The following is a 217,485-nucleotide window of genomic DNA, read 5'->3' as shown; positions in this document are numbered from 1 at the left end:
CCTCCCCTTCTTGGCATAAGACATGTATTCACCTCATTTATCTCCTGCTGGATTTTATCATTCACAACACGTTTGTATGAAAGGCCTAGTTTGTATGCCAGAAGCTGTGCTTTCATTGTATATGGACTTTTACAGCTTGTGTTTTATATTAAGTGCAAACCTCTACAGATTATTACTGTTTTGACCAAGATCTGGCAATTGCTAGTTCTACATATTCTTCTTTTGTTAATAATATACTCCGTCTTGGTGGTGATGGTTGGTGCTCTTAAATGCATTTCCTTCCTACAACAAATTTCTTACATCTTTGATTCAAATCTTAGTTTTGTACCTCACATTAGAAACATAACTAAGAATGCATTCCACCATCTTCAGAACATTACCAGAGTGCGACCATTTCTCTCTCGAGCCAACACAGAGACATTAATGCACACCTTTATTACCTGCAGAATTGACTACTGTAGTGCTCTACTTTCTGGTCTCCCTAAAAAGAATATAGCTCAATTACAAGTACTGCAAAACTCAGCTGCACGTGTATTGACTAGGACCAGAAAGAGGGGGAGGGGGTTTGTTGTATTGTGTTAAGCACTTTGTGTTACATTTAACTTGTATGAAAAGTGCTATACAAATAAAGTCTGATTGATTGATTGATTAGCACGTCTGTTGACTTGGATGGTTCCCAATCTCTCACTCCCGGTCGCTATTCTACCATTGTACCAACTGTATTGTGATAATGATAAGATCAAGGGAATGTGTGACCAGCAGACATATTGGCATCAGCGACAGATTTATTACATCTTTGATTCAGATCTTAGTTTGAATCACTCTGTGAGGTGATGCAGCATTCACTAGATAAAACCTAGCAAAGGTATCTGAAGATGCCCAACTGACAGCAGCACATACAAACCAAATGTATCTGGACACCCCTAGGTCTGGGGCTGTTTTTCTTGGTTTGGGCTAGGCCCCTTAGTTCCAGTGAAGGCAAATGTTACTGTAATCTTCTAGACTGTTCTGTACTTCCCCAACAGCCCATAATATTGGATGAGATGTTGGAAGTCAGGTGTCCACACACTTTAGGTTTAGTAAATTAGACAGAATACTTAATTTGCCTGATTTGCATAATCTCCACCCTGTTTTAGCATGTTCACTCCAGGTATACATATGCACGAACACATTTAACTATGCATCAAAATGAAAGTCCCGGTATGACATAGTCCCCACAAAATACATCCTAGTTTATACCCATTGCGACTGTTTAGCAAATTCAACATAGATATTGCTACCTTGTAGCAACTCCCTTTGTTACAATCGCAATCCTTTAGTAAATCTGGACCAGAGTCTCAGCCTAGCAAGGGTATCGGGAGAAGAGGCTGGCATCACAGCTGAGGCAAATAGGCAAGCAAATGGCAGGGGCTAACAGCAGACAGAAAAGATGCAAACAGTTAACCCTGTGCCATGAAAACAGGCTTGTCAAACCTGTTTCAGAAATGTCATATTTGAACTCATCCTGCCGCCAAGTGGAAGCATATCCCATTAGTATGACTAGCGTAGGCCCTATGTGAAATAGAACAGATGTATACAGTATTGAGCATGTTACACAACCAAATCAAAACAAGAAAATTACACTGAGAAAATACCTAGTGCTTCAACAATGCTTACAGAATGGAAGTGCTGGACAAGCTTGAGTGATGGATCTGCCTATTATTGCCTCACAATACTGATTTTCATGAGTCTGCCTTACCACAGTTTAACATAGCTATTCACATCAAAGACTGATGAATCATCAATTATTAAAATGAATTCTGCATGAATACTAATACAACCGCTGTTCTTCTTTCCAAGGGATTGGTGTTGATGACATGTTCATCATGATTTCCGCCTGGCAGCAGAGCAATGTTTGCGACAGTGTTGAGAAGCGTCTGGCAGACACATACAAAAAGGCAGCCATCTCTATCACCATCACCACGCTGACGGACATCTTGGCTTTCTACATTGGTCTCATGACACAGTTCCGCTCAGTGCAGTCTTTCTGCCTTTACACTGCCACAGCTATCCTGTTCTGTTGTATATACAACATCACTTTCTTTGGTGCCTTCATGGCACTGAATGGAAGGAGAGAAGAAAGTGCACTGGCTGACCTGCAGGAAGGCTGAATTCCAATACCCCAAAGGAAGATATAAATGTGAAAGTAAATTATGTAAGAAAAAGAATGATGATGTAGAACCAGTAAATGGACATCCGATAAGTGGACTTTTTAAGGATTACTGTGGACCCTTCTTGACCAAATCATGGAGCAAAGTTTTACTGACCCTGCTTTATGCTACTTACTTGGCTGGCAGTATTTACAGATGTATCCAGACAAAAGAGGGAATAGACCTCCGAAATCTGGACCCTGACAATTCTTATGTTATTAAGTGTTACAGTGATGAAAAGTTGTACTGTAGTACATATGGTCCAAGTGTTACCGTGATTTTAAATGGTGAATGTCAATATTGGAGCAAAACAGAACGAGCAGCTCTCAACTCAAGTTTGGAAATATTTCAAAGTCTACCATTTGTTGACTGAAGCTTATTTGTGTCTTCGCTAAATGTTTATGAAGAGTATGTAAAATCCATATGTAATATAAATAATGAAACTGAATTTAAATCCCACTTACTTGGATTTTTAGAAAAAACTTACTTTAAGCAAGATGTTAACTTCACCAATGACAAGATTTATGCCTCCCGGTTTTTTATCCAGACAATAAATACAGATGATGGTGATAAAGAAAAGAACATGTTGAATAAGCGAAGAGCGGTTGCAGCAAATTGTTCTGATAATAATAAGAATTATTCTTTTATGGTTCATCACCCTGCATTCATCTATTGTGACCAGTATGTTGTCATAGTAGTAATACTATTCAGAATATTTTAGTGGCCACAGCAGCCATGCTGGTCATATCCCTCTTGCTGATTCCAAACCCTCTCTGCTCGCTTTGGGTAACCTTTGCCATTGCTTTTGTCATTGTGGGTGTTGTTGGCTTCATGACCTTGTGGGATGTTAATCTTGATTCCATATCCATGATCAATCTGGTTATCTGCATTGGCTTTTCTGTGGACTGCTCTGCACACATTTCTTATGCCTTGTCTCAAGCGGTAAAGATAAACCCAATGAAAGGTAATTGATGCACTCTACACCCTGGGGTATCCCATAGTTCAGGGAGCTGTTTCTACCATACTGGGGGTGTTGGTGCTATCAGCATCACAGAGTTACATATTCAGAACCATCTTCAAAATCCTGTTCCTGGTCATCTTGTTTGGGGCAGTGCATGGAATTGCTTTCATTCCTGTTTTTCTGACTTTCTTTGAAATCTGCACCTGTTCAGAAAAAGTCAACAATGAAAATAAAGAAACTGATGCTGGGTCAGTGAGCACTTATGATAATCCTGAATTTGATTATGGACCTAATATGGTTGAAGATGGACAATCACAGTTCACATTTTCATCAAATAACCAAATTCGGGTTTCACAATGTGTTAGTGTGAATGGGAATTGTAGCTTGGAAATGAAATTTGAACCTGATGTCGCTGACTTTCAGAATGGATTATTCTGACATCAGTCTTCCTAATTATGATGTTACAGGTAGGAAAAACAGTTGTGTAGGGAAAAAAACAGTTAAGGATTCTGGTGGCTCTGCAATAAGTGTGAGATAACCATGGAATAGTGGCATCAGTCCTGCAGAATTCTAGATGCTAATAGCCTCCATGCCTTGGAATATATTATTGGCTGTGCAGGCCACACATGGTAGCACCACTGCTCCATTTAATGATTTAACATTTGTATTTTTTTTTTCTATTTGTATTTTCATGTCTTTGTTCAATATCTTTATTACAGGACATTATGAAAATGTGCAATTGTTTCTAAATCATTGTAGAACAATAAAATGTGATTTTTTCAATGCCATTCAGTTTGAATAAGCTATAATGTCCAGTTAAAACCCACAATGTAATGAGCTGTGCAGCAATAACTATTTAATATGACTATTTCAAGGTATAATATGTAGGATTTTGCAGACCTTGTAGATTCTGTGTTTGTAAACCTCATTCACACCTCCTTTTTCCTCAAGCCCACCCAAACCTCCGTTGAGAACACACCCTCGAGTGCTACAAGCAAAATGTAAAGCAAAAAGGTAAGGTGCTCGGAGATATAGAAATTTTCACGTTGCCTCACAGCAAGAAGGTCGTGGGTTTGAATCTCGGTTTGGGGCCTTTCTCTGTGGAGTTTGCATGTTCTCCCTGTGTCCGCGTGGGTTTCCTCCGGGTGCTCCGGTTTCCTCCCACAGTCCAAAGACATGCAGGTAGGCGAATTGGAGACTCTAAATTGCCCATAGGTATAACTGTATGAGTGAATGGTGTGTGTGCCCTGTGATAGGTTGGTGGCCTGTCCACAGTGTATTCCTGCCTCTCGCCCAGTGCATGCTGGGATAGGCTCCAGCACCCCCCACGACCCTGCTCAGAATAAGCGGGTATAGATAATGGATGGATGGATGGATGGATGGTTGGTAACAGTAAGTAGGCAGTGTTATAACGGTCTTTACACTGAGTGCACCCCATAGCGGGTGGGAACATCCTATGGTAGAGCCCCTGCCATTTTGTGTTTTTCCTAGTTTAATATTTAGCTATTCTAGGCTCTGTTTCATGGAGCAGAATTACTGAGTTTGCTGGATAACTGCACTGAGTAAAACTAAAAACCCTCCCAAATCTGCAACATGGACTGAAAAAGAGCTATTATGGGTTTTACTCCAGTTATCCAGCTACCTCAGTAATCCTGCTTCCTTTAATACTCCCCTGGAAATTTAGTTAGAATTTGGATGTAAACACAGAATTGCGCATGGAATACGTAACATTAGCAGGCCATAAGTCCATCATAGCTAGCTAATATACTTGTAAAGTGAATGACTTTTTTATAAAGTTCATAACCTTGTCAAAGTAGATAGCAACTTTGTTAGCTCTGTTACAAAGGTGGTTACACTTAATGTCAGCTAGACAGCATGCATGCTGTAGTGAATTCATTTTTCCAGATTGAAATAAATGCAGGTGAATTACTGAGCTGGCTGAGTTGCAGCTATAAACAGTGATAGCAGTTCCTATAGGGTGGGGGAAGACTTCTTGATAGAAGAACAGATTTTTATACAAAAGCTTTCCAACCTTGGGGCCAAGGTTGGGTAGCTTTTAAAATAATTTAGGGATAATTGGGTAGCAGTATTGCTTTGGAATACGCCATGCTAAATTTGTGAGCTAAGATAACCAATATTATTTCTTGTAACTTGGCCTAATTTTGATATCAGTACTTTTAGTCGCAGGCCTAGATTTGCAAGTCTGAATGACTTATAGATGGTGCTTTGTATGTGTGATTAACTTGGCATTTTTGTACATTGAAAACGTTTTTTTTTGTTTTTCTTCAGATACTAATTTCCTGTCCCCTTCACATCTAACAATCATCATATTGCTCTTTTTGGCATTATACATGATGTCAAAATCTTCATCATACTGGGAACATATCTTCAATAACTGTTGGAGACCAGCACTATGGAGACCAAGTGCAAAAAAAACAAAAAAACAACCAATTCATCCTCATGCATGAGGTGGTTGATTACAGAATTTCCAATAACGCAACCATTTTACCTGCATGGTCTAATGAGCATATCAGAAAATTATGATTCTTAATATATATTTAGGTACACGTCTATGACACATTTTGTGTGATAATTTCCCATGATATATTCTATCAAATGCTTTAGAAGCATCAATAAAACACTTAAACACTAGAATTTTGTCTTCGATATTTAGCTACTATTTTCTTCAGGGCAAATATACACATTTCTTATATTCTTTTAAAAGCAAAGTGATTGTCAGTGGTAAGAATGTACAATTCAAGCCTGTCCAGCAAGACCCGCTCCAATATTTTAGAAAAAATGCTGGCTAAGACAATAGGTAGATCATCTTCGGAGCTATTTAAGTTAGCAGTCGTGTCTTTAAGTACAGGCAGAAGTAGCACGAATATAATCTGGTAGGATACCATGAACTGGAAAAACCAGTAAAACAAAAGCAAGACGTGGAATAAGTTTTTGGCTAGCATGTTTTCGGGGTTCTGTAGTAATAAGGTCCATTCCACATACCTTGTTGTCATCAAGCCTCACCAGAGCATGAAGGACCTCCTCTGGCCTAACTACCATGTTCTCAGCCTAGTCAACATTTTCACCCATATATGTATTACTTTTAACACAGTTGAACAAATCATAATAATGCTGTCACCACAACTCTGACTACTTTCACATCATAGGAACTATTATTTCACAACTTCCTGGCAAGTGAGTTAGTCCTCATCGTATCCTTATTTTTTTAATTCAGTGAAGAGCAGATTTAAATCTTGCACTAGTTTTCTAAGCTCGAACAAGGGCCCTTGTCTAATTCTTCCTAACTGTGCCTAACTTTTAAATGTGTCTCTAGCTGCAGCATGTAACTCAGCCACATAGTCATTCCAGTGAGGTTTAATATTATGCACCTTATTCTTTGGTTTACAAAATAACTTTCTAGAAGCATTGACAGATTCCACAAATATTACTGTACATAAAACATAGATTTTTACTATGTTGATAATTATTACAGTTTATGTCACATCACCCAAATGCATATCTTGGTAAGTCAATGCTATCTAGCAGCTTTTCTGTTTGAGTGGTATATCTGTTATTATCATCCATCACTGTGTTAGCATTATTACCAGCAACAGATAACACAGATATATTCTCAACATTTAAGTACAGAGAAAGCATGTATAAATATTTTTTTTAATTTAGAAAGAATACTAAATACTCTTCTCTTTTTCAAACCTAAGACAGATGGTACAGAAAATGAGAACCCAAAAGATATTTCAAAATATGCATTGGAATTCTATGGTCATTTTTATACCAGTGATAAATGTCCCGTCAGTGACACGCCTGCTCTTAAAGACTGTACATTGTATATTGATGGAGAATTCCAATTTACATTACACAGATATTTCTGTTACTGCAATTAACTGCAAACTAAATGGGAATAAATATCCAGGGAATGATGTGTTGACCAGTGACTTCTATAAAACTTTTCTGGATGACATTGAGGTATTTGTTTAGAACATTCTTATTGGAGTTTTTTTACTTGTTTACTCAGAAGATTATTCTTCCATAAGACGTGTCTTATTATTAAGCATAAATGCTAAAAGATTAATTTAATTCATGTAATTTTTCTTTTAATGAGTAATACCCCAGATAGTGTGAAGTTAAATTTTAAGCACTCTTGCCTGCTTAATTGTTTCAGTTGTGTGTTGTTGTTTTTTTCTTGGTTCAGTTTTTTGAAGTCGCTAGCTGCCTGCAAGCTCAACAGTACCACAACTAGGTAACATGGCTTTTAACTGTATACAGTGGTTTGCAAAAGCTTGTGCACTCCTGGTCAAATGTACATGTTTTGTTAATTTTCATAAAACTTCTACACATGCACATTTTTTTAGTTAGTTTGTTCTATGTGTTAAATTCAATATGTTAAAAGAAAATAAAAACTAATTGTGCATTAAAATTTAAAGAAATATGTCTTGTTTCAGTTCCCAGCAGAGGTTGTATTAACTTCACGTAGAATATTGAAGTAATTGTTCAATTAACCTTAATTACATATAGTACACATATTGTTTTTGTACTCAAGCCTGCTGTAAATGTTTCTCAGCCTCATAATGGATTCCTTGACTTTCATTTTCATGACTTCTCATGTTGCAAACACCAATAACAGAGTCCAAAGGCAATCAAAAGCCTAGAATCAAGGCTAGATACTTAAAGCTGTCTTATACCTGCATGAAGGAAGCAATTGGACACACTTGACTATTCAGAAATCCCTCTTATGCCATTTGTCCCATAAGTTATGATGCCCTGAAATAGGGGGACTATTTATAAAAGGTGCTGTAATTTCTACGTGGTGGAACCAAAATGTGGCCACATTCTACCCTTTTTCAAAAGGATACTTCCAGCAGGATAGTGCGCCATGTCACAAAGCACAACGTTTACTCCTTATGGCCAGTATAAAAACTGCTGTGATTATTTGTAGCATAGTTTCAACAAGGTGCTGTAAATATTTCTTAGGGATTTTGGCCCATGCTGACTTCATAACATCACTCAGTTCCTCCCCACTATAGCCTCATCTTCCAGTTCTCAGCTGAGAGAAGTGGAACTCGGCGTGGTCTTCTGCTGCTGTAGCCCATCTGCTTCAAGGTACGACATGTAGTGCATTCCAATATGCCTTTATGCACACCACTATTGTAAAATAAGCTGTTATTTGAATATTTATTGCATTTCTGTTTGCTTGAACAAGTCTGCCCATTGTCCCCTGACCTCTCTCATTAACAAGGTGTTCTAAGCCATAGAAAAGCCGCTCTTTGGATTTTTTTGTTTATTGCACCATTCTCTGCAAATGCTAGAGACTGTAGTGCGTAAAAAGTCTGGGAGGGCTGCTGTTTCTGAGATGCTGAAGCAACCATTTCTGGTACCAATAATCATACCATGTTTAAAGTCCCTTTGGTCACAGATCTCAGCCATTCTAATGTTTGGTCAAACAAAAAACTAAACATCTTCACGATGTCCGCATGCTTTATACACTGAGATGTGGCCACACAATTTGTTGTTTGGAGGAGCACGCTCTTTGCGTTAAAACAAGCAGGTGTAACAAATAAAGTGGCCAGTGAGTATGTGTGAGTGTGTGTGTGTGTGTATACATATATATATATATATATATATATATATATATATATATATATATATATATATATATATATATATAGGGAGAGAGAGAGAGAAAGAGAGCTACAGGAATAAAACAGTCATTATAATTATTTGTATTTTTATTTATATTACCATGGGTTTTTTTATTACTTTGTTTTCATTTACAATTGTTTTGATGAGTCAGTATTCCTTCCTTTATTTTAAAGTTTTATTTATTATTCTACAATATCTTTTCAGATTCTTGAATATGTCCGTTCTGTTTTTAAACAAAGATTATTTTTCTTAAAAAAGAAACAATCCCAATAACAGCTGTAGTTTGAAGACGAAATGTCTAAAATTGTGTGAACTCATCTTTCTTGTTTTCAGTCAAACTCATTGGTAATTTTATACATCCTTTTGAAATCGGCACTGTTCTCTTTCCTCCACAATTGATACTAAAGTAAACAGAGTGCTGTTTGGGTCAAGAAATTTAACAAGGGGAACATTGACTCCTGTCTCTTGAAAGATGAGATTCTGCAAAGTCATGGCCATCATTGAGTCGACACCCAGAGCAGCCAGTGCTGTATCATCACACAGCTCTTCAAGGTCTACATTGCAAGTCTCACTGATCGTGGTCCTGACACAGTCCCCTGCCGAAGAGGGTGTAGGTGACAGTTGGGCTCTGGGTTCTGTGCATATGTTTCTCAGTTCTTCATCTACCAAAGCTGATAGACGTGTTTTGAGGGAGGTGTTTTGAGACAGCACATGATTTCTAAGGTTTTTGAAGCTGAACTTGCACACAACCTGTTGAGCATTGTTTTGCAACAAACATTGCTCCAGACCATCATGAAATTCTGCCACATTCATCACTATCATTCCCTTTGTCTCCAAAAATCTCTGCAAAGAATCCTTGTTCAATAGGAGGCCCAGGTTCAAAGCCCCCCAGTTAATAGACTGTGCAGCCAGTCCAAGCCTCCTCCGATAATGGCAAAACATGTCGAGGAAGGAATTGGCAGCGGCATAGTTTGTCTGAGTGGCATTGCCAATGAAAGAGGAAATGGAAGAGTAGCACACAAAGTAGTCCAGTTTGCAGTGTTTTGTTGCATGATGGAGATTTAAAGCACCATTAATCTTTGGCCTGAACACTTTTTCATAGTGTGACTTGTTGAGAGTTTCAAGTAGACCATCATGCAGGACAACTGCACTGTGAAATATCCCTCTAATTGGACAGGAAGGAAACTTCTGTTCAATCGCAACAACTGCCTTCACAACCTGTTCTGAAAGGGAGACATCACACTGTATGCTGATGACGGACACTCCGTACCAATTCTGCAGGGTGAATATCTCATTTTGCAAATGAGATGAAGACCTTCTGCTTAGAATGGCAATGCATCCACCTCCTCTTTGAGCAATGAACTTCACTGTTTCAAACCCCAGCCCAGAAAGACCCCCTGTCACTATGTACACAGAATTATGCAGGAAAAGTTGTTTTGGCTTCTCTTGTATTGGAAGGTGAGATACTTCATCCTTGGTTTTTCCATCAAGCACAACTATGGATGTGGTGTCTGAGCAAAAGTAGGATTTTGGTACCTGAACAGGCAGGCAATCAATGCTTCCGGAAGTCATTCTTTGAAAGACAATGTTTTTCAGTACCGGAGCTGCAGTCAATCGTATTGATTTCAGCCAGCTGTAAATCAATCTTTTTTGCTTCTTTAGGTATGCTTTCTGGAACAGATGAGCCACCTGAACGATCTGAACACAAACATTTTCACAATTTGTTCTAAACATGTTTCGCAAAAGAATAGGCGGCATCTGGTTATCATACACTAAAACAATGTTTCTGGCAGTAGAAACACTGCAAGCTTTATCAACCAAAGATGCATCAAATGGAGGCAAAAAAAACAAATGCATCGCACTTGTTCACATTTTGCAGCAGTCCGCTAAGTTGGGTCCCTACAATGACATTCCACCCTGACTGATTTGCGGTAAACATCAGCACCTGCATCAGATTTGAATCGGGTTCAAGAGAAATAATGCCCAACTTTTTCTTTTCTCTTACTTTTGGAAGGAGACGATGCAAGATTTCCCATGCAAAGACAAAGAAGGAAATGCATGGTGCTTCCTTGAGAAATGGAAGCTTCTTTGTTCTATAGCATGCAGCTTCTGGAATCACAACCTTTGAGGATGCAGTAATGGGGTAACATGAAACAATGTTGTCTCCCAATTTCAGTTTCCCCACATCCTTCCCGACAGCTGTAACAGTTCCACTGAAGTCCAGAGCCAGGAGTTTGTGGTTCTGTGATACGTGTTTGTTCCAGTACATGGTCGGACCAAAGACCAGATCAGAGACACTGACCGGGAAGTAATCTGATGAATGAACACAGATTTTACTCAGTTGAACCTCAACAGTTTGGTCCTGTATTTGGTCTCCAGGTTCACTACAAGGAATTGCAGACAGCTTTGTCATTCTGTAAGGGTCAGCAGTCTGCAGGATGAGATGCTCACACCCTGAAAAGTAAACTCCCCTCTCAGGGCTCTCAATGGTTTTAATGGGAGTGCGAGCAATTGCACTTGAATAAATCTCACCTTTGCTTATGGTCAGCTCTGGGTATTTAGTAGCTGGGTAGGAGCATAAAGTGTGAGCTAACAAACTGAGGTCTTCACTTGTCATAGAGGCAAGATCAATTATCTGGAACGAGAAACCTGAAATTTCAGCTGCACAGGCTCGAGTCATGCCAGAAATGACGAAACCTGGACTGATACGGTCTACCGTCCCCTCTGCTGATCTGTAGGTTATAATTCTGATAGTGTCAGTGTATTTGGCAGCTTTCAGAGCAAGAACAATTTCACGGAAAAGCTCACAGCAGTCGACCAGGTGATCAAGGACCACTTCTGTTTTCATGTGACTGAGATTTTCAAGACCACAGATGAACAAAACCTCTTCAAAATTCCTGTCATCATCTGGAACACTGAATTCAGTAAGTTCAAGTTCCTTGAACTGGACAAAAGTAGAACCTGAGTGTAAATACTGCCGTAAAAAATCAGCCACCCCCAACTGATCAGCAAAAACTAAGGCTTTTGGTTTGTGACAGAGGCTGACATCCTCAGTGGTGGAATGCTGCTCATTGTGAAAGAAGAACTCTTTAGCAACAGAAGAACCCCCTCCCAATAATGTGATGCTCACATGTCTCAGTTCAACTAAAACATGACCCTCTTTGTCTGTAAAACAGCCACATACCTCAAACCCATCAGATGTCTCTCTAGCTGTTCTCAGATATATGACCATTTCATTCTGCAGGGGACCAGACACAGTGACACAGCCCATGGCGGATGGGAATCCAGGCCTTGATGAAAATCTATTCCCGGCTGCAACAGCCATCATCTGCAGAAAGTGATCCAGCACTACAGGGTGGACATAGTAGTCCTGCAGCTGCCTCATCATTTCATTTGGAACCCTGAAGGTTGAAATAGCCTCCTTGAACTCCTCCCCATAGTACACATCTCCCAGCTGTCGGAAGACTGAACCATACTGAAATCCTGCCTGAGAGAGGGCTGTGTAGACCTGCTCTGCCCTTATGACTGATTGGCATCTTTTGAACACAAAATCCAGAGCGATGTTCTTTTCCTCAGGAGCCATCGATCCATTTTTCCATTCAATGGCACCTGAGGCATAGGTAGCTGACTGAGAATGTATTTTAAATTCTGCTGTTTTCTCTGATGGTTCAACCTGTACTTTCATTTTGGGGGAGGTCTCACTGAGTACAAATGGACTTTGGAAACTGATACTGAGCTGCAGTGAGCTAAGAGACACATTTGACTTCATACTGGCTATGAAGGAAGCTAGAGCCAGTTCAACATACAGAGCACCGGGGACAAGGGCAATACCATTGTTTTTGTGTTCACTAATGTACTTTGTTACACCTGAGGAAAGATTACAGGTGAACTCTGTGCTGCTGTGATTTGTGGGTCTTATAATAGGGTGAAGGTTACGAGACATTGTTTCATTGCCCTGCCTCACTGTTTCAAAGTACACCTCCTTCTTTACACAATCAAATTGATACCTTGGGAAGGATGTTGGTGGTGCCTCATGTCCTTTATAGAGATGTTCCCAATTTACATTCACCCCCAGCTCAAAGAGTTTTGACACAGAGGTTAGCAGTGTATCATGGTCTTTATCTGGTTGCACAGAGGAGAACACAGTGATGTCATTCCCTAATGTCTCCATGATGTTCCTCTGCAGGGCCCTTCTTGGACCTATCTCTACAAAGACTACGTTCTTCTTGTCTTTGGCTACTGATCTCAAAGCTTGTTCAAATGCAACAGGCTCACGAACATTCCTGGCCCAATATTTCCCTGAGCTAAAATCCCTGTGAGAACACACCTCTCCAGTCACAGTTGAAAACAACTCTGCCTCCATTTCATTCTCTTGCAAAGATCCTACACTGCCCTGTATTTGGTCCAGGATGGGATCCATCATATGACTGTGGTAAGCAGCAGGGACATCTAAAATGTGGAGGAACATATTGTTGTTGTTGAAAGAGGTCTTCAGCTTATGGTGAAGACTTTCGACTGCATCTGCTTCACCTGATAGTGTGCAGGACTGAGGGCTGTTGAAGGCAGCTAAGCAGACTTTCCCTGAGTAAGCAGGCAGGAGCCTCAGGATTTCTGATACGGCTATCTTACTGACAACAAGCATCTTCCCTCCTGTGACTTTGCTCTGCAACATACTGCGGAAATAGATCACCTTTACTGCATCCTCAAGAGACAGAAGACCAGAGCAATGGGCAGCAGCAACCTCTCCTACAGAGTGCCCAAGAACAGCATCAGGTCTGATACCCCAGTGCTTTAGAAGGCTGAAAATGCCAACCTGGATAGCAAAGAGAATGGGTTGGACAACATCTGGTTTTGAATAATCATCATTGTCATAGTCATTTTCCAGCTTCTGCAAAATGTTAGTGCTTTTGTAATTATGGAACAGGTTCTCAACCTCTTTCATTTTGTCTCTGAATATGGGATTCTCTTTCAACAGTCCCTTGCACATGCCTCTGTAGGTCACTCCATTTCCACAAAACACAAAAACTAACTTTAAACCTGATTTGAATGGTAAAATGCTTTCGTTCAGCGCTGATCTGAGTTGCTCCTGTAGGTTACTGCGAGAGGATGTCAGAAACACTCTTCTATACCTGTGCTTCATGTGGCTTCTCCGACATGCCGATGTATATGCCAGAGATTTTAGATCTACTGCATTGTTTGTGGCCAGCTCTTGACTTGTGTCTGCAATTATCATTTCAAATGACTTTTCAGAAGCTGCAGACAACACAAAGAGTTTTGTTGAATCCTGATTGGTGGGTATAGAATAGTCCACCTGCCTGTACTCTCTGACTATGGCATGTGCATTGGTCCCTCCAAACCCAAAGTTATTGATACCTGCAGCCCTTCCTGCTGCGCCAGTCTTTTCCCACTTCTCTACTCTAGTGGGAATTTTCAGGTTCAAGGCTTTGGCATCGATGCTGGCACTGTCCTCAGAGTAGAACAGAGAGGGAACAATGGTTTCATGGTGCATCATCAGAAGCACCTTGATGAGTCCTGCCACTCCAGCTGCTGATTCAGTGTGCCCGATGTTACCTTTCACTGAGCCAATGCAGAGTGCTTCTCCTGGAGGTCTGGTTTTGGCAATGGCTCTGGAGATGCTGCCTGCTTCTGTTGGATCTCCTACTGGGGTTCCAGTCCCATGAGCCTCTATGTACTGGACATGTGATGGATCAAACCCTGCAGAGTAAATTCTGTGGAGCAGCTCCTCCTGCTGGGCCATGGACGGCCTGGTGATTGGACTGACAGTGCCACCATCTTGATTGACAGCAGTTTTGCTTATGTTGCCCCACACGTGATCAAAGTCCTGTTGAGCCTGTAAATAAGACAACATAGGAAAGACTGTTATGATGTCACACAGAAAGGACAAATACCTCACAAATACAAAGCTGACAGAAAATTGAGAATAATTTAATTTAATAACTCCACAATCGTTTTTTTACAACTATTCATTTTGAGCTTAATCTGTAGAAAGTAGTTATATATGCATATTTGGTGATGTATTGTTCCACTTCTATAAGTCATTGGGATAATTTGCTGGTCTACTTGCTTGAGCACTTGAACTCACATGCATATGGGGAGCTTATGATTATGCTCTTTTTAACACACTACCAGGTAGGCGAGCCAAATTTTCAAAGCAAAGGAACTTGATAGTGGCCCGTTAAAAATTTGATACAAGCTTTTTCAAAATTAAAATGACAATTTTAAAACTGAATCTAAGTGAATAACAGATCAGAAAAGTGGCAGGAAAGTTATTTTGTTGATTTTTACAAGAGAGAGAGAGAAAAAAAAACAGATCACAAGAAAAGTTTATGATCCTGCATATAAAGATAGCATGGGCTCTTGAAGTGTCCAGGTTTAAATGTGTGTGTATTTTAGCTTTCAGCTGATATGATTTTACAGTGCACATGGCCTGAGAAAAAAATATGCAGATCATATAATATGAAACATAACATAAGTGATATTATCATGTTATCATTTGCACATTATTGTGCAGCATTATGAACAATTTCTTAAAAGCTAACTGTCCCTAAGTGACAATGGAAGCCAAACTGATATATTGCTGTTAGCAGTGAACAGTGTTGCATTGGCAAGTTGGCTATCTGTGAAACTATGTTGTTATATGCATATAGTATTAGGTAAAGTTGGTCTGTTATGTAACCGCCAATGAGTTAACATTATGGGGTACAGTACTGTGCAAAAGTCTTAGGCACCCCAGATTTTCAAATATAATATATAGTATATTTGGTCATAGATGTTTATTTTTTTGTTTTCTGCATTAGTGTGTCAGTAGAAAAGAGCAAATTTGAGATTTCCAAACATGAAAAGATACATTTTTGTATTTTGTAAAATAAAGTAATATTTTAAATAATAGACTACTTTTCGGATAAAAACTTGATCAAGGGTCTCTGGGATTACCTGGAGAGCCAGAAGCAAGCGAAACAGCCAAAATCTGCAGAAGAACTGTGGCAAGTTCTCCAAAATGCTTGGAACAACCTACCAGCCGCTTTTCTTATAAAACTGCACGACAGTGTGCATAAGGGAATTGATGTAGTTTTAAAGGCGAAGGGTGGTCACACCAAACATTGATCTTATTTAGTTTTTAACTATGTACTGCTCTTTATATTATTTCGATATTTATAACCTTTAATTTCATTATTTTTGAAAGCATCTTAGCTGTACAGCATTTTTTTTACAGGTGCCTAAGACTTTTGCACAGTACTGTAGCTGGCTACATGAAAGGGAGGTAGTGGTAGTAGGGTCAATACCAATACAAATGAACTATATCTGTATAGGAAATTCTTGAATACTTCCATTTGTCTTTAGAATACTGTATATTACAATAGAGGACTATGTGATACAGCAGTTTAACAACGAGTCACCATTTAAACCAGCATCAGTAATCTGGATAAGGAAAAAACTCTGCGTAAATTTTATTGTAATTTTTATTCCCACATCGTGATTGGATAGTAGCCACCAGACAAGGAAGTAGTTCTCCTTTTAAAAGGATAGTGGCCAGACTACCCTCTCTCTGTATATTTCACTTTATTCCTAAGTGGAATCAGCGAGGGTAACAGATCAGGGTTCATACACTTTTTCACCAATTTTGATTTTCAATGACTTTTCCATGACTTCTCCACAACCTTTAACTGAATTTCCATGACCAAAACAAATGACTTTATCTCAGCGGGACGATTTAAAATTATTTATTGTAACACTAAGTAAACTTAGGTCTGCATCTGAAACATATGGTGCCTCTCTAAAACAAATAAACACCAGACAGACACACTTAGATGCATCCTCTCATATTTTAATTCGAATGGTTTAACATTTTTGTCAATGTCTCAAACAGGGCTCGAAATTGCGACCATTTTGGTCGCATATGCTCCCGAAATTTAATCTGTGCGACCTCGAAATATAATTGGGAGCATTCGTGCGAGTGCAAATAATTGTTCTGGTGCGACCTTTTTTTCTTTTTTTTTCTTTTTCCAGTCGAACGTCTGGTGGGTGCTCCTAACTTTTAGAAGTTGGGAGCACCAGTGCTACGAAGTAAAAAAGTTAATTTCGAGCCCTGATATATTATTGAAGCTGCACTTCCCTGGCATATTGTCGGCACAGTAGGGCCTACGTTTACTAACTGCTACATTAGCAGAAGGGTGACTGTTGGGCGTGCCTGTAAACAGACTGAGCCAGACCGAATTAACTTCTCTCACCACCAAAATACCGCGAAGGTTACGTGCCAATTTACGTTTTATTACTATACATACTATGTTTATGATTTGATTAATTAGTAATTATATTTGATGCAACTTTAGCTATATTTCCATTACTTTTCCAAAACTTTTCAAAAAATATTATTTTCCATAACTTTTCCAGGGCCTGGAAATTGCATTTTAAATTTCAATGACTTTTCCAGGTTTTTCATGACCGTACGAACCCTGACAGATAGAAATGTACTCACAGTACAGAAAGTGGCTGCACTGGGAGACTCATATATGAGCTGAAAGTCAGCTGCCCTACAGAAACTTAGTCTCCCCCAAAAACAAAAAGTGGTGAGAATATGTGGAACAGCTTGTCTAGTCATGTAATTGAGGCAGAGTTCCTGGAGGCGTTCAAGGCTTGATGTAGTGCTGGATGCGCTCTAGTTTGTAGGTAAGTGGTGAATGTAGAAGGGCAGTATTATGTGTTCTTATGTTCTTATAAACACAGTATTACTGCCTCACTTTTTTCAGTGGCTTGAGCAGGATGACCCCACAGCCTTCGCCTCTCCCATAGCCATCTGCTCTGCTGGAGAAAGGTTTGCTGGAGCCGTCGGGTGAGAGCATCTTGGCTTTGCTGAGAGTGACAAAGATCCGTGGCTCAAGGATGCAGCTGACCCCACCACAGACAGCCATCTCACAGTCTCCTGGAAAAACAAGAAGGGTAGCTCAACCATCAACATGACATCACAAACAGACAGAATACAGATTTTCCTTCTGGGACAGTCACAACATCTCAAACATGGCCAGAGAGGATATAGTTCAGAGTTGTTTTTGCTTGCTCCAGAAACTACTTTGAAAAATTGGATTTTATCTTATTTTAATTCAATAAATAGACGGCTAATTTAATGAGAATGAAACCAAGATCCTGACTCACTGTAGTCATGAAAGGTCCCTTGTGTCCATATGTCCTGATCAAATTCACACAAAAAACTGGCCCTCTACGTTTGGCCACCTAATTACTCTCCTACGTCTGACTGGCTACTGAACCTCTTCATTTTCCCACACATTTTGATGCACCATGTCGTACTAGCAGAAGAAATTAGTGCTTATTTGGTCTTCCAGGGTAAATAAAGGTCAAGTCATTTTGACCTTTGTTATCCCACAGGGAAATGTGTTGTGCAAACAGGGTTGATAAAACAAACAGCTATGGCATAAAGGAGCATAAGTCTGGACAGTTACAGTTCTCGCACATTGCACCAATGCATGCATAGATGATCAGGTTAAATGGACATTGCTCTACTGCTTATATCAATACATATACCTGAAGTTCCAGAGAGATCAATTAAAAATAATACTGTAAAATAACTAATAAAAGCTTCAGTAAAAAGGAATAAAAACTGCTATAGCTGTGTGTAAATAACAGGCAGCCTTACCTTGTCTAACGGCTTGGGCAGCGTAGTGGAGAGCCACTAGAGAGGAGGAGCAGGCGCTGTCAATAGACAGCGAGGGTCCAGTGAAGTTGAAGGTGTAGGAGATCCTGTTGGCAGCTATGCTCATGGCTGTTCCTGTGCCATTGTAGTGGGTTATGGTGGTTGGGCTGCTGTTCAGAAGTGTCTCGTAGTCCCTGTTCATGAGTCCTAAAAGAAATAGTGTTTGAAATAAATTTATACAGTTCAAAAGGATTCTGTGAATAGTGAGATGCACTGAGCCATTAAAAACACGAAATGTATTTTAAAGTTGGCCATAGGGCTGGCATTCTTGAACTTCCACATTCAGACAATGATAGCCAAAATCATCATTCAATCAATGAATGCCCCTGAAAGAAGACTTTTATCTCACTAAAAAAACGAATAGTTTGTACCAATGAAAACCCCAGTTCTGGTTCCACTGGCCTTCTCCATGGGTATCCCAGCATTCTCCAGTGCTCTGTAGGTGCACTCCAGCAGGAGCTTCTGCTGGGGATCCATGAGGTCTGCCTCTGTCTCAGTGATTCCAAAGAACTTGTGGTCAAACTCATTGAACCTGGTAAAAGAGCCATAGTTGTGTAGTCAATACTAGGCAAGCTTCAATAATAATTTATTTTAAAAAATTTAAAAAAACATTTTCTCATTTCCTTCCCAGTTGAAGAGCTCCTCTTATGATTAATATACTGCAGTGGCATTTAAACCTCTGATGTACATATTATTTCATACATTTTAATGAAGGTTTTATACAGAATGTTTGCACAGTTTCTCTCAATGAGAAAGATTGACTATTTGGACCATAATCAATAACCAAGCAAGCAATTACTGGTAAGATCACAGCAATTATGATCACATAAAAAATCACATAAAAAATTACATTACCCATCAATGAGTGAAGCCTTGACTGTCTGAGTTTTTCCAGCCTTTCTATTGTCTGGATCATACCAGAAGATACTGTCAAACCGCTCATCTGGAATCTGCACAGCACAGTTCTTTCCCTCCAGCAAAACCTTCCAGAAATTTTCAAGTCCTTCACCTTCAAACAAAATTAAAAAAAAAATGTAATAAAACATCCCAAGATCATTTAAAAGTACTAGTTGAATCCAGAAATAAATTTACTAATCACAACAACTGTTACTACTTTACCTCCAGGAAAATTGCATCCGATCCCAACTACAGCAATATCTTCACCTAAGCCTTCCATTTTACAGTTTCTTCACAATAAGCTTGTATTACAAGACACATTTAACATCTAAATGATTTGTCTTTTAGGAATGATTTGCCCCTTAATTGAGAAAACCCTGCTTTTCATTGACCCATAGAATATTGCCATGATAAATGACACTTCTCATCTCATCTATTACAGACATTTTCTGAATATATCACTCAGAAGTTCCCACAGCTCAGTAGTCATCTCCTTACTTCATGCTGTTGGTATTAGCCTTTCATAGGTTCTTTGGACCCCTTTATATTGTATTTTTCACCTGAAATCTTATCCCTTGAGCAAAGTTCCTTGGCAACAAGAGCAGGAAACACTGAGACAACATTGAGGCTTCTATATCATTTCCTGTCTGTAGGACACAGACTTTACTTATATAAGGATAACCTGCTCACAATGAGGTCTTGTTTATAACCACAAAGATACTTTAATTTGATGATCTGTAACAAAAGCCTCTAATTGTAGGTCTGAATGTAGAGTTGAGGTGAACTCTCAAGTGATGCAGCACTTCCAAGATACAATGGGCTCTAGGTTCTCTCTCTGTTAAAGGACATTCATTCATGCCATCTAATGGATTTATACAGGGTTTACTGTGTGTGTACATGGCAGCTGTGCAAGGCTAGATGTAACCCCTCGTTTTAGACCCCTGGTCCATCAGCCCCAATCATCAATGTCTCAGAGGCACTGCTTAAGAATTCACATTGAATTATATATTCATTATTCCCTCAGAAGATAGTCCATTTATGTACCATGCAGTTAGATATTTTAAGGTAAATGTCAATATGTGTAATGTGTATTGATGCTTGTTCCATCAACTACCACACTTCGTTAGTTAACTCACCTCATATGGTTTCATGAATGCGAATCATTTGCTGATTTTAATATGAAAACAAAAACTAGGAGACCCCTTGGCTCTCCACAACCAGGAATCAGAACAACTTATCTAAGTTAATGGACACATCTTTTGAATGAGAAAATACTTGGGAGATTGGAATCCAGTTAGTTATATTTGAGCTGTGCCTCCAAACACATCATTTCAATCAATTCTGTGCAAAAAGGGTATGGGAACATTATTGTTCATGGTGAGATTATATGTTTACAAAGACAATATACAAAGCATTTCTGCCCTAAAAATAGTCCTGACTCACTCAGCACTGTGTTTAAGATGTAACAGTAATTCCATGCCAAATTCTGAAAAAAACTTTAAATGGAGAATCCAGACTTGATAATTACACACTTTCAAGGAAAGATTTGTCTCACTGAATGGCCAACTAATCCTTGAACAAGTGGGCATTGTTCTTAGTAGGTCATTGCAACACCACCTATTAAGGTTCTTACTTTAAGTTAAATGTAGGCCCATCTTCCAATTATCTTAATTATTTGTGAACTGCTTTGCTGTTCTAGAAAATCAGCCATGATGTTAATGTTAACTTAATATTCTTAAATCGAAACCACCAGGACAAATACCGTGCTTTATAGAACCTCATACAATTGTGCAGAGCCTGACAACTCTACCAAAATCCTAACATTAACCATTATGAAGGAAAATGCAAAACGGACTTCATACCAGTACTCACAAGCAACTTCCACCTAAACCACTGTTTCTGAATTCTATGACAGTGTCCATTGAACACTGGGTAAGTAAGCATGCCGACATGAGGATTCTATCGATAATCATCCGGTGATTAGCTTTAAAGGAAAATGAAGTTTACACTTTCCTTCCAGACCTGCAAATAACCCAATGTGATTGGCAATTACACAGGGCACAAAAATAAAAATCACTTCAATACATCCAACGCACCATTAATGTGTTAACCATCAGTCCGAAGAAATATCAAAAGCAGCCAGCACACCACACAGGCAGCCCAATTTGCTAGAATATGATTTATTCAAACTTTAAATCGCAATATTTTTGAATCAAACAAACATGAAGCACAGGGGGTTCATTTAAAAATCAAACGATGCAGTGCATAACACAGACAATCCTGACACACACTTATATACAGGCCCCCCTTTCGGATCCTACACACAGGCAGGCCTGGGCACAGTGAAAGCACAGACATGAAAATTTTAAAACCTGTAATTGAGGCAAAGTGAAGTCTGAAGTACTTCATAAAGTACATAAATAAGTTACACACTGGATAAAAGAATAGCTCCACCAAAAACTATGTTTGTCTGTTCAGTTGTCCCCAAAAAGTTACGACTGAGCGACTTAATCTTGACAGAGAAAGGCGAGAGCAGTCCATTCGCTTTGTTCAGGAATTAAGCATTTTGTGTTTTCCTACAAATCTTCTTCTCTTCAAAAAATGGATACCTTTCAAAATAACGGCCTTCAAATCAAATCCAAAGGCTGTATTCCATATACATAAACTCGGTGAAAATGCAACATTTGAGACAAATTGTTGTTGGGAATCTGTAATACAATTCCTCCTTCCCCACCACCAGGAAAACCTGCTGAAAATCAACAGATCACAGACTCCTTGACAGCAAAGTCCTCTTCACTATGAATGCATTTCCAAAACCTTGAGATCTATGGGACAGACTGACCAAGTAGTGGGCCTGCCAGTGCGAATGTAAAGTACACTGAACAGAAATGTTTATTGTATGACATATGTACAGATAATATTCTGATACATTTAAGAAAAAATACCAGGAAGGCTGCAATTTAAAGCCATAGTTTTCACTTGTCTACCCCCCTGAAAAAAATTGTTTCACATCATAGACATCATAAACCATCCATAAGTGATATGCTTCCCTTAAGTGCTAAATTCTGACCATGGCCAACTTTATTATCTCATTGTACTATACCCACAGTCCCTCCTAAACTGGCCATTCTGATACACAATCTCCTCCCCTTGCCTGCCTGGACAAACCTCCCCATATCACGCCCACTCTGCAATGGACTCAGAGACAAACTAGAGAGATGAGGAAAGACTGATGATACTCCAACACTGCAAGTCCAGCTGGGTCAATTATTGTACTTTTTCTCTGGATCAAATTCATGGAAACAGCGGCACAAATCTCCGCTGCTATTAAGGACCGAGAACTAACCACTAGAAAAGAGGTGAGGTGGACAAGCTGTTGCACATTGTGGAGGTTCAGTCACTTGGCTGCTGTGCTCGAGATACTGTGGACCTAGAAGGGAAGCCCTGGCAACCTGCTCGTACAGAATGGGGGAGCAAAAAAAAAAAAGGCCATTTGATTGATCAAATTTTTTTTTTTTTTTAAATGAAAAAAAAAAGGGTTGTATTCAGAGTTCCTGCTTTTCTTCTCAAGGCTCCATTGCTGCGGTGGTACGTAGTTATTTACAGAAAGGAAAATCCCCTGCTCGAACCCTGCCCTGCTGCAGGAGATGCCATCATCTGGACTCCAGCTCCTTCCCCTCCAGCACCATCTGAATCTCTTTGGCGTCCAGCGTCTCGTAGGTCAGCAGCGCGTTGGCCAGTTTCCTGTGCTCCCTGCTGTAGGTCTTCAGGATGCTCTTGGCACGCTCGTACGAGTCCTGTTATGTGAAGAGATTGTTAATGTGCATGAGAGCGTGGTGGAAAAATGCTGTGGCACATTCAGGCCAAGGGGTTCCGCCGCTCGCCCGTCACCATGGGAACCATGACAGCTGCCAGCTGGATGTCCCACAACTATCTCCCTCTCTTTACCTCGCCTCCCTCGTTACCCCAGTCAGGCAGTTTCTTCCTGTGAGTTGCCAGCCATTAATACATTTCTGTCATTAAAAGTCATTGAACAGGAAAGGCAGACCTCACCGCTGTTGGGTACAGCTGTGATGTCATGCTTCGATGTTAAAGTCACCGTTTCCACATCGCTGTTTACCTTCAAGTGCAGTTGCTGAAAGCAGACTGCAGGTGGCCAGTTGACAAGCTCATGAATTAGCTTAACTAGTTCGCCAGTCAACTTCAAGCAATACCCCAGCAATAACTTGCTTGCTTTAAGTGTCTTAGACCGAGCCATTAGGGAACCCTTACTTACGGTTTGTGTTAATTTATCCTAAATATGCATATGAATGACCCATGTAATAGTTATATGGCTTTTATGAAACATGCTTTGCTTACACTGCAAATTCATCTACTTTAACCCCTTAGCGCACAAGCCAAATCTTGCCAATCCTTGCCCATTTAGGGGGTACCCTATTTAAAGCTTCATAACTCCAGATGTGAACACCACAGAGACTTGAAAAATGGCTTAAATGAAGCACAACATTTGTACAATTTACAATACTAACGCAGATTAGTTTATATTCATAATTTTGGAACAAATAAAGCGCCACAAATGCAATTGTCTAGACAAAAAATAAAAAATGAATTTGCACTTTATTAGTTTGCAATGAAATACTGAGAGATTGCATATATACAGCAGGTTAAACTATACATGTGCTGGATCAAAAACTTCTTGACCACAAGTTCATAAAATCTAAGGGTGGATACGTAGAACTAATATAGATTTATGGAGCAAAAACTAAGCAGTGTACCCAGCGTCTACAAATCTATCCAGAATGTCTAAATTATGCATTGCTGTAAATCAGAACATATTCACGTATTTCACTACTGATCAACTGTTTTGTCTCAGTAAACTCACTGCATCATTTTCAAGTGGGAATTACAAGCTTTCCATCAGTACAGTGGTCTAAAATATCTAGGGGTCCAGAAACATATCCAAAATCTCTCCAAAAACGAATAAAATTCTTTTTGTCCATTATAAAGCATATGAATGAGCCCCGTATGAAGTTTTAAGATGGAACATTGCTATTAGGTTAAAAATAATGCAAAAATATTGTCACACAATGCGGTACAGTACCTAAATGTGTAATAATTAACTCTTGTATGTATTTCTATACTCCGTACTCTCGTATGTTTTCTTGTATGGGAATGGGACGACATGAAAACAATTTTCATTTTGGCAATGCTCCAACTCTCAAGTCATCACTGTTGCATGCTTCACAAAAACTATTACACTACTAACGCTTACATTACAGTGTGAAATATCCACATTATATAATACCACTAACCTATTTAAAGACACTCAAAAATAACATATATAACCGAAGTATTTTGAGCAGTAATACTTACATAGCACTGACAAAATCTTATCAGTTTTCAGTAGATAGACACAGAGACAGGAAATCAATGATATAGTTCTATCCGCTCCTGTCTTACACCAGTAAACGATGTCAGCTAGGTCTATCAGCAAACATATGGCTTAGCAATGCTCAGAAGTCCTCAATAATACTATTTTCCAAGAAATTCCAAAAATAGTTGACGTTTCATTAGCAGCGTTTTTGTTTTACTGCTACCATAGAGTGAATGCGTAATTGAATGCGATAAGAAAATTTCCGATTACGCTGACCTATAAAATGCTATTTCAAAAGCAAAATTAGACATGTTATACATCGTTAGAAAGCTTATACTCTCACCTACTAAATAAATGAATTGTCAATCAAGCCAGACTGTACTAAAAAGGGCGACAACGCTGTAAACAACAGGTGTAGTATTACGCACAGCTATTTTGGAAGATACCCAGTCATCACAAATGCGCGTATATTTCACAAAGGGATTGTCCAAGACAATGTATGACCGCTCAGTCTCAAAAGGGACACCTCTACGCGGTAAGGTTGTATATTTATTCAATATTTAGTCCCAGACATTGACTGTAGAATGACATGGTATCATGTTTTAAAACTTTTTCGTTATTGAGTGAGCAGCGTTTTCACTGCTGTATTGGCACATCTTAGGGATATTGTAGGGTTTATCTTGTTGATATGACGGAATGCGATTTTTTAGTGGTGAAAGAATATTTTTATGAATGCCAAGATAGACAATATTGTCCATTATGTCATGGGTGGGGGGTGTAGTTGTAAATGAGACCGCAGGGAGGGGGCGTGTTAAATGAATGACCAGAGCGACAATGGTGGCGCGGCGAAACTCCGTTTTCGGCATAGTTGTCGTGTATCCTCTACTAATGAAACTAAAACAATGCATTTCTGTTTTTAACTCATACTTTGGTTGCAGTAGCACCGAATGTCTGAGTTCAGTAATCTCGGCATGCTGACCACTAGGGGCTTTGCGCTAAGAGGTTAAGGACTCTGGCCCCTGGAGGAGGCTTTCGGAAAGGGCAGGCAGCCGTTCCTCCCTGACCTGCTTTCACGGCCGTCCCCCAGCCCTCCCAAAGCACGGCCCTGGGGGCAGATGGGCTTACCTTCAGCAGCACTCGTACTTCCTGCTCAATAGCAGCTTGAGTTTCAGGGCTTTGTTTGGACAGGTCATTGTAGGTCATCACCCCCAGCTGGAACAAGAAAAACAGAGCGGGTTTGTTGCTTGGACCATTCACAGGTATGAGGTGCAAGAAACCAGTAACTTGTGGAAGAGCAAGTTTTCTGAAAGAATTTTGAAAAACAAAGTCGGGTTCTAGAACTCCACTGCTTTCAATTACCAGTGGTGATTGTCACATCAGTACTAGAGTGTTCAGTTAAGAATCAGTTTGTGGTTTTCTTAATCCTTTGAAGAGTATGATTTTTGGAATGTATTTTCAAAATTCTAAGTCAGTATTCCAGAACTACACTGCTTGCAATTACCAGTAGACTGTTGCATCAGCATTAGAATGTTCAGTTAAGTAAAATATTAAATTTTTGTCAGTGACATTTCCTTCTGACGTCTACGATGGCGATCGCGACCACAACATTTATTTAGCCTTTTTGTATAGCCATTTCCGTGGATAAAATCGCATTTAATATTATTTTCTGTTAAAACATTTAATTAATATCCAGGGAGATAGCTAACTACTTGCAAGTTAGATGACATGTGCAGCCATTTACTATACAATCGCATTTCAGGCTGGAAAATAACCCATTAAACCAGAGAAATTGCAGAGTTGTCTTAGAATCTTTATCGCCAAAGTATGTAGCAAGGCTGGCTGCGTCGGCATAGCAACGGACGCTGCGGTCTATGGCTGCAATGAAACTTTAAGTACGGCACAATAGGTATAACAACTGTTTTAGAATGTAATTGCGTCACCCGGATCATTTTAGGAGCCCGAATCAAAATAGGCATGACAGAACATAATGAGAGCCCATGAATGAGAGTGTAGTGGCACCTCTTTTGTCGGCTTCGAATCCAAAATGTTGCCATATTGGCGCAGTTTTCGATTTCTTTGACACAAAACACTGCCATGTCTCGTCACCCCAAAAAACACATGAACTTTCTAGTTAACAACGCACCGTGCGCCGTGTGCATCGTCTCACCTTGTCACTCATCCCAAACTTTGTCACCATCATCTTTGCTATTTTAGTGGCACCATCAAAATCACTGGAAGCACCTGCAAATAAAAGGAACAAACTGAGCTGAATGGCAAGACTCAGGCAAAAATATCTGCGTACTTCCCATTTTACCATGGTGATGTACTCAAATCCAAACATGTGCTGGACATAATCCAGACAAGCAAAAATGGCAGGGCTAGCTGAAGTGTACAAGTGCTTTTTCTTATGTTCCAATCCTCAAATGCGATCCATTCATTCCCGAATATCAGTTTGGCACACTCGAAAGGTCTGTTTTGGCTGGTATATGCTTTCCTCTTCTAATGCTAGCAGCCTCACCTGTGGTGATGTACTCATTCCCAAATATGAGCTAGGCACACTAAAAAGGTCGGTTTAGGCTGGTATAGGTCTTCCTGTTCTAATGCTAGCAGCCTCACCTGTGGTGATGTACTCATTGCCGAATATGAGCTAGGCACACTAAAAAGGTCGGTTTAGGCTGGTATAGGCCTTCCTGTTCTAATGCTAGCAGCCTCACCTGTGGTGATGTACTCATTGCCGAATATGAGCTCCTCAGCGACCCTGCCGCCCATGCTGACGTCCATCTGCGCCAACAGCTGAGAGCGCGTCTCGCTCCAGCGGTCATTCTCCGGGAGCATGGAGACCTGCAGGGGACGAGCGGCCTGGTGATGCTCCCGCCTTAAAACAGCCAGGGCTTCATGCCCACTTTCTGTCGACGCACTCATATCCATTTTCTTTTAAGCTTTGCGCGATTACTCCAAATATTTATGCCGAATCGTTGCTTTAACTGACTACCGCATATATGTACAATATGCTGCGTATAAGAGTAACTTCCATGCTGTATGTGTAAGACGGCACTGAGCTGTAACACAAAGATGACACCAGTCGCCATGTTAAACACAGGAGACTGAAAGTAGACTCACATGGCCCAGGGTGGGGCCCCGTGGCATGATTGTAGCTTTATTGATGGGCATCGCGTCTTTGGTGTAGTACGCGACGATGGCGTGTCCAGATTCGTGGTACGCCGTGATGGTCTTGTTTTTTTTGTCGATCACCACGCTCTTGCGTTCTGGGCCTACGAATGGGGATGGGGAATAAAGAGCCGTATGAGAGGGAGAGAGCGGAGGAGCAAGAGACTGCTTCTGAATTTGGCCCTTCCTGGCCGTGATTAATGAACACTGCAACTACATTTAGCATTTTTCACACAGGAAAAATCACTCCTTTTGCCACCAATGTGTTGAATCACCCAATCATGCCCTTCAGGGTATAAGAGCTTACTTACTATACTTTTTTTTTCTTTCTTTTTACACATTTTGGGAAGTAGATCTTTGCTGAAATATTCAGAAGGACCTTCAATCAGTCAGAGCGCAAGAGAGTGAACCTGCTTTCAGCTGTACTCACACAGAGAAACCTAAAGTACAAAACTGTTTATCGCATCGACCATTTCAAACGTCCATCTACCCTCCACTGTGGTACCCTCCCAGGAAAGGAAAGTGCTACTTAAAGCCAATTTGTCTTGGCCTAATCACACTGCCATCCTCATCACACTGCTGTAGAGGACTGTGAAATGCCCACTCTCTGACATGCCGAAACGAGCGGTCACCCATGAGAATCTTGTCCTTGGCAAACTCCAGCTCCTTCATGGTGACCATGTCTTTGCCGTCCACTGCCGCTTTGAGGGCGGCCTGATTGACCAGGTTCTCCAGCTCCGCCCCGGAGAAGCCTACCGTTCCCCTGGCGATGATCTCCGCCTCGACGGCTGGGGGATGACAGAATGACAGCCGTCAGGGTACGCAGTGCAGCGGCCGACACTACGGTAGTGTGGTGCACGCATGTATCTATATTTGACATTGTGGGCATCTGCTTTGTCCCCGATGCCAGAACACTCCACATCCCGAATGCAGAGGTGGAAAGTCCAGGGGTCAGAAAGTAAATGTGTTTCTTCCAGCCAGCTGATTTCAATAATTAGTTCCACCTCCTAGCAGAAGAATTGCGCTAAGTAACAAATCCAGGTGAAAGGAACACAATACTGGGGAGGGCTTTTTCTTTCTGAACCTAGATTTTCCACCTTTACCTCAGTGAAGTCGCATGTGCATCTACAGATTCCCACTAGGCACTATGGCTGTGCAGGTTAACCATAGGGTTACGGGGCTCATTAACCTGATGTAGTATCATAGATCTCTATTAAGATATACGCACAAGATGCAATATTAGGTTACACTGCTCGTTAAGTTCTGATGTACTGTAGTGCTATAGATGACTGCAGCGCTATGGATAATTGGTTGCTTTTGGCTTATAGGTCCCCGCTTGAAACTTTGTTATGTCATGCAGGCGTGTCCTTGCGCATCAACGGCAAACACTTCATCTATGCTGAGGCGAGGGAATTTTTTGTATGCTTCTTAACCCACTGAAAAGTAGGTTTTTTTGGAATGTTTTTTTTTTTTCAAAATTTAAAGACAGCGTTCCAGAACTCCACTGCTTTCATTTTCCAGTAGCAATCGTAACATCAGCATTAGAATGTGATCACATATTTGTGATCATACACCTTAAAGGATTAAACATACCAGAGTCTACTTTAATTTTCTTCAGGTACCACTGCAGGATCTCAGTGCGTCCCTTCACATCAGGCCGGGGGACTGTCACCTGCATGTCAAACCTCCCGGGCCTCACCAGTGCACTGGGCGGGAGGTAAAAAATAAAAATAAATAAATATTTAAAAAAGTTTGGGGTCATGGACTGCAGATGCTAAAGAGCACACAACTACAATGCTCAGTCTTGTGCAGAAATATCTACCTTCCATAACAAGCCTTACACAAGCAGGAGTAAAATGGCTTCAGAACTTACAGAATGATAACCGAGGGAAGGGAGCAAAAAAGGTTACATTTTCCCTCCTCATGTGACTGATGTTCGATGCGAGGTTTCAGAGAGCTTTGAGCCTCTGCAGTAGGCCACTGTGACCCACTGAACCCTTAAGAGGGCCTGGGGGGTAGGAATGCCTGTAGGAGAAGTGATGTCGTTTAACATCAACATACTTATCCAAGGCCTCAGGGAAGTTGGTGGCTCCGATGATGATGACGCCCTCGTTTGGTTTGAACCTGCGAAGGACGAGACCGTCGAGTGAGTTCCCTCCCTTTCAGACAAACAGGACCGCACACCAGCCGTTTCAATTCAGCGGGTAGTAACAGACGTGCATTCTACCACTTTCCTGGCGTTTTTTTGTGATTGTTGCCATGTTTTACTTTTTAAATAACTTATTTTCTCTCATTTTAGCTCACTTGCAATTATGAGCAGCCACTTAGATTGGTAGGTTAAGAGTATACTAGTGTAGACTAGTGTACGTGCCAGCAGGGCACCGCTCCTTTTGTCCAAGCGGCCAAAACCGGCCTGTGTTTTTGAAGCTCACTTCCTTGTTGTAAACACCTCACAGCTAGACCAATGAGGGTTTGTAGCTGGAGGGGAAGGCACAGCGTGTTTTCCCTTGGCTGGTGTGAGTCGAAACCAGAGATGTTATTTATTTTTCCTCTGTTCGTAAGAACAGGGCACAATTATACTTAAGAATGCACTGGATCTGTCGCCACGGGTCAGATATGAATGCGCTGCTTCATATCCCGCTTAAGACTGGCCTGAAACGGATCAGTAACATTCTTGTTACTCTCCGTTCGCAAACGGGGCTATGTTGTCATCAGAGATATATCTGATCTGTCGCCGGACTGTCAATATTCCAATGGGAGCATCAGAATACTCACAAATGAGCGGAACACATCAAATATATCTATGACCACAGCAAGTAAGCATAACAGTTACTATGGTTTACTCTCGTAATTATCTCACTCCAAATGAAATTAGAATTTAAAATTTGGTTTTACCTATACGTGGAGCTTGGAGTGGTTACACTCGACTCTATCTTGTGCCATCATTCCTCAATATATGCTCCCGGGATTAGCACTATTGCTAAATCTCAGTTCGGCAAAGCCTACAGAGGGTAGAAGGCTGACCACCATAATACATGCATTCATTTTTGCATAGACAGTTATGAGCCCAGAAGAGTGCACATTTATTGGGCTCCTTAAGGCGAATTTGACAAGAACCGACATATAACGCCCAACGGTCCTCTTAAGCCAGAAACTCCAGAACCAATACAACACCAATCCCGTTAGCGGGCAGATCGTGGTCGCCTATCTAACTTGAGGACCTCACTAAAGACTTTCGCTGTACTAGACCCCTGATCAGTGGGTCTTAGTCAGAATTGTCCCCCTGAGTATTTAATCAGAATTTTGGCTGAAAAGAATATAAAATGGACTACAGTCGCGAAGACCACGCAAGTTAAAAATAAGAAGAATTTATTAACAGGCAGGTAGGTCATTAGCTTAGAATTCACAATCTATTATAAAATACGAAACTTCTAGAACATATATAGAGTAAAAAGTTCTTACCCAGCCTGTTCAGCTACACACGGAACACAGAGTATGCGCAGTGTGGGAAGTCAATTACGATCTTCCCTGACAGGATTGTCTCCCTTCCATTTAAGCCAAATCACGCGTTTGATCTAGGCGGCATTGCCATAAATGAACCTGGACGAATGATGACGAAATCTGGAATTTAGGCCCCCACCGTTTGGAAGCTGTTGTGAAAACAATTAGTGGGGGGATGTGAAAAGGAGATGATTACCAGACATTCCATTGTGATAGTTTCAGAAACTCAGGGAAAAACTATGTTTTATTAAATTTTATTTGGTATGAAACATATTTCATTCAATTTGTTGAATTTCCCTGAATACGTCCATACCAAACATGTCAAGGGGATGTAATATTATGGTGTATGAAAATACCCTTTTGTTGAACCATTTTACATGCAATCCATGTTATTACTACATAAGGCATAATACAGCAATATAATGAAAACATGTGCATGGTTTGTAAGGTTTTACGGGGTTTGTCAATATTATAAACAGACAGTTTAGAGTCCAGATCCAAAAAAGAAATAAAAAGTGGAATGACAGAGAGGCCCACATATAGGCACTGTGGTACTGTCAAGAGTAGTTGCCCCACCATTTTGCCAGAGGCCTGATGATCTTTTCACCCTTAATGGCCCCAAAACACACACACCCACAACCATAGACAAAGAGACTAATTCCCCTTATCTTAGTCTTGTCCAGATGGCAACATTCCAGAGAGCCAACAGCCTGCTCACACAACCATAGGCAAATAGTCCAGTTCCCCTTATCTCAGTCTTGTCCAGATGGTACAATCTGCTACCCCTGGCTTAACCCTAAACAACAAGGAAGTTAAATTCCTACTCTATGCAGATGACCTGGTGTTGCGGTCACCCACAGAACAAGGGCTACAGCAACATTTGGATTTACTGGTGCAATACTCCCAGAACTGGGCACTGACAGTAAACTTTAAAAAATCTAAAATAATGATATTCCAAAAGAAACCCAGATCTCAGGAAACCAGACATGTGTTCACTCTAGGAAACACCGCACTAGAGCACTCCCTGTTCTATGACTACCTGGGGCTCAAAATAAGTGCCTCAGGAAACATTGGTCTGGCAGTGAATACACTAAAAGAAAAAGCCTGCAGAGCCTTTCATGCAATTAGAAAAAAATTTCACAAAATAGACATACCAATTAGAATTTGGCTTAAAATCTTTGACAGTGTAATCCAACCAATTGCCTTATATGGAAGTGAAGTATGGGGTCCACTCAGTTATCACAACTACACTAGGTGGGACAAGCATCCTATAGAGGCCTTGCATGCAGAATTTTGCAGAACAATACTAAACATCCAAAGGAAAACTCCCACCAATGCATGCAGGGCAGAATTAGGCATGTCCCTACTGTGCAGTCGCTGGCTCCGATTTGTACAACATGGCGGCACCCACGAACTGCACTTCCCAAGCTTCAAAATGCTTTTCACCAAGCACATGGTGACGTCACAATCCATGGTTTTGTTCCCGGGTACAGAACACTCTGTGAACAGCGCTTACCCATCCATCTCAGCCAGAAGTTGGTTAATGGTCTGCCTAGAGTACGGGTGCATGGGAGACTCTATCCTCTTCCCCCCGACACTGTCCAGCTCATCAATGAAGATCACACACGGCGCATTGGCTTTGGCCTCCCCTGAGACACAAGGATAGAGACCGAGACAGAGAACAAGAGTGTGAGTGAGTGAGAGAGAAAGGAATCGAGCCACACAGGCGAAGGACCAAAGCCCATCTGATGAAATGTGTGAGCGAGCGCCTGTCAGAGGGGCAGGAGAGGGCGACTCACTGAAGAGGTTTCTGATGCGGCTGGCCCCCACGCCCACGAACATTTCGTCAAACTCGGAACCGGAGGCATAGTAGAATGGAACATCCGCCTCTCCTGCCACAGCCCGTGCCAACAGGGTCTTCCCAGTGCCTGGGGGGCCCACCAGCAAGATTCCTGTGGGGGGGGGGGGGGGGGGGAAGCGTGCAAATTTGTAAACTTGTACATTTATGAGCCAGTCCAAGTGTATGACGGTAGGTTCAGCAGGATCCAGACTCATGTCTGGACTTGTCTTTTTAAATTAAGCACATGAAAATCTCAAGGAAACGGTCCTGCTGGACTAAGAACCATGCTTTCATAAATCTGGCTTGTAAAGGTCACAAAGATAGTAAACCTGTTCTTACCTTCAATTTAACTAAATTACCCTGCAGTTAACTTTCAAAGGGAGGACGATACTCTGAAAGCTCCAGTTAGATATATGTGCGGCGAAACGTGCTAAATATGCATGTGCTAGGTGCATCATATATGTTCTAAGTGACAGTGTGCTAAAGATGCCAAATATATACATGCTAGGTATTTCATATATGTAGTAAATGCCAATGTGTTAAATATGCATGTCCTAGGTACATATAATGACAGAATGTTAAATGCACTAAATATGTATGTCATAGGTACATCATTTTCATTTTTTTTCATTTCAACTTTATTCAAGACTCATCTTAAAAAGAGGTCCATAGCAAGTGTACATCATGCAGCCTACAGACTAAATTACAGTGTGCAAAATGTTCTACAAATGCATGTGCTAGGTACACTGTGTATGTGCTAAATATGCCTGTCCTAGGGACATGGTGTATGTGCTAAATGGCAGAGGTGTGGAGTCCGAGGACAGCGTTTCAGAGTGGCAGCCATTCTTGCCTTTGGGGAGCTTCCCGCCAAGAACAGTGAACTTCTGAGGGCTCCTGAGGAACTCCACCACCTCCAGCAGCTCGTTCTTGGCCTCCTCCACCCCCTTCACATGCTCGAACGTCACGTTCTTCATCTGGACGGGGTCGACCGCGGCATCCAGGCCCGATGTGGTGCGGAACCGCACTGTCCGGGAGGGCGAGAGAATAAGAGTGGATGGCCGCACGCCACAGGGCAGCCCTGAAAGGTCTCTCAAGAACATGCGAGTTCCGGGAGGCAACAGTGTCTGGAAATAGGCTGTCAACCACCAAGATGGGCGGGAGGGGTAGGACAGAGAGAAACACTCTTCTGCACACAGTTTTCAGTCAGGGTTTTGTCAAACATCACTTCGGCTTTTACGCATACAAATGTCACATATGCCATGGGGGTCATTTGCTGCAGGCTTTGAAAATGAACCACTTTTAAGATTAAAATGCACAGCACCTCCTCCACTATTAAATGATTAGTACATTTTGAGGGTGCAATAATAATTTTAAAACTCAAGACAGATCTAACTATGTAAAGGCAGCCATCTCCCTGGAAGCTAAATGCAAGACATTTCAGGCTTTCTAGAGGTTTCAGTCATTTAACCAAGGCCTTACCACATTCCTTTGGAAACAGGAACAAGTGGCCACAATTTTTTTTTTTTTAAACATCCGAAAACAGGGTTGCCAAATATTCATGCAGCACTCATTTTTAAACCAATTCAGCCATCTTTCACTTAAAAGCAAATCACTTCAGAACAGGCCCTTGTTTAATGACAAATTTCAAGACAATGGTTTTATGTTGTGAGTGATGAGAAATGGTAAAAAACTGAGACAAACCAGCATCAGAAAAGGAGCCTTTACCCGATAAGAAGGGGGTTCTCGAGAGCCCGTACAAACCCAGCAGCAGGAGGACCAGCAAGATCAGCCGTGTCCTCCTCAAAGAATCTGTCACACATTCAAAAAATAAAAGGGAACAGATAAGGGTGAATCGATACAAACTAGCAGAGGCATGTACAGTACAGCACCGCCATCTAGTGCCCACTTTGAAGAATTGTTCCTTGGACTGGTCAGGGTATCGCAATGCCATAAATAACAAAAAAGTAATATTGCATATCATTACAGAGGTCAGAGAGGCTCAGGGTTTATTTAAAACCTGGCTGAAAATGGCAGTGTTTTAAAACATGGCCAGCATTAGCGGGCAACTTTCAGAGCAGGCCCCCTCCTCTGCCAACCTAAACATGCAATGCCTGAATCACACCTTACAGTTTATGGGGGGGGAGGGGGGGGGACATGCCGGACATGCCTTGCGTTCGCTGGGTCAGGGCCTGGGCTTTCAAGAATCCCTCCGCAAATCCGGTCTTGAAGGCGTCGTGCTGGGTGTCGGGCAGGTTCTTCATTTTCACCAGCCTGTCTATGCTCTCTGCCTCAGGCACCTTGTCCCTCATCAGCAGACCCTGCGGGTTGCCACTTTTTTTATCATTTCTGTTAGGTTACGACTTTTGACACCAAAAACATAACCTTAACCATAAAAGTTAGACTGTAGGCTGACAACTTTAGGAAGTAGGTAAGGATGATTACAATGCAGAGGTAAAAGTGAGTGAGAATGGTGGGAGCGTCCACCACCATTCAGCATTTGAAGACAGTCCCTTTTTAAAACACAAGTTCAACTAAAGCATTAAAACCTGCAAGCGCTCCTGTCCAATAGTGTGACTCGAAATGTTACCAAAGATATTTGGGTAGTATTCCATGCAATCTACCAACACGGTCTGAATTTTGTGCCAACTGAGAGGGTGCCAACTGAGAGGGTGTTAAATGTGCTACATATGTGAGCAAGACAACATGAACGGAGATCAGCACAGTGAAGGCAAGCCTTCATGAGGGCTAATGAGCCAAATGTGCTAAATATGCGAGCGAGACGAGATGAACAGAGACCGGCACAGCAGAGACAAACCTTCATAAAGGCTGGAGTGTAGCCATCAGGTTCCGTAGGCCTCTCGTAGCCAGCCTGCAGACGCCTGGTTTTGGATTTCAGCGTCTTAAAACCTCGACTCTGGACCAACACTGACATGAATGGGAAAAAAGACTAAATAAAATAAACCAATTTTTTCAAATAAAAAGCCCATCAATCCCTTTAGACAGTACACCAATGATTGAAACCTCCAAAACTAATGCAAAAATGTGTTCCGTTGTCACTGTAGTATTCAAATGATAAAGGCTGTCAGATTTTTATACCATATATGCTGTAACAATGAATACAACGGTGACATCACCAGTGTTTCCCACGAGCCAAAATTAGACAACCTTAACCCCTTAGCGCACATGCCAAATCTGGCCAATCCTAGCCCATTTAGGGGGTACTCTTTAGAACTCCAGATGTGAACATCACAGAGACTTGAAAAATGGCTTAAATGAAGCAAGACATTTTTACAATTTACAACACTAATGCAGATTAATTTATATTCATAATTTTGTAAGAAATAAAGTACCAAAAATTCAAATGTCTAGACAAAAAATCAAAAATGAATTTGCACTTTAGTTTGCAATGAAATACTGAGAGATTGCATATATACAGCAGGTTAAACTATACATGTGCTGGATCAAAAACTTCTTGACAACAAGTTCATAAAATCTAAGGGTGGATATGTAGAACTAATATAGATTTATGAAGCAAAAACTAAGCAGTGTACCCAGCGTCTCCAAATCTATCCAAAATGTCTAAATTATACATTGCTGTAAATCAGAACATATTCATGTATTTCACTACAGATCAACTGTTTTGACTGAAGAAACTCACTGTTGCATCATTTTCAAGTGGGAATTACAAGCTCTCCATCAGTACAGTGGTCTAAAATATCTAGGGGTCCAGAAACATATCCAAAATCTCTCCAAAAATGAATAAAATGCTTTTTGTCCATTATAAAGCATATAAATGAGCCCCTTATGCAGGCTTAAGATGGAACATTTCTATCAGATTAAAAAATAATGCAAAAATATTGTCACACAATGCGGTACAGTACCTAAATGTGTAATAATTAACTCATGTATGTATTTCTATACTCTGTACTCTCGTATGTTTTCTTGTATGGGGACGGGACGACATGAAAACAATTTTCAACCATCCACCACATTTTGCCAATGTTCCAACACACTTGTCATCACTGTTGCATGCTTCACAAAAACTATTACACTACTAACTAATGCTTACATTACAGTGTGAAATATCCACATTATATAATACCACTAACCTATTTAAAGACACTCTCAATTTCAAAAATTACATATATAACCAAAATATTTTGAGCAGTAATACTTACATAACAATGATGAAATCGTATCTATGTTCAGTAGATGGAAACAGAGACAGTAAATAAATGATACTCAGGGTTTCCCCCAGAAAAGTTGTTAGGCCCGGTGGCAAGTATCTTTTGACAGGGCCCAGCGGCCTGGCGCGGGCCGGCAGCCAAGTGTCTTTTTTGACGGGGGCCCGGCACGGGCCAGCGACAGACTGATGGCAGCATTAAGGTAGGGCCCTATAGTTTCTGTGATAACAGAATCACGGACAGAATCGTGGAATTGAGAATTTAAAAAAGCTACACAGATTCCATAGGGCCCTACATTAAGTCAGTGCTAAAAGCTGACTGGACATTTGAAAATATGACTACGTAATGTGAATGTTGTTATAAATAAGTCATCTATGTAACACACATTTTAAAAAAACAACAACTATTTACAGCATAGCAGAGTCTTACAAAGAATCTGGCAACAATGTACAGTCTTGGAATGCTGTGGTTTCAACAACAACAAAAGAAATTAAATTAAATTTAAATAAATAATATCAAAGTTTTTGCACTCTACAAAAAACTTGAAAAAAGTCCTGATTGGCTACTGATTCTTACAGCCTTGGAATGCTGGGCACATTTCAACAACAAAAGAAATTAAATTAAAATAAATAATATCAAGGTTTTTGCACTCTACAAAAAACTTGTATTCAAGTCCTGATTGGCTACTGAATCTTACATCAAGCCTTGGAATGCTGGGCACATTTAAACATTTAAAAAACTGTCTAAGGTTTTACAGTAGGCTACCTTTCCTCCTTGATATTATCCCTAAATGGCACAAAGCAAGTATCTGTGTTACTGACTGTTTGGCTAGCTAGCTAAGTTAGCTACATGACCATGTTGTCATAAAAGTTTTCCCAACCGTGAAAACTGCCTGACTTGTTTACATTTTGGACAGATGTGGCTCCTGAGTAAATATTTTGTTGTTTCCGTCGCAGCACTTTAGACACAAGCAATATAGAAAAAAATCCAGAAATTTCTTCTTATCGAGTGCCTGACCCTTAACCGTAGCGTTTTTTCCCCAAAGATGGTATTTCTAGATATAGCCTAATTTTGCCGCTGTGTTAACACATGTATACGGTTGCGGGTCAGGCACTCTTCACCATAAGAAGAAATTTAAAGATTTTTCCGATATTACTTGTGTCAAAAGTGCTGCGATGGAAACAATGATGGATTTTCTCTTTAGCCACATCTGTCCAAAATGTAAACAAGTCAGGCAGTTTTCACGGTCGGGAAAAATTTTATGGCAACGTTGTCGTGCACATCAATGTCATCAAGCTAATGTTATTAATAAACAAGTGAAGTTGTTATTTCGATGGCGATTAATAAGTCATGTAATGTTACAATATATCGAACGTTACGTTCATGCTACTATTTTAACATTACCTACACACTGCTTAAGTTAATATAAAAAGAATGTACTTACCGACAAGATGAAGTGATAACGCAGTTTGTAACGAGGTTAGTTAGCCTACTAAATAAGAAATGGTGGCTTGCTAGGTAACGTTAGCTTGTGATAGTTGGAAGTGTCTAGTGTTGAGTGTCACTCTACGCACAATGAGGGTGAAGAACACTGATTTCAGACCTGCTTTTCTACAGAGCGTTCACGTTTTAACCAACAGATGTCGCTGGTGAGCTTTTCAACCGAGCCGCCCCACTGTAACTGTTGTTTAAAAAACATCTTAAAAATTCATTCTTTTTCTTTTTTTAATTCCCCGATGCTTAGGCCCGGCGGGGGGTCAACTTAGGCCCGGCGGGCCGCCGGGCTTGCAATACACTGGCGGAAACCCTGATACTGTTCTATTCGCTTCTGTTTTGCTCCAGAAAACGACGTCAGCTAAGTCTATCAGCAAACATATAGCTTAGCTATGCCAAGAAGTCCTCAATAATAATAGTATTTTCCAAGAAATTAAGAAAAATTGTTGACCACATTTCGTTAGGTGCAGCGTCTTTTACTTCTACCACAGAGTGAATGCCTAAGTGAATGCGATGATAAGAAAATTTCTGGTTACGCTGACCTATAAAACACTATTCCAAAAGCAAATATAGACATGTTATACATCATTAGAAAGCTTATACTCTCACCTACTGAATAAATGAATTGTCAATCAAGCCAGACTGTACTAAAAAGGGCGACAACGCCGTAAACAACACGTGTGGTATTACGCACAGCTATTTTGGAAGGTACCCAGGCATGACAAATGCGCGTATATTTCACAAACGGATTGTCCAAGACAATATATGACCACTCCCTCAAAAGGGACATCTCTATGCGTAAAACCAATGGTAAGGTTGTGTATTTATTCAATATTTAAAATGAATGAACGACCAGAGCGCCAATGGTGGTGCTGCGAAACTCCGTATTCGACATAGTTGTCGTGTATCGTCTACTAACGAAACTAAAACAACGCATTTCTGTTTTTAACTCATACTTTGGTTGCAGTAGCACTGAATGTCTGAGTTCAGTAATCTCGGCACGCCAGCGTGCCAACCACTAGGGGCTTTGCGCTAAGAGGTTAACAGACTCTCTAGTTTTGGCACGCTGCCTTCTTATGTGAACTGCTATACTGTTGGTGTTGGCTGTCATCATCAACAGCATTACCACTGTCCTTGCTTACCTGACCAGTGCTGCAGATCTGAACATACAGCCTGAAGGGGGGTGGGGCTCTGTCTGCACAGCACAGGAGAGCCAAATACACTCCCTGGTCTGTGGGAAAACCCTAAGCCATTAAAATAAAACACAAGTTAGGAAAATTACACCAAAACAAATATAAGCACGCTAAAACCAGATTGGTGCACAAGTGGCTGACAACAAAACAAGTGCATGCTCAAACAAAGGTACATGAGAAAAATGCACTTAAATATAAATAAGCTCAAAACATTTTTCACAGAGCACTCAGCACAATTTCTCAGAAGTTTCATGTCTCTTAGTCATTTTCCCTCGTTAACCCCCATTTTGTGGCCAGGTGTGAGGAGGGAGGGAGTCATACCATGTTTGTTCCTAAAAAAAGAGTTTGTGGACACGTGGGATGTTCTCCAGCTGTGACGGACAGGGGTGATGCTGGGGCTCTCCTCAAAGCAGGGCCTGGGCAGCAAGCTGCTCGCCAGCTCCTCAAGCTGTCCGGCTCTCAGGTCTACCAGACCCAGGTCCCTCAGGTTCAACGTTGGCTGCAGATACAGACAGTGGACACCGGAAATGTCTGATGTAGTCTGTCTACTGTTGAAAGCATGTGGGGACTACAGGACTACAATACCCAAATCACCCATTTACCAAAAACTTAAGAGCAAGAAAACATGAAAATGAGTTTGCATTATTGCTGGAGGGTATAAACTTTGTTCTGACAAGCTTCTATATGAGGGGATAAGCTTTGGATAAGCAAAGCCCTGCTTACTAAAATGTTAAGTTATGACATAGCTTTGTAAAAGGTGATTTACATACTGTTGGAAAGACTCCTGCCCTTGATCCAACTTTCTCTGCAAATGGTAATGGAAAAGCTGCAACTGACTAGCTTACACAGAGCAAACTGTTCTGTAGACAAAACTTCATCACATTTGAATGAAACACACTTAAATTCACTTCAAGTTCAATTTATGAATTCAAACTTTCCTCAGACATTAATGTCCCTTTTTCCCACGACGCGCAGGAACTGGCACCGTGGCTATGCATGGCAAATTGTGGTCATTCACTCACTCACTCACGGACAACCTTTGATGGACGTTTTGTGGGACGCATGCGCAGGTGGTGCTTTGTTTAGCAGGACGCATGCGCAGGTGGTGTCAGCTAAAATGTGTCTGCGGAAGTGAGTTGCGCCGCGGGTCTGGACAGTTCCGTGCTTGTCTAACAGACTCACATAGCTCATAATAAAAAAAGACAGCCTTGACTTGCAGGTGATGACATCACAACTGAACAGACTGAAAGTCACTGAAATTCAAAAAGACTGAAAAGCAGTTCCAGTTGGCTGAGACGGTTTACCTCACTGGATGGCAGGTCCAGGTCTAGATTCCTTTCCCTCTGCAGACTCTGAATAGAGGAGCTGGCCAAACTCTTCAGGGAATGGAGGGTGTTGAGGAGGTGGCTCAGGGGAACAGTTACCTAAAAGTGACAGACATATGCAGTAACCATGATGTAGGCAGGGCAGACACCCATAAGCACAACAGACCAAAGGTAGCCCAGAGTAAAAAAATAAAAAATATTATTATTATTATTATTATTAAATTAAAAAAGGGTCAAACCGGGCAATCGTCCATATATTCTAGGTCAGGGTTTCTCAACTCTTCATTCAGAGGCCCATAGAAATAAGCCTTACTTTATGCCAGGGCTGCCCAACCTAGTAGGTTGCTTATCCTGTAGGTTTTCATTTCAAACCTAATTTGGCACACCTGATTCTCAGCAGACAGTGGTTGCATTCATCATTTTTTATGCAGAAAAAAAGAGCCAAAATGCAGGAAAGAAATTCACTGTGTTCTATAAATGCAGATATTCCCAGGTCTTTTTTATGGTTACAATAGGCGATGACCCAGACATGAGCCACAACAAAATAATTACTCCTCTTTCTCTGAGCCAGTCTGACATTTGTGTTGTGTACTGATCATAATATTTACACAGTCGTTGGTAACATTGTGCGATTCAAAGAGAAAGTGCTTAATTCGAATGAAAAGTCAAAAACGAGATGTCACGCTTTATTGAAGTTGCCCAATATGAGTAAATTAAAACAAAAATCATTCCTATGGCTTTTTCAAATATTTTAATATTTGATCAGAACAAAGCATTTTTGTTAAGATTACAAGGGACTCAGACTTCAACCATAACAAAATAATTACTCCTGTTTGTTTGAGCCAGTAGCCTTTTGGTATTTGGTATCACATTTGCTATTGATTTTACCATTTACACAGCCGTTTGTAGCATTGCGAGATACAAAAAGAAAGCACTTCTTTTGAATGGGAAGTCCAAAACAAGATGTGACACTATCTAACTGTTGTACCGTAATGAAGGTGAGATGTGCAGCCACAAATGACACAACATGCTGTCAACATGCACGAGTAGAATTGATACCTAAACATTCTTAACGAAGTCAGAAGAGCGAAATTTTAAATTGTACCTGATACTAATCCGTGGATTAGACCAGGCAGCAGCAACAGATGTCCACAAATTTTATCAAATGACAGCGCGTTTGGATTATGGATAACAAACTCGTAAATTAGCCAGAGATGCAAGAAGATCACATGGGACGGATAAACAAATGAATAGCACATTAAGAAAAATCAAGTGACAACAAATCCTAGTTAAGTGACAACGTCCTCGTGCTTACGCTCTAAATGTTCACTTCACTCACTGTCCTTCGTGTCTCAGTCCTCCCTGCTGTACTTGATGCGGAGCAGGGGGTCTTGGGTAATACATAGGACTGACCTTACGTAATTTAAATTAATCAATGAACCAATTCGAGTAGTTGGAATGAACTGCTAGCGGCTAAAGGTTAGCTGAAAAATATAGAGAAAACAGCAAGCATTTTGTTCCACAATGTCCGACGGTAGCCAGCAGGGCAACAAACAGTTTTTTTTTTAACTAACGTTAGCTCCTAGCTAACTAGCCTTGTTAGACTGCCCAGCCAGTCCCGATTTATGTGCATCTGTCACGTCGATTATCAACTGCGGCATTAGCTAGCTGGCCAACTATTGTTAGCTACAGTAGCTATAACTTCCAGTAAAGCGTTAGGTAACCGACAGCGAATAAACGAACGCACCCTGGACAATTTCCAGGACATATTCACTCACTGCTACAAGCTATGTAGCTAACAATTCTAGATATCAACTTAACTTTTGCAGGTGGCAGTCTGTTTCATCTGGAAGGGTTAGCTAGCTAGCTAATAACGTTGATAGAGTTTCTGTAATCAACTAACGTCATCATAACTCCGAACAAGACAACCAGTTAGCTCAAACACTGCATACCCGGCTGCTTATTTTATGTTCTGTGGCAAGATGACGTTACCATGGCTAACTAGCTAGCTAGATAGGACAAAGCGTTTGTTCGTAATATGTGGGGCCTCTTACCTGTGGTTGTAACGTCGTCGAGAGGGAAAACATCTTTTCCAGGTCTAGGTCGAATAAAATAACTAGATACCTAGATGTTTGCCCCTGTGGCTTAATGTTAAACGCCCTCTACTGATGTTATCGCCCTTTCAGTTTTTCACACTTCTTTCTTTCGCCTCCTCTGTTCTGACAATTATGAAAATTGATTCGTCAAGAGGTCAAACAAAACACCGTCGTTATATTGAGATATAGCTTTAAGGACTTTTCCTGAATTACAGAAGAAGTTCCGGCTATGTACATTTGCTGCTCCGGAAGCTAAGCTCCGTTAAAACAAGGCAAACTAGACCTGTATATTTTCGTTTCCCGTGTATTTTATATTTGTCTTCTTTTTAAAGATGTTTTTGAGCTATTACTACCGGTTTAAATATTATTACGTCAGACACCGGCATGGTGCGAACTGGGGCGAACGAATTGTGTACGTTACTGAACTCATTCTTTTGCATTTTGCCCTGTAAATGGAGTGCATGTGGGAAATCATTTACAACAGCATTAAAAAAAAAAAAAATATATATATATATCATTCAAGTCTTTTTCAAAAGTAATGCTGTTTTTAATTATTACCTACAAGCACTAAATTTACTGGGCAAAATGCTAAAGAACATGGGCTGAGTAACATAGAAAGATAGGATATTTATTCCATTCACACTCCTTCAAAGTCTATCCAAAAGGCAAATGCTGCAATGTACAGAAAAAGTGAACAATAAATACATTTAAGGGTATGGCAGTTGACCAATGACTTTGTCTGAACAAATTCACAGTATGTTGAACAATTCTGATTTAAATAAAGACACTGAAGTTGAAAAAGACTAAATTGCAGGCACTTCATAGAATCTATTTTTAATTTTTCACATTCTAGGGGTGCAGGTGGATTAATGCTTGAAATAGTTTGCCAGGGATTGTATGAGAAGCAAAAACTTCTCTGATGATGAAATAGGATAACTGAAAAGCGAAGTTGGAATGAACCACTTATCTGTTAATTTTGCAAATACAGTGAGCTTCATAATGTTTTGGACAAAGAAGGCCTGGACTTAGTGGATGTGTATTAGCAGACTTGGCAGCTTGTCTACAAGTAGCTTATGTTCAGCGCTGTATGTTCAGCTTCCTCACATAGTGTTCAACAAGTATTGCTTCATAACCATGTTTAGAGTTACTATATTCATGTAATCACCCCTTGTCAGTGCCACTTTGGGAATATATATATATATATATATATATATACACATACACACACACACACACGCACACACACACAGCGTCTTCGGAAAGTATTCAGACCCCTTCACCTTTTCCACATTTTGTTACGTTACATCCTTATTCTTGATTAAATTCATTTTTATTCTCCTCAATCTACACACAATACCCCATAATGACAAAGCGAAAACTGAAATATCACATTTATATAAGTATTTAGACCCCTTAGACTCAGTACTTTGTTGTGGCACCTTTGGCAGCGATTACAGTCTTGAGTCCTCTTGGGTATAACGCTACACGTTTGACACACCTGTATTTGGGGTATTTCTCCTATTCTTCTCTGTTGATCCTCTCAAGCTCTGTCAGGTCGGATGAGGAGCGTTGCTGCACAATTATTTTCAGGTCTCTCCGAAGATGTTTGATCGGGATCAAGTCCAGGATCTGGCTGGGCCACTCAAGGATATTCCCAGACTTGTCCCAAAGCCACTCCTGCGTTGTCTTGGCTGTGTGCTTAGGGTTATCCTTTTGGAAGGTGAATCTTCGACCCAGTTTGAGGCCCTGAGTGTTCTGGTGGAGGTTTTCATCAAGGATCTCTCCACTTTGCTCCGTTCATCTTTCCCTTGATCCTGACTAGTCTCCCAGTTCCTGCCGCTGAAAAACATCCCCACAGCATGATGCTGCTACCAGCATGCTTCACCATAGGTACGGTATTGGCCAGGTGATGAGCGGCGCCTGCTCTCCTCCAGACGTGATGCTTGGCATTGAGGCCAAAGAGTTCAATCTTGGTTTCATCACACCAGAGAATCTTGTTCCTCATGGTCTGAGAGTCTTTAGGTACCTTTTGGCAAACTCCAAATGGGCTGTCATGTGCCTTTTACTGAGGAGTGGCTTCCGTCTAGCCACTCTACTATGAGTGGTAGAGTGCTGTAGAGATGGTTGTCCTTCTGGAAGGTTCTCCCATCTCCACAGAGGAACTTGAGTGGTCATCGAGTTCTTGGTCACCTCCCTGACTAAGGCCCTTCTCCCACGATTGCTCAGTTTGGCCAGGTGGCCAGGTATAGAAAGAGTCCTGGTGGTTACAAACTTCTTCCATTTAAGAATGATGGAGGTCACTGTACTTTTTGGGACCTTCAATGCTGAAGAACTTTTTTGTAACCTTCCCCAGATCTGTACCTCGACACAATCCTGTCTAGGAGGTCAATGGACAATTCTTTCAACTTCATGGCTGGTTTTTGCTCTGACATGCACTGTCAACTGTGAGACCTTATATAAACAGGTGTGTGCCTTTCCAAATCATGTCCAGTCAATTGCATTTACCACAAGTGGACTCCAATCAAGTTGTAGAAACATCTGAAGTACATACCTGCCAACCTCAGGAAAATATTTTGAGTACCACATTAGTCAGTGTAACGCTTAGTTCACATGCTTTCGCACCACTTCGCTTTGCACGCACACACAAGCCTTTCTTCATAATTCTAGTTTTGACTGTTGAAGTGATCAGGCAAAATTGTATAATTTGACCTGATTCTAAAATATCACTTGCACTGCACTGGGCTATATTATGATACACTTGTAAGTCAAAAGTTTGAGTACGCCTGCTTAAAACAATTTTTTCATGATTAATATGTCATTATATGATATGTGTGCTTATACAAACTGATCAGTTAAGTGAATTGCATTCAATTATTTAATAAAAATGGAAATAATTTATTTTGTATATTGTAACATGTTTTCATTTTCAAGTATTTAAAAAAACTTATGTTGCGATGTAAAACACTGTAAATTATGAATAAAACCAAGTTTCTGTTCATGATTTCCATTTTTATTTAATAATTAAATAATTGAATCAGCTTATATAGGCACACATCATATAGGTCTAATGAAAAAAAAAAGTATTCAATTGAAAAATTATCTAGGAATGTAGGCCTTTGTAACTAGAGGTTTAGCTAAATTATTACCTGAAGCTCCTTGGTGGCTAATGCCAAAATCATAATTGCACAATGTGCAAAACGGACGTTTTGAGGGGCGGAGGCACGGCCATTGCTCCTGATATTTTGCGAGGAACTTCTGGGGGGCATGGACTTTTTAGTAGGTCTGCTCTCTCTCTCTCCGTGTTAGTATCATCGTCATCCGACGTCATGATTATTTTCTAACTGCAAGGCTGGTCGGGTGACTGGCTGCAATAATAGGAATTATTTGCTACGTTAGCAGTCTATTCAAACACCTTTGCAATGGTCACTTTGCTCCAACAGAGCGTGCGCGATTCAAAGTTTGAACACGGAGTCTCCGTAGCGTTTGAGTTACTGCAGCTAAATTACTCCATCAGTTATTCGCACGTCTCCTAACGAAGCTAAATCGTATGCGAGCTACTGCTACGGCTAACTATATAGACAAATTTATCTCATTACGATATACCCCTTGAAATGCATCATCTCGTAAAGTTACCGAACATGTTTTAACGTTTTATATGTTAACATTACGGTCACGTTTTTGTTCTTGTTGATTATTACTCCCCACTTCCCATTTTACCTCAGCAATGCAGCGTTACGCCTCGGTGGATAATAAAGTACCGCTGCGTATCAGTGGATGTTGAGTGGGTCGGGGAGGGGTTACAGAACCACAAGCACAAGGTCGTAGCATCTGGTTCAATCCGAGGGATGTCGTTTAAATACCGAATAAATCTACGGTATTGTTTTGTATTATTTGATTGTTTTCCGTAATTAAATTACAATAATATATATATATATATATATATATATATATATATATATATATATTGCGTAGTTTCAGCTGGCATTTCGTACCTGCGTATTTTGACCAAGAATTGCGTGGTTGGTACACAAAATGCGTGCAGGTTGGCAGGTCTGCAAGTATGATCATTGGAAACAGGATGCACCTGAGCTCAATTTTGAGCGTCATAGCAAAGGGTCTGAATACTTATGTAAATGTGATATTTCAGTTTTTTTATTTTTAATAAATTTGCAAAAAATTCTAAAAACCTGTTTTTGTTTTGTCATTATGCGGTATTGTGTGTAGATGGATGAAAATAAAAAAATTAATTAAATTTTAGAATAAGGCTTTAACGTGACAAAATGTGGAAAAGTGAAGGGGTCTGAACACTTTCCGAAGGCACTGTATTTATTTATTTTAACAATCAAACGGTATGTGAAGCACGTCGCTTGGGAGGAGGTTTTGTAATCGTTTGCTCATGAGAAGATGCGATTTTAAAAGTTTTCCTCAATGGGAAATCTCATTATATGTCAAACCTCTTCCTAGGTCCTGTCACTTTTTTTTACGGTGGGCGGGAGGGGACCAGGCCTTGACGCCTATGAAGCTAATTTGCCTCTACTGTTCACGTTGAGGGCATAAGAGCTTGCTACACATTGAATGTTGAAAAACACGGTGATTTAACAACCAAAGCAAATCATTTTTTTGTGATCATACATTTTATTATGTGTTGCGGTTTGTGAAACAATACTTGATTATCTCCATACGTTTTGGGTAAATATTTAAATTATTATATGTTGCATATTTTCACAATCGGCTTTTCATATGAAACATAACGATCGTTAATCGAGTTTCAAAATACCATCGAGAACGTTTTATTTTGCCTTCAAAGGTCTGACATTCCCCATTCACTTTAATAGGAGCTCCAATGTTTTGCCCTCAACATGCGCAGCACAGGCTTACTTTCGGGCTTCACAAGCGTAGGTTAGCGTTTGAATTTTGGTGCGGTGACCAAACTGATGCCTGTTTTGACACAAAAACAATACAAGTTTTCGCGTATACTTTCTGAACGTTCTGATTTAATGAATATTTATTTTACATCTGTAATCGAAATCAAGTCAATATATAAATGGTGTTTTTCGATTTAAAAATCAGTCCGACTTTCGGCAAATAACGTCACGTGTAAGGACCCCTACGTTGGAGCGGATTTCAAATTTTCAAAACATCCTCGGTCAGGTGCTTGTTGTTTTGGTGCCAGAATAAGTGTTTGGAGCGCTTTTTGATTGTAGGAAACGAAGATAAGTATTGGATTGCACGAAAGTGCATATCGCAAGTTGCTTTTTTAAGTTAAGCTTATTAGTCGACTTTAAATTTTTGTGTACCGTCAGAAATAGATTTAATCGGCAGCTTTTATTTTGATGTTAGCTCGATATCGCTTGCTAACTAGCTGGCTACCGTTAGTGAGCTAGCTAGTTATGGAGGGAGGAGATAAACCTGACGGTTCTGCTCTGTGTATCAGTTCGGTACATGAAGCTCCCAGGGCTCCAACAATCGAGGACTTCGTCGTATTGAAGCCTGTCAGCAGAGGCGCCTTTGGAAAGGTTTTTCTAGCACGAAAAAAATGCAACTCAAGACTTTATGCAATAAAGGTAGGTTGTTCGCTGGCCAATTAGCCACTTGCTAGTTAACCCTGGCTACCGAAACGGATTACATCCTGTAGCTAGCTATATATAGATATTTTCTTTTTTAAATGAATTTTCCAATGCTTGGTTGCCAATATTAGCATCTAGCTAACATAATAGATGGAATAGTTTAAGAAGTCTAGCTGTCTACACATAACACTGTCGATCTTCAGGTGGTGAGAAAGGCGGATATGGTCGACAAAAATATGACAGATCAGATGAAGGCCGAGAGAGATGCACTGGCTCTCAGCAAGAGTCCCTTCATCGTTCACTTATTCTATTCTCTTCAGACGGTCACCAAAATGTATCTGGTAAGTGAGCCCCGAACTAACACGTCTAAGACAGGAAGATCACCCTTATTCATATGAATCTAAAACGGGTCTGCGACCATGGTTTTTGTGAACCACGCAGGATTAGGCTGCTGTTTTCCCGTGTTGATTAGCAGTGGATTCCTCTGGTACCTCACTTTAGTTGGTTGCTGTGTTTCGCTGGTTGCTGATTTTAAGGTGAAAACAAAAACTACCCGATGCTGCTGCCATCCACCAACAGGATTACAGAACCCCGTTCTAAATGGATTCTAAAGGGAGCTTTTCCAGTTGTAGCTAGCTAGCTACCTAGAAATCATTCTTAGATTGACAATTTGGGAATATTCTGCTGGCATTGTCAGTGTGTAATTGGTAAGCTTTAGGTTATTCAGTAATTAATTAATTCATTCATTCTTCTATCACCAGGTTATGGAATATCTTATTGGTGGAGATGTTAAATCACTTCTTCACATATATGGCTATTTTGAGGAAGACATGGCAGTGAAGTATGTGTCAGAGGTGGCACTTGCTTTGGACTATCTGCACAGGCACGGAATCATTCACAGGTATTTGGAAATGACCTCCTCCTTTGTCCATTCAAATAATATTTACATTATTTAATTATGGATGCTGGATTTATCCTTTTAAAAATCCCTCTGTCTGTTCTCCTCTCTTCGTTCAGAGATCTGAAACCAGATAACATGCTCATCTCTAACGAAGGACACATCAAGCTCACAGACTTTGGCCTCTCCAAAGTCAAGCTTGATCGAGGTGGGTTCAGAAGCAAAGGGGTTTGAGAAGCAGAATGTATTGTAGTGGATTGTCTATCTTTCAAGTGTTACATTTGTGTTGGCTGTAGCTTTTTATTTACTTGCACTGCAATACCAGAGCAGCTGTCTATCCTCACATAAAAGGCTAGTGATTCTACATGTGGAAGTCCTGAATGAGGCAGAGCTCTGTTGGAATTCTGTTCCGTCTTGCTTTTGGATTTAATCACATTTTATTATATGAGTTAAGTTGTATTTTGCTACATGTATATAAATGTATTAATTTATTATGCAGCAATAAATGCATAGCTTTCTTGTCTGTTAACACAATCTAATAATACTGTAATGCCGACAATAGTAATTTTGGCTTTCAGATTGTTAAAATGCTTTAAAAAAATTATCCCAGTGTGTCTTCGTTTGAGCTTCGTTTACATTTATTTGCTTAATTTTTCCCCAGAGTTGAACCTTGTGGATATCCTAACAACACCTTCCTTAGTGAAGCCAAAACAAGATTATTTTCGTACTCCTGGTCAAGTCTTATCATTGATAAGCTCCCTTGGTCTTGTGAGTACAATTTTCACTTTCAAAAGTTTCTAATGGATAAATTTAGCACATGCCAACAATAATGATTTCCCAGAGATGAAATTATGAAATAAACGCTTTCCTCTTACGGAAATCTTACCTTTTGGCTATGCTGTCTCATTTCCTGTTCTGAAAGAACACCCCTGCGGTGGAAGGCAAACGTCACAGCAGCACCTCGGCTGTGTCCAGCCCCATGTCCTGCAGCAAAGTGGACCAGTGCAGGAGGTCCTTCATCTCGCCTGTGATAATGAGGCAGAAGGAGCACCTGTTCTCCCCCGTGTGCTCTGAGCGAAAGCTCCATGGGAGTTGTTGTGAGTGTTCTTGTACCAAAAACATGCGCCTTTAGAGAGTAGGGAATAAACTAAGGTTACAATCACCAGTGGAAAATCAGGTTCAGAAAGTAAAAGTTCAGTATTTTGTTCCGGTCACCTCGATTTGCTAATTAGCACAATTCTTCAGCCAGGAGGTAGAACTATTCAGTAAAATCGGCTGGCTGAGTTCATGTGGCAGAAATGCATGGCAGGACTTTAACTTTCTGATCCCTGGACTTTACACTGCTGGTTATAATATATACTTCCCTCCAAAATTATTTGCATCTTTGATCAAGATGACGGATAGTTTTATAAAATGAGCATGAGGAATTTTTCTTTGACAAGTAAATTTTTGGTTTTTCTCCCAAAATATGTTGCAGTTCTACAAATAACTAATTATTTAAAATACAACAATACTTGTATTATTTATATTACTTGTCTTTTTGTTTATGTTTATGAAGGATATGAATAACTTTGGAAAACACTGCATGTAAATCAAGTCCTTGTAGTAAACAAGGTTTTCAAGCCATTTGCCTGTTCATGGATATTTGAATGATTGGAAGTACTGCAATCAGATGATTCTTGAGACGTTGCCAAAACTGCGGCTTGATGCAACTAGGGGAAATGGTCTTCAGTATGGAAAAGACCTTTAAAGCACGTTTGGTGATTTTTGGTTACAATGAACATTCTGCATTTTGGCCAGACCCCCACCACAGCGTGTTCAGTCCTGGTCTTCTGGCCAGGAGTTTGACCCCGAGGCTCCTGAAGTCCCGGAAGAGGATCGAAACCTCAAGCACCAGCAGCCAATCCTGTCTCTTCCCTTCTACGACAGAGTCTGAAGGCTGTGTGAGCCCCCTATGGGAGGACGAGCTGGTGGGTAATGCTGTCAGCACTCTTTGTATTCTAGGTTCAATGTCTTGCAAACAAAGCAATGGAATGTCTTGTATAATAGTTGGTTTCAGATCATATCAAAAATTTGATTTTGAGCATAACTATTGCTTGGTATGAATATAGAGATAATACAAACTAGTAGGCTACTATGGTAGGGGGCTTGGTAAGATTGAACTATACTGCTCTTACTGTAGAAAGGACTCATCATGAAGAAGAACAGATTGGAAGATTTGGAAAATTGTGTTGTGGAATAGTGCGAAATGTGCAGGTCAAGTAGTGCAAAAAAGGAAGGTGATTTTATTGTTAATTTGTAATTGTTTTTAGGAAATGGAAGAGTTGGAAAATGTTCCTCATCCACACGGGAGAGATACAGGTGGCAAAGTGGGCAATCCGTTTGCTGCCTCTAAGCTACCCGGGGAAACGGTGGTTCAGGATTTTAGAAAACCTGGCCGTGATTCGGCTCTGGCCCCGCTGGACAACCTGGACCTGAGGTTGCGCCCTCAGAGGGGGTCACTGGAGGAGTCCTCCAAAAACAAACAGGGCGACCCAGAACGTTCCCGCCCCTTGCCTTGGAAACCCGCCCCGCTCAGCAACCCAGCGGGGAAGTGCTCATCTGCCGAGGCTGTTCACCGCTGCTCCTCAGTCGCCCAGCCAACGGGCGATCAGCCGCCCGCCGAGGCCACTTCGTCTCTGAAAAGGGGCTTCGAGCAGGTGGAGAAAAGTCCCGAGGGCGGCGACGGCGTGGCCGAGGAGAGCGACGGCAAGCATAAGCGGTTCTGCCGGGCCCCTGCTGGCGGAGCCTCCGCCTCCGCCCGCACCGGCCTGACCGGGGTGTTCGCGGCCGTTCAGCTCGACGGCTTCGGGGACGGGGTGCCGCCGGCCAGGTCAGCCCCTGTGGCCAAGAACCTGCTGAGCGAGCTGGACGACCCGTGCAGGGACGGCGGGGGCGGCGGCGCGGGGGCCAAGGCCCACTCCAGCCCGGCCTCCTCGCCCGAGGACGACGGCAGCCCCAGGGGGAGCCTGAGCCTGGACTCGGACGGCTCGCTGCAAGACATGTCCGTGGTCTCCAACGGCGACCGAGAGGTCCCGCAGCTGGACGACTCCCGGAAGGGCGGATCGCTGTCGTCGTTGTTCGAGGAAATGGACGAGGGGATTGGCGGCCCCACGGTCGGGCCCTGGAAGCGCACCCCGAGGGCCAGGGCGGGCGGGGCCGAACGTGAACGCTCCCTCGGGTTCCGCCCTTTGCAGGCGAGCGGGACCGTGAGGTCTCCCGCTCTCCTGAGGCCGCGGAACGTGGTGGCGTTCAGGAGTTACTGCAGCTCCATCAACAGGTCCAACATGTCCGCCAGCTCACGCCTCAGCCTGGGGTCAGCCGAAGTGATGGACATATCCACCTCACCCTCCTTCTACAGTCTCTCGGCAACCATGACTCCCGTGCAGAAGCGCAATCCCAGCTCCACCAGCTCTCTCCTCCAGGTTAGAGGAGGGAAACTAAATGCTCATGCGTTTATTTAGTTTTAGAATATTACAGTATTGCAATGTATTATGTTACACTGTACTTCAAAAAAGTTTGGCTCCCCACTGCTAAATATTTTTATATTACCTGTTAAACAAAATTTCATACACGTATAAATATGAAATAGTGCAGTTGTCTGGCTGGTGAGTGAGACTGTATTCCCATATTGAATGAAACCCTCCCTTCCCTGGTAATGCTACCGTCAATTGTGACTTGCCCTTCTGCCTTCTGTGCTGCTGGCCAGAGTCGGCGCAGTAATTAAAAACACAAAAAAACGAAAGAAGCTACAGTTCACGTGTATTATGTTGTGATATGCAATAACTTTTATACCTCGGAACACCTCACCTTTTTATTGCTTTGTTAATGAGAGAACTTTTTGGGAAGTGACGGCGTCTTGGGGGAATTTGCCCGTTTCAGACGCCGCAGCAGGCGACCTCTCACACCCCTTTCAGGACGCCGAAGAGCGTCCGCAGGGGCCCCGCGCCTGTGGAAGGGGGGGCCGTCCTGGGTACACCAGACTATCTGGCTCCAGAGCTTCTCCTGGGCAAGCCCCACGGTGAGTGACCACAGCCTCCTGTCTCGCTTTTACTCACGTTTAAAAAAAAATCATTATCTGAGACTAATCTGGTCTCACATTTACACCTCACTATCTCTGCCAACTGTGCTGGATGCAGAGTTTTAAAGTGGGCCAGGGCACTATGCTGACATATTTTGCACATGTGCTCTTAAGCTCAAAAAGTTAGGAACACAATAATGTGTCACAATTAGCAGATGTACTCCTAAATAATGTTTCCATTTAGCAGCACATTTTCAGGGGCAAATGCTCCTGTGGGAGGACTATAGAGCCCTGTGGGCCCTGAGCTAGTTTTTGTGTGATATTTAAGCTCCATTTTTCCAAATTTTCCCCTTCAAACTACTGTGGCCTTCTGTTGAATCTTCCCATTAGCTGTAGGGAATCCAATCACTTTCCAAACATTACCTCGTAGATGTTCGAGAGAGATGATCTCAACCTTAACAACTGGTTCACAGTGTTCAGCCATGATGCTACAGCTTTATTGTTGGTTGGTTCATGTTCCAATGAATAGTTCTCCAGAGGAAGAAATGTATCCTTTTTAGCTTTTTTTTTTTGCCCCACGTACTCAATTTTGTAAGTTCAATCATCTCTGAAGTGCGTTAGTGAAGGACAAAGCTTAACACTTTCATTAATTAGCAAGCCAAGGATAAGGGCATATGCTGAGTCAATCCAGTCCAAATTGTCGCCTTTTGAAACAATATATTAATAAATATATTGTCATGCAAAAGTGTTGTTTAAAACGGGCGAGGTGAACTATGAAAAAACTAAAAAAAATTGGTAGTAGTACTTTTTGTGGGCAGATCACTCATTATGTAGAGTCAGTTACAGACTTGCAAGGCCTACAAGGGGAGGCTACTCATTATGGCAGTTATGACGACTGAGAATCACTCCAAACAAGTCTCAGAAAAGAGATGTATGTATTAATGATTATAGCCATGTGTCTTGTCCTATTAACATCGAGGCCAGTTTTTTCCCCACTTTATTCTACGATCCTCCAAAGCCTTGAACAATTGATCCCTCGTGCCATTCAGAACATCATGGCGGGACGCTGACTGACGAGCTCTGTTCTGTTAATATAATATGAAATGGCGTATTTTTGACTGCAGCGTACCCTGGTAATCTGTTTAACAATCCCTCTCTTTAAGTTTCAGGGTTTGTTAATTACGGTAAGTTGTGCCGTAATCCAGTCTGGGTGCCATGAGCAGTTAAACCGCCTGGCGCATGTGCTGATGGCTTCATCTGCTTTTGCTTCTCACCGAGTGTTTCGCATTCAGTCAGACCCCAAAGGAAGTGGTGGCAGGGGTTATGTTGAGCTGGATGGGTTACAGCGCACTTAATTGGCTCTTATATATTTCGCCTTCAGATGGCTTCAGCTATTCTGTCCAGCTGGGTTTTTGACTGCTTTCAGGGGTTGAAAGCTGCTGATTCCTTTTTTTCAATGAAAGCCAATTTCTGTGCACTGTTCACCATTTTGGAAATGGGGCGTTTTCAGAATTGACGTCTTAAAATGTCTCCCAGAAATTCTGGTTTTAACTTCAGTTAAAACCAAAATATTGTTCATAATTGGAAAAGTGAACCTTTTAGGTACTGACGAGAGTTCCCATTAATCAACATCAGATTTATGTTAATTTAACTTGGCTAGTTAATATTTGTCTGACTGTTTTGAATTAGCCTAAATTAATAGAAGTTAATTGTTTAATTGAAATATAATTCTATTGTTTAACACAAAATGATCAATAAAAGTGGTCACATTGGGATCTGTGAAAAATAGTTTTGTTTCGAGCAGAACTATTTTACCTGCTTTCACTATTGATTGATAATAGGGATGTGCGATAATACTGGGATTGTGTTTGTACAGAACAGCTTAAATTGAATTTATTGGTATTAGACCAATTGATAAAATTACAGCAGATGCATGTGCCAGAGAGGCAATATAGCCTAGTTGATGCTGTGAATGAAGTTAAAATATCTGTAGTGTGGGGTTTTTTTCTCTCTCCAATGCCAGGGAAAGCAACAAAAACATGCAATTTTCTACACTTGTTCAGTTGGTGTCAAACATTTTTGTTTGAGAACAGTTTTTTAATTAGTTTTTTAAAACCTTTTTTAGCCTACATGATGCTTTTATTTAATTCTATTTTATTTCTATAACATAACATTACTTTAAATGATAGTAATAAAGCAAGTTAAAAAATATATAATGCAAAAGAAATTAATACATTTATTTGATGTTTTTCCTTGCTAAGTACTTTGACATTTTTGCTCGTGTAGAAGCCTGGTTGCTGTTTGCGTTTGTGCTTTAATGTATAATAGGGCAGCATCAGTCAACATGGTCAGCTAAATATTGGCCAGTTACAGTGGGCCAAAATCTCAATATCGTGCATCCCTAATTGACATTAATTGTATTTTTACTAAAGGCCATGATAAATATATGGGCTATTTCACTCTCCCACGTCTCACTAAGCTCATGTCTGCCATATTTACCTAACTCCGTGGGGATCACCACTGTTGCTGTGACCGCCATAGATTACACACACAAGTCTAACATCTCTGCCCTATGTCATATGTATGTATAAAAGACTCAGAGCTCTCTGTTGAACCTCAGATTACATGGTGGACTGGTGGGCACTGGGTGTCTGCCTGTTTGAATTCCTGACCGGCGTGCCTCCATTCAACGATGAAACTCCACAGCTGGTGTTCCAGAACATTCTCAACAGAGGTACAGTTTCCCGCGCAATCACCAAAGGTGCCAATGTTGCCATCTCGGGAGTCTGGTGAGAACGGCCTGGCCCATTGTGGCGAGGAGGTGGCGGTTAGAAATTTGAACTGCACAAGCGTAATCCCTAGTGTAGAACATTGAAGCGGTGTCTATGTTCCACTTCGATAACAGTAGCACAACGCTATAATGTGCTTTGAAGATTCCCTGTGCCCCACACTAGCCATGCACATGCATTCTGTATGGTTTACAAAGTTACAATTTAGCCTGAGTGTACTGTTTTTTTCTCTCAGATATCCCGTGGCCAGATGGTGAAGAGGAGCTGTCTCTTAATGCGAGGAATGCGATTGAGATCCTTCTCACCATGGACAAGACCAGGAGAGCTGGCCTGAAAGGTGAGGGTGGTTCCTGCAAATAATGTGCAGTGTTTTGTGCCGTTTTAACATCTCGGCTGAGGATGCTTCCGGTAAAACTGAAATGTGAAATGGGTGTGCACGCTGTGAGCTCAAAGATGCTTTAAGTTCCAAAGAACTTGCAGTTTTAGTGTAAGTTTCCATTGGCCCAGGTTTGGTATGCGAGGAAGGTTATTTTAAATATTTGCAATAGTTTCTCATGACCTAACTGTTTCACAATGGCTGATTTAAGGGCATCAACGTGTTTCTTGTTTAAAGCAGGAAAATGCATTTCAAGCAACTATGAAGCAGGTTGTACTTTTTTAAAGATTGTATTTAATGTAATCTTCAGTTGAAACTATTTCCTAATGATGCATGCAGTTGAGAATGCTATGTAAAATGAAAAGTGGTACAGCTTCCTGTATCAACAGTACTACATGCAAGAGAAATGTCTGAAAACAGTAGGACTGAAATTGGTTCCCATCGAATTGTGTAGTTCCAATTTGTGGAGAAGAAATGACAAAAACGTCTACATATTACTTTGACCAACTACCTTGATTTGCGTCTGTCCAGATTTATTGAAAATTGTCCTCAAACGGGTTGTCAGCATGCTAGTTCATCTTCCCTCACTGTACAGAGACTCCGTAACTCTCTAGACACGTTGTGCTCCGTAATAAAATAAGCATGTTGAAATATTTTTTTATCCAAATAAAATTAGTTACATTTTTCCTTTAGAAATTTGCTTGTGTGCTCATCTACTAATTCCATAAATATGGAAACTTGGTTGCAGGTATTGTGCTATAATACAATGTGGGAAAGTATCAACATCGGTCCACGTGGGAAGATACATTGGTTATTGATAATGGCACCAGGATTTCCCTATTGTGCATATGTACTGCGTTTATTTTATTCATCCAGCAACACTAGGCAGTGGCTCACTTGATTTGAAGCTGCCACACTGTCACGAGTAGAGTTCATGATTTATTCACTGAAGATGACTGCGCCTCACAAACGTGTTTGACGTGAATGCGTTTCAGAGCTGAAGGGCCACACCCTCTTGGAAGGCCTGGACTGGGACAACCTCCAGAATCAGGCCATGCCCTTCGTCCCTCAGCCAGACGACGAAACGGACACTTCGTACTTCGAGGCCCGGAACAAGGCGCAGCACCTCGCCCTTTCAGGGTTCAGCCTGTAGAGGAGCGCCACTGGCCTTCCTCCCCATTGCCTTCCCAGCATCCTCTGGATTCAACTGTTCATAAAATCAGTGGTAAGCCAGACAAGCTTTATCAAGATTGTCAAGGGAAATGGAGGTTTTCAAGTCTCATGCCTGCACTGTTACTATTGGCAAGCAAAAATAGTGTGCAAGAGAGATTTTCATTATGATTGATACAAATTAGGATGGGTGCTGAATATAAAAATATTAAAATGTATGTATAATGAAGTGTCGTTGCTTCAAATAAGTTGAAAAAATTACCATTTAATATATACAGGCACAAAAATTATCTTGTACAAGTTCAAAATATTGTGATTTTGAATGTTGTAGGAAAAGGACACTAGCTATTTTGTTTTAGGTGTAAAATCTGCTTTTCTTGTGTAAAGTTTCTGCTTGTATTTATACATGTTCTGTATGTTACCTATGCGTTATTTTTAAATGTGTGACACGTTTGAAAGTACCTTTTGAATAGGCCTTCAGTAATGTGACTTGCAGAGTTTGTTACTGCTGGTGGCCATATTCATGAAATGACCGCCATGATTAACTATTATGTGCAATTCTTTTATCTCCTTTTCAGTTTTCAGTTGATTGATCCGTTTCTTTGAAACGTGTTGAGGAAGTAATGTAAAATGGGCTGAATACGATTGGGTAACCAGTCTAAGGCTCAGTATAAATCACATTGTGTATAGCGTTTTTATATCATTATAATCCTAATATGTGCACATCCACACTAATAAGACTGGTTGTCTGCAAAAGACTGGTACATTTCCATTTTCAAATTTTTTAAAACCTATTTTCATGATGGAAAAACTGGTGAAATTGAAAATAAAACATGCCAAACAGATGAGATTTATCAAGACTGAAACAAATTGGAACATATTTTTCAGGATACGTGTGTGTGTGGTGGGGGGGGGGGGGGTGGTAAAAAAAAATGTAAAACCATCATAGGATCTGAAAAGTATGCATGTAATTACTGTGCATGCTACAGAAAGCAAAAGCCCCAACACAAATGATGTATTTGGTATGCACTATTGGTGAAATGGGAAGTGGGTCTAAACACTGGAACTGGGAGTCTGACAGGTCACATTTGAGATCATAACCAATTTGGGGGTCAGTATTGACCTTGCAGAAGGAAATGCAAGTCTAAACCAGTGTTTCTGAAAACAAACTGCAGAGTAGACTTTGTACAGCTATTGCCTGTTTTGGCAGTTATTTTTTAATCAATACAAACCATCAAAAGAAAAAGCCTGTGAATTACGCTGACCACAGCCTGAGGTGAGCGTTGCATGTGCCGTTTGGCAAAGGATGTTGACTCCTGGGGCTCTTCCTGATAGAACATTCTGCACGGGGGGCTATTAACTACTGAAAAGCACAAGAGGTGGAGCACAGCATTGCACTTGGCACCCTCTCCCGTGATAAAGCTCCACTGTAGGGCACCCCCATTCCAGAATCACTGCGCATTTATCTGGAGAAACCAGATTACTAATCTGGGAAAAATCTTGATCCTTGAAATTGATTATGCCCCTTTATGTTTCCATATGCTTATATAAATATTTGAGCGTTTTAAGTCTTCATATTTAAGTGTTTTTTCTCCCCTCGGTTTTGGTGTTAATTTTATTTGTTCTGTGTGGGAAATTTTACATACTTTCAAAATTAATATATGATTTATACTAGTTTACTCAGTAGAATTTTCTTGAACACGCTTATTTAATGCAGAAAATTAGCTGTGTCTGGGAGAATGCTGTGGAAGCTGTCCTGTAAAGGCATTGCTCTGTCATATATACTGTTAATTGATTCTTACTATCACCTTCTTTATATCAGTATGAACAAAAAATCAAACTGGTGGAGGGGGACACTCCAATGTGATTCAGATTCATTAAAACCTTTAACAATTATTAATACGCATGTGCTCATTGTCTTTTCTTGATGATTATTGCACTTTGACCTCTGAATATTGCACAATTGAATTCACACTGCATGATTTAACTCCATATAAATTGCATATTCTACATCCTAAAGCATTGGGAATTAAAATGGATTTAATGTTTCCACAGATTACATTGCTGGGTTACATTTTCATTAAAAAAGCATAAAATTAACTATAGGGGATGAGATTTTTAAAACCAGGCATGAACAAAGCTCTGAAATTGGCATATATTGGGCATACATATACACAGGAATATATTTGAACGAAACCAAAGAAAAGGCTTTAGAAAAACTTTATTCATGCTTCACATTATTTGTAATATTCACACAGCGGCCTGTTTGAGGCCAGGAAAAAAGTGGGAAAGCTGAGCTTTATTTAGAAAGATAGTAAATGCATTAAGAAAAGTCATCTATAGCTGTACAATCAGTTCTATTGCAAAAGCAAACTTTATATTACAGTTTCATTGAAAATACAGTTCAGTTTTAAATAATTCAATAGAGTAATTAAAATATTACACATTCATTCTATCTTTATCTTGTCTGGACAACCATTAACATCTAGTAACTAAAAGACAAAAGGATTATTATAATTTACTGGTTTAAACCGGTAAAGTGCAAAAAAACAGATTGGAATCTGTACATCTTCTTTGGTCCACCACAATTGACATTTCCACAGACATTTGTTTGATCAATATCGCTTTGGAAACTGTACCAAAAATCTAGGAAGGAAACTGAGTTTTAGACATACAGATCTGGCATCTGACGTTTCAGGACTGAAATAACTGCGTACCACAGTATGGGGTGGCCATGTATATCATACATACATTTTGGCTTAGAGTCCAGTGCATTTCATTTGGAAGTCGCTTCAGTTGTGCTGCTTGGGTCTGATCTTCTTGGACTTATTAGTCACCATTTCAGTCTACCTGCTTCCATGAAACCGTTTGGAAAGGGTTCCAAGTGGATCCTGCTTTGTACTTACAAGACTTTGTCTTGTTAGCATTTCTTTGTTGTCAGCTTAAACATCAGTGGTGCAATGTCATGAGGAAATGAAAATGTGAATAGACTGTTTAAATTAAGCTACATACGCTGAGAAAAAGATTCCCAGAGGAGACTTGCCACAGCTATTGTAAAAAAAAAAGTTGAACATACACATCACTTAGAATAAATCCCTTTAGCAGCTACTGGGAATACAAACCCAAGCCTGTATTACAGTTTAATTATACGCTCTATGACAGACCACTCACCCTACATCTCTTATTTGCAAATAAAATGCATTTATATCAAAGCAGCCTGGAATTTAACTGCAGATCTATTGTACTTTGGCAGCTATTTCTTCTACCATTTCTTTCTATGGTACATGGTTTTAATAGCTACCTGTTACTAAGGGTTGCGTTGGTTGCGTTCTGTGAGTAGAATCTTAATGCGCTTTGAACCTAATGGTGTAATACATGATATCTGCATACCATTTCACAGATTCAGTTTACACCTCAAACTAAAAGACAAGTGAACAGAAGCAAAAATTGTACTACAATCAAACCGTAAACAAAAATATTCATCCATACACAACCATTTCCTATACTTCATAAGTTAATACTACTCGTGTACTGCCACTGCTGACAGCAATTATATAAAAACATTTCATGATCAAAGTTGCCATTTCGTACATTCACATTTCTTTTTTGAATGATTTAACCATTTATAGCATCAGCAAATGCTAGGAAGCATTTTTTTTTTTACTAACAGTGGCATCATTATTGTGCAAAAGCGAGTTGTAGACACACAAAAATGCAAAAACAAAACTATGGACTGCAAGTGCCCTCATCGTAGTATTTGGTCTTTCACCACAAGGGACAATCAGCCATCAGTTTATTTTCCTGGAACAAAAAGACATGTCATGATTAGGGCTTAGCAAACATTGACTTTCAGTGATGGAATAAGATTCAAAATTGTGTTGTTCCAAGTTCCTAGTTCTGCCCACATGTCAGTCCAGACAATCAGTGGCTGGCTTGTGAAATAGCATGGACGATTAGTCCATGGCAATATTAATAATAAACCCTCCCCCCACCCCAATGATTGTATTCCGTACTACATGTCTGCCCCTTGATTTGCTTCACAATTGCCTACATGGCACTATGTATGATTGAGTTTGACAGCCGTCCTCTAGAGAGTGTATCGGGTTTTGACTAACAAACAATGCTCATTATAGAAATTGAAGTAGCTTATTTTTCAGCAGGTGCACTTATTTCCCATTTCCTAAACACCACAGCCACTTTAGCCCCCCAAGAATCCACCTGTAGCCCCTAGGTACAGGTACCTTCTCCTTCTCTGTAGGCAGATGCGTATCAGCCACTGCACCACAAAGGGCCAGACCATGGCAAAGACCACAGTGCCAGGGGAGATGTCAAAAGGCCACCACGATGGCTTCTGGAAGAACATCAAAATTTACAGCTAATACAAAACTAATACATCTAACACAGCTAGACATTCACTGTAGCTTCCAATGCAATTAAGGAGCATTCATTTTTTCAGTTTTCAAGATTTTGCATGTCAGCAGGGAACAACGCAAATTAGCTTGTGGCTAAACTGTGTGCAATGCTGGGTCAGGTCAGCTGGCAGGTCACAGATATTTGCAGTTGTACACTGTTCTAGATAGAAAAAAGAGCAAATAAAAACATACAGACAGCTCATGTATCTGTATCTGTACTCCGCTTGTGTTGACAGATACAAAGGTTAGTTGCTGTCTTTTACTGACTGTACAAACCCGAAATGGAAAACATCTACCTGAGAGGAGGGAGAATTTTCAGCGATTCCAGGGTAAGGGTGACCATACCTTAATTGCCTTACTCGCAGGGGGTGATGGGTAATATGGTTGCAGAGTTAATGACCTTGCCTGGAGGTGAAGTAAAAACAAACAAAATGAACACTCACAGAGGTGATAATGCAAAAGGATAAAAAAGGTTAAAAGGATAGGCCAACTTTCTGGGAAATTTTCTTTTTGGCTTACCCATAGTTAGATGATACCAATACCAATTTCATCCCTACGCGTCCAAACATATTAGACAATATCTACAGGCTGCGTGCTAACTGTGCTAGCATCTTCCATGTTTATAATGAGTAAAAATAAAAACAGAAAAAAGTTGGACGATCCCTTGAAGGATTAATACAATATTTATAATAAAGTGCCAATTCATTATTATTTCAATGAAAGCTTTGGGGACTGAAGCTCATCTTACAACAAGCAATTTGAGAGTAACATACACAGATTTTGTTCTGTTCATCTGTGCTTTGACTCGATACAAAATGCACACAGTTGGGCTTATGTACAACAATTTTAAACAGAATTGCAAATGTCTTGCAGATTGTCTTGGTGGGTGATGTGCCAAAGTGATTATAGGGTAGATTTTCTGCAAGTGACACAAGCTGTGATGTCTTAAAGTTTTAAATTGCTTTGCGCACATGGGCATCATGGTATTTCAAGCAGATTGCCTTCAGAACACTATCAAGAACAGGCTCTGCCCCACCCGTCTCCCGCCCCATCCAGGATCTGCTCCGCCCCCATTCCCCACCATCCGGACTCTGCTCCGCCCGCCTTCCACACCATCCAGGCCCCACCCCCTGACCTGCGAGGCAGTAAGGGCCTCCAGGGTTTGCAGCCTCTGCAGCACGCTCTGCATGTCCTCCTGCAGCCGTGCCAGCGCCGTGACAATCTGCTCATTTAGGCTGCTGCTGGAGCCGCCCTCTGACCCCCGGCGCTCCCCATCTCCTGCGCTGCCCAGCAGCACCCCCTGGGCCCTCGATCCCAGCGCTGGGTACCTGGAGCCTGGCCACAGAGGGGTGAAAGGTGAGATCAACTTGCAAGGCCTTACTTTCCCACCAGGTGGACACATTGAAAACTGCCCTTTACTGTTACTTGGCTGAACAAGAAAGAATAAAAAGCTCTGGTGTACCCCGCCCTCCACTGGCCGAGGACCCATGAGGTCTGTCTGCATTTGTTCTGTCTCTCCGAGGAGCGTTCCTGCGGGACTCCCCATCCTCTCCTCCAAGCTGAACTCCTCCCGGACCACCCTGCGGATCGTCCGTCTCTCCGAGCCCCCTCCCTCTCTGAACCCGACGCTTAGCGCGGTGGTCGACGCGGACCCCCGCGTCCGTATCCAGGGAGTGGTTGCTGAGCACCTCAGAACCCTGGGAGAAAAAAGCAAGCGGTGAAAAACTGGAGGAAGGAGTATGCTGATTAGATTTAGCCCTGGAAAACCCCGTATATAACGTCCTCTTCAAGCTTAGTAACAGTACGGCACTGGCCACCCAACTCCACAGCACTCTTTCTCACACTAAGCTCTACGATGTGCTTGAGCTGCACGTGCATTTTAAATCTGTGCGGGAATCGTACCTCCTCCGTACCAAACTGGTCCACAGAGTCACAGTACACCTCGCTGTCAGAATCGCTGGCCAGGTGATGCAGGCTGGACACCTCCTCGTTGTGATCTAAGGGGAAGTGATGAAGCATGACATGCAGAGGCAGACCAATAGCATGCGGGAACAGGGGTGCGCAATCATCGTTCGAAGTAAGTCAAATACTTGAATTATTAATGTATTGTGTAGAATACTCTACCCCAATAACATTTAAAATGACTGATAATGGTTAAAATACCTTTAGTTCTGCATAACTTGTATGACTCACACATTTTTATTTTCCACCTTTTCATTATTACATAAAAATATATTTTCATAAGCCCCAAATATTATGAGAATTATAAGTAAGAAATCATAACATAATTTGATTCTTCTACTCCTAAACTGCTTCATAAATCAAGTATGATGAAATTCATCAAATTCATTCACTAAATCACCTATTTTTATTTTTTATTTTGATTGTTATATTTAATAAATTGTACAAAAACAATGAGGATTGTAAAGTAGGATACAAACAGATTCTTAGAAATAGGCAAGCTCACTTGATCACGATTAAATATTTTTTCAGTTTTATAGTCTTTTAAGGTCCGAACTTCTGATGATGTTTGACTACAAATGTACAGGAGCCACCTCTGAATTTCATGAATAATGTAATTTCAAGAGAATTCCAGTAAATATTTCATAATTAAAGACTCATCTAGGTTTAGAGACAGTAAGAGAAATACTAAATATTAAATGTTGAGGAAGTTGAATTCTAGCAGCAGTAATTTTGTTCACCTGTGGAAAATAAGATTTCTCAATTGTATGGAAGGAGAAGCCTCCCGAAACTTCAGATAAGCATCTGCAACGAGGTAAGTCTGAATACCTGGTTACAGAATATGTTACTGAATTGGGTCCTACAAAATGGACCCAATTTAATCTGTAGCCATAAATGAACACTGAATGGAAAACAGTAAATGTAAAAAATGGCAAATCCTATTTACCACTGAGATGGCCGTTGAGTTCAGTGGTCTCCAGAGTATGTGTAGTGTCCACTAGCTCCCCATGGGGCTGTTCGCCGTTGAGGGCTGACTTAGAGCCGTGATTGCCATTGGTCAGGGGTGAGCCTCTGTGCTCCATGTTGCCATTTGTCAAGGGGAGCTCAGGCTTTCCTGCCAAGCCTTCCGTCTTCAGCTTCAAGGCTGGAAGTTCTTTTCCTTGGAAGACATTCAAATAAAACACAAAACAGCAAATATTATGACAAAGAATTGTTATTTGAATTCAAAAAAAGGAAAATCTGAAATGTTTCCCCCATATTCTCTCCATGTTAGCTGGAAAAACAGTAGATGTTGTTCTTTAAGGGCACCTTTCTCTATCTGTTCCTCCTCTTCCTCTTCCTGTTCCTCATCTTCTTCATCTTCATCCTCCACTTCCTCTTCCTCGTTCATGAATGTGTTGCTTTCTAGTTCGGGTCTTTTGCAGCTGCTCTTCAAAGTGCCATTCTGAGTCATTGTCCTAATGATGCTTTTAGTCATACTTTTTGAAGAGGCTGTCAGCATACCTCCAAATCCTGGGGACATCAAAAAAAAAAAAAAAAAAATCAACAATTTTTCCTAAAAATCCCATAACCTATGCCTATAAATGGATACAGGCATGTGTTTTGTTTTATATACCTGGGGTGTTTAAATCTGGTTTATTTCTAGTAAATGGAGAGCAGGCAGGATTACATCATATTCTCTACAACTGCTACCAAGGATAAGTGTGGTGCAATCAACCCTTTTCTCCATTTACTGGAAAGAGTCTATCTGCTATTACTGTGTGTCAATCTGAACATGCAAAATTTGTGCAGAAGCTTATTTATGCCTATGGCTTCACAAAGTTTAGCAGCAACTGCTCGTGTTGCTTGAGCCAGCTGGACTACTATCCCACAACTAACCCCGCTGATCTGTACAGAACATGGATGCATTAATCTACAGTGTTGTTCCTAACCAGCAACACATTGAACACACAAGCTACAGAAAGGCTAAAGGGAACGTTTGGACCAGGAGACATACTCAGCCACCAACATCACTAGGAGCACTACACAGTCACAGACTTGCCTTCAAGTGACCTAGCAAATCTTTCCAACCGGGCTGAGCATAAAACAAAAGCAAAACCAGCATGTTAAAGAGCTGATATTATGCCAAAAGGGACACGTTTTCCCTTTGGGGATAACGTGCAGTGCACACACATCTCTCCCAATTGCCGTCTATAGCAGAAAGCAGTGAAGATCAAAATCATTACCTAAAAACATTACACTAAAAAAAGACCTTTTCTGTTTATTTTACAAGTACATTTTTCATGGCCTGGACTACTTCAAGTAGTTTGACCATATACATTCATTAGTGACAGTTCATGAACCATATTTTGTTGGCATTATTGATTTCCCTATTAAACACTGTTAGTCAATTTGAAATATCTTTAAAGTGAATCATTATTTACACAGAAAGAACAGAAGCATGTGGTTAGGAGGGTGATCAATGCACATTTCTTACGTTCACACATGCATACATACATACATGCATGCATGACTTGGAAACACTGGTTTGATGTCATTCGTTCAGAAGTGCAGAGATACGCAATGGCTATACGCTGGACTCTGTCTCCTCCCCCAGTGAACCTCAGAGCGGTGACGTTTTGAGGCGTACCTGCAGACAGGTCAGAAACCTTGCTGATTTTCTTACTCTCATCCACCATTTCGTAGAAGGGCCCCAGAACCTGCAGCAGCCTCTCCACCTCGTCCGTCACCGGCATGCTCTCCAGAATCTGCACGTTTGGAACAACAAAGCTAACTTTGGACGTACCTTGCAGCGTCAAGCACTTCTGCATCTTCATCACTGCAGTAAATCAACCGACACCTTGATGATTTCACAATAATAAAAAAAGAAAGATCATTTACCAGCTTCACTTCATCAACGTAGGCGATCATGGCTTCCTCCTTTGGCATGTCTCCTAAGTCGTTCCATGCTTCCCTACACATGAAGCACAACACAGAAATGTAAGGCCTGCCATCTCAGCCTGGACATTTTTTTTCCCCACCTTCTCGGAATCAATGCCTCAACTGAGGAAAAAACAGAATGGTCTGAGAGAGGGAGGAAGCATTAGCTACAGTTGTGCATAATATGGACTGGGGTGGAGACATGGGTAGGCAGGGTTGGGCGTTGCCCAACCTAATCTCCGTCTTGCCCATCCAATCACAGAATGAACATCTTGAACAGTGCGCATTGCAACAGTCCTGCATGGGTTCTCCACAGCAAAACGTGTCTGATGCTAGACATGTTAATTACTGAAAAATGCTATTTGTGTATGGAATCTGCTTTATAAACACTTCAACAAAGATATCAGCTTCATGGTTTCTCACCTTTTAAAACTTTATAATAGCCTTCGAGCATGTCAAACGTATGTAGAGAATGTATTGCAAACATTAGTAACCCATTAATGTCTATTGCAAATGTTTTGATACACTTGTAAAGCTAGTTGAGCGTTTCTTTACATTCTACTTTTTAGTCATTAGTCACAAAGGGTTTCGGGTTTTTTTGATTATCCATGAAATCATCTCTAGAAACATAGGTTAGGAATGTCAGATCTTTATGATTTGTTTTACACACAGAGTCCACTCTTATTGTTAAGGTGCAAAAAGCAACATGATTACTTTTGCATATAGTAAGGAAAAGTGCACAGGTATGCACATACATCTCAACCATTTATATAGAATTCCCATGGCATTTTTGACAGAAAGTGATTTATTTCTGTTTTAAATTCTTTGCACTGAAAAATATCTCTTGCCCTCTCTCTCTCTCTCACACACACACACATCATTTCTGTAACCTATAAGGACAAATTATAATATTCATAATATAATGTTGAGAACATATTTACTTTATGTATAAATAAAAAATAAAGCATTAAGCACAAAGGTTGTGCATCTGAAATGCTAATGTTCTAAACTACACTGTATTTAAATTGCAGTTGAAAAATTGACATACACACAATTAAGTAATGCTGAACAATTCATCATTTGATGAAAACCCCTTATCCATGACTGCAGTCTCTTCTCTCCCATTGCCCTTACACACTCCTGCACCTACATTCTGAGACAGTTGTTTGTCAAGAAGTGTCTGGCTCTACTCTGTAGTTTCTCCCACACATCTCCCTTTTGTGTGTGTGTGAGAGAGTGTGGGTCTGTGTGAGAGAGAGATAATCTGGATCCATTCTGTGTATGTGTGTGTGTGTAGGTGTGTATCACAAGTATGAAAATGTCAGAACTGAAGTTATCCTGAAATGATCATAAATTCAGATGGAAAGCCATGGAATCAGTCAGGAATCCAAAGAAATGCATCAAAACTAATAATGGATTATGAATGTGGAGCGACTATTATAATTTATACCAGGAGGTTAGATCCAAATGCAGTGATTTTTACTTGTGGATATATCTGGACTCTCAGTATACCAAAGGAAATTAACCTGCTATCTCCAGGACATCCATGTGTATTTTCACAAGAAACAATAAAATGAGTAGTCCCTTGTGCCTAACACCAAAAAATTGTATGATACAGAAATGGCTATATCTTAAAAACTATGTGTTATACAAGGATAGGTATCACTGGACTCAGAACAAGCTGCATTTCAATAATATTTGGTTTCTTCCATATGAATATGAATTCATATGGATTTTGCAAAAACGTGAAATTTAACTACCAATAAGGCATGATATAACTGAATGTTTTCATAACATTTACTTTGTATACTTACATGCCTTTAGGATACTCATACAAAATTTCTAATTTACAGACCAAACAGAATGGTCATTTTTGTTAACATACTATTTTTAAGGCTTTAGTCAAATATGGGTTGATTAAATTATTTGACTGTGCATGTTGTTGTCCAATGTCAAGTGTCTATTTTGCATTGTTTCTTAAAGTGAAAGCACCAGATCATTTTCATGTTATAAGTAAGTGGAAGTAAGGTGGGTTAGGGTGTCTTGAGTGATCTCAGGTCTAAAATACACCACGGCTGAATCCTTTTGATTTAGAAAATTGCTTATAGATAAGAAATAGGTAGAAATACAGTGATTTATTTTTTTTGTTATCATTCCCACATTGTAGCAGTTTTGGGGATTATGCGTTTTTTGTCATTTTGGCATTGTAGATTGGGGGGACACTGACCGTACATTGCCCTCTGTAGCTTGTGAGAGTCAATGTGGTAACCAGCAAATTTTATTTATTAGGCAACTAGTATGGTGCAGTGGTGCAGTTTTCAGCACTAGTTAGCAAACTCCTGGGAAATCTGTAAAAAAAAAAAAGTAATGATGTATATTTTACCGCTGATTTTATCCTGTTTGTTCACAACCCCGAACCTGAACTGTTGATCTCCCGTCCGCAACCCTTCCTGCCAATGTCAGGAGATGGCAGATACATTACTCAACCAATTCACCGGACGCCTGCTCTCTATGTTTCCCACAATGCAGATATACAATGTCAGAGGATAACGAGGTCAGCATATTCACGGTTTGTGCGTCCGAAGATGCGTGGTCTGACAAGGAGTGACCACTAGAGACCAACGGAACTAGTCGGCTGACCCCTATCATTCCCCAGCAGCAATGGTGTGACCGGGACTTCGAACACACAGTCACAGGGCTCACGCTTTTTGCTTCGGAATGAGCGTCTTTACAGCGTCACCCACCCAGAGGCCCTAAACTCTGCAAATTAATAGCGTAGCCTATGCATTGCATTAATTCATACTACAATGTGAGCCGCGGCCGAGTCAAACCCTGCCTGTTTTCTGCGCTTTTTGGTCCGATGCGTTGTGCGGTGTAGGCCTTAGCAAGCCATAGGCCTAGCTAGTTGGGATGTTGTTTGTTTCGGTGACTATCTGATTACACTTGTTTACCTTGACCTACGTTCCCAATAGCCTAACTTGTACAACCTAACAGTGTCTACTGTAAATAATGAATTATTTACATTATTAATTATTCCTCACCGCTCCATGATTGCTACCACCACCCAACCAGTCACAAATTTTTCTTAGCTATTCTAAGGATATTGTTGAATACATTTGCATAAATTGAAAATATTTTTGAGTTCAAGATTTAGTCTTATGTTTCTCTGTGTTAAAGTTACAACCTCTTAGAAACAAGTCATTGGTCTGTCCGTTCTTTGATTTTTGTTGTCTGCCCACAGCAATGCTGAAATCGAAATTGATGCGTGAAGTGTGCTCATTATCTATGAAAAGGAAACCCAAATGATGTTTCAGAATGCCCACCCTGTAAATGCATTTTAAAACATGCACCTGATAAAGACAGTTCTCAAACTGTCCAAATTTTTGATGGAAACCAGCGAGCAACACTGAGGCCCACATACTCAGTGGCCTCTTGCTGTATACTGTCCTGGTTGTGGAGATATCAATATGTTCCCTTGTGTAACATTTGGCCATGCCAGTAGGAATCAAAGGTGAAAGTTACACACTGCCTGTATCTTATTACTGTCCAAACATTAACAGCACATGGTGCTGCTCTTAGGTGAGGATTACTCTGCAGTGAGCTCAGAGGTGGGTGAAAAGGCATCCCATTCCCATTCCTGTGTGTGTGTGTGTGTATTAAAAACAATAATAAATTAAATGAATGTAGAGTCTGTAAATTACTCTCGGGTTTTGAAAAAATATAGATTAAAACCTGGAATAAATACAAATACATGCACTGCATACAAATACATCTCCCTGAGGTTTCAGATTCTAAGATATTCAGAACATGTCTGTAACATTATTATTATTATTATTATTATTATTATTATTAATAATAATAACTATATGTTCTATTACATGAAGGTAAACCATTTGTAAATATAAATTACAGATATTGACTCTGCAGTGATTATGTCTCAGGACAATTTCACAGTTATAAAATAACAAAATATTTAAAAGAAAACATTTCTAGACTGCATTTCAAAACCACTTGGATGATTTCATATTTTAAAGTTTATATGAGTTTTATTAGTAGTTCTGTGTAAATGTCAATCTTTCACCTGCTTTTCTATGCAGTATACAAGAGTCTATTTTCTTCCAGAAAAGTGAATTTTACTCTCTAGAGCACAGACAACCATGCATGTTCTTTCACCTGCTGATGTTCTCCAAATTGAGTTCAAAGCATTGTTTACAAGAATATTTTTCAGCCAATCCCTCCCCTCTCTCCTGTAGCTGGTTTATCTTGTTTATCTTGTATAATGACTGTATAATGATTTTCAAAACATTTGCAAAGCTAAAACAACTGAAAATGAAGACTGTTGACGCGTGCTTCTGCTACTCAAATCTTTTCTGCGTAGCCTGCATTTAGTAGTCAATATATGACAACAAAAATGGCATCAACTCTATTCTGTAGGCTGCTTGCAATGTATGCAGCAAAATTTAAGCCACATATGTAATGTCTCCACTACATACCCAGTTCAAAAACTCGCCACTTTTGCATAGTCACATTTTAAGGCTGATTTTGTCACCAGATATTTGACAAAGCTTGGGAAGCAATAGCTCTTTATAGCAGTAATCGCCCTGGATACCACTGATTTGGTAGGAACATTCATTTGGAGGTTGCAACCAGCGATGATCTCAGTTCTCAGTACCACCAGAAAAAATGACATTAATGCAACTGTATGTCCCACTTTTAAGTAATGCTAAATAGTATAGGTGATATTCATTTCATTTTAAGAAAGTTTTCGTTCACATAATTTGGTTTATTGATCTAGAACCCTCCTTGGTATTTATGAATTTAATTTCCGAATTTCATAACATTTTGTAAAGCCATGCATCCCTATTCCTTACCATTTGACTTTACCTACAGGGTCCCAGAATCCAGGCTTTGGGATGTCACAGGGTCCTTGTGTGGCTTGATTATAGTAACTGTAGAATTTGAGCATCATTTCATCGGAAGGCTGAACAGAACCTGCGAAGAACAAATAAAGAAGATGGCTAGGCCAATACATATTTTTTCTTTTTAAAGGTTTTTCGCAAAATCACTGTTTTCGAGGAAGCATAAAAATACAGTCGATTTGATTATCAATAAGAAATTGGAAATTAATCCTTCCAGCGCGTGTTTTAGCTGACAAATAAACTATGCGAACGACTCTCATCACTACTCTGCTCACACATGTAAAATAGGCACACATTTTCATTTCAGTTGGAAAAAAGTACCTATGCATTAAACTATAAACTACACCACTTCACAAGCTCTGTCCAGTGTAACTTCACAATCCCTGGATTAGGCAAATCCAATGAATAAAAGTTAACAATAATTTAATATTAATACTCACCATTTGGAGGCAAACTCTGAATGACTTCTACTGCAGCATCAAACCTTAGCTCATGGATCGGTTTGTTGTCATCCGCCATCATGACACAAAATACCCAGGGTGCCAGCAAATCCTAAAACCTATGGATTACAAATATGCATCAAACGCTTAAACTCGACAGGTAACCTATCTAGCTGTCTTCGCCTGGCCTTGCAGCGATGTGAATGCCATGCGTCGTCCATAACCGGGTTATTAGAAAAGGCAGATGGTCATCTCAAAGTTTCCAAAAGCTTTAAATGTTGCACATTAACTGACACCCGGACACAAATAAATGTGTCAATGACAACAAATATGTCGTTCACTGTCGTTACGGGAATTGCTAGCAAGTGAGCAACATTAGCGAGCTTCTTGGAGAGTACCGACACAAAATTAAAACAGATTTAGAGAAAAGCGCCTACGATTTATCGCAGTTGCCAGTTGCACTTTAGCATCAAATAATCTATACCTGGGGTTTATTCTGCGACCACTTCGGTTAATCCCAAACAGACGCCATACAGTTCTTGTGTGCACTGGATGCTTGGGAACTGTGGTTCTTTTTCAATGCACAGAGTTTTCTACTGTAGGTGTTGTCAAGCGAAAGCTTCACTACAATACCCACAATGCAAAGGTTTTATCCGGTATTGGTGGGAGCTGTAGTGCTAAATAACCAGGTTTTAATTTTGCACTATAACGACCTTGAATTATAGTTTCCAAAGTGTACAACTGGAAACCCTTTCTTCCCGTCTATGCCCATGACAGTATAAAATCCGTCGCAGGTGTCATCAATTTGTTGAGCTACATTGACTTAGTTATTTGCATAACGTTGATGCATTCGATTAGATGAGAAATCGGTCGGCCTACGTGGAAAGTCGAAGAAGTGAAAACTACGGGTCCCAGAATGCACGTTTCTAGATTGCAATGTTTTTATTCCGTCGTTCAGTTTTTTTGTATGTAGCTGGTGAAAGGTCGCTGTGGTGAAATCGAGGCCAGGAATCCCACAATACTAGGCGAAGGAGCTCCTTTTCGGGGCTGAGCTTGTGGTTTTAATCAAAGGGAAGGCGAAGAAGCGATGCAGAGACATGTAAGATGGCAGAGTTACAAATGTTGTTAGAAGAGGAAATTCCAGCCGGCAAAAGAGCCCTGGTAGAGAGCTACCAGAACCTCACGAGGGTTGCGGACTATTGTGAAAGCAATTATGTTCAGGTAAGATTGAAGAAATTATAGATCTAAATGAAAGATCAACGATTTCATGGGATTTATTTGCCGAGGTACTGTGAGGAAACACAGGAAATGTGGAGCGGTGTAGCTCTTTGGTATCAAGCGGCGATCTGGATATTGAGACGAGTTATACAATAACGTTAATGTATCGCGTCATTGTTTACTGAACATGGGCAACTTTGTATCAGCAATCGTGTATTTTCATATTTCGTGATGAATACATTTGTTTCGATGTAGCCTACCCATTCATTGGAATTATATTTCCGCGACAGGTTTAGTCTGTATCCAGAGGGTGTGTCTAATATCAAGTCGAGTCACATTTTCGACCTTTTCTGTGTTAAAAGCATCCTCTCTTCCCATTACGCTAAACAAACATTGATTGCAAGTCAATTTTCTGTTTGTATCGGTTGCTTGTATGTATGTTAATACTTTGAAGTTTGTTTGGTGGACGTTAGCCTTATCTTAATTCGGAAGCTTCCATGGTGACACCAAATGCTTGCTTGCTTTCAACGAGGCGATATCTGGTCTTGAACCGTTTGCCAGAACTATTCGCTTTCTTGCTCCGACTTTTCGCAAGCTTCTTTAAGTTAATGGTATTGTAACTTGGTGTATTTTGTACTGGCTTACGTTAGCATCTTACATGTATCCTACCACTACCCAACGGCGCATCGTCGTATCTTTGGCCACTAACTAAACCTGATCGTCACGACCTAACATGAGGTGGTGTTCTTAGCTGGGTCATATGAACTTCCGAATGTCTGCTAATTTTTTTTTTTTTCTACGAAAGGTTGGAGCAATGGGAAATGCTATATGGCACTGTAGCTATGCGATCACGTATAATAGGTTACTACCATTATTAGTTGAAGTTTCGTTTTCTCACATGCCAATTTTAATAGTTTAATGTTTCAGCATATCCCAATGATGTATATTCGTGTATTCTGCTACAATTTGATATGTATGTAGTTTGTTCTGTTAAAACTGCATAGATTGACCTAATAAGTACTAATAAAAAGGTCAGGTAGGGTCTATAAATGTATTTTATATGGTTTGTCCACTGCTGCCAGATTGGCGTACTTGCTCTTATAGTTACACTTGGAGCGATTGTCTTGCTGTTTTTGAATTAATGACATGTCAAAAACTGACTGGTTATTAACATGCTTAAAACCGTTCTTAACTTAAACTCATATTTTTATGTCCCGTGGAGCAGATATTGTCTATCTGTAATTTTATATGAGAACAACTCAATGTGTGTTGCTATAGATTCTGATTTACAAAAATATGGGCGTTGTACTGCTTTGAATTAAATTTTTCTTTTTCTTTTTTTTTTGCAAAAGTTGCGTTATGGTGTAGATAACAAAATATGTTATGTGTTTCTTTTTCAATATGTCATATTAGATTATAAACAAGAAAAAGATTAGGTGAGTGGTATCAAGCAGGTTATTGCTGTAAGCTGCTCACGGTTCTAAAGACAGTAGAACCATCCAGAAATTTCATACAGTAGGTTGAAAAGTAATGTCTGAAATATAATATGTGCTCTGCCATTAAGAAGAGTGTGCATAGTCTGACAGTTACCTTTTTTTTTTTTTTTTTACCATTATGCTGTACTCCAAATTCTAAACAGCTTCATTCTGTATTTTAGCTTATTGAACTTAAAATAAGAAAAATTAATAAATAAAAAGATAGAGAATTTTTATAGACCTCTTGCTGTGTTGTGAATATTTAACTAAAAGTTAGGCTAAAATATTTCCTGTGTAACTTGGAAGGTCTTGGAAAAAACTGATTATGAACCATAGGAGTGTTGTAATGACGTGTGGCTGAATAATTGTTTTCTCAAAAAAATGGGTACATTTTGCGCATGACGAATGTATTAAGCCGATATCAGTGCAAGCTGCAACAGGGAGTTTGCCCTTGACCTCCAGCCACAGAACTGAGGTGTGGCACTGCCCTGCCTGTTTGCAGTAGTCTCCATCCTGGCTGCTGTTCTGTCGGTGTCCGGCACTGATCATATGGGAATGTGTGGATGAGCTGTGGAGGTGTTTACGGCATGGACCCTAAATGCACGGAGGATGCATTCTCAGCTTGGCGATGTTGCTTAAACTGTAGTCTGAGAAAGAGGCTTGGTCTTATTCAGCATTGACTGCTAGGGCACTTAATAGCAATAGATGAAGAGCAGAAATCAAACGTCAAACTAAAAATTAGAATCTTAACAGGACATTGGTGTGCGGTGTAAACCGGTGTCCCTTCATTGGAGGTGGGGAGAGGAAGGCTAGGGATGGTTGTTTTTCAAATTACTTTTAGAGAATGCATACCTTTTTGAGGTTTATGTATCATTTTTTGTGCATGCTCTGTAAAAGAAGAGATTTAAAATGAGTTTTTGAGCAACAATAGGCTATGTTTTGCGAATTGCAGCATGCTTTGAGATATGCGGGCGACATAGCTCAGGAGGTAAGACCGATTGTCTGGCAGTCGGAGGGTTGCCGGTTCAAACCCCGCCCTGGGCATGTCGAAGTGTCCTTGAGCAAGACGCCTAATCCCTAACAGCTCTGGCGAATGAGAGGCATCAATTGTAAAGCGCTTTGGATAAAATCGCTATATAAATGCAGTCCATTTACCATTTACCATATGCAGAAGATGTTCCTGATGTTTGGGATTTTTCGCGTTTTTGCCACATTGCTGTCAGATGTTGTCCGTCCCTTCAAAGCTAAGGCCCCAGGGACTCATGGGAAGGCAGGCCGTGAACGGCTCAGGGCAGGTGCAGACTTGTGCGCTCACGGGGGCTGTGGGCCTTTGCCCTCTCATCTCTCTGGCTCTGGAATCTCCAGCATACGGCCCCTGCAGCCACGATGGCGGCAGAGGGACCTGGACTTGTGGTAACAGATGGTTCCCAGTGGAATGGAGCCCACGCTCTGTAGTCCGTAATGAAGACAACAACTGCTCCACTTCAATGCAGCGGGATGCTTTCTGTGTGTCCTCCCATGGCGGGATGCTGCAGCTAAACAGAGAGGGATTAATTAATTAATTAATTTATTTATTAATTCATTCATTCATTCAGTATGTTTTGCCCCCTCTGTAAGTGGGCTCTTAAGGAACATCCTGTATCTCTGACGATAGAGGGATTAAGTTTAGTTGATTACCCCCCTCCCCACAGCTTTTTGAGCCGAGCTCCACTCATTGGAATGCTATGCATTTTGGGTTTCAGTTTTGCAAAGCTGGTTGTTTTCATCAAAAATGTCTGAATATATGATGTATTGAGACAATTTTGATGCAAATACCCTCAAACTAAAGGTGACAGTCTGCACTTTAACCTTATATTCATTGTTTTATTTCAAATCCAGTGTGCTGGAATATAGAGCCAAAACCACAAAATTGTGTCCCAATACTTTTGGTTGTATATACTGTATATTATTATATAACTTACATTAATAAGTAAAATTTATTCATAAAGCACATTTAAGACAACTTGAACAAAATTGCTGGAAAACAACATATGCACATATACATACAAATACGAATACATGGGACAAAAAAAAAAGAAAAATCTTAAACATAAGACTCTAGACATTTGAAATTCTAGGGCGAAGAGGTGTGATTTAAGTCTAATGTTAACATATTGTTAACCTAGTGTTATGTGGTAAGCTGTTCCGCAGCCTTGGAGTAAATACTACAAAAGCAAGGCAGCAACTGGTTGGAGGACCTCAGTGACCTAGGAGTAGAGTAAGCGCAGAGTAGGTCTGTAATATAAGAGGGAGCCAGTTCATTAAGTGCTTTAAAAACAAAAAGTAAAACCTTAAAATGGATTCTGCCAATGAAAGGATGCTTAAGTAAGGGTGATGTGGTCCCTCGTTGTAGTGCCTGTAAGTAGTCTAACAGTGATGTTTTGTACTAGCTGTATAGCTGTAATCGTGACAAAAGTGACTGATTGACACCGGCATAGAGAGAATTGCTATAATCTCATCAAGAACAGATGAAAGCATGGATGATTTTCTCTAGGTCATGGAAGGAGAGAAATTGTTTGATCTTGGCGATTGTTCCAGAGGGAACATATATAGAAAAAAGGTCAGGCCCTAGAATGGACCCACAGGTGACGGAAGTAGTGGAGTAGAGGTGATTTTCGATGTTTACTGAAAAAGTCCTATGTCTGAGGTTGGGGATAAAGTAATTTAATGCTGTACCCTGAGAGCCAATCATATAGGCTACTCAAGATTTTGAATGAGTATGTTGCGATCAACAGCATTAAAAAAAAAGCGGCACTTGAATCTAAAAGTATTTAAAAAATAACACATTTAACTGTATATTTATCCTATAATCATGAGAGAATTGCCAGACGATTGTCTCATGGTTGCAAATACTGTACTCCAGAGACCATATATGTTGTGAACATACCTCACTTAATTGTGAGTAAATTGAACACCTGTACAATGATGTTTTGTTTTAATTCTTCAATATGAGAAGAAAGGACTGCTACGGGCTCCTGCGCTTGATTCTTGAGTTTATTGCATGCTGCACCAGAGAGAGTAATGTCGGCCCATTAAGAAATTCATCGAAGTGACCGCACATTTGCATATCACAGTATCATAGTGACGGATGAAGGAAAAAGCCCATTTGCGTTTTTGGCAGGGAACTATAACTTTTGAGGAGCACGGCTGATAAGCTGTTTCACCTGTCGGATGAGGTGGTGCCTGCCCCATAGGAACACCAGTGTGGAGGGAGGACCACCTCGCCTAGGCAACTGCCTATATGGTCGCACAGAGCAAAAGGTGGGGCCAGGGTAGAGGAGTGGCTAGTTTTGTGATTGGCTAGTGAGGATTTGCTGTTCTGCTATCTTTGCAAACCAGCTGCTGTTATCTATTGGTTCAAAGCTCTGATTCTGAATTAGTTGTTTTTGGGGAGGAATGGTTGGGGATGGGATCGTGCTTAGGTCAGCACTAGGCGCAGTCATCCTGGAGATCAGTTTGGGCTGAGGTCAGGTGTCTGCCCTTTCCTGTTTGTAGTCATGTGAATTCAGTGGTGATCATGCACATGTGACCCTGGTTTTGATCGCTGAACTGATGCAGAGGTGATTTGGTTGGGTTTGATCACTGAGTTGTTTTGGGAGATCGTAATTGGGTTGGGGTTGATCATTGAGCTGTTGTGGAAGGAAGTGATCGAGTTGTGGTTGACCATAAAGTTGCAGTAGGAATGTTGAGCTGTTGGTTGATCACTGTGCTGCAGTGGGGATAATATCATGTCAGATCCGTGAAAGGACTTCCTTATGGTAGTGCAGCTCAGTTTCTCTGTTGGAATGCAAAGCCAATGGCTCTCGTGCTTTAGCCAGATCCTTTCATGTCTCCCACCACCTGTTATCCCCCCCCCACACACACACACACACACACAGCACATCAACACAGCTGAGCACAAGTTTGGATACACCGTAGCATTCCTTTCACCACTGTAGAATGTGCACGAATGTTTCCTCTATTTGGTAATCCTAAAGATGGGGGCTGGTCACTGACTGGGTGTAGTCACCAGGGCAGCCTTTCTGACCACCCTTAGAGGGAGTTCGAGATAAGACTGTGGACTGGTGCTTTTTAGCTGCGACCGGCAGCTCTCTAACTCTGTCTGTCTGTCGGTCGGTCGGTTGGTTGGTTAGTCGGTTGGTCCACAAAAAGTCCCACCCCGTAGCGGCCACAGTTTTCGCCCCAGGAGGCTGAAATTTGGCATGGACGTTGGTTAGGTACAGCTGAGTAACTTTCAAGGCCGATTGACCAAGAGGGGGCGTGGCGACGGGCGTGGCCTATCACAAAAAGGCGCATAAGTCCTGAATGGATTCTCAGATTTGTACAGGATTTTTTGTAAAGGTTGGTCATGAGCCAAAGAAGAGGTCACGTGTTTGTGTGAGGGGGTGTGGTGATGGGCGTGGCCTATCACAAAAAGGTGCATAACTCCTGAATGGTTTCATGGATTTGCACAAGATTTTGTGGAAAGTTTGGTCATGAGCCAAAGAAGAGGTCACGTGTTTGTGTGAGGGTGTGTGCATGGATGCATGCACACATGGATGCATGTGCATGTGCGGTCACAGCTATTGCAGATTCATGCTTGTTCAGGGGCAAATGTGACATTTCCTTACAAGGCATTTTGATCACTCAGTTCCCAAATGGTTTCTAGTGTGTTTTGGCTGGAAGGTCGCTGTGGCACTGTGAATTTTACTATATTTGTCCTTTCCCCATGATGCTCTTCAACTGTGAGTTGTGAAGTTTTTCAAGTTGTCTTTAAATCTTGCTTATTGAGAAAGCTGGCTGCATAATGAGCTCAGTCGAACGTATATCAGCTAGCTGTCAGTTATGTGGATATTGTGGTATGGGTGTTGGCTTGCATTTCAGGTTTCAGGTTTTATCACCATACCCTTCAGTCAAAAAGCTCATAGTGAGGATTCCATAGATATGATTTTTTTCTCCCAGTTTGGTTGGGCACATTTTGTTGGTTTGCAAAAAAAAGTAATTTAATCAACAGAAAATGTGTTATTCCAGCCTAATGTTGTCATAGCGCTATGTGTCTTGCAGGGTATTGCATCTCCTGTTTGATTCCTGGTGTTAGGACCTTGCACAGACTTGGGACCTGTGCTAATGAACAGACCATCAGACCAAACGCAGATGGTTCAGTGCCATTTGCATTCCATATCAGATGATGATTGCCCTTTCTCTGCCCTTTCGTATCGTGCCTGTGGAATTTTTAATTGCACAGACGATTCCTCAAGGTGAGGGAGAATTTGGGTTCTGGAGTTTACTGCCTGCTTCTCCAGTCATTGAAGAGCATTTTGAATTTAAAAACTGTTTGTGAGAAAGTGGGGGAAAGCAAACACACCTGCCTGTGGGTATTAGCCTAATGTGTCAGCTGGCACGAGCTGCGCATTTCAGAATTTCTGCGGTGTCGGAAAAGGACTGCCGTCATACAGGGCGTGCCAGGACCAGACTGCAGCTTCTTACAGCGTGGCCTGTCATTATGTGCGTTATCGGGACGGGTTATTTTTTCAACCTGTAAGTGTAGCAGTCAGTGCTGTCTGTGACTGCACTGAGAGAGGTTTGTGTGAAGTGACACCAAAGCAGTGTTTTCCTCTGCCCAACCCTCTGGCTTTAGGTTGCGTCACACCACCTTACGTTTTGCTAAACTTTGGCACGACGGACCCGCTGCCGTGAATCATTGTTCCTGGAAAACGAAGGAAAGTTCCGGCGATGACCTCACTCAGATCCGTCATGAAGATGACTCTAGGGAGGGATGCAGGCTTCAGCAGGCTGCAGACAGACAAACGGACGACTTTGTCTCTAGGCTCGTAATTGACCATGATAGCCTCAGGCTTATCAAATCATTTACTGCCCAAATTACAGGCAGCACTGTGTTTTAATCACCTTTTTGTAGCTGCTGGTATGGGGTCAATCTCACACCCAGTCATTTTTCATCTGCACATTTGTTCTTGTCCCCCTGTATTAGACTGTATTTGCAGTTAGGCGTGAGTGAGTAAGCGTAGAGCACATCATCTCCCCATGATACTGTTTTAGGCCAGTACTACTTTTTTGTGTGTTATGATAGACAGAGACTATCACCTCATAAAAGAGTTTTAGGGTAGCATTACTTTTATGTGTGTTATGATAGAGACCATCACCCTATGGAACAGTTTTAGGGTAGCATTACTTTTATGTGTGTTATGATGGAGACCATCACCCTATGGAATAGTTTTAGGGCTACATTGAGTTTATGTTTGTCACAAGGGACAGCGGTTGAATTGGAAATACAAGTACAGAGGCCTGTGTCAGGTTACTGTACTGTGGACTGCATGTTCACTACACTACAGAGTGCTAGAAATCCTGTGTAAGTATAAGTCACCCTTACGATGAGCTTCTGCTAAGTCATTAGATTGTAAAAATGTGAATGTAAATGTCTGTCTGCTGGTATTTGTGAGTGTGTGTTTGTGTTTCTGCTTGTTGCTCTGTAAATGTATATCTGTGTGTTTGCCTGTACATAATGTGTAGCATGGATTCTCAAATCTGGCTCTGGTTTTTGTTTCTCCAAGGAAAATAACTGAACGTGTGTGTGTTAGTGTGTGTCTGTGCATGTATGTAGTGGCAAGTAAAGGTCTTTTCAGATGGCCAGGTCCACAGTGCCACCCATGTGTGAGGCTGGTGGAGTGTGTGTGGAGCAGAAATGGCCTTGCAGTAAGAGTGCATGTTTGGGATGCGCTGTCCGTACTGCTGAGGCCTGTAATCTTTTTTCCGCAGGATTACTCCTCCCTGTCGCACCCTGGAAGCCAAGAATCTCTGTCCACATCAGTGTTTCCCACAAGTTACAGCACTCAGTCAGTAATGAGAAATGGCTCTCATGTCTAGGTGTTGGTTCTCAGAAAAAAAAAACTCCCACAATGCTAAGATTTGGCTGTTATTTTCTTTTTGGTCCTGAATCTGGCTTGTAATTGTGCCGGAGCTGGGGGCAATCCTAGCGTGGCAAAGTGCTGAAGGTGGGGGGTAGGAGGAGGGGGTGGGGGGGTACAGGGTCTGTTGTAGCAGGAGTCTGGATCAAGGAAGGAGAGCAGGACCTTGCAGTCAGCACACACCTCTTCACACTGCTGTTGATTCATCCCTCATTTCTCAAGTATCTCTTTCTTCAAGGCTTCAAACCGCAAGCCTGCATTCATATCATTGTAAAAAAAATATAAGGCAAAAAACCCAGTTATTTCCCTGTGAGGAAATAACAGCATATGGATTGAAAAACTTGTCTGTGATTGAAAAACTTGTGCCGAGCCGTGGTGGCATGGCGGAAAGCAGGTTTTCTTCTGCCAGTTTGCGCTGTACCACTGATCACGGGTTGGCACAAGAGGACTCCTTAAATCAGTCTTAAAATCTTGGATTTGATCTTCAAACTTTGCGTTGCCCAGCAACCATCTAAGACTTGTTGAGGGTTTTCGGAAATTTGCTGGTGGCATGCAAGAGGTTCCCACCATTGGGCCGTCCTCCCAGGCTGACGGGGGGAAATTTTTCCTGCCCATTATGAAGATCTGCCTCATCTTGTGTCTCCTTATGCAGTTCCCCCTAGTCCTTTGGCCCAGTTCTTTACCACAGTGGGTAACAAATAGGAGGTCATAAGTGAAATACACAAAACTGTCTGTGTATAATACTCACATGCACCAGTCAAATGAATCACTGCACTTGTTCCATGCACTGCCCCAGTTTTTGTGTACGTGCAGTTGTTTTGTCATCCATTTAATTCCATAATTGAACCTATGTCAGGGTGTATTTTAATAACACAGGGTTATATAATAAGTGTACTCCCCCTGAGGGAGTCGCCCAGATTTGATACATCACGTACTGCCAGTTTTAATGTAACCAGTCTTTTCAGAAGTTGCAGAGTAAAAACACATCTGACTATTAAGGTACATGTAGTGATGCATTCTGGGTATCTATGAGAACACCCTGAGGACCTGATTTGCGGTTGGCAAAAAGACCCTGAGATGTGCTCCTGGCGGAGATATGGATGTGTCAGGTGACGGACACTCGCAGTATATTGTGGCTCCAGCCAGAGCTGGTGATGCTATGGTGATTATCCCAGCCATGTACTGGCCTGGGCAGATTTAGGCTTTTACAGCTTCTGCTAGGTGCTGGTAGGGGCAACCTCCCTATGACACTGCTTTCCAATGGGAGGGAATGTAGATGGCAGACATGATCAAAATATTTCCTGTAGGACCCACCCTCTTATTCTCATTTGCTTTGTCAGCAAGGTCTGCCCCCATCAACTTCCAGGGATATGAACCCTGCTGCTATTGATCATATTGAGTAGTGCTGAAGAAGTTAGGCTATATGAGTTGGGATTCAACTGGTTGTCGATTTAATTTGCAGATGGGGCGCTGCAGTTGTAGTTCCGGTGCTAATGTAGTTTAATATCTTCTGGAAATTTCCAGCTATCATACAGGGATCATACAATTCTGTATTAAAAAGCTTGCTATCAAGTCCGACCTGGATATGGACACCCACAATGTAAATAATGAAATTCAGTAGTGCGGGCCAAACTATGCTGTTTTGCTGTGACTGCTCATAGTGACCCAGGTTGGTAAGCCCATATTGGTTTTGGCCCTTCCTGTGGTGTTTAGGTTCCCCGTGCTTGAAGGGGTATTTTTCTTCAGGACATTTGCATGTGCATATTATGGTTTTCTGTCATCATGCTGGGGTGTGGGCCCCACCATGTCTCTACTCTGTGTTATTTAGGAAGGAAAGGTTCCAGCTTGTCGCCCGCTGTGTGTTCAGCTTGTCTCTTTTCTTTCACAGAATGCCCTGAACATTCCTGTCCTGCAGTTTACATTCCAAAATACTTGTTTTTGTAATGACTAAAACTACAAGGGTACAGCTAAAGGATAAAACCGAATGAGGAAATGCTGGGTTTTGCATTCTTACAGGGTTCCTTTCATGATTTAGGCAATCACTTTGGAAACAATCTGCTATTGAAATGAGACATTTACCAGACATCACAAATCAACTTTTAGCAATGCTGTGAGATGGGAGATGACTAATACCAGGGCAGAGCCAATACTGACAGTTAACTGTAAGGAGGAAAATGCCTGACACCTCAAGTGCCACCTTTTATCCATTGTGGAAATTATGCTGTATATATATATCTTTTATTTAACCAGGTAAAAGTCTCATTGAGATGAAAATCTCTTTTTCCAGAGTGACCTGGCCAAGAGAGCAGCATAAAACATTGTTACAGCAATAAACACAAACAATACAAACTGACAAATACAACTGTCACACACTACAAATGGGTGAACACAATATCCAGTTAAAATGCAATACGAGGTCAAGGACAAAGATCCAGGTATGATGCATAAACAGGTACAAATTTCTAAAATGATTTCAGTAAAAAATTAGGAGCAATCACATTGACCAAGAGTACTATTTTCACGATCCTTTAAAATTGACTTAAATTCCCCCAGTTCTGACAATTTCAGGTCCTTCTGTACCTTATTCCAGGAAGAGGGGACAGCGTATGCAGAACCGTACTTGTGTACAAAAACTCCGTTTCAGTTTATAGGAAGGCTCTGTTGCTGGTGTGTCCTTCAGCTGGGAACATAACCTGAATGGAATTTGTGTGTGTGTGTGTGTGTGTGTACGTGTGGAGGGACGGGGGTGTGTGTTCATGTGGGTGTGTAACCTATGCATGTTGACCTATAAAATAACACACTACAAAATAAATAAATAACACTGAGTATAGTTGTGTGGTTCCTTTAGCATTTTTTTTGCTGTTTCTCTACCTGGCTGCTGGGAGAGGCTACACTAAGACTTCCTCCTTACTTCAGTGCTGCGAGGATGTCCTGGTTCTCCAGCACAGGTTTAGACAGTGGATCCAGCTAGCTGGGCAAAGCCCTCCCTGACTCTGAAACCTTGTCCCCAAGGGAGGAAGTCTGGGGGGTTTCCTTCCTGGTGCATCCCTGCCCACTGATCATGCTGCCACTCCTGTCTGTCCGTCAAAGGCCCCAACAACTCCCCCTGCCAACACCCCATTTCCCTCTGGGCCACAGAGTAAAGGCAGTATGAATAGCCTTCACTGTGGAACAAGACAATCCATATTACATTTTCGCTACCTATGTGGGTTAATCATTCAAGGGTGGTTTGCTTTCCTTATCTTCTAGAACCTTTCACTGTTCAGATTTCTTTGTGTTATCAGGTTGGCATATTATTCTTGCGATTGCCATAAAGCACTTGAGGTCCCAGCTTGCACCTGAAAAGCCACCCTCAAAAGGCCAAGCGAGGGAATTGAATTCTCTCAAACACTGGTGATTGACTTTTTTTTCCCTCAGGAAAAAACTGACTGCAACTCACAAACTGTTCTGGTTGTCCCGTTCCCTAAACAAAACAGAAGTTGTGTATTTGCTGAGCGCAGAATACAGCTTCTCCTTAGGTCAGAGGCGAGAATGTTGGGTGCATTCCAGTGATGGCTGCAGTGTTCCTGAACGCAGTTCTTATCTGCTGTATATCGTAGTTTTAAACTCTGTCACTGTATAAAGCCGGCACTGTTAGGAGTTGCTTGAGCCTTATCTTTTTTGTGTTCACAACGCGTACATTCACCCGCCACTGCTCTCAGTCGTCTTGAATCGATAAAATAGACATTTTGTTCGTTTGAGAAGTCCTTCGGATAAGCACCTACAGCGTAGGGGCCTTCAGTTTGCGGAGCGGTTCAACAGTCAGTAACATTGTTTTTAGTCAAACTTGCAGGAGGCGTAGTTTTTTTTTTTTTTGTTGTTGTTGCTGGAATCGGCACGTTAACTTGGGGAGGCGATTCTAGTTCCCCGTGACGGAATAGGCTGAGAGTGAACAGCTGGGAAACGACAATGACCGAAGCGCTGCTCTGCGCTACGTCTGACACGTCGGGTCCCCAAAAGCTTAGGCTATCTCTGTGGCTGTTTGTGTTTTTTTACTCGTAAAACCTTATTTTTGTAAGCTTTATCTCTGCCAAGCCAAATCCCCATTCAGCAGTTATTGATATTTTGTTTCATAACAAAACCACACAGAAATGAAAATGGTGAACAAACAGTAGCTCACCTTTGTCATTATGGTTGTATCCTAATTTATATTTAGACCTGTAACACCATAGACATTTTATTTCGCCGTTCTCGCTAGTCTTGGTGTTTTTTGATCATATCAGTGATATATAATTGGGAGGGAAATAAACTCAGCCTTTCCCACCCTTTTCATTATTTTGTGATTACAAAAATCGTGTGATATCAAAATGGGGCTAATTCTCTAATGGACTAGTATAAATGAGTGGAAATAATGCATCCACGTTTTAAAAACTGCTTCAACACCAGCCGTGAAGCAACCTTCCATTTAAATTGTTTATTCAGACTAGCAGTTTGTGAAATGGACGTTGCGTGTGGAGGATATAGCCTTACCCTCTGTATGTAGCATTTTTATTAATGGTGTTGATAAGCCTGTGCAGCCGTTCACTTGATAGATGGAAAACAGTGCGTTCTGTTTTAATGCAAGCTGTCTGAATCACCTGGGTTATCTCTGTTGCAATTTAAACAAATTGATATGAACACTGCCTTTCATGATGAAATTCCACGGAAAAACCACACAGCACAGCAGTAAAATAATGTGTACTGTAGTACGGTGCACATATGCAGTCTGCTGGAGGTTTCTGGTGTGTTTCCACATTTAAATAAATCATTGAAGTCACTTGTTTCCAACACCTTGTTTACAAAGCCTAAATTGGCTACTGATTAAAAGGAAATTACAAAAACCCACCAGTTTGAGACCCCTGATTGCAGTCGCGTATGAGAGTGGTGCCTGAGAAAATACTCTGATTTGTTGAATCTCTCTCCATTTTCTCATTTTGAATAATGGCATGCATACAGGGATCAAAATATGCGGGTTGTGACCTTTATTTTATTGCACTATTTTTTTTAGTATGTAAATATAAACTATGAAATTTTCATGTGTTGTCTGCAATCTGGCCATATTTTCTCCAGATTTAGTTGTGGAGGGAGTACTCCCTGACCGAGGTTAAAATGGTGTCATTGACCATGTGAGGCGGATCATCTTGGATGTAGAACAGAATGAAAACCCTTTCACTGCAAGTTGTAAACTGACCGTGCAAATTAATAATGTATAAACACTGGTGCTGAATTACAGCAGTATATAAGCCAAATCCATAAATAATAAGGATATATGGGCTATTGTTTCATTGTTGGTCTGGCAGTATTAGATTGGCGGGGGCCCGGTATGTAGGCTACCTTCTTCTGTGGTCATGCTCAAATGGCAATGTGTCTGCGTTTATAAAGTGCCGTAATCAGTTTTGATGGTAATGTCCTAGGAAATATACATATTGTATTTGTTTATGCTGTGACTTTTGTATTTGTGTATGTGTGTACAGTGGGCTCCAGAATTATTGGCACCCTTGATAAATATGCACAAAAAATGCTAAAAAAAAAAAGCTAAACTAAAGAATTATTGACATAAGCTTTATTTTCCAGCATATGTAAACTAGTGTGCTTAATTAATGATTCATTGGAATCAACCAAAGTCTTAATTAAAAAAAGATTTCCCCAAAAAACAGGTTCCACAATTATTGGCACCCCTGGTTTAATACTTTGTCTTTTCCTATAGGCTAATTTGTGATAAGGTTAGAGAACACATTTGGAGAGATTTTTGACCATTGCTCCGTGTAGAACTTTTCAGAATCATTGATGTCTTTGGGTTTGCGCTTATGGACCCCCCCCCCCTTTTAAGTTCAGACCGCAGGTTTTTGATGGAATTGAAGTCTGGAGACTGAGATGGCCATTGGAAAACATGGATGTTGATTTCACTTAAGAATATCTGTTTAGATTTTGATGTATGCTTGGAGTCATTGTCCTGCTGGACAGTCTACCTATGACCAAGTCCTAGCTTCTTAGCGGAGACAACCAAATTTTCTTCCCGAATTTTCTGGTACTTTGTTGAATTCATTGTGCCATTCATCTAAAATAGTGCCCCGGGACCACTGCCAGAAAAACATCTCCAAAATATCAATGACCCACCTCCATATTTTACAGTAGGTATGAGGCGCCTCTCCTGTATGCATTCCTCTTTTGCCGCCAAACATGTCGATGGTGTGTATGGCCAAAACGTTCAATTTTGGTCTCATCTGACAATAGCACTCTCTTCCAGGGATGTCATGCAAGCCAGAATTCTGGGGGGACACAATTAGAGCGGGGGGCATGGGGGTCCTTCCCCAGAAAAAAAAGTTTTCTGCAATTTGACATATATTCAAAGACTTTGGGGGGATTACTTTAAAACTTCACTAAATCAGTTTTTGTAGCTCAGTAATCTCCCACTTTATATTAGGGTAAATACTTTATATTTATTTAGAGATTTTCATTTGTCAATTATTTGTGCTGTTTTTTTAGAAGAATGACAAGATTTTCCTCTGCATCTTGACCTGGAGATATCAAATGGAATTCAGTGTTTTGCTAACTATAACCTGTGATAGTGGTGGTAAAAACTATCAGCTCACTGCCATAAGATTCACACAGCTCTCCTTTACCAATATTAAATAGGATGCTGTGCCATCACAAGGTCACGACTAGCTAGCGAGCCAGAATGGTAAACAACCGGATTGAGGGATGGCTACTAACTTTAGCTGGTACTAGCCAACTATCTTGCAAAGCAAACTATGGCTATATTTCTCAAATGCAATTAAGTGTGTATAGCCTAACTAATTGCATTTCATTTTCACACATTTAAAAAAGGGATTAATGTTCTACTAACCACTTCAGCAACACACCGTTAGCCTACATCTCCTCCAGCATTGATGAGCAACGGAGTGCTGTGTGCGTGCGTACTGCGTACCTGCTGTTGCTAACCAGTTTCATCCTGCAACTGAAGAAACCAATACCATAGGGAATGGGGGTGTGTGACTTTTTGAGGTATGATCTATGACATAATTCGAAGAATACGTTTGACTCATAATATAAAATGATCATAACTACATATTATAAAAAATAATAGTAATAAAATAAAATAAAAATATAAAAAATCCAGATATCAAAAATCTGGTGGGGCATGTGCCCCCCCAGCTTGAATGGGCATGACGCGTCTGCTCTCTTCCAGTCATAATTCCAATGAGGTTTGGCAAGCTCCAGATTCTTGGTTTTGTTTATTGTGCTCAGTAAGGGCTGTCTTCGTGCCACCCTTCCGAAGAGTTTGTTGGTATGGAGGTGCCATTTTATGTTTTTTTTTTCAGACTTGTTGACCGCAAGAAACAAACCAATCTCTGCAATTCTTAAACAGTGACCCTTGGGTTATTAATGGCCTCCCTCACCATCTTCCTCACCGTCCGTGAGGACAACATGCACTTGCTTACTTTTACTGGCAAATTTGCTACCATTCCATATGTTTTACACCTTTTTATTATTGCCCTTACAGTGCTAAATGGTATGTTAAACCGTTTATGTCTTTTTTTGTTCCCATTACCAGACTTGTGACGGTAAATTACCATCGGTCTCTTCTGAATTGACAGTTATTTGGCTTTTCCCATGCTGATGGATGAAAGGGATTTTGTATGCTTGTTACCTCATTTTTATTCTCTAGTGAAACCGGAAGTGATGGAATGACACAGTATAGTTCCTTTAGACTGAGATGAACTAAATTAAGTAAAATTGTATTGCCAATTTCATTTTGTTTGATTTTACTTACAATAATTGTTAGGGGTGCCAATGATTATGGCACCTATGGTTTTCAGGTAAAAATAGATTACTTATTAAAAAACATTGAAGCATGATAGTAAATGTATTGAAATAAAAGTAGGCTATATAGTTTCCCCATATGTTTGAACATAACATAGATTATTATCTGTGTCATTTATTATATGCAGCCTTTTTTCTTCATTTTTATTAAGGGTGCCAATAATTCTGGAGCCCACTGTACGTGTGTGTGTGTTTCGGAATGAGAGCTTTGTGGGTGAATGAGTACAATTGTGCTTGTATGAGTGTGCCTGTGTGTTCCTGCTTGCAGGTGTCTTCCAAGATTGATGGCTTCTGCGCAGTGAAAGTTCTTTAGAGAAATGTCAACTCCTTCCCCTCGGCTGCTGTCTGTTACCCATTTAATGAGAACATCAGCAACCTGTCCTTTGTTTACCTTCAGGATCATTTCACATGCTCCTGCTGGTATTTGTAGATTTGCGGTTAATCAATCGCTTAAAGCCCACATGATGTAGGCTGTCGTGTGTAGGCCTAACATTACCAAAATTGAGATGAACAATAGGTGACTACTGCAGGATAGACTAACTAAATCTCATATTGACTTCCTGTTCCAGCTGTGTGTTTTTTCTGTTCACCAAGGTCTGAATGTTTATGCCCGTTTGGTGTGTGTATAGGCAAATGTATCATGAATTATTGCAAAAATGCGGAATTAGACTGGTGTGTCTGCGTAGGTTGTTTGCAGTGTCTTAAAAAAGATTAGTGTTCCCTGCCTAAAAGAGCATCACATCAGCTCTTTTCTGTGTTGATTGAAAAGCCAGTCCTAGCTGCTGTGATTTCGGACATAAGCTGAAAGGCTGAAACGCTCGTTTAAAGTGGCTGTCCGACAGCTATGACTCGGTGAGATGATCCGTTATGAGGGAATGCGTTTTGGCAGTTCGGTACTTGGGCAGGTTTCCCGGGGGTCCTCTCCCTCTTTCTGTCCGATTGGTGATCACAGTTCTGGAGCTTGACCGTTCTGTCTCTGAGTGTTCTAAGTGCAATAGCGGGATGTTTCCAGGAAGTAACGTTCCCCAGAGGGCGTTCTCCTCCGCAGCTCGAACCCTGAGCCCTCGTAAACAACCCTGAGCACAAAGACAGACTTGCCGAACCCTGTGGATGAATGTGCGCCTACTTGACTCCTCTTTTCCCCTTCCCTGCAGGCCCAGGACAAGCGGAAAGCTCTGGAAGAGACCAAAGCCTACACCACCCAGTCTCTGGCTAGCGTGGCCTACCAGATCAATGCCTTAGCCAACAACGTGCTACAGCTGCTGGACATCCAGGCATCCCAGCTGAGGAGAATGGAGTCCTCCATCAACCACATCTCCCAGGTTGGGTCTCTAAGCTGCCTGACTGCACACATCCTACCTGCTCCACTGCCCAATCATCCCACAACCTCCTTCAGTTCAGTAGTACTGCTGGTTTTCATTCTTTCCCTCCAATCAGGAGGTGGCATTAATTGACTAGAAAATAAACCTGCAACAGTTTTTGCCTTCAGAACCAGATTTCAGTATCCCTGCTCTACCCAAACTGCACACTTTGGACTGTCGGCCCACTGGCCCTGCCCGACTGAGCAGGGCACTATAGAATGCATCCACCCACTCCTTCCGCAAACCTCACTCTGACCATTCTTGCCTCCTCAAACTGCATTCTGCCCATTGTACACCCTCCTTCTTACCCTAATTACGGCATCCCATTTCCTGTACACTTTTAGCAGCCCAATACTACCAGGGAATTTAAATGCTGCTGATGATCAAATGCAGTAATTGATGTAGGACCCACCCCGGTAATCTCATTCTCTCTGTCAGTGAGGTCCAGGGTCCATATCCATTTCCTTGTCGAAAAGCCCTTGCAGCTGGTCATATCCTGCTATCAATCATCCTGTAATGTGCAGGTTAATTAAGGACATGCACTAAACTGAGGGCACTGCTATTCTACGCTTTTAAGTACGCTCAAGTAGAATGTATGTGTATCATGTATCGTGGTATGCTTGCTTCAGTTTTCATAACTAAATGTTTTTTTGTGATTGTGTGTTGATTTGAACAGAAGTTCAAGACACGTTTCTCTTCCCTAGACAGCTGGAGAAGTTGTTAATTAGGCTGCTGTTTAAGAGGTTTTAAATGTCTTCAGGATAAAGGCAAAATCTAGGCGAGTTCTCCGATAGGGTCCTTGGTATCGCTTTCTTATGGAAATCAACCCACTGTGACAGCATCAGTGTTGAAGAGAGGCAGCAACCTCCTTAAAACCTCCACAGACCTCAACTGTAGTCGCCCTCTGTTTAAACCTGCTCCTCTTTCATGTGGAAATGTTAGAGGACGTTATGATCTCACTGTCTGCTAAGGCTACAGCTCTCCGGTGATTTTGGGTGGTGTTGCGTGTTGATTTATTTATTTTTTTAATGTAATGATCATTTTATGTTTATTTTGTCTTGTCTTTTAAAGCTATATGACTGGAGTTGTGAATGGACAAATATCTGCACATCATTTAGTTCTAAAATGGATCTTAATACCCCACATTCCTTGAAATCACAATTGATCACATAGAAATTAAGTCTAAAACTCTGGATGTTTTTCTTACCTACATGCAAAATGCATCCATTTTGCTGACTATAGTTTGACATTTATTTTCTTTTTAGTCCATTTCACTTCGCTGAGAGCTTCGTCATACCTCAGTCAGTCCTCAAACCCTAAACCCTGGACCTCAATTTATGCTTGTAGTTGATTGATATGCCTAAATAAGAAAGCCAGATTGATTCATCATGGACACATCATAAACCTCATGGTCCAAATGTCATAAATGTGTGGAATCCAATATTATCAACTGTTGTTTATTTTAATACGAGAATGCGTTGCCCAGAGCTCAGGTCTTTTAAGCCTGCACCCGTTGGATGGTGGTTGTTTGCTGGAGTAGTGTAGAGCAGGCTTTAAGGATCTATGCTTGTAACCAGAAGATGGCCACTTCAAAGCGGGCCACAGATTTTTTCACTCTTAATCATCATCTTTGGTATAGTAATAGTTATTATCCTCACATCATATTATTACTAATTGCATAATTATATAATACTAGTTGTTATATAATTATTCCTTATTCTATAATTTTGTAATGGTAATGCTGACATGTCTTCAGTGCCCCCCCCCACTCCTACACTGCAGGATGTGACACAGAGGGCTCTGCAGTGGCTTTATGGCACTGGGCTCAGATTTCTGCATCCACACACACAGAGGGAATTCTCTTGTCTTGGGTTCCCAGACGTGCATGTGAGCGTGCTCCGTATCCATGGCAATCGCTCCTAAAGATAGTCGTAGGAATGAGAGGTCGCAGCGAGCAGGCCATTCCATTCATTTCCCCTCTCTTTGCAGTGGATGGAGGTCTCTCTTCACTCCGTTCCATCTTGCTCAAACACGCCTACTTCCTTTCCTTTCTCTCCCTGCGTCTGTGACTGGAAATCCAACGTGGTTTTCAGTCGGTTGAACGTGTGTTGGGTGAAGCAGGCTCTTGACGTGACGTACATGCTGTAGCTTTTTCTCACATCTTTTGTTATTATGCCTCCCTTCTAGTTTGACTTGCCATAACTTTCCTGACTTAGCTTATGCTTACTGTGTGAACTAGACTTTATGCTCACGGCTATGGATAACTGATACTTAATGAGAATTGTACCTTATCAGACCTGTGCTCTGTAGTAGTTCCAGTGACCTTCGGTATGTACTTACTGCACGTTGCTTTGGATAAAAGTGCTAAAATGTAATGTAAGATATCTGATGGACTGCTCAGATCCGGTGCTTCTTCTCCCACTCTGTGAGTGTATGCAGGGCAGCGGAGGTCACGGTCATGTGGAAGCAAGTGCTGGCTTTGTGGCGCTGCTAACCGGAAGAGGAACAGGGTTCTCCAGGTCCAATTTCTATGTGTCCTTGTGTGTGCGTGTGTCCGTGTGTGTGTGCGTGTGCGTGCGTGTGCGTGTGTGTGTGTTACATCCAGGCATTTTGCAGGCTCATATGCTGTCACTCTGTGGTGTATGTATGTGGGGGTGCTGTAAATATACACCTCCCCCACTATCACTGCTTCTTCGACTCCCAACACCCTGTCACCTGGTCTAAAGAACAGGTGTCTGATGTATGTGTAAATGTAGGAAGAGGAAGAAAGGTAGTGCCCATGCAGCTGAAAAATTCCACAGGAGCTGGGGTGTGCTAATTGGACGAACGAGGACATCCATACCTACTCGCTCTCCCAAACGCTTCTAAACAAATGTAGCTGTGCCAGCGGTGTTTTGACCTGCAGTGTTTTTTCGACCTGCATCTTTGTCATATGATGGTGTATAGTGTCTTATTTTTCCCTGTATGCTGGGATACGCAACACCCAGCCTGGCTACCATCACCCGTGAGTTACCAAACTGCCCATTCTTCCCCCTCTGTGATATTTTTGCCCCATTATCAGCCCAGAACAGGGAACTGATATGTGCATGAATGTACACAATACCAGCCTTCATCATGGTGAACTGGGCTGAACAGTGAGTCTGGTACTACAGAGATTGAGGTGGCTCGCCGCTAACGTAAGGGCTGGTATTCCTGTAGATCTCCGGTCGGTCCTGACGTGCCGTTTCTCTGGGACGGTGATGCTAATCCCATCATGCGTGGTGTTCGATGCCCGCCCACCCCCCCACCTGCAAGATGGTGAAGGGGGAGGGATTTGCCATCTTCCAGGGACCGTTATCTATGTGCAAATGTAGTGTTGGAGCCGTGCCATAATTTTTAATTGTGGCTTTTGCTGTAGTTGAACATCAGGGTATAAGGTTTACAGCCTGTATGTGTGAGGGTGTGTCTCTGCTTGTGCGTGCATTTGTATGTGTGTGTGTGCACGTGTGTGTGTGTGTGTGTATGCAGGTGTGTGTGTTTTTGTGTATGTGCGTTTATGCGCGTGTATGCTGGTGTGTGTGTGTTTTTGTGTACGAGTGTATGTGTTCAGAGAGCAGGCTCCTCTGTATTAATATTCCGCGGACGCGTCAGCAGTGCTGCAGTAGCTAAGGGAACAGAGAAGGAGAGCCGCTACCTGCTGCAGAGTGACTGCAGACAGTGAGCGCTTTGTTCTGACCGGCCCTGCCGTTGAGAACCGCTCCAGTTCCTCTCCACAGAGTACCGTCTTCAGCGTTCCGCTTCACCACTGTGCTGCAGTGCGTGTCTGATTACCGCCCAAAACTCAGTTAAAATGCGGGGAGGCGTTTGAATACCTGTCCGCTCTGCAACTCTGCCTACCGGGTACCCACTGAGCAAGTGGAAGATTTATAGTTGCCATTGATGGCCAACCAGGCCGTTATGCAGGGTTAATTTAGTTTGTATTTGTTCAGTTCTATTGATGGAACAGCCGTATTAGTTGAATGAACTGCTGGGGTATTTAAACAGCCATGACTATCAGCAGAGGTGTGATGGCTCTGTTGTCCCTGCTGCTCGACGATTAGCACACTGAAAGAGAATCATCTCGCTGTGCGAGATCCGTGTCCCCGCCACCACCAGTCCCTGCCAAAGCAATTTACACTAAACCACATTTTATCACGGTCTGCCGGCACGCACACACGCTAACGTGACACAGCGCAGCCTAATTAGACACTGGGCCAAGCCTGATTTTGTGCTAATGCTGAGTGTTTCATCAGGGAATGTGGTTTCGTGTGCACAGAACACAACAGCTAACATAAATATTCAGACACATCAACTACTTATTCAATTTTGTTGTTATTTGGCAAATAGTTCCTTAAGAAAGTTTACTTTTTCAAATACATTTTCAACCGACAGATAAAATCTTTGGGGTCTTAATTGCTGAAATGTGGTTACCTGGCTGTTAAAATTAAACCATTTGTGGTAACTGAGAGCCAAACACATTAATAAAATTGCATAGACAGGGGTTCTCCAGGGTCCAGTTTTAGAACCGCTGTCATATTGGAATAACAGTAGTCTGGGGGGGGCGGGAGGGGGAGTGGGGCGTGATTGCAGGGTGGCAGCAGTGGGAGAGTTAGAGCAGAGTTAATGAGCTGACACAGAGACACTTGCCGGTAATGAAGTGCTTTTCCTCTCTCTCTCACTCTCTGTATCATTCACTCTCTCTCTCTCATTCAACCTCTGCTGGTGTGCAACGCGAAAGGCCAAAGCGCAGTGTGTTTGGGGCCCGAAACCGTCTGCATTGAAAAGATTGACTGTGTTGTTATTCTTATCTAACACTTTTTTTTGTTTAAAGCTAACGCTGTTAGCGGTGGTGCATTGGAGCGCTCCAGCTGTGGTGGGTGCCCCTCCCCTGCAGTGCCTGGTGTTCCTCCGGTGTGTCACCCCTGCGTGAGAAACTCCATGAGGAAGTTTCCTCTGCGGGGAGTGCCCGGTGCTGAACACCGTCAGGGGAGCATCAGGGTCACTTCAGCTGAGACGTTCTCCTGGTGTGCTGGTACCACCGTGCCCTTTCTTTCGCTGCGTTTTCCCTTTGAAAGATTTCCCTCCATTTTTGTGTGCCTGGGCCTTGCTTGTTAAAGTATTCATCACTAGATATCAGTGCTGTGTGTTCTCCATTTCGGTGCTGCCTAGTTACCTTTGGTTAAGGTCCCTCCGCCCCCCTCCCCCTGCTACAGTGATGGCATTCTCTCTCCTTCCTCTGGGGGTGACCTGGATTGACCCCTCTGTATAGGCTCTAAATGGAATGGCATTTTAGCAGATTGCGAGGCAGGGTTAAACAAACATAAAAGAAAATTTGTTTGAACAAAAAAAAAAGGCAGTTTTCCTCTTTGGGAACTGAAAGGGTGTGTGCATATGTGCGCGTACATCTGTGCTCGCACGTTTTTGGTGAAGCCTGAAACTCTGGGCTGGGTCTGAGGGGAAACTCCGAAAGCGCTTTATGGGGATAGTCCCGCGAATCGGCCACTGCCCCAAACTGCTCCTCGTCCCTTTAAATAGAACACTGCTCTGGCCGCCCGCGCCCTGTTTGGCAGGCGGCATCGGTGAGTCACTACGACACGGTCAGATTTGGCTCCTCCTTTAGTTCCTCCTGTATTGAAGTACATCCTCAAGGGAGTGATATGGTTCATTACAAAAGTGAGGGGGGGACTGTTGTTCCGCGATGTTTGTTCAGTAAATCATGAGGCCTTTTACTGTGTCGTAGCCTGGAAACCTGGTAATAGAAAAGCTGAATCTCTCCTACTGGCTGACTTCTTGACTTTAAATGAGAGACAGATGTTTGTGTGGCAGAGATCATATCTTATGCCCTCTCCATTTCGCTTATGCTAAGAGGGATTAAACCTTTCACGCTCAATCGCATTTTCTGCATGCTGTGTTGGATGAGGAAGTGTGTTCAGGTCACAAGCTCAGAAGTTTTATTTTGGGTACTTAAATCTTTCCCAAATTCATATGCAAGTTGCTCACTAGGTATTAATTACCTGGCAACGGCTGGTCCGCATCCCCTGATTTGTCTTCATTTCTCTCGACTTCTCTTGATTGTCCTGAAAGCTCCTCTGGGCTTCTCTGAGGAGGATGAATAGGGCGTAATCTGCCATGGGGCTGCTCAGCGATTAGAAACACTCAACCGTGTTCAATAGTGCCGTCTCCCATCGACCAATCCGCAGAGGCGCCATCAAGCTGATGAATGAGTGAATGATCAATGAGATGACGATCTCTCTCTCTCTCTCTCTCTCCCTTCTTCCCCCTTCACCATCGTCTTTTGCCTTTTTATCTTTCTCTCTCCCCCTCTCTCTGCCCCCTGTTTGTCAGTTTCTGCTTGCTTTTTCGGCATCGCAAATGTGTGTCGGTTGCCTTTACAGGGAGAATGACAGATGGACTTGTAATTATGTGGTAGCACTGGGAGTGAAATCCTGTGTAATTATTTACAGTGATAAGAAATCATTAACACGGTGTTAAAATAAAAAATTCATATGCTATAAATACATGTTTTACTAAGAAATGATAAAACAGTTGCTGTTTGTCCCTCAGGTTGTGGCATGGTGAATCATTTTAGGCCGGCAGTTCTGTACACATCTAGCCTGTCCCAAAGAGAATTCTTAATGTTATTTTTGGGAATTTATTTAGCCAATTTTCCTGTTCTTCAGCCATTGTGTGATGAAATATGTCTTTACCGCTACTCCGCGTACAGTGCAGTGCGAGCAGAGCGTGGTTGCCAGATTTCTCTGCTTGGGCCAGTCTGTGTCCCTTAGCTGTGAGCTCAATATATTTAGTCAAAGTATCTGTCATTGTTGACCTGTAAACTGCCCCAGCGGTATTTCCTTACCTTGTGACTGCGTGTTTTTGTCTGCGAGGTAATATTGTTTGCCTTGTGTTATAAATTGGTTGACTGATCATCTGTGCAGGGGTGTGCCCTTCCGTTTCTCTCTTCTTCCTCAAGCTCTCCCTCCCTCCCTCTTTCTCTCTCTGCCTCCCCCTTTCTGTCTCTCCACTCTGCTATCATCTCTGCTTCTCTTTATCTCTGTCATGCAGTCGCTGTAAGCGCTAAAGAACCTCCGGCTTTTAGAACTGTTGTTGGTTTTTTTTTTTTTGGCCTCGGAGAGCTGCCGGAATCAGTCTGCTGAAAGCGATGCGGGCCCGTCCTCCTCGGCTCCCTCAGCAGACGCATTTTCACACGTTCCGTCTTACGCTGTCCTGAGAAAATCCCTGAGATGGTGGGAGGGGGAGGTAGAGCACAGCAACGCCGCAGTGAATCCGGAAAGACCCTCTTGTCATCGCAGCTTGCCTGAGGCGTTTCGCTGCAGGCTCTTTATCAGCCTTAACCAGGCCTCTCTCTCTGTCTCTGCCTCTGTCTCTCTCTCTCTCTCTCTCTCTCTCTCTCTCTGTCTCTCTCTTTCGCTCTCTCGCTCTCATATGAAGGCCTGTGAGGGGCTCTGAAGGAGACAGGAAGCGGGTGGCATTTGTGTTGTTCCGCCAGTTGCTGAAATGTTAAGGCGTGGTCGTGCTTCCCCCCCCCTTTTCTCTCTCTTTTTGGCTAAAAATAATCATGCGTAGAACATGCTATTCTTAACCGTGGACACATCTGCGCTGTAGGCAGCCCACACCGTGGCACAGCGGGAAAGTTTCCAGAGCGCTGGACCGACCCAAAACAATTTTTTCCCCTAGGCGCCGGCCGGGAGATACTGAATCCGCCCAATCAGCACAGCGAATGCGTGCCGATGATGTTGCCAGGTTTCAGAGAACTGCTGAAGCCGCTTTTTAAACCCACCAGGCTTCAATCAATCCCCCCCCCCCCCCCCCCCCCACCCCCACCATTATCATCATCGGTATCGGTGTTTGAAGTTTTAACATTCCCCCTGAGGAGTGCGTGAGGGCAAAACGCGGAACGTTGCCTGAGCCTCAGAGATTCCCCTCGTGCGGGGTGATTTACGGGCCCCGGCCTATTTGTCGGGCCCCGTGTGGTTCGGGAAGAGCTCGCGTGAATGTGTAACACTCCCCTCTTTGTCTGGAACCCGTGGAATGAGTAAATCATCGTAAAAATCAAAGCGTAAATCTGTCGGCGAAGGCCGAATGTTCGCGAAGCCGCCGAGCCTTGTGTGGGTCAGACCACATCCTGTGTGTTGACACTTTTGGTTGACATGGCACCAGATGAAAAGTGTTTGGAGCTGTAACGTTTTAGAAGGGCGAGCCTCAAAGGGGGTCTCTTTGTTTGGGACTGTAAGATAAGCGTTGAGGGTGGCATTCTTTCACCCTCGTTTTTTTTTCTCTCCCCTTCCCCCCTCCTCCCAACATCCCCTTCCTCCTTTCCTTCCACAGTGAAAGAATGGCCGCTGTGCATTGTGGGTAAATGTAGGACTCGGGCTGAGCAGTGACTGAATGAGTCACGATTCTGGGTGTAACGGCACCTCCCGAGGACGTTCTCCAGCGTGAAGAGAAGTTGCGGTTAGGTCGCGCTCAAATACGGGCCGCGGTGCGTTAGCGGGAAGCACATTTACGTCGCCTCATCGTAAAAAAAGGGTCTTGTTTCTCCTTCCTTCTGAACAGGAAGGAGATAAAATCACCCTTCTTCCTCACTTCCCTTTTCTGTGCCAGCTGTTGTGCAGTTTATTCTGCCCGAGATTACAGCTGCATTCCTCCGTAATTACTGCCTTTCCGACTTCGTCTGCGGAGCATAAACGATTGATGGCAAAGCGCGCGAATCGTAGCGCTCCTTTGGCGATTCCCCTGAGGATCTGTGGAAGGGTCCAAGCTGGCGTTTGAGGAACGGCGTGGCTCTGGGGTGCCCTGGCGGAGTAATAAACGCTGATGTGATGTGATGATGAGCGCGGCTGCGGGCTCTACAGTTCCTCTGTGATCTCGGCTCTGCTGAAGGGGCTCCAGGAGGCAGTCGCTGGCCAATGCCAGGGCTGGCGGGCTGACGCTCGCATTCGCACACATTTCTCTCACAAACAGACACACAGACACACAAGGGCTTGCACTCACACACTTTCTCACAAACACACACACAGACATGTACTTGCACTCACACATTTCTCTCACAAACAAAACCGCACAGACGTGCGCTTGCCCTCTCTTTCACAAACACACACACAGGCATGTGCTTGTACTCGAACACTTGCTGTCTCATAAACACATAAAGACAGATGTGCACTTGCACTTATAAACTTTCACTCTCGCAAACCCACACACAGACATGTGCATGTACTCGCACATTTTCTCTCTTACATACACACGCATGAATGTGCACACACTCAACACTGTCTCGCGCATACTGTACATGCTTTCTCTATTGCTCACACATGCATACACACTCACACACACTCAGACACACACACACACACACACTCTTTAAGACCATCAGTGGAATTTCTACATAGAGATACATGATCCTGACCAAGCTAACAATAAATAAACTAAAATGTTGCCTTATGTCAGCTGCCTCTAATCAGACCTGTTTTCTAATGCTGAGGTAAGCAAATCTCCTGAAGCAGCTCAATCCAAACCGGTTCAGTCAGCTGTGGTTAGGATGTCTGCCATGACTTCAGGCTCTGGCTGAGTGATGCCAGTGTTGTGCACCAGAAACGTTCCCACAGACCTGCTGGATGTAACTCGGTATTTAAAAAAACTTGGCTGTTCAACACAGCACCTGGATAAGCCCTGAGGAAAGATCCAGGTTCAGAAGTTAAAAGTCCTCTCCAGTATTTTGTTCCAATCTATGGATATGCTAATTAGCACGATTCTTCCGCCAGGAGGTACAACTGATTGATGAAAACGGCTCGCTGACTTCATGGGTGGAAGAAATGCATGGCAGGACTTTTACTTTCTGGCCCTTCGGCTTTCCGCCTCTGACTCTGAGCCTTTGGTTTTCTGTGTTTTGGAGATACTCTCCCCTGTTACTGACAGCCTCCTCTGGAGAAGCAGAGCCATTGCAGGCTTTCTCTGTTCTTTGAATGTCACTCTTCTATAGGTGATCTCACTCTGTTCTATTAGTGACATCACTGTTCTGTAAATCACATTGCTCTGTTCTGTAAGTGACATCTCTGTTCTGTGAAGGACATTGCGTTGCTCTGGGAATGGCATCACTGTGCTGTGGAGGTTTTCAGGGGAGTACCATCCCAGGGCCACACCCAAGCCAAGCCATGTGGCAAGCTGCCATTGGGCCGTGACTCTCTCTCCTGGGCTGTTTTGGAGAGCTGTGGGTAGATGGCTTTTCTGACTGAGCCACATCCAGGCGGGGTCACATGACATGCACTGGCAGCCCAATGAACATAAACACCCCAATTCTGTGATTTTTTGTGTGCAAATGCATAACTAATGCTCTGGTCTTTTTTTATGAATAAGAGCTGAGTACTTTTCATAAGGATGTAATTCTTAATCATCTCTGAAGCACATGCACATACTACACCACACACAGATGGGGACCATTCATTCATTCATTCATTCATAAATTTAAAAATTCTAAATTGAGCCTTGTTCTGCTTCAGGCTGCTGATGGAATTAAGTTGGAAGGAAGTGCTGTAATTAGCAGTTAGACGGACCACAGACATCTGCACTGGATGGTTCAGAAAACTTAGTTCCTAACCCTGCTTAAAGCTATGTCATGTGTTAGTGGATGTCCTATAGGTTTCATAGTCCGTGCAGATGTTGGTAGATGTTCTATAGGGGGTAGTGTAGATGTATCAGTTGGGCTTCTCTGGGTTTTTTAGCCAGCGTAGATGTCTGTGGATGTTCTGTAGGTTTGTTAGCCAGCTTGGATGTCAGTGGATGTTCACCAGGTTTATTAGCCAGCGTAGATGTCAGTGTATGTTTTCCAGGTTTGGATGTCAGCGTAGATGTCTGTGAATGTTCTGTAGGTTTCTTAGCCAGCATAGATGTCAGTGTATGTTTTCCAGGTTTGGTTGTCAGCATAGATGTCTGTGAATGTTCTGTAGGTTTCTTAGCCAGCGTAGATGTCAGTGTATGTTCTCCAGGTTTGGATGTCAGTGTAGATGTCTGTGAATGTTCTGTAGGTTTCTTAGCCAGCATAGATGTCAATGTATGTTCTCCAGGTTTGGTTGTCAGCATAGATGTCTGTGAATGTTCTGTAGGTTTGTTAGCCAGCGTTGATGTCAGTGTATGTTCTTCAGGTTTGGATGTCAACGTAGATGTCTGTGAATGTTCTGTAGGTTTGTTAGCCAGCGTAGATGTCAGTCTATGTTCTTCAGGTTTGTATGTCAGCATAGATGTCTGTGAATGTTCTCTAGGTTTGTTAGCCAGCGTAGATGTCAGTGTATGTTCTGTAGGTTTCTTAGCCAGCGTAGATGTCTGTGAATGTTCTCCAGGTTTGTTAGATGTTGGTGGGTATTCTTTAGGTTTTTGAACCACTGTAGATATTGAGAGGCATTATCCTCTCTGACCTTTTGGCCCATGTTTACATGGGTTCAGTCCATAATTCCATCTGATTGCAGATGTTCATTGATGAAGACTGCAACATCAGTCTGTTCATTATATGCTACTTGTGCACATGCGGCTTACAATAGCTCATTTATCAGTAGAAATTTGAGGAGCGAGCACAGACACAGCACAAATTATGTGTCCACAATGAGGCCATTATGCAATTTGCCATATATTATTACTCCCTGTAACGGACTTTGTCGAAGCGCGTTATCTATATAACTGGATTAAAAGCTTGGTTTTGTAAATTGCAGCTGTAGAATTTAATTATGCTGACGAGCATGTAATTGCATAATAGCTGTCCCCCTGCAGTTCCTTTATAATACTCATTTACTTTTTCTGTTTATCTCTCTCTCTCTCGTTCCTGTCTTTGTTCATCCCAGACTGTGGACATCCACAAGGAGAAGGTTGCCAGGCGAGAGATTGGAATTCTGACCACAAACAAGAACACCTCGAGGACCCATAAAATCATCGCCCCCGCCAACATGGAGAGGCCGGTGAGGTACATCCGGAAGCCCGTAGACTACACGGTGCTGGACGACGTGGGCCACGGAGTCAAGGTGAGGGTTTCTCCCGTACATTGTCTGGTCTAACCCGCACCGAGGCGTGCCGTGGATCGGGTGCCGTAACGAAGCCCTGAGAACACTAGATCCCTTAATGCGCGTAATGTTGTTTGAAGGATATCGCCGTGCCATTAAAAACGCAAACCCACAGTAGATGTGCGCACGAGAGTTTTAAAAGGCACTTAAAGGCCAGCAGCCTCCTCAACGGGCTGCTCAATAAGACTCTCATATTTCACCCTGGCGTCAGATCCATCCCTCAACTTCCTCCTCCTCAGGGGAAAAAAAAGGAATCATTTCCTCCTTAATAACAGTGCTCATTTGATCACAGCTGTAGAATGCCACATTGACATCAGTTTTCCTTACGATTTGACTTTTTCATGTTATCTTCCTGAACGTGTGCTCGTTAAGAAAGTGTCAGTATACCGACCATCGGTCAACGCGCGCAGTGACGTCACCGCTGTCGGCGCAAACGGTCATGCTCAGGGGAATGCGGATTTAGCCTCCCCGGGACAGCAGCTCTAATGACATCAGAGCCCAGACGGCGGGTCTTGCCGCCGCCCACCCACCACTTCCACCTCTCTCATGAATCAAAGGATCAATTCCCCCTGTCAGGCAGATTGAATTAAGTTGCAGTATATTGCTTGCTATTGCCATTTCGGTGAATGATAAGCCATGATAATGCAGGTTAAAAGCCCCCATCCTGCCACACTGCATTTGTTTAACCACAAATCACCAAAGGCAACTTGCTTCCCGTTGGACCACCGAGTATTCTCGTGGCTGACATTAAAAATTGAGGTGCCCTCCCCCCCCCCCCCACCCCCCTTCCCCGCCCCCAAATATATTCAGAATTGATCGATGAAGGCTGGTTAAATATTTGAAGATGAATCATAAAGCATAACATGGCCTAGACTCACAATGGGGCCCATGAGCAAGTAAGGGAACGGTCCCGCCCTAAAAAGTTTTTTCAAATAAATTCATTCGCAACCATCGGGCGTGGATCATTAGCTCCAGCAAAATTTCTCAACAGCCTGAATCCCACAGTGGATATGTACCACAGCCCTGAGTGGGTATTTTTGAGGAAACAAAGGCCTGGTTGAATGGCCATTGCCTTAAGCTTCGCTGAAGGAAGCTTTCCCTCTGTTTGCTTTCATGTTCTTCTAACGCGGGTTCGTCTCCTGTCTGAAACGTAAGGCTGTTAACTTCTGTCTGCTCTTTCTGAAGTGAAGCGCCATTTTGTAGTTCACGCTTCTCGCTTGAAAGAAGAGCCTGCCGTCATCCTGCTGGGAATGAGCTGGAACATTTTTAAAATTTAATTTGTACATTTTTTTCTGTCCTCCCTGTATGTGAATGTGAAGCGTTTATCTGAGGATAGCACTATATTCTGATTTAGTTTGGAAAAATCGATCGGGGTCTTGGTGTATTCATTGACTGAATCCTCTGAGACTCATTTGTCACACCCGCATGAATATATGCAAGGGGAATCAATATTACGGCCTGACGTTTATCCATATGTTGCTTACTTCTGATGGGGTGGTACGGTAGCTGTCACCGTGTCACGTGAATGGCCAACTTTTTTTTTTTTCTTGGGCGTAAGCATTTTTGGAGTGAAGGCCCTGTGCTGATCTTCCATTAAAAAAACAGCTTAGTCTTCAGTCCAGTTCATTGCGTGTTAGGCTGACGGAAGAGCGCGTCCGATTGCGTTAAGATAAACACCGTCACGTCCGCTGTGAACCTCTGTGTACTGCATGCTTCATCCAAGCATCCCGCTTGTGTGAGCCGGCAGCCCGCCGCTATCAGGCAAAAAAACGAGCGAAGCATCTTCCCGCGATGCACGTCCGTTCACATTCCCATGTGTCTGTTGACATTCCCCTGACGGTAAACTCACTATAGCCGCGTTTCCACCAAAATTACCCGGAACTTTCAGTCCCAGGAACTACTTTACCAGGAACTAAAAGGTTCCTTCAGCCAATGGTTGTCTGCGTTTCCACCGGGGTCTAAAGTACCGCGAAGATGACGTTGTCGTCGGTCCATCTGTCATATGATTTCTTCTGTAACCCCATACTACCACCGAAGTAGCCTACATTATTTTCTAATAACCGGGACAGCCCGGAGGGGTTTATTCCACTTATATACAACGGGTTACCAACAATGACTATATATGGTTACTTTTGTATTTATTGATTTTCATATATCCTCTCAAACACATTCATTAACAGCAGAAAACATGCACACGTTGTAAAGAATTTGCTGTTTTATTACTTTCTCGTCGTCAATTCCATATAGGCTAATCGCAAAATGACAAGAATAGAACGAAAACTCGGACTTGCGTGAAAATGTAAATTAGTAGTGGTACAGCCACCGTTTGCTTTCCTTCGAAGTTACTGCTAGCCGAGCAGCGAAGTGTGCCCTCCAGATGCGAACCATGCACCATAAATGAGTCCATAGTCTTCCTGGTCTTTTCGTGGAATTGAAAAATGGCAGTAAAATTGAGTAAAATTACGGCAGTCTGAAAAAGCTAAAGGGAAGATTACTAGAATTAACCAGTTATTTTACCCGGATAAAAAGTGCGGAAGGTGATTTCCAGTTTGCTTTTACTGTATCACCAATGTTAATTATGCAGAACTACCGCATACCTCACATAACTGTATCAAACGTTTTGAGTCAATTACAACGGGCTAACAAAGAAAATCCGGAAGAAAATATTCAGCAACCGAATGAATCCGTTTGAATGTTTTGGTAGCCTACGTAATATGCTGTCCCAGCACGAATGCTTAGCATTTTATAAAACGAATACTAAAGCAAGAAAAGAACAGAAGAGCACACGTTATAATTCCAAGACGTTGACAGGCTATAACCAAAAGTAGGCTACTGCGCCGCATAACATACAAGTTTGATTTGAAGTTATTATGAAAATAAATTGGTTTGCCGATGCATATTTTCAAACATGGCGGGTAATGGCGGAAAATAAATACAACACAAATGCTACGAGTACTCGACCAATCAGAAATGTTCAGCGCTGCAAGCTCCACCCAAAAGGTTCCTGTACTTTCGGAAAGTACTACCCCTCGAGCAGGAACGTTTTGGGGGGTAAAACAAAGCCCCCAGAACTAAATTTAGACCCTAGTTCCTGCGGTGGAAACGCACTGAGTTCCTCAAAAGGTTCCTAGTTCCGGGGTATAGTTCCTGCGGTGGAAACGCGGCTTATGTTCTGTAAACCGAGTCACCTGACCCCAGCGTCAGCTGGCCTGTGCCGAGATTGGGAGAAGTGCCGCTCGTGTCTGCGCGGAAGATGAGATTTTTTTGCGCGAGTCAGCTGACATTTAACCTACTCATCTGTTCCGGAATTCAGAAGAGACGTCAGATGTTGTTTTTTTGATGTTTTCTGCGAGTGGTACCTGGATTATCCTGTTTTTTTTTTTTTTTTTTGCACTCGCTCAGGGTTCAGTGAAAAGTCTCCTTGGAAAGTCTCCTGTTGTTCTGGTCGTCTTCAAACGGCCTGTAGCATAATTGCAGGTTTCGCATATCAAATTCCTAATGAGAAAATTAGCCACTGCTAGCAGTGTACATGCGCACGCAGTGGTTTCGTAATCCCATGTGCCTGCTTTTTAAGACATTCCACGGATGCAAAATGTATGTTTTACCGAACTTCAAATAGCATGCCACGCCGCGCCGCGCCAAGAGGGCGCCACAGTCTGGGGTCTTTCTGTGGGTAGGGCAAGAAGGAAATGTTTGCCCAATGTAGCTGCGATGTCATATATATATATATATATATGTGCTTCTAAAAGTTGTGTTCGTTTCCCTGTCTGTGAAAAGAAAAAGTGGGCAATAAAGAATGAGGAGTAATGGGACTGAAGAGGGCACTGGCTGGCGAAATGAAAGTGAAGGGTGCAGCTGGAGCGGGCCGTAAATTAGACGTTTGTTGGCTGTGAGCGCGGAAAGCTCCGGAAGCCCTGGGTTTCTGGGGCCGTCGCACGCTGTCTCTCAGCGGCCTGACTTATGAGGGGAGCGAGAGATCGGCTGAGGTCCCGGACTCTGCGCGGGTGACCCGGGCTCTGTGAGCCGGCCTTGTGGGGGGTCTTTGGCTTTGCTTTAAGCGGAGAGGAAAACCACTTGTGAGGAATCCTAGCATTTGGAGTTCTCTGTCTCTCTCTCTCTCTCTCTCTCTCTCTCCTTTCCCTACTTTCTCTGTCTCTCCCTACCTGACCCCTTTTTCTTCCTCCTCTTCATTGCTTGCTCCTTTCATAGTCCCCAGTGAGAGGATTTTGGGCTCCTAAGTTGCACCAGTCAGGCATCTTAAGCCCCTTCATTCCTGACTGGGGAAAAAAGCCCCACCCCCCTGTGAGCTCATTGGATTGTTTGAATAACTTGCCTGGGCCAGTTTTGGCCACTGTGAAGCACGCCAACGTGCCGATGACTCCTGGTAGCCTGGTCATATTTTTCTGCTTTTTCTTAGTTATTTAAGAATTTGTACTAGGACCTGGAGAAGTGCTTATGTACTTATCTGGCATGTATTTTAGCCCCCCCCCCCCAACCCCACCAAGGGATCCTTGAAGCCTCTATTTCAGGCCGAACGTCAAGCAATCGTTCACTTACTTGTGGCGACCATCTCAGTTAATTGTTCATTTGGTAGTTATTCAGCCACGGCAGTACGACAGTGCAATGTTTGAGTCCGCTGACATTTATGAAGTGTCAGACAGTAAAATTCCGTTTATCTTATATTGTTAGCCTTAAATACAAATTGATTATTTGTGAAAACTAAATCTATGAGTGCCAAAATGTGAAGGTAAGCCCATGTTGACTAACTGGAATAATAATAATAATAATAATAATAATAATAATACAAACATTGACAAAGATAAATGATTTGTAATTTATTATTTTCAAAGAGAAATGTTTTTTGATAAACTGAACCAGACCAGTTATCAAATGCATTTGGGTTCCCATGAATTTCAATGGCCTATTTTCTTTTGCTGCTTGATAGCCCTCATGAATAATTAATTGGGCACTTGACATTCTTTGATTAGTGGTGCACAGCAGTCCCCTTACCCGTTTCTGACAGTATTCCCCCGAGACTCCAGGAAGCATAAGAGAGCTGGATCATCATAACCATGGCGTGTATCATAACTACACTGACAACAGCTAGGAAGCTTCATCACGGTAATGGCATGGTACTGATGACCACAGGAGCCGCATTGCTGGCGTCACTGCTATAAGCGCACACAAAAAACCATGGCTGGTGCATTTAAATGAATTTAAATGGCTCAGCCTTGTTTTTTGCCTGCCTGGCAGAATTGCGAAATTGCATTGCTGCCGTCGAGAATTTATTAGGCTAGGAGTTAAGCCAGACTTAATTAGAGCCTTGGAAATGCGGGACTCCTTCAATAATGCACTTAGGGACGCTTAACCTCTCCGATGTGACATTTGTGACGTGCTCTCTCTCTCTCTCTTTTGTTTCCCCCCCTTTTCAACCCACATTAAGTGGCTGAAAGCTAAGGTAAGCTGTTTATCACATTACCCACATAGTCCATTTTTGATAGGCTGCCATAACTACTCTGCTGACCCTGCTATTTTGATACTTTCTCTGTATGTTAATTAAATGTAGCGGTTCTGAGTACTGTGACAGTAAACTGTCACAGTACTCAGAACAGCAAGACTTTATTCATATTTCAGTGCCTCATCATCATATTTGCTTCACTCTTAGTGGTTCATTTCAGAATTTTACACTTTAGTTGAGGGGTACCTGGGTTTCCCAGATTAAAGGATTCAGATAAGAGAAAACAGTTCTATTGTACTCTGCCAATGATATTGATGAGGGTGTTCTGATAAAGAACAGAAAGCCATGTACAGTTTCCCTTTTTGGTTTTTTCATTTGGAAATTAAATTTGTTTGTTCTGTGCTTGATTTACCACAGCGTCAAAACGATATGCAATATATTAAGTTTTATCCACTATAATTTTTTTTTTTTAAACCTCGTTTTGTTTGGCCCTAAAGCTACTCTGGTTCTGGGAAACCGCCGGTCATCCTTGCCCCCCCCCCCCACCCTCCCCAAACCCCCCCGCCCGCGCGCACGCTCGCACACACGCGTCACGCAGTAACGCTGTGCTTATCTGTGTCTGTGGGACCGCACGGGTCCATCACGCCTCACGCGTTTCTCTCCGACTCTTTCACTGCAGCAGGGGAACAACCAGCCGGCCAGAGGAGGGACGCTATCGAGGACCAATCCGCCGACGCAGAAGCCCCCCAGCCCGCCCATGTCCGGGCGTGGCACTCTCGGGTAAGCCGTTTCTCAGGCCGCGCTGCTCTTCAAGCAGGTCTGGTCGTCGTGGAAACGAGTACAGCTGGCAGGCTTTTTGAGACTGCGCTGGCCATTCTGTTGGAGCGCTAAACTGCACGTTACTTTGCTTGCTTCAGCAGGATTTGGGCTGAGCACAAAATGTATGTTCAGATATGCAGGCATACCAAAGTGCTTTGTACTCCCCAGTTGTATACTCTGGTGGTTATACATGTGCAATATGCAGTTTACTGGAGCTGTTGCCCGTTTTGCCCAGCTTTGAATGGTATCGTCATACGCCGGGTAATATTCCATACTCTTGTAGGAGGCTTTAAACACAGGTGGTTCATATGTGCAGAAATTGTATGAGTTTGGTTCTGGTCTCTGTTGTTTTGTACTGTAATATCATCTCTTCTACCCTTGGCAGACGCAACACACCATACAAAACCCTGGAACCCGTTAAGCCTCCTGTCCTGCCCAACGACTACATGACCAGCCCCGCCCGCCTGGGCAGCCAGCACAGCCCTGGGCGCACAGCCTCCCTCAGCCAGAGGCCCAGAACTCACAGGTAACACAGCCTGCCTGAACCACAGGCCCAGAACTCACAGGTAACACAGCCTGCCTGAACCACAGGCCCAGAACTCACAGGTAACACAGCCTGCCTGAACCACAGTCAATCAGACACAGGTGGGAGATTGAACGCATAACGCTTATAAGTGTGAGTGCTGCAGTACAGAACTGACGTGAGAGTGCAAACTCAAAAGTTGATGTCTGTGCAGGTGTGTGCAGATGCAGGGTGTGTGATGTCTGTGCAGGTGCAGGGTGTATGATGTCTGCAGATGCAGGGTGTATGATGTGTGTGCAGGTGCAGGGTGTGTGATGTGTGTGCAGGTGCAGGGTGTGTGATGTCTGTGCAGGTGCAGGGTGTATGATGTCTGTGTAGGTGCAGGGTGTGTGATGTGTGTGCAGGTGCAGTGTGTGTGATGTGTGTGCAGGTGCAGGGTGTGTGATGTGTGTGCAGATGCAGGGTGTGTGATGTGTGTGCAGATGCAGGGTGTGTGATGTCTGTGCAGGTGCAGGGTGTATGATGTCTGCAGATGCAGGGTGTGTGATGTGTGTGCAGGTGCAGGGTGTGTGATGTCTGTGCAGGTGCAGGGTGTGTGATGATAGTTTAATATATTTGTGTCCACAGTGGAAGCAGCGGGGGCAGCGGCAGTCGTGAGAACAGCGGCAGCAGCAGCGGCGTTGGCATTCCACTAGCGGTGCCTACGCCTTCTCCACCCACTATGGCACCAGGTGAGCCCTGAACCTCCATCTGTCCCCACCTCTCACCCACCTCCTGGAGCAGCCTGCTCCTCAGACGCTCTTATTAGTGCCGATCTGATGAACTCATGATGTTATGTGATGGTCCTGGTGGTATCTTGTCTTTCAGACTTGTCATATCTTACACAATGGCATATCTCACACAAAGATGTGTTTACAGTTCAGACCATTTCTGCCATCATTGCAAGTGTGAAAGGTGAATACAAGGCTGAAACGGTCACCCATGTTAAGCTTGCTAGCGAACATCTACAAACGGTGCTGGTTTAAATGTTCAGAGTGCAAGGCGGTCAGGTTAGTGACTGCCGAGTTGCACAGAATTGCACACGTCTGGAGCCCCTTCTTAGCAGGCTCCGCCCCCTCAGGCCTACCGAGCGCGTGCAGAGACTCCGTTCTACTGCCTCAGGCCCGCACGGGCAGCCTGGTGGCGGGCGGGGCTGTGACCACAGAGCGTCTCCTGGGGAGGGAGGCCTGGACTGGGCCCTGTGTAGAGCCGCGGGGAGACACCGACGATCTCGCCGAGCGCCGCTTTCATAATACGGCACCGCTAGCTCCCGTTTGCACTGGTAGTCACAGTGGAAAATCAGGAGTCAGACATAATTGGATCAGTATTGGAACAAAGTAAAAAAATTATGTGCTTGGGGTCGGACAGGGGGCCACGAAAAACAAAGCCCATATTTACTATTTACTACCCATCTTTAGATTATCAAGATCTGCTGTGTGGTCTCTCTCTCTGCTGTTAATGATTGGTACTGCAGGGAAGCTTTTGAAGCACAGAGGTGTGCGTGTGTGTGCATGTGTGTGCGTGCGTGCGTGCGTGCATGAGAAAGTGACAGGGAGAATGAGATGGAGAAAAGGATTTTTCTCATCACAGAGAGGTCTTCCCACGGATGACTGACTTGTAAAATATGCATAATTTATTCCATCATTATATATTGACATATAAAATATGTGCCCTGCATTCTTATTGGGATTTTATGGTGTGCATTTGTAGCAGTTTCCCAACAGTTCATTAAGATGGAAAGGGGTTGTTATTGAAATGATGAGTGGCTTGGAAGCCCACAGCTACGACTGAAACTGGACAGGGAGGCTAGATAAAGGTTTGAAAAAGTGGTCAAAGGTCTGTTTGTGGAGATGGAGATTTTGTCCGCTTTCACAGGAGAACCACAGAGCTGTGTCAATGTGCACAACAGACCTGTGACAGAACGTGAACACCACACAGGAACTGAACGATGTGTGTATGTGCGTGGGTGATTGTGTGTGTGTGAGAGAGAGAGAGAGACGGGCCTGTCGGTGGGTCATGGAAAGAGTGGGGGCCTGACTCTGCTCTTCTACCCCGGCTGTTTCAGTATCGTCCATGTCCGCCCCCCCTGGGGCTCCTCCACCCCCCCCTCCTCCACCCCCGCTCCCTGGACAGGGCCCCCCCATGGCCCCGGCTGCGATAGGTGAGCCCTCCACCCTCCACGTCTGCACGCGGAACCCGTGGGACCATCACCCAGCGTGCCCTGCCTGCTTGTCTGTCTGTGTGTCTGGTTCCAATCAAAACGATGCGTCAATCATGGCTCTCACAGGTGGACGGGATTTCCAGCACGATTCCTCTCTTCTTCTCTGTCTCTCACTCTCTCTTTCTCTCCCTCTCTCTCCAGCCATTCTCCCACTTCATGCCTTGAAGAAGTCTCATTTAAGGGATTTACAAAGCTGGACTCACATAGAGGATGATTTAAAACAACTGAGCCACGCCCCCTTCAAAATGAAATTGATTTTAAAGAATATATCTCGACAGATGTAGTACAAGGGACTCCAAACTCAAAGTAGCCAAGTGATATAGCAGACGCTAGTTGGACCATGAGTCATTGTAGAGGTCTAGCTGGCAACAGTTATAGAAATCCCACTGCAATTTGGACAGCAGTCCCACCTCTTCTTCAGTTCAAGAATTAGTTCCTGGAATTCTTGCATCTTCTGATTCCCAATCCATGGCAGTTTTTCTATAGCTAATTACTTTAAATGGTTTTAGCTAATCATAATTCAAGCTATATATTATGAATTATGAATTTGATTTGTATTATATATTGTTTTATTAGAATTTTTTTTTGTATAAGTAGACTTATATTTACTACTTTAGCATCTGCTGCTTAACTGAGTATTGTAATTCAATTCTCTTAAATTAATCTGCTAAATTAGCCTCAGTTTAATAAGCTGTCATTAACTACTTCTAACTACTTACTAGCTCTCACTATCATAACACGAGTGGTCTGCACAGACAGCACATTCAATACATGGTTGGTTTTGAGCTTTGGAATTCACATCTGCCACCAAGAAGATATTCTGAATTCTGGCCCAGATTGGTGGTGGTGTATGTGCAATGAGTTTTGATGGTGATCATTAGCTAACTAGCAGCCATTTAGCCTGCAAAATGTAATGCATGTTCTGAATCTGATGTGAGCTAACATTAGCTGTGCTGTGTCAGTTGTGCGGTCACTGACCTATTCAACTTTCCACAACTTCTCCATATTCACAGTATATTTGACTCTGTCAGTCTGCACTGTGGGATTCATCTTTATAGTTTTTCTGCTGTGCTGTAGCCATCTCGCTCTTGAGCTGGGCAAGACAGCAAGGTCTGATCCGTTTGAGGATTTTTTTTTTTTTGAGAATTAAATAATTAAACTTCTGCTTAATTATTTAATTAGCTCAATCACATCTTGAACTGACATTTGTATTTGCACCAGCTACAGCCACAGTCTGTAAGTCAATTCTAAATATTTTACTATGCTCAAGTACAGGAGTGAACCAGGGTAGTTTTTAAGAGCTGTCAGAAAACTAGAACTGTAAGGCAATTAGTTGGAACAAAAAAACAAAAAAAAAAAAGTTGGGCGTGGCTAATGACATTACAAAATGGAGTCCAGCTTATAAACAACAGTTTTTGAAAAAATGAATGAAATCCAGATTGTTTTCCTGCATCATTTATCTGCACATTATTCCATTGGGGTGCTAACCTAAAAGTTGCGCTTAAAGTAAGAACTGGAGATAATAAGTTGGCATTTTCAATGACAGTGACAGTATTAAGTTTTGGTTGTTTTCAGTACAGAACCAGCACACTGTGTGATCAGAGACTTCTTCTGCATACGCTCTCTTTAAAATTGTATGGCCTCTATTCAGTCGAAGCACAGTCCTCTTTGACCTTTGTGTGAAAATAATTTTAGCATATTTTCTTTTATTTTCTTGCATGGAGCTGTAATTGCAGCCACAGCTGGTCTTGCGACTCTGCACAAGGTACCCAAAACGTGTAGGAATTGTTCATTTTTCACCAAGGTCAAAGCCCTTTTGCCATTAGACTGAATAGGGGCCCCAATTTTTCAAATCTTCCAGGTAATTCTGCTACATGACATCGTGTGTGCCTTATTTATATGTGTATGATTGTGTTTCAGTTTGTGGGTCTGCCAACCTCCAATCAGTTTGTTAATGATGTCATTACATGAATCACGTTTGAACTGTCTTGTGTTGGATTTGGCAAAGCATGTGGGTGAGCGTTTGATGCCTGACTCAAATCAATGTCCACATATTTTACGTTCTTTCTTTTGCAGCAGTTTTCTTATTTATTTTATATCTCATTGCTGATACGTCTGTAATGTGAGGCTGCGCATTTTGTGAGTAACTGTTTTTTCATGATGGCTATTATCCACAGCGATTTCTCTCGAAGGGCTGTGGAACACGATAGAGGATGAAATTGTTGTTTTTTTTTCTGTTCCTCTGAGATTGAAGTTCGACGAGATCCACCCTACACAAACCTCAGTTTGTGTAAGCTTCCTCCAAAGAGCTGCTGTTATCTGTTGCAGTAAACAGGAAGTATTTATTTGGACAACATTTAGCCTACTTCTTCCTAATCCAGCCAGATCTGTGATCAGGGCTCCCGGTTCTGTTTCAGAGTCTGAAAGGCACAGGCTTTGAACAGAATCACTCTTGCCTTCATAAAAGAGAAATCTGGCTAAAGCTGCTTCTCAACATGTTGTGTATACAATCCTTATAGCGACCATGTTGGACGTTATCCTGAAATTCAGAATTCCAGAAGTTTCTGGAAAGTGATCCACTGACAGACATTTAAAGCTGCAAATGTTCCTGATGTACCATTAGCTGAAGAAAAACGTCTGACTATCTTTTGCATTGTGGCAGAACCACTCTCTGAAGGTGGATCTCATAATGTGATTGATTCTCTTGTCGTGTAGCATAACCTGAAGTGCAGTCTCTCAATTTGTAAACAACCGACCGGTCTGTGCCAGAATTGTAGAGCACTGATAAAATTCAGGACGTGGTCAAAATGGAGTCAAGCTATGAACCTAGTAAAACAGAAGTCACCATTTTGTGTATCAGAAATCTAAGCAAGCTGTGTGACGGCATGAAAACTAGCAAGGAAAAAGCCATCTAACTGGAGGCAATGTTGGAATTTGGCTGTTGTAACTAGCAAAAAGTTTTAAAACTGAAAATTTCTCTTCGGTGATCCTAGATCTTATGAAGTAGTATTCATTTTTTTAAATGATCGCATTATGAATACTCATGCAAATATATCATTTTAAGCTTGGGTGACCAGACATCCTGATAAAATCAAGATTATCCTGATTTACAAGCTTTTGTTTCTCGCCTTGACGCGTGGAACAGGACACTACTTGTCCCGAAAATTAGTTGACGGTATGCTTTGGTGGCTGAAATTGTTTTTACGAATCTGATGTAATTGGGTATGTTGAGAGAGATTTTCCTTTCATGTTAATGTCAACAATGACAGAAATACAGTCTGCACTTTATCTTAAGCTGAAACCTTTCACGGAGTTTAATGCATGAAATTAATTGTGCATTGTTGCGTGGGGTAATAGTCTACCAAGTTTAAACAATTGTTTTCTTAATCTTTGACAAATGTCATTATTTTTCATATAAAGTTTGCGTGGAAAAAAGTATTCTCCCTGGGTGGTCCTGATCTCCCCCCCTGCTGTTTGGTTACCCTGTTTCTAGCGCTTGTGAAGTGTGAACTGTATTTATAAATTCTTGTTGAGCAAGCGAGCCAGTTTTACGACTCGAGTGTATTACAAAAAGCACTCGGCCCACAGGCCTATGAGCTGCAGGTGATTCATTGTCTTCTGTGACATGTAGGTACTGTAATTCTCACCAGGCTCCGCGGGGGAGGAGGTTCGGTTAATGTTGTGCAAGTGCTGAAAGAACTGTTTGCGATGATGGCGCAAATGAAACTCTGACTTTAATGGCAGATGTAGAAATAGTGCTGCGTTACAACACGAGCCCTCGAGCTGCCTCTTCTCTGTGAGCTTTGAAGGGTGAGCTTTGCAACCTGTAAGACCAGCCTGAACATTGCAGCAGAGCAGAAGGACTGTGAAGGGTGCTGTTGCAAGCACAGAAACGCAAACCTTACAACACAGCCGGAACCGCAATGGAGGCTAAACGAGCAATGAACCGGTGCAGGCTATGGACTGTGGACAAGTTAGCGCCCCCCTGCAGGCAGGATTGATATCTCCGCTGCAAAAGCACCCTCCTTCTCTCTGTTTCCACCTGTGGTTGGGGGTTGTGGTGGTGGTTGTCCTCAGCGATCGCGGCCCACGCATCCTGCTTCCTGTGTAAGGTGGTGCGGTACTCATTCATCACCAGTGCTTCCTGTTCTAATCGGGTGTGCTTTTCCCTACATCTCCCATTCACTCCAGGGCTACAGCACCTCCTGGTTCTCTGTGGTTGACCCTGGTTCTTTGGGGATTGCTCTGTGTTTCTAGCCAGCCACTGGGTATTTCTCATTTTTCCTATGGGTTCTCTCTCTCTCTCTCTCTCTCTATCTCTCTCTCTCTCTCTGTGTCTCTCTGGCTCGCTCCCCTCCCCCTCTCTCTTTCGCTTTCTTGGTGCTTGCAGCAGTGGCCCCAGGGCCCGGTCCAGGCCCGATTCCCATGTCCCAGTTTGGCACGCTGTCTCGGCAGATCTCCAGGCACAATTCCACCACCTCCTCAGTCTCCACGGTTTCGGCCACGGGGACGTACAGGCGGGCCCCCTCCGTCACGTCCCAGTTCTCAGTCCAGCAGCCGCACATTAACGGCGGCCCCCAGGTGTACCCCCAGAACTCAAGTAAGGCTCCGTTTGGTCTCCCCCGTTTATCTGTCAGTCACCCTGCCGCACCTGATAGCCAATCACTGTGGGCCTGTAGACGGCTCCACCCACTGCTTCATATCTGAGCCACACCTCTGTGTAATTGGGGAGACGAGTCATACATGTACACGTGTGCAGCATTATGACTTGTATACTGTACATGCTTTCGGTGTGTTTAACTGTGCACTTTTCACAACGCATGCAACGGCGCCCGCTCGCACGTCTCACTTGCTACCTGTCAGAAATGGCGGCCGTTTCACCGCGTGAAACTCACACGTGAACTCGCCGCCCCATCTGAAGGGTACGATCCTTGTGTCCAACCGTTATCGAGTGCTTTTACTGAAAAGTGCAGGATAAGGCTTCATTTGATTCCTTGGAGGGCATTTTTGCTGTCTTTTCCTCTAAGCTCAGGATGTCCTTGGGCTTAGAGTAAGACGCAATGCAGCCAGTCAATATCAGTGAACTAAATACACGGTCAGCTTTTTTCAGCCAATTGGATGCGGCAGACTTTGCTGCTGTCTTTTCAGTTTTTAAGTTAAATATACACCTCCCATCTGGAGCTGGTATCAGCACTCGGCCCTGAAGGTGGATTCCGTGCAGGGGCTGCATATATTACGCCATTTATAGTCGTCTCATTTAGCGTATCAGTCTTTTGGAGATGACCAATGGCAGGCCAGTGGGTGAACATCGCTGTCCCGTAGGGGTGCAGGTCCTTGAGGTGTTGGCACCGAGAACCAAGTTTATGATTGATTAGAACAAGTCAGGGGCATGATGCAAGTTGCGATTTTTCCACCTTAGCCACAAGATGCTATGATGACATCTTGCTGGCGGAGGTTGACAGGCATTAGCATGGGCGGGCTGGACGTTGTCTGGAGAACATCGAAATCTCTCCTCTGGAACTCGCCAGAAAAGAGGCTTAGTCTGCGAATCAAGACTTCCTGCTCCTGGCGCAGCGTGTTAGAATCTCAGAGCTGTTTTTAAATAAAGTTTTTAATGAGAAAGCCCTGTAACTGTTGCTTGCCGTTAGTCGTGATTAATCCTCTGTGCTGCTCGGTCTGAAGAGCGCCCGTCGGGTCCGCTGCCGAATTAGATGCGACTAGATGCAGCATTTCCTACGTTCCTCGTTGTGTATTATCTGTAGTCATGGAAAATTAAGGACGCAACTGCATACATGCAGAGGAGAGAGAATTGTCTAAGAAAATGCCACTGACCATAAAGAAAATAAAAGTTCTACAATAGTAATACTTAATTTCTACAACCCATTGCGGAGTACTTTGTATAGATATATATGGGACAAAAGATTGTAACTTAAGAATGGTTTCTTTGAAATGAATCTGCTCGTATCAGAAAACATAATGTTGCAAGCTGCAGTAGAGTTATTTGAAGTGCATTGCATTGCTTTAGAGCGCAAGCCCCAATACCTGTAAAGCTGGGAGGTCAAAAGAAACGAATGTAAATATCCATCACACACACAATAGTAACCAATAGAAGACACACTAAAGCTGAATAACCCCAGAAAATGCACTCGTTTTATGAAAACATTGCGATAATAAACAAGTTTATTTATTTAGCAGTTTTTTTCTTATTAAAACCTTGCTCACACAAACACCTGTGACCCCCCCCCCCCCCCCCCCCCCCCCCCCCCCACACACACACACACACCACACACACACAGATGCGGTGTCGTGTTTGTGTGTCTTGGTCGGTGGGGGGGGAGAGGCTTCACAGTTTTTCACGCTGGGCCTTTTTTTTCCTCACCGTGACTGACGTCTGCTTCTGTTTGTCTCCTGTTTCCACCGCTCTTCCTCCACCTGCCCCCTTTATTTCATTTTGTTTCATTTTTATTTCGTTTTGTGGCCGCCCAGTGTCTATCGCACCCCCTCCTCCCCCCATGCCCCAGCTGACTCCACAGATACCCCTCACAGGCTTTGTGGCCAGGGTGCAGGAGAACAGTAAGTGCACAGCAGCGCCATCTAGCTGCATCTGAGAGAGTAGCATGCCTCACACACGCAGCATGTCATGCTGTGGCCCTGCCTGTGTCTGTCTGTCTGTCTTGTACTGTAGAAATCTTGTACATTTCCTTCTGTATGTATATGTATGTGTCTTCTGTTCCTGTTTTAGCAGTACTCTCTAACACCTCTGATTAGTCCCATTATGTGTTGACATTTCCATCAAAGCCGACTGCTCCTGTGAAACCACCCAGCTAACACAGAACGTTCTCACAATGCTGCTGCCATGCAATGGCAATGTTATCACATTGAAAAAACATTCCAGTAACATTGTGAGAACATTTCATGTTAGCTGGACTACAGTGCAAGCCTCAGCCGATTCAGACAAAACAAATAGGAGAACAAAAACTCAATCTCAACGAATGCTCCCTGCCGCAAATTAGTTTTCTTTACGTGTTGTTTCTGGAATCAATTAGCTAAGAGGCAGCAGGAGACTTCAGAAAGAGCACAGGCTTTTGTTTACAGGAAAGGCTTTTGCTTTAAAGTGAGGGTGAGTGCTGTCCCTGTCTCTGGCTTACTGGCTTAGGCATGGGAATTCTGCTCAAGAAAACGTCCAGGATCTTAAACAAAAGTAACGTACAATTGCAACGTATGAAAGCTCCCCAGAAACCATTCTGAAGTATGGAACATCTCTACAATTCTAGTGATTCATGTCCATATTTTTCTCTGTTCCTTTAAGTGACTACATGTTTTCATGAGTACTTCAGCTTGTCCTCATGAACACACAATGCATACAGAAGTGAGAGACAGAATTATAAACTGCCACCTACTGGCAGCATGGTGTAACTGAACCATAGACTGAAATATAATATATGGTGTCTATACTGATGAGTATACTGAAATGGTGAAACGAAACAAAATTAAAACAAAAAACTCCAGAACACTATGACAAAGGACAGAGATGTCTGAAACATAAGTTATTTTAATAAATTTGGTTGCAAGCACAGCAAGAGACACATTGTTGCAGAGTTTTTTTGTTTTAATTTTGGCTTTTGCATGTCTCCAGTACCTGTACCTGTGGTCTATATAGTCAGGAGTGCAAACCATCGTTTTCATACAGTGCACTGAAATGTTGGAAACAGTACTAGAATAGTACTTAAAGTAATATTTAAACATTACCTAAATGCCGCAGGTACATATTAAAAGCAGGTAGATAGCATAAGTCACTTTTTGACTGAGAGGAGGAGGAGTGGGTCCAGCTATTAAGGAGTGGTTTAGTCTGTTCTTCAGAGGTAAAATTTTCTGTGATGGAGATGCCCTCTGCTGCCCCCTGCTGGTGTCAGGCAATACAGGGTTTGGAGCATTTCTCGGTGTGATTCCACTCTTATCATTTTCACTCCCCGTTTGGCAAAAAACCTTGTTTCATTTTCAAAGGAAGCGACTTGAGTTCAGGTCATCTTTCAGAACCGGCGATCCGGACGAGCACTGTGCGGCCAGATGTGCCGTATGGGGCCGTATGTGGAACTAACTTAAAGGGGCCCGTGGCCGAAACGCCTGCTGCTTTGCCATGACTGCATGGTTCATGTTCTGAGGGCTGCCGTGCATGCGCACCCACTCTACCCCCTCCCAAAGTTTCCACCCGCCCTTCCTGGGGCTGGGGAGGAGCAGGGCTGATTGTGACCCGCCCCCCTTTGCTTCTCTCCGCCCCTTTCCAGTCGCCGACACCCCCAGCCTCCCGCCCCCTCCTCCCCCGGACGATGTCCCGATGTTCGACGAATCCCCGCCGCCACCCCCTCCACCGCCGGTGGACTACGAGGACGAGGATGCGGCCGTCGTGCACTACAACGACCCCTATGCGGACGGCGACCCTCAATGGGCCCCCAAGACGTACACTGAAAAAGGTGACCCCTGTTCCCCGAATCTGAGCGACGCCCAGACAAAAAGATTTTTTTCAAAGATGCACTCAGCTGCTAAATTATTTATTTGTGCTTAAAATATTGTTTTGGGTGGTAAAGCTCAGTGCTAAGAACAGCGCTCACATTTCAGGGTTGTATTATGCTTCTGTAGTCCCCATAGTTGGTAACACCTTGACATTAAGTGAGGATAAATGAAAACTGCTAAAAATGAGAAATGCTAAAATTCTTACCAAACTTTCCTGCTAATGAAAAATCCCATTTACAGCTAGACTTAATCTGGGTAGTTGCTGACTGTTGTTTATATTTGGGCCAAACATTCCATTTGGTTTGCTTATTGCTAAGGCCACCAGTTTGTCTCCACCATGTGACCTGCAAGGATTTAAACTTGTATTTCAATGGTTATCCAACAGTTAAGTTACTACTCGTACTAATGAATGGTCCTCACTTCTGGTCCTGAAGAGCTCAGAGTCTGCTGGCTTTCATTATTACACAATACTTGAGTAGCACAGTAATTGATCAGTTAAAGCAGTTGATTGCATGGTTAATTCAGGTGACCTGGCTTCTTGGGTCTACATTGGTCACTGATCTTAAGGAAAAAGAAAGGCACTATGACTATGACTCTCCAGGACCAGGATTGAGTATCACTGCAGTGAAAAGAAAGATGCATCCATATAAAGCAGGGGTTTCTTATCCGAAACGGGCCGGTGGGGGTGTACTGTAGGTTTTTTTCCTTCAGCCCAGCACTAAGACATATGATTGTACTTAAAGTAATAATCTCAAAGATTTTCATTAAAATAAATGTCTGTTAAGTCACTATCTATCGCTGAATTAGGTAACACAATGGTGATTGAGCCTATTATTATAATATTAATTTATATTATTATTATTATTATAATTTATGATTAAAGAACTCGGTGTCTGTGGCGACATTCCCGGGAAAAATTGACAAGCGGCGCATAGTGACGCGTTTTTCCATCACCCATCAGTGGTTGGTCCGCCAGAGAGGGTAGGCGGAGCTAACGCAACAGGCTTGCTCTTCAACTCACTTGTGTGCAAGCGGCGTACTGTTTTTTCTGGTGTCTGCTAGCGTTGCAATAAGTCATATTATTTGTTGATGTATATTTCGTATTACATTTGATGACAATGTAACGTTACTAAATTACATAGCTATTTGCACTGCTAACGCTAGCTACCGGACCATGTCAAGAAAGGCAACATTAGTTTAGACAACGTTGCGCGCAGTATCCATCTCATATCAGGTAATGTTGCGTTAGGTAGCTAGCTAATGTAACACAATCTAATGTCAGCTAACAATTAGAAAAATTGACCGGTACCAACCTCGCAGACCGTCTCTCGAATGCAATGCTACCTTGTTGCAACGTTGCAATGTAGCTAACTAAAGGCCAGTTCAGATCAATGATCCGCAAGGAGACTGGATGCAACTTGCAAAATTCCAAGACCTCTGATTGTAAACGTTTTAAAACTGCACTTGGCGATTTGAGGTGGGTCTTCTGAGACCCCAGGCAACGGCTTCAGACGCTCTGCAACTAACCAGTTCACACAGCTGCAATTTTCTCTGCAACATTCTAAAACCGTTTCGTCTCGTTGCGAATCAGATCTGAACTGGCCTTAACGTTACCGTTATTTACATTGCCATCAAGTTCATCAATATATTGATCGGAATAACGCCGGGGTATAGGTGGAGCAGAGCCGGGTCTGATTTCTGTGTAAAGATGTCAAGCCGGAGAAAACTAAATAAAAGAATATGCCAGTATGGATTAGCGTTGTTATTATTTTATTACGCTTCCTCATATGTTCCTTCAGCCTTGATGCCCTTTTTTGATGAAATCTCCTTTGTTTTTGTTTTATTCTTATTCTGATTGCTAATGTAACACCCAGCTCAGCTTTATTCTCGAACAGTTTAGCTAGCAAAACCAGAAACAAGGCAGTTGTTTCAAAAATATCACACAACAATCATTCAGGAAAAGCCTGTTTATTGTGCACGAGCCACAGCGAATCCCGCGAATTCTTCTCTGCAATGTAAAGATGTTCATACCGAGCAAAAGGTGGACAAAGAACGTTTGTGGAAATTGATCATCACTATTTCTACCACAGGTCTGCTAGACTGCTACAGCGTTTTAACCCGGCTCGGCAGTGTAAAGACAGCTTAAGTTAGCCTAATGTTAGACAATGAATGAGTATGTACATAACGATACTTGTATAACAACCATTTTTTATTCAGTAAATAATAAGTGTAATAGTTGGCGTGGCCCAGGTGCCAACTGGCTGACGTCACACAGGCGAAACTGGTTGGATCCGGTTGGGTCTATGGGAAGTGAGGTCCAAAAACACACCTGCAATTACCGGTTCTCGCCATTGGTACCGCCAAAGAGAACGAAACGGAAATCTTCGAGATTGTAACTTTAAGGTCTTGATTGAAGACCATTAGTTTGTTTAGCTGAATCGTGAATTTATTCTTTAGTGTTTTTGTGCAAGATAAATGTTATATAACTGCTCTCATTTTTAATGTGGACATTTCCCACTACTTCTAACAAAACCTATCATGCCCCTGTACAGCATTTAAAATACTGCAGCATGTCCACAGTAGCAAGTAATCAAACTGAATTTAGCACCGGTCGCTTGTAAACATCGCTGTCGATCATCATGTGCACTTGATTAGTTGCAATTACTGTATCAACTTAGAATATTAAGGTGGTGCAAATGGAATAACTGTTTGAGAAGGGGCTTGACAAAGGGTCTACCGCTCTAGTTGGCAGAGGACTAAAGTATCACGCTACAAAGGGGAGACAAACTGGTGGCCCTACTCATTGCGTAACCTTGTTTCGTTTGAGCTTCTTTTGACCGAGTTCCTTCCTGACAAAGGGCCGGATCCAGTGCATTTCCTGCTAAGTCTCTCAGTCTTTTCAGAGTTATGTGGAAAATGCACTTCAGCGCAGGTCTGGATTCAGTCCTAAGAGTGCCCAGCTATTAATCAAGTGCAAATCAACCACAAGCAAACATTCAAAAGGAAGAATGTGCACTCTGCTCCTTTCATTTCATTTAAAAGTATGCAGCCAATGTTTCTAGCCTTTCAGTCTGCGCCTTCTTCAGGTACACGGTTGACTAAGATTGAAATGAAAAATAACAATATCTATTCCTAAAGAACAATTTCATTCTAAGAAAGCAAGCCATAAAAACTGAGAAATTAAATTATGAATATGACTTCTCAATATCCTAACCAGCATAATATTTTGGGACACTCATAAGCTCCATGTAGTATCTTTCTGTCTCCGGGTAGTGTGTATTTTGGGCAGCTGTGGCAGTTTCAGAGTTCCTGGGGTTCCAGTGTTAATCTCTCTCTCCTCCCCCTTCAGTGGTGGCCATATACGACTACAGCAAGGACAAGGACGATGAGCTGTCTTTTATGGAGGGGGCAATCATCTACATCATCAAGAAGAACGACGACGGCTGGTTCGAGGGGGTCTGCAACGGCGTTACTGGCCTCTTCCCTGGAAACTACGTGGAGTCCATCATGCACTATGCTGACTAAAGACACCCCTTTTTTCTTCAGTCATCCCAAGACCATTATAAAAAAAGCATAACACTGGTCTACAAAAGCATATGTATAAGTGCATTAGAAAATGACCGAATGTTTGTTCCTTATTGAATTGCAAATAAAATAAATTCTATTTAGTTTTTTTGGTGGGAAGATTGTGGGATATAATGTATTACTTTGATGAGGTCCAATGGCTTGGTTGATCACATGCTCATGTCTGTCAGTTGTCCTGTCAGTTAATTGTATATAATGTTGAGGGCTGCAATTGGGTTGTTGGTAGTGTTACTGTTAATATTGATAAATGTCCTGAGCAGTGGATGCCACAAGTGAACATGTTAAAGTAGGGATTATGTTTTATAATGAGTCCGGTTATAAATTGTGCCATTTTCCCCCCTACCTTATCTTCCTCAGAAGACACAAGACCAATTTAATGCATTTTGGATCCTGAATGCAAACTTAACTGCTTGCCAGAATTGCAGACTTTTTTTTAGAACAGTGTTTCCTGGCTACTCGTAATTCCTGAAATGTACTTATCTTGCCGTGAAGCATGCACACAAAAGAACTGTAACATATACTTTATTTCCATTATGCTTCCAGTATGGTGTAATATTTACAGTGAGCACTCAAAATTAGTTTTTTTAAATGAAATGTCTGAAGCGGTTGTTTAAAGTCGTATTCTTTTTTCTGAAATGCTCTAATTTGTATTTAAAACATTTGATATGATTACATTTACATTAATAATTTCTACATTGAGTTATATATGTAAAACAAGGCTGTTTTGTTGGTAAGGTGTCTCAGAAGTCTGGAACCCTTGCCATTTGCTTGATACAGGTGTTGAAATGGTTTAAATTTCCAATCATTTATAGTTACAAAAGCAAAACCTCAAGTCATTAAAATTTCTGTGGAGAAAATACATGGTTCTAAAAACTTCAGTTAATTGGATGTTCTGTGTTTTAGTGTTAATGAGCTCTATCAAACATGGATATTTTAGATGTGGCCAAAATGTGCTCAGTTGGGTTATAACTGTTTCTCATCTGTCACCTAAAAAGCCATATGAATATTCCATTTTTAAAAATTGTAATGAAAACCAATACAACATATTCCTCTTCCTGAGAGGAAAAACAAGGGAGTTGCCATCCTGTCAAAGTATTGGTTTACTATTTTTAAAAATTTAATTACTCCATTAATTGTCTAGGTTCATAACTCAGGTCTAGTAATCTCCTTTGTTATTAAACAATCACTACAACAGAGCAAGGCAATGCCATCTTTTCATCTCTTAGTTTTGTACATTTTCTGTATTTTATAATGTATGAACATAAGTTTGAACCTTACCACTAAACCTGCTTTAAAAGGAAGTCACTCCTTCAAGTTTCACCTCTTCTTGAAAAATCCATTAGGTTGAAACTGACTGCTTACAGTATATTAATCACCAATGTGTGTTTCAGGATATTATCGCCAATTCCTTGATTCTTCAGTGTACGCTTTGGTATATTAAATGTGGAAAATTGCTAAATTCTTGCTTTCCTTTGGGAAGAACCCAAAACTTCTCTTCCAACCATAATTTGTATATATAAAAATGTTAATGAAATTTATGTACAGCTTTTTTATATAATAAATCATTCTCCTATATACACAAAAGGATACTGTGTTGATTGACACTGTGTGCACAATAGAGGTTTGATGTGCAAAATCTCAGTTTATTGCATTGTACAGTTAAGGCCTTGGTTAACACTGACTGGTACAAAAGTACTGCCCCTGACAACGTCCTTGGTCACAGGAGAGGAAGACTAAGATGAGGATAATCTGTATAAAAGTCTTTCTGGACCAGTGCAAAATGAATCTTTAATTTTTCATCACTGTGGGCCCTGCTGCAGCAACTACCAATAGCCTACTCAGCATATAGAAGGGGTGCACAAGGGCCCATAAGTTTGGGTTTTTTGTGCCAATGTCTGCCCTTTAATGACCTCTACCGTATCTTGAACTGACATTTGTATAAACTCCAACTACAGCCGCAGGCTGCAAATGTATCATAAAGATTATGAGCTTAAGTACAGGATAGAACAGCTACCAAAAAAAAAAAAACACACCAGGCCTGAACCCTCAAAGAGCAAATGCATAAGGTAAAAAAAAAAAAAAAAACTCCCACTAGGGAGAAACCCCTCAAACGGCGGCAAGAAAAAAAATCACCAATGGGAAGAAATCTCGAAAGGAACCTGGCTATAGAGGGGAGCCCATCTTCCACTTGCCAGCCTGGTGTGAATTAGCAGACAGCAAATAAAATGGGTTAAGCAGGTTACAGTTGAGGTGAAAGCCAACGATATTGAAATTCAGTCTGAATTTTGTCTGACTCACAAGTCTATTTGCAGACACTACCCAAAAATAAATCAATGAGGACAACGGACAAACTCACTTTTACACGTTGTCTTAAAGCTACCTGTCGTTGAAAAACATCTGCATATCACAAATTATATCTAGCTAGCATCTAAAAGAGTTAACTTGAGACGGCATCTGGTGTTCAGCGTTTACATTGTACTAAATATAAGCGTTAGCCAGAACATCTTGAGTTGCAGGCTAGCCATGAGAATCACAGAAAGATTAATTATTCTATCTAACCTAGCTATCTAGGTAATAGGCCAGACTTTTGCACTGTTTTTATACAATCTGTGGTTTGAACTGGTAATGGCTCGGAAACCGCACTAGTATGATACTAAAAACGGATTGACAAAGTTACCTTTTCACAGATCACTTAATAACCAGCTGCTGACAGTTCACCCATGAATGAATAGCTAATTAGCTATACACCAAACAAGCAAATGGTAACCGGTCAAACCAGCATTTTCCGTTACAACAAGTACGAGGCAATGAAGAGTTCAGCAGCGCCATGTCATTTTTAAATTAGGTAAAGCAGGAAACGGAAATGCGCAGCATGAATAACACGCGTCATATTTTTTACAGTCTCTGGTCAGATGCACCAATGTGTATATAACATAAATTGTCCTGTTTCAGAATTGACTGTATTACTATCCTGGTGAGGTAAAGATCAGTTAGTCTGCCATTGCGCTTACAACCAATTGACACATGGAGACAGGAATGTCTAGATAACATCGAGATATATAACAACATACATAACCATTATCTCAGCATTATTTTCTGATAGAACTTAACAAAACCTAGTCTAGTCTTGATCGTACCGTATGTTCTGTTGACACTGCAAAGTGTGCGTTTATGTTGCGATTTAAGTACAACGTAGAATCGCAATGAAATGGAACATTGATTGTATGTATCCAACGTTAGATTGTTTGTTGGTTGCTTTTAACTTTGATGCTTTATGTATTGCTAACAGGCTATATTGTTGACGGAAAAGCAAAAACAACGTTCATAGACTGAAACCAGTACGCTGAAGAAGTTCGCAAATAATGTTATTGTCTGGAAGCAACTTCCACAGTCATGTCATGCAGCTGCAGGTCAACCTATTTTTTCTTTCTTTCTGTTTATTTTTAATACTGTTGGAGGCAGCAGATTTGCATTATTGTGAAAACAGTGGAACTCATCTCGACGGCAACAGCCAACTGCATGTCCACTTCAAACGAAGTAACTTCAGTTTCTCTGGGAAGAAAACGGACTCATGTGCATTGGACTCCCTCGGGTTATCGTGTAGAAAATTAATTGGTAGGCTGTCTGCGCTAATTAATAGCTAATCGGATGTGTATTGTATCTATGCTAATGCTTACCTTCACATTTTATGAATTATTTAATAGCATGTATTTCATAATATTTCTATTTTTTCCCTTCTCTAAAGATATTTTTCCACTGGATGAAGTAAATGACAATTTTGTAAGGACAGTGAATCACTGCGTATTCTCGGTTACTCAACCGACCCCACTGAAAGGCCCTCTGAAAGTCGCAGCTGTATCGAAGGTAAACTTGTGCTGTAATGCAATACGGTGCAAATTTCAATACCTGTTTTTACAGGATTCAATTTTATGCCTAATAGGTTAACTGTAGACTAATCCCATTGCTTGAACAAAGACTCCCACACTTGGTATAGGCTAATGATCCAACAATAATAAAGCGTTGTGCTGCATCGCTTTATTATTTTGGAGGACTTTACCAAGTGTGCGAGTCTCACTTTGTTCAAGTTTTAACACACTTTTGACTCTGCACCTTAGCTATTGGGTTGGTGTGTGTGCATTTCTTTGGACATTACAGTATAGTGTCATTGCTGCCACATTGTCTTGTGTGTGGAGACCGCATACGTTCTCTGAAGCTAAACTGTGGTGCACAGCCTCAAAGTGCACTTCATTGCTAGCTGGACTTAATACTGCACGATGAAAGACTGCATACCCAACCTGTCTTAAATCTACCTTTCGTATGTGATTTTGAAGCCAATTTAGCATTGTCCAGTCAGCCATAGTGGCCACTGACAGGGTCAGGATTCAATTCTAGACCATGGGGTAAAGTCATTTTTAACTGCAAGTGGCACTCCATAGCCCCCTTGGTTTTATACTATGAGTCAGCCCAGTTTTTTGTCATTGTCATTATGACTCAGAAGTGAGACTTGAGAAGCTGTGTATTTACAAAACTTACACTGTGTTCAAAATTGTTCTTGCATTTGATAAACAGTGAACATGCTTCTTTTATATTTATTCCACAGGATGTTCTTGAGGAGATTTTGGATTTGAATTCCTCTGTTTCACAGATTGATGATTTTGCCCATTACTTCAGTGGTGGAAAACTATGGCCAAGGTCTGTCCCCCTTGCACACAGATATGGCGGGCACCAGGTGACTACATATTCTGTATGACCCAGTAACCTATTTCTGAAGAATGCAAAACACTCCCTGACTTGACTTTCTGTCTCTAAGTTTGGCTTCTGGGCAGGTCAGCTTGGAGACGGTAGAGCACATCTGCTTGGTGAATACACAAACAAGTGAGTACCTGTGTGCACATATCGAGTGGCTAACTCAAACTGCATGAGTTTTACCACTGGAGTTGTTTGGAAATGCAATTAATACTGAAATCACAATGAGAACAGGTTGGTTAATGATTAATTGTCACTGTGTAGGGTATGTGCAGAGCTGATGCACTGCGGAGTCAGTGCTGTAGCTTCATTGGCTTATAACCTAAATTGTACTTGATAGCCAACTCTCTTTCCACAAAGCCACTTAGGCTGCCTGACTTGCAAGCTGATATGGGAAGACAGTTCTCTGTCTTGCTGATAGTTAAATATTTGGAGTGTTCTTTATGCTAACAGTGGGCTGTCAGAGTTGTCAAGTGTCAGACTGGATTTGCTACAGGATGTAGCGGAAGAATGCTCACAGAACCTGAACTGATGATACTGTTAATGAAAATTTTGAGGTGACAACTTGATTTAACATTTTTATACTCATTAATAATATTCCATTGTTCTTTATTTTAGCATAGGCTTTTGTGCAATTGACTGTTATTATACCCTCTATATACAACCGAGTCTGAAGATTGAATTTGTGTTATGTTTTGTTGTACAGGAATGGTGAAAAATGGGAACTGCAGCTGAAAGGGTCTGGAAAAACACCCTATTCACGGTAATTTCAAGAGAATCTAATTTCTGGATGTTGTGCTTGGGTGTTTTTTTTTTTTTTTTTTTTTAGCAGTTGGACCTGTATACCCAAAATTGATCATAGATAATCCCTGGGATGGCAATTATGCCATTTGCCACTTTACAGCTTAGTGGGGCATTTCCCATACCTTTACAGCACTGAGTTTGGCACTTTTCAGGGCTTCCTACAGAAATATTGTAACCACAATGAGCACTGACTCTAAACCATAAAAAACATTCATGTTGCTTTGCAGTCCAACCAAAGAGTAGCCTAACTGATCCACTGAATACATCTTTACTGCAGTTGTTCATGTAACAACTTCTGGAGGCCTGTGTTTGAGCCCTGTCAGGTCCACTGTGACGGAGCTACGTCTCCGTTACGAACTTTTAACAGCAACATAGACAGTGCTAAGCATTTCAGAGCATTTTAAAAATGGAAGAAGCACACCGACAATAATTTGTTAATGCCGTTTTTATTATGAATTGCTACGATCCTGTGTACTGGCATGTCCAGCGAATGGTGCCGTCAATGTGTTGTCAAACATCTGAAAAACACAAGAAAAAGCATATTAGTGTTTACATCGCTATTGGGGTGGCCAACTAATAGTGCTATGTGTTTGTGCGTTTCACACTACCATTGTGCGGCTCGTTTGAATCTTGTATCGCTATGTGTTTGTGCGTTTAACACATAGAGATCACGTTTAGAACTATGTGTATTGGCATGTCGTGTTATCTTTATGAATTTAAATCATGTTTGAAATGTTGCTAACGTTAGAAACTTTAGAAAGTAATCAAAGGAGTTCTTACCGTATGGTGTAGCATGCTTCCTGGTTGCGTCATCACGCTGGGGCAAAAGGACGCGGCGCAAGTTCCTACAAGCTTTTGTAGTTTTTTGCAGTTTTTAGTTGCCGCCAGTTTGATTGGGACGGTCTGTTATTCCCGGGGTTGTGTAGTTTATGGTAAATAAGGTGGTTTATGATGTACTAAAGTATTTAAATGAAATGTATTGATTATCTAAATGGGTTAATTATTGATTGTATTTGTTATGGGTAATTTTAAGCTGTTGTAGGACTTTATTGGTATTAGAGGTAATTGGTAGGGTCCAAGGGAGGAGAAGCTAAGGTCTGTCCTCTCACATCCACCCTTGCCGTTACATTTAATCTGTGATGCTTTTGAAAATATAAGGGTATGAGTCTTGTGCATCAATGATAATCATTTATGTTAGCTGGATGGTTAACTAGCTGCAAAAATGTATGTAATAGTATGTATTATACCTTTTATTATACCTAAACATTATTTTACCTATGCAGCACCTAGAGTTTGTCACTTTTCAACATTTACATTTTACCATAGCTGCACAACCCATTAAGAACACAAATCGTAATCTGTTTAAAAACATAAAAATGTAATTTATTTTTAAATTCATGTTAAGGAAAAAATGTCTGAATCCAGGCCTATGGGATTCTTTGAGCTAGAATGTATACGTGTTTGCATGTATGTATAGATCCGGGGTGTCAAGCTAAATTCCCAGGGGACCACAGTGTGTGTGGGGTTTTGTGGTTTCCTTAGCCCCCAATTCAGGCTTTGAGAACAAGGTGTGTGCGTTCTTTAACCAATCAATGACTTAAATGAACCACTGTTGCTGAGAACTCCCCAAAAACCAGTAGACACTGCAGCCCTCCAGAACCTGTGCTCTAGATATAATTGTTTTTTTGGTTCATACATTTATGTGCATTATCATTTACTCATAAACACAATTTTAAAAAAAAATCTCACCAAAAAATATTTTCAGCATACCAAAATGCAGTTACTTGTGCATGCAAAGCTTTGTCTCTATAAGCCATTAAAACATTGGAAGAAGACATCATTTAAATGAATGTTTTAAACTGCTGATAAAAAATTACACTCAAGAAGGGATATGTTTGTACTTGGTTGTCAAGTTAATTTCACAAAATGTACAAGTTTTAAATTGCAACATAAAATAAATATCTATTGTAAAATACTTGTAAGATACTTGAACTATATGACAAGCAAATTAAATGAAAAATTATCCTTCAGCTGATGCCAAAAATAATTGTTTTTATTCTTGATATTTAACATAAGAAAGATATATATTTATATGGCAGAAGACATCAACAACAATAATAATAATCATATATATATAGTGGAGTCATTTTTATACTTTTTAAGTGTAACAGCTGAATTGGAGATCATTTCCTATATAAATGATTGCCACTTGACACTGTGGCACATTTTGGAATAAATACTTTTTATGGCCTACGTTTCATTTTAATAACTTATATACAGAGCTTTGCATGCTTGAGTAACTTGGCATTTTTGTATGTTAAAAACATTTTTTGTTAAGTTGTTATTTACAAAAAGATTAAACCCATACCGGGGTGCTATTTGACAGGATGTGGGTAGCGCAGATGTGTGGATGCTGCTTTGTTCTTGAGTAGTATTACATGAATATTAACAAGTTTTATTTAAAAAATCTTTTTAGAAAATTTTCTTGAAAGATTAAGGCAATCAGAAATGCCATATATAGAGATGTTTTACATAATAGTGTAAAGATTGATTTCAGTCAGCATTTGTCCTTAACTGTCACCTTTGTCTTCTTCACAGGAACAGTTTGGTGAGTTCAGCTACTACCAAAATGAATTCACAAAAAAGTATTTGTGAACAAAAGACTTGTCAAATCCAGGCCTGTGTCTTGTAGAGCAGAGAGATGAAAAGTGATGCTAACATTTATAAGGCTTGCTATGTGTGCTCACGCAGGTCTGGAGATGGGCGGGCTGTGATCCGTTCCTCAGTCAGAGAGTTCCTGTGCAGCGAGGCTATGCACTACCTGGGCGTGCCCACCAGCCGGGCTGCCAGGTAAATCCCCTGCCCACTGAACCTTGCCCACATTCATTAAAACTAATATGCAGTAAGTGGCTGCAGAAATATTAATGGGGGTCAGCCCCAATATTTCTTGTGTTAATGCCAACATTGGCTTGTGTAAAAATGCAAGAAAGCTATTATATGATGTGTGTATTGCACTTCTTCTAGTGCTATTAGAATTTTGACTACTAATATGCAGATGTCCTTTGTTTGTCTATAGTGTATACTGAATCAGTGTTAAACCTTGAATACATAATACATCAAATGTGTTATGCATTGTAAGTTCTACATTGTGAATCCATTGTTGAGGTATGTTGTGTATCTTTTAAAATGTCTTAAGTAACATAAGTCTCACCCACGCGTGGCGATGGGTGTGGCCTTATCACAAAAAGGCGCATAACTCCCGAATGGATTCACAGATTTGCACAAGATTTTGTGGGAAGGTTGGTCATGAGCCAAAGAAGAGGTCACGTGTTTGTGTGAGGGTGTGTGCGTGGATTCATGCACAAATGGATGCATGCGTGTGTGCGTTCGCAGCTATTGCGGATTCGCGCTTGTTATTTCTACAAGAAAAATTTTAACAATGAGACACCATCAAATTCCTTTGAGAGACCATAAAAGTTGTTGTCAGCAGATAATTGTTAGCTCTGTAATCACTTGCGCAACACATTAATTCAGAAAAGATCAGAACTGAAACCTGTGTGAATAGTCAGGTCCAGAATTATTAGCACCCTTGATAAAATGCACATACAGTAAAAAACTAAAGATTACTGAGATATATTGTAATTTTCCATATGCTGAAAATATTGTCCTTTATTAATAATTCAGTGGAATCAACCTAAATAAACAATTATTTATTTAATAAAAGGCTTTACATTTGTTGGCACCCGTGTATTACCCAATTAGTACTTGTTATAGCCTCCTCTTGAAAGGATAATGGTACTGATTCTTTTCCTATAATTTACTATAATATAATTTGATACAGTAGGAGTATTTGGAGAGCACATTTGGAGGGATCTTGGACCATTCATCCATGCAAAATGCTTTTGGACTGCCCTCTTCATTTCAGACCTGGGGTTTTCAAAATGGATTAAGACTCGACTGAGTTGGCCATAGCAAAACATTGATTTGGTTTTTGAGGTATGGTTGGGAACATTGTTTTGGGATCATTGGAAGGTCCACCTGCAGCCAAGTATCAGCCTCCTGGCAGAAGGTGAATTCTGTGCACCTGTCCTTTTGACGCCAAACACGCCAACGCTGTGCATGGCCTAAAAGTAGCATTTTGGTCTCACATTTGCATAGCACCTGGTTTCTGTGATGGTTTCCTTGCCATTTTGGCAAAGTCCAGATGCTTATATTTGTTGGTTGCGCTCAGTCACGGCTGCATGCTTCATTTGTAGGCCAACAACCATCTGTCTGTTCTGATTTGCCAGTTTTTTGTCTTTCCCTATAGTGATGGATGACAAAGGGATTTTATATCAGACCTGGGTCAAATACGTTTTTGTTTTGGATTCAAATACTTTTGTATGCTTTACTGATTTTGTCTGGTGTATTTGAACCAATGAACTACATTCAAAATGCAAACCCCGCCTTCTAGTAGCATTAGCAGGCTCAATTACACCAGGCAAGATCAACAGAGCACAGAAAAGTATTTGAATCCAAAACAAATACGTATTTGACCCAGCTCTGTTTTATATGTATGTGACCTAATTTTAATGCCCTAGTGAAACAGAAATAGTTCCTTCAGACTGAGATTACCTTGTATAAGTAGAATTTTGCTGTAGATTGAATCTATTTCAAATAATATTTAAGGGTGCCAATCTCTTTAACACCAAAAAAGTTGTATCACAATAAAAGTATACAGTATATAAAGTATATAAAGTAGATAGTTTGCTATCTATGATGTATATTTTACACAACTTTATTCCTCATTTTCATCAAGGGCACAAAAAAGTCTGGACCTGACTGCATATTGCAGCTATTAAAATTTGTTGAAGTGTTGCCCGTATTAGAGATTCAGACAGCCTCTCTGTCACAGAGAATGGGTTTCCACTATTAATTTTGAAGTACAGACAGAAAATAGTCCCTGAATCAATGTCACACAGAGGGCAATAGGCTTGGATGGCTAACATCAACAGAACTGTAATGTTGACATGAAATTATAGTCTTATGGGGTTGGAAATTGTTACAGCAGAAGGCTTTCAGCAACGTTAACATTCAGGTCACAAAGGAACTGAGGCTGTTCAGACTGTCATCTGTTCAAACAGTATTGAGATTAACTGCTGGGTTTAAATTTGACAGCTTGTGAAATTGGACATTATTGCTGAAGCTGCTGAGGGGGTCAAATGTATTTCTGCTCAAGTTTCTGTCTGGAATTCTTGTAAATCTGTCATATGGGATGATTTCCAATCTCCTCTTTTCAACAACAGTGGGTGTAAAATGTGTGCTGGCTTTGAATATTTTCTTCTGCTTCTAAGTCTCATTGTAAGTGAGGAGCCAGTTTGGAGAGACCAGTTCTATAACGGAAATTTGAGGAAGGAGAGAGGTAAGACCTCACAGAAAATGATGACATGCCTTGAAGCTATATTCTGAATTACAGTTGCATGCACAGCTTCCACTGTGTTTTATTCTTGCCTCAGAGAATGCTAACCTAAGCTCATGTAATTATACAATTATAGTCTCTTCCTTTGGAGACAGATAAAGACGCCATCAGCTTCTTGGAATTGCTATTTCAAATCATATGGTTAACGACCCTGTGCACAGTCCCATTTTAAACTTTTAAATAGTTCATTAAGCCTAAAGAAAAAGATGTATACTTAGCTTTTTGTACCAAATGTATCAGTTGGGAAAAGAAAATTTCCTTCTGATGTTAAGTAAAATATTTTCAAACAGGACAACTATTGGAGGACTTCAGAGACATGTGCCTTCTTTATTGAATATTCAAAAGTACATTTGATAGACAGTATGGATTCATACTAGCATTTTGCTAGCTAGCAGAACATTGAGAACTATTTGGAAAACAACACAGACTCAACGTCAGCGACACCAAAACCAACCAGATCAGGTGCAGGATCGGTACTCAGGATAAGATATCATAGTATTTTCTTTCTTTGGTTTTTAGTTTGAATTTATCTCAATTTGATTGCACAGGATCTTTAAATTATGTGTTTTAATGACAATGAGGCAATGTTGTTATTTTGCATGCTTTCAAACCAGTTTATGTGAGATGCTTAAGCTGGAATGTGTGGAAGAAATCCAGGAATTAAAGCAAAATTAAGAACGTGTTTTTTTTGTTTGTTTTGCTTTTCTCGTAGGAGCTGTTGTTCTCCGCTTGGCTCCGTCTTGGTTTCGCATTGGATCACTAGAGATCTTAGCCAGAGCCGGAGAATTGGATGTGTCACAGTGAGACTGCGTTAAATTTCTGCATTAAATTAAATCACTGTTGAAAACAGTTCCAGTTATATAAGAAATCAGATATGCAATGTAACTATTTTTCTAACTCATTTTCAACAACTTTTCTTCTCAAGGAAATTATTAAACTACATTATCAAAGAACACTTCCCTTCCATAAAATTAAGTGATCCTGATAAATATTTGGTAAGTAAAAAAAAAAATTGTGGCCTAGTGTGTGGTCTTTAATAAAACTGAAAGAGATGAAATAATCCTTTTCTGCTGAATTCAGTATGAACAGCTACTAAATTTCACATTTGGACTGAGAGATTATTCTTTGCACAGCAAACTGGATGCTGTGGATGTACACTGAGTTTTAAGTCAGGAAACTGCTTCTTTGTATATCTAGCATTTAAGAACTTCACGGCTGTTGTGTCCCGGCTTATGAATCTGCCTTGGGCTATTGTTGAAAAAGCAAATTAAACAGAGGGTGTGCATTAGCCCATTAATAGAATCTATTAACTATCTTAACCGTATGCAGTAGTATATTTCAGACTTCAAGATTCTGTCTAACCATAGAGTGCCTTTTCCTTAACATTGAATTACAGATTTGATTATTACTTATGTTTATTCATTTCAAATATTTTGTGTACCAATTTCAATGCAGCCCAAGTGATTCTAATTGAAATTGGTCAACAAAAGTTTAGACCCAAGTACATTGCTATTTCACAATTGTGCTTTGTGTTAACATCTCACCTGATATAGGTTACAGATACCCATGGGTCCCTTGACCCTGCCCAGGATAAGTGGGTATAGATAATGATGGATGGATGCCCATGGGTTACAGAGATGGGATGACAGTAAAGAAAGTGTCACAGTCGGGTGTCAAACCCCTAGCCCCACGAGGGATTTGCATTTGGGTTTAAAAGTCATATTCCCATCTGTGACACAGTTCCACCCCACGTGTAACTGCGTTAAAAAAGACCATGTTCTTTACGGCTTCTCTGTTTCTTCAGGTTTTTTATTCAAAGGTTGTAAACGAAACGGCTCATCTTATTGCGCAGTGGATGTCCATTGGCTTTGCACATGGTAGGTCAGTCTTAAGTGCCTGCTTCATGCCTTTGCTCTAGTTTTCCTCATTCTGTTACAGTGGACTTAAGTGCTGTCTCAGAGGCCCTAAGTATCTGTCCTCAGGGTCTAGCTATTGTCCAGCTATTCTTCTTGTTCACTGTTGCTGAACCTGCTGGAACCTTTCCTTGTTACAGTAAGAAAGGTGTTCTCTTCTTGTTTCAGGTGTATGCAACACGGACAACTTCAGTCTACTCTCAATTACCATTGATTATGGTCCATTTGGATTTATGGAATCCTATGACCCAAGTAAGCATCAGTATTATTGTAATTATATTAATACAGATATGTTATTGTAGTTATGCTGCTATTCAGTATTAAATTGTAATATTGAGCTGGGTGCCATGCAAATGCAGATTAATTACACTTCAGGGCTGTCTCAGCAGAGAGCTGTAAAGGGTAGTGATTTGCACCTGACATCATAAATGCAATCCCATGAATGGTGCCTGTTGTTCAGAGGTGATTGGTATTCTTTTTGTCCCCGATCTGCAGATTTCATCCCCAACAGCTCGGACGACGAGGGCAGGTACAGTATAGGAAATCAGGCAAACAGCGGTTTGTTCAACCTGGAGAAGCTTGGAGAGGCCCTGAAGCCGGTACTGACTCCCAAGCAACTGCCTATGTGAGTGATTCGCTGTCCTCTACACACAAGTATGTGTCCATATACAGTATGTGTGCGCTTGTGTATGCGTATGTATCTTTGCTATTGCGTGTGTGTATGCATACACATGCAAATGTGTACAGAGCCTTCTATGTAAGAGGTCAAATGAGTCATTTATAGCTGTATGCTCACAAAATGTGGATTTCATCTCAAATATTAATGTGAGACAAACGTTGAAAAACTCATATTACCTTTGGATGTTTTTAAACTTTTACCATTATAGAACAATAGCATTCTTTGTGTTCAGCCCCCCTCATTTTAGATTGAATATTGCAACAAATGGCTTTACAGATGTTTCATGTTGCATTGTTGTGGCGTATATAAATGTCCTATGAAGGTCTAGACTTGGTTGTGGTTTTTTTTAGACTACTTTTGGAGTGTTCCTCTTTATTCAGTCTGCACAAACCAAAATGAAGACCAGAGAACTGTCTACAATCCAGAAAAGGGCAATTTTGCAGATAAGAGGAAAGAAAATGCAATCAGAGACTCTTGACATTAAATCAACAAACTGAAATGTCCTTAAGAAAAAGGAAGCCATTGGAGCAATTGCCTATAGGCTTAGAACATGTGGTCCATAAAAGACCAGTGCAGTGGATGAAAGAAAAAGTCTTCCAAGTGTTCCAAGAAAAAAAAACACAAAATTACTGTCAGAGAAATCGAAAATAAAATCTCCAGAGTGTGGGTGCAAATACATACCCCAATCTGCAGAGGACATCACCAGGTTAAATACTGAGGCTGCAGTGCAAGGGGTAAGCCCCTCCTCAGCAGCAGCAACATACAGGCCAGCTTTTACGGACAGATGAGACCAAAATAAACATCCCTCAAAGTGAAGGAAAGGCTAAAGTGTGGAGAAAACAGGAACAGCCAGTGACCATATACATACCACTTCATTTGTATGGCTGCTTCTGGAACTGGCTCAATGTTTTTTTTATTGCTGAAATTAAGGTGATGGCAGCAAAATAGAATGTCAAACATACAGACAGATCATGTCTGCAAATGTTTAAAAAAAAAAAAAAAAAAATACCACCAGTCTTACTGGGCGGCAGTTCACTATGCAGGACTGGTCTGGACGGGTTTTAGACTTGGCATGGGTGGTCGCCTAGGGCAGTGGTTTTCTAAATGGGGGGCCGCCAGGGGGCGCCAGGGGGGCCCCAGCAAATTAGAGGGAAGATGAGGGAAAATGCTTTAAAAAAATAAAATAGAATTATTATTATTATTATGTGTATTATTATAAAATATAATTTATAATAATATATAACATATCGAAATCTTATTTGCAATGCCCATCTTTCTAATTGCCTGCCATTCAAAACATCATTCATCACATACTGTCAGTGTTGACCTGGTGATGGTCTGCGCCTGCCACAAAGCTGCTCTACTCCTGAAATTTAGCTAGCTAGCTAGCTTGCTAGCATCTAGCTAGCTAGTGCTCACTCACAAAATGGACAATTTTTTGAAAAGGGAAAGACCTGATGAGCAGACCAACAGCCCAGCTGACAAAAGCTCAGCTCAGCTGAATGTTGTTAAGCTAAACTGACAAACAATGCTTATAATGGAATCTAATGGCATGATTAAAGATTTGAAATGCAAATGTAATTATGATTGCATTAATAAAAGTAAGGAAATATATTCATAAGTTATTTTTTATTGTTTTATTTTTTATTTTTTGTTTGTTTTACATTTTCCATAGTATTGTCAAGGGCTTTTTTTTTTTTTAAAGACATCTTGCAAAAGGGGGGCCCCGGCCAGAAGCTAATACTATTTGGGGGGCCTTGGCATGGAAACGTTTGGGAACCCCTGGCCTAGGGCACCATCCATCTCTGTGTATGTGAGTGGGTGGGGGTGGACAAAGAAGGGGAAAAATGCACATGTTGCATTGCAGAAATCCAGTATGTGTTCTGTATAAAATAAATACAGAATAATTTTCCAATTCCTACAAAGTTCATCCAATATGGATGTACATACCCTCAAGTTAAAGCTGACAGTCTGCATTTTATTAATTGTTTCATTTGAAATACAATGTAAAGAGTATGGAGCCAAAAACATTTTTGCTGCAGAAACGCAGACTGCCCTGTATATGTGTGTGTGTGTGTGTGTGTGTATGTATGTGTGTATATATATATATATATATGTGCCTTGTTTTTCTTAATATTTTCTATTTGTGTTTTTTTGAAGGATTGATTGGATTCTGAAAGAATACCCTGGTATTTACCAGAGACGGTAAGCAAGAGTGTACGTGGGTGTGTGTGCATGTGTGTGTGTGTGTCTGAGCGAGTGCAGGATCCACTAGGAAGGAGATGAATTTGTGCTTTCATTTGACTCATGCAGAGGGAGCCTGTCTGCCCTACTTTTAAAGGGATATGAAGGGGAATAATTCAGTCTGCTGCCAGGGCTGACTTCAAAGCCACACAGTTCCTAAAAAATAATATATATAAGCATTTTGAATAAAGGCAATGATCCTGCCTTGCAGTTGTCATTGACTTTATTGTGGGTTTGAATTGCTGCAATGGCCCCACATCCCTTTTCTCCTTTGCTTTAGAAGTATTGTTGGATTTAATTTCAGATTTCACGAGCTATTTAAAGCAAAGCTGGGTCTGCTGGGAAACCAGGAAAAGGATGATTATCTGATTGCCTACTTACTGAAGGTAAGCCCTGCTGCACCGGCCCAGCGCCATGCAATCCCCCCCCCCCCCCCTCAGTTACACTCGCCCTGCTCCATTTACTGCGCAGGCAGCCCCCGGGGACTGAACCGGACGTTGTTGGGGGAGTGTGCTAATGGAGTCTGTTCACAGCTAATGGAGGACACTGGGGCGGACTTCACCATGACGTTCCGGCACCTCAGCGAGCTCCCTGCCCGTCGGCTGCTGGAACCCACCATCCCACAGGTGCTGCTGTGGCTCCACCTACGTTAGCCTGATGTTCAGTTCTGTGGGTAGTGCAGAACTGAGTTTGATTTGATTTGAATTGCTTTTAAAATCATGGCGCATGTAAAGATAAGATTTAGTTTTGAAATGCTGAAAATGGTTTAGAGTCTCAAGAAATGGTTGAAAGGATCAGAGGGAAAAACTGTTAAGAGATGACACATTCTCCTGTGGATGTGCACAGTAACAATTATCATAATAATAACAGTAATAATAATAACTTGTTTTACATTATCTCTCAGGAGATGTGGGCTCTGTGGGATCTGGCCGCCCATGAGTTCTTCTCTAATTGGATCAGCATGTACCTGCTGAGGCTTCAGAGGTAAGATACTGTACCTCAGGGATGGATGGGTTCTGCCTCCATACTGTATATAGGAGTTTGGACCAATCACCGGTTCTGCGTGCGTGCCTGCCCTCACTCGACTGTGTTTGAGTGCCAGTATCTTAAGGATACAGACCCATGTGGTGCTCTCTCAAGCTGAATGTACTGAGTAAAGAGATTGTATCAGAAGTGTTACTTGCGTTCATAAGTAAAACCACATGGACATACAATTTGGAGCTTAAAACCTTTTTATTTCTCACTTCCCCATTTCCTGTATGTAATATTTCTAGTATGTCACTACAGATAGGTTAAACTAAGCAAAAGCAAGTTCTGAAGACTGGAGTTAGAAAGGAGTCTGTGGCCTAGATTATCTCTTCTGGAAATCTCTGGTGATGGTTGACCTGGAGGAGGCTGATGAGATGAAACGATGAGAGAAAGCCATGGCTGAAGCATTGTGTTCCTTTGTGCTGTTCATTTGTATTGATGCTGGCTCTTTAATCAGGGAACTTGTAATAAACTGATTTTATTCCGTTTATGTCGTCTTCCTTTGTTGTATTTGTTTGCAGACAAGAGGAAGATTCTGATGAAGACCGACAGAGCAGGATGAAAAGTAAGTAAATGCCCCTGGGGTGAGATTTCACTGATCTGAGGTATTGACAGCAAGACACGGCCAGTTAATTTGGGCAGTGCAGCTCTTCAAAATGAAATAGTGTGCAATGATACGGCGGAATGTGACCTTTGTATGTTTCTTTTCTGCTCTAATCAGTACTCTGAAAGTGTTTGTGTTAATGAAGATACACACTGCTCTTCAGATCCATATTTGTTTATTCATTTTTTGAAAGGATAATAAAGTTTACAATTTTTACTGTTACTTGAGCGCTGTATACAGTCAGAGACCGTCCTTCAGCTGTAGGCCCCAATCTGGGAGGCCGTGTGTAGAGCGGGAAGTTGTTGTGCTCTGTCATCAACATTTCATTATTTTGCACTCCCACTGCCACTCCCACTCCACTGGAAACACCAGACCCCGACCCCATGCATCGGCAGTTCAGTTCTTTGGCAGTGGGGCACGCGGTAAAATCACGCGCAGGACACATCACCGCAAAGCGACCCGGTGCTCACCAGGATTCACCGACACGACTGAACGATGTCAGCAGCACCTCAAGTCACACTAGCTGATGGCAGAACCGCTGCAGTTGCTTTCGCCCTGTTTGTCAGCGAGTGCAGCACATCGGGCAGACGCTGCAGCTGATTACTGTGGGAAGTGCAAGCATGGCACTTCTGAGAGAACGTCCACTTGTAGTGATGGAGTGCAACCTATAGAGTGTCTGCTTGGTGTTGCGTAAGAGTTCCGTTCCCTCATGTTGCCTCAGTTCACCTGCTTCCCTTCGTATGGGCTCATTAGAATATTGTCGCAAGATGGCCGTCATACATGTCATCATTATGCCTGTGTAACAAAAGCTTCCTTACCAGATGTCTGTGGCAATTGGATTGCCATAGGTTCCCTACTAGCTAGATTTTAACCCCATGAAGCATTGTTGTGTTGAGCTTAGATGCCACTTGGCTTACAGTGCTCAGAGACTAGTGAGCAGCTACATGCTGGCACAAAAAGAATCGACTTTGTCTGCAGGAAGGCAGTTGTTGCTGGTGACTCATAAGTTGACCATGTTACGTTTGATCAATAAAATCAACTTTTGGTAATTGGTAGGTGTCCTGCTGTTGACCGCGTGAATTTGTGCAGGTTTTTATGTGCTTGATTTGCAGTGTACTCTGTTGTCTTAAATGCAGGAGTCAATCCGAGATACGTCTTGAGGAACTGGATGGCCGAGTCTGCAATCACAAAAGCTGAAAATAATGATTTCTCAGAGGTAATTTTTTTAATTAAATCCATATACTTTTTTTACTGTAGCATATTATAATATTGTAACTGAAGTCAAAAGTTTGCCTTGAGAAACTGATGAATTTATGCTTTATCAACCATTGCCACCAGGTGGCGACATTAAGGCAGTGGTGCACAACAAGGGCCAATCCATTTCACGATGTTGTGTGAACATTTGCCAACATTTATTTAATTAGCCCAGTCATATCTTGATCTGACGTGTATAAGCACCAGCTTCAGCTGCAGACTGCAAGTGTATCCTGGAGATTTTACTGAGCTCAGGTGCAGCATAGTTTATAGAGCTGTCGGAAAACTATATCTATGGTAATCGGTTGGAACAAAAACCAGCACGCAGATCGGCCGTCCAGGACCGGAGTTGTGCACCCCTGCATTAAGGTCATGCTGGAGTCCATACTGTGGCACCCACCTGGGTGATGCATTGCAGCCATTTTGGGGGGAATTTAGTTGCCAGGAGGAGAGAGGGTTTTTGGGTGGCAATTTTTGTTGTGATGTGGTCCTCCAGGTGCAGCTGCTGCAGCAGGTCCTGCAGCACCCCTTCCGGGAGCAGGAAGCTGCAGAGGAAATGGGGTATGCTGCCCGCCCCCCCAGCTGGGCCCGGAGTCTCCGAGTCAGCTGTTCCTCCTGACAAATGCTGTGCCTTCCAGCTTTCAGCAACACATCACTGTCACAAACTTTCCAGGCTGTGCAAACACTCTACAGCAGGGATCATCAACTCTGGGCCTCGAATCCAAATCCAGCCCTGGTTTTCTTTTCTCCTGGGTAATTAGTGCTACTGATTGGCCAGACTGTCTTCACACCTGACTCCCAAGCAATGGGAGGGTGGAAAACCAGCAGTTCTCGGCTTTCGAGGACCGTGAGTTGCTGATCCCTGCTCTACAGTTTACAAAAATTGGCTTCTTTAGTCAAAAGGGTTTTTTTCAGGCAGTTGTATTTGCATTTTTCTATTTTTAATGTTGGAATAAATATACTCAGTACTTTTGTGCAAGACTACCTGAGGAACTGACCTTGCTAACTATCACATGTCTGACATTATCAAAAATGCTTAGGGTTAAATCATTAGGGCCACTGCATGTACAAGCCAGATACATGACATGTGCTATAAACTCATGCTGACAAATTTAGGGTAATCTGGTTATTCCTGTTTGCGCCACCAATTATAAAAACAGACTACACGATTATAAAACAGACTCCAAGACTACAAGCATGTGACTGAAGCCACGTGATTTGAACCTGCTTCCGACACGCCCTGTAAATGCATGTGTGGGCCATGGTCTAGGTCTCTGCATTGTTACAGGGACTTCGAGCCTGTTGGGTCATTCAACTCCCCCGAAGCTGTACCGCATTAATTGCGTACGTGTGAGGGCTGCCCCGCAGCTCTTTTGAAAGCGCTGGGTCAGTGCAGTGATGCTGCCCACGGGGCAGTACGAAATGAGAATTGGCATTAGCCCCTCCCAGGGTTTTTTTTTTCCTGTGGAATTATCCTCATTTCATTGCACAGCTACAGCTCCTCTGACAAAGGTCAGCTTGCAGCAGTTGTGTGTGAGACGACATCCTCCGATGCAGTGACTGCAAAGCTCACCCTGTGGGCCGCAGTGTGGAAAAAAAACATTCAAAAATTGGGAGCGAAGAGAAAAGGGGGGATGCAAAATTGGTTTTAAGTTGCAAAATGTACCGGGACTGTGTCGGGAGGGGGGTGTACAAGATCAAAGCATTGAAAACATTTACAGACGGCTTAAGGAAGCACTTAAAATACACATTTATATTAAGCCAGTTAATTCGGGCTGCTTCCGTTATTTTTCTCAACATACACCAGAGGTTCTGTAGCTGCTATAAGTGACAATCAGATGAGAAGTCATGCCATAGTCAAACAGGAAGTTTTCAGTCTGCTTTTCCTTAACCATCTTTAAACTTGTTGGTTTATACAGTATGTACACGTACTCCCTATGTGTTAAGAGAAGGTGAGATGTGCTATTTACATTTTAAATCTTTCAGGGTCTGGCCTTCAGGAGTAATTACAGGCACAAATGTGTCAAGGTGCTGGACACATTTACATTCCTGTTTAAAAACAAGTGCCATTAAAAAGAGTTTTAAAAAAGGCTAACCATGTGGTGCAGTTAATAGAGTGGCTGACTCCAGCTATATGAAAATCCCCCATGTGGGTATTTTGAGTTTGATTCCCACCAAGGAACCTTTTGACCTGTCATTGCTTTCTGTGTCCCTTACTCTCTCTGATTTATCCCAATGAATAAAGTAAAAAATAAAAAAATACAACCGGAGCACAGACCTGCATGCTGTACTTTAAAAAAAAAAAAAAAAAAAAGGAGGCATGTACATTTTTGATGTCTTTCCCCATTTTTTGTTTATCAGCGCTCTTTGCTGCAGCCTCCGCTATCAGCTCAGGAGAACATGAACAGGCGTGTGCTCTCCTCACATGTCGCTTCTTATCAAACTGCCGTTTCAAGTCAGGGTCACACCAGCATCAGTCCGAGACATTTCATTAACAGTGCAGATAAATGTGTTAACAGGTTGCAGGTGCCCGATCGACCAGCAGGGATCGCTGATGTGCAATCCCTCCCATCCCTGGCTGATGCTACTATTGCATCGCCCTGCTATCTCACACCATGGGACACATCCATGCACTAGAACTGGATGAGCCTCCGAGCAGCCCTTTAAAATTTATGCAGATTTAAGTAAATATTTGGTTGGTATTACTTTTGCTATTCCACAGTTTTAGCATAAATATGACAGCGAGGTGAACCCTTGTCAACATGTGACATGTCAAAAACACTACTGCTCGCCCCGCTTCTTCCGCATGGCTAACATCAGTTCTGACATTAGGTCGCCTCCAGGGGGCCCTGCTGCCACGGGCTCAGTCCTCCTTGGTGGAGGCGGACCCACTTTTTTCAGGACGGGGGTAGGAGCGGCCGACATGGCAGGAGGTGGGGGCGGCGGAGGCGGAGGCGGAGGGGGAGGGGGAGGAGCTCCCCCACTTGGTCCAGGGGCGGGAGGCGGAGGTGGCAGAAAGTCCGGGGGTGGGAAATCTTCCATGGGCGGCGGGGGCAAGCTTGCTGCCTGGTGCTTAGCGGCAGCTTTGAGCGAGGCCTTTAAGCCTTTCTTTCCAGACAGGGGTGGAGGTGGGGGTGGCAGCATGAGGTCGGGAGGTGGGGGTGGGAGCATGGGGCCGGGCGGTGGGGGTAGGAGCATGGGGCCGGGAGGTGGGGGTGGGAGCATGGGGTCTGGGGGTGGGGGCGGAAGTGGCATTCCTGGGTCAGGGGGAGGAGGTGGTAGGAAGTCTTCTTCTGGTGGGGGCGGGAGAGGCAGAGAGGAGGCATTGCCATGAAGCTGTCAGAACAGAAAATATTAATATATTATTAATAAATTATTATTTATTACCTTTGAACACGTCTGACACAATATATCTTACAATTTATGTTATTTAAATACACCATGAAGTGAATAGACACTTCTCAGGTGCTTTAGCTGCTTTGCTGGTCTTTTTGCCACCCAATGGTTAAACAAAGTACTGCTGTTGTTTTGTGGGAGCAGCTTTCTCTGCCAGCAATTGAATGGGGTGTTAGCATTCCAGTCAGTATCCATAAAACAAGCCATAGCACGACCGCAAGGGGGCAAACAAGAATAGGGCAATCATTTATTCCACCATAGAATGATATACGCTGTCTTTATGCTGCAAACCTCCAAAATCACAACAGCAGCAAAGCACATTAGGACAGGCCCTTTTGGTCTGTGTTGAAGCTCTAAGTCTGCCAGCTCTCTGCACCCAGATTGCAACAGCAGGTGCCAGGGTCCCGGCAATGCCAGTTAATGAAGCGTTTTTAAAGTGCTCAGCTATTCCGGGATCACTGTCAATGCCAGACGGTGTTGGGTGCCTGATGGCTGCCTCAGTATCTCCTCAGGGCAAACGGACGTGCTGGGTGTGCGAAATAGAGAGGCGATAGCAGCTTGCCGCTTGCTAACTCAAGCTGTGAGAGGCTAGTATTTGTACCACAACACATGAGGCTGCCATTTTTGAGCCCTGGTGGTGGAATTCCTATTTTCTCTATAAATATTAATATATTTGATTGAATTGAATTTCACTTTATTATCCCCAGGGGGAAACCCATATGTCACTAAACAAAAATAAACAAAAAATATTGTTCAGAACTAATGCTGCATATACATAGGCATAATGTATATTCTTGTATTTGCGTGTGTCTGTGTGTGTGTGTGTGCAAACACAGGCCTTTAAAAAAACCTTGTCATCACTGGCACAAAATGGAACTTCATCTGCAGATTTTCACCAAATTTTCAAATAGCAGTTGGAATTGCTGTTATTCAGTTTGTAACAAAAAGTGTCTTCTGATCCTGTAATGTTGGGGCTTTTCAGGGTTACATCACAGTTCACAGATCTTTATCAGAGACTTATACAACCTCTTCCCCCTTTTTGTGTAAATTTAGACCCGAGCGTTTGAGTATCCATTTAAGATGTCAGCTGATAATGGTCGTGTCAAGAGAGTTTTCACAATATGAGAATGCTGGACTAATGGATTCATGGAAGCTGTCGGGGGGTACACTTGGGGTACCATACAGTGCGGCTGTTAATGGAAAAAGGAGATTCGGGTTTTTCTTCAGGTAACAATATTCGTAGAGAGCGAGCTTATCTCCGTCGGCTTGAATTGTTTTTGCATTGGTCTAAGCTGTGAAGGAGCTGTACGATGGCGGCTGGCACGTATTTTGCGCATGAGCTCATGTTCGATATTAACATTACATCTGGAAATCATATGTAGAGGCTACAGTGAAAGACCCCAGGACTTAAAAAAATATTTTTTACATACTGGAACAAAAATGGCTAGAACTGAGAAAGAATTTGAAGCACTGTGCATATGAATATGCCTAATGTGATGTTTTTTATGTTTTGATCAGAGCTGAAATAAGACCTGATGTTCAGTACTGTTGGGTGGCATGGCACACGTGAAGAATGTGCGTTTTTAAAGCACAGATGTGGTTGGGTTGCTTAAACACGTGCGGGTCTGTCGTACCTTGGTGTCGCCACACTTCCAGGCCTCGGAGAAGGCGGTGGCTATGGCGGGTGACTGTGCAGGGGGCTGTGGAGCGTGTCCGTTGGGCTGAGAGGAAGTCGTCGCTGGAGAGTAGAAGTACAATGAGTGATCTCACCCGATACATACGGTACAGAACAATAGCAAGCTGTGTACAAAAATCACACATCTGCTTATCGTTCCATGATACAGCTCAGAGACAAAAAATGATCAGTGGTTGGTTAATGTTTTGTGGAAGTATTGCTTTGTTTCATTGTTGCAATTGTAATATTGTATTTGAAAGTTGTAAGCTACAATATTTGATTTGGTGGCATTCCCCATACTGTATATATTGCTTGATATCCTTGGGGGAGACGGGTGGCAAAAGTCAGTGTGATGCTGATAATCAGTCATATGGGAGGCGGCCCTTTCTAACCTTTTGAAGCCGCGGGGGGCATTGAGGAGTTGCCGATGGTTCGGTTGGACCACAGGGAGGACACTGCAGCTTTCTTTACAGACTCCTTGTAGTTGTTGTACAGTGTCATCCCATACTGATGAAAAAACATTCACGAAAACATCAAACCCTCGTTACTCCTGTGCTGAAGAAAACAGCAGTGCTTTCAGACAAACTGACTGACCATTTAGGGGGACAGGCTATTTAGGGTGAACACATGTTTACTTTTCATATTCATAGTTTTCAGTATTTCTCTTTCGGGGGTTGGCGTTGGCGCTCACCTTGGCGATTCGGATCCCGGTTACCCACAGGGTCATGGTCCAGGCATCCTCACAACACAGGTATTTGATGTACTGGGACTCCTTCTGAATCTGAGGGTGCTAAAGCAGAGAAAGTGATATAACTTGGGGTCATACAGAGGATGTGTAATCCAAGACGGTGAAACATCTGGAGGAGCTCTACTTTTATGGGGACTATAAGGTTAAGGGGCTGAAGCACCAATTGGTCACTCATTACATTTTGGCCGTGGTATACATGCTTGGGCTCCTTGTTTGAAAGTGGACCACTGTTTGAGATTGTGTGGGGAGCTACATTTTTTCAGAGGAGTAGGAGGATGCTGATGTTGATTAGGCAATGTCTGTGTGTTTTCCAAATGGCAAAACAGAAGAAACCTCTGTTGGCTGGCTTATCTGACAAGAGTCAGGACTCTAGAGAGAGTTTAAAGAGCAGCAGCTGATATATTTCCACGACAGATCTTGAGCCTCTGGCATTGCTTAGATCTTTTCCTGACTGCATTGGGATTGTAAAGCTGCCTTGGCTTTGTACTGTTCTCTTCTGACAGAAACCTGGCTCTTCAGTCGCATGATGCTCTCCTCTTGCAGCAAAGTACCTGCAGTTCTCCACAGTGACACCAGATGGTGCAAACTGTTTACGATTCCTAGCTGGAATCAGAAATGAAAGTGCAACCATTTTGATTCACAATCAGTCCCATATGCATATTCAGAAGGTTAAGGACACAATTAATGTGTGTCAATTTGTAATGCCTGTAAATAATAGAAAATTAAAAGCCATTTTAAATCGTACATTTAGGTGTGTGCGTGCATGCGTGTGTGCGTGCGTGCGTGTGTGCGTGCGTGCGTGCGTGTGTACATATTGTGGATTATTTAAAAAATGAAGATTTTGGCAGAAGTGCATGCAATTAATTTGTCTTGTAACTTAGCACTGGGGTGTCTGTTTTTATGTCGGACTTATCCCCAAAATGGCACATTTCAATAGAATGGAATGGCAAGCACTAAATGTGTTCCATAGATCTCAGCAGATAAGTACTGTTAGAACCTGCTGCCAGTCTGTTCCTTTTCAGTAGTAATGTGTAATAGTATTGAGGCAAGCTGCTGGAGTGTGATTTCATGGTCTAATGGCAGCCAGAGTGCCTTAATTGAGGTCATTTTGCCTTTTCCTGGCAGACCACTACATTTTATGCATTCATCTTTCCCTGGGGGGGAATGTCTTTCACTAAAATGTAATTTAGCTTCCTTACTTCTGTAAGCTTTTGGTTTTGACTCTAACACCACAAAATAATGAATATGCTGATTCAACAGCTTTCAAAAAGAAGAGGTGGGGGGTAAAGGAAGGAATAAAATTTCACATCCCTAAAAATGGCCACCAGCACTGATTCCTTTTTCCTCAGACAAGCCCTACAGCGCTCACCAGGTATAATGACGGTATGGTAGAACAGAGAGATAAGGTTCATTACCAGCTAGATAACTAAAACGGACAACTGATATCTCCAAAAGGAATGGAATTTAAGCAGAATGATGCTCTAACATGGCTTTGCAGTTCACCTGAGAAACAAATTTTTTCATTTGAAAGTATTGTTATGCTGCCAGCTTTGGAACCAAGGTGTACAAGAATGGAGTGTGCACTACAGGAAGAAATATACAAATCTAAAAGTCAATTTCAGCTTTTCCAGAACTGCAGATTTTACATAACGATGGTAAGACCACACTCAGTTCACTTCCTAAAATCTGTATTTAACTCTGTCACAGTACAGAGTTAAATACAGAGTCAGTAAGTTTTTTTTTTTTTTTTGCAGTCATTTTGCCTGACGTTTTTTTTCTCAAAATAGTGGTCATGGAAACGCTCTTTGTCAGCGTCAGATTTGGAAATCTGGCTGAACCCTCGACAAAGGCATTCAGATGTGTTTGCTGCAGACTCAAAGTGCAAATGCTCTCATGCTCTCCCATAATAACTACCATCTGACGGCGCAGAGCGGCTGTGATTGGGCACGCGGCTCTCCGGCTCCCCCGCCTCAGCGTGCGGCTCAACACCGGAAACAGACTCGGTCCTCTGGAGGCTGCCTGAAATCCCTTTCTTACACACTGAGGGAATTCCAGTTGTATAGCTCTGTACATCCACTTGTCACCTTTGGACCATTAACAGACATACTGGAACACTAAAGATGCTTAAAACAGTTCTGGGGCATAAAAGGCCACAGTCTAATTACGCCACCACCCACAAATCACTGTCACCAGAAGGATTTAAGTCCACACATTCAACATTTTCAGTCTCAGAATTCACACAGGCAATAAATTGACTAATTAAGGGATGCCACACCATTCATAAACCTGTCATTTGACTAGATTTGATTGTAAGGGCTACGGATCACTGTATGGGCCTCGTATTGGTCTGGTCACCAATGGGCCTCCTTTAAACGACTTCAGGGTAAAGTAGTCTTCAAAGGACTCGTCTGCTTACATTCACAGTCAAATCAGAACTGTGACATAACATTTATTATCAGGCCTTATGGTTCTATTTCTTCAATGCTGCTCATTCACGAGCATTTATCTGACCTCTATCTCCAAAAATAGGTTTGGCTCACTTACATGTACAGTTCAATCGTATACTTGCTGTAATGCTGTAGCATTTTTAATCTGTCCATGTACTTGTCTCTGAATATATTACTAGTTGGCTTCCTAAATATGTTCCTAGCTGAGCACTCAGATCCTCTGACTCCCTTCTTTTAATAATGCCAGAACTAAAACCTATGGTGAAGCTGCTTTCAGCTCATATGGCCCCCGCCTCTGGAACAGTCTCCCACCTGCTCTAAGGGCAGTTGAAACGGTAGTGATCTTTAAACGTTAACTTAAGAGGCGCCTTTCAGGCTTGCTTTTACCTAGGAGATTCATTAACAAGTTTTCCTTATTTATTTATTTTCTGTCTCTGTCATTATTTTATAACATTGTTCTATTGATTTTTATTGTTTCGTTGATTTATAGATTTTTATCGACTTTTACAATATAAAGTACATTGCATTGCATTCGGTTGCACAAAATGAGCTATACAAAGAAAGATTGATCGATTGATAAACAGTATTCTTCCAATGGTTTCACTCACATACAGGGCTATGTGCACATATGGTACGGTCAAGCTGTAATGGTGGCATTTTGTTGTAAACAGAGAGAGCTAAAAAGTGAAGCAAGGCAACGATCACTGGCTAGCAGCACGGAATGGCCACGTTGTGTTGACTGAAGAAAGATCAATCTGCCGTGTTGCCACCAGGTTTGGTAGGAACTCAGCTCTCCATTGTCTCTGCTCACAGGGGTTGTCTTGGTAGCAATTATCAACCTTGCAATGGTACTGGGCTCACAGTAAGGACACAGTGCTGTTTTTTGATTTTGGTTTTAACCCCAGTCCTTAAGGGCCTCCATACATGGCCTATTAAGGCTGACCATCCACCCTGGGTCTATCAGCTCAAACTCTCATGAACTGAGTGATGTTCACCCATGTTACATGTCCAGATAAAACGTACACCAACACCACTCAGCAATACACATTGGTTAAAAATAAGTTAATAATGGAAATAAATGTATTTGTTGTCAGCTTCTGCTTCTAGAATTTTAAAGTCAGAATGGAGATCATACAATAGTGCATATTTATATAAATGTGGTGTGGGCAGGTTTTCAGGTAGCATGATTCTGGACCTCTCTTGCTGAGTGTGGAGGTGTGCTCATTACCATGAGTAAACTATTAAATTATGTGCATCAATCATTTACTTATAGGCAGCGAGTGTGGTCAACATGCTGCTGTGACCATGTAGTGAAACGAGAATGTATGCTTGCTACGGTTAGCCAAGGTGAAAGTACCAGGCTCTCGTGTGGTCTACACATATATATATATATATATATATATGTGTGTGTCAGCTCTAACATGTGTGATCAAGTCTCTAAATTTATGTCCAAACCTCACTGTTGTTGTCAGAACAGAGCTGTGCCTGTTCTCTCTGAACTCTTTGACTTGATCTTTTCTTACCTTGAGAACGAAACAGAACTCCGTGGGTGCCTTGTATTTATGTTTGTACTCCTTGCCGTAGTAGACATTCACGTTGTCGAACTGGACGAAGCAAGCCAAGTCGCGCGACGTCTGTAGAGGAAGAGGAGAGGCAGTGAAGCCCTGCAGGTGAGCCTCTTTTGTGACAGCCACTCAACACTCAACACAGCTGAAATCCCTGTGTTATTGACTATAGAGGGTAGCTCACCATCACCTTTTATTTTGGTGTTTTCACATCTAAAATCACTTTTCATTCAAATAACAGCACACGAAGTATAGCACTGTACCTAATTTATATGAATAACATGTTGAATACAGTAATCATAAATGCTGTAAAGATTTATTGCCAGTGCACTAATAATTATAGTCTGTGCACCTATCAATAACTATAAGTACATGCTGAAGAAGACAGTTAGCTGAACGCAGTTCTACTCAATGCATAGCTGCTCAAAGGTGATAGGCACATGACTGGAAAGAGGAATTAAGCAGCTCCGTGGGTGATCAGATTTGGGTTATTTTTAGATTCCGCAGGAGGATAGGGTCAAATTTAAAGACACAGCAGAAAGCAAACAGTGGAGTTGCTTGTTTTGGCACAAAAGCAGAAAGCCTCTTGACAGTTAAAGAATGGATTTGAGCTGACAGTAAGCTAATATTTGCACAAGTGTTTTACTTTAAAAAAGATACTTTTTGACCACATGGCTACTTGAAAGTGAGTAGATCAATGGGGTGGGTCTTGGTGTTCACTGGACAGAATCTCTTGACAGGGTGTTTGCTGTTTTTTGTGTTTAGGCTGCCACCCCCAACCAAGAAACATCCCACAGAATTCTGACCTTGCTCTTTCCTTTGGGAACATAATAAATCCCAGAAGCCCGCAGCAGGAAGTAACGCTGTTTCCAGGACCTCTTTCCATCCTCTTTCAGGTACAGAGGCCCCTCCAGATCAGGAACAATGATGGAGGACCCACAGAAGTTCTCCTGAACAGTTAAAGAAGGTGGATATAGAGGCCAAGTTAGTCACACACACTGAAAAACTGTCTTTGATTACAATTTTCTGAAAATGAACTTAACTAGTTTCAGTTACACACTCATAGAAATAAGGGTTCTTCATTTGTTGCTCAAGGTAAACCACTTTTCCTGCTGTGTGGAACCCTGACATAACCCACTCCAGATGGTTACGTTAGCATTTAGAAGCACTTTAGAGGTATAGCAGGGTACTGTAATGACCAAATTGCTGAAAGAATCCCAATATGCATGTTCTTATTATTGATTTAGGGGTGTTTCCTCCCAAAAATAGCATAAGGAACCGTTTCATCAACAAAAAGTTTTTCAGAAACAGTTACCTTTTGTACAAAGGTAGCTTTCTTCGACAATACCAACATGCTGGGTGTGCACATCAATAACTTCAGTGAAAATATTGGGTGATATCCCAAAAATGTCAAACATTTCTTTATAACTTTTTTCTGTGCTTTTTAATCTTTTTTTGGACCTGACACAACTGTGCGAACCTCTCTTTTAGACATAACAGCTTTTGCCCTGGTTAGCTTCTGTTTTGGAAGCTTTATCATTCCGTGGATGTAATTCTGGAGAAGTGCAAACACACTGTTCTGAGATGTAGTGGCATGTTCAGGCACAGCACACTCACCTCCAGCAGCATTTCTTTGTCCTTCTCTTTCATGTCCTTGAGAGCCTTTTTGTCTTTCTTCCAGAGATAGAAGTTCTGGGGTATCGTATGCACAGCAGAAATAAGAGACCACAAAGAAGCAGTTTCTACAGAGGTATACTGTATGATAATAGAGAATGTAGTAGCACTACGAGGTTTTTCCTTTTAATTTTTTATCTCTTCTGTACAAATCATGCAGCAGTGTACCTACCTAAGTATATGTCCAATGAGCAAATTAACAAGAATATATTGGCCTTTGACATGTGGTAGATTTTACAAAGTGAAGCCACAGTTCTCACTGCACTAGTGACAACAGTATTTCGACTCTAATCACTACTTTTGGTAAATGGACTGCATATATATAACGCTTTTATCCAAAGCACTTTACAACTGATGCCTCCCATTCACCAGAGCAGTTAGGGGTTAGGTGTCTTGCTCAGGGACACTTCGACGCACCCAGTGCGGGGATCGAGCCGGCAACCCTCCGACTGCCAGACAAACCGCTCTTATGTCCTGAGCTATGTCGCCCTGACTTTTGATAGTCTAAAAATGCACTGTGCCCTGCCCCGAGCAAATGGATGACTAATAATCATACATTCAGCTTTGACAAAATATGTTGGATGAATGTAATGCACTTTATTTACAAATGAAGTCACTGTAGAAGTACATTGTACAGTTTCCTCAGATTAACATCTGAGACAGGAGTCTAGCCAGCAGCTGCCACATGGCTGAAATACTTTGCAATTATGGAAGTCTGTGCTGTCAAAATAAGCACAGTAATAATTGTTGTGTTTACAATCTACGGCTCTATTTTACCATATGGTATTGTTCAATGTAAATGGAGGCCAATCTCTGATTCCAAGAGTATCTAACATATGTGAAAATAAAGACAATGCCCAAACAGCATGAGGGGATGAAATATGAAGATACATTTTGAATAAACAGTGGGGAGGCCAAAGGAAATGAAATTCAGAAATGCAGCATCTCTGTCGTGTTCATGAATACGCCCCTACTCCACTTGGAAAATTGCAGGCAAATTTAGACAAAAGTCATGCAAATATAAACCTGCATCTATAATTTGTTTTCTAGAAGATTCATAGTTTTCACATTCTGGATGGTTAATGTTACAGCCATCAACACAAGAAGGGCAGTTACCTGCATACCATGAATTAATGATTTGGGAATGTAGCATTGGCTCATTTAAAACTACGTGTTGGTTTCCTTAAGAAATATGTGGCCAATGATTTTAATTATGAATGTTCTCCAGCTTATATTAAAGACTGCGCAAATCCTTTATTAAACAGTATAGGTCAACCTCAAGCCTACAGGCTCAACCAATATGTGAACTACACTGTACGTAAGACACACTAGTTAAGGGAATCTGTTGAGCAAATAATGAATTACATTTTCAAAAAAAAACATTAAAAAGTCAAAATAATCTTATATCGCTCTGTAACCTGTCAAACCTTCTCAGATCCACGCCTGTACTGTTCAATGTGTGCTTGTTAATGTGATAAGACTTTTCATGATAAATATCCCTGTGAAGTTTGCTGGTAAAAAACAAAACCAAAACAAAACAAAAAAACAGCATTTCACGATAAGCTGGACACACAAATGCAGACACTCTCTCACACACACACACTGTTTTTGTTACTATATGTCACTCAAGTAATGAATCATCTTGATGTTTTTCAACCAGGAAACATATAGACCTCAAATCTAAACTGACTCTTGAGGCCAGCCGGTAATGCACTTCACTGCCTGAGTGACTAACAAGATCACTGGGAGTGTGAAGAAAAAAAAAGGTAGTAAAATGCTTACCTGAGGGTTTTTAAAGACAGCGTATTTATCAATTCTCTCCAGAAAGAGAATCTGGTTTTCACTGTCTCGTGTCCATGCAGACAAAGGTTCTACTAAATTCTCATGGTCTTCAAAGCCTCTTTCTGTTGAAACAGCACACTTACATTAAAATCACATTGAAATATATATAACTTTAAGTTCGTAAGTATATTTTCTTTGAGGATCATAAACAACATACTGAATTTTAATAGCAGTTGTAACCTGCTCACGCATACATTATATAATGACAATATATAATTGCATATTTTATTGGTATTATTCCCTTTACAGATGGAGGTCAAAGTATCCTCTTTCTTCGTCCATGTTACATATTTGTTACGTGTACAAGTGTAAAATTATATTTATTAAAAGATCTGTAACTATGAAATGTGTTCATGCAGGCATGCACAATAATGTTGGGGCTCCACAGCCCTGATGTTAGGAAAAGTGCAATAAAATGCAAATAACACATTTTCTTTAGAAAACTTTGTAGCCAGCTTGTGTGACACACTGGGAACATTTCCTCCTAATTATTTCCACCCAGACGCTGTAAAATGAACCCTGTGCTTATACACCCAACGATTCTGGGTATTTAAGCCATATTTTTCAATTAGAAGCCACTCATGTTAATTTAAAAAGTTGCCGTCTTCTTGGGCCCACACTGCATGTATTACTTAAGTTCAGTTAATGTATTTTGGTTTCTACACAGGCTAAATAAAACATCTTTGATCCCCATCTGATTGGATGTCACCAGGCAGGATACTGAGTCATACAGTAGAAAACATTTCACATGAAGTAATGCGCAATCCAAATGTGTAATGTTATGTGGCTGCATCAAAATTGGTGTGGGAGTACTGGGTAGAGGCAGAAATGACATTATCCCATTCTCTATGTGGATTAGCAGCTCACCAGCCTATGCTTGTGCCTATGAGTCAAGGGCATAAATAGCTGAGAACACTCACACGGTCACATGATCGGTCTATGTAATGCTCAACAACTCTGGCAAAAAAGGAAGATAGCTCTTTCAGTGAATACAGGGTTTTTCCCCCTGTGATTGGGTTATGTCAGCACTGCTACTTTGAACTGGTTTTGTTTCAAATCCAGTGTGCTGGAGTAGAGAGCCAAATCAACAAAAATTGTGCCACTGTCCCAATACCTTTGCTGTATATTATAACCTTGTGTTGTAGGGTATGGTACAATGCCAAAATGAATGCCAAGAAAACTTATGGAGAGGAATTCAATAAAGAAAATGTATTCCGATTTATTATATTGTAAATGGTGTAAAGCTAAAAATGATGGTATTTATAAACTGAATGGAGATTTGAAAGCATAATGACTGATTTTGTGCATGACACTGAAGATGACTGACAGAATCTGCTGTACCTTTGCACATTAAAGCCACTTGTTGGGTGATCACGTAAAAGCGCCATTGCACTATATGTTATGGGTCTGCCGGGTCTATCACCTTGCCAGTGCAAACACAGACCGTCATACAGAACCTCAAGAAACAACCCACGTCCCATGGTTCCCATGGTCTTACCGAGCTGAAGCTCAGGGTTGGTTTCATACAGACTCCAGTCCACCCCACCGTCACAGTGTGTCTTTTCGAAGAGGTTGTCCACCACATCTCGCACCGTCTGCCTCTCGTCCACCATCAGGGTCTTGGAGCTGCCGTCGTTCATGTGCACTTTTACGACAAGCTGAGGAAAAAAAAGTAGCGGGCGTGTAACAATTCACAAAAAGGCTAGGACACCGAACATTGCTGTTGTCTTTAGTTTGGTTTTGATCGGATAATGACACATAATATACATCTGTGGTAGGGTAGGAATTTAATTTTTTTGTCTAATTAAGGGCACATTGATTCAGTTACTGCCTTCATTCGTTTGGCTAGTGGACCAATCATCTGATGAAAGAACCACTAGCCAAAGAGAACTACATTCTGACAGCTGAAGAGAAGCTGTGGAGCCAATGAGCTCTCACTAACTGTGTTCTAACAGTTAGTGAGTTCTCACTAACTGTGCTAAAGTTTAACTTTAGCTAATGTAATATTGCAATTATATATTGCGTAATAAATGTCAATGTATTTCAATTGATTTATTTGTTTTAGTAAAGACGCTTAAAAGGGTATTTGATTGTGTATGCAGATACATAATAACATGGATATATTACAAATACAAATAATGGTGAGAACAACTTCAAGAAATATATTTATGAACCAGCATAGTCTATCACCCCCAAACCACAGAAATTCGAACCATCTCAGATCATTGGCCAGCTGCAGCATAAAAATAGAAGAGGTAGGACTAAGCAGACACTTCTACTTCCTGTTCCTTCCTTGAAATTAATGTCTTATATAGTTTCCGTCAGCAACGAGAAAAATAAGTCACAAAAAATAACATCGCAACCCCAATTCAGTGTAAATGGAAAGTGCTTAAGAGGACGGACTGAGGGTCCTCTGTGTGAGCTTGACCACGACTATGATACAGTGAAACAGTATCATCACCAGTCATCAAAAAGCTAGGCAAAGTATTGTCAAAAGTGAAGTAAGGGTGATCTTTACTCATTGTCTCTTGTTCCTCTTATGAAAGGCGGGGTGAGAAACATAACTGCACGTGGCCACTTCTCCCCAAGATCACTGTAAGCATTTGAAATCATCAGCACATTATGGTGGAAGGAAACCGACGTCATTCACTAGCGTCATTTTATGGTTTCACTGTGAGCTCAAATTTGGCAAATTATGTGAGATTGAATGCTTCGCTTAAAAAAAAACCTTTATTTAAATCCTCAAGTTTTAGAGGAGGCTTATTGTGATGATTACTGAGTTTCAGACATGAAACTAAGTCCTTTCTAAAAGTTTACTTGTGCTCAAACCCAACGATTTTGACTGGACCAAATGCACAGCCATGCATGTCGATGTGCCATATTTATGGTCTGGCTGTGTTGCGCTACTCTTTGTCTAATTCATGGTGACACCATTAGTATGTTCCCACAGTGCTCTGCTCCTGTATTCTGCCACACAGGTGCAGGTTTGAATCTGGGATATGGCACTACAAATGTGTCACATGAAATTCCCTGTAAAGATATCTTATTCAAATATACCCTTCAATGGTAAAGACATTCAGTGCTATTCTGAAGCAATGACAAAGTGTGTCTCTTTATGTAGCACTTTACATACAATGGTTTGCTGCCCAAAGTGTTTCACAGAAGAGCATCTGCATTTACAAAGAAAATAAGGAAATGAATACAATAAAAGATGTGGACAGAGTAATCAGCAGACTTTTGAGGACGCTAAGCAAACATTTGGGGTCCCCTCCAAAACATTGGTACCTTCTGATTCTTATACTTGGAAACCAATGATGCTGCTGGGGCCCTGGCAAGAAGCCGGTCCCTAGGTGCAGTGCCTGACCTGCCTAGTGGGAGGAAGAGCTCTGCCTGTGGAACTCCACATGTAATCTCATCCTTCTTAGAAATATGGTCCCCATGAATGACTTAAAATTGGCCCCCTGTCAAATATGATTGAAACCATTTCAGTGCAATTCCCAAAAGACCAACCCCAAAATTTGAATGCATTAATATTTCATGGTCTAATGGTATCAAAAGCAGCACTCAAGTCTAAAAGAATAAGAACTGATATATTATTGATATCAATAATCAATGTCTGTGGTAATTTATTACTTTCACCAACGCAGTCTCTGTGCTATGACTGAAGAAAAACCAAGAAGTAAAATCATGAATAATGTTTTCATTTAGGAAAATATGTAGTTGGTTAAAGACCACTATTTCTAGAATTTTACCATGGAAAGGGAGATTGATATCAGCCACAAATTACTGAGGACAGATCTGTCTTAATTATTTTTGTTAAATAATGGTCTCACTACAGAGTATCAGAGAACTTACCAGTCTCTAAAGAGTCATTTAATATTTTCAACACATTATCAGATAAACAAACAAAGTTTGTTGTCTTTAAAAAAACTTTGTTAGAATGAAGAATTCATTTGTGGGACAATTTTGTGAAGCTGAACCTCATTAATCCCAGAAACTGAGCTCATATTAGCCACACAAACTGTAGTGGGCATTCACACAGGTTTGCATTATTTTCTCTTGGAAATAAGGTGCAAACTCTTTGCATTTTGATGATGAATCTTGGCCAGACCAGTGAATAGCTGAGGCTGGATTTATCAAGTGATCAACAGTAGAGAACAACCGTCTGCGATTACTTCCATTGTCAGATTTAATCCTTGAAAAATGGGCCTGCCTTGCTTTATGTACAGATGTATTGTAGTTGCACAGTAGTTCCTTATAAATGCCATGATGTACAGTATCTGTAGTTTTGTTTTCCTCCATCTATGTTGTTTTATGGCCATTAAGCCGGCTAATGTCACCATTCCTTTGTGGCATTTTAGGATTTTAGGACCACTTTTTAAGTTTCTCTGGGGCTACAATGACAATGCTGGTTTTAAATTTATAGTTAAAATTGTCAATAAGTTGATTACCAGAGCTTTTGCGTATAGAAGAGTTAGATACAGATGGAATGCACGGACGGTCTGAGAATCTGGTCACTGAAGAGGAGTTTACTGTAGAGCTAACTGGGGAATTGACTAATTGATGAGATGAATCACTGAATAATTAACTGGGATATAATATCTACACGACACACTTCAATACATTCGGTTGGAATTCTCTTCTTCTTACCTTCTTTACTTTGGCCTCCTTCAGCTTTTCCAGAGCAAGCTTTATTTTGTCTGCTTTGGCTTGTGCTTCTACTTCTTCCTGAGAAAATACGTAAGCATGGTAGTGAAATATGTAGTACCAGATACATGTGATATAAATTTTACACGGGTACATTAAATGACAGCTGGATGCTCCTCCCCTGTAATTCACTGCTGGCCCAACCATACTGTGTGGATAACTAAGACGACTGCTCTCATCTGTTCGGAACGATGACAAGCAGATTGCTCTTCTGCTTGCACAATCTGTGATTTGCTTTTTGGTTCTGTCTATTAGATGAGGTTATAGAGGCTATACAACCCCCCTTCACATCACACAAATCTCAAAAACTGTTTCCATCCTGCCTTTTCAGTGTTTGATCTTTTCCAGACAGGACCCATTTACCCCCCTCATGAGTCATGTGGCCTGCCAAACAGACTGTTAATCCTGCATTCAACCTATAAATATGAGAGTGATATGCTTTAACTATGTGCAGCTTGTCCAGCAACCCTGAGGAAGTGTCTGAACTGCACTGTTATTTTAACAGCGTCTAGTGAATTCCCAGGAAACATATATGTCTGCTTTCGCCAATCAATTTATTATTATTATTATTATTATTATTATTCTTATAAAGTACACCAAATGTGCCTACCTACAACATACAGTCATAGCACACACTGATTCAATATTGTTTGTGCATACCAAGTCCATTAACTAAATGGATTATTGTCCTCTGATAAAGGACTGGTGATATAACCACATTTCATAAAACAAGGAAAAGTGATGATAGCAGTGCTGTACAGTTTCCATTCACACAGAAGATGTGTGTGACCCCAGTAGGTGAGTAGGACAATAGCAGAAAACATCACTTGCATGTTCAAAAACATATAATGGCACAATGCTACTGAAACGCCAACTGTGACTTATTAAAGTGTTATGAAATGAGACCCAGTGTTATATCATGAATCTTGGAGCTGTTAGGCATGATGCGAAGCAAACCCCCAGCCTTGTCAATATTCATGATACAACAGGGGTTCAAATTCCATATTACTCTTATAAAACAAATCTAACCAGATATACTTTTAAATTCTGAAAAGCATAACAAGTCTATTTCAAAAAGAGAAATCTTACTGACTATAATGTATATCCTTCTGCAAACTAAAATTATTTGATCACTAAGTAACCAGAGTTCCATTTAGTAACTTAGCTAGCATTCACGCATTCCATGGACCAAGTGGAACACTGAAAAGCCCCTTTGAAGATCTGTAGAGGGAAAGCTTAAACGTCTCATTTTGCGCTTGCTAAATTTCAATATCTAGGACAGTGGTAACCAACCCATTTCCTGGAGATCTACCATCTTGTAGGTTTTCATTCCAGCCCTCACAAAGCTCCGCAGCCAGAGATCTTGTTGAGCGGCTAATTAGTATCAGCAGCTCAGATGTGCCAAATTAGGGTTGAAATGAAAACCTACAGGATGGTAGTTCTCCAGGAACCGGAGTGGTTACTACTGATCTAGGATGTTCATGTTAATGAAAGATGCTAAAATGATGCGTGAACGTTCTATTTAGCTGGGCTATATCATAAATATCTGCACACTGCTAGGAAGGCTGGTTGACCAATGAGCATCCAGGACTGGAACTATACTGTAAGTTGGTGTCAGGTAAAGGCTCATTACCGGTAATAAAGGTTTAGAGGCCTGTGGAGGGGCTGGGGCTTGTGGGGCTTGAGGGGGAGGTGCTGGAGGGATGGCTGCGGGCGTGGGGTCAGGGACTCTGCTGCTGCTGTCATTGCTGGGCGGAGCAGGGAAGCTGTAATTCTGTGAAGGCGGGGGTGGCGGAGGCAGGCCCATGGGGTCCGGGTGGGGCTTGAGGTGGCTGCTCTCTGCTGACTTCAGCCTATCTTCTGTTGCGCTGATATCCGCCACCAGGTCCGCCATCAAGGCGTCCAAATCGTTGTCTTCCAGTTCATTCAAAGATTCTGAACATAATCAAGGGAGGGAAAAAATTATGTCAAGACTGTGTGCAGTTAATAATTTAGCCCAATAAAATACTGTAGGTCATAAAATTGAGCTGCTCAAAATATCTTACTACAAGTAATGCAAGGTGGTGTAGAAGGAGAAATCTCTGATACGTCCATTCCATATTAAAGGCTTTTACTGTACTTACTCTCCTGCCCAGTGCTAGTGTGTCTGAAGCTATCTGTGTTCAGCCTTTTCCCTAATTAATCTGACAATATGCCCATGATAGACTGGTGAGCTCATGCTTTTATTTTCTTTGTAGATTTTAGTCTGTACAGTAGCGATAATGTATTTTGAAAAGATAATTAAAATATTAATTTTGTATCTGTCTTCCATTGTTTTCCTGCTTTTTTTTTATTTATTTTTTTTACATAATCTGTAATTGAATGTAATGTTATGGCTATCTCAGATTGATACGAATTAATAATGTCAAAGACTACGCCCGGGATGCAATGTTATACAATACCATTCATATCTGTGAACCCGATGGAGAAGCTGATCTCTTTGTTTGAGCTGGATTTAGACTCTGGGGGAACCGTGTCCACCCCTAAACTCTGTAGGAAAGGAAGAAAAAAAAGATTAATCACATATCTGGGAGAACAAGGTTGTTTCTGTATGACAAACAGTGTAGAAAAACAAAGAAATTAAAAAGAAAGAGAATTAACAATATTATCATATTTTTTGCTTTTGTAAAACAATTATTATATTTTTTGCTTTCTGAGCCACTGTGTCAGTGCTGACTACAGCCAGCAGGGATACCCAGAGAGGGAGGAACTCTCCAAAATGATCAATTCAGTCTATTTCTTCAAACTACCCATGAAATGTCTTCCTCCGACTGAAGCCTGTGCAACCTCAACTTATGAACTGCAGTAAAACAACAGACAGGAGCCTGACGGTATATGTTCTGGAGAGCACATACTTAGCTCTCCTGATTTGCTGAGGTTGCAGCAATGAGCACGGCTTTAAAATATGACTAGAAATTCCAAATTGGGCACAAATTTGGAAAAAGCATTAAAAATATTGTCTTTTCTTTACCATGGTCAAATATGGACATGTATGGTATTCACAGCCAGATTGTTTTTCGCCACACTTTCTGTGCTTATAATTTCCCTTTTCCTAGAGTAACATATGAATATGTAAATGTTTTGCACAATAGAAATAATGCTTTTTCAGCATTTGATCTGTATATATATATATATCTGGTTTCCTTGCAGCCGACATAGATGTTTTTGTTCCTCAATTATTATTTTTTTTCTCAGCATGTTTTCTTAAACAGGGAAGTGAAATTACCTATATTAAGTCTAATTATACTAAAACAAAACAAAAGCCAATCCTGGACAGAAGCTTGATCATACATTCAAGTGGAATGCAGGTTCTTGTTATTTTCCATACTGTCTGGCCAGAAGTCACACTGACCTCATAACTTCATGAACAAATACACTCTCCTGCAACCCAAAAACATTCCCCCAGTTTGGAATCCCTATTGCTGAGTTACTTCTGTTCCACCCTCACCCTAAGCGAGAAGCACTGCAGCTGATGGAATTCCGTTGGATATACTGGCCCACAAGCCAGTGGCTATTTCGCATTATATAGGCTGTGTAGGGCTGAGCAGTACTGCAGGAGAGTGAGCGCAGATTTGGGGAGAGGTACATCTCCCAGTGACAGCGAGTGATAGGCTGTTGGCAAATGGAATGTTGTGCGGTGGAATGAATGTTGTGCAGTAACTCAAAAAACCCTGAGGAATTGAACCCACACTGCCCATGGAAGAATGAAGCCAAGTATGTCCTGTCATTGTGGATTCCGTCACAGTCATTATTATTAATGAGGAAGAGTGGTTTATAGTTGTACAGTCCTGGCCATTTTTCTACCACTGAGCATTGTATCTCTACAGATTTCATAGCTATGCCAAGAAGTTGCAATTCTCCTACAACTCTTTTCATTACAGTGTAGCATACAGTCATACGTTATACTAGTACTGCCCTATTAAATGTTGGCTGCATATGAAGAACAGTCAGCTGTGCCATGCTTCAGACATCGGTTGTTGAATTGAACAGAGGAGGTACGACATGCCAGATAAGGATGCTAAGCTTCACTGTTGAATGTGGGTGTGAACTCACCTGTGTGAGGAGGTCCATCTCCCCCAGCAGGTCGCTGAACATTGCGTCAATATCGTCCATCTGTCAGACACAGTATACATATCAATCACGTGGCTCTGTTCACATGGTTATTATAGCCAAATTAAGCTGCACACTTGGAAGCCTTGATGGATGTTGGGTAATATGAAAGTGGAGAAGTGTTTATGAAACAGTGAACATGCTCTGACTTGAGATTCAAAAGCAGAAATACAAAAGCAATTCTATTCAATACTCCAATTCAAACTCAGATTCAAACACTATTCAAACAGCATTGATACATACGCACACACACACACACACGCACACACAAACACACACACACACACCAATAGCCAAACAAATTACACACAGACAGTTGGGATGACAGGATAAAATGTAACCTTTGGTTCTTTTTATATTTTGAAATACTAATCAGGATGTTGGATATATACAGTGGGCTACAGAATTATTGGCACCCTTAATAAATAAGCACGAAAAATGCTTTAAAAAAATGCTAAACTAAAAAATAATACAGTTATTGACATAAGCTTTATTTTCCAACATGTGTACACTAGTGTGCTTGATTAATGATTCATTGAAATCAACCAAGTCTTAAATTTTTTAAATAAAACAATATTTCCCCAAAAAACAGGTCCCACAATTATTGGCACCTCTGGATTAATACTTTGTGAAAACACCCCTGGCAAAGATGACAGCCATGAGTCTTTTTCTATAATGTGTGATAAGGTTAGAGAACACATTTGGAGAGATTTTTGACCATTGCTCTATGTAGAACTTTTCAGAATCATTGATATCTTTAGGTTTGTGCTTATGGACTCACCCCCCCCCCCCCCCCCCCCCCGCGGTACTTTGTTGAATTCATTGTGCCATTGATCTAAAATAGTGCCATAGGACCACTGCCAGCAAAACATCTCCAAAATATCAATGACCCACCTCCATATTTGACGATAGGTATGAGGTGCTTTTCCTGTATGCATTCCACTTTTGCCGCCAAACATGTCGATGGTGTGTATGGCCAAAACGTTCTATTTTGGTCTCATCTGACAATAGCACTTTCTTCCAGTCATAATTCCAATGAGGTTTGGCAAGCTCCAGATTCTTGGTTTTGTTTATTGTGCTCAGTAAGGGCTGTCTTCGTGCCACCCTACCAAAGAGCTAGTTGGTATGGAGGTGCCATTTTATGTTTTTTTTTAGACTTGTTGACCGCAAGAAATAAACCAATCTCTGCAATTCTTAAACAGTGATCCTTGGGTTATTAATGGCCTCCCTCACCATCCGTGGGGACAACATGCACTTGATTTCTCTTCTTGGCAAATTTGCAACCATTCCATATGTTTTACACCTTTTTAGTATTGCCTTAAAGTGCTAAGTGGTATGTTTAACCGTTTATGTCTTTTTATGTACCCATTACCAGACTTGTAACAATAAATTACCATCGGTCTCTTCTGAATTGACAGTTATTTGGCTTTTCCCATGCTGATGGATGAAAATGATTTTGTATGCTTGTTACCTCATTTTTATTCTCTAGTGAAACTGGAAGTGATGGAATGACACAATATAGTTCCTTTAGACTGAGATGAACTAAATTAAGTAAAATTTGTATTGCCAATTTCATTTTGTTTGATTTTACTTACAATAATTGTTAGGGGTGCCAATAATTATGGCACCTATGGTTTTCAGGAAACAATAGATTACTTAATAAAAAGAAACATTGAAGCATGAGAGTAAATGTATTGAAATAAAAGTATATAGTTTTCCCATATGTTTGAACATAACATGTAGATTATTATTTGTGCCATTTATTATATGCAGCCTTTTTTCTTCATTTTTATTAAGGGTGCCAATAATTCTGGAGCATATATATATATATATATATATATATACACTCACCGGCCACTTTATTAGGTACACCTGTTCAACTGCTCGTTAACGCAAATATCTAATCAGCCAATGGTTGTTGGTGCCAGACAGGCTGGTTTGAGTATTTCAGAAACTGCTGTGATTTTCATGCACAACCATCCCTAGGGTTTACAGAGAATGGTCCGAAAAAGAGAAAATATCCAGTGAGTGGCAGTTCTCTGGGCAAAAATGCCTTGTTGATGGCAGAGGTCAGAGGAGAATGGCCAGACTGGTTCGAGCTGATAGAAAGGCAACAATAACTCGAATAACCACTCGTTACAACCGAGGTATGCAGAAGAGCATCTCTGAATGCACACCACGTCAAACCTTGAAGCGGATGGGCTACAGCAGCAGAAGACCACACCCAGTACTAGTAAGTACCTAATGAAATGGCCGGTGAGTGTGTGTATATATATATATATATATATATATATATATATATATAAGCCTCCTGTGAGCAAATCAGCACCCAGGTAAATACATAACCTGGGGTAATTTGTTCTGTGAAACAACTTAAGCATAGGGGTAAGTCAGAGATGCTTTGCATAGTTTCACTCTGCATTCATTCTCTGTCAGGACATGCAATATCCTGCAAGCCTCCCATCTGCAAATGTATTTGTGAGAGTGAGATTACATTCATAGATAAGTTTCTTCATGTAAAACTCATTTTCACATGGTAAGCTGTACAGTGCCTCTTGAGACAAAACTGAATTATGCACGCACGGGTACTAGAGTAGGTATTTACTTCCAATTTACGGGCTGGAGCTCAACAAGAACTGATTCAGCTCAATGACCAGTTCAAACACGTCTGTATTCCATGATTGATAAATATGCATGGTTGCGTTAGTGAATCAAGTGAAATGCTATTGATTTTTGTGAGTTCTTGCTAGCCCAATTTTTTTTTAACCATAAATGAAAGAATATACCATATCACACACATCATGATTATGAAAGGATTTCAAAGAAAGAAAAATAAAACAAATGGACCAAAACAATGATGCATACCGCTATCAACAATCAATTATATGTATATGAAATGAATCTCAAGCTCTCGTGATGTTCAATATCTTCAACAATCCATTGCATAATTCTTGTGGATATTGAAAAAGTTTGAATCATTAATATGATAGCTAAACACATAGTAATTTTCACCATAGAAACACATTTTTTAAATGCATTGTCCTTCTGTCCTTCCATCTATACAATACAAATGAGCAGCCAAATGAATGTTCTGAGATTCTAGGAAACTATTGAATATCAATGGGAGAGGAATCTTTCTCTATTAATCAGAGTTAATGAGGTTTACTATGGTCTGCTGAAGGAAAATGCTATTTAATTCTGAAGCTCTAGATTAAAGTAATAAAAAAAATCTTTATCATTGAAAGCAAAGTGAATAATCACTAGATTAACCCATAGAAAATCTGATCAAATTTCCTGTCTGCAAGAAATAATGAACATCTTCAATGGGAGTAAATATTACATGTCGGCAGCGGAGAAAGGTCTTTGAATTAAGCAGTTTTCAAAGTCTGATTCATTATAATAGGAAGATTATGTACATTCATGGACTGTATGATGTTTTAACCACTTTCTGAATATGTCTTTTGTATGGTTTTTGCCACATTATCACTTTTGTAAAATACAAAATTTATGATACAAAAATTAATTACATGTTTTCTATGGTTTCTTTTAATCTGCCATGTGCACACTGCAATCAAACACCCACTGTGATCACTATTTCAAAACCTTTGATCATGCATCATGCATATCAGGTGTTTACTAGCAGGCTAGAAATGTATAAATCTATGATTCCTGTTTGACGTTGGGTATGGAAATCTGACAAATAGCCCTTCGGTTACACTGTGTGCCTTCAAGAAGACACTGTGTTTTTGTAACCCCTTTCCAAGAGGTGGTGAGAGCTGTGGATTTCCACAAAAAAATAAAAATACAAAATGCAACAGGCAGTGAAACTGGGCAGAAATATAAAAGGAGAGAGCTGTGGCTAGAGCATGTGAGTGTGTTTTATCTATCCACAGACAGGAACTATGAGAGAAGCATGGTGCAAGGATAGCAGTATTGTCATATGACTGTGGAAATGGTAGATCATTTATGTGGTTTATAACCTTACAGTGCAGCGCCACTGACCATTGGAGAACACCATATTGTTGTAAATGACGGCTGGGTCCTGCGGCTATGGAACCTGGAGAACTGCATGGCTGCAGTCCACTTATAAAATCTATCACTCACGCTATGTCTACTTGAAAGTGCTCTGGTCGGCTGCTCCACAAGCAGTGAATGTGTGCTCAGTATGCTTTGCAAGTATCTGGAAGAGGCTTTGGCATAACAATCTACAAGTAATAGCATACTAAATGTTACACACTCTTATCTTATATCTCTTTATAAGGCTGCCATTCCTTTTCAGAATTTTCTTGGATGACTGGACCCCTGTATCTGAAAATTGCCATACTGGTGGACACCTGAGCACAAGAAGATATAAGAACCGTTCCTGCTGGGAGCACCAAATTCTAGATCAGTTGATGTTCAAAATGATCTTGCAGAGCTTTCTTAGCACCCTCATGGACTGTAAAAAGAGATTTGACAAGAGTATACGCCTTGCCACATCTACGTACACTGGGGTACAGTGAGTGGGTGGCACAAGTTGACTAGCTAGCTAGCATGGTTTTTATTGGGTTGTGAGCCAGCAAGCTCATAGAATTGGTAGACCATGTAGGACGATGTGTGGCTATGTGGTTGTCTCTGCCATACGCCATCAGCTTCTGCAGAAAATAGATGTTTCCGGTACGTTTTGACCCTGTAAAAAGTTATTGATATAGGGCCCCTTGTTTTTTGCATTGGAAATAGGGAAAGAAAAATAACTCAGTCCCTAATGAAGAAAACAAAACATTTCAGGATTTCTATAACATTCTTCCTAAAGTTGGCCATTATGCGCACACAGCTTGATTAGGCAGAACAAACGTTATGATGACTGGGGTTGGCAGTATACATGCAGACTTGTTTTTTTCTTATTGTATAATGGGACTCTTGTGCGTTCTGAGGTATAGACACCTTGATCTTTAGATGATCTGATGGAATGAATCAGTCATCTCTGGCGAGCTGGGGCACTCCCCAGGCCTCATCTCTCGAGTTACAGCTTGCGCTTGAAGTCAAGAGGGGATGGGCAGCCTACTCGGGATTTGTTACACTGCCATTTTGAACTTCCTGGAGACTGAGCCCGGTGAATATCCTATCCTGCCGTCTGCAGGAGGACTGGCAATCCCATTGGACTGAAACCCGGTAAGGTTATTCTCTGGAACATCACGACTTGGCATGACTTCTGAGCATTTGTGGGCAAGGTTTTTTTTTTTAAATGCAAACTTTTTGCATTTCTGTGCCTTCATTCAGCTGGACTGTGTGTAATGGGATGAGATTAGTCCAGTAAATCCATTACAACTCTTTTGCTCATTTTCTGCGATGAGCATTCTGTTCGGTCTTGGTATCGTAACATCTCACATCTGTGCCACAAGCATATGGGTAAAAATAGTGTTTATTGCTTTAATGCCCCCTGGCAGGGGATTTTTTTTTTCACAAATTCTGAACAGGAGCCTGACATTTTGCCTTTTAAAAGTATTGCACAGTAAATGTTATGCAAATGTTAACAAACAGACTGAAACAGCACTTTTGTGAGTGGAAGAATCTTTGACTGCTGGAGGCGCTTAAGAGACCACAATCCAAAAATGGCTCATCAGAGGTAAATTCATGTGCGCCATTAACACTCTCATTGAAAAGAAATAGCATGTGGTAAATTAGCAATAAATGTTCTTTGTCTGAATTTGACAGCAACCTACACACCCAAACCAACCCTTAACAAACAAGCCCTTGTTCATTGTCCTCTGGCACCCAACAAAGTATCAGCAAATTACACAAAATCATATGATTTCTTTCTCAGATCTTCAAAATGAAATATGGTCTGCTCATGAGCGGAATGTACCACTAACTAAAGGAAGTGTTTGTGGCAACCATTTCCTGTTCAGTGTTGAAAGCTGTAGCTTGGTGTAGCCTTCAGCAGGAAATAGTGACACGTAGTCCTTTTTAGCAACCTAGACAAGCTCTTTTAAAAAGACACGCATATATATGTCTTTGCGGATGCTTGTACTGTGTAATTATGTAAGACTAACAGCCTTACACACTGATGCAACAGTGCTTATCTGTGATCCTTTATATGAATCAATGCACTGCAATAAGTCATGGAAAAAGACATTTACTTATAGTGTCTCTCAGCCATTGGTTGCAGGACAACACCCCTGCCAGGCAGCATAAGCTTGATTTGTGTGTCTCAGGCTCTTTAGGCTGCATTGACTTTATCAGTGGTGCTGCTAATCACCATTAACATTGAAAAGGCGTGAAAGGCTTGTGTGAAACCGAAATGGCTGAATGTAAACAAAGGGGTGTGCAGGTGCAGCTGCTGTGGCGTGACCCCAATCTAAGGCAACGCCTGTTTTTCATGCTGTTGATCTGTCGCCCCGCAGCACAGGTGCCATCTAAGGTTGTGAAACTCCATCTGTTTCTGAACCCTCTCCCTGAAAGCGGTGTGGTTCACTGCACACCACCCCACATACCACTAATGTTTCATTTCATTTAGCCGTTTTGACCATTTCCTGTGATAAGACCACCCTTTAGCACCAGTCCTTTATTTTACATCGTGCTGAATAATGATTCTGATGGTAAGGTACAGTAGGTTCTCTCAAAAATGAGCAGCATGCTGATATGGCCCACAGTTGATACTGCTATCAATATGTTTATCTGAGAGATGCAAATATTGACGGTCACAACGCAAATCCAGCGCTTATTTTCAACTCAAATAAACCCCTCAAAGATGACCCACACATATCTCAGTAAATAATTAAACCCCAAGAAGAAGCACCAATATATGAGAACTTTGGCCTACAGTCTTGATGTTCACATCACTACAGTTGACAACACAGAGGAGAGTGAACAAAGTCACCACAGGGAACACCATGGTAGTTGGAACTTTTTTCTGCAAGGAGTTGATCTCCAATGGAAAGGTGACCCATGGTTCACAGCTAGAGCATGGCAACTCTGGTATCATGATAACAGCTGAGAAGTTGGGGTTTCATGAAAACAACATGGGCTTTGCAGTGACAATGTCTGGCAATGGTGAACAATATAAAATTAAACACATTTACTCCATTGGCTCATCCTGTTATAGATTTGAATAAGGACTGTACCAGTGCTGACTGTATCCAGAAGGCCCTCAAGGTGAGGCACAATTGGCAAAAGTGTTTTGCAGGGATTTAAGGGTTGCAATTGGTCAGGATGATGGCTCCTTATCATGCACCAGTGCCCCCCACTGGTTAATCGTGCACCCACAAAAGGTGAGGCTGTTGAGGTTCACACGATGCCTCTCATGTGGGACCTCGCCCACTTTGCGATAAGAAGCGTCGGATGACAACACGTGATTTGGACTACAGCACATGCTTCCCTGTTCTCTCCCGAATTGACCTCGAACAGAGGCCACAATGAGCATTGCAGCATGACCATGATTGTGCATTCCAAAAAAAGAAAAAAGCATGAAAATATATTTGGAAAAAGATTTACCACCCAGGAGGTCTGTGACTGAAGTGAGCAGCTCTGTGATTATTGATACTTGTTATGTAGCTTTACACATTTCAGCCCATGAAAAAATCTAAAGAAAAAATCTCCAAAGCAGGTTAAATCTTCTGGGCTATATGTTTGCAAGGACTCTCGCCCGCATCACTAGGGCTGGGTGATACACAGACACGAAAAGACGATATGTTCCTAGACACATCCTCCCATTCACAATCAAAACACATCCACCACAAGAACAGAAACCAACCGAATCTGTCCTGTGTTTCTAGCAACAACAAAAAAAGCAAACAAAAGAAAAGTGAACTGTAACTATGTTTACCGGTTTAGAATCTGTCTCCCACGGTGTTGCATATGTATAAGTCGGCCTCTCATACCAGAGCCATGAATATAATGCTAACTTGGATGGTGTCAAGAGGCTGGAAACAAACAGCAGACTAAGAGGAAGCATTTTTGGTGCTATTTATGGATAAAAAAAGAACCACCAGACAGGTGTACTAATAATAATGAGCATTTGAAACATGGTCTCAACACGAGTGATGTTCCACACTGTTTATAGTGTTTTGCAGCTCGCTGGTGGCATGAGTTATGTTACTGGTCCAGGGTGACACACAATTTTGGGGAACATTTAAAAATACTCAGTAAATAATATGTTCACAGCATGTTATGGTCATAAGAAAGCTGTCCAGCAGGGAATCACTTGAGAGAAGAGGTGTCTACTTCAGTGCATTTCGATTAGGAGGAGAGTAAGGCTTGGCCTTCTCATGGACTTGAATGAAGTTTTCAGCATAGCTACTTTTATATCATCGTATATTAAACATTTATGACTGCCTATGCATGCCAATTTCCCTATATTATTAGAAGAAATAATTAAAACAGACTATGTTGACTAGATGAGGTGAAATAGTATTGCCACTGACTGAATGCCGAAGAGAAGATAAGGTCTGTGTACACTTTAACGCAATGTTACAAAATCTACAGAAACTGTCATAAAGTATTTGACTACTCCTCCATTCATGCCAAAGTGTCTGTAAGGGGAAGCAAACTAATTTTTCCCTCTTGTCACATAGGAACAGGAGGGCGTGTGCTAGCGTGCACTCTCCCTCCATGACGACAACAGCATAGATAGTCAAAGATGCATAAATTTGGGCTGGAACATATGATATAAATACATTCACAAAAAAAGAGAAATTGTATGTATGGTTAAAACTCAAAGCCTTAATCAGTAAATCAGGGGTTTCTTTGTTTTGAATTCATGGAATGACTACAATAATAAATTTCCCACCGCCTTGGTTGTGTATGCCCACTCACAGTGGAGTTTTGTAGTAAATTTACAGGGGGTCGTTTATCTCTCAGAAAGGCAGTGCAGTTGACTCTCTTTTTATGATATCTTCTCTGTTACACCATCTCATCCTCTCAGCCTTCAAAGCCTGGGTTTCTCAATACTGACAGAGATACGGTGGGATTTCCACCATATTTACGTTGCCCGTCAGAGCCCCCGCCCTCTGAATTTCCTCACAGATAACCACCTTCAGCTGCTTGAGCATGTTGCAACAAAGGCCAGAGTCATTTTGTCTGTCTGCTGGAGAAAAGCTGCTGCACATGGTCACTGAGACCTAAACCTCTAGTGATCTTGGCACACCATGTCCAACTGAAAGTCGCCCTAGTGGGATTCTTTACACACTTTTTTTACATACACAGTTATTTAGCAGCACATAACAATTGCCATCGCCATTGCCGAGTGCCATCTGCCAATTTTACATTAAAGTGATAAATAAAAAGGATTTGAGTAATACGTTCGTCCAAGACCGAGCAATCTCAGGAATATATTTTAATATTTGAATTCCACTTTAGTGACATATAATCACAGGTGATGAAAGAACTGATTATATTTGTTTTGGGTTTTCTACAGAGCACCACAAATTGAATTATTGCTTTATTGTTTTCTCATGTTACTACCATTATCCTCATGTAAAACAATGTATCACTCTTAACACATCTTTACAGCATCTTGTTTTACTGAGACTGCTCTCAAAAAATATTTTTAATGTGGTTATGTGATCATTACATAAGAGCCAAATAATAATTTTTCAAGCCACAATACAATACAATTTCTGTCTTGTATGTGTGACTCTACAGTAATAAAAAATATGTTAATGCCCTCACAATTTTCTAGCAAAAATAGTGTTCACAGTAAGTAAATGATTTATATTCTGCTGTAGACTGAATGGTACTCAGCATGATAGCAGTCAAAAGAGATTGTGAGATTGTTTGAAGTATGAGAACAGAGGTGGGAATTATGCCAAAAGTGTGTGGAAAGGAATCAAATTGAATGGTGGAATATACTGTAATTAATATTTAAGACTGAGGTTAATGAAAATGCTTGGGTGCTTAGCATGTCACCCAACAACGCACAATTCACCACAATATCATTCAAATGTAAAGAAACACACCAAGCAAAAAACAGAAAACAGAAAAAAAGGAACTTACCTTTAAAGTGATGGCTTTATGTCCAGTTATATATGACCAAACCTGTGCTGAGATTTAAATTCTAAAATAATGCATGGGGCACCATGCGCACATAGCAGGGCGTGTTGTGCTGAGTACGCTGTTCGCTGACAGTTATTGAGCTTCCTGCCTTTTTTTCTTTTGCGGAAGTTCAGGTCTCAACCTGCTCACTGCATTCCACCCAGAGCTGAGTACAAACTTCAACATGCTGAGCAGAAAGAGCTCCCTCCAGGTAACCGAGGCATTCCCTAAGGGTTTGGAAAATGCACGTGCACAGACCATAATATTTTGGTCTTGCAAGAATGTACAAATTGACAAACGACAGTACTAGTTATTAAAAGTGAGCAATGGTTTAAAGGAGAAACAAAGGCGCTACTTTTAGATGGCTAAAGAAAGCTGAAATTCAGATAGTGCCCCCCTCACTGTCCAAGTGTCTGGAATTTATAACAGTTTGTGTGTGTGTGTGTGTGTGTGTGTGTGTGTGCAGGTGTGTGCGCGTGTGTGTTTGTGTGTGCGAAAGCGATGTCTTTGTAAAATGTTATTTATGTGGATGTATCTGTACGTGCAGTAACACCTCTAAGGGTGGGGTTTTAGCTATGGCAAAAGCTGATGCACGCTTATGCTTTTCAGAGGAGTTGAAGGGAGCTTGACAGCCCCACAGCTATACCGATCCAAAATATCTGTGGGCACCCTGTCTCCAGCGGGAAATGTGAAGGGAATCATGTGCATAAATCACAATGAAAAAGAACAATGATTAAATGACAATAAACATGAAACAACCTCATTATCTTCGCCATTGTAGCTGATGTGATTGACCTAAAAATAGCAGTGACAGGGTGACCCGAGGGAAAGAAACAGTGATGTGTCATTATGGAGCTGTAGCTACCTTATAATCACAAATTGTTGCCCTGAGGTGATATGAGTAGTCGCTGCTGTCGCCTTTCAACCCTGAGGTGAGAAGTCAGTTAGCGCCCACTTACAGAACCGCTCGAAATTCCTGTATTAATGAGCCTTGGTGATCAATTATGAGGAGAAGGAAACTCAAACGGAGACTTTTCTGTCCATTAGACAGCTGTACTAAGGGCTGGTGCTGTTTTTTTCCTGCCTCTCGCTCTCTGTTTCAGTGGGGCTCCTACAGGAAGGCAGGACCACCCTCTCTGTAGTCATAGGTTGTCAACATATTATTCCCGATAATCCATAGGGAAAGCCAAAGACTTGCGGTCAGACCAGGGGCTGTTATATGAACCGTTGGGTGGACGGGTGGGGGAGGGGCGCTGCCTTGCCTTCAATTCCATTCTTTAAAGTTGATAAATAGATATGTGTGTGTGTACTGTATGTCCCCCCATCACTTATTCAGCATATTTCACTGACATCTTACAGATCTGTTTCGAAACAAGCATACTAGTTAGTGCAGTCTTTATATAGCCTTTATATATATATATATATATATATATATATATATATATATATATATATATACACACAGTCTGAACCTAATACAATCATGATACTCCCATTACACTTATTGAAAAATAAATTATTTTTAAACAATAGAAGTCAAATAAACTGTCTTGTATTTTTTGAAGGTATATATATATATACTTATATACAGTGAGCTCCATAATGTTTGGGACAAATTCCTACATACATATTTTATTTTATTTGGCTCTGTACTCCACAATTTTAGACTTGTAATCAAACAATTCACATGTGCTTGAAATGCAGATTCTCAGCTTTTATTTAAGGATATTTTATAGACTGGTTTCACCATATAGAAATTAACAAAGGGCCAATATTTTTTGGAGGCAACTGCACACCAACACACACACGCACACACACACGCGCATGCATGCACGCACGCATGCACGCACACACACACATATATTTCAATCCATTTCTTTGTGACAATGCCCCATTGTGAGGGAATGTGTGCTGTCATTATGCCAAAGATATTGGTTTATCTCAGTTGTCAAATATTAATTGCAAAAAAGGGAAGTCTGAGCAATTGTTTTCCAGAACTCAAAAGACACCCTGGTTAATATGTAACATTTGCTGACCATAAAATCAAAGAATGTAAAAACTGCCATATGCTTTCCACAGCTGAAAGCAGTCTTTTTATTGTGATAGAATATATATACTGAATATTCTGTCCATAGTAACAGTCATCACTATTTAATGCACAATAGTATCATTCAAAGCAGGAAAACACATTCAATGGCCAAGTGAAATATGTTTTTTTTCTTCTTCTTTTTTTAAAGAAATTATTCTTGGAGATGTTGCACATACTACAGGAGATTAATGTGGTTATTTAGTCAGCTGTTGTCCTTATGCTTGATTCTGAAATGAATGCAATACTTTTTCAGTCCTCACTTCTGGTGTATTCAGTGCATTTTTGTGATCACTGAAATAAGTTGAACTATGTTTGTGTAGAAACAAACTAACTCTCATTTTTTGCTTAAGGCAAAAATACATGGAAAACATTTTATTGGATCCAGGCTCTCAGCTTCTATGTCATTCTGGCACTGTAGCCCATAGCATACATAATAATAATTTAAAAGAAAATAACAAAAAGTGCTTAAATAATGCTATTGAAAATCAACATCAGTCCATCATTCAGCCCAGCTATGCTGTAAACTAAGATGTGATTGAAGGCCTGCAGGAGTTAAAGGTTAAGGGAGTGCAACAGCGCCCCCTGTTGAGCAGCAACAATAGATGTGCCATGTGTTAATCAGACTGCATCCTGTGAACTTTGTGGAAGGTGCGATGACACCAACTTAGGGTGCTGAGTTTAACTCTTTCAATAATACATTATGAGCAGCCTTCAGCTGTTTGTGGTGAGCGGCACAAGATCACATGAACATATTTAATGTTCCTGCCTCTCTACTGCCAATGCTTAAACCAGGCAGCTTCCTCCTCACAGCTGCTAATAAAACAGCTAGCCATGCAGAAGATATGCTCTTTTTACAATCCCAGTTTGGAATACCCAGTTGCAAATGAAAGTTTGTCCAATCACTACAATGTCTGTAAATACACAGACTCTGGGAGACATTCAACGAGCCCTTCTCTTCTCATAATGTAATCTACCAGAGAATGACACTTTTTTGGTTCCAGTAGACGAGGTGCTCAGTCCACCAGAGGAAACTCAAATGTGTAATGATGAAGGAAACACCCTGCCGACTAATTCTAAACATTTGCCAATAAAAAGTCTCTTGCAGGACTCCTGGCTATAGCTGGTGTTGTTTTGGCCAGATTCTGTTGTCGTAGATTTCAGGGAGCATACGATCCTAATGAAAATATTACCTATGTTACAGGCTTACAAACTCATCCAAAACTCTATTTTCTCCTCATTGTCATCACATATTACCAGAGTTTTCAGGGAGCAGTTTCTTAGCTGCATGTGCCAGTCAGGAGGCTTCTTATTGGTGCTGTGTGTTGGCTAACCATTGGAATTGGATTGCTTCATTCAAAGACTGCTCAGATAATATTTTATCATACCAATTAAAAAAAAAAAAAATTATCCTTGATAATGCATGCACCAAACCCTGCAACTTCAGCACAGCCAAAAAAAAAAAGAAAAAAAGAAAAAAAGAAAAGACAAACATATTCATTTTAACCAAAGCATTTTGTTCATGAGAAAGAACTTCATACAAATTCTTCATTTTGGATAAATATTACCACACCATTCAAGACCTATCACAGGTCTACTGCATTGATGAACTGTCCTTAAGCAGACCGCTGGTCATAGGAAGGAATATAAATCAATTATCAACAGAGCCACTGACACAGATTTCTGAATTTTATCAGAGGTCTCCAGTGACAAGGCCATGCCCACCATAGGCTCTACAGGTTCAATGAACACTACCTCTGCGCTAACATCCTTAGTTTTACCTGCTGAAGGGACTAGAAGGCATCAGCTGTGTCACCAAGCTCGACCTCCTAAAAAATCTGCCTGACACTCCCTCTATGGATGGCTGGAGGTATCTTTGTACAGATGGACAGGACAACACAGTGAAATATATAATACCCAGAAAAGCAAGCAGCAGCAGCAGCAACAACAAAAAACAACAACAACAACATAATAATAATAATAATAATAATAATAATAATAATAATAATAATAAACAACTCCTTTTCCTTGTATAATTACTTAAATTGCTCTAGTTTACCTTGGGAGCAATATCTGTCCAATAGATTTGGCAAAGATCCCAGACTCTATCCCATTCCATTTCAACTGCTGGTGTAGTTTAATATAGTTTATACGTTGCCCCGTTGTTGATACAAAATATACCATAAAGTATCGAAATAACTTAACGCGGGACTTTCACCCAAAAAAAAAAAACAAAAAAAAAAAAACCGAATGATCACAGGAATCATCAGACGGCTCGGGGGAGTGGAGAACTCGAAGGGTTAATCGGGAAACCTCGGGAGAAACCTGATGCTAATTAAGTCTTAGGAATGCCATATACTGACATTTTCTTCAAAACCATTCAGAGTGGGTCAGAAACAACTACGGAAGAGAAGTAATGTACTAACCTCATTGTTCGTGGTGCTGACACCGACAGATCACGGGCACTGAATCAAAGCACGGCAGGTAATTTTCAGTAACTCTGTTCTTTATATTGGATGACATATCGTGCGTGGTGTTCTCGCTGTTTCACACACATTCTTTGTTTCATTATTTACAGCGTATTGTTACATCTTTATGATGCTACCAACTCATAAGTTACAGTGGATAAGCTAACGCTAATATGTGACGACAATGAGGAGAAATAGTGTTTTGGATGAGTTCGTTAGCCTGTAATGTTGGTAATATTTTCATTAGGATTTTGTGCTTCCATTTTTTGGACATTTTTACATGGAAAAGAATCAAGTTAGACTATGTATGACAACAATGCCTGTTTTTAGGTGTAATGATAATATTTTTCCCCCCTAGAACGACTGACAACTACAACATGACAGTGTCTAGAACACGACTGTTTCTTTTTCTGTGCGCCGCACTCTTTGGAAATGTTGGAAGTGTGGCAGATATATGCCGAGGAGTACACTGTTTCACCGCGGAGACTGCAGACTCCAGACCGTGCGCGGGGACATACTGCCCGGGGCGTCCTCCCCGACAGCCCTGGCAGTTCACTCCAACGACACAGGGCAGGTCAGCGCAGATCGCGCCCAACCACCACAACGCCCGCCACCCTAGTTCTCCATCCAGAGCTATATCGGACCCGTACACTATTATTCATCCTCAGCGTGGAGACAGCGATTTACGCAGGGAAAGCGCAAGGAGGAGACCCTCTGAAGTTAGTTATGGATGCACTGGGGCGGATTGCGTTACACCTCAAAGACAACCAAGCAACGACTCAAGAGAGTGCCGAGGCATTGAATGTAGACTGCCGCTGCGGATACGACCGAAGCCAAGACCAAGACCGTGTGTTGGGGAAAGGTGTCCAGCAGGGTCTGAGGACACCGGCAGTCAGCCCACCTTGGTCCATATGGCGGACAGAGCCGCTCAGGGTCTTGGGGAATTTCCGGACTTTGGATATCCTGCGTCAGAACTCGGGGGCGCTCCTTTGGGTGTTCAGCTCACGTGCGACATAAAGCCAGGTTAAATTTACGTGTTGAATCAAGCTCGTAGGGTGCATGCTTATCACGCACATAGGCTTTTCGCCTGTTACATATAGGCTATACTCGAATGTGATATGTAGTTGTAAACAAATGTTTAGGACATACGGTCTCAACTAAATATTACATTGTATGTTCCTGGAATCTGTTAAATACGGCATTATTATTGTCTCCTAAATTGTTACATAAATAATTTGAACCTTACACAAATGAGATTCACAAATATTATTCGTATCTTCTATCTCAAATATAATAATACATTTTAATTTCTTGACACACGCTATAATTGTCCTTATTTATGTATTTTTTTGTGGAAAAAGTTTACCAATGTATAGGCATTCGTAACTTTTCCCGTCATTTGTCATCAACTTCACTGCCCTCACCTGTCTGTGTGTGTATCTGATATGGTGACTTCAACAGTGTGGAAGTATTTATATTTAAGTAAAGTGGGGGCAAAAGTCGTTTGACTTACCTAAAAGGTGGCGTAGAGCAACATTTTATTGCAGTATTGTTATTACATTATCTGTCAGTTGTTAGGCTACATTGTTGGTTTTTACTAAACACATAAGATTCTCCAGTGTTTAGTAGGGTAGCCTATTTGTTTGAAATTGGTTAATAAGTTATGGCTGAGATTTCTTTATTGAATGAACAAATGTAATAATTGTCAGTGTTCATGGTCTTCAGTGGGTGCCTCACCTTTAGGTAATTTAATTTTATTACATGTATATCCATCATGTAGCATTTTAGCCTTTTAAATTATTTGTAGGAGGCATATCATATCCATATACCAAATCCATGCTGTGTGACTGGGAAAACTGACCATCCTCTGGGAAGCACCTATTATGCATGGATAAATTACTACCATCTTGCTTTCCCTGAAACTGAACTGAAATTTCACTTTCATTTGAGAAACCTAGTCTGTATTGGGCCAGTGGGGCTTATGGTAGCCGATATATATATATATAACATTTGTTTTACGGTGTTGGGGGCTTAATCCATTGCCTTCAAAAACAAGGGGCTGCACCCTGATTCACCATGTGATCTACAATTGCACTTGTGAGTCTAGGCAATATAGGTCCCAGTAGGCCTGTACAATGGGAGTAAGTCACTTGTTGATTTGTGCACTTGCACAAGAAGTTTTGCTCTTCATTTCTACTTAATTTTGGGCCCAATTCAGATTTAAATTAAATAGTTAATTGGGGCAAATGTATGTTCACCATTCTCAAATAGCCTACACTAGGCTAGACCAGTGACTGGCCTATTAATATGCTTCAAAAACGCAGTTTGCGATCAAATTCTATTGGAGTCAAAGAGAGGATTCCAATAACTCCAGGAATTTAGCCAGAGTCAGAGTCGATTCCAGTCGATTTAGAGGTTGTGCACCAGTCGCCAAGGAACTCTGTCTCTGCAGCACTTGTAAAGTTTAATTGAGCACATAAATGATATGGTTGGTTGGGAAAATGTGGGTGTTGGCAATAGGATGCCTTAAAATCTAACTAGCTGTAGTGGACTCAGTAAAAATACCTATTTGTGGATAAATGTACACATCTTCCTGTGAGAAATGAGTAAAAAATCCACTAATGAACACAAGCAATTCCACACATGCCAGGTGATGCATAAATGCATTCTCATTTTCAACTGAAGGCCCACACAGTGATGAATGTTTACAGACAAAAATAATGTGTCAAGAAATTAAAATGTATTATTACTTTTGCCTAGGATAGATTTGAGAGAACAAGAACACATTTGTGAACCAATTATTTTGTTTGTAAGATACAAAAAATATTTACCATTTTTTTGTGCAAGGTTCATATTATTTATTTAATTATTTGGGAGACAATTATGACCCCATAGTTAAATCAGACCAGCAGTTAAGTACATGATTTTTGAAGTGCACCCCGTGCAAAAGAAAACTGAACTCTTGTAGGGAATCAGTCAACAGCCAAAGGTTTAATACAGCACCCCATACTGTATTATTTAAACAACATTAGACTCCTAACATGTGCACACAATAGGGAGAGTTTCTTGACATTTTGCCCAAGAATGCTTTTAGACAAGCACATCTGTCAGGTTGCGCATACTGTAGACTGCTGTAGAGCAGCTGAACTAGAAAAAAAAGAAGAAAAAAAGAATTCCCTGGCAACAAATTGTCTTGAAAACATAGACAGTCTTTGATACCAATTGCTATGCATAGGAAACTCTTCAACTACACACTAAAAGTGGACTTGTGTCCCACATTCACTCTCCCCCAAGCATGAGTCAGGTTCAGATAGGGATGGCAACATAACCAAATGTATTAAGCGGGAAACTTGATCCTCTGGGTCCTCTCACAGGTGAGAATGAGGTGCCTTCCGAGGATGCCCTCATCCTGCAGCTGCAGCTGGCCAAGGGGCAGGAGAAGTTTGTGGAGGCGCTGAAGTCCCAGCAGGTTGTGATTCGGGACCTCCAGCAGAGGCTGGCGGAGCAGCAGGACACCCTGATTGGCCAGCAGCGCGAGATACTGGAGCATCAGCGGAAGATGTACGAGCAGATGGACCTGATCAAGGTGCAGTACAGCATGCTCTCCGAGACGGTCAAGCAGATGTCCTTCCAGAGCTTGCAGGACGACATTCAGAGCTACTTCGAGACCCACCTGCAAGGGCTGCAGAACCAGGTCAGGAGCCACCTGCAGAAGTCCTACGCCGTGCACAAGGTGGATGTGGACGCCAAGGTGATGGACGTGGGACACCCCCTGCTGGACTGCGGCTCCTGCGGCCCAGAGGAGTATTGCGACTTTCAGAGGGACACGCCCAGGTGTGAGAGGTGCACCATGTGCCCCTCTGGGTTCTTCCTGGTCTCCCAGTGCTCACCGACTTCAGACCGCATATGCCAGGTGAACTTTCATAATGTGCCCAGTCAAGTGAGATGCAGAGATCCCAAATTTCAGTGCCACATTCTCTATAGTAACCAGATGGTCAGCTTCTGCATTCCTTTCATTCTCTCCTCCTCCTGTTGGAAGCATAAAATATGCAGTGTTATGATAAAATTCAAAGACACAACATCCATTGCCAGTAGTATTGTCCTTGGTCTCACTACATGGATATTCATATGAGAACATTTCAGCTTCAGTGAGTGGGAGACAACTTTCAATGTTAAGAAAACAGAACTGGTTGTATATTACCCCAGCACACTCCTAGTAGCAGCATATGGATGTTGTGGCTGCTTTGCTTGGGAAGCAACTCAGTTCCTCCTTAAAGAAAACATTGTGTAGGTTGGGCTTATAAAAAGGAAAGACACTATGTCTATGTAGAGTGCCAAAAACACAAATAAGAAAATACTTATTTAGATGGATTTTTGAACAAATAGTAACTGATTACAAGAGTTCAAGTACTAGTGTCTGACTGTGGGCTTCACAGTGTTTTTGTGTGCTGTTTTAAAATATAAAATTATATCATAATATTTGTGACACGAAAGCAAGAAATAATTAATTTCACATTTTAAAAGGCTAATTTCAGTTCCCCACTGCTAATTAGAGTCATGAATTAAGTTGTTTTTCTACAGGACAGAGATGAATGTCTAGAAATACCAAACCTCTGTGGGGAGAGGGTCAAATGCCTCAACACCCCAGGTAAGGACAGAAGAACATACCCAAGAGTCCACTGCAGTGCGAGTCCATGTTTAAGCCATAATAGGCTAATTTCACATGCTGACATGTTTGAGAAATAATGGTTTTAGAGAATTTTTTTTCTCTAAGGCAATATTTTGTATACTCTTCCCTAATGTTTCACACAAATAACATTCTCATAGACTAAAGTGAAATGTGAGGAAACAGCACATAATGAGAAAAGCAATGTCACCCCGACTCTGTTGTTATTCTTTACATCTTCTTCCCATGGCTGGATGAAGACATTTGGACATTTGTGAAAATCTCCTGTGCATGTTGCTAGTGAAGTTACAGCCATTGCTAGTGGCTCTGTCATTAGGAAGAGTTTATGCTGTTCTCAACTAAATGATTACTGTATGTGTAACCTTGCTCCACGTATGTAAGGGTATATTTGTTTGTATACATGTATGTGCTACTTCTTTAATCAATTACTCTGGGCCATGTGATCCCAGAAGGTGAAATTTGGTGCACAAGCAATATTACACCCAGAAACATACAGAACAGATACAAATACAAAGTGACAATAATTTTGGGACCTCATTACCAAGCCTCACAAACAATTATCATTCATAAAATATTGTCTGTTGTTATCTGGTAAACAAATAAGGCTGTCTACAGAACATGTATAAAAAGAGAGAGGTGTACTGTGCATGACATGAAAATGGCCAGAAATGATGCAGTGCTGATTGGTTGTTGTTGGGCAGGTGGGTTCAGGTGCCTGGGTGTTTCTGAGAGGGAAGCCTCTGCCAACGTGTGTGGACATGATTACTTCTACAACCGTGAGCTGGAGGAGTGCCAGGCATGCTCTGACTGCGACGGGGAGCCCGTGGTCTTCCCCTGCTCTGCTGCCAGTGACACGGTGTGCGGCTCCCTCACCGACGTCAGGCTGTCCCAGTCCTGGGCTGCCATGGTAGCTCTGCCCCCTGCCAGGGCCCCCACGAGCCACATCTATCCCGGGATGCAGCTGAACATCCGGGAGAAAGAGCACAGCACCCTGCTGTCCAACCATGATGGGGCGTTGGTGTTCCAGGTGCATGGCCTGATATGGGCTGACCACAACTTCGCCCTGAAGCACAGCTGCAGAAACTTCCTCCAGCTGTCAGTCAGGATGAATAGCAGCGAAGAGGACGGGCGGGACTTGAGCGGGGTTCGGGTGGAGCAGCCGGAGGCCAAGTTCTACCAGAGCGTCAGTGTGAGCACTGCCGCCGAGGTGGAGCCCAACCACACCCTGTCCCTCTTCCTAAAGAGCCCCAACCACCACTGCAATCAGAGCAAAGACGTGCACGTCTATGACCTCCCAATGCCCTTCAGCCTGCTCTGGCTCTCCCATGACACGGGTGCTGTGGCCATGTCTGCCCAGACCTCAGTGTCTGTACACTACCAGACCACGTACCGCCCCACCTTCAAGGTCATCTCCGTCTCGGACCCCTACATGGTGAGCCTCTCACACGACAGCCGAGCTGTGAGGTTCACGGAGACCGGGGTGGTGAAGTTCGTGTTCCAGCAGGCGCTGTACTCCATGGGCCACACATGCATCCGGGAGGGGTACTCCCTCATCGCGTACCTCAACAGGAATGCCACCAACATGGAGCTGATGCAGGTCTTCAAGTCTGGGGTGAACTACAGGGACACGTCCATCTCCCTGTCTGGCGCGGCCAGTGTGGACGCGGGCGAAATGCTCAGCTTTGAGATCCACTCCCCTGTGCAGTGCAATGTCCGCTACTTTGGCGATGGCACCGGCATCAGCACACTCAGCCTGATCTGGATCCCCTCGACTGCCAGCTCCGCCCTTTCTGCCACCATCTCCAAGACGGGCCTGCCGGCTGGCGCTGTTCGCAACAAGGCCCTCAGCTTCTACCAGGTGAGCGGCAGTGTGCCCCAGGTCCAGCTGGTGGCCACCGGTCAGTTTGCCCGCAAGAACTTCGTCTTCCGTGAGAGTGGGGCGGCTAACGTGGCCTTCAACCTGAAGCTGATCCACTCCTGCAATGTAGTGAAGTTGACCCTTTACCGACAAGAGGGCGACCAGGCCCAATCCACCCCTGTGGCCCAGCAGGTGGGCGGACACATGCCGGAGGGCGCCGAATGGACCAGCGTGGGACTGCGCGCCACCTTCGAGGTCCACAACGGCACCATGATCTTCATCACCCTGGACTGTGTGCGTGGTCGCATCAACCAGATCACCCACGAAGGAGGCACCAACATCTCCATCCTGTGGGTGGCGTCATGATTCTGTAAGGATACTTTTTTGGTATTCGTTTCATGAATTTCAATCGTTTTGCACAAAACAAGAGTGATGATGGGAGAGTAACACTTCTGGAACCAAAGAGTAGGTGGAGCCATCAAGTTTTACAGTGACTTCCTGATTTGGATCGAATCATTGTAATTACTGTGGAGAGCAGTAGGAGTGGCTGATGGCACTGCGCGGTTCATGAAGCCTCACTCTCCCATCACTAAACAGAAACAAACCGTGATTACAGTGACCACAGCAACAAACAGTGATTGCAGTAACAACAGCAACAATAGTTATGACAGTACAAAAAACAACAACAAAAAAACAAGGGGAACTGTTGACTGGTTAAGCATATGCTGCTGACCTGCATAGGTACTTAAAAAAAGATGTTTTGTCATTTCTGAAATTATCATATGTGTATTCTAGATATAAATATATTTTTGGCAAATACACACTATTTTTATTTTCCATTTATTTCTGATGTGTTCATATTATTTAGCTCTTGGGTGTAATGCATTTACAAAGAATTGTGCTGTAGTAAAACATTTTTTTTGCAGTAGTAATGGACTTTTAAATTAAACCCCTAATCGTAAGTACTGCTGCCCATGTAAGTACTTAGGCTGGTTGAACAGTGACCAATCTTGACTGTTTTGTGCTTTGTTTCATATCAGAATTGCAATTATTTTTGTCTTTGTATGTAGTCTTTCTGCATTTTGGGCCATTTATTTCAGTATGTGTTTTTATTTTCATTTTATAATGTAATTAATTATACCTGAGTGCATTGTTGATGAATGACAAAACCATATGTACAAAAACATTTGAGTGCATATACATTTAAACTGCTTATTTTTAAAATAACCCACTATAAATGAAAATTTTTATAAATATACAATCCTTGTATGCTGTACCACACATCTATTTCATTTAGCCAACATTCAAATACAGTTTCAACTGACAAATGTGAACATTAAATGAATCATTTTGACATGAAAATGATTGTGATCACAGATATGTAGTATATTTCATGAATTTGCATCAAGAATGATTACTCCTGCTTTGCAATCATTTGATTTAATTTATGATAAAGTTTGAGATAAACATGCATGATGCATTATATTGCATTTGCATATGCTATATTCTTTGTATTATGGATTTAATATGGCTTTTCTATCTTTTTTTGTGGCATAGGGTTTCTGTTTATCTGAATACAGTAGTATTTCAGTTCTAATTTCACACCATATTTAATTGCTTCTGTGAGTGTTCTCCAAAAAATGTTATAGACCATGGAAACAGGCCGTGTTAGTCACAGAAAGTTTTTATGCTTTATTCTCACTTCTACAAGTCATGTTGGGACAAGGGTTATCCCACGTGGGAAAAAAACAGCAAATACAATTTCCACATATTTTTGCCAGAGATAATGCAACTGCATTTTAAATTATTGTTTAACATGATTCAATCAATCAACATGTACATATACAATACTATCTCTAGCGTATTATACTGCATAGTATTTACCTTAAGATGTGCTTTAAAATGCTTTAAGGGTGACTGTCCGTCTGGCCAGGGTGGGCTTAAGTCAGTCAGAGTTCTATATTTTACCACTACATAAGACGGTCCCAGTCATTGATGGGGCATTATGCTAAAAACAACAACAACAACAACAAAAGAAACATTGCAAACCCGAATAAAACAAACAAAAATGATTCAGTATACTCTGCTAAGTACAGAGGAATCTTTGCGTTCGTGACTGAGAGTGAAATGTTGGATTTGGCTGTAACTCTCCTCCCTACCAAACGCGAGACGGAAAACCTCTGCCATTCAGTCGTTATATTTCAACCCACAAGCACTGTTCAGGGCCTGACACCATGTTGATGATAAAATGTGTTGTGACAAGGTACCAAGGGCTCTGAGGTCAAACAATGGGCATAACTCTCCAGGGGCTATCATAAACCTCCTCAGAATTACGTGCGCTGTGGTTAACAGTTATCAGTATCAGCAGTCAGGACGAGTAATTGGGGCCAGTTTAAAGACCTCATACTTATATGAGATTGAGGCTGCCACATTTAACAACACATAATAACACAGATGGAGTAACTGTGCACGGAATTGTGAAGTCTGCACATGAGAATCTCGAAGTTTCCACACAGTATACAATTCACAACCACATTTTGAGTTGTTACTCACATCAATTGGCTGAGACATGCTGAACCTGTTTGAAACTGTGCTATGTGAAGAGTGGAGGTGCCGACTGCCAACAGCTTGTGAATAACAGACAATTTTTCATTTTTATCTTGATTATGGAAAAATTAATGTCGTATTTCATGCCCTGGTAGAATATCAGACTTTGTCATAACATGACTAACGGTACTTGAATTCGGTAAAAGAAAAAACCCTGATTGTGAGAAATAGTGACTGTCTGTCTGCTCTTTGGATTCAAAACAGGTGTCCTAGGAGTAATGGCCCAGTTATTTGTGCTGTGTAAGATTCTATCATTTGTCATTTGTGCAAGGAAAATATCAGAGAGGGAGAGAGAGAGAGAGAGAGAACGAGAGAGTGTGAGAGAGCGAGAGAGAGAGAGAGAGATGGGTATAAGAGATAGTATTTTGACAGTAGATATTTCCTTCCTTCCCTGAAAATTACCCGAATAGATATATTTCACCAAAATTATGTGCTTATGAACTATTTCAATTTTATAATGGGGTACTGTACTATGAATTGTATGGAACCTGGAGTATTTCTGTGTCAAAAGTAAATAAAATAAAATAAAATAAATGCACTTTACCTGGCTTGCACAGCATTCCACAAATAAAAACGAATGTTCTGTAATTATTGGCACTGATACAGTTGAGGTCAAATGTTTACATAACCTAGGCTAAAATCAATTTTTCACAACACAGATTTCATGTTACCATACATTTCCTGTGTTAAGTCAATTAGGGTATCTACTTTATTTACCATAAGAGGTAATTTCAAAATAATAGCTAAGAGACTTTTATGTACTATACCAGATTTTCAGTGGGTCAAAAGTTTACATACACTTTGTTAGTATTTGGTGGCATTGCCTTTTAATTGGTTAACTTTCAAACGCTTGGGGTAGCCTTCCAAAAGCTTCTCACAATACTTTGCTGATTTTTTCCCCCCATTTATCTTGACAGAACTAGTTTAACTCAGTCAGGTTTGTGGGCCTCCTTGCTCGAACATGCTTTTTCAGTTCAGTCTACAAATTTTCTATGGGATTCAGGTCAGGGCTTTGTGATGGCCACTCCAATACTTTCACTTTGTTGTGTTTAAGCCACTTTGTTACAACTTTGAAGTTATGCTTAGGATCATTGGGCCTCATTCACCAATATCTTCCTTCCTCTAAGTTTTTTCTTAAATTTGTTCTTGAGAAAATTCCTAACAAAAGTCTACATTAGATTCACGACGTGTTCTTAAACCGCAGAATTGTTCGCACGTGTTCTTAAAATGATGAATCCCATTGTCCTTGTAAGTGTAAAGCGCGTGCCAGTTGTTCCTAATTAGCATAGGTAAACGCCCCGCCAATCCCCATAAAAGGGCATGAGACTGCCAGGCCGTGTGCACACACAGAAATCGAAAAGGAAAGTTGAGAGTGAACAAAGTCAGTAATGCCCAAACGAAAACCTAAAGATGGTGGAGCACCGGACTCCAAACGTAAGAAAAACTTCAGTAGTTCTGAAGTGGAGGTTTTGCATATGTGTGTAAGTGTGCTCTTGAGTGTGCATAGATTCTGTTCTTACCTAAGAACAAATCCCAAATAAGAAAACATTGGTAAATGTCAGAATCTTCGTGAAAGCTGCGTAAGTGGGTTTTAAGAAGATAATTCTTCTTAAGAATTGTTGGTGAATGAGGCCCATTGTCCTGCTGGAAGACCCAGTTGCGTTTTAACTTTCTAGCTGATGCTTGAGGTGTTGCTTCAGTATTTCTAGAAAATCCTGCTTCCTCATGATTTTCTGAAGTGCACCTTTTCCAGCAAAACACCCCCACAACATGATGCTGCCACCCTCATGCTTCACAGTTGGTATGATGTTCTTGGGATTAAAAGCCTCACCCTTTTTCCTCCATACATAGCGCTGATCATTATGACCATACAGTTAATTTTTTGTTTAATTTGACCAGAGAACACTCCTCCAAAAGGCTAGGTCTTTGTCCTGGTGATCACCTGCAAACTTTATTCTGGTCTTGGAGTAGGCGCTTCTTCCTTGCATGACAGCCTTTCAGGCAATGTAGGATTCTCTTAATGGTGGATGAAAATACTTTGGTACCTGATGCCTCCAACTCCTTCACCAGTTCCTTCGTTGTTGTCTTCGGGTTCAGTTGAACCTGTTGGACCAAAGTGTTCAGCCCTGGGAGTTAATTTGTACCTCCTTCCTGAACGATGCAGTGTCTGTCGGTCCCAAAATTTTTTAATTTGCATTCAATTGTTTGTACAGATGCTAGTCGTGATACCTTCAGTTGTTTGGAAATTGCTCCTAAGGGGGAACCAGACTTGTGGAGGTCCACAATTTTTTCCTGAGGTCTTGGCTGAGTTGCTTGGATTTTCCCAAGATATCAAGGGCAAAAAGGCAGCGGCTCTGAAGGTAGGCTTTTAAATACAGCCACAGGTGCCAATTAACTCCAGATTAACTCCTTATTATGACAATTGGCCGATCAGAAGCTTCTAAAATGTCATTACATCAAATTCAGAAATCTTCCAGCCTGTTTAAAGAGACAGTCAACTTGGTGTATGTAAACTTTTGACCCACTGGAATTATGATGTAGTGAATTAAAGCTCTCTCTAATCTATTGTTTTAAAATTACCTCTGATGTGAACAAAGTAGATTCCCTAATAGACTTGCTAAAAGAAATGTATGGTAACATGAAATGCGTGGAGTTGTGAAAAACTGATTTTGAATGTCTTTAGCCTAAGTGTATGTAAACTTTTGGCCTCAACTGTAAATGGCGAGATCTAACTTGTCGAAGTGTCTGCTACTATAACTAATGTGATAATATTTATACATCCAGCTGGTCAAATAACCCTCAACCCTAATTAATAAACACATAGCAACTTTGCAACACTACTCCATCCATGTATAAACTAGTAGAGTATTGTGTGTATTAACATAAATGCAGAAATAGCAGCCAGATACATGTTAAACAATATGATATTAAAGGTTGTTTTCATGGCCCTCACAGCTTTGTATAAACAACAGTTCTATTTCAATGAGATCAAACAACAAAATAAAAACAAATGACTAAATAATAATAAATAAATAAATTAACAACGAAAGCAGATGCTTGTGGTAGGATGCAGCCAAACAGACACTGGTCTTTCCGAGAAATGGGGACAGAGCTGTTGTTTACAGTGAACATTTTGTTCAAGGTAAGTTTTATGAAATAACATGTTAAGTGTGGCTCCACCACTGTTTTCAACCTCCCTTTCTAATTAGCACATCTTAACAGCAGGCTGTAATATTCTAAGATATGTATATTAGTAAGACAAAAGAACAGCAAACAAAGATGAAATGTTGAAATATGTAAGTAATTAGTTTTATTTTAAACAAAAATGGGTTCAGATCCACAAATGATTTGACTGAAAACCCGTGGACTTCGGTGTGAAGCATAATGGCAACGACTGCATTTATGATGTCACGGGAAAACAACCCACAGTTATGTTTGATTGTAATTATGATTATAAATTTGCAGTTAAATGCAACATGTTGAAACATTACTAACACAAACCACAGGGAAATTTTATTCCAGAGAAAGGACATTATGATGAGTAAAGATGCTTGGTTCAAGAACACTGCAGATTACCTGTCATTGTTTCCCACTTTGACTGAATTTGTGTTTTAGGTGGTAACATCAATCACTGCTGCAGAGCGGACATGCACATATGAAGAGTTTATTTGTCCTTCTTGTCTTTAGGGCACTGTGTTTGCTTTCACATTTAAAATGTTTGACTGGGGTCACCACAGATAAACATCCTCTTTGTCCCATCTCAGTTACTACATCCATCAGTGATCCAGATGCTCCTCTTTTAAGTTTAAGTAGGGCTGATTACACTATAGGTGTTCTGCCCACTGAATAATTCATAATCGTATGTCATTGAAACTGTATTTCAACTCCTGTGAAGCAGCAACATGGAGGAATCTATAAATCATGACTGGTGACCTACCATTTTGTTGCCACTGTAAATTGAATTGCCTAAATTCATTCAAGATTTCGGATTACCTTTGATTCATAAATAAATGCAAGAATTATGATTTTTCCTCACTAACACAGTTCATGAGTTCAGCTTTCTACAAAATTGACAAAATTTGTTTGCTCTGAAAATGCAACAACACAGCTTCTATTTGTCATTTACAATCACAAAAAATTTTGATGGAATTCAGGCCAGTGTCTGCACGTGAACATTGTTTTTTATGGTTTATACTTTTTTCTCCTGGATGAAACACTCTTTTTCATTGACTGGGTGATATGTCCGAAACACGACAGCATTGGAATACATGAAGGAAAATGGTTCTATTTTGGACAGAGCCAAATACAGGAATAACATAAAAAAACATTTTACTTTTCGATCAGAAAGGCTGTCATTCTGAGAAGGACATGCAGTACTCTGTGCAGAGATTTTTGTCAGCCTCATTATTTAAAAGTATTATTTAGTAGACAGTTCTCTAAAACAAAAGTTTTCTTTAATGGCCTCTACCATTTCAATGACTTGTAACCATATAGTCCATATCAGCCTGACTCAACCTGCCCCCAAACATTTGATTCAACAGGATATTTTTTAAATTCCAGACAACAGCCTCATTTAATAAAACACAGCTGCCTCAGAAAATGTTTGACCTATATACGCACAGAAACACACGAGCTGCATGATAACAGATGCAGCCATGAAGTGTTAGAACTATTAATCTCAGTATATGTACTGCTATTGGGACTCTTAGCTGTCTCCTAACATTTCAGTCATTTTAGAGAGGAACTGTGGCTGCACAGATATAGCAGTCTGGTCTGGATGTTCTGGTCTTTCACAAACAAATCGAATAGAAGGTTTGGACAGAATTTTGACCATTCCACTGTAGTTTATCATTGATCCGGTTCCATTCCTGATGCACGCCAAGTTGCAGTGATCAAGAAATAAATACACTTGAATTAAAAAAATATATATTCTCAAGCTACTTTCCGTCAGTCTCTCTCCCAAGAGTCCAAATCTTTTGCATCAGACTGTGAAGCCCAGTGACGTATTGTCTGGCTTCAGCCTGCTACAATTTAAAGATAAGCCATTACTCGACAAAACAGGAAGAGTTGATGTGGTATAGAATTTAACATCCACTTACCTCCTCTCTTATCTAATGACCAGTATGCCAATTTAAAAAAAAGCTGACTGACCAGGGCTAGATATGACTGACCAGGGGAGGGGTTACGAGAGGTCACCCAGTAAAGCATGAGGGGTTGAGGCTTTGTTTGGTGCGTGCGCTCAGCTCCCTGTGAGTCGTTGGCCTGAGCCCCTTGCCTCATTAACGAGTGAACTGAGGCGTGTCCGTACACAGCAGCGGGCCACTCACTTCAGATGTCTATAAACTTTACCGTTACAGATCTACCAAATACCTCTGAGTCTGGGGAACTGCCATAATCCCTCTGACTCCACCCCCCATCCTCCTCTTCCTCCTGCATTCTTGCAGAGAGGAGGTCACAGAGCTGGCCTCTCAGAACTGTGGATCATATGAAACTTGAGGGTGGTTGGAAAACAAAACTGTTAAAAAGGACATTTAAAATCACTTTCAGGATGTATCTCTTGTGCTAAGTGCTACACATAATATTGAAAAAAAAAACGACCCTTCTAGTCAAACTCTAGCTTATTTTACAAAAGGGCTTGTGATTGATGTTATGGGTTCGATTTGAGAGTTCTGGATTTTTTGTCCTAACTTTCTTTTGCCAATTCTCTGTTTCCTGATAGCAGGCCTTTGCCCTCTACCCTGTTTTTATTGTCCTTTGTCGTGTTTTTGTGATATTTGCCAGTGTGTACAGCTTGCTCTGATTTTGTCTGGGTGAAAGAACTAAGGAGTGCTGCTGAAGGAATCGAGCCAGTAGGAGTGTGTTTGTCTTGAGATCAGATCACACAAAATGCTGACAGTGAGAAATGTTCCCTTCCAGTGAAGAGAGGGACCAGGTCCCTGGTGTATTTTTATCTGCGGAGGAGGAGGGATGCCACATTTCCAGGAGCTCCCATATGCGCCCTGAGGTTAATTGCCTCCTCAGCCGGGAGCATGGGGACTCAAACATTTCAAAACACGTCCACAATAACTCTCGGATGTGCTGCAGCTGGGTGTGTATACTGCACCACCAAAAGTCATACAAACATGTATTTGCTATAACTGGGCTCTCAGTTATTGCAAATGGATGTTCTCAATTGTGCTAAAACTTTAGCACAGAAAACTTGAGTTAGTAATAATAGCATGTAAAGTGTTTGGTGGTATGAACAGTGATTTATTTTTATTTTCTATGTACAATTCAGAGATCTTTGATGCACAGATGACTCACCCGTAAGCTAATGGGAACAGATGCAGAACAATTCAATGCTAGAGTTTCTTATTATTGTTCATAAAGGCTGCTACCGGTGAATATGTAAAGGAACATTTTCAATCTGTAACAAAAGGCTTAAATACCAGGTGTGATAAATTATGACTGGTGACTGAATGATGAGGCAGTACAATTTAAGCATTAAAATGTATTGATTTGATTGGGTTATTTATCCCACATCTTTTTTGCAATAGGTAGTTTTAGAATAAAGTAAGATGCATACAACCTATCCTTAGTAGGAATGCAAACTAATTTTCCCCATTTGAAAGTTTTTTTTTTCTTTCACACAGAAAGGATGTCTCAAAATATCAAAGGAAATCTCAAAAGGCCAAATACGAAGTTTATTTGTGATTGATTGTGTTCTGACTATTGGACTGAATACTGAAACATTAGCTATGAACACATTGACTGAACTAGATTCAGCATCAGACTGATTGTGATTGTACCACTTGCACCCCATAAAACTGTCAGGAGGGGCTCATGTGTTAATGGGGTGATACGGTCATAGACTTAAACATTCCTGCTCACAATAAACATACCTCAATTCATAATGATAAAAATCACCCACTCTGTTGAATCACCTTAGTTGGTGCCAGTGGGACTTCTCACAGAATTTGTATGATCAGCCAAGCATGGTACACAAGGCAAATCAACACAGCTGGTGGTGCTGGACCTGTGGAAACTCATGAAAACAACGATGAACCCTCACCCAAACTGGTGACAAGAAGCTATCAACAAATGTAAAGGCCTCCATGGCTGGAGAGCTCTATGAGTCAAACCTGCATTAGCTGGGTGCTGATGGATTGATTAATTTCCATAATTCTCAAACAGACATGTAGGTTCTTGAATGTCTGTACCAACTGTAGTACACTGTATAACTGTGGTTGTATATAACTATACATGTAGTAATTATAATTATGCAAATATTGGACACTAATTGCCATATACACTTATTGTATTGTGTGTTATAAATCTTTTTGACTGTTTGTCAGTGCAATACTTAGAAGTTAAAAAAATCTTCACTGTGTTGCATTTACCAAAGCAGACTTTATTATCTCAATCGTCCAGCAACAAAGCTCATCTTGGATTGTTTTAGAAGTGAAAATCTGACTCCTGACTGTTGGACTAATCACTAAATTATTGTACCACTCCATAAATGTATTATTGCATTCAATACTGGCAGTATACATGATATACTGAGGTGGCTACTCACAAAGGAGATACCAATTGAAGACTTGCATTCATGAGATGATAAAGACATGGGACCCTTATTCACTCCAGAGACTGACCTACAATGTGACACTAGTGTTGTGTATGACTCCAGATAAGAGTGTCCTTCGATTATTCAACTCTAGCTAGAGTGCCTAAAGGCTGTTTGACTCCAGATAACTAACCTGAAAACAGCATGACTCCAGCATGACTCCATGTTTGTCTCCCTGCCTCCCCATCAGACCTCTGCAGCCCATTCAGAATTCTGCTGCTTCCCTGATCTCCAACCATCCCGGATTTATCCATGCCAATCTCCTTCTCATTTATCTCCATTGGCTACTGATATTGACTTCAAAACTGTGGTCCTGGCCTATTGGGCAGCTAAAAGGATAATTCCATTATATCTTTAAAAGATCATCAGACCCTACACATCAGGCATACTTCTATGTTTTGCAATATGTGGGAATGTGATCACTCCTCTTCTGCACGCCTGCACTTCCTGGTCACACCTCCTACCTGTTCTGACCACTGGTGCTGGAATAAGCTTCCCACCGTGGTCATGCCATGCTCCATCTTCTGCCATAGCCTGAAGATCCACTTCCCCTGATCCCGTTCAGCTCTCTTTCTATTTTTAATCCTCTTTCTTTTTTATGCCCTGCTTGGAAAGTAATGCCATGGATGTGTAGTTCTTAATATCATAACACGATTTAGTGCTAGTATTAGTACTGGACAACCTAAAATCCTGGTGAAAATGTCTTAATGAATACTTATTTTAATAAATTTGGTTCCTTTGGTCAAATCTAACCAAAACTAACCTACTAACATACATTTACATGAGTCATCTAAAATTTTCACAGGATAACTATTTATTATTGATGGTGTCCTCAGAAGATTCTGTAAGATAAAATGAACTGCTAAATAGTCTGTGTCATTACAAATACACTGCAAAAGTTATACATACAGTAACATGCTTTCAACCGAACATAAACACTGACAGTACAGTCGTTTTGCTTAATAAATTTGCTCCTTTATGAGTGATGATAAAAACTTTACTGCAAGCAGACTCCTTAAAAGCTCCTTAAAATCAATCACGGTAAAAGACATACAGTTGGGTTGTTTTTCTAAAACAGAGCCGATTGACCAGCACTGGGGGGTCTTTACAGACCAATACAATCCTTCTACCCTCCATTACTATTTTATTTGAAAGTAGGAATGCATCTATGTTTCACTTTCACACAAGCACAAACATTGTGCATAAAAATGTTTACTTTAATTAAGGAAGAACTCTTTTTACAGCCAGTGGAATCAGGTTTACAAACAAAGGTCCTTAAGGGAACATTGCATTCTTCACTTCAACGTTCAAATCCCACAGCTCCTCTCCCACCAGGGGCTGGGGAGTGGAGGTTTTTGAATCAGATGGAAAGCGCAAATCAAATGAATTTTAATGTGAAATGTAGGTTCATTGCGGCTAACAAAAACAAGTTAGTAACTATGCTTTCCTGAAAAAAGTGCGGCTTCTTGCTGTTTTCCCTAAGGCAGGACTCCTTGAACATGTGGCGACATTGTCCTGCGTGAGGGCGAACAAGGGTCAAAAGGAAAACCGAAGGGTAGCAGATGGCCCTAGAGGATTTTGGGAGGGTGGGGGCAGTGACATGAATATAGATATACTGTTCTGTCAAGTTATTTCTAGAGTGCCTTGTCGGAGACAAAAACACCCTGAAAGCACATGACCATCTGGTTTCCTGGTTTGTTACCCTTAAGGGTATGAGTCAAGCAGTGTATGTAAGAAAATTAACTTAACAAACTTAACAAAAAGGTAATGAAAAGAAGGGTAACATCGGCAAAGAATGCTAGCATATGGAGAGCTTAAACTTTGATTAGTCCTTAAATGGCTTTTTATCATGGCATTATGGTAGTTTTTTTTTTACTCTTTAAGGTCTCATTAAGTCTAAGACAGCAAGTTTATCACATATTTTTCAATGAAATCAGAAATATATCTTTTCATTAGTTTTCTAAATCTTTGTTTAGTCTGCTCTTTCCACTAATCATGTATGATCACTTAAATGATTACATGGAAACTATGTCCAAAGGCAGATTTATACATGCCATATGTGAATGAGTGTTTTGAATATAAAACAGATGAAAATAACATTTACATAGATTTTGGTGTGTATAAATATTTATAAATGTGCTTTTTAATCTTTGTATTTATGTATTTATTTGAAAATGTGTGTGTGTGTGTGTGTGTGTGCATGTATATACAAAAATCTGGAAAGCCTGCTTTTAGTATATTTTTGCATGCAGGTACTGAATCATCACAAAGGCAGACTGAACCTTTGATATTCAGTTTATGACCATTGGCCCCTGGGGAGCTGAATTTTTACTATTACATTTGTGAAATTACATTTATTTTGCAGACACAACTTACATTTGTAAGATATGGAAGTTACCTGGGACTGATGGCATAAGAACTCACATATGGGCAGGTACTGTCAAGACTTGCTGTCTCTGAGGGCAAAATTCTGTTTGCCACTTAATGTGACCTCCGAAAAAGTTCCACAAAACCTTTAGCCTTAGGCCCTTCACTGGGTTTCTGCTTTGGAACTGTTATCACATTTTGTTGGGCTGACAAGGTTGCATGGTATATCTGCCCCTTCTGGAATATTATAGGTACATTTTTGTGTTTGTTTAGCATTATTTAACAGCCTTCTGTATTTATTTTAATTAGCTACAGAGAACCATTCTGAATACATGTGAGAAAAGAAGCCAAATGCTAATTTTTTAGCCTAGTATGATCACACTGGGCACATTGACAGGCTTTGAGTACGAAGACCCTTTCATTAACTGCCTTATTCATTATTGTTATAATTTATTCATTGGTTTAATTGTGTCACTTTTGGCTCCGCGCCCTTATTAATGCTGACTTGCTGTTGTAATTTATCCAGGCTCAGGGATACAGAAGGCATCACCTGCCTCTCCAGTTTGGCACATTTTGTTCTACAATGTGTGTTGCATTTATCATTTTAATGTTGCATTTATCATTTTGATAAAAAAAAAATTGTTTCTCAATAAATAAAAAATTGCTTTTAGATGCACTAGAGTTGCTGTCCTGAAATGGTGCTTCATGTCAAGTATATTAGGGAGTACACTGCATGCTGCTTGTCTTTTAAACAGCCTATGGTTTCCGTGCAGTCAAGGGTTTAACTTATTTAAGGGGTTTTTTTTGTGGTTCGGTATTTGTTCTGGTTGTTTGTGACTGAAATGAGGTGTGAAATGGCTGGATTGAGATTTTTAAAAATTTGTGGTTATACTCTCTTGCGCAAGTTATCTGAACTTTCACCACCCAACAGCTTTGTGTAGTGGCCATGGAATGGCTTCTCTTTCACGAAACGTGGATAAGAGGCCCGACCTTGTCAAGTGTCGCAGCAATTTTTTTGAATTGTTGAAGACACCATACATTTGTTGATACCTCTTGACATTTGTCAGGTTTGGTATTTGCCAATAGATACACAATAAATACACTATAAATTCTCCAAAAACCCAGCAATTCCGTTTTTTGTTCCCTGCAGGGGACATCAGTCTCTGGTCTCAATCTCAAGAACCATATGTTCGACAATGTTGAAACCTACACTCCAAAAGACATTCAATAAATATAAAATAAATAATATTTTTGAAAATATTTTCACTGCAGTATGTCATTCGAAGCTCAAAAAGTAAATGTTTTTTCTGCCAGGTCGTAGGATGCACTAAAATGTACTAAACTAGTAATCTTTGTGATATATTCTTTCATATCTTTTTGTAATTATCATTCATATGATGATATTTCCTTGAGAAATTCATATGGATAAAGATTTGAATGCAGATATATTATTGAGCTATTTTATTTCATATATATAAAAGCAATTGAAAACATCATTTTGAATATTGGATTAAAAGGAACACTAAATCAAAGTAAAGTATGAATGCATAATACTTTATTAATAACTGCAGTTTGATATTTAAAAATAATTTTTTTGATGACTAGTCAACATAAGTAAATGTTAGTAAATATGAAATATTATTATTATGAAGGAGAGAGAGAGAGAGAGAGAGAGAGAGATTGTGAGAGATATGAGGGGAGTAAAAGAGAGATACAACAGAATATATCCTTCCTTCCCTGAAAATGGCCTCTAATCTAAAAATATATTTCACCAAAAGGATGTGGCTAGAACTATTTGCATTTTATAAATGGGTTACCTCAGATTGAACAGAAAAGAGAATGGATAACACACTTGAAAGCAAGGGCACTGGGGCAGATCTGAGCAGTGAAATGACAACAGGGAGACAGTGGAGAGCTGAGGAATGAAGCTGAAAATTCAGATAGAGGCTCGGCTGTGCAGCAGAATCACGCATGTTTTTACAGAGCGTGTGAAATACAGAATATAGAAAACAGAAGACTCAGAGCTTAGTCCTTTAGAGTCCTTTCCTTAGCCTCATTGGTTTCTCTTGTTGTAATTAACAACAGAGCCATTTATTGTTTACCAACCTGGGACTCGGGCCCTTTTGATCTCTTCTGTTTACCAGGCCCCAGTGCTTCGGCTGTAAAACTCAGCGGCGCCTGTGGCAGGTGACGCAGGTGTCTGCGGTCCACTTTCTGGGTGTTTGGGGTCGTGGGCTGGGCCCTATCTAAATGAGCAAAGAGTGATTACAAGCCTCTGCTCAGAGATGGTGCCGCTGATCCAAAGACCAGAACAAAATGAGCGGTTGTGAAAGATGTGGTTACCTTCACCGGGGGAAGTCACCGTCACATTTTTTTCCCATTACAGAAGAATGGCCTACCAGTAACTATGCCGCTGCAAATCAAAACCATGAATTCTACCTCTTGTACAGGACCATGACCTGCCTACACCAGAAAGCATGAAACGATTAATCGTTTGATTGATGAAGGCATAGAACTTTCTTGTAATCACTAGGATTGTTAGAGCATGCTTCATGGTTTTATATAGATGTTATCTGTGTGAATTTATGATTTCTGCAAATGGCATAATGATGTAATATCATTTACTACTTTAATTATATTACTGGTCTTAATGTTGCTGGCTGGGTATGATGTTGTTGCTCACATAACTCAGGTGGATGCAGTCATTTGTCTCACATTATAAGTGGGTCTGGTAAGAAGCATCTGCTAAATAAATGAATGCAATGTAATGATTTAATAAACAATTTGACTGGTCAGCTGGGGTATTGCACTAACCCAGAAGAACACCGTGACACTCCACTGCCTGGATATTATATGTAATCCTCTATGGAGGAAAGGGATGATGGTGTTTCCCACCCAACACAAATAGTGAGCCTTGATTCCTGGCAAGGAACAAGTTCATCGGCAGCATGGTCATATGTGAAAGCTCAGTCTTCACTTTGAAATGCCCAGGGCTAGAATTTCAGAAAATCTGTTGATAATATGGTGTCCAAATGGCTCACATAAATGAATTCAGAGCTTAAAGGCACACTATGCAGCATTTTTAGCCATGCTATTGTCCTGTGTTGAATAAGTCTGTCCTCCTTCTTGAACAACGCCCACTCACATTTGTTTTTATGTTTTATATCCATTTTCATACCATTTATATTTTTACATTCCCCCGTTTTTACTGCTGTCATCATCAAGGAAAAGCAATTCCAAAGTCCTGAGCCCAAGAAGAAGAAAAACAGGCAGAGGAGCACGGATATATCAAATTTGCCAAAGACAAAAATTGGCAGCACATCATAGATATGACTGAGTATGGTTATTTCCTCATATATTTTCAAGGTAAAAATCCTGCAGAGTATGCCTTTAAGAACAAACACTACTGAGGCTGTAAACAGAGATAGTGAAAAGCGTCATTTCCAACGGCAGCACCATCAGGCAGACAGGCTTTGGATTTCAGGGGGACAGGGCTCTGTTGTGGAAAGCGTTCTCCCTGGTCCTGTCGGGGGTGGGGCGGTAGGGGGTTAGGGGATGGTGGAAGCAGAGATGGAGCACTTCATCTGGAAGTAGTTTGCACTAGACCACCTAGAATTTATTTATCTAGCTTCAAATTGAGGAAGTGGTGGCAGAAGTTTGGTACACTTTTTCTTCATGAAAAGGTTAGGAAACAGCACCATCTAGAGATTAAATATAAACTGCCAAGATACTCATTGTCTGTCAGAAAAAGATACTTGCTTTGTGCTGCAATAACCTTAGCATGAATCAAGCCTCCATATGACACCCATTAACGCACGGTGACTGTTCTCTTAACTATGAAACATTGTAAATACTGTTTCCTGTAAAGCCGAGTTCAGATCATTCTTATCAGCTTCTGCTTAGATTATTAAATTAGAACTGATTTAATTAAACCATTTTTGTGAACAATCAATACCATTCCTAAACTGAATAAATGCTTTATTTTTCCATTTAGAAGCATACTTTTAATTCACACGTTTTGTTGCATGGTTACATACTTTTTGATATGATTAGGCAAGCACAGCTTAATACTAATGGATATGACATTATCATACCAAGGGACTGAATCTGTTGCCATCTGGGTACACGTTCAGGTTTTTTACACACTACCATCCTTCCTTCTGTAGTCTCCTTTGTCTTTGCTTTATACTACAGGTCTCAAATTCCAGTCCTGGAGGGCTGCAGTATCTTCGGATTCTTGTGGTCCCTTTCAGTCAGCAGCCATTTCATGACAAGATGTTTGGACCTTTTAGCCAATCACTGATTTTAACTAAACCCTGAAGTGCAGGAACACATAGAAAACCATGGCCCTTTAGTATTTGAGGGTTTCCTTTGACACCGTCTTGCACATTCATAACCTATAATAACCTCCAAGTTTGTGTTTTAACAATGCAGTTTATAATTTAAAAAAAAATGCATACATACAAATCTCACACAAGCTTTAAAATGGCCCTGCTGTGAACATTTAAATGTTTGATTGCTACTCATTCTCAATTAAGAATGTTCCCCCTGGCTTTGAATTGGGCAGATATGAAAATCTGATGACAGTACATTGTCTGCCAAAATGGCCAAAACACCACTCTTCATGGAGACAGAGTAGGAGGAGGAGGACAAGATGAAATGTTGGACATAATAATGAATGTAATATATAAAATAATCTGGAAGCAAGTGTTTCTGGATCTGTAAGCTTGAGGGGAAAATGTTTAGTACATATTTGCTGTATAATTGTAGTTATAAATACAATTTAAAAAAAACTACTGCTTTTACTACTGCTACAACAACAACTACTACCACTACTACTACTACTACTGCTGCTGCTACTACTACTACTACTACTACTATTAATATTATTACTACTACTACTACTACTACTAATAATAATAATAATAATAATCATCATCATCATCATTATTATTATCATCAGACACTATTACCCTATGTCATGATGTAGAACTCAAATTTTTTTCATGAGTAAGTGAGGTAAAGTGCACCCAGCCCAAGCCTTTTTTATGATGTATTACTGTAAAGTTTCAGGTCTGCTGACAGTATACTCTCCATCAAAAGGTTTGCCTGAGTGGGTTCTAAATGGTGCTGAGGACGTGAGCATTCATCTGGGCCCTCCCCGAGAACTGAAGATGTCCCCACTCAGGAGCACTGTTCGACGGGCACCACTTCAAAGCAAAGTGGCTGTCTGCGGAACAATTATGTAACCATGGAGATTTTGTGCTTTTATGTAACATTTAACTTTTAAATGTTTTTGGGCCTGTTGTCTTGGCTGTGCTGATTGATCTACTCAGCATGTGCATGTAACATGTAACTCTTTTTGATGTGGCCATACAATAACCCCACCCTAGATTTATAGTGAGCAATTCGGGTCATTATTATAAATGAAACAACAATTTTTTTGGCTACACATCAGCAATATATATCATCAAAAAAAATGTATTTTGTAAAGCAGCGTGCAATAAATCAAACATGGTTCAAATGTTGAACATTTCCCCCCCTTCTTCCCCAGCTAGTTAAAGTGACACCATCTCCCTCCACACAAAGAGTACTTCCAGCATTTTCACTCCTCTGGTGCACGCACATGCAGGGCATAGGCTATTTTCCACACTACAGGAATTGAAGTACCACAGGAGAGCTAGAGCTAATCAGAGGACAGCCAGTCATTCGCTGATGAGGGGCACCTGGCATAATCAGAGATACCCCGGCAACCTAAAACCACCTGACTCCTGGAAAGATGGGGCCATGAGGATGAAAATTCTTTATCACCCAACTGCATAGCCAGGACCGACTATGGGCTTGATCCTGTGATATCAGGGTAGGTCCCGAAAAGAGCGACCCCATTCAGGAGCATGGACTGACTGCATTTTCCTTCCAAAGGGGCATGGAGGGCAATTTATTGTATACATGTTGTGTGCTACACGCAAAACTAGTTATTTATTCGATCACCTTTCAGGACCTTGTTATCTGAAATCCCAAAATGACAAAAATTATCGGCACAAGACAGTGTTTGGCAAGAATATTTATTCAATTTTTTCCCCCAATACAATACACACGTTTCAAGAATATCAAAGTACCACTGCATGTAGGGGCCTGCATGTCACACTTGTCATTGATGTCACCTCACAAATACCAGGTCATAGTCTGATTCAAGTTTAACACAGTGACTCAGAAAACAAGAACTTTCATCAACATTTACTGACATGACTTTATTTTGGTCCTAATGAGCTCCCGTACATGTTACATCAAGATAGCCAACACACATTGAATTGTCACAATTGATATTGCCTCTGTGCAACAAGGTTTGTAATTTTGCCTCCCCAAAAAACCCCAGATGTCTGGGAAATGGCTGGCGTCCTGAAAACGTGCTTGAAGGCAGCAATGAAATGTCTGCTTTGAAAGGGTTTTATGGCTACGAGAGCAAGGCTCAAGAGGTTCAATAAAAATATTTAAAGTTGCCGAAATAAAGAGCACATCTAAGACCCACACAGTCTACTTTCAAAGCTGAAGCTGATAAGAGAGAGACATAGAGAGCTAAAGAGTAAGAGGGGAAGTCAGCTAGCGCAGAGCAGGCCATTGGCAGGGAAGCCACACCAATACATGCTATCTGGGTGGAACATCACAGGAATAAGTCACAAAGAAGCTATGGTGGTGCTCTGCCACCCTATGCGATCATGCTATTGGCTACGCAATTTGCTAAAACTAAGAAGAGCTACTACTATTGCGGCTAAAGGGATTATATCCTAAACTGGAAGGCAAGGCAATCATGCAAGTGCAAAATAAGCAAATCTAGTAGCAGCAGCAGAAAAACAAAGATGGCTGATGTCATGTTTATGTCAGTTAGTTTCCCCACTCTCTCTCTTTTGCGAATGAAGTGCCAAAGTTATCCGGCTCACAGTGTGCTTACTAATTTAAGACGGAACCAAATGCAACTACTTTTGGAGAACGAAAGCAGGAGGGATTTTTTTTTTGCCACAGCGACTGCACGCACAGGTAACAAAGCAGATTTATCGCATCTACCGATTACACCAGCAGAATACAAAAAGCAACTGAACGACAAACACGCAAGGCTTCAGCTTAAACCCAGGCTTAGACCTTCAATGGACACAGAAGTGGCGACACATTCGGACTTCTTTTTTATACCAATCACAGTTTATACAACAAACTATGAAACAACCATGGGACATTGCACATACTCAGGCATCGTACGCAAAACATCTCACTCTAAAGTGCACAGCCTCAAGTTTGAGGAGAACTAGACTACACCGGCAATTGAAACTAAGGCAACACAGTTACAAATGCACAAAAAAACACTTTTGGCCCATGAAAGTTTGGCGCATACAGTACCATCAAGTACATCACTTGTACACAAAAAATACAGGGCTCAGATTAGACATGACTTTGCATATTCATTTGAAACCTGTCACACAGTCGTACATATCCCCACATACTGTTTTCAAAGCAAAAATTGTCAGTTAACTGAAAACACCAGAAGCTTCCAACATTTTCAGTTCCCAAGAGTAAAGCCAATCCCTGAACTTGCGCTGTACGATTGAAAATATGCTATATTTTTTGCCATTTCAAGTATTTAACACGCACTAAAGCATTACTAACAGTGGAAATAAAACTTAGGTATTTATATAGAATAGAGAAAAATAATTATCAGTACTTCGCAAATAGTCTCTGGTATTCTCTTGTATATACACTGGATGTATATGACTTGGATATGTAATTAGTCAGGAACATTTTGAAAATCCTATTTACAATATGTGGTCAGAAGCTAGTACAAGCCAAGTGAGAATACCATTACCATATAAGATCAGTTGTGCTTTTAAAACATAATTTTCAAGCAATAATTGTGGATTCCGATGGTGAAGCTCACACTGCTTGACCTAGTGTGCTATACTGCTTGACATCAAATATAAATGTGATAATGGCAACAGAGGGTGTTCATCTCACCCCTTTGTTTTAGTGCCAGTAAAGTTGGCTTTCTGCTGCATGTCGGGCAAAGAGCCAAACCTCTTCCAAAGCATGATAAATCTTTCGCAGTTCAATCTCCAAGAACCCCCTCGCAGAGTTCAGGGAATCAACGAAGGGGGCAACAGCCAGAACCTCTTTTTCAACTGGCAGTTTTTCCCCTCCTTTCTTTAGGAGGTCTGAATGTGCGTCAGCAAGCGATTTGACAGCAGGACATTGTATCTATGTGATAAGGCTTCCTGTACCTTTGAGAAGATAGGCAGTGGCCAATTATCGATCCCTGGGGGCCGGATTGGCGGGATGTGCCTCATTTCGGCAAGATTTAGCTGCTGCTTCCAAAGAACGAAGAATCACAATGGCAACTTTTACACACACAAGGAAAAAAGAGCCACTTGCAGATAGAAAAACAAACTGGAGGACTGGAGGCGCATTTGTCTGAGCGACAACTGACATTTTGCTTGCAAAGTGTTTACCAAAAGCTTTGCAAACATTTGTGAAATCTGGTTGTAATATGATGTAATGTTGTAATATTACCTTCAAACTGCAAAGGACTCCTGCTTGTCTGATTCTTTCAAGAGGTTTCCTGCCATAAGTGACAGTTTCTTAAATGGCGGTCAGAAAGGGTCAGAACCTGTGGAAACAGGAAAATCTGGGGCACCAGTCGATTGCTTTTAAAGTGTTACATTTGACAGGGTTCTTCTTGTCCGCTGACATTTTTCTTTACAATACAGCCCAGCCAGCTCAGCGGGGGATTGCTTTAAGATTGAACCTGAACCTCTACAGAGAGATTGCTTATGTAAAGGCAGTGAATTGAGTTGAGGTAAGTTGAAACGCCCTCTTAAACCTACTATATGCCTAGCGTGATGTTTCAGCTTTAAGAGTTAGATCAGAATTAGAAGGAATATTAAGTCTAGTTTGGTTTTCTCATCTATTGCACCAACATGGAGCAAATCAGGTCCTATACAGAATATAATATTTAAATACTGTACGGATGAAGACACATCTAATGCTCTAATCTAGACACGAAAGGCAGACAGAAGCATTTTAACAGGGCTTTGGACAATGTTGTTCACACCAACACTACTATACGGAAATATACATTGGTCTAATATAACTTATATATTTATATATATTTATATGTAGCATTTTGAGGGAAAGAAAATGAAATACTGGTACATTCACAACAAACATTTCATTTGTCTAAAGGAAAGGTCTGATATGTTTTGGCCGAGTAGCCTTAAAGGTCTTGTCCGAGTCGTTCGATCTCCTCGATGAGGAAGTCAATGTCCTCCAAAGTGGCTGCTGGATTGGAGATCACCATGCGGAAGAAGTTGACCTTGTCTCCTTGTGGCTGGTAGCTCACCATGGTGGTTCCATACTCCATCATCCTGGCCTTGATGACAGGGGCAACCTGCAGATAGAAAAACGGGATTTCTGTGTTCTTTAAGGCTTCCTTTATGGGAATGGTAATCTTTCTGGGAATCTCCAGGTTATGTTCTCACTATCAAATACATAAGGGCTTTTAAAAATGGAGAGGTAGCCTACCCTCCATTTTATAGTACAATCAGTCCACTCTTTGAAGTAACATTAAGACCCGTGTAGCACTTAACTGTTACAGGGATTGACAACTGAGTGATGGCATACAGCATATCCAAAGAATGAGTTTTTTGGTTTAGAGAAACAATCAGACAGCCCAGTACTGGGATGCTTTCTCCCACTATCAAACTGTTCCAGTTTCTTATGTGCAATGCTTTCACTGGGGGTACTATCTGCAAATAAGCTGAATAAAATTTTCTGGGAGGAATGGCAATTTCTTGCAGTCACATGCAACAACCAACGTGATAATTAAATCAAGGTGGGTCATCAGTTAAACAGCCACAAAAAAGTTAAGGCGCTATTTTGGAAGAGTCACAGCAAGGTAATTAATTTGTGCTGAATTTGCATCTTCCCTTTTATATTCGGAGCCTTTTTCAATTATTTCATTTAAAGTTAGCATGACTGGCTCTCTGGCACAGCAAATAATTAAGCCACTATTTCCCAAGTGTATCTTTAACTCAGGTTACAACTGTCAACTTCACCACTGTCCAAGCAGAAAGGACTCTGTGAAGCTCGCTGAAGATGATTCCCTCTCTAGTGACCTTACCACTGACTGGAAATAAATAGAAGGTTTTATTTATTGGGACATACTTCTTTGCTGACAAACACTCCCTAAACCACTCTAAACGACTATTTCTTCTTCCTCTCCAAAAAATCTATAAGATATAAGACTCGAGAATATATTCTGGATGTGAGTCTTCTGGAAACTAGGCTTTCCGAAACTGTTTTATTTTTCATTCAAAATAAGAGATTTTCTTAAATAAGGGAGTGCTCACATCCTGTCAGCAGAAATCTATTTTACTACAAATGAGCAGACATCGAGCAGATAAATAAACGACATTGGGGCGACATAGCTCAGGAGGTAAGAGCGGTTGTCTGGCAGTCGGAGGGTTGCCGATTCGAGCCCCACCCTGGGCGTGTCGAAGTGTCCCTGAGCAAGACACCTAACCCCTAAATGCTCTGGTGAATGAGAGGTATCAATTGTAAAGCGCTTTGGATAAAAGCGTTATATAAATGAAGTCCATTTACCATTTAAATATATCCATCATACCACAACTATCAATTAATCTGAAATGGTATAGTCAAAATTCTTCTTTCTTTTTTTTTTCTTTGCCATTTTGGACTTAATTGAGTCTGTTAGGTTACTAATACACTGTTTACATCACATGCAACAAGCACTATAACTGAAACCAATGAAAGTGCCATAATTTTCCACACCACAGGCCACACAGTACTACAAGAAAGCCATTGAATGTAGGTGGCTGATTGGTTGTTGAACAAATACAGTAGTAACCCGAGTACCCATGGCCAATATAAACTCAACCTACCCCTGGAATAACAAAGTCACACAATTTCAGACTCCTGGTCATAGTCAGAAAATGACTCAGATGGGGCTTGAATCTGTGATGGCTACAGGAACCAGCCAGCAGTTAAGGCAAGGGCCTTGTATTGACTGAGTCATTTTGGAGTCCATATGTTCCTTCTTGAAAAAGAACGTAGGCTGCATGCTTGAGAAAATAAATGAAATGAAATGTACCACCATCTAGTCAGTCTCATAAGAGCCATTCGTTTGGTGTGTGTTCGCAATAGCATAGAAGAACCCAGAAATGATATACATGTTTGGCTGACTGACTGACTGACTGACTGACTGACTGACTGATAAAGTTACACCGCGCATGTCTGTGATGTCGGCTGGTTCGGTCCAGCCATATACTAGGTTTTAACCTGGTCTTGTTTCATAAAAAATTTTTATCTACTCATATAGTATATGTTACATAAACTTAAAGTAATAATCTCGAAGATTTTCATTAAAATAAATGTCTGTTAAGTCACTATCTATCGCTGAATTAGGTAACACAATGGTGATTGAGCCTATTATTATATTAATTTATATTATTATTATTATTATTATTATTATTATTATTATTATTATAATTTATGACTAAAAAACTGGGTGTCTGTGACGACATTCCCGGGAAAAAATCACAAGCGGCGCATAGATAGTGACACGTTTTCCATCACCCATCAGTGGTTGGTCCGCCAGAGAGGGTAGGCGGAGCTAACGCAACAGGCTTGCTCTTCAACTCACTTGTGTGTAAGCGGCGTACTGTTTTTTCCGGTGTGCTGGCATTAAAGGTGGGGGGGGTTATGGAACCCTAATACGTTTTTGTGTAACATGAGAGGTCATATTATTTGTTGATGTACATTTCGTATTACATTTGATGACAATTTAACGTTACTAAATTGCATAGCTATTTGCACAGCTAATGCTAGCTACCAGACCATGTCAATAAAGGCAACATTAGTTTAGACAACGTTGCGCACAGTATCCATCTCTCATATCGAGTAACGTTACGTTAGCTAGCTAGCTAATGTAATTAACACAATCGAATGTCAGCTAACAATCAGAAAAAACACTAGCTAATGCTACCGACCGGTACAGACCTTGCAAACTGTCTCTCGAATGCAATGCTACCTTGTTGCAGCGTTGCAATGTAGCTAACTAAAGGCCAGTTCAGATCAATGATCCGCAACGAGACTGGATGCAACTTCCAAATTCCAAGACGCCTGATTGTAAACGTTCTAAAACTGCACTTGGCGATTTGACAAGGTGGGTCTTTTGAGACCCTAGGCAACGGCTTCAGAGGCTCTGCAACTAACCAGTTCACACCGCTGCAATGTTCTCTGCAACATTCTAAAACCGTTTTGTCTCGTTGCGAATCATTGATCTTAACTGGCCTTAACGTTACCGTTATTCACATTGCCATCAAGTTCATCAATATATAAGCCGGGGTATAGGTGGAGCAGAATCTGATTTCTGTGTAAAGATGTCAAGCTGGAGAAAAATAAATAAAAGAATACGGCAGTATGGATTAGCGTTGTTATTATTTTATTACGCTTCCTCATATACTCCTTCAGCCTTGATGCCCTTTTTTGATGAAATCTCCTTTGTTTTTGTTTTATTCTTCTTATTCTGATTGCCAATTTAACACCCAGCTCAGCTTTATTCTCGAACAGTTTAGCTAGCAAAACCAGAAACAAGGCAGTTGTTTCAAAAATATCACACAACAATCATTCAGGATGATGATGCACGAGATATATAATTGCACGAGCCACAGCGAATCCCGCTAATTCTTCTCTGCAGTGTAAAGATGTTCATACCGAGCAAAAGGTCGATAAAGAACGTTTGTGGAAATTGATCATCACTAATTCTAGCCCAGGTCTGCAACAGCATTTTAACCCGGCTCGGCAGTGTAAAGACAGCTTAAGTTAGCCTAATGTTAGACAATGAATGAGTGTGTACATAACGTTACTTTTATAACAAACATTTTTTATTCAGTAAATAATAAGTGTAATAGTTGGCGTGGCCCAGGTGCCAACTGACTGACGTCACACAGGTGACACTGGTTGGATCCGGTTGGATCTATGGGAAGTGAGGTCCAAAAACACACCTGCAATTACCGCTTCTCGCCATTGGTACCCCCAAAGAGAACGAAACTGAAATCTTCAAGATTGTAACTTTAAGTAAAACTCAATTTTCATGTTTCAAATAACATCCCAACATGCTTTTCAAATGTGGCGCATGTTAGAAAACACCAGGATTAAAATGAAAAGATAGAACTAAAGGAAATATTTCATCATAAAAAAATACAGGTATTTTATATTTTGCAACATCTATGTCAGCAAATGATTTCATCCTTACATTTGTGACAAACAGGACCTCTTTCCATAAAAAGGTAGCTTTTTTCTGTGTGAGTCACTATAGGTTCTGAAAGCACAGGAACATTAAATATATATGTATATATATATATATATATATATATGGTTTAAAATAAACTTATATTTGCCGTGTGTGATGTTTTCTGCGCTCAGCAAAGTGATATTTCAACCCCCACTGAGCAAACATGACATATTCTTATATGGAAGGCTGTCTTCAGCTTTCATCACTATTCAATTACAGCACATTTTTGTACATATTAGAGGTGTTCTTGTTCTTGTGCAAAATTATCAGTTGAAAATTTCAAAATGAAAAAAGGCGTTTTTTTGGTATCCTATCTTCGTCAGTCCATTAAACAATTCCATTTAGAGATTCCAATTTTCTCTGCTTGTGGTTGAAAACAATAATATGTGAAAAGCAGCCAGTGTTTCCTTGATTAAGCGCTTTGTTTGGCCCTGTTTAACCATGCTGATCACGGGCATGATTAGCGGGGTTACTGCAGTGCCTGGAAATGGGTGGCAGACGCTCCAGGGACCTGCGCATTAGGTGTCTCTGAAACAGGTAACGCATGACCGCCTATTTTTGGGTTCCTTGTCTGGTGTGGAGGGTTGGGGGTGGGGGAGAGAGAGAGAGAGGGAGAGAGAGAGAGAGAGAGAGAGAGAGAGAGAGAAGCGAAGAGAAAGAGAAAGCTCTTTGTATGGCTGGCACGCATACGCACGTCTGTTCTCCTAATTGCTGATTAGAGCCTGCCTGCTTCTTTGGGCACCGGCGCTTCTGAGTGGCTGCCATCAGAACAGCCAATATCAAATGATTGAATTCATGAACTGCACCAACCCCCAGCCCCCACCCCCATGATAATGTGTCTTTTCATTTCCCATGCCTTCTGCAAAATCCTAACGGTCGCATCTCGGCAAATTGTCTTTGTTTTGCTCCATTTTATCCAACGTTAAGGCCAGGCGGGTGCTTTTTGCATGGCGGTACAGTGCATTCGGGGGGGGGGGGGGGGGGGAGGGGGGGTGAGGGGGTGGAGTCCTGCACAGCTATTCCCGCAAAAATAGCTGAAGATAAACACAAAAAAGGAGCTCTCACCTTATGCAGCCGCTTCTGCCGCTCCTCTTTGTCCTCCAAATAGCGAACGCCAGGCGGAAGGTACCAGAAACACACGTTGGTGTGCTGCGGCTGGAGGGAGGTGAACAGAATAAGGGGGTTTATCAATTATAATTCACAACTCCTGCTCATTATTCATTGTCAAATGTTTTTACCATTATATCAAACACGAAAGCACACGCATGAAAGCACACTCTCAGACATGCATAGACACCCATACACACCACAAACACACACACACACGCACGCACACACAAACGCGTGCACAAACATACACACACAGGCATACACAGACACACATGCACACCACACACACACACACACACACACAGATATAAACATTCACACACAAACACATAATTACACAAGCGCCTTACTGAGGGCACCAAACTATTAAACGGCGTACATGAATTGTTTATGCTGAGAATTTCAGCAAAGAAATATGTTCTATCTACGATATGACAGGCAGCTGTTTGCAAGGCTAAAATGCACCTTTTGCCGACATCTCATGTGCTAAAACAAAGGACTCCTACGCTTTCAGAGCCCTCAGTACTGGGTGGGCTGCTTGTTCAAACATAAACGTTTTCAAAAGCATGCTGAGCTCTGTGCGTTGGCGCCAGGGGCCACTTTAACGTTAGCCCCATTTGGTAGCGCAAAGTATTAATTATGGACCGTTGGCTGGTGCTGCTTGCGAGCCTCTGTTTTTCTGCGAGGCTCTGAATGGCTTTGTGCTTCGATTTTACCCCCTGACTCGCACAGCTGTTGAAGCACCTGGGATGGGGCCAGGCGGGCCCCGTTCCATTCGCCGCTTTGATTATGGTACATTATGCTCTCTCTGCAAGCCCGCTCTGCACATGTGGAATTCGGGCACCCAGGACTTTTGGCCCAAGGAGAAAACCCATTAAAAGCTATATGTCCTTATCCTGGATGACGTCTGTTGCTGTCACCGACATCTAGCAGCATCATAAATTATAAAATGTGGGAAAGGGGAGCTGGTGAAAATGTATACATGTTTAGCCCCTTAAAATGTCCTTTTAGGCAAGGACAAAGGTCAATTTACAAAATAAATTGGATCATTTATTACGGGATCAAACACTTAATTGGCCTGTCGCACAGAACACATATGCACGGCACCCCCTGAAAAAACCATTAAGTACATTGTCATAATGTAGTACAAGAATGCAATCTGCAGGGACAAGGAGGCACGAGGTCTCATTACACTGTTGCTGAATTCAGAATTTTGCTTTCGGCTGCATTAGGTGCGAAAGATGGCTGTTGACGTGATAGCTCTTTGTAATTCCCGTCAATCATGTTATATGTACATTATATGAATTAAATAACTCACTGTAACAACAGCACACAGTAACAGACATCTCATCACCCTGACTCTAAGTAATGCAATACATGTTGCCAGTAAACACTGATGCTGAAATTAAGCATGTGGCAAATAAATGCTTTCAAAGCTAAAATGTACAGCAATGCACACAAATAGCAAGTCATCTCTTTCACAGAAGTACTGGGAAAACATGATCTGTTTAATTGCCATTCCTTAACAAAAAAACACAGAAAATATGACTTGAGATAAAAGGTGGGCAGATCACTTACTTTTCCATTGAACACCATCTCATACCCCTCTCTGTCCTTGATCTTATTGTACAGGTACTCTGAAAGCTCCAAGCATTTGTCAATTTGAGCCTCGAACCCAATAGTGCCCTGGTAATGGAAAACAAGTGGTCAGTATTGGAATGAGCAATTAACAACTTTTTAAAAACAGGAAAGTACAAAGCACTAAGCTGGACTAGCCACTTTAAGTTTTCTTTGCAACTCTTCTTTTGTTTGGTTCTGGTCACCATAGATGTGTTGCATGCCTATAATCAAAATGGGAGAGAAATATATTTTTGTATTTCTACATGTATTTAAACCTCAGATCCATGTTTTATGCCACAGATGACAGGTGCTAGTTCACAAAAACAGTTCACTGAATAAAGTGGCATTGAAGTTTTTTTTTATTATATTTTTTCAAATTAAATTGAGGCGAGAAACTCAGCTGGTCCTACGTCTTAGAACTGGGTGGGAACAAAGCCTCAATTTCCTGTGCCTTTTAGCAGGGCCGGCCCAAGGTTTTTGGGGGTCCTAAACAAAAATACTATATGGGGCCCTCTGTTTCGATCGAAAACCACCCCCCAAGCCCCAGCCAGCAAGATCTGGCACCAATAGAAATATATTTAGATGAATGAAAAAGCCATTGTTATAGGGAACGCAATTATTTATTACAAATATATATATTTATATATATCTTGGAGGGAGGGGGCCCTGAACCGCGGGGCCCTAAACAAATGTTTATTGGGTCGGGCCGACCCTGCCTTTTAGTATCAATTAAAAGCATAAATAGAAAGGCTGGCAATTTTGGTAGACCAGCATGGAGGACTGTCATGTCCCAGGGGGCCCTGGGAAAGAGAAATCCAGCTCTGAACATCAAAATAATATTTAATATTTAAACCCGCCTGTTAGCGGAAATTCAAAACCTTGAAATTGATGGCCCGTTTATTTTCCATTGTTTGTGTTCAAGTCCACCCTGCCATCAAACTTAAAATGTGGCTCAAGAGACTATGATTTATCATTAACAATTACTGAAAAGCCCACACGCCTTCACAAAATCATCAATTATGTCACAAATTTTAAAAAGGGGTTAAGGTTATTGCCACCTATTCAGAAGCAAGACCTTTTAGTTCGACTTCACAAAAATATTGTTACATATTAACAATCATAATCGACAATCTATTACATTATTTTGTTTCATAAGGCATGCACAAATTCTAGGCTTCTAATATGTTGGTTGGACCACATGCACTTCATAATCTACCAATGAACAGCTTCCACAGAGACCATTCCCATGTAGAAAGAACGGGCCTTTCAGATTTGTTATTTTGCTTACTGTCTGGAGTGCAGCCAGTTTAAAAAAAAATCAGTATTAGCCATCATCACTCCAAGGGTCTCTGAGTCCATGCATTATTATTATTTGCATTAATAATTCACAGTCAACAAAAATGCTTAATTCTGTCAGTATGAAGGGTGCCGTTAAATGTAAGGGAAAAATACATTCATTCTCGGGGCAGACATAAAGATCAGCCTTTGCTTACATCTGCAAGTTGAAGGCTCTGTAAGCAAAAGAAGAAAAAAAACCCTGGCCTTGCACTGTGGGCTGCTGCCAGTTCACATTGTAATATAA

General features: G+C 41.3%; 9 protein-coding genes, 2 long non-coding RNA genes and 1 pseudogene across 25 annotated transcripts in view; 6 read left to right on the top strand and 6 right to left on the bottom strand.

Moving 5' to 3' along the window:
• Positions 1–1,865: 1,865 nt before the first annotated feature.
• Positions 1,866–3,588, top strand: LOC118225292 (annotated as a pseudogene).
• A 5,306-nt stretch (positions 3,589–8,894) lies between these two features.
• On the bottom strand, positions 8,895–19,931 carry LOC118224911 (highly reducing polyketide synthase PKS6-like). Its single transcript, XM_035412765.1, is given in 7 exon segments — positions 8,895–10,653; positions 10,655–14,659; positions 17,568–17,749; positions 18,479–18,682; positions 18,907–19,067; positions 19,391–19,544; positions 19,655–19,931. Coding segments are annotated over 7 exon segments (6,258 nt in total). The 5' UTR covers positions 19,713–19,931; the 3' UTR covers positions 8,895–9,159.
• A 1,661-nt stretch (positions 19,932–21,592) lies between these two features.
• LOC118225823 (ATP-dependent zinc metalloprotease YME1L1-like) lies at positions 21,593–43,798 on the bottom strand. 2 transcript variants are annotated; one of them, XM_035414810.1, is made up of 18 exons: positions 43,566–43,798; positions 41,491–41,610; positions 40,508–40,685; positions 40,136–40,237; positions 36,131–36,240; positions 35,483–35,633; positions 35,017–35,124; positions 34,166–34,339; positions 33,275–33,427; positions 32,992–33,124; positions 30,036–30,098; positions 29,568–29,680; positions 28,607–28,762; positions 27,927–28,078; positions 27,521–27,647; positions 26,974–27,047; positions 25,932–26,018; positions 21,593–23,229 (listed from the first exon to the last, which is right to left on the bottom strand). In XM_035414810.1, the coding sequence occupies exons 1-18, from the start codon at positions 43,596–43,598 to the stop codon at positions 23,086–23,088; spliced, it is 2,178 nt and encodes a 725-aa protein (XP_035270701.1). In that variant the 5' UTR covers positions 43,599–43,798; the 3' UTR covers positions 21,593–23,085. The 2 variants fall into 2 exon arrangements, with proteins under 2 accessions (XP_035270701.1, XP_035270702.1); XM_035414811.1 differs by having other exon boundaries at positions 35,041–35,124; positions 43,566–43,797.
• A 4,861-nt stretch (positions 43,799–48,659) lies between these two features.
• Positions 48,660–60,369, top strand: mastl (microtubule associated serine/threonine kinase-like). Its single transcript, XM_035416216.1, has 12 exons — positions 48,660–49,171; positions 49,378–49,515; positions 49,936–50,075; positions 50,192–50,280; positions 50,734–50,840; positions 50,995–51,169; positions 51,873–52,042; positions 52,385–53,536; positions 53,994–54,132; positions 56,753–56,866; positions 57,157–57,258; positions 58,293–60,369. The coding sequence occupies exons 1-12, from the start codon at positions 48,998–49,000 to the stop codon at positions 58,448–58,450; spliced, it is 2,658 nt and encodes an 885-aa protein (XP_035272107.1). The 5' UTR covers positions 48,660–48,997; the 3' UTR covers positions 58,451–60,369.
• A 301-nt stretch (positions 60,370–60,670) lies between these two features.
• acbd5a (acyl-CoA binding domain containing 5a) lies at positions 60,671–73,732 on the bottom strand. Of its 2 annotated transcripts, XM_035415515.1 has the most exons (13): positions 73,604–73,732; positions 73,120–73,238; positions 72,632–72,752; positions 67,722–67,794; positions 67,471–67,588; positions 66,150–66,353; positions 65,788–66,000; positions 64,782–64,876; positions 64,342–64,576; positions 64,015–64,214; positions 63,225–63,284; positions 62,709–62,818; positions 60,671–62,268 (listed from the first exon to the last, which is right to left on the bottom strand). In XM_035415515.1, exons 2-13 carry the CDS (start codon positions 73,199–73,201, stop codon positions 62,256–62,258), a joined length of 1,524 nt encoding a protein of 507 aa, XP_035271406.1. In that variant the 5' UTR covers positions 73,202–73,238; positions 73,604–73,732; the 3' UTR covers positions 60,671–62,255. The 2 variants fall into 2 exon arrangements, with proteins under 2 accessions (XP_035271406.1, XP_035271407.1); XM_035415516.1 differs by lacking the exon at positions 73,604–73,732 and having other exon boundaries at positions 73,120–73,597.
• Positions 73,733–74,067: 335 nt separating this feature from the next.
• LOC118226150 (abl interactor 1-like) lies at positions 74,068–126,772 on the top strand. Of its 13 annotated transcripts, XM_035415529.1 has the most exons (12): positions 74,068–74,340; positions 91,750–91,917; positions 103,824–104,000; positions 109,483–109,497; positions 110,177–110,277; positions 110,702–110,842; positions 111,467–111,570; positions 112,944–113,054; positions 117,451–117,699; positions 119,586–119,672; positions 121,385–121,570; positions 124,960–126,772. In XM_035415529.1, the coding sequence occupies exons 1-12, from the start codon at positions 74,224–74,226 to the stop codon at positions 125,133–125,135; spliced, it is 1,632 nt and encodes a 543-aa protein (XP_035271420.1). In that variant the 5' UTR covers positions 74,068–74,223; the 3' UTR covers positions 125,136–126,772. The 13 variants fall into 13 exon arrangements, with proteins under 13 accessions (XP_035271420.1, XP_035271409.1, XP_035271410.1 ...); XM_035415518.1 differs by lacking the exon at positions 112,944–113,054 and having other exon boundaries at positions 74,070–74,340; positions 117,493–117,699; XM_035415519.1 differs by lacking the exon at positions 112,944–113,054 and having other exon boundaries at positions 74,071–74,340; positions 110,180–110,277; positions 117,490–117,699.
• Positions 126,773–128,180: 1,408 nt separating this feature from the next.
• LOC118224926 (protein adenylyltransferase SelO-like) lies at positions 128,181–146,021 on the top strand. Its single transcript, XM_035412788.1, has 19 exons — positions 128,181–128,810; positions 128,941–129,059; positions 129,796–129,924; positions 130,006–130,070; positions 130,648–130,704; positions 133,497–133,595; positions 136,079–136,146; positions 136,916–137,003; positions 137,129–137,198; positions 138,008–138,080; positions 138,285–138,368; positions 138,612–138,741; positions 140,956–141,000; positions 141,344–141,425; positions 141,573–141,665; positions 141,944–142,023; positions 142,590–142,633; positions 143,809–143,888; positions 144,423–146,021. Exons 1-19 carry the CDS (start codon positions 128,558–128,560, stop codon positions 144,543–144,545), a joined length of 1,782 nt encoding a protein of 593 aa, XP_035268679.1. The 5' UTR covers positions 128,181–128,557; the 3' UTR covers positions 144,546–146,021.
• On the bottom strand, positions 131,173–131,605 carry LOC118224927. Its single transcript, XR_004764724.1, has 2 exons — positions 131,526–131,605; positions 131,173–131,263 (listed from the first exon to the last, which is right to left on the bottom strand). It is a non-coding gene; the product is annotated as an uncharacterized LOC118224927 (long non-coding RNA).
• apbb1ip (amyloid beta (A4) precursor protein-binding, family B, member 1 interacting protein) lies at positions 145,662–176,576 on the bottom strand. The gene is made up of 14 exons (XM_035412787.1): positions 176,102–176,576; positions 166,073–166,132; positions 164,422–164,509; positions 163,614–163,915; positions 161,924–162,001; positions 158,772–158,931; positions 157,214–157,335; positions 155,375–155,449; positions 154,564–154,707; positions 153,716–153,826; positions 149,689–149,787; positions 149,390–149,504; positions 148,957–149,060; positions 145,662–147,262 (listed from the first exon to the last, which is right to left on the bottom strand). Exons 2-14 carry the CDS (start codon positions 166,130–166,132, stop codon positions 146,708–146,710), a joined length of 2,013 nt encoding a protein of 670 aa, XP_035268678.1. The 5' UTR covers positions 176,102–176,576; the 3' UTR covers positions 145,662–146,707.
• Positions 151,183–156,298, top strand: LOC118224928. Its single transcript, XR_004764726.1, has 2 exons — positions 151,183–153,862; positions 154,523–156,298. It is a non-coding gene; the product is annotated as an uncharacterized LOC118224928 (long non-coding RNA).
• Positions 176,577–180,497: 3,921 nt separating the features above from the next.
• si:ch211-37e10.2 lies at positions 180,498–189,420 on the top strand. The gene is made up of 5 exons (XM_035415953.1): positions 180,498–180,710; positions 181,053–181,717; positions 184,069–184,607; positions 185,276–185,342; positions 186,083–189,420. Exons 2-5 carry the CDS (start codon positions 181,072–181,074, stop codon positions 187,603–187,605), a joined length of 2,775 nt encoding a protein of 924 aa, XP_035271844.1. The 5' UTR covers positions 180,498–180,710; positions 181,053–181,071; the 3' UTR covers positions 187,606–189,420.
• Positions 189,421–205,865: 16,445 nt separating this feature from the next.
• Positions 205,866–217,485, bottom strand: part of gad2 (glutamate decarboxylase 2) — a 26,709-nt gene continuing 15,089 nt past the window's right edge. Inside the window, exons 15-17 of the mRNA XM_035416168.1 lie at positions 215,862–215,969; positions 214,239–214,328; positions 205,866–209,246 (exon numbers count right to left, since the gene is read on the bottom strand). Coding sequence (XP_035272059.1) covers positions 209,073–209,246; positions 214,239–214,328; positions 215,862–215,969 — 372 coding nt within the window. The 3' untranslated portion in view covers positions 205,866–209,072. The remainder of the gene's footprint in view (positions 209,247–214,238; positions 214,329–215,861; positions 215,970–217,485) is intronic.

Source organism: Anguilla anguilla, chromosome 4 (genome assembly GCF_013347855.1).
Source record: "Anguilla anguilla isolate fAngAng1 chromosome 4, fAngAng1.pri, whole genome shotgun sequence".
NCBI lineage: Eukaryota > Metazoa > Chordata > Actinopteri > Anguilliformes > Anguillidae > Anguilla > Anguilla anguilla.
This window is presented reverse-complemented; position numbering and strand designations above follow the sequence as displayed.

What these genes read in the sequence shown, in the direction of transcription:
- LOC118225823 (XM_035414810.1), bottom strand. Translation starts at nt 43,598, where the DNA reads ATGTTTTCCCTCTCGACGACGTTACAACCACAG. An exon ending in TTTTTTTAGGAACAAACATG is followed by an intron (nt 40,238 to 40,507) that starts GTATGACTCCCT and finishes TTAATGGCTTAG; the next exon opens with GGTTTTCCCACAGACCAGGG. An exon ending in CAAGGACAAGATTCTCATGG is followed by an intron (nt 28,079 to 28,606) that starts GTGACCGCTCGT and finishes CCCCATTCGTAG; the next exon opens with GCCCAGAACGCAAGAGCGTG.
- mastl (XM_035416216.1), top strand. Translation starts at nt 48,998, where the DNA reads ATGGAGGGAGGAGATAAACCTGACGGTTCTGCTCTGTGTATCAGTTCG. An exon ending in CAAGACTTTATGCAATAAAG is followed by an intron (nt 49,172 to 49,377) that starts GTAGGTTGTTCG and finishes GTCGATCTTCAG; the next exon opens with GTGGTGAGAAAGGCGGATAT. An exon ending in CCACCAGCTCTCTCCTCCAG is followed by an intron (nt 53,537 to 53,993) that starts GTTAGAGGAGGG and finishes TGCCCGTTTCAG; the next exon opens with ACGCCGCAGCAGGCGACCTC.
- acbd5a (XM_035415515.1), bottom strand. Translation starts at nt 73,201, where the DNA reads ATGATGGCGGATGACAACAAACCGATCCATGAGCTAAGGTTTGATGCT. An exon ending in GGAGGAACAGATAGAGAAAG is followed by an intron (nt 66,001 to 66,149) that starts GTGCCCTTAAAG and finishes ATGTCTTCCAAG; the next exon opens with GAAAAGAACTTCCAGCCTTG. An exon ending in CTGCGAGTAAGGCAATTAAG is followed by an intron (nt 62,819 to 63,224) that starts GTATGGTCACCC and finishes ATGTTCTTCCAG; the next exon opens with AAGCCATCGTGGTGGCCTTT.
- LOC118226150 (XM_035415529.1), top strand. Translation starts at nt 74,224, where the DNA reads ATGGCAGAGTTACAAATGTTGTTAGAAGAGGAAATTCCAGCCGGCAAA. An exon ending in CCATCAACCACATCTCCCAG is followed by an intron (nt 91,918 to 103,823) that starts GTTGGGTCTCTA and finishes TGTTCATCCCAG; the next exon opens with ACTGTGGACATCCACAAGGA. An exon ending in TCCACCCACTATGGCACCAG is followed by an intron (nt 111,571 to 112,943) that starts GTGAGCCCTGAA and finishes CGGCTGTTTCAG; the next exon opens with TATCGTCCATGTCCGCCCCC.
- LOC118224926 (XM_035412788.1), top strand. Translation starts at nt 128,558, where the DNA reads ATGTTATTGTCTGGAAGCAACTTCCACAGTCATGTCATGCAGCTGCAG. An exon ending in CCCACCAGCCGGGCTGCCAG is followed by an intron (nt 133,596 to 136,078) that starts GTAAATCCCCTG and finishes TCTGCTTCTAAG; the next exon opens with TCTCATTGTAAGTGAGGAGC. An exon ending in TACCTGCTGAGGCTTCAGAG is followed by an intron (nt 142,024 to 142,589) that starts GTAAGATACTGT and finishes ATTTGTTTGCAG; the next exon opens with ACAAGAGGAAGATTCTGATG.
- apbb1ip (XM_035412787.1), bottom strand. Translation starts at nt 166,132, where the DNA reads ATGGACGATATTGACGCAATGTTCAGCGACCTGCTGGGGGAGATGGAC. An exon ending in AGTTCTGTTTCGTTCTCAAG is followed by an intron (nt 149,788 to 153,715) that starts GTAAGAAAAGAT and finishes TCTCTGCTTTAG; the next exon opens with CACCCTCAGATTCAGAAGGA. An exon ending in CCGGGATCCGAATCGCCAAG is followed by an intron (nt 149,505 to 149,688) that starts GTGAGCGCCAAC and finishes TTTTTTCATCAG; the next exon opens with TATGGGATGACACTGTACAA.
- si:ch211-37e10.2 (XM_035415953.1), top strand. Translation starts at nt 181,072, where the DNA reads ATGACAGTGTCTAGAACACGACTGTTTCTTTTTCTGTGCGCCGCACTC. An exon ending in CTTCAGACCGCATATGCCAG is followed by an intron (nt 184,608 to 185,275) that starts GTGAACTTTCAT and finishes GTTTTTCTACAG; the next exon opens with GACAGAGATGAATGTCTAGA. An exon ending in CAAATGCCTCAACACCCCAG is followed by an intron (nt 185,343 to 186,082) that starts GTAAGGACAGAA and finishes GTTGTTGGGCAG; the next exon opens with GTGGGTTCAGGTGCCTGGGT.